The sequence below is a fragment of the Miscanthus floridulus genome, chromosome 7 (assembly GCF_019320115.1).
Source record: "Miscanthus floridulus cultivar M001 chromosome 7, ASM1932011v1, whole genome shotgun sequence".
NCBI classification, from domain to species: Eukaryota; Viridiplantae; Streptophyta; class Magnoliopsida; order Poales; family Poaceae; genus Miscanthus; species Miscanthus floridulus.
In genome coordinates, this window is record NC_089586.1 from 72,093,308 (window position 1) to 72,381,665 (window position 288,358).

A 288,358-nucleotide genomic window follows, 5' to 3' on the forward strand; every position below is an offset into this window, starting at 1 on the left:
GGAGAAGTCGAAAGGCGAAGAAAGGAGGCAAAACTGGGCTTCGGCTACTGCCCTAGGGGAACCACCCCTAGCTATCCGGTGCACCGCCACCCTAGTGACAGTGACCGGCTAGGAGGCCGAGAGCAGTGTGTTGCCCTGAGGGCACCACCACTGGTTGTCTAGTGGCACCGCCACCCCTAAGGCAGTGCCCATCTGGACTTGGCCAAGCGCAATAGGAGCCAAAGTGGTCACCAGAAGTGACGGTGTACACCGCCATGGTGAGGACGATGCACCGCCAAGTGTTGTTTGGTGCCACCGCTACTTTTCAACAGAAAGCGAGGGAGCAGGGCTTGGTCACCGCCATGACTAGGGTGGTGCACCGCCCTATTTTTTTAGGGCAAGGGTTTCGTGGGATTGGCCTAGGTGGTCATCGCCACCCCTGTCCAGTGCCCAGGATTGATCCAACTAGTTGTTGAAGTGACCGTTGGAGCGGGGCACTGCCCTATCCAGTCCCAGGCACCAACCTATTCGGTGACCACGTAGAGAAAGGAATCTTTAGAGCAACAGCTCTATTTCATGTGGGGCTTATAAATACCCCTTTGGCCAGTCTTGGGCTGGGAGCTAAGCACCCTTAAGCCTTGGTGGCTTGTGTATGTGTGCTTGGATGTCCTCTAACTCACTTGTGCTTGCAAGAGTGTCATCCGATTGTGATTGAGTGTGATTCTACTGTGTTGCACCGTGAGGTTGCATTGAGTGGCACTAGGTGACCGTGTTGCAAGCCAATGGTGCTTGTTACTCTTGGAGGTTGCCACCTCCTAGATGGCTTGGTGGCTTATGACTCCGTTGAAACATGCGAGAAGATTGTGCGGTGCTCTGGAGAAGGATTTATAAGGGGGATTGTGCTCACCCCATGAGGATCATGAAGAGCAACTCTAGTTGAGCGTGTCATTGAGCTACCCTAACTTTTTGGGTAGGTTCTTGAGGTGCTCGATGTGTGGGCTTGATGGGTGATGCTAATTAGCCATCAAAACACCAAGTGAGCAGTTGATAGAATAGGGACGTAGCTTGGTGGCAACCAAGTGAATCTCAGGAGAAAATCAACGTGTCAACATTGTCTTCATTATCTTCTCGGTGGTTTGCTTTCCATGAAACACAAGCTTGTATTACTTTTATTTATATTGTGCTTGTGTAGTTGCACTTGTGACTAGTTTAGCTTTAGTAGCTTGCTAGTTGCCTTCTTGCTTGTGTAGCATAGAAGTAGCTCCTTTACGTGGCTAATTTGATTTTAGTAACCTTGTTAGTCACATTGCTTAGTTTGTGTAGCTAAGTATTTTGCGCTCTATAATTTGACTTGTGTGGCCTTGTTATTGAGCTTTGCTAGTGAACTTAGGAATTTTGTGCTTTTGCTTACTAGACTGTGTAGTTGCTCTCCCAGTTGCCAAAGTACTAGTGCATAGGTTTGTGTGACCTTGCTCTAGAATTGATTAGGTGAGCTCTAGCTAGTCCAGCACCTTTATTGCCTAATTATGATCTTTATAAGGTGCTTGTGAACTTAGATAGAGGGGTGTAGTCTTGGCTAGACCAATAGTTTTAATTTCGCATTTATTTCGATTAGCTGGCGCGATTAAATTTTAGAAAGGACTATTCACCCCTCCCCCCCCCCTCTAGTCCATCATCTCAACCCTACAACATGTGAAGCCAAATTATGAATATGAGCATTGGCATATGATGCTAAATTTTGAGAGCAATTGGCTAAATAATTAGCATTGTCATAGCCAATTCTCTCATTCATCGGTATGTCTTGTGGTGGAACCACATATTTTGAACTTATAGCCGATGAATAAAGATTTGCATGTTGTATGTTGCTAGTAGCATCAAAACTTAAAGAAATTACAATTGGCATTGGCTCTTGACCATAATATTTATAATCATGATGTGTATTATGAGGAGCATTAACAAAAGTATTAGCCGATGTAACATATCTAGCATCATTATGACTAGCAACATCAACATGAGAGTTCATAAAACTTGTAAAATAACTATTAGAATCATAAGATGGATTTGCAAGCTATGCCTTAGGGTGATTGTAGTAGTTTCGTGATACAACCCCTTGGTACTCCATGATTTAGAACTTGATCGCCTTGCTGAATTTTCCAATAAGCAGCGTAATTTGTTGCAAAATTGCAAACAAGATCACAAGGGGTCAAAACTAGATACGATCGACCTTTTGGGCCAGATGCAACGGTAATGGTGAGCACAAGAAGATAAATCAGTGAGTAGTAGGGCTAGGGCAAGAAGATTCGGCTACAATGTAGAGCCAAAGCAAATTCTTCCCCAGTGAAGTCACCAAAAAGTGTGTTGATGTTGGATGTCCAAATCACACACCGGCAAGGGCATTGGACGCCCAGGCCACCATGGACCGAAGAATGTAGCAAGGATATCACTCTTTCGTGATGAAAAACAGAGAGGTTTACAAGCAAACCACCAAAGGATAACCAACGTGCTTGTGTGACGAAGAACCAGCTAGTTTTCAGGCAAACTAGCAAAAAACCATCGAAGCTCTCGCCCAGGAGGGACCCCGTCAGGGCAAGGACATCGCCAGGTTACCCTAGGTCAGCCAGCAAACCGAGGACACCATCCTTGGTTATGGATCAAGGGATGAACAGCATGGAGATTGGTGAAGAAGGTAAAAGGATTGGAGTAGATTGGTTTGTTTGATGATTGGATAGTTGGAAACTCAATCGACCATGATCCTCTCGTATATATAGAGGGGGTGGTCCTATCCCAGTAGAAAATAGATCCCAAACATAATCTCCAAGTTTCCCACGTCCAAATCCGACTTGGGGGTCAAATCAGCTCGAAAACAGTAGAGAAGTCGGCTTCCACGGGTCCAGGACGCTGTTTCTGGGCTAAAAACAAGGGGAGTCAGCTTAGCCGACTGGGGACTCGGCTAAGCCGACGGGCTACTAGAAATTCCGGGTGAAAAGCTTTCGAAATTCATAATTAATTTATTCGAACTCCAAACGAGGCGATCCATATATGTTTTTCGATCATCTCAACGAGAGGAACGCAATGTGAAGTCCATTCTTGCATTTGAGGAAGTTGGTCTAGTCAGTTTAGCCGATTTAGAGAGTCGGCTAAGCCGACTCTAGCTCCCGAAAAGTCGTTTTCTTCGCCCCAAGCGCCAAATGCAATGATCCAAGCTGACCGTCTTGATGATAGAAACATGATGATGAAGTCCATTATACACTCTGGACAATTTTGGGTGTCAACAGTGTCACAACAAAATGACTACCTCTCTTTCCATAATGTTTATAACTATTTTCCTCTCCTCTAAAAGCATGTACATTTGTGTGGCAATGTCTGACTTAACAAATGTATGTACATTTGAGTTGATATAAAGCATCACTTCACTCTATTGTTTACATTTAAGTTGAATAGCTTAGCTCTACTGAACACTTTGCCACCGTGCATGGGCACGGCGAAGCACGCCTACTTGCCTCATGCGCGTTCAAGAATCCGGGCGCGGCGAAGCGCGCCTACTGACCTAGTGTCTCATATCGCACAAGCACAAAACTATAGGACGACCAATTACCAAGCCATCGTTTATCCAAAAAAACAAACAAACCAAACCATAGTATGGGGAAAAAAAACCAAACCATCGCAATTCAAAAAACATATCACCTGCGCGCGCCGCCCCCCCCCCCCCCCCCCCCCCCCCAAGGCCCCAACATTTCATAAAATAAACTCTCCCGTCCTTCCAGATCTAACAACGACACCCTCAGTGCTTTTCTCCTCCGCCCCCTTGTGTTCTCTCAGAATTCACGAATCAATCCCCGCCGATCCCCTTCCCATGAGGCTTTTCCCGCCAGGATGGCCTCCGGTCCAGGAAGGGCCCCAGGCGGCATCCGAATCCGGGAACCGGGCGATAGGCACCGCGATGAGTCCAACACCGCCGCCGCAGCTGCAGCTGCAGAGGCGCCTCCACCCGCTTCGCCCTCCAACGTTCCCCAAGAACGGCCCCATGGTCCATCGGGAGCCCAAGGCGGGAGCCCCTCTGCGGCCGCCGCCGCCGCACGGAAGGGGAAGGGGGTCTTGGCTCCATCCCCGTTACCTTCCCCGACGCGCTCCGAGTCCGAGGGCGCCAGCTCCCCGGCATCGTTCGACATCGTCTCCGACAAGGGAGCCGGAGAGTCGAGCTCCTCCAACACGGTAGCGGATGGCGACAGGAGGTTGGGGGTGTCGTGGAAGGACCCGCTGGTGGAGTCGACGATGGAGGTGCCGAAGGTGACGAGGGCTATGGATGTGAAGTCGGCGTTCGACAACTTGTCGCTGGAGCAGCAATGGGCCCTGGCGGAGGAGATGGAAATGCAACAGTGGCAACTTGTAAGGTTTCTTGGATCTTTGGAGCGCATTCTTGAGTCGAAACTGCTTTCTTGTGATTTGGGAGCTGGAATCCTATCGTTCTTGTGGGTTACTGGGGACGATTTAGGGTACCGGAAGCAAGAAATTGTGCGGCGTCCTATTGTAGGTGCAGAATCCGTGGGGAAATTTGTCTTTCTGTTTTTCAACGATCTTGCAGCAGTTTAGATGCTTGCATTTTATCTTGATTGTGATTGCATGTTTTACAATTTACTATTGAATTCGTATAAATATTGGGATCATGTTTTGATGAGCGATTCCTTTCTCATTTTTGTATGTTGGTGGTTGCTGCTCCATTGTTTGAATATCTGGCTTTGATGTTAATTCTGTGTAGGCGCAGCAGAATCTCTCTGGAGCAAATTCAAAGGTGGCATGGCAAACGTGGTATGTCCTGAATATTCCTTTGTTTCTTACTTGTGATTGGTGGCTAGTGTGGGCATTCTTGTGCCAACTTCTGTGTTTGACATGTGGTATTGGGATCTCTGTGCTTTTGTTTGCTCATATGAGATCTTGAGATGACTAAGTGTAAGTATGGCAACAAATCTTGTTAAAAATGGTGTAGCATAGCATCCAAGACTAGAGATGAAAGTATTGGAAAATGTTACGGAAACTCAGTTATTGGCAATTGTTATGGAAACTTGGTTTCTGTTTTTGCCTAGATTAGATGGTTCCGGATCACTTATAAGTCCAATTGTGATAAGATGTATGGTATTCTGTGAAAAGTAATGTTGTCGTCGTCATGCGTTGAATTTTTTTAAAATGTGAGAGGTAGCTGTTTCCATTGATTTTATTATTTGGTTTTCACTGTGATGGTTTATTATTCACTGTACTGTAAAATACTGATATAATGAAGGCTTTAGTGTTGGTAAGAAATCCTGAAGCCAAATGTGCAGGGGTTTAGCATTGATGGATGGCCTAATAGGAGATGTTACTATAATATTGGAAGCAAAGACAATACATAGGTCCTTTGATATTTCCGTACTATTATTTTAACAAGCTCTGTTATCTTTTCCATTATTTCCTTGTATATTTGACCTTGGTGTTAATTCATTGGTGCTAATTCTTGCAAAAAAATGTGAAATTTTAACCCATTTTCTATGGAAATAGTTTTTGGAGAGGATAGGAAGGCAAATGTACAACTACAATCCAGAATCTACAGTAATCATACCCCATGTGAATCATCAGGTTTGACTCCATATACTATTTATGTGCCTTTTTCTAATTGATACAGTCAGATTGTGATGGGACCTTATCAGCCTTAATTTCTTATTTCACTGAATAACAACCACTAAATATCAGCTGAGAAACAAGTAGTATAGTCATTTTCTTACGCCCTGTTCGTTTGGACTTGTTTGGCTGATAAGCCATGGCTGAAAGTACTGTTGGCTGATTTGGTGTGAGAGAAAAGGCTGAAAAAGTACGGCTTATAAGCCAAACAAGCCCAAGCGAACAGGGCATTAAAATGTGGAAACCTGAAAAGCATAACTAACATACCAATCCATTTTTAGTTCTGCTGCTCTCTGGTTCAGATCATTATGGTTTGAATTCCTTTGCGCTTGTGTTTCATGCAGACAATTCCTACGACCGGGATCATTGAGCATTACAACCTCATCGAAATGGGTGCTGGACAAGGAGAAATATTTCATTCAAATGCACTGAACCTTCGTCGTGCCTATTCTGAATTTAGGCCAGTGCATGGAGATGGAGAGTGTTTCTACAGGAGCTTCATATTTTCCTACCTCGTAAGTGTCCTCCTTTTTCCTTAGAACAAGCTTCATGTTTAGGGGGTTAACACCCTAGTTTGTGCAACTGTAAAACAGGAGCAAGTTCTTGATAGGCAGGATACACACGAGGAACACCGTCTTCTTGCTGCTGTTAGAGGAGTGGCTAGGCATCATGCACGCCTTGGTTGGACCTCTGAATTTTCCTGGAGATACAAAGTAAGCTCACACCTTATCCACATTTGGCATTTCTGAGATAAACATGCTTGAGGGATGATTTTCTTCAAGTTACATCAAGTTGCAATCACAAATGTTTTCTTTGGTGCTTCTCTATCAAAAACATTTTCTTTCTTAAGTACTTATCTTGTAATCGGTGTACTCTGTCTGAAGGTTCTCAGACAAGTGTTATCATGATCATACTTGTTCATACCTTTGTTATAAATGGTCGGTATTGTGTAAGCATTATTGCAGTATATAGTAATAATAATCTGATTCTTTCAGGCATTTAAGACACTGATAAAGAAAGTAATGAGATGGAAAAGACACAACAGATGGAAGAATGTACCAACAACCGACAGGTTTCTGATATATTTGATTTTCTGTGATTCCATCGATGTGTTGCTGGCAATGCATTTTCAGTATTTTATTGAACATGTGTCATTTTCCAGCTACCACAAACAGAAACTTCTCAAGTTCTTCAGCAGTTATGGCAGGACAGACAACAGTGAGTGAAACACCCCTCTTGAACCAAGCATTCCTTCCTCCACTTCGTCCTAATACATTGTTCCAATACATTTTGTTGGTCAGTTTTTGCTTTCCTCAGATTGGTAGCAGCTATCTGGATATGTTCACACAGTGAAGAGTTTGAACCACGTATACCTGAGCTTAATGAATATGGCACTCTCAGAGAAGTAAGTATCTTTGTCGCTTTCCCTTGGACCCTTGCATTATTTAGTTCTGAACTGCCAATAATGCATCCGTTCCAGAAAATCTAAGACTCATTCTGCCTGCTCTTCTCTCTTTAAAAACAGTGGTGCCTTCACGAAGTTATCAGGTATAAGGTTTTCACAGATCATGTTCAGATGACAGCATTAGTCACCGCTCTTGGGGTGCCACTGCGAGTGGAGTACCTCTTACAAGGAGATGGTCAAGACCTCTACACTCGCGGCCTGGAGGATTCCCAAGACGATACGCGAAGAAGTACATGTTGGCCTAATCATCGTCGTCAACTACCCCATGCTCATGTAGTCCCCCATGTGACCGTGCTCTACACAAACATTCACTATGACATCATCTACCCCCGCGATGGTCATGTTCCTTCTATTGTTGAGAGCTGTAGTCACCAGACTGCGCAGGTACAGGGGCCAACTGCTGAGAGTTCAGGTCAACAAATTGCCCAGAGAGATAGCTGCAGTGGTGAGAGTTCAAGTCAACAAATTGCCCAGAGAGGCAGAGAGATAGCTGCAGTGGTGAGAGTTCAAGTCAACATATTGCCCTGGAGGAGATCTCCACTGGTGAGAATCCAGATCAACATGTAGGGCTAAAGTTAACTTCTACTGGTGCCCATGAGTATGATGAGCATAAGAGCATTGCTGAGTGAAGCAATGGGTAGAGAATTAGGCATACACTGATGAGATAGATAATATTCTGGACTTTTTTTCTTACGTTGGTACAAGCTGCTGGTGCAAATTGGATGATCAGTCGGTCAGTTAATCTGATATATTGATTCATTTGCGAATTGTTATCATATCTCTGAAATATCCTCATAATATTTTGGTGTATATAGAAGGAAAATCGTTCTTGTGCATTCTCTTACGGTTATTCTTTCTGACGAGCTTGCATTTTCTATCTCATTTGTAAATCTTTTTTCTGTATTCTCTAGCTATCAGCTTATGATGTCGTCTGCCTGAACTTGTATGGCAACCTCAGAATCTCAGTTGTCGTTTGGCCTGATGAGATGATAACAGAACACAAATATTAGATGAACTTGTATGGTTCTGATGAAAGATACTTGCCTTGCATGAACTTATTGGTGCAGTATTCATTCATATATAATCAGTGCGAAACAAAATAGCTAGCATGTCCCGCCCATGTTGCTCTGCATCCAGGCCATCGCAGCCAGAACCAAAAGGCAGAGGAAGAGGGGTCGTTAAGTTGATAAAACTTTCACTGAAATTTTTAAAATTCTACTTAACAAATTAGATGTTTGGGTAGCAGGAACGAGGTCACCACGTGTGCCTCCTTTGCCCCTATCACCATAGAACAAGCAACTCTAACCGTATCCACCATATATATGATGTTAAAAATAACAAGAGAAAACTTTGCAGAAAAACAACTGGACAGGTGCAAGTTCCGGCTTTGGTATATTAAATGACAATACAATTAAGAGACTAACATGTTTTGATGATATATGATCATGTGTTTACTCCCATGATGATTTATGTATATGGACTTGTGAGAAGAAAATGTCATTCAAATGAGATAAATCCAAAAGATTCAATGATTAGGTGACAAGCAAAGTTTAAAAATTAATTAAAAGAAGACATGAATCAAGATAAGTTTGTCTCACATGAATGGCTAGCTTGTCCATCAAATCAGGAGCATTGGTATTTGGGGTTCAAATTTGGTCAAATGATTGGTCCTAACAAGATGTGTTATAAATAATCAAATGACAAGTATAGAGTGACTCAATATGGCTAGGGAGGACCTCTGCCATACCTTTTTCTTCTTCATCTTCTCCTCTTTCTGGGTTTTTTTCCTATGTCTTTACTATAAATTGAGCCATGGAGCTTTATTGGTATAGTTGTGCCACACCTCAATTTATATCCGTCCTCTACCACTGTATAGAGTTGAAAAGAGAGAAGAGACACCATATGTATTTCCCTGGCCTCATTAGTTGGAAGCTCATTTACAAGATGGTTGGATAATTAAGATTATATCACCTAGCAAATGAATGAAAATTGTAGCTTATGCATAATCATCGTTATTGATGATTTGCATAAATTGGATATAGGAAAAATGGATTTCAAGTTGATGTTGTTGATGATACAAAATAGGGGTGAATGGTTAAATCAAGCTATGTCTTTAAGGTACAAAACGAAGGTAAAGGGCAAGCAATGGCTTGAGAACCAACGAACCAATGCAAGGCTAGGTGCAGAAGCAAGTACATGTGCTAACTCCGAGGAACTAATCAATCCATGATGAGCCATGCAGTGTGAAGTAGCAAGTAATTGTTGAATCATATGTTGTGGTGACTTATACGGATGAAAGTGAAGTCTTGATCACATGGTGTGCAAGTCATTAGTTCAAGGGAGATTTACCCACATGCGAAGTTGAAAGCCCTCAGGTTCAGATTGACCATGTGGTGGCATCGATTGAACATATAGAAAGCTCAAGAGACGACTTATTGTATATCTTTGATTGTAGTGGCATCGATTGAATATATAGAAGCTCAAGAGGCGACTTATATATTGTATATCTTTGATTGAGCATATGTATGTATTACTATTAAGAGGGGGTGCAACATTGGTCAAAATACAAGGTCTAAAGTGCTCAAGGAAAACTTGGTGAAAAGCCAATAGAAACACTAACATGATAAAGAACAAAACATACAATACTTTTAGGAGAGTATGCAAGAACACAGAGTATGTACATAACTTAAATCTAGTTTCTCCTCTGATATAACAGCAGGAAAATCATCCAAGAACCAAACTGCCCAAATCCCTCGTGCCCCCCATTACCGTATCTCCTCCAGGGTACCGACCATTACGGCCTTTATAAATTTATAAATATCCCCCCATCATCTCTACCATTAACAACGACGCCCTCCACGTATTTCCCCTCCGCCCCCTCGCTCTCCCAGATTTCGCGAAGCAGACCCTCCGCACCCCCTTCCCTTCAGGCTTTTCTTCCCGCCACGATGGCCTCCGGTTCAGGAAAGAACCCAGACGACAACGAAACCAAAGAACCGGTCGATTCGCTGCGCCAGCGCGAGGAGTCCAACGCCGCCGCCCTCCGCTCCGCGGTTAGAGATCATCGAAGAAGAGGAAGAGGTCCATGGGCCACCGGAAGCCGGAGGCCAGAACCCCTCCGCCGCCACCGCCACAGCTGCGGCGGCCGAGCAGAAGGGCGAGGAGACCGTGTCTCTTTTCTGGGCGGCCTGGGGCTCCGCTGGCGGCAAGCCCCCTGTTCCTCCACGCCCTCCCTCCTTCTCGAGAGTGGGCCCTCCCTCCTTCTCGAGAGCCGGAGGTCCGAGCGCCGCGTTCGATTTGAAGAACGTGTTCGATGAACTGATGCTGGAGTGCCAGAGGGAGAGGAGCGGGGAAACGGACCAGAAAGCCGAGGCTGAGGGAACGCCGAGGCAACAGAATGAGCAGGTGTTGTTTCCTGGATATTTCGACTACGTTCTTGAGCGATTCCTGTTTGCTTGTGATTTGGCCTTTGGGATATCGAATCCTGCCGTTCTTGGGGATCTTGGGGGAGGATTTTGGATACTGGAGTCTGGACCTAAGAAATTGTACGGCATCCTAGAGTAGGGGTGGAATCCTTCGGCAGATGTTGGGGGGCCAATTTCTCTTTCTTGGTTTCTTAGAGTGGCAAGCCAACGATCTTGCAGAGACTTCTGTAGGTGCATGTTCTTGCGCTGTTATGATCGATATTTCTGTTCAGTTTGATGTCATGCTTTCATTTCACCGTCAAATGTCAGGGCCAATCTCTATGTTTATTTGAGATAGCATAAACCAATGTAGTTTCTTTAGATCATTGGCGGATTACATGCATTGCTGGTTTTAGCCCTTGCATGGCTGATTTCTTGCCTAAAGCATAATCATATTTTGAATAGCTGAGAAGAGACTCGATAAGTGTCGATTTTGTTATCACTGCTCCCTTGTTTGAATATTTGACTTTCGACGTTAATTTTGGAACAGGTGGACTCACCAGCACTTTGGCCCAAAAAAGGCAAGAAACCGCTCTGGAGAAAGGAACAATATGACCTGAATATTTCTTACATCTTTGGTTGTGATTGGTAACTGGTGTGAGCACTCTTGTGCCAATTTTTGTGTTTGAGATGGATGTTCAGTCTTTGTTCTCTCCATGCTTATATGAAATATTGAGATCATAAAATTTATTCTGGCAGGAGATCATGTTCAAATGGGTGTAGCATAGAGATGAAAGCAATGGCAAATGTTATAGTTTCTGTTCTGCCAAGATTAGATGATTCTTGATTACTATTGTGATCTGATATGGAATTTCAAGGGGAAAAACAATGCTGTTGTGATGTTTTCATAATTTTAAAAACTGTAAAAAGTGTTATTGCTTACACTGATATTATTAACGGTCAGTATTTATGTCTTACTCTTCATCGTACCACAAATTGTCCTTGTTGACGTGTTTCCAAGGAATTCTGAAGATAAACATACAGGTATCTGATGTTGATGAATGGTCTAATAATTGAAGTTATTATATGATTAGCAAAAGAGACAATTGTCAGATACATAAGATCTTGGATATTTCTGTAGTAATATTTTAAAAAGTTCCATTGCCTTCTTCATTGTTTCCTTCTGTGAACTATTGGATTGATCTTGGCATTAATTATTTACAATTGCTTCTTATTCTGGCAAAAATTGTGGAATTTTTAACCCATTTTATGTGGAATAGTTTTTGGACAGGATAGGAATCTCCAACCGAAATTACACAATACCTCATGTGAGCTACCAGGTTTGACTCCATACACTGTTTACGTGCCTCTTCTAATTGATATTATTGGTTTGTGATGGGACCTTAATCGGCTTTGAGTTTGTATTGAATTCAAGAAATGCAGTATATGTTCTTTCTTTCTTTATTCGTCGAACAAATCAATATCAGCAAAAACATTGCATTTATTAGTGGCTTAAGGTTTTCTTATAATGTGGAAACCTGAAAACTTAACAAATTATAATCCCATATTAGAACTGCTGCTTCCTGGTTCAGATCATTTTGATTTGAATTCCTTTGCTCTTGTTTTTGTGCAGAAACTCCACATAACCGAGCTCATTAGGCATTACAATCTCCTTGAAATGGTTGCTGGACAAGGAGTGTTATTTCATTCACATGCTCTGAACCTTCGCAATGCCTATTCTGAATTTAGGCCAGTGCATGGAGATGGAGAGTGTTTCTACCGGAGCTTCATATTTTCCTACCTCGTAAGTGTCCTCCCTTTTCCTTTGATAAGATTTACGTTTTGTGGTTAACACCCTAGTATGCGCCACTCTAAAACAGGAGCAAGTCCTTCATAGGCAGGATACACATGAGGAACACCGTCTTCTTGCTGCTATTAAAGGAGTGGCTAGGCAACATGCACGCCTTGGGTGGGCCTCCGAATTTTCCAGGAGCCACAAAGTAAGCTCACCTCCAAGTTTACCATTTCTGAGATAAACATGTTTAATTAATAGATCATTTCTTCAACTAACATCAAGGTGCAAGCATCTGGCATCTCACTTTCCTTTTTTTTTCTTTTATCGTTTGCAGGATATGCACCATTGTTTCACTGTAGTGGCATAGGGGCATGCCATCACAACATTACAACCTGTTGACATGGGTTCAAATTTGATTTTATTTGAAACATAACAATCTAATGCTAATAAAAAATACATGTTCACATAAGTTCACTTTCACAGAACAGCAATAATGAGATATCATTGTAGAGAGATAAAAGAGATCATGCTTCTTCCTTACACCAAGATAATGCGCCCATGCTGCTTTGTGTGGTCATCTGATCAAATTACTAATGTTTTGTTTCTCCTACTTGCTTATAAAATATTTTCTTTCTCAACTACTATCTTATAGTTGTTGTTTACTGGTAGAAGCTGCGCAGGCAAATCTTATGTTGCTTATATCTTTTCGTACCTTGTTATAATAGTCAGTGTGTAAGCCTTATTGCAAGAAAATATAGTGATTATCTGATTCATTTAGGCATTTAAGAAGCTGATAAAGAAAGTAATGAGATGGAAGACACACGGACGGTGGAACCATGTACCAACAATTGACAGGTTTCTAATATGTTTCTTCCCAGCAATTCCATCATAGTGTTGCTGCCAATGCATTTCACATGATGTATTGAGTATGTGCCATTTTTCAGCTACCGCATAGGGAAACTTCTTGAGTTCTTCAACGATTATAAGGGGACAGACGACAGTGAGTAATACACCCCCCTGAACCAAGCTACCCTTCCTCCACTTGTATCCTAATTCCTAGTTCATCTTTAACACATTTTGTTGGTCAGTTTTTGCTTTCCTCAGATTGGTAGCAGCTATCTGGATATGCTCGCACAGAGAAGAGTTTGTACCACTTATACCTGAGCTCAATGAAGGTATCACTCTCACCGAAGTAAGTATCACCGCCAGTTTACCTTGGGTTCTTGGATTACTTAGTTCTGAACCACCCAGTGCATCTTTTTCCAGAAAACATGACACTCATTCTATCCTCACACCTTTCTTTATTGAAAACAGTGGTGCTTTCAAGAAGTTATCCAGCGTAGGGTCTTTACAGATCATATTCAGATAACAGCACTAGTCAGGGCGCTTCGGGTGCCTCTGCGAGTGGAGTACCTCTTTCAAGAAGCTGGTCAAGACCTCTACATTGGCCAAGATCCCCAAGATGATATGCCAAGAAGCACGTGTTGGCCTCGTCATCATCATCAAGTACCCCCTGATCATGAAGTTCCCCGTGTGACCGTGCTACACACGCAGGAGCACTATGACATCATACACCCATACCATCCTGATGGTCCTGTGACTTCTGGTGAGAGCTCTGGTCAGCGGTCTGACAAGACAGAGAGCCAGGCCGCTAAGAGTCCAAGTCAACACCAGACGGGTAGCTGCAGTGGTGAGACATCAAATCAACAGATTCACCGGGTAGAGGGCTCCACCTCCACTGGTGAGAAATCAGAATCAGATTAACACACTGCGGAGCTGGAAAGTTAGGTTCGTCTCTGACCATGAGTATGATGAGCATTTGTTGAGAGAAGCTATAGATCGAGAATTATGCATACACTGACGAGAGATAGATAGGCATATACTTCTGGATTCTTTATCCTGTTGGCACAAACTGCTGGCGCCAATAGGATTGTGGATGATCAGTAGTTGCTCCTCCTTTGTCTCTGACAGGGCTGAAATCTTTGTTCTGTAGCTCGATTAAAGTCTCGACTTGGTACATTGATTTTGATTCTTTTTGTGAATTGTGATCACGTTTTCTTAACTAGGTTCCTGTGGTAACTTTGCCTCATAATCATTTGGTATGTGTACAGACTAAATCTTTCTTGTGCATTTTCCTTTTTGTGATTAGTTCTGTTCTGAGTTCTGACGAGCTTGCATTTGTTAGTTCTTTTTTTATTCACTTTGTAATTATTTTTCTATCCTCTCTAGCTATCAGCCTATCATTGTGTTTTCTGGTGAATTTGTATGACAACCTCAGATGTTTGGTTGGTAAACTGTAGTTGCAGTCAGTTCCTATGATGTCACAGCCTCAGCCTTTTTGGCATTTTTTGGTATGCTTGCGAGTGGTGCTGACTGCTGAGGACGCCGGGTAACTTTCGGCAGCTCCTGTATGCTGGGTCTTTTCAGCTTTCCTGACAGGGCCTTATCTTATATCACCAACCCTATTTTCCAGGACAAATATATATGTTTTCAAAAGTTGAAGCAAAATATTCAAAGAGATATTGATTGACAAATTTAAGGGTATTGACTGCACTCAACCTTAAACGACACGCTTTCGGCTTTTCTAACCAAGGAGCGTCCGATATGCGAGTCATGTGTCCACTTTGGCATTCTTCCTCTTTTTCTCTTGAACTTTTCTAACTTTGGTCAAATTGGAAATACAACAATACCACAATATCAAAGTATTTTTTACTAAATTCACCACAAAATATATAATGATTTTGCATTTATTTAAACTAGTAAAATTTAGTCTAAGTTGAATAAGTTTGACTTGGAGCAAGATTAAAATGGTATATAATTTGATTTGACTTAGAACAAAATTAAAGTGATAATTCGTATATTTCAAATTATAAGATGTTTTGGCACTTGTATATACATTGTTTTAATACGTATTTAGACATAGTGTATATCTAAGTGCATAATAAAAACTACGTATCTAATAAGCCAAAATGTCTTATAATTTTAGAATGAATGGAGTATATAATCTAAAAAGACAGGGTACGATCAGATGTATTGTTAAAATAAATAGAGATTCTTGTGTCACTTTCTACTTATCACAATATAAAACGCTCGTGTACATACATGTACACTTACCTTCTATACATATATCTACACACATGCTATTTTATGAGCACTTATGTGAGACTGGATTGTGAGGTTTTGATATTGACGAGTCACTATATACACCTCCCTATGGATAGCACGCACTTCCTGCTACTATAAGAATTTATGAAATATTGAGCTCGGCAAAAGTCCAGATACACCTTAATCAGCTTGTTCAGTTGGCTGGTTCGTATCGTTGCTGGTTCGTGAAAAAGTACTGCTGGCTGATTTGTGTAAGAGAAAAATACTGTTCCGGCTGGAAATTTACGATCGTTTACAACAAGCCACAGTCAAATGAACAGGCTGAATGTACCGAAGTTAGAGCAAATTAGAGGATAACACATTTGCCTTGTAAGGTGTATGGATATATGCCACAAGGATGCATACACAATGAAATTTTAGATATAATCACTATTTCTATAAAAATGTACATTTATACTCTCTAATCTCTATGTAGCTTCGTTGATTGCCTCAACCTTTGATTACAAGCTGTAGTATCTGAACTCACGTACTAACTCACACCACACGCATACACCCTAACATACTCACACACACCCCTAGTGCGCAAACTAGACCTACAACCTATATCTAAGGCTAAGAGAACATGGCTAAAAGATATGACAGTGGTAGCACATCCGTGCGAGGCAACTGAAATTATTAAGGAAAACACTATTCCCGACGAGACACCCGTACTCACACACACTCCTAGTGTGCAAGCTAGACCTACAGCCTATATCTAAGGCTAAAAAAATATAGCAGTGGTGACATATCTGTGCGAGGCAACTGAAATTATTACACTATTTCCGGTGAGACAGCGGTGCCGGTACTAGGCATCGAACCCGAACGACTGGCCTGCACAACCGCAGCGCACAAACATCTTTGATAAAACTGAGTCAGGCTGTGTTTAGTTCCCGAAAAGTTTCCCATAAAGTGATATAGCAGTCACTACATCGAATCTTGTGATACGTACATGGAGCATTAAATATAGACGAAAAAAAACTAATTGCACAGTTTGGTTGGAAATCGCGAGACGAACGTTTTGAGCCTAATTAGTCTATGATTAAATACTAATTATCAAATAAAAACGAAAGTACTACGATAGCCAAATTTCTAAATTTAGCGAACTAAACACGCACTCAGTACATATCCAGAAGAACATTATCCTTGTCCTTCTCGATACTTGACCATTCGTTAAATAAGTAAATAAGGCAGTACACTGTGTGTAGTGGCACTGTCCAAAGAGACCAGTGGCGTACCCGCCTACTCACGTGCGCTCTCTGTGAGATTGTGACTGTCTCTAGCGGCGGCGGCGCCGACGCCAGGTGCCCACGGCCAGGCCTTCATCTTCGGCGCCTTCGCCGGCGACGAGCACCACCAGGTACGCCCACCCCTTCTCTCCCGTTCCTTCTGTACGAACCCGAGCACCCAAACCCTAGCCTAAGCTGTTTGTATTCGGATCTTATCTGATCTGATCCAATCACTAGTGTAATATACACATGTTATGCCTACAATTCGATCTGATCTGATCCAATCACAAGTGTAATATGCACATGTTATGCCTACAATTCGATTCTCTGTTTTTTAACAAAAATTATCGGGTGTACGCCCGTCCTGGAATACAGGACATCATGACTTATAAAACTTGTACTGAAATATAAGACATTCTATGTGGTGCCTATATGCTCAGATTGGTCAAAGTTTGTTAAAAAGGAAACCATAATTTGACGAGAAACTATTTAATTGGATTTAATCCATGAGTAGGGCAAAATTGCACGTTCACGAAAAAAAAAATCCATGAGTAGGCCATTTGATTAGTCCCTTAAGTTGTCTTACATTTTTGGAATGCATTGTATTACAGGATGAAGGAAGTATATGTGTACACGGTACACCCATGTTCTTTACTGGGTCAGCCCTGAATCCCATGTTCCATTGTCTGATTTGCAGGTACACATGTTATGGCCGGCCTGATCAGGTTGTGTGCCAGTCTGAGGAGTTTGCCGTCAGTTCCTCGGTCGTCGTTCGCTCGGACACCTCCGGCTTTACAAGTGGCGGCTTGGTTTCCAAGCCCGCTATTTCATTCTGCTAACATTCGTGAGAGCCGTGCTTTACTGGTAGCAGCACTGGATGTATCCAAGGATGGGTCCTCGGCAGTTCTGGCGAATAGCCAGCCTCCCAAAGGTTCTTTAATTTTCTTATTGGAAGCCTTCTAGAGGCTGTTTAGGTCAGTCTACCAAGCGGCTGATCAATGTCCATGTCAGAGTCCTTGACTGCGCTGTAAGTTGGGAGTAACTTGCACATTGCTTGCCTGCATGTTTACAGGGGTTATTGAGACATTGCGCAATGCTGATGCAGTATGTTTCGACGTCGATAGCACCGTCATCCTGGATGAGGGTATTGACGAGCTTGCTGATTTCTGTGGGGCAGGGAAAGCTGTTGCTGAATGGACATCAAAGTAAATGTTCCGTTGTGTAAATTGGTTCATCTGGACTGTGGATTTTGCGGGAAGAACTAACCATGGCTTAATATTCTTAGAGCCATGACTGGGACTGTTCCATTTGAGGAGGCGCTGTCAGCCAGGCTGTCTTTAATCAAGCCATCTCTCTCCCAGGTGGAGGAGTGCCTGAAGAAGAGGCCACCAAGGTAACCTCGCCTATTCTAAACTTCATGTTAATATATATAGTAGCTGGTATTTTGGTGTCCTTGGTTTCCATCCTTTTTTTTAGGTAACCTCGCCTTATTCTAAACCTCATGTTAATCTATATGGTAGCTGGTATTTTAGTGTCCTTGGTTTCCATCCTTTTTTAACTATTTGGATTCAGCACCACTGCTATTTACCTTTTGGAAATAATGGGTATGGGTGTTTATCCCTTGTCTGTTCCCCCCTTATATGTAACTCTGTATAGAACAGAAAGTGCTTAGTAATGATAATTGATTGACCGGGTTTCTCTTTTCACAGCAAGAAAAAAAATGTGTAGTTATATTTAAAATCTGTACAGACAACTACATCATTATCGTTTTGGCAAGTTTGCCTTATGCCTTTCGTAGCAGTGCTCTAAGATTTCTTTAAATACAGTATAAAACAAAGAGAGAAATCACTCAGCATTGTTTTCCCCGCACTGCAACAGAATTAAGCACTGTGTTTCAACTTACAAACAAGGATTGTTCATTTTCTTGGTCCAATTTAAAGGATTATCAATAGCACTGCTTTTTTTGTTTGCAGGATTTCTCCTGGAATGGCTGATTTGGTTAAGAAGCTAAAAGCTAATAATATTGATGTATTCCTTGTGTCAGGAGGCTTCCGACAAATGATCAAGGTAGGTCCTGTAATATCATACCATGGTTCATTTCGGCTGTCTCATACTCAAATTTGTATGTTCGTTATATTCCAGTTGTTGGAGCAAACTAAAAGGTACAATTTATTTTAACTACACTTTAGTTCAGTTGTAAATTTGCTTAATATATACAGTGCGAAAGTGGTTGCTCACATATATATAATGGGTTATCATTTATTGGCTCAAAATCATCACTTAAATGTTTTCCTTGTTTCCAGCCTGTGGCACTTGAGCTTGGTATTCCTCCTGAAAACATCATTGCAAACCATCTGCTCTTTGGCACTTCGGGGGAGTACGCTGGATTTGATCCCACAGAGCCCACTTCACGCAGTGGGGGTAAAGCAAAAGCAGTGCTGCAAATAAAACAGGTCTAGTTAAACTGTATATCTTTTGGTTGCACTCTTTACTTCTGACCATTGTGCTGACCTTTCTTTGTGTTCAGGACCATGGCTACAAGGCAGTCGTTATGATTGGTGATGGCGCAGCTGATCTTGAGGTATATGACTGCATAACGCCTTTGAAACTTCTATCCTGAATTCCTGACAATAGATATGCACAAGGATGATATGTCTTATTGGGTAAAGGGCAGTTATCGATACTGACTTGATTTTTGTAATGATATGGTCATGCTTCCTGGCTGATTTGATTGTTGAGTCATGCAAACCTTTCTCACTGTTTGTGTTCCACTCAAATCTTGTAACTTTGTTTCTCTTGTTCATGTAGCATGAGATAGAAATAATAGGTGACTGAACTTCAGCAAAAATATAATTTAGCATGATGTAACAAAGAGTGGGTCAAAGAGTTTGTTTTGCTTAAGGCCTGTTGAAAGAAATTGGTTTAAGGCTATTGACATATCGCTGTTATTCTTTAGTTAGTGAATAGTTCAGAGAGATATAACTGAGTGTATGCAGTGCAGCTTAATGGTACCAGACTTTTCTGATATATCAGTATATAGCAATTTAACAATAATGCTGTAGCACAATAAAATGTTATACAGCTAGATTAATTAGCCCATGTCTTTGCAGGCTCGGCAACCTGGCGGGGCAGACTTGCTTGTTCATCTGTTATGCCGGTGTTCAAATGAGGGAGCCAGTCGCAGTAGAAGCCGACTGGGTGGTTTTTTATTTTCAAGAGCTGATCACCAAGTTGTCATAATGATTACTTACGTGATTTCTGAATCTTGCATTGCACATTTGAAGCTGAAGATTTAACTAGCAATTCTTGGACTTCAGTGAATTATCTGGTTGTAAAGTATTTCTTTTTATTTTTTCCACTTTATTTCATGATCCTGATCCACAAATTTTGGAGGTGGTGTTCTAAGCAATTGTTGAGTATGTGTGTAATGAATTCCATCACAGTTAAGTGCTGAATTGCACCTTTGTTTTTGCAAGCATTGTGGACTTGTATGTCGGCCCCGTTCGACTCGCTGAAACTTGGCTGAAAAATACTGTTCTGGCTGAAATGTTGTGAGAGAAAAATACTATTCCGGATGAAAAAAAAAAAGCCAAACAAGCCGGATTTAAGGTAAGCCGAACGGGGAATTTTGACATACTGTGCCTGTTGCTATTTGAAGCCTTCATTGGTTCTCATGTACTCTACGTCTCAGCTACATTTCTGTTAGGAAGCAAATTATAGACTTTTGAAATTAATTCCTTCAGGACAGCAACTACTTACAAACAAGTTGTAAGCTTTTGTGCAACCGTTATTTAGTAAGTTCATGTTGACCAGTAGACTGTATTGGTTAATTTCCATGAAGACTTGTTCATGTGTATCTCTATAATTTCAAATTTGGTCGTGTCTTCAGTATCCTTGTGTGAGCGGGGAGTACTTGACTCTTCTTATAAATTTGACTTGTGCTGCTTGTCCTTGTGTTTTGTTCATCAGAACATGGGTTAAAGGGTTCTTAATACTAATGCATGGTCTAGCTGCTTTAGTTCTGTTGACGCTTGAAATTTGGCTCATATGTCCATGCATCTGTTACCTGCACAAATGGATGGACCATTTCAGGTTAAAAAGGATGAAGCAACTTAAGGACTGCATTTTTTTAGAATACTTGAGGACTGCATTTGCTTACAAACAACGCACAGCACCCATGGACTTAAACAAACATGGGAAGAGTATCAAAGTGCAGTAACTCTTGATGATCCATCAACACGAGTCACAGTTAGCGGCGCCACAGAAGCAAACACGTCAAGAGTCAAGAGTTGGATGCGACGAACACCGCTGCAATGCCAGCATTTCATTCTCTGAAGCCAAATGGTTATTGCAAGAACCACCAGAACCATGGAATGGCATATGATCCTATGAGCATAGGTCGTTAGTTCAGCTTTCTGATCAAAGTATCAATGGACAATCAAGGCACCTGTAAGCCTCGTCAAGGCAGAGGCAGGGGCACATAGGCAAAGGCCAAAGTGCAACCTTCCAGATAAGCCTCCTTTAACCTTTTAAGTATGGCCAAGAGGAACGTACAACCAATTCAATATTTACAGGGTGTATTTACATAGAATTTGCTAAGCTAGACGCCTTGACCACCTGTATTTTCATAATACCATATGGGAAAGTTGTTAATTCAAGATGTAGAGGATTATGTTGTCTCCTTAAACCCCATTTTTTGCACTGAATTACAATGTGTGTGTGTGTGTGTGTGTGTGGGGGGGGGGGGGGGGGGGGGGGGGGGGGGGGGGGTCATTTAAGAGCAACTAAAAAAACATAGCGTGAAAAAAGAATGGTAGTTCACATCCATATTTATCCAACTTGTTAGCCCGTGAGCATGTGAAAAGTCAGGCTGAAAAGTACTGTTGGCTGATTTGTTGTACCATTGCTGATAAGTTCAAGCGAACAGGGATAGGTGCCTAGCTTCGGTGATTTTCCTGGAGCATTACTGTCATGAACTGCATATTACAGCCTAACCGAGAGAGGGGAACGGGAAGAAACCTATTGTCAGATCATCCTTGGCTATGAGGTGAAACCTACTGTTCAGCTGCTAGTCTTTACAGTGCTGCTGACGATGAATGTCACAAAACACCGTACTAACAGTGAAAATATGCAGCTGCATGGCTGTCTGAAAAAGCAGCCCGAACAGGCTGGGTTAAGGTAAATACTGATGGTGCTTTCGAGCAAGAGTCAAGGTGAGTAGGGATTAGCGTGATCATCAGGGATGATATTGGACATGTCGTTGCCACGAACGCAGAAGGGGTTGAGCTTTGGCTTACAGGAGGGATTGGGCTTAGCAAGTTAGCAGAAGACTACGCAAGGCAATTGTGAAGCCGGACTACATATAACTCATACGCGCTCAAAACTCATACAACAGAGATCCCGTCTTATGTATCTGTTGAAGGGGTGTCGCGAGCTTAGTGAGCGTTGTCGGAGGTGAAATTCTAGAGTATATAGGGAGAGGACAAAATAAGGTCGCTGATGAGCTGCAAATGGCAAAACATACATCTAGTGACGGAGCTTGGTGACTAATATAGAAGGGGGCCAAGATAAACTCAAAAGGTACGGAGATTGAGGGGCCATGTCCTCTTTGGCCTAGCTGAAGCTCAGCCCCTGCATACTCAATATTGCAATTCTATTCCTCGGTGATAAATAAAGTTCTCTCTTTGACGATCGCAAAAAAGAGAGGATAAAATAGTATTGTGAAAGTTTTTTTTTTTTTTGTTGAAACTAGTATTGTGAAAGTTTTGCCCCGAGGCGTGGTCAAATATGGTAAAACAGGAGTATATTAGGAACAATAGAGAATTACCCTCGGTTATGGGTCCATTGGCAGCCAGACGAACAGACCCATCACGTGGAGAAAGCAAACAGTCAAACACTTATATTCTACTATACTCTTGAAAGGATTTGAACAAGGATAACGCACTCAAAGAGCTTGTATTCATGCTTACATAGTGAGCAACCAAGCATAACAGACGCGTTGATATAGATAAATAACCTTGTGAGACGAAAGCCACAAAATAGATAGACATCAAAACTCATAGTATATATAGATGGAGATGTACATAAGGTTGGTAAATACGGCGACAGTGCCCTGAAAACAAGACCGGGGTTGATCCAGACGCAAATGCGCCTTGTTCCGGTTAATAAAATCGAGCCCCTCTGCACACAATTTAAGAGAAGCCCTCGACTCAAAATGCAACACAGGTGAAGGCACAAGAGAAGGTTCCAAAAGAAAATGCAGGCAAAACTCTTCTTCTCCACACACACCACCACTAAAAAACTGATGACTCAGCACAAGTTACTGGGACCTGCTGTACAACAAGGGGTTAATTCTTACAGCGACCAAAATCTGGAGGCTCTCCCTGCACCTTTCACCTTTCTCGGCCTTCAGGTTAACAAGCACATAGATTCTGGGGAACTCGGTAGCACCCTCTTGCATATAGCTTCTCGCCAGAGACAAAATTTTTGCAGCAACCTAAGTCTTCGGTGACCCGCATCATGGAAGTTAATAAATACAGATCGGGAGACTTACCAAACAAAACCAAAATGGGAAAGGGGGGGAAACTAGGACTGAAAATGGGTTTGCAAAAAGTTATAGCTTGGGCCTTTGTGGTTAGCGATGCAGCAAGCTGCAGCTCAGCTACTCAGTGTCCTTGGTGGGACCTGAAGCGTCAGCTCCATTGGAAGAAGTGTCACCGTTGGTCAAGACTGTCAGGATATCATGGTGATTTTCTTCACCGGAGGAAGTCCGGGATCTCCCAGACCTGGCCCGGATGTTTGTACCCATAGGGAAAGGTTCCTGAGAAAGATCACAACAAAATGTCAAAATTGCAACCATATGCTTAAAAACACTGCAGGCACAATAATAGAGCAAGTTCTGAAATTATTACGCAGACACTGGGACCATATAAGTATGGTACGATTGCAAACTATGTACCAAACTTGCTTTGAAAACAGTGAGAATGATACAGTGTTCAAAGAATGTTACCCCACTTGTGAAATGTATGTATCTTAGTTCATTGGTGCACAGTATGAAAGTGCAGATGAAAAAGGTATCCACAGACGTTACATTTTCTATAATTGTGGACTCATTACTAGTTAGGCAGTTAATGCAGCAAAAATGGCAGGTGGGCATTTAACTCCCACCTTTTTATTTGCACAAAACCTATGTTTTTAGCTGCCATCAGCCCATCAAGGATTCAAGGAATCTATGGATGACTATAGGAAGACTTGTCACAGGGCAGTTAATGCAGCAAAAATGGCAGGTGTAAATTTACCTCACACCTTTTTTTTGCACAAAGACTAAGATGATATAGAGAAGACTTGTCACAGGGCAGCGATACATAATGTAACTGGACTACTGGAGAACAAGATAGCAGGGAAACTACCCAGGAAAAAAAAGACAAGCATACCTGATCTCCAGCATTAGGACCTTCTGAGTGGAAGAGTATGGGGCGGCAGCGTTTGTCCTCATTCATCAAACTAGAGTTCTGGAAATGAGCAATCAGGGCTGTTTTCCCTTGGATTCTGGCATAAGCAAGTGATGCCACCTTCTCACTGTTAAACTTCTCCCACTTTTTACCATTAAAAGTCTGAAAAGGATGACAAAATGGTTCAGGATAGCACATCAATGTTCAAGCTGGATATTTTATAAAAGTACGAATTTGGCAAGCCATACAAGTTGATCAAAGGCCAAAATAGCCATAATTGCATCATTGCAGTAGCACTTCGTCAACTGAATAATTTTCTCACCTGGTAAAACGGGATGATATGCTGAGGATTGGTCATGTTGATGAAAGCATAGCCAACATTACATTTATTCTGAAAAGGAGATTGATTTCATTTAGTAACATGAACAGACAAGTACAGTCCCAACAAATACGAGGAACTGGTCGCTTACGAGTTAAATTCAAACTACCTTAAAATCAATCGGCAAGTAAATAAAATCATAAGTGCCCTTATGACTTTCATCAATAGCAGCCAAGAGCATCTTGGAGGTATACCTGGAACCCGAAAGAGACAACCAGAACAAAAAATATATATATTATTCAGACAGAACATAAATGTAGCATAAAATTGGGTGATCTCAAAACATACTTATTTGGGATATTCTTTATCATCAGTGTAGTTCGTGAGTCTTCCCCCCGCATTATGCGGTCAACATCAAGCTCGTACTGCCGTTTATTATCAGATTGGTTAGCACCTGAGTCATTTCTCCGGCTTCTCATCCGCTCACCAGGTGAATCAAATGATGAAAGGGGAACCATAGGATTCCTTCCATGGAACATAGGACCTCTTTGTTGAGATGGTGCGCTGATCTGAGCTGAAGACATGGTTGGATCCATGCGATTCCCACCAGTGTGAGAAAATATGCTATTTAGCTCCAAACCATGAAGCTGAGGGCTACCAGGAAATCCCATGCTCCCAACACTGCCAGGATGAAAACTTGATGCTTCTGTCAATTCCCCTGCATAACCATGCCGCCTGTCCCAAAGTGACGGATTGATTGCTGGCGCAGAGCCCACGTGATGATGATGCATTGGAAGAACATTCTCAATCATGTGTGATGGTGCTCTTGGAACTCCATGCATTTGTGCTGGGGGGCGAGACGGTACATTGTTTACAAATGATCCCAGATTTTGCCACAGCACAGGGGAATTGGGAGGACGGTGGAAGTTATTTGAATTATTCCACATTAACTGGTGACCACGGACAGGACCGCTTCCACTTCTTGAAAATCCCATAGCTGCAAAAATTGGTACACGTGCAGTCATGCAGGGAACAATTAAATAACATACATTAATTGATCAACTTTTGACAGTTAGCTGTCACAATCCTGATAAACCAAACAGCTTTATTAGAAAACACATGCTTAAGGAATGGAAATGAGAGAGAATAGGGTCAAAAATAAAAATGGAGATTAGGATGTCCAAATTTACAAACTAACCTCCTTCACCGGCACGATCAAATGAGTGCCCAGTGAGGTTACCAGAACCCACTTTATGAAGATGTCTGCTGTCAACTGCTTCAGCTGTTCTCAAGTTGCTATTGACACCAACTGGTGCCATCGTGTTAAGATTGTAAGGGGTGCCGTTACTTGCTCCATTGTGAACTTCAGGAAGGGAATGAGGATGAAGAGTGCCCATGCCTTGAAAACCATAATTCATATGCCCATTCATCCGACTAAGTGAGTGGCTAAGCTCACCAAGGGAAGCCTGATTACTATGAGTTGCAGCAGATGCAATTCCAATGGGAGAGGACAGGCTCTGTGGTATGGTAGACGATAGACCCGGAAAAGAAGCCTCTCTGAACGGGGTCATTGATGTGAGAAGTCCAGAATGCAAACCATGAATACTCCCATTTTCACGGCCAGAAGATGTCATTGCTGCCATATTAGATGAACCTTAAAGAATAATCCTCCATGTCAGGAAATGCAGCTATTGACATGACATACAATAAAGATGAAAAAATAAACATCATACCCAATGAAGCCAACGGAGGGCTATTTGTGCTTGGACTGCCCAGTTTGCATACACCAAATTCTTCCTGCCCCAACTCTTTGGACATGTGCTGTGTTAAACTGTTATAAAACAACATTAAAATCAATGTTAGAGCAGTGAACAACACCTATGTGTTTACACCACCATGTTCAAAAGTTTGTACCATAGAATCAAAATCAGAATGCTGCATCACATAATAATTACTCTTTTTCTGGATGAATTAAATAACTAACATACTAAGTATATATCAATACACCTAAATACAATACAAAGAATTAGGAATACCATATGAAAGAACAAACAAAAATATGTTTTGTTTAGGACATGAGAGCCCATACACAGAAATAAACAAACAAAGATTAAGTAACTATCTATACATGACAAATAAAAACAGTGCAATGTTTACAGCTCCAGGAAGAGATTTTCCACTTGAGAAAAGAATATAAAAATCCAGAGCATATAACTAATGTGCATACTATCCACAGGTACCGTCATAGAGAATAAGTGATGCCACTATATACCAGTGATGCCTAAGCAAGAATCATTCAGCTTGCTAAAGAATAACCTAAGGTTCACTAAAGCTGTGATCAAATGATCAACGATTAAATACGGAGTGTCCAAAAGTAATAAAGGAAGTATTGCTGATGAAATACAAGAATGGACAGCAAGATTAACATTTGAAATACATACCGTCTAGCAGCACTCAGACGGCCAGTCTCCAATTTTATTTTCTTGCCAGCAAGATCACTCCTGTTTAAAGCACGAACTGCACCTTCGGCTGCTCTGACATCGTAAAATTCTATAATTTTGTGATGGCCCTTTTGCGGTGCATCACGAATCTGCAATTAATTTAAGACATTAAAGTCCTAGTTATAATGGAGTAGTAGGTAGTTAATGTAAGAGCATAGCATACCTCTTTTATTTCACCATAGTCGCTAAATATCTGATGGATATCATTATTTGTTACAGACGGGTCAACATTAAATACAACAAGCATCCCCTGGTTAATATCCTTCTCCGAAGGATTGTCCTAAAGGGAAAAAAGGTGACAATTAGCACAAGCACTACACAAGACTAAAAACTGCAAACTACATACACACTGGCATCCTTGGGCAAAATATGTCTACAAATCAAGCCAGTAAGACATAGAGTTGTGAATACCTTCGGAATGGAGTAATGTATGTCAAGTTTTCTACGTCTGAGTGGCTTGTTTTGAAGTGCCCTCATGGCATTCCATGCTGATCTTATGTCATAGTAAGATATCATCACAAAACCACGATGTTTGCAGGCAGTGTAAAGGTTGCTGATTTCTCCATAATGCTGTGGGTAAAGAGTAAATGATTTTCAGAAACAAATGTTCTGTACAAAAACAATAGGTTTGAGCAAAAAACGGTAAAAAGCAACATGCCTCAAATAGGAGCCTTAATTCAGAATCCTCAACATTGCTATTAATGTTTCGGACGAAAAGAGTTCTTGAAGGGTGTTCCCCATATGGATGTTCACCATTCATTGTGCCATTAAGCGACCCAAGACCATCATTAGCTCCACCATTAGTTTCTGTATTTTTTTTATTTTCATCGGTTTCCAGTTCCATCCCGCCTCCAGTGTAGAATATATCATCATCGACATCATCACCATTGTTAGCATGGGATGTGTACCCAACATCAAGAACACCTGATAGTAGGTCATCATCATCAGGAAGTATGTTTCCTATTATTTGCGCTTCGATTTCCTCCGTTAACTCAAAGGGTTCATCATCTACATGAGTTGGAACAACCTTTTCAACTGGCTGACGTAGAAGCACATCCTTGGATCTCAGTCCCACTACAGATTGAAGCATAAAACTGGTTAGGAAGCAATAAATAGGAACAATATATTGCTTACTACAATAGCAATGATTTAATTGGAGTGTCTGACTGCACAAATCTTGCAAAAGATGTGACTGAAAATAAAAGGATAACGATACCAAACTAAAGTGAAAGGATTCTTAGGCCAAAGAAAATTAAAGCAGGTAGATTCCTTCGAAAATAAGATGCAAAAATGCTAAAAAAAAGATGAAAGTTTTTTTATTTGTTCTTCCTTTCAAACTCACTGATATCCTTTGTTGTACTTTTTATTCCTTTCTATTGATTTCAAGGTGCACCCATACACAATACATGCTATGGAATATGTGATACAGTTCAATGCATTTTCTATGATGAAGAGAATGGTTCACATGGTTCAGGCTCACTGCACAGTACAATCAATCGCTCTAATTAAGATGATGAAAGTGCCAGAGTAAACTGTCTCACATTTTCTGTCAAAAATTTCTGACAGGGAGCTTGAGAAAAGCCCATTCTCATTGTAGGCCTCATTTGGATTAGTCCTTCCATCGGGAAATAAAGATGAATCAGATTGGAGGTTAGGGTCTTGATCAGCTCTCCACAGAGATGATGGCAAGTTAACATGTCTCTCTTGACCAAAAGTCTTGTGCTCAAGGCTAAATGCAGTCTTCTGGTCTCTCAGCTTGTATGGTTGTGGATCTATCCGAGCCACAGTTTTTGTCCCAATGGGTTGGGGCTTTTCAATTGGAGAAGATGCAACTGACTTGCTTCCTGACAACAATAGAAACATCTTGTTTTGAGAAGACATCTTGATAATGATCAACAAAATGCATGAGGCATTGTGATAACAAAGAGAGAATATGACACGAGCACCAAAGAAATAAAAAGGAATAATAAGGTAGAAACTAGCAGCAACCGATTGTTAATCAAAGGATAATCTGGACATCAAATATGTCAAAAATCCTTTGCAAAACAAGGTGAACACAAAACAATGGCTTCACCTAACTACAGAAACAACAAATGAAAAGTGCAATAAATCATGTCCACCATGACGACAACAAATACAAAGCCTTGAAGTTTGGGTAAGCTAAAATCATATTCATCCCATGAAAACAAATTATTTATGTTATTTAGGCCCTGTTCGCTTGTCTTATGAGCCGTACTATTTCAGCGAACGATGTTTTTCTCTCACAACAAATCAACGACCAGTACTTTCAGCCATGGCTTTTCAGCCAAGCGAACAGAGCCTAGTCATGCATAAAATGTTGTGTCTCATTAAATGCACAAAATGGCCCCCAATAACACGTGAATTTTTGCAGCCAAAAGGCATCCTTTGCATGGAAATGAGCAAAAAGCTAAGGGAGATTGAATCAAATTCGGTACTCACCAATGTGATGCAACGACTCCTGCTTCCAAAATCCGACCAGCCTCTGCAAAGATATAAAAAAATAGTGCATGCCATAGTCAAGACTCAAGAAAGATGATCAAGTGAAAAATGATAGGTGTCAAACATGGACTAAAACAATAAAGACATCACTGGCCCTAGCATAAATAAACTAACAAAAACAGAAAAACAATAACTGGGGCAACAGTTCTGCAATTGCAGATTATTACCTCTGTGGGAAGGCGAAGCTGCTCCTCAGAGAAGGAGGACGCAGCCACGGTTAGATTGCTGAACTGGGGGAGGTGGCGCCTCGGATCCATGACTTGAGATGGCATCCTGCAGGCGTCCAGACCAAATAACGTGTTAGGCACAAACCTTGACAACAGCACCGTACCTCAACTGCCCGGGATCAAGGCAAAATTGAGAATTTTGCGGAAAAGATGAAGCGTCGAGGGGGTAAACATGACGAATCAGAGCAATTTTACGCGCAGAAATCTGTGCATCCATGACAACCGAGCCAAGGGGCGGCAGAGAAAAAAGCGGAATTTAGTTCGTGTGAGCTTCCAAAGTCAACATTTCTGAATCAGAACCAGTAGATTTGACAAACCGAGTGCGAATCCCACAAAACTTGTGAGAGAAATGTTTAATTCCCCCAATAAAACAGCACATAAGATGTGGAATTTAATGCGCCTCGGGCTCTACGAGCTCCAAACAAGCAAGTCCCTTGTGATCAAAGGTAACCATCAAAACAAAACGAGGAATTCCGAGGAGCACAGCCGAAATTAATTGTCAGCCCCCGAATTCAAGCTCAGATCACATACAGCATGCAAAGGACACCCACAAAACAAAACAAGCAAGGATACGAGGAGAGTTTCCAAAAATTCCCGAAATTGAAACATCCCCGAGAAAAAAACCAGCAACGGGAAGCGAGTGGGGGCTCACCAGATCGGCGCCTGCTGCCACCTCCTCCTCCTCAGAGCTCAAAAATGGTGCCGAATTCGCGGGCAGCGGCAGCAGGCGGAAGAGATGCCCCCATGCCACGCAACCGGGACCCTCTCGGAGCTCGAGCACGGGTGGATCACGCGGCCTGACGGTCGGCCGGGGACCCCAATGCGACGCCGGGGCTGCGCAGCCCTGGCCGCGGGAGCGAAGGAGAAAGCTACGGACACCTACCTAACCCTAGAGCGACGCGACACCAGCGACGACGACGGCGAGCCCCCGGCCGCTGGCCCCCATTCCGGCGCTCGCCCCCGTCCCCTTGCTCCGCCCCCTTGTGGTGTGCCCGCCGGATTTCTTCGCCGGAAGCTTTGCCGGCTCCGGCGAGGGGTCCCCGGCGAGGAGGAGGTGGTGGGTGGTGAGACGAAGCGGAGACGCGGGCCTCAGGGACAGGGGAGAACAGCAACTGCCTACCCAAATGCGGGCGGCGAGACTCGGGGGGAACGCCCTTTATACCGGACCCCGCGGTGACGCCCGGTGACCGCAACCGCGGAGCACGGGACCGCGGCGCGTGCGGCGGCCCCGGGGCATGGAGCTACCACCTGAAACTGACGAGATGTGGCCCACGTCTATGCGGGCTTCCCTGTCAGTTACTGAAGAGACGGGTGGGACCAGCACCGCAGTGGGATCCAGGGGAGAGAGCGGTGCACTGGTGGGAGGTGGGTTTAAATTTGGGTGGTGGGAGTTGGGGGAGGCGACGGCTTTGGGCTGAGTTGGTTAGGAGAGGACAAGGCATCGATCCATCGGCGGCCTCGGGCGTGCCTTGCTTGTTTGCGCCGGAGGTATAGCTGCAGCTATAGATATCTTCTCTGACTCGCTGCTTGCATTAGGATGCTTTTCTCATTTTAATTGCTGTCTTTGGCTGACAACAGTACTTTCAACCCATGCTTTGCTCGGTCTCTGTGCACCAGTATGGAAGATTCGTATGTTCCTCTAACAGTTCAGGATTCATCGTTCGGTTTTTATTGCAAATTGTAGTATTAAAAGTCGATATTCAGATCACCTTCTTTTGTGGCCATTGGTAGTGGCTGGACTACTTTTTTTTTTAGAACTGGTACCTACTCGGCTCCATCTTATGTGAAAGGAAATGTAGACTACTCATCAACCGCAAGTCTTGCGGAGCACTCGTCGTAGTAGTGGATAAAAATAGAAATGCATACCTGTGTTTATTTACCATCTTGTTTCCGGAGCTCTAGCTTCTTTCATCTAAAAATTGCCTAGAATACGCGATAAGTTTCGTGGTGCATAAGTTTTATGAGTTCTCCTAAATTATTGTGTGTAATAAGCACGTTGCCTAAAATGGACGGTGACCCTATCTTTTTGGTTGTTATTAGCTAATCCCAGAGTTATTATCCCTTATCTTTTGGCAACTTATCTCCCACGCTTTAGTTTTTCATGTGTTAATTGCAGTCTCTTGTCTCACGTTATTTAAAAAAAATACGAATTAACAACCGTCGACGTTCTCCCCTTCGACTCGATGTCAAAGACACAAGTGATCTACCAACATGCTATCTATCACGCCTGGAATGGTTGAACATTAACATATTTTATTCCATTTAGTAGTCATGAGGTGATTATATTTCACGTATAATACCTAACAAATGTGGATTAGTGTCATCAGTTGATGGCGCCAAAAGATGACGCCTTGCGTTTCGAATCATGGCCTTTGGTGGCAACAGCTAAAATCGCTCATGAAATATATAGCTATTTTATCAAACACAGAGAAACGTGTTCCCTCTTCTTAAAAAAGTATATCATAGTAGCATTTAAATTTTGCCCCATAAAACGTAACATTGTAGCTTATGGGTGGGATATTAGCATTAGTTATGTCCCTCATGCATGCATGTAATCCGAAATTATCATGTGTGCTTGCCGTTATCTAGGGAAGGTTGCATCCTTTCTCATGGATTAGTACCAAAGGAATCACTAAAAATGTTAGGTGCATCTAGGTAAATTAACTTGAGAATTGATATATGTCCTAGAATTGATAGATTTGCATGGTGGTGTGGGGGGAGGGAGCAATCGCTTAACTAGAATATTTGTGGACCATGCGTCTTTGCCGGTTGTTGTGACTCAACATGGAAATATCTAGCTATAATTGCCTTGAGTACTAAATGAAATACTAGGTAACTTGGTGTGGAAGTTTTGCATGACAAGCATTTCCGAGAATAAACCATATGGTCCTATAATTGCTATAATTTACGAAATTTAGGCATTGCACCCCCATCTTATCTTCTGGTAGTTTCTTCTACCACACTTTGCTATAATCGGTACTAGTTACCTTCTCTGATATGTGTTGGTGCACCTATGCCACGAGTACAAGAGAAAACTAGCTAAAGTGTTTTCTTTGTATACTTCTCTTGCTCTAATGATTTATAGAAATAATAAGCACTATACCTAGAGATGCTATATAGAATATGATATCTACAAGTAACGTATGGTTTCGACATCATGAATGTTAGAGCTAAATGTTAAGCATGTAGACAGCGAATGCAACTGTTTAACCCATGACAATGCATAAGAGATGAGCCAAAATTAGGAATAGTATATATACTAGTGGTCTACAAGTGCTCTAGTGCACTAGCACGAAGCAACACGACTGGACACAGAGAGCAACTGGGCGCAGAGGATCCCCGGAGGGACCCAACAATTCACCGCGCCTCAGTTCGAACGGCCGGGGGGGTGCGGCGTGGACCCGGACCTGTCCCTTGCCGCGGGGCCCACCTCCGTCCTAGGATAAGACCCGTCCCCGCAGGTCGCAGCTCCTGTCCCTACTGGCCCCACCTCTTCGGGCCCCGCCGCGCAGCGAAGTGGATAGCGATGCCGCGCGTGGAGAAGGCAGACGAGGGCTCGCACGGAAGATTCGGAGGGATCAAAAAGCCTGGGTGCAGTGCAGCGGCGGGAAATCCTCGGGTCACCGGATTTCACACCCGCCTCTCGTCCCGGCTGGGATGCGTGTTTTTCTGCACCAAAGGGCACGATAGTACTCCTACTACCCGCCTAGTAGCCTGCCCCCGCGTATACGTATGCCTCCGAGATGGCTTTGGTAATCAACCGTACGCAACCTTTGCTCTGCGGCGTTTGTTTGAATGACCGTGTTGTAGTACTTCCTCTGTTTTTTAACGTTCATTCTATAGTAAATAGTTCTGCTTTAATCATCATCGTAACATTTATATTTTTACATTTACAAGAAAAATAATTTTATAATATATAGTTAGTATATGTTGTGAAACAATATAGTTTTTTTTTAATTGATGGTTAAGTTAGGAATGTTGGACTTAAAACAAACCTTATAATATAACAACAACATGTAAAAAATGGAGAAGGCTACCAATCACATCTGATCGGACGGATCTTGTGAAGTGGACCACTTGCTAGGTAGAGGTAGCCACGCGGATAATGTCATGGGAGCAAGTATATAGTATAAGGTTGTAAGTGAATTTTTATGGTGTGGTGGAAGAGAGAGGGGACCAGAGTGAAGAGAAACGAGTCATAAGCTTATTAGTTAACTTACGCGCCACAAGAGCAAATAAAATTTGTAAGACAAACAAAGGGGTCATAGACGAACTCATTAATTATATGAGTGGGCTAATAGGTGGGACCGTAAATTTATATACAACCAACAATGGGTTGTATTTTTAATCTTGCTCTGACGCACGCCTTCCGTTCATGTATTATTGTAACTATAACGTTTACGTTTTGTCCATCCGTTACTCTGCATTTATTGGAGTACCTCCAACTGTACCAAAAAAACAGTCTAAAAATCTAGTTTATAATGTTTATTACAATAAATATTAGAAGAAAAAAAACTTAGTCACTAAAAGTTTATAATGGTTTACTCCTAAAACTAAAAAAAGACCACTTCCAAGATTCTTTCACCACCTAATGTCATATCGACGTTGACAAGATAGCCATTACTGCCAACAATCACCCCACCAGCCACAACTAACCAACTTGGCACTTAACACACACCCCAAACCTCGTAAGTGGAAACTAATAAATTTTATAAGACAAACAAAGCGGTGATAGATGAACTCATTAATTATATGAGTGAGCTAATAGGTGGACTATAAATTTACGTACATCCAAAAATGAGTTGTATTATTAGTCTTGCTCTGACGCACTCCTTATGTTCATGTGTTATCGTAACTATAACGTTTCGTTTTGTCCATCCGTTACTCTTCACTTATTGGTGTACCTCCAATGGTACCAAAAAATAATCTAAAAATTTAGTATTATAATGTTTACATTAAATATTAGAAAGAAAAAATAACTTAGTCACTAACAGTTTCTAATAAATTACTCCTAAAACTAAAAAAGACCCACTTCCAAGATTTTTTTCACCACCTAATGTCATACCGATGCTGACACAATCGCCATTGCCGCCAACAATCACCCCACAAGCCACAACTTACTAACTTGGCACTTAACACACACGCGGAACCTCTAAAGTGGAAACTCCATTGATGACTTTACCTCCTAGTATTCCTAGGGCTTGTTTGGATCCCTAGAACTAATAGTTAGCTGCTAAAGATTAGTTGAGGACTTGTTTTGATCCTCAGCTAACAAGCTCAGCTAGTGTCTTACCTACCACTTAGCTATATATTACCTACTAGCTAACACATCTAATAGTTAGCTGGGTAAATCCAAACAGGGCGTTGGTTTCTCCTAGCTGGTTAGCTAACATAGCTAATAGTTAGCTGGGTAAATCCAAACAAGGCCTTAGATATGAAATTAGTCGCTCGAGATCCAATTCTGGTAAATCACCCATGCAGTGGTGAAGCACCCTAACTCACAGGTAGAATTTATAAAAAAATTGCCATTGTCTGTTCTACTTTTTATTATTCTCACATCTAAAAGTAGTGGTCGAAGATTCAATTCATATAAACCTCCGGGCGATGGCGCCTGGAACGATGAAATGTCAAAGAAAAAAAATCACCGCCCCATTAATAGAGAGTAGCAATCCTTTGTGTATCTTTGCGCGTGGATGTCTCCGGTTTTCCAGGAGTAGAAAGATTGGGAGTTAGAATAAAGAGCTATTGGATGAAGATTTTTTAATCATGCCAACTAATGTAGATGATCTAAAGCATGATGACCTGCAATGTAAACAAAGACATCATACTGTAGCAGTCTTCCATATTTTCCTCTATGAAAGCTCTAATTTGATTTTGGTGAATTGATGAAACCATATGTGCTAACCTAATTTATTAAAGTGATTATGAGATAGGTGGCATGTTCCAAGTTGTGAAGCAAATGAAGATCATGACATGATGATAGTGATGCCATGGTGATGATCAAGTGCTTGGACTTGGAAAAGAAGAAAGAGAAAAATAAAAAGCTCAAGGCAAAGGTGAAATTGATAGGAGCTTTTCGATTTAGTGATCGAGACACTCAGCGAGTGTGATCACATTTAGGATCGATAGTCGTACTATTAAGAGGGGTAAAACTCATATCGAAATGTGGTTATCATAGTGCCACTAGATGCTCTAACTCATTGCATATGCATTTAGGATATAGTGGAAAACTAACACCCTTGACAATATTTGTGAAAGTATCCTAACACATGTGCACAAGGTGATACACTTGGTGGTTGGCACATTTAATCAAGTTTGGTTGAAAGGTCCTAATATGGCTAGAGGGGGGGTGAATAGCCTATTTAAAAATCTACAGATCAACTAGAGCAATTTGATTAGTATGACAATTAGCGAAATGTAAACTTGCTCTAGCTCTACAAGGGTTGCAAGCCACCTATCTAATAATTCTAGTTGCAATTATTACTAGGCACACAACTTGCAATGTTACTGCTCACTAAGAGCTCTCAATCTTGCTACTCTAAAGAGCTCCACTAGATGAACTTAAAATAACAAAGCAAGCTCTCAATTCTAATTACACTAAAGAGCTTGCCACAACTAGTTTGCAAGAATATAAATGAGTGAGTAGAGTGATTATACCACCGTGTAGAGGAGTGAACCAATCACAAGATGAATACTAAATCAATCACTGGAAGAATACCAAAGGAAAAGAGACAACCAATTTTTCTCCCGAGTTTCACGTGCTTGCCGGCACGCTAGTCCCCGTTGTGTCGACCAACACTTGGTGGTTCGGCGGCTAAGAGGTGTTGCACGAACCTCGTCCACACAATTGGACACCGCAAGAACCTACCCTCAAGTGAGGTAACGCAATGACATGAGCAATCCACTAGAGTTACCTTTTGGCTCTTCATCGGGAAAGGCATAAGACCCCTCACAATCACCACGATCGGAGCCAGAGGCAATCACCAACCTCCGCTCAATGATCCTCGCTGCTCCAAGCCATCTAGGTGGCAGTAATCACCAAGAGTAACAAGTGAATCCCGCAGCAAAACATGAATGCCAAGTGCCTCTAGATGCAATCACTCAAGCAATACACTTAGATTCTCTCCCAATCTCACAATGATGATGAAATAATGATGAAGATGAGTGGGAGGGCTTTGGCTAAGCTCACAAAGTTGCTATGTCAATGTAAATGGCCAAGAGAGTGAGCTTGAGCCGGCCATGGGGCTTAAATAGAAGCCCTCATAAAATAGAGCCGTTGTACCCCTTCATTGGGCACAACACGGGGTGACCGGATGCTCCGGTCAGTTCGACCGGACGCAGGACCCAGCATCCGGTCGCCCGATGCTTGCCATGTGTCCCTCTCTTCAATTACTGAATGCCCGATCTCAACGGTCATATGACGACCGGACGCTGCAGCTCAAAGTGACCGGACGCTGAACCCCAACGTCCGGTCGTTTCTAGTAAGGTTCCAAACGCAATCGGTCATGCTTGACCAGACTCACCCGACGTCTGGTCACTCAACGTTTCCTCTGTGTGCCTCATGTTAGCATATGTCAGCACTGACCGAACGCACCCTACCAGCGTCCGGTCACTCTTCGCGCTAGCGTCTGGTCACAAGACCGAGATGCGCGCTCACTGCTGCTACTGACCGGACTCTGAACCTAGCATCTGGTCACTACACCACTAGCATCCGGTCACTCTGTGAACCCCTGTCTTTTGTGTCTAGGACATCGGTGGCACCGTTGAACTGTCCGCACTCTATGGGCGGACACTCCGCCGGTGAAGTTTCTAACCCTTGCTCAAATATGCCAACCACCAAGTATATCACCTTGTGCACATGTGTTGGCATATTTTCATAAATATTTTCAAGGGTGTTAGCACTCCACTAGATCTTAAATGCATATACAATAAGTTAGAGCATCTAGTGACACTTTGATAACCGCATTTTAATATGAGTTTCACTTCTCTTAATAGTACGGCTATCTAACCTAAATGTGATCACACTCACTAAGTGTCTTGATCACCGAAATAAAATGGCTCCTACTATTTATACATTTACCTTGAGCCTTTTGTATTTCTCTTTCTTCTTTTCAAGTTCAAGCATTTGATCATCACCATGCCATCACCATCGTCATGATCTTCGCCATTGCTTCATCACATGGAGTAGTGCTACCTATCTCATATTCACTTTGATAAACTAGGTTAGCACTTAGGGTTTCATCAATTAACCAAAAACAAACTAGAGCTTTCAGTGGTGAAGTTCGAGGTCAAAAGGAGAAATTTCATATTGATCAGACTCTGCCTTGGGCAGTGACCGGACTCTGACCCTGTGTCTGGTCAGTGACGCGTAGTGAAGACTACCCTCAGTCCCTTGACCGGATGCTAAAGAGAAAGAGGGACCGAACGCGCAGGGGGTGCATCCGATCACCTAGTGACGTATGCTAACGCAAGCAACAGAGATAGGCTGAGTTGACCGAACACAGGACTAGGTCCCTCATGAGCCACCGGACGTGTCCGGTCGTGAAAAACCACCTCTAGAACCTTACTAGAAACGATCGGACTTCAGTGATGGAGCATCCGATCACTTTGGGCAGCGCGTCCGATCGCAACTTAACACGTGGCACGAAGCAGACTAGCCGTTGAGATCGGGCGATCAGCATTTGAGGCTGATGACACATGGTGAGCATCGGGCGACTGGACGTAGAGGTCCAGTGTCCGGTCAACCTAACTAGTGCGTCCGGTCAACTCGTATTTCACTAGACATAGGAGCCAACAGCTCGATTTCATTAGAGGCTTTATTTAAGGTGTGTGGCCGGCTCTAGCTCACTCTCTTGGCCATTTGCATTGACATAGCAATTTTGTGAGCTTAGCCAAAGCCCTTCCACTCATCTCCATCATTGATTCTTCATCTTTGTGAGATTGGGAGTGAATTCAAGTGCATTGCTTGAGTGTTTGCATCTAGAGGCACTTGGTGTTTCTATTTCGCTGCGGGATTTGCTTGTTACTCTTGGTGGTTGCTGCCATCTAGATGGCTTAGAGCAGCAAGGATCATTGAGCGGAGGTTGGTGATTGTCTCCGGCTCCTATTGTGGTGATTGTGAGGGATTCTTGACCTTTCCCTCATGGAAAACCAAAAGATACTCTTGTGGATTACTCATGGCTTGTGTGATCTTCATCTTGTGTTGGTTATGCGGCACCCTATCGAGGGTTTGGCATGTGATGCCAATTAGCGCGTGAACCTCTAAGTGAGTGAATCACCACAACAAGGACTAGCTTGTTGGCAAGCAAGTGAACTTCGATAAAAAGTCATTGTGTCATCATTTGATTCCGAGATGATTGGTCTTCATTGGTATTCATTCTTGTGATTGATTGGTTCATTCCTCAACTCGACGGTATAACCATCTTGCTCTCTCTCTGTACATTACCGTAAATTAGTTGTCAAACTCTTTAGTGTAGCTAGTCGTGAGAGCTTGTTAGTTTGGTTAGTGTGGCTTTTTAGTTAGCCTTTGAGAGCACACTAACTTAGTGTAGTGACATAGCTATTGTGTGGATGGAGATTATATAAACTAGAATTGTGGTAGGTGGCTTGTATTTTAGTAGGCTAGCACAACACTCGCTTCGCCTCATATTTGTCTAACTGGTTTTCTAAGTATTGTTATAGAAATTTTTAATAGGCTATTCACCCCCTCTAGCCATTATGATCTTTCAAGTGGTATCAGAGCTGTGGTCACTATGATTTGAGGTTTAATAACCTTTGGTGTAAAAAATAGCTCAAATCAACAACACCAAGAAGCCACCTTAATTTGATGGCTCAAACTATCCCTATTGGAAGGCTAAGATGACAACATATATCAAGTCAATCAATAGGAAAGTTTGGAAGGTGGTGGAGACCAAGATTGAGATAGAGGATTTGAAGAACCCCACCACCGTCGAAGAAGTGCTTCTCCAAAACAATGACATTGCTCTTATTACCATTCATGGTGCTATTGATGAGAAAACATTTGAGTAAATCAAGAACATTGAGATGACTCATGAAGCATAGAAGAAGTTGGAGAAATTATTTGAGGGCACTCAAGCCATGAAGGGTGCCAAGGCATATATCCTCAAGGAAAAGTTTGCTAGTTTCAAGACGAAGGAGAATGAGAGTGTGCCGGAGATGTTTTATAGGTTACAAGTGCTTGTCAATTATCTCAAAGCACTTGGTGAGAAGGTGGTGGACAAGGACTTCTCCCATAAGTTCTTGAGATGCTTTCCCTTAAGATTTGGCATATTGGTCACTATTCTAGTAAGGAGTAGTTTAGACACCATGACACCAAACCAAGTATTGGGAGATATAATAACCGATGATACATATAGAGATGATGATGAGAAGGAAGAAAAGAAGGAGAAGAAAGATGAGAAGAAGAAGTGTGTGGCATTCATGGCCACATCATCTAAGGGCAAGGCAAAGCAAGAATCATTAAGTGAAGATGAAGACTTGAGCTTTGATGAGATGGATGATGAGAAGATGGCTCTCTTTGTCAAAAAATTTGGCAAGTTCAAGATGAAGAAGGGCTACCATGCTAGAAGAAAGAAGTCTTCATCCAAGAACAAGGAAGAGTTAATAAGGTGCTTCAATTGTAGAAGCAAGGACCATCTTGTTGCTCAATGCCCATACAATATCGACAATGATGATGACAATAAGAAGAATAAGAAGAAGGATAAGAAGGAAAAGAAAGAGAAGAAGGACAAGATGATCTTCAAGAAGAAGAAGGGTGATTCATATGTGGTCACTTGGGATAGTGATACTTCCTCAAGTGATGATAATGATAGTGATGATGACAAAACCACCAAAAAGAAGGCACTTGCAAGCATTGCTATCAATGAGAAGCCTTCTCTCTTTGACACTCCATCATGCTTCATGGCTAAGGCCACTAAGGTACAAACTTGTGATAATGGAAGTGATGAGGAACATGATAATAAAAATGAAAATGAAAATGAAAGTGATAGTGATAATGATGAACCAACTAAGGATGAACTACTTGACATGCTAGATGATGCTAAAGAACACTTCGATATTAAGAGAAAGGAATGCAAAAGCTTGCGTAAGGAACTAAAAGCCCTTAATCAAGCCTTTGATGAGCTCAATGCATCTCATAAGAGGCTAGAGGAAGGCCATGAGATGCTTGGTAAGGCTCACAAAGAAGTTTGAAAAAGCTCATTCCTCTTTGCTTGATGAGCAAAATAAGAAGAAGGATGTTGAGACATGTAATGTAGGCTTAACTTGTGACTTAATTGATGAATCATTCTATAAGCCTATCATTGTTGCTCCTACTAACCCTTCTTATAGCACTTCTACTTCCATCTCATCTAGTAGTGATGGTTTCACTTGTGATGCCTCACTAATGGTTGAGAATGAGACCCTCAAGAAGGAGGTCAATGAGCTCACTCACACCTTGGCTAAGGCCTATGGTGGTGAGAACCGCTTGCTTATGTGCTTGGGTAGCCAAAGATCTTCTCTCTATAAAGAGGAATTGGGCTATACCCCTAAGAAAGGCAAGATGACCTTTGCTTTTCATAAGACTAGTTTTGTGAAGAATAATGATCGGTTTTGCACTAGTTGCAAGCAAGTTGGTCATAAAAAGCATGAGTGCAAAAATAAGAGCAAGAATGCTAATGCATCCTCAATTAAGATTAATTATTTCTATATGCTTACCAAGGGTACAAATGGTGTGAAAGCTAAGTTCATTGGTACACCATGGGTGGGCTCAAAGAAGAAAGTCATCTGGGTGCCAAAGAGCTTGGTCACTAACCTTTAAGGACCCAAGCAAGTTTGGGTACCTAAAAAGAATTGATCTTCCTTTGTAGGTCAATTACAAAGCCGAAGGAATGCATTGGGTTCTTGATAGTGGGTGCACTCAACACATAACCGATGATGCAAGAATGTTCAACTCAATCAACACCAATGGCAATGATGGTTATGATAGTATTACATTTGGTGGCAATGGCAAAGGCAAGGTCAAGGGGCTTGGTAAGATTGCAATATCCAATGACATGAGCATTTCTAATGTATTGCTTGTTGAGAGCTTGAGCTTCAATTTCCTATCTGTGGCTCAATTGTGTAATCTTGGATTCAAATGTGTATTTAGGGTAGTTGATGTAGAGATCATAAGTGTAGATGGCTCTAACTTGATCTTCAAAGGCTTTAGGTATGAGAATCTATGCTTGGTTGATTTTAATGCTAGTGGAGCTCAATTGGCAACATGTTTGTTCACTAAGTCTAGTATGGATTGATTATGGCATAGAAGGCTTGGTCATGTTGGAATAAAATAATTGAATAGATTGGTTAAGCATGACTTGGTTAGAGGCTTGAAAGATGTTGTGTTTGAGAAGGATAAGCGTTGTAGCTCTTGTCAAGCCGACAAACAAGTTGGAAACACCCATCCTAAGAAAAGCATGATAAGCACTAGTAAAGCATTTGAATTATTACATATGGATTTGTTTGGACCAACACAATACACTAGCATTGGTGGTAACAAATATGGCTTTGTGATAGTGGATGATTATACTAGATACACTTGGGTATTCTTTCTAGTGGACAAAAGTGATGTGTTTTCAACATTCAAATCATTTGTCAAGGGCATTCACAATGAGTTTGAAATAATTATCAAGAGAGTTAGAAGTGACAATGTTAGTGAGTTCAAGAACACTAGAATTGATGAGGTGTGTGATGAATTTGGAATTAGACATCAATTCTCAGCCAAGTACACTCCATAATCAAACAGCCTTATTGAGAGGAAGAATAGAACACTCATTGATATGGCAAGGTCTATGCTTAGTGAGTATAATGTGAGTCAATCTTTTTAGGCCAAAGCTATCAACACGGTTTGCTATTGTAGCAACCACCTCTATTGTCACCCATTAAAAGAGAAGACATCATATGAGCTCTTGAATGGTAGAAAGCCCAACATTGCATATTTTTGAGTCTTTGGTTGCAAATGCTATATCTTAAAGATAAGCACTAGATTGGGCAAGTTTGACAAAAAATGTGATGAAGGATTCCTACTTGGTTATTCCACTACAAGCAAAGCATATAGACTTTGAAATTTGGATAGTGGTACTCTTGAGGAAGTTCATGATGTTGAATTTGATAAAACCAAGGGTTCATAAAGAAGAGAATAAGAACTTGGAAGATGTTAGAGGTATTCAACTTTTAAATGCTATGAAGAACATGGATGTTGATGAATTGAGGCCTAGGCAAGTAAATGATGATGAATATGATCAAGTGCAAGTGCTCTCTAACTTAAATGTGTAAGATGATACAACTCAAGCTAGTACAAATGGCTCTCATGACAATGAACAAGATCAAGTGGCTAGTACATCATCTCAACCTAATGATCAAGCAAGTGCAAGCAATCAAGTTCTAATCCTCCAACTAACTAATGTTGCAAGGGATCATCCATTAGACACTATTATTGTAGATATTTCTAGAGCTATACAAACAAGATCAAGATTGGCTTCATTTTATGAACATTTCTCATTTGTGTTATCCATTGAACCAAAGGAGATAGATGAAGCATTGAAGGATGTTGATTGGGTGAATGCTATGCATGAAGAATTGAATAACTTCATAAGAAATCAAGTATGGGAATTAGTAGAGAGACCAAAGGGACACAATGTGATTGGAACCAAATGGATCTTTAGAAACAAGCAAGATCAAGATGGGATAGTAGTAAGGAATAAAGCAAGATTAGTAGCACAAGGATATACACAAGTTGAAGGTCTTGACTTTAGAGAAATATATGCTCCGGTTGCTAGATTGGAAGCAATTAGAATCTTGCTAGCCTATGCTTATACCCACAACATCAAACTCTATCAAATGGATGTTAAGAGTGCATTTCTCAATGGTTACATCAATGAAGAAGTTTATGTTGAGCAACCTCCTAGTTTTGAAGATGATAAGAAGCCTGACCATGTGTACAAATTGAAAAAGGCATTGTATGGCTTGAAGCAAGCACCTAGAGCATGGTATGAGAGATTGAGGGACTTTCTACTCTCTAAAGGGTTCATAGTGGGCAAGGTTGACACCACTCTTTTCACCAAGAAGATTGGCAAAGACTTATTTGTGTTGCAAATCTATGTTGATGACATCATATTTGGATCAACCAATCAAGACTTTTATAAAGAGTTTGGAAATATGATGTCTAATGAGTTTGAAATATCCATGATTAGAGAGTTAAGTTACTTTCTTGGTCTTTAAATTAAGCAATTGAAGAATGGTATATTTATGAGTCAAGGCAAGTACATCAAAGATATGCTCAAGAAGTTTGGCATGAGTGATAGCAAAGCTATTAGTACACCAATGGGAACAAATGACAACTTAGATAGTGATGCAAGTAGCAATATGGTGGATCAAAAATTATATTGGTCTATAATTAGAAGCCTACTTTATGTGACCGCATCAAGGTCAGATATCATGTTTAGTGTATGCATGTGTGTAAGATTTCAAGCCTCACCAAGAGAAAGTTATTTGAATGCTACAAAGAGAATATTGAGGTACTTGAAGCAAACACAAAATGTTGGTTTGTGGTATCCCAAAGGAGCAAAGTTTGAGCTAGTTGGTTACTCTGACTCGGATTATGCGGGATGCAATGTTGAAAGGAAGAGCACCTCGGCCACATGTCAATTGTTGGGAAGATCACTTATTTCATGGTCATCGAAGAAGCAAAATAGTATTGCATTATCAACCGCCAAAGCCGAATACATATCCGCCGGTAGTTGTCGTGTACAAATACTTTGGATGAAGGCCACCTTGAGTGACTTTGGAATCAAGTTCAAGAAAGTGCCATTGCTATTTGACAATGATAGTGCAATCAAGTTAACCAACAATTCGGTTCAACATGTAAGAACAAAGCATATTGATGTCCGCCATCATTTTATAAGAGATCACTAACGAAAAGGGGACATTTGCATTAAGAGTGTAGGTATCGAAGATCAACTTGTTGATATATTCACCAAACCATTAGATGAGAAAAGGTTTTGCAAGCTAAGGAATGAGTTGAACATATTGGATTTCTCAAATATGTGTTGATGCACCCACCACTTATATGACATGCCTCTCCTTCGAGCAATCTAAGGTAAAAGTTGATTAGCATGGCATATATCCTTGCTAAGGACATATTTAGTGCATCTAGTCATCTTTTACATTTAATAGGCCCATTCATAAAAATCAAATGATTTTAATGTTTGTATGGTACCACTATTGCTTCTATGCTTAATTTGGTCTAGTGGTAGCATATAATATATTTGTGAGCTTGTAAACCTAGTGTTTGATCTAGAAAATAAGCTATAAGTGTTTAACTCAATATGGTATAAGATAACCCTTATTTGAAGGTGTGAAGAAGCTTGTCCTTGGATCAAACCAAGTTAAATATCTTTGGCAAATGTTCTAGATTGAACCAAATTTGGGATCCTCACCTCATTGATTGACATTGATAATCTCAACCTATTTATATTTTGAACCTTTTGTGGTCATTGATGACAAAGGGGAAGAAATAGTGTACAAAGATGGTGAAAAGATAATATAGGGGAAGAGTTATAACAAAGTAAAGATAGTGAAAAGATAACATAGGGGGAGAGATATGACAAAGTAATGAGATCAATTAAAATTTTAAGCACACAAGTAGGGGGAGCAAGATCATAAACTTGGTGGATGCATTTGAATGTGCATTTCATATGTTTGCTTGCATGGCATAAGTTTTAAATTTCAATATCCATGCTTGTGTGGTATATGTTAGTTATAGGATTGAATGATAAAATGAAAAACTAGCATCCATAGGTTAAGAAACTAGACTTATGTTTATTTTATGGAAACTAGACCCTTGCTTCTAATATTGATCTCATGGGGTATCTCTAGTTTTTGTGTATGTCTAGTTACTAATGGCGCTAAGGATGGTATATTGGTGCACTCCGATGGGTATCACGCTTTAAAGGTCTATCTTTTATACCCTAGCATCATTTGATAGACATTGTCTCCTATATTTTCTATCTAAACATATGTGCAAGCTACAATCCAAACTCTTGGCACATATGTAGGGGGAACAATTGCTACCACATGGGATTCATGAAACTTGTCCATATCCTTTTACACATGGTAAATATGCTTGGGGCAAGCAACATGGATTCAATTAAATTTCAATTCATATCTTTGTGTAAGGGTTGTCATCAATTACTAAAAATGGGGAGATTAAAAGCTCTAGTTTGGTTTTGGTGAATTGATGAAACCCTATGTGCTAACCTAATTTATCAAAGTGATTATGAGATAGGTGGCATGTTTCAAGTTGTGAAGCAAATGAAGATCATGACATGATGATGGTGATGCCATGGTGATGATCAAGTGCTTGGACTTGAAAAAGAAGAAAGAGAAAAATAAAAAGCTTAAGGCAAAGGTGAAATTGATAGGATCTTTTCAGTTTAGTGATTGAGACACTCAGCGAGTGTGATCACATTTATGATCGATAGTCGTACTATTAAGAGGGGTGAAACTCGTATCAAAATGTGGTTATCATAGTGCCATTAGATGCTCTAACTCATTGCATATGCATTTAGGATCTAGTGGAAAGCTAACACCCTTGAAAATATTTGTGAAAGTATCCTAACACATGTGCACAAGGTGATACACTTGGTGGTTGACACATTTAATCAAGGGTGGTGAAGTTCGGGGTCAAAAGGAGAAATTTTGTATTGACCGGACTTTGCCTTGGGCAGTGACCGAACTCTAACCCCGCGTCCGATCAGTGGCGCGCAGTGAAGGCCGACATCGGTCCCTTGACCGGGCACTGAAGAGAAAGAGGGACCGGACGCGCAGGGGGTGCGTCCGATCACCTAGTGACGTACGCTAACGCAAGCAACAAAGAGAGGCTGAGTTGGCCGGACGTAGGCCTAGGTTTGGTCATGAGCCACCGGACGCGTCCGGGCGCGAAAAACAGCCTCTGGAACTTTAGTGGAAACGACCGGATTCCAGTGATGGAGCGTCCGATCACTTTGCGCAGCGCGTTCGGTCGTAACTTAACACGTGGCATGAAGCAGACTAGCCATAGAGATCGAGCGATTAGCATTTGAGGCTGATGACATGTGGCGAGCATCGGGCGACTGGACGTAGAGGTCCAGCGTCCGGTCAACCTGACCGGTGCATCCGGTCAGCCCGTGTTTCGCTGGACAGAGGAGCCAATGGCTCTATTTCGTTGGGTGCTTTTATTTAAGGCGTGTGGCCAGCTCTAGCTCACTCTCTTGGCTATTTGCATTGACATAGCAACCTTGTGAGCTTAGCCAAAGCCCTGCCAGTCATCTCCATCATTGATTCTTTATCTTTGTGAGATTGGGAGTGAATCCAAGTGCATTGCTTGAGTGTTTGCATCTAGAGGCACTTGGTGTTTGTGGTTTGCTGCGGGATTCGCTTGTTACTCATGGTGGTTGCCGCCACCTAGATGGCTTGGAGCATCAAGGATTGTTCAACGGAGATTGCTGATTGTCTCCTGCTCCGATTGTGGTGATTGTGAGGGGTTCTTAACCTTTCTCCGACGAAAAGCCAAAAGGTACTCTAGTGGATTGCTCGTGACTTGTGTGATCCTCATCTTGTGTTGATTGTGTGGCACCCTATCGAGGGTTTGGCGTGTGATGCCAATTAGCGTGTGAACCTCCAAGTGAGTGAATCGCCACAATGATGACTAGCTTGCCGGCAAGCAAGTGAACATCGGTAAAAAGTCATTGTGTCATTATTTGATTCCGAGGTGATTGATCTTTATTGGTATTAATTCTTGTGATTGATTAGTTCATTCCTCGACTTGGCGGTATATCCATCTTGCTCTCTCTCTCTCTCTCTGTACATTACCGCAAATTAGTTGTTAAACTTTTTAGTATAGCTAGTCGTGAGAGCTTGTTAGTTTGCTTAGTGTGACTCTTTAGTTAGCCTTTGAGAGCACACTAACTTAGTGTAGTGACATAGCCATTGTGTGGATAGAGATTATATAAACTAGAATTGTGGTAGGTGGCTTGTATTTTAGTAGGCTAGCGCAACACTCGCTTCGCCTCATATTTGTCTAACCGATTTGCTAAGTGTTGTTGTAGAAATTTTTAATAGGCTATTCACCCCCTCTAGCCATTAGGACCTTTCACTCAATCCGTGTAAAATTGTGGTAACTATCTTTTTTCTTTATTCCGGTAGTGCGCCAACATTTCATCTTTTTTGTGGCCATCAATATGTCCCACGACTCTACTTAAATAAAAGAGGAGTTGCATCTCCCGAGTACCACGGGTCCAACCCAATCATCACTTTTAACCATATTTGCCCTACACACCTATAGGACTCACTTTTTATGTTAGTATTAAGGAGGATATATTAGCCTATTGTTGTACGAACTTCCTAGATATCAAAAATAATAATGTTGGGCTACCCTAAAAACTACATATTAGAATATAGATTATTGAGAGACCGTTGGAGATGCTCTTAGATTAACTCCGGCTCCTCCGGTGAAGCGATATAGCAATATTGTTTACTATTGTAGTAAGAAGCCATTTCACAAACTTGAAAAATAAATAACTAGAAAGAGAAAAGGCCAACAAAAAACCACAAATTTGGTTCACTAGCTCTAGCTCGGTCGTGCTAAAGTACCATAGCAGAGCTGGCGTAAGCCGCGCGCCCGCACCAAATGGGTACTAAGAATATTTTAACTTAGGGCTTGTTTGAATACATATAACTAATAGTAAGCTATTAAATATTAGCTGAGGACTTGTTTGAATCCTCGGCTAATAAGGCAGCTTATATTTTTACCTACCACCAACAATTAGCTATTAGCTGAGTGGATTCACCTAAGGCCCTGAGATGAACTTATTAGCTTGTGAAGGGATGGCCGAGGGGTACTAGAATACCAATCTCTTCTAGGGTCACAAGCTAGTGAAGGTACCTGAAAGAAAAAACTGTAACGATTACTCCATCGCCTACGGTGGTACATTGGTACACACTTTTGTTCGTTCTTTTTTACCAACATTGAAATGTTGCTAGTAGTATTTTGGCTCAGTCCACGTAGAGCTGCCGCACAGTTCGTACAGCTAACGGCTGCCTGGACTTGGCTTCTACCAGGCTACCCCACCCTTAGCTATAGCTAGGCGGTTACAATAAAATCCGATTTGCTAATGTCAACACCTCTCTCTGCTTCTTTCTGTACTATAATCTGATTTCCGTTGATTTTTTTTTTCATAAAGTGTCCATAATGTGTACTCCATGAGTAGTACTCCCTCCGTCCAGTAAATAACGTAACTGTAGAACCATACTGGTCAAACTCACTCAAGTTTAACTAAATTTATAGTAAATATTATAAGCATTTATGTTCCAAATAAATTTATTATGAAAATATATTATATAACTAATATAATGGTAGGTGTTAGTACTTTTCATATAATTTTAGTTAAAATTTAAACTTTTTGACTTCTTGAAATATGAGAATTGTATTCTTTTGTGCACGGAGTGAGTAGTGTGCCAATGTCACGAGCAACCTTGTAGCCAAAGTCAGCATGTTCGCTGATTGGTTTCTAAGCTAATAAGCTCGGCTGGTGTTAGTTTGTTATAAGAGAAAAATAATATAACATGACTGATAAGTCCTGACTAAAACCAACAAGCGAAGACCAATCGAAGAGGTCAGTAGTAATTGTAGCTATTGCTCAACATGACAACATGGCTTGTTGATGGCTCTCCTTGCTACCTAGCCTGGACTTTTTGCGTGGCGCAGGTGAGGTCTCAACTCACAACCAAACAGGTTCAATTAAGCCGTCCGTCCGAAACAGAAGCGGCCCACTCCATCTCCCCTGATGGTAAACAAACAAGCTCGTACGGTTTGTTCGCTGGTGTGGGAACTCACCGGACGCGAGTTCGATCCCTAGGATCGACTCCGTTTCTCACCGGGCAGGGTCCCAAAATTCCAGTTGCCTGCCACAACTGTCATATCTTTTTACTGTTCATGTCAGTCCGTGCAACAGTTCAGATACTACACTTGTGTTTAGTCGCGTGAAATTTGACAATTTGCCTACCGTAGCACTCTCATTTTTATTTAGTAATTAGTATTCAATCATGAACTAATTAGGTTTAAAACATTCGTCTCGTGATTTTCGACCAAACTGCGTAATTAGTTTTTTTCGTCTACATTTAATGCTCCATGCACGTGTCGCAAGATTCGATGTGATGGATACTGTAGCACTTTTTGAGAAAACTTTTTGAAACTAAACAAGACCTTAGGGTCTGTTTAGTTCCCAAAAATTTTCATGTCACATCGAATCTTGCGGCACGTACATGGAGTACTAAATGTGGACGAAAAAAAACTAATTGCACAGTTAGGTGAGAAATCGCGAGACGAAACTTTCGAACCTAATTAGTCCATAATTAGATACTAATTACAAAAGGAAAAAGTCTACTTCACCCCACCTTTCATACTTGGTCTACTTCACCCCCTCAACTATGAAATCGTCTGTTTTACCCTCTCAACTTTCCAAAACCGTCTATTTTACCCCCTGGGCGGTTTTTCAGCGGCGGTTTTGCTACAGTAACAGTGAGTTTGCTACCCCACCTTTCATACTTGGTCTACTTCACCCCCTCAACTATGAAACCGTTTGTTTTACCCCCTCAACTTTCCAAAATCGTCTATTTTACCCCCTGGGCGGTTTTTCAGCGGCGGTTTTGCTACAGAAACAGTGGGTTTGCTACAGTAACGGTGGTTTGCTACACTGCCGGCAGTTTTGAATTTTCTTTTTTTAATTTCATTTCGGTGAATTTTTGAAAAATTATAGTAAATCATAGAAAAATTATAAAATAAAAAATCTAATTTTATTGGACTCCACATGAGTAGATCTACACAATGAATATATAATACAGTATGCTTTAGTACAAATTTTTTTTAGCTTTAAATTAATTGGAAAATCTAATTTTATGGTGAAATTAATTAGAATTTATCTATAACTAAGTTATACATAGTCCAATGAGTACGAAATTTTTACTATAGTTCAAGCATACAATAATTAGCGTAGCATAAAAATTTCACCACAATTGGACCATAGAAGCTGCAGCTATGAATTATTCCAATTAATTTCACCACAAAATTGGATTTTCTAATTAATCTAAAGCTACAAAAAAAATTGTACTAAAGCATACTGTATTATATATTCATTGTGTAGATCTACTCATGTGGAGTCCAATAAAATTAGATTTTTTATTTTATGATTTTTCTATGATTTACTATGATTTTTCAAAAATTCACCGAAAATAAATAAAAAGGAAGAAAATTCAAAACGGCCGGCACTGCAGCAAACCATCGTTACTGTAGCAGCACGTTGTTACTGTAGCAAACCGCCGCTGAAAACCGCCCAGGGTAAAATAGACGGTTTTGAAAAGTTGAGGGGGTAAAACAGATGGTTTCATAGTTGAGGGGGTGAAGTAGACCAAGTATGAAAGGTGAGGAGTGAAGTAGACTTTTTCCATTACAAAATATAAACGAACAGCTACCGTAGCCAAAACCAAAAAAATTTCATCATCTAAACGCGGCCTTACTCGAACGTTGCTCTTGCCATGAGCGCTACCGAACCATATCATCAGCAGCTCAGCTGCTCCCCCAACCAGCCAGCCGCATCTATCTATCTATAAAGATCAATACATGTATGTATAGATGTACGGCAGTCGGCTCCTGTTACACTGTTACCTGTAGCTCTTTGTCCTTTCCTTCCTTCCTTCCTCCTCTCCGATTGGCTTCAGGAATCTTCTTCCAACGTCGTCGGCCCGTTTGGCTTCAGGAATCTTCTTCCAACGTCGTCGGCCCGTTTGGCTTCAGGAATCTTCTTCCAACGTCGTCGGCCCGTTGTATTTCCTACGACTAAAAAGAATAAAGTATGAATATTTTTTGGTGCGATATTTATTTTGATTCATTCGTCTGCTCATGTCTGTGATCCCACGACATCTTCTGCATGCTGCTTGATTGAATATTGCTGCCATGTGATAGAGGAATCACGACAAAATAAGAAGTAAAAAATTATTAGGCTATCCATATACACATTGCATGTTTGCATACACCAGCATACATGACAACGAGCAAAAAGAAAGAGAATTAACACAGAAGAAAAGAGAATTAAGATAAAAGGAACATTTTTATATTTCTGAGAACCTTGTCAAATCTGCCTATATTTAATTACTTCCTCTCTTTGCATTTGCAAAAGGGATAGCTTTTTCTTCCTTTAATTTGATTTCACGCTCACGTGTTTCATCGCCCTCGCTTGTTGTTTCTTGCTAAAATTGCCCTTGGGTCTTTTTATTTTGAATCATTTTCCCATATTCCCGTTTCCCCAATCCATGGTCCAACGCGATAGTAGACATCAGACATCATTTCTTGCGTGAATCATAGTTGATGTCATCTGTCTTTCATGACTCAGCCTCCTAATCCCAAGAGAAGGTCCCTACCTCTCCCTGACCGGAGATCCGGCCTGCTAGAGGATCTCCTCAAGTCCATCGGGCAGCATCTCGCGTCAGGCCACGACGTGATGTCCTTCCGATCCGCTTGCTCCCCATGGCGCACCGTCGTCCCGTTCGCGACCTTCGGGCCACTCCCGTTCGACCTCGACTCAGAACGTGTCGGCTTCTACTGCGTCCTGGAGAAAAAGGTCTTGTCCAAGACGCTGCCCGACGTGCGTGGCAAGGTGGTGTGCGGCTCCTCATATGGGTGGCTGGCGCTCATGGACGAGGCGGCGTCCGTGACGCTGCTGAATCCATTCACCGATGCCAGTGCCCCCCACGTTGAGTTCCCGCCAGCAGGCGAGCACGTCGTGGCGATGTCCTTATCAGAACGCGTGTCTAGGGTCCACGGTCGGTGGGCCCTCCATCCCACCAATGGCTACGGAGACGCGGATGCCGCAGGCAGAGCCATCAAACTAGAAGACATAAGAGACGTGTTCTTCTGTGAGATTGTGCTCTCGGCGCCGCCTGACGCCGTCGGCCGCAAGTGCGTGGCCATGGCCATGCTTGGGTGCTCTACGGAGGTCGTGTTCTGCCGGGTTGGAGTCGACAGCGCATGGACGCTGCCCGACACCAAACTAGAGTTCTCCATGGGGTCCATCGTCCACTGCCAAGACAAGTTCTTGGCGATCAACTGTACTGAAGAAATCTCCGTCTGCAGCAGCAACGCCGGTGGCGCTACTCCAACCATGACGCTGCTGCCATCACTGTCGTCACCTACGGGGCTCTACCACCGCAGCTACCTAGAATCAAATGGTGAGTTGTAAATTGTGGGTGCTATGGTGAGCACGTTCCACGAGACACAGAGCTTCACCTACAACAACGCGATCTACAAGTGCAACCTCCACTACCGTACGCCGGAGTGGTCCAGGGTGAGGGACATCGGTGATCAGACATTGTTCATGTCTAAATATTTCAGTGAAAACTTCAGTGGAACAAGTGTATCCAAGTACAAGAAGAACAAAATCTCCATGTCTAAGCCATTGTATGGGGATCCATACGACTTGGTCCATCGATTGGAGATCGTTGATATTGCTACCGGCGCATCCGAAGTGAAGCCCGTCCAGGAAAAGATGTAGGGTTTCGAGGCTCTAGGTTGGATTCGACCCAATCTCTGGAAGGATCATTGCAAGACATCAATCATCTCATAACTTCGGACAATATCACAAAGCTACTAAAAAATGTAATCATGCCCTCACCTCAAATATTGTCCAAATAAATGGATTACAATGAAAGAAATAAATATCGGAGATTTCTTTCTGCCAATATAAAATATTATCTTAGCCGCATCACGGAAAGATCTATAAAGTAGAGTTTATGAGCCTGCGACGCCGCGCACTCCGTGACTGTGTTAAATTCATAAACTTTGCTTTTTGGATTAAATGTCACTTTAACGTTGATATTTAATTTTTACAGTATTGTTATCTTATCGCGCGATCCGTGTGTTTTTAGTATAACTTGTTAGTTATTCTATAGCAACATACGGGCATGCTACCGAGTAGAAAAACAAAAAAAAACCATTCCTTCCCCATTCCCATGGACCCGCACCTCGCTCCCTCCGCCGTGCCGCCGCTCCTCCTCCTCCTCCGCCAACGCCGCTCTTATCCATCGCCTGTGTCGGCGCTGCACCTGCTCCACCTCCGCCCTTGCTGCGCCTGCGGACGACCCCCAACGCTAGGGAGGCCTAGCCGTGTCTTCGTCTTCCTCGCCAACGTCCGCGTCCATCCTGCCAGCGTTACAATTATTTCTGCTAAATGCTAGGCGAGGCGAGCACTGTTACAGTGCTACTGCTACTCACTCGCTACCACTGCAGATCCATGGGCTTCTCCCCCGTCCAGTTTGCGCAGCCTGAAACCTTTTTTTTTTGCGTTTGATTTGCTTACAATTATTTCTGCTAAATGCTAGCTGGGCGAGGCGATCACTGTTACAGTGCTACTGCTACTCACTCGCTACCACTGCAGATCCATGGCCTTCAGCGGCGGATCCACAGGGGGGGCTGGGGGGGGGCTCCAGCCCCCCCTAATTTCTTGATTTCAAGCCTAATCACTGTAGCAAAAGCTTGATTTCACCATTAAATCTTCATGCAAATCAACATCTCCATTATTTTAGCCCCCTCTTATACCGCATCGTGCATCCGCCACTGATGGCCTTCTCCCCCGTCCAGTTTGCGCAGCCTGAAACCCTTTTTTTTTGCATTTGATTTGCTTTAATAAAGCACGCAACCTGTTGTCGTGTCAGGGCATTCAGTTCCTAATTATACTCAGCTCATTCGTTTATTGGTTTCAGCCAAAATTTATAAGTTATGATAAAGTTTTTTTTTTCATAATAAACCAGTACTAGTCGGGCTTATCCACTCAGAAATCAACCAGCGAACAGGCTAACTATCATCTAACCGTTTTACTGACGTGGCAATATAATTATTGAAGAGAGAGCAAAAATCATAGAAACCGAATCTAAGTTAGAAATCATGTATACACGAGAATCAAATCATGAAGCGATATGATCGGTAGATAAAAGAGAAAGAATATATATGATCAGATAAAAAATTGTTACATAAAAATTATACCGTGAATAATATATTTAATATCTATAAAAATTAATAGATGCAAAGGGATGTCATGTCATGCTGGGCCACGGGGGACCAGTTAGCAGGCGTCCTACAGAGAAATCGGCGTTATTCGCTTAAACTTATTTAAAACTACTTTTTAAGTTATGTAACAGTATTTTTTTCAAAATATTTAAGTATGAGCATCAACGTAAACTAAATTTTAACATCAGCGAGAAGGGCGATCGCCATTGGCGGCTCATTTCTTCTGTTCCAAGCCCAGAAGGAGCCTGCCAGCCCTGCCCTGCTCTGCAACAATGCTGAAGGAGTATAGGAGGAGTACTGGAGAAATATAGAGAGTACTCCGTATATAAACTGTAGGCGGAGTATGTTGTACAAGTAGTTTTGTACTGGTATAGTAGTAGTATAAAAAAAGAGGAATCTGCTTGGAGCTGCAGCGTGAAGCTACTGTATGTCAGGTGATAATTTCGCCGCCGCATTGCACATTGCAGTGTGGAGCCCAGAGAAAGCATCTGACACCACATGTTTATTTGGTTTCGCACTTTTACCATCCCGTAAAGTGGTTTCGCTCGTTTGTTATTATAAAACTGGTGTAACCCTCTGAAATATATTTTAGGTTGTTTTAATTCGTAGAAAAAAAGAAAACGCAACCTTCCACTTCTACCCCTGCCTTGTATCCTGTGTTGAGGGCATGACGTATCTGCGCCGGGTTCAGCTTCTTGCTCAGATCATGCCACCGAGCGGCAAGCAGGTCGCCCGCTACGAGTGGGTTCACCTTTGTTGGCCTGAGGGCAGGGACGCGCTCCCACATCCAAAGCTGAAGAATGTGGAGGGGCGAGTAGACGGATAAGGAGGAGAGCATATCGGTGTCGCCCGCGGTGGCGGTGACGTCCGCAGCGCCGAGGAAGGCCTTGATCTCGCGGAGGTCCTGGTAGATGGTGGCGAGGACGGCGGGCGCGAGGGCAACGCGTTCCCCACGCGCGAGGCGGACGGCGACGGGGAAGACGGCCTGGCGCATGGTGGGCTCCAGGTGGCTCGGGAGGACGAAGCGCGTGAGCTAGAGCGCGAGAAAGGCGACGTGCTCAAAGACGGGGTCGGCGTTTTCGTCGGCGAGGAAGTGCTTGACCCAGGCGGAGTGGTGCGCCTTCTTGCAGGTGCTACGGCTGAAGCCGAGGCGCATGCCATTGAGGGCGGCCTCGTCGGGGCGCCACTGTGGCGGGAGCGGGGCCGGGGCCAAGGCGCCGAGGGCGGGGAAGCCGGCGAGGACGGTGACATCCTGGAGGGTGACGGTGGCCTCCCCCTAGGGGAAGGCGAAGCTTGCGGTGGCGGGGCACCAGAAAGAGGCGAGGTGGAGGACGGCGGAGGCGTCGCGCTTGAAGCGGAGGGTGGAGGCGAGGACGATGTCATGGATGCCGAGGTGGTGCCAGAGGCGGGCGTGGAGCGGGCGGAACTTGGCGACCCAATCTTCCCAGTGGCGGGGAATGCCGAGCCAGCCGCGGAAGGAGAGGCGGTGCTCGGCGGATGCGGCGGCCTGCGGCGGGGGCGGCGAGCGAAAGGAGGGAGGCGGGGGCGGGGGAGGCGCGTGGTGGAGCGGGGGGGGGGGGGGGGGTGCGCCAGGCGGGGCGCTGGCCCTCCTCCATGTCGAGGGGAACCTGGTGGACGAGGAGGAGGACGTCCTTGTCCCCGTCGTCGCAGGCCATGGCGGCGGCGCCCTGGACTGGGTTCCGGGAGTGTCGGATCACATAATCAGACGAGACCACCTGCTCTAGTCTCATAATGGCAGGGGTAGAAGTGGAAGGTTGTGTTTTTTTTAATCTACAAATTAAAACTACTCAAAATGTTTTTTAGCGGGTTACATCAGTTTTATAATGGCAAATGAGCGAAACCACCTCGCGGGATGGTAAAAGTGCGAAACCAGTTTTTGATGATGGGTGAAATGCCAAAGTCTCCTTTCTGAATGAGACCTTGTGTAAATTGAGAGTGTAAAGTTTTGGATCGTTATATCGGGTGTCATATGGGTCACATGGGGTGTTTGATAGTAATAAAAAAATAAATTACAGAATTCATCAGTAATCCGCGAGACGAAATTATTAAACCTAATTAATCTATCATTAACACACGTGTTACTGTAGCACCACATTCTCAAATCATAGACTAATTAGGCTTAAAAGATTTGTCTCGCAAATTAGTCGTAAACTATATAATTAGTTATTTTTTAATGTATATTTAATACTCTATACATGTGTGAGACATTCGATAAGACAGAAAGTAAACTTTAGGGAAGAAACTAAACAAGTGGCCCTGTTCGCTTCGCTGAAAAAGCAAGCCGAAATACTATTCTGACTAATTTGTTGTGAGAGAAAAAATACTGTTCCAGTAAAAAAACAAGCTGAAAAAGACGGATTATAAAAAAAACGGACAGGGACACTGCCTGTGCATGAGCAGCATGGGGCAGGGAGGTGGCCCCCGCGCAAACATAAAGATCGAAGATGCTGCTGCTATCCGGTATCCACGGCCTCGTTGTTGGTGTGGCGTCGCACACACTGTCACTCAACCGGATTTTCTAGCATTATCCTTATCCATCACGTTTGATTGTCATCTTCCATCCACCACCCATCCGACTTGGACAGACTCTTTCTTGCGTTGGACCAACAAGTTGATCCCACAGATGTTTCCCTTCTACTAGTAGTGCAAAGAATTTCATTCGGAGCTATTAGCTCAGCGATATTTTAGTACTAATTATATGTACTCTTAGTCGCAAAAAAAAAACGAGTAAATTGACAGCAGAGGTGACCTTAATTTTTGCTAAACACCGTACAGACGGAGACGCCCAGGCCCATGTGCACTTGCAAGCACACACACTATCATAGAGGCTCACGGAATCGTGGCATACAGCTTCGCTCCACGTCTGTTATCGCAGAAACATATCCAGATGGCCAGTATCTCGATCAGATCGAGCCTAACCAACGGAGCACACAAACAAAAACCTTTGTTTCGATTACGAGCAGTATATTATTATTACTAGTACTGCCTTTCGCTATGATTTGCTCCTGGGCCCGGGATGTGAAGAATGACATTTCCGGTTGGAATTAAAATTTATATAGAAAAGAAAAACACAACTTTGTTAATCAGAGCTGTCTCCTAAAATCATTTTGTGGTAGTGATATTCTATCTAGATTCTTTCATTGCCTTCTTCCCTAGTGCCTTTACTTGATGCAGACGATGCTCCAGATAAACATAGCCTTGTTAAACATAGAACTAGAGTGCAATCTTTATGCCGAATTTAATGATCCATCCAAAAACATTGGATATGCTGCAAAACCCAACGTCCCAGAAGAAGTCTAAAACGCATCCAGAGTGATGAATTAAACCATCGGGTAGAAAGTAGGCTACATATTCATTACCTCTAACCCTTGTTTCACCATGTTAGATGGCTAATTTCCTCTCCATGACGCGATGAGATTGGCAATGACATGGGATTACAACCCCTCCTTAGAGCCCAAGAGCACATCTTCCCTTGTAGATAATGATCACAAATCGACCTTCTGCTGATGAAACCGATGCTTACAAAGTTCACCTCATCGTAGCCATCACATACTGAATCATCATTCGTAACAAACCCCCCCACCAAAAGTCATAGATTTTGATGACCGACCAAAAATCATCTGACTTTGATGATAGATCTATTTACATTAAAGAAAAGCAAACTAGATTTAAAAACTATTGCAAACAAGAGCTGAGTTTTCTCTCTGTTTTTTTATTGCCGATGGATTTGTCGGAGGGGGGGGGGGGGGGGGGGGGGGGAGAGAGAGAGAGAGAGAGAGAGAGAGAGAGGGTGGGTTCGAAGGGTCAGAAGGCGGCGACAGCTTATGACAAAGTAAATTGGTCCTTTCTCCAGCAAACACTAAGGATGAAAGGTTTCTTTAAAAAATGGTGCCAATGGATAAACCAGTTTGTAAGTAAGGGAAGCGTTGGTATAAAAGTGAATGACGAAGTGGGTAGGTACTTCCAGACTAACAAAGGTCTACGACATGGATCGAGATCCCCTGTCTCCACTGCTTTTTAATCTTGTAGATGATATGTTGGCTTTACTAATATCAAGAGCGAAAGAAGATGGGCAGATAACTGGTTTAGTACCACACCTAGTTGATGGAGGCTTCTCTATTTTGTAATATGCGGATGACACCATACTTTTTATGGAACATGATTTCGAACAGGCAAAAAACATGAAGCTTTTACTCTGTACTTTTGAAAATTTAGCGAGTTTGAAAATTAATTTCCATAAGAGTGAGTTATTCTGCTATGGGGAAGCAAAAGATTGGGAGGATCAATACACGGAACTTTTTAGCTGTGAAATGGGGGTAGTATCCTTTTCGTTATCTTGGTGTTCCAAGTAAACAACTAAACATTACATTGCGGCCACATAACATCTGGGAGCACATGCATGCACGTCAGTCGTCAGGTTAGGAGAGTAGTTGTGAGGCCTTGTTTAGGCTGTGTTTAGTTTGGTGAAATTTGAGAATTTAGCTACTGTAGCACTTTCGTTTTTATTTGGTAATTAGTATTCAATCATGGACTAATTAGGCTCAAAACGTTCGTCTCGTGATTTCCAACCAAACTGTGCAATTAGTTTTTTTTCATCTACATTTAATACTCCATGCACGTATCGTAAGATTTGATGTGACGGCTACTGTAGCCCTTTTTAGGAAAATTTTTTGGAACTAAACAAGGCCTTAGACTGTCTCCAACAGAGCAGCCATCGCGTGACCCAAATGCATAATAGGTATTCCACGGTGTTTTTACGTACTGAAAACGTTCTCCAACTGAAGACGCAGACAAGGTAGCCATTTTGCGTATGAGACGAGGCGGAAGGCAAACATGCGTCGCCTCTCCCGCAAGACGCAAATCTCTGGCGACGGTAGTGGTGGGCCCGTCGAAGGCGTCTGGTGGAGCGGACGATGACGGCGAGCTGCTTCCGCGGACGACGATGGCGAGGTGCTTCACGACGGCTGCTACTGGACCGCGACGGTGGCCGCGGACGACGACGACAACAAGGCAGGACGATAGCTGCTGCTGAACCGTGACGACGGCCGCGAGCTGCTCCACGGCGGCGACCGCGGACGCCGACGACGGTGGCGGCCGCGAGCTGCTCCACTGCTGAACCGCGGCGGGGTAGCTCGACGAGGACAGAGAGGTGGGATGGGATTTGGGTTTGGCTGTTGGAGAAGCCACAAAATTGGGTACGGAGAGTCTTTACTGTAGGTGATGCAAACATGGAATGGGTGCTCTATTTGCCTCCCGCTGTTGGAGATAGCCTTAGTTCCAAAAAGTTTTTGACATGCATATCCAAGTAAACAACTAAACATTACATTGTGGCGACATAACATCTGGGAGCACATGCATGCACGTCAGTCGTCAGGTTAGGAGAGTAGTTGTGAGGCCTTGTTTAGGCTGTGTTTAGTTGGGTGAAATTTAGGAATTTGGCTACTATAGCACTTTCGTTTTTATTTGGTAATTAGTATTCAATCATGGACTAATTAGGCTTAAAACGTTCGTCTCGTGATTTCCAACAAAACTGTGCAATTAGTTTTTTTTCGTCTACATTTAATGCGCTATGCACGTATGGTAAAATTCGATGTGATAGCTACTGTAGCACTTTTTAGGAAAAAATTTTGGAACTAAACAAGGCCTTAGTTCCAAAAAGTTTTTGACATGCATATCCAAGTAAACAACTAAACATTACATTGTGGCGACATAACATCTGGGAGCACATGCATGCACGTCAGTCGTCGGGTTAGGAGAGTAGCTGTGAGTTGTGACGAACAACATTCCTGAAGGTTTGTTTATTATATTTGCTGACCGCCTGTTTATATAACAAGAAAGGAACGCGCGGATAAATAAATAAAAAGGGCGAGAAAAGGACGCCATGCCCGGCCTCGCCCGAGACTTGGTCATTTGTTTGAAAATTCATGTATCCTTCCGGTATCGAGTCGAATTTAGATAGCACTATTTACGTTATTTTAATTTAACTTCAAATAGAATACTTGTGGTTGACTAAAAAAAAAGAGAGTTGTGATGGATGAAATTTTGCTTTGCTAAAAAGCCAGACTGAAAAATACTGTTCGCCGATCATGACAGAGGGTGATACCGGCACATGCGGCAGAGTTGGCGTGCGAGTGAAACGCTAGCCTTGGCCTCTTCAATCTCCATCTCCTCCCTGGCTGTGGGCCGTGGCTGGTTGCCTTGGCCGGGTTGATTGCAGCGCGCGTAATCCTCATCCGATTCCGATGCTTCACCTTTGCTACATCTAGATTAAGCTAATGTGTGTGTCGATGGCCTGCTGCAAGTTTAGCATTTCGTGTGGGGCACTCCAATTCCAGTTCCAGCCAAAGCCAACCAAAGCGCGCGGCGGGCCGTAATAATAATTTGATAGTGCGTGAGCGGGAGCGTAACGTGGTCGTCGTCGTGCAAGCGTACGCATGCGCTGAGTAGTAGGAGTAGCGTGGAGTTGTGGTCCAGCAGCACCCACCTACAACGCCACCGGACGTGATCTCTGATCTCTGCCTCTACGTGCTGGGCTGCTAGCTGGAGTATATACGTATCAACAACATACACGCACGCCTCGTTCTCGCTGTCTGTGGACTCAAAAAAACCATGACATGCCTTGTCCGTGCTTCAAAACATGCATGTGTTGTGACTTGTGACTCCTGTGTGGGTTCTTTTTTTTTTCTTCTTCGTCGTCTTTTGTAGCTTTTCTTAGCAATTCTTTTGAACTAGCTAGTATACGCTATATCCTACGATGTCATGTACTACTACTACGTACTAGAGCAGTCGTTATCGTCATGGATTTCGATCTTTTTTTGTGTGATGAATTTCCATGCATTTCAGCGCTCTTCTTTTTTGCGACTAGGTGATCGTGCTTGACCGCTGAATTACCATCGATGGTCGCCACAAAAACAATTATCGAGGATATAGTTACTGTGGCTCTGTTTGGATCAATCAACTAATAAAAAAATTAAAATGAGTGAATGACCACCAGAGACATAAACAGAAATAACCTCAATTTTCTCTTCAGGAAGGGAGGCCGGGGAGCGGGGGTGCAATCTTAGTAAACTTTTTAAATTTAGTTTATGTTTTTTTCTCAAACGATGTAAGAGAGTTATATACGTGGCATTTTATACGACAATATTTTCTTTTTTTGAACTTGTATACGACAGTATTGTCGAAACACCTAATTTATACGACAGTATAATGTTGACGACAATCAATCGACATAACGTAACGCCAACCACTCGTGATATGGGTTTACGTCTCTCTCTCTCTCTCTCTCTCTCTCTCTCTCTCTCTCTCTCTCTCTCTCTCTATATATATATATATATATATATATATATATATATATATATATATATATATATATATATATATATATTTGCAACATCAATCATTCGGGCGTGGAAGACTATACCAAAAAATATCCGGAAGGATAAGACTGAGTGTGTCAGAGGACGACGCAAAAGGAATATACAGTCACTCTACTATAGCCAGGACAATTATTGAAGCACGCAACTTCGTCCAGCTGTCCAGGCAACAGTAACGGAGAATCTCTATGCTAGGGACCCTAGAGGAGAAACCACTGCGTGTGTTGTTCTCGTGTTAGCCCTGGTAGCGACGTTTGTAGAGAACCCTGTGTGCGCAGATAACTATTCCCTTCGGGTGGAACTGCCTGGGGAGACGATAGAGCCTGAGTCTTGTGTGTGCATGGCTGGCTGAACTGTTGGTCTCGCCAGCCTGCAAAAGATCCTGAGAAATATTAATCCGCATATTCACTAATCGCACGCATAACTAATCACTCACTGTCGACAGAATATCGTCGGCAGTCCTCCGAGGGGTATCCCACGAAGGTAGATTAATCGGTAGAGATGCATGTAATCGAGAACAAGAAGGCAACAGTGACACAAGAGCTAGACAGGTTCGGGCCGTCAGCACGACGTAATACCTTACTCCTGTGGTCTGTTGGATTGTATTGGCTATCGTATGATATTGCGTGTGTTTGGAGGGGGTCCCTGTCCGCCTTATATAGTCGGGGGCAAGGTTACAAGTCGGTTAGATCTAGGAGATAACCGGAAAGTAATAACAAATTACAGAAATCATGAGATCATACGTATCCCAACAGATCTCGTAGTATCTTTAGGATATCTTCCCGGTGTCTTGCGGGACACGCCGAGCAGCGCCGTGCTCCGCAAGGCTTCGTCTTGTGGGCTGGGCCACCCATGGGGGCGTAGCCGATGTGGTCTACTGTGGGTATCCGGGGTCGTACCCCTCACACTCACGCATCCCGCATCCACCATCCACCCACCATATTTGCCTAGTGCCTTGAATAGTGAAGGGGTTGAGTGCCGGAGCCACTCCCAGATGAGTGCTCGTGCACTGTTCATATTTCGAATTTGGTCTGCCGCATGAATACGCCTGGCGTATCTCTTTATAGTGCGAAGGGAGCCTTCTGGATTGTCCTTCATGCTTATCTTCTAGAGTTACTTCGTGCTTAAGTCTTCTGGTGTCTTCAATTATTCTCCTTTACTGTTGTCTGGACAGCTGGACGGAGCTGCGTGCTTTAATAATTGTCCTGGCTATAGTAGAGTGATTGTATATTCCTTTTACGTTGTCCTCTGACACATTCGGTCTTATCCTTCTGGATATTTTTTGGTATGATCTTCCACGCGCGAATGATTGATGTTGCAAACATCAAATCAAGGATTCTGGCATGTAGTATTATCTTTCTCCGGCCAAATTATTGATAACACCTTATCAACATGGGGAGTATATTTTTTGTCTAGAACATATATATTGATATTGAACTGAGTCTGTATTGACTCTTCTTATTACTCAATATTTTCTTCGTTGTCCGGTTCTTCAGGTTGCCATATTTCATACCAGGACACCAATTCACGATATTCTTTTCGTAATTGACATTCTTTGACTATACCAAAAAATATCTAGAAGGATAAGACCGAGTGTGTCAGAGGATAGCGCAAAAAGAATATACAGTCACTCTAATGTAGCCAGGGCAATTATTAAAGCACGCAGCTCCGTCCAGCTATCCAGGCAACAGTTAAGGAGAATAATTAAAGACATCAGAAGACTTAAGCACGAAATAACTCCAAAAGATAAGCATGGAGGATAATCCAGAAGGCTCCCTTCGCGCTATAAAGAGAGACGCCGGGCGCATTCATGCGGCATCGGACCAAAGACCACCAACACCGTCACCAGGAACTCATCCACCGAAGACTCCACTCCACACCACCACTCCACTTGAGATATTACAGCAAACACTGGAAAACTAACTCAGATTCAGAATTCAAATTTAAAATTCATGAGTTACTATCCACCCACTATAAATTTAAAAGCTAGTGCCTTGAATAGTGCCTTAAATAGTGAAGAGTTTGGGTGCCTGAGCCATACCCGGGTGAGTGCTCGTGCACTGTTTATATTCCGAATTTAAATAGTAGCGAGTATTTTGAATAGTGCCGTGAATTTAAATAATGAAATAGTACTATGAATAGTAACATGTTATATATATATATATATATATATATATATATATATATATATATATATATATATATATATATATATATATATATATGTGTGTGTGTATGTACGTGTGTGTGGTCCCAGCCACAATTATTAAATTAAGAGACGGTATGTACACGAACGAGAGCTAGTAGCACACGGTGTCAATCAAAATATGTGAGATAAAATCAGACGGCCGGTACGGCGCAATGCGACTGTAGCAGAAAGAGAGATCTGATCGGACTACGACCAACTTTTTACGTGCTCCCTGCTGCTCCATCGTACTGTACGTACCTGCACGTTTCAGGCCTGTACTCCTTCCTACTCCTACTCACGATGCAGCATGGTCAGTCAATTGGTCACCTATCCAGAAAAAGGTGTACGTACCGTGGGATTAGCTATGGGCACTTGGCACCGCTACGGTGTCAGCATCATCTTCTTAAGATGAAAAATGGCCTCAGCTGCTAAATGATGTTGAGAACAACACCTACTTAACACGTGCACAATGCTTGTCCATTTCTTCCGCCCAAACCTGCTGCCGTCCACTACAGGCAGAGCCCGTTGCCCATCCAAGTAGCTGCTCCGTGGCTTATTAGTCCAAACAAAACATTTATCCCTCTCGTGTGGCACAATTTCTTTGCCGCCTTTAGAACCCTGGTAGTACCTTTTCTTTTCAGGCACAACTATGGGCTTGTTTGGATCAGTTAGTGCTAGTTATTAGTTAGAGTTTAAAATTAACTTAAATTATTTTTATGCAAGGAAAATTTACTTAAATTAGTAACTTAAAGATTTGGCTAAAAAATTAATCCACCTATTAGCATCCCGTTTGAATACGCTACGGCTAAAAGGTTAGCTAACAATTCAGGGGTGTTTGAATCTAGGGACTAAACTTTAGTCACTGTCACATCGAATGTTTGATATCAATTAAGATGACTAAATATGAGGTAATTATAAGACTAATTACATAATCCATGATTAATTCGCAAGATGAATTTATTAAGCCTAATTAATTCATGATTAGCATATGTTTACGGCAGCATCACATTCGTGAATCATAGACTAACTAGGCTTAATAGATTCATCTCGCGAATTAGTCACGACTTATGCAATTAGTTTTATAATTAGTCTATATTTAATACTCCTAATTAGTATCAAACATCCAATGTGACAAGAGACTAGTTTATAGGTACCTAGACATGCCATGAGAGAGGAGAAATGAAGCAATGCGATCAGAGACATATAGAAAGAGAGAGTAGGAGAAATGATACAATCCTAGGGTCTGTTTGACACAGCTCACAACAGTTTCATGAGGTGTTGTGAGCTGTTTTATTTTGTGAAACACTCATTTTCAAAATAGCTTCATAGGTGAAGCTGTTTTTCTCCACCTCTCACAAAAACATAAGTTGGAATAAAATTAAAAAAGTAGCTTATCACAGCTCTCTCCCTCGTTTCTCTTCCTCATCCATGCATAAAAGCAGTGGGTGACGCTATTTTACCAAACAGTTTTTCCAAAACAACTTAGCTTCACTTAGAAAGTTGCTCATGAAGCTGTTTAAAAAAAATAACTTTACTAGTAAAGCTGAGCTGTGCCAAAAGGAACCTATTTGTCTCTAGTCAAACTATCTAAGCTTTGATCGAGTTCATACAAATGGGTATTAATACTTATGGCATCATAGATGTATTATGAAAACATATTCCATGGCGATGATAAATACTTGTATGATATTATAAATATGATTTTTTTTAAATGTAGTCAAAATCAAGATAGTTTGACTTAGTAAAAATGCTAAAGTTGCATTCTTTTTTGTGACGGAAGGAGTAGTACCTCAAAAATAGTTCTAGTGCATTAATTGGATAAACTTTTAGTTGGGATCCCAAAACTAATTATAGTTGGGATCTAAATACACTATCTAATATTTAGCTCCCTAAATTTGAACCAATTAATTTGTACTCCCTCCATCCCAAAAAAGTGACGTTTTTAACTTCCGGACATCGTATTTGACCGTTCGTCTTATTCAATTTTTTTTTTGTAAATTATAAAATAAATAAATCATTATTAAATTATCTTTAATGATAAAATAAGTCATAACAAAATATATGATATTTATATAAAAATTTGAATAAGATGGATGGTCAAACAAGATGTCTGAAAGTAAAAACCACACTCTTTTTTGGACTGAGTGAGTAGTTTGAACTAACAACTATTTCTATTTCATCCAAACGGTCCCTCCATTTGCATTGCTGAAAGCCTGAATGATTTTCCTAATTATTGCTACTATAATACTAGATATTCCGTGTACGCTAGCTGCCAGGGATACATGACAGTTCACAGTGCCGGCTCTAGAGAGGTGCCAGATGTGCGACGGCCAAGGGGCCAGCGGAGGGAGGGGCTCAGGCTCAGGTATACCATAGGCTTTAGCCCTATAGTCCGACGACACTTGATAGGCAGCCCGAGATGTTCAGGATCAGGAACGCCGAACGGTTGCTTCCCTAGTCCGTGAGTCTACTACGTACGCGAGCGCCTAGGGCGAAGGATCACGGTCTCAGAGAGTCACGGAGAGTCGGAGACGGAACCGCGCCGTGCCACCGCTGGCCGCCGCGGAGAGCCGGAAACACGGAAACAACGCACTCACAGGTCGACTCGACGACGACGCGATCAGGCGGATCAGCGGATCATCAGTTTATCAATCATCACTTCATCAGTTCATCAACTGATCAGGCACTAGCACCTAGGTATTTTTTCCATGATTGTTTTTTAATCCAAATTAATTATTTCAGACTTCTAGTACTCGTACTCATATAGTCATATTTTTCTTTTAATTTAGGTGTTAGAATCTTAGAATGTTACCTAAGAAACATTTGTTGGGATCTCAGAAAAGAAAACGAAAAAAACTAGAAGATAAATTTATTGAATCTTAGAAAGGTGCTATACATAAGTGGACACTATTGATCTCAATACCGTCCTTAATGATTCTGCATCAAGAAGTGCCCGAAGAAATATCTTTTTACGAGAAGCAATGGATATTATGGAGTTCCTTGTGGTAATCATATTACTTTTAGAAGTATAAATATACTATTGTTTTAGTTTACTTTTTTTATGGTCATCGGGGGAGTTTTCGTCATCTGAATTTTATTTGGCCCTCGTGGTCCATGATAATGTTTACAAGATGTTTACATTTTGAGAGAAATGGAGTTTACACGCCACTCCTGAGCCGTTTTAGTTTACATCGTTCCTCGATAACTATCAAACATGTTAAATTAAAAATATATCACTGAATTTGTTTTCACTTTGCAATAAAAATTAATATCTATATATTATAAGATTTTATATGTGGTCTAGACGAGTTCGTCGGAGGACCCTCAGAATTTTAGGACCGGCACTGACAGTTCATTCCAGCATTATTGGTTGATTTGCCATCCCAGCTGATTAACAACGCAGAAGCGCGTCCGTCCGTGCTATGCATAGCCATAAGTGCCGTGATATATCCATACACCGCACCGCACGTGTCCAACAAACGCTAAATTATCTTAGATTTAAGTAGACTCTATAAAAAACAGTACAAACACTTAGAGCAAGTACAATAACAGATTGCAAGCTAGCTAAATGTTGAGATGAAAGAGAGAGAAGAGAAGATGTGGGTTGTAAGCTTACAGTCGGCTTAGGCACAAGAACAAAAAAAAAAAAAATTATGTGAGAAATACAAGTAGACCATGTATCAATAGAGAAGGACTAATAAAAGAGATATGCTAACTGTGGTGTTGGCTAAAATTAGCCATTAGCCTATCCAAACATTTGTGACTAAAAGTAGATTATTTTTTTACCCAGACAGTATTCTAGCCATTAGCCCACTCGCTGATCAAAAAGGGTCTACTAGTTTAGATTAACTTTAGCCAGCAAAAGGAGTCCTAATTACTGCGTGACTAAAAGTAAACATTTTACTGCGTGGGACGGTCCCATACTCCTTATCCACTGTCGTTGTAGGACCCGCGCCCGCCATCTCTCACCGGTGCACATGGAAACAAAACTGGCGTCCGAAAAAGGCCTCGCCTTTTGCTCTCTGCATCCACTTTGAGACGAACAGGGATGATTGCGCTCGGCATCAGGCCAGATTTTAAACCATAATTATGGGTCTGGGAGCACAGCGTGCCTCTGATGATCTGCCGTATGGGAGGATCAGTGGACAATGGTCTACTGGGCCAAATAGCAATAAACAAGCTTGAATCATTGGGAATATAAGTGGCATCTCAACTGACCAGACATCTCATTCTGTCATGAGGACAGGTGTGTGTCTAACTGTCTATGGCATGCGAGTAGTCTCGTTTCTCTTGTGCCAGGAGTCACATGGATACGGTATTCATCTTTGTTTTCTCTCTCTCCCATCATTGACTACTTGTATAATTGGATCGTTTTCAGATTTTCATAGTGGGGGCAACAGCTGGAAAAAGCAAAACCCCAAGCAATTCCAGTGCAGTAGCTTGGCTTTTATGGTTTCGTTGGGAAATCAAATCGGAATTTGTTCAAATAATTGAGTTTTTCACAAGTAAGTTGGATACGTATTCATGTTTTTTTTTTCTTTTGCTCAATCACAGGTCAATCATTTGGAACCTAAATTACAAGTTAATCTTACATGTGTGGATTTTGGATATTGGAAATATAATATATAAGCCTTCAAGTCTACAACTAAGTGTCTACTTGGAACCACTCCTTTAAGCTTTAGCCACTAAAGTTTAGGTCTTTAGCCCGTCCCCTAAAAATCCGTTAGAGCATTGGACCACAAATCTGAGCTGAAGTGGTCTAAAGTTTGGCTCTCTCTTGCCAAAAGACATTTGTACCCCTTATTTTACTTGTATCCTACACTGAGCCATGGTTGACGACCAAGCATGGGTATGGCAACAAAAACTCTAGGGGCATATATGTCTTTTAATTAAATTAGCACTAAACTTTAGCTCAAGATCCAAACAGCTCCATGGTCTAAAGTTTAGTGGCTAGAGTTTAGAGGTCTAAACTTTAGTGCTAAATTTTAGACCTCAAAACTTTAGACATGAGAATCCAAACAGGCCTAGTGTCGGGTTCATAAACCCGGGGTCCTCAATGGGCCTGCTTCCCAGCAAAAAACTCGGACCAGCAGACGGCGTAGCGACAATGCGCGCCTCCCGAGCCGACCTAGTTACCTAACAACCAACTGGAACGATCCGGTCTCCGACCGGAAGGCCTGGCCAAGGACGGGCACAGTCCGACTCCGACCTCCTTTTCCGACCGGGGATACGCCGGACCTCCGCTCGTGATTCCTCCCCGACTAACACGGTCGGAGCCAATTGGGAACGACCGACCAAGGATGCCCGCTCGGTAAGAACTAAAGGATTAGGCGAAGCAGATAAGGTAAGGCGGTCAAATCAACTGCAATACCGAGGACCGTACCCTACACACCTGCAGGATAGTGCCACGAGGCCATGCCAGACGGGTACTATGCAGCCTTCTAGGCGGGTCAGAACTCAAACAGTGTTGTGGGCGCCGACACTTGCCTTACAGTATTATAGGCGCCGACATTTGCCATACCAGGTGAATACGGTAAAGCCTGCCACATGCATCTGACATAAACAGTATTGTGGGCACCAACAACCGTCTCGTATCTGACGACGTGGGCAACAAAACTAGGTAGCACATGTATCATTTCTCTCTTTCTCTGACTTGTAAGGCCATCCCCTCCAACTATAAAAGGGGATGCGCTCTCTCCCAACGGGACAAACATTCTCTCTCTGGCTGGCTAGCTCTAGACAATATGAGTATTCAAACAGCTCCATAGCTCTAGAAATCTAAAGCTACACAGAGTAGACGCTCTAATACTTAGCGCACGTTAGAGCTCCCGCCACTCTCGACCCTTTGGTTCAGAGTCCGACCGGGCCTTTAACACCCCCTTCTCATCCTACTCATTTGTAACCCCACAACAAACTTCGAGCACCTAGGCTCAGGAATAAAGTCACCAATCGACTGAAGCTGAATGTAGGGCATGTTGCCTGAACCAGTATAAATCCTATGTCATTGAGTGCTAGGCCACATCCAATCATAAACGCACGACAAAACTACAAATATTTACTTGTTGGTCACTTTTTGCACCGACAGTTGGCGCCATCCATGGAGAGGACGCCATGCGTTCATGCTTTTGGTCATCGGATGACCCACCTTTCCACCATCTTCGGCATGGCGGGCTCAAGCGACACGATTCGCTTCGGCTCGCTAGAGTTTCCCATGCTCCCACCTATTGGGATGTGGGTTTCTCCCATCTTCGAGCTGCTCTAGACCTTTCTCTTTGGAAGTCTAGACTTCATCGCCGACTAGCTCGTCATACTCCGCATCCGCGAGGAGGCACTTGTCTTGGCGCCCACTGGAGGAGGAGCATCCTTCGCTAGCCCTAGGCCACTCGACGACCTCAACGTCGATACACCCACGCTTCGCCTTGAGCCCATGCTGGGCTCAAACTCCACGGTGAGTAACGTACATGTTGATCTTTACTCACTATTTAATACCTTCCGCTAGCTCTCCGAAGGGACCCCGTTCTCCCCTTGTGACCGTTGTGCGACTGGTTCCCCTATGGCTTCGCGTCCCCCACAGATACATATGCATGGGGGCTCTGAAAGATGCTGACAACATCCCCTCTCATATCTGAATTCATGGGGATGGCGGGCTACGCTCCTAACTCTTTTCATGACCTCATGGATGACGAGGTCGAAAGCGACAGCTCTAGCATCGGCGACGTCATGGCACCTGGCCACCCTATGTCCTAGGAGTGCGCTATGGCAGACGCTACAGGATAGCCACTGGTGGTAGCGGAGTCTCTACAGACTCACACCCCTTTGGACCCTCGTGCAGAGGCCCTCGCACGTGCATAGGAGCACGGTGAGGAGTTATGACAAAGGCAACAGAGCCAGTCGCCACTTATGCTGGCGCACGGCGTAGCACGCTGCGCCATGTGCGTGGAACCTAGTGAGCGGCGAGCAGCGTCGTGCCCGTTAGGTCTAGCGCAATATCCTAAATGAAGGGAACGACCTCCCTCAGTTCGCTCAAGCTAGCCAGAACATTGCTGCTGCGACGATGCTTCTACGTGGCGTCCCTAAGCTAGCCGACCCCTAGGAGCTGGTAATTCATCGAAAGCTCCGGGCGCTGGTGGAGACCGTCGCCGTTCAACAGGCGGAGAGCACTATGTCGCAACATTGGCTCGTGGCCTCTTTCCCCACCGGGGGACAGGGGCCACACCAGTCGAATCGCTCCGTCTACTCGCCACTACAGTATCGGGAGTGGGGCAGGATGCCGTGGTTGCACCGTAGCCCGACCTGGCGCCCGATCCTCACTGACCATGCGTGCGCAAATATCTCGGGCCAAACCATGATGCTCGTAGCATCATCAACAATCGACACCATGCCCGACACTATGATGACGTCTATCGAGTGGCGACGAGAGCAGGCGGCATGGATCTCAGCCTGACCGTCGAGGAGTGTCAGGACACCCACCCCAGGCGTGGAGGCCAACCAAATGACTGAAGCCCTAGCTTGGATGGCATGGGACCATGGGCCTTTGGTCGTCGCATCCAGAGAGCGCCATTTCCACAGCGCTTTCGACCACCCACCAACATCGCCAGATACACCGGGGAGACCAACCTTGGTATATGGCTCGAAGACTTCTAGCTCGCCTACCGAGCCGGAGGAGTGGATGATGACCACTTCATCAAGTACCTCTCCATCTGCATGGGGGAGCATGTTCAAGCATGGCTCAAATTCCTCCCACCCGATAGCATCCATGACTGGGCAGATCTCAAGAGGGTCTTTGTTGGAAATTTTCAGGGGACATATGTCTGTTCTAGGAATTCTAGGACCTCAAGAGCTACCAGTAGGAGCCCAACGAGTCCCTACGAGATTACATCCGTAGGTTCTCAAAATGGTGCAACTCCCTTCCAGATGTCATCGACGTGGACATCATCAGCATGTTCCTCTCTGGGACAACCTGCAAGTCCTTGATCCACAAGCTCAGCTGTGTGAAGCCCTATACCACCCGTGACCTGCTCGACATCGCCACGAACCATGCCTCCGGCAAGGAGGTGGTTGGGGTGGTCTTCAGAGGTGGTTAGGACAGAGGCAAGGCCAAGCACGAGGACCAAGGCGAGGGCCCCATCTACACAAAAGGGGAAGAAGAGCAAGAAGGATCGGTGCCGATCATCCAACCCAGCCTTGGTCGCCATAGCCGATCGTGCGGGCAAGCAGCCCTAGCAGGGCCAGCCCGACCACTTTGATAAGCTCATCGAGAGTCTTTGCACCAACCACGCTTACCCTGTCAAGCACCTCTATAAAGACTGCAAGCTCCTCAAGCGCTTTCTGCGGCATGCCAACAAGCCGAAGGAAGGAAAGGGCAAGGAGGCAACAACCAAGAAAGGAGACATGACGGGTAGGGATGATGACGGCTTCCCCGACCCCAAGGAATGCCTTATGATCTTTGGGGAATCTAATGCCATCCACTCTAAGCGCCAACAAAAGGTATGCTATAGAGATGCATATGCCACTAAGACGGCCGTCCCTCTTTCCTTAGCTAGTCGGACTCCCCGATCACTTTTGATTAGAGAGACCATCCTTCCCATGTCACCCGATCGGGTCGCTACCCACTCATCATCGACCCCATCATTCGCAAGAAGCACCTCACCAAGGTACTGATGGACGGAGTCAGCAACCTCAACATTCTCTACGTTGACACCCTCAATGCCATGCCCATCTCCTGGTCAGAGCTCCGCCTAGTGAGCTCACCCTTCCACGGCGTGATCCCAAGGATGTAGGCATATCCACTCGGGCAGATCGACCTGCCCATCACATTTGGTGACCGAACCAACTTCCGCTCAGAGGTCCTCACCTTTGAGGTGGTGGACTTTCTAGGATCCTACCACGCCATTTTGGGGTGGCCATGCTACGCTAAGTTCATGGCGATCCCCAACTACACCTACCTCAAGTTGAAGATGCCGGGACCGAATGGTGTCATCGCCATGGGTAGCACCTTGTCGCATGCCTACATGTGCGACCGCGAGCATTACAAGCTCGCTGTTACCGTCATTAACTCTATCGAGCTCCTAGAGCTCAGGAATTCATCGACTCAAGTAGTCCCAGACTACAATGAGCCAATCTCATCAAGTACCTTCCACCCAATGGAGGAAACCAAGGTGGCGGGGATCGACCCCACTGACCCAACCAAGATGATGTGGATTAGGACCAAGCTCCTGGCCAAATAGGAAAGCGAGCTCGCCGACTTTCTATGCGCCAACTATGATGCCTTTGTGTGGAAACCTTCTAACATGCTGGGCATACCAAGGGAGGTCGCTGAGCATGCATTACACCTCGTCCTGGGCTCAAAGCCTGCCAAGCAACGCTTGTGTCGCCTTGACTATGAGAGGCGCAGGGCCATAGGCGAGGAGATCGCCAAACTCCTGGCAGCCAGATTCATCAAAGAGGTATACCACTCCGACTGGCTAGCTAATCCTGTTCTTGTGAAAAACAAGACCGGGAAATGGAGAATGTGTGTTGATTATACTGGCCTCAACAAAGCGTGTCTGATGGACCATTTTCCTTTGCCACGCATAGACCAGATGATCAACTCCACCTTAGGATGCAAAATCCTCTTCTTTCTGGATGCCTACTCTAGCTACCACCAGATCGTGATGAAAGAGTCTGACCAAGTCGTGACTTCATTCATCACCCCATATGGTTCATACTATTATGTAACCATACCTTTTGGTCTAAAGAACACTGGCGCCACCTATCAACGGTGCATGCAGCGATGCTTCACTGACCAAATCAACCCGCTCGACCAGCCAAGTTGAGTGGCTGAAACCAAAAATCGTTGTCTATATAGATGACATAGTGGTCAAAGTGGGTCAAGCTAGCGACCTAATCGCAAGCTTAGCTGCAACATTCACGAATCTCTGAAGGTTCAACGTGAAATTGAATCCTCAAAAAATGTGTTTTCGGGGTCCCAAAGGGGAAGCTACTCGGATACATTATGTCCGAGCGGGGCATCAAAGCCAACCCTGATAAAATCATGGCTATCTCCAACATCAGACCTATACACAACATCAAGGGCGTACAGAGGCTCACCAACTATTTGGCTGCCCTGAACTGGTTCATCTCCTGACTAGACGACCGGGGGATGCCTCTCTACAAACTTCTCAAGAAGACAGACACATTTGTCTTGACAGAGGAGGCACAACAGGCTTTGGAAAGCCTCAAAGCATTACTGACGTCGGCCCCAATCCTCGTCGCCCCGAATGGAGAGAATCCCTCCTCTACATCGTGGCAAACAACCACGTGGTGAGCGCTGCCCTAGTCGTCGAAAGGGAGGAGCCAGGACACCCCAGAAGGTCCAACGACTAGTATACTTCTTCGATGAGGTACTCACCGATGCCAAGGTTCAATACCCCCAGGTTTAGAAGCTTCTATCTGCCGTGCTAATGGCGACCTAGAAGCTCCTGCACTACTTCACTAACCACAAAGTCATTGTCATCACTTCGCTCCCACTAGGAGACATCATCCACAACCGCGATGCCACGGGATGAATCTCCAAGTGGGCACTCGAGCTCATGGGTCATGACATCAGGTATATCTCCTGCATTGCTATTAAGTCTTAGGCTCTCACCGACTTTATCGCCGAATGGACGAAGGTCTAGCTCTCGACCCTAGACGTCACCCACAAGTACTGGATGATGTAATTCGACGGTCAGTCATGGCACCCAACTCAGGGGCTAGAGTGGTTCTGATATCCCTAGATGGGAGCAGGCTCCGCTACACAATCTGTTTCCATTTCTCAACCTCAAACAACATCGCGGAGTACGAGGCCCTCATCAATGGACTGCGCATTGCCATTGAGCTTGGCGCTATGCAGTTGTACATCCATGGTGACTTGGAGTTGGTCATCGACCAAGTCATGAAGGAGTCCTCTTGCAAGAGCCCTCTCATGGCAGCATACTACCAGGCGGTGCGCAAGCTCGAGGACAAGTTCTAAGGGATTGAATTACATCATGTCCCCCAAATGGACAATGATGCCTCCAATTTCCGCGCAAAATTGGCTACCAGGTGGGTGCCATCTCTAGATGGGGTCTTCATCAATGATCTCCATGAGCCGTCTGGCCGCATTTTGGAGGATCCAATCCAGACGCACTCTAATACTAATCTGTCACATAGGGGCTCTGACCTCCCGATGTGCCCCAACCTCGATCAAGTGCTCAGTGGCTCCAACCTTAGCACCTCCATGGCAACGTCGCCCACCGACGTCACCTTGGTAGCACTCGATCAGGCTGACTGGAGAGCACCATTGCTCACCTACCTCATCAAGGAGGTTCTCCCACCAGAAAGGACTGAAGCATGATGAATCGCTCGGTGCACCGAGATGTTCGTCGCCATCGGTGACAAACTCTACAAACAAAGCCCGTTAGGAGTACTCATGAAGTGCATCTTGACCAACTAAGGGAAACAACTTCTCCTCGAAGTCCAAGCCGAAATCTACAGACATCACGTGGCCCTGAGGTCGCTGGTCAGGAAAGCCTTCTACCAAGGTTTTTACTAGCCCACTGCACTACAAGATGCAGAGGAGGTCATCTAGAGGTGTGAGGGATGCCGGTTCTATGCTCGGCAAACTCATTTGCTAGCGCAGGAGCTTCAAACCATCCCGATCACCTAGCCATTTGTGGTCTAAGGCCTCAACATTATTGGACCCCTCAAAAAGGCCTCGAGCGGCTTCACTCACCTGCTCATAGCGGTGTACAAGTTTACCAAGTGGATAGAGGCGAAGCCCACCACCAATATCCACTTAGAGGAGGTGGTCAAGTTCTTCCTCAACATCATCTATTGGTTTGGTGTTCCTAACTATATCATCACCGACCATAGAACAAACTTCACCGGTAAAAAGTTCCTAAACTTTTGTGATGGATACGACATCAGGATCAATTGGGCCTCAGTCAGACATCTGTGTACTAACGGTCAGGTCAAGCGGGCCAATGGCATGGTCCTCCAAGGGCTCAAACCCTGCATCTTTGACTGACTCAATAAGTACGCCGGGGGATGGGTTGTAGAGGTCCTAGTGATCCTCTAGAGCCTAAGAATGACCCTAAACCGATCTATGGGGTTCACACCTTTCTTCCTAGCCTACGAGGCAGAAGCAGTGTTGCCCTCTGACCTTGACCATGACACCCCAAGAGTGAAGGTCTTCGATTGAGACCAAGCCACAGAGGCTCAGCAGGATGCAGTTGACCTATTCGAGGAGGCTCATGAGAGGACTATCATCCGCTTCGCTCTCTACCAGCAAACTCTCCACAGGTACCATGAAAGATAAATTAGGGGAGGATCCTCGAGGTCGGTGATCTTGTACTCCAAAAAACCTAGTCGACCAAGGAGAAACATAAACTCTCTCCACCATGGGTAGGACCCTACATGGTGACCGAGGTGATCTGACTGGGCAACTACTGGCTAAAAGACGACAATGGCAACATTCTCACCAACACATGGAACATCGAACAGTTACACCATTTCTTCCCCTAAAGCTCGGTCTTACTGTTTTCTTTCCATTCAACATTTGCTCCTACTGCACCCTAGCACGAGCACTCTTGGCCTAGGTCACTCGGGGGCTCCATGGGGGTGCAACACCACCCTCCTTTTTTACTATCATATAGTAATACTTTTCGCCCAAAAGAAAGGGCATCGCCCAAACGAAAGGGTATTCCGTTCCTTTGATTACCCTACGTAACTTATGTTTTAACCTCCCGTCCGATCACACCCCACCACGACCTATGATTACAAGCAGTTGAGCCTCGCGGGCCACTCCCGGGTTCTTAAGGTTACAGCCTATGGGTCAATGGGTAGGTGCAAAAAAGAAAGGATAAGAAACTAAGCTACGCAAGGGTAAAAACAAGGGCGGATGGGACAAGCTTCCCCTCACGAGTGATTTTATCACAAAATGAACTCAAAATAGTCACGAGTTTAAAATGGTTCATACAGGGGCTTCCCCATGAACTTGTCTTTTACATCTACTGACTATTTCTACTCTAAACCCTATTATGGTGGCCCGACGGCATTAGCTGATGACACGGTCAACGAAGACGAAGGCAGCTCACTCCTGGTCAGGACGATGTTCAGCTCTGTTGGGGGCGGAACGATGCTCGCCTTTGACCCGGTCTCCACCCCCTCCATAGGCTAGATGACATCTTCCCAGCGTACTTCTTCAGCCACGCTCGAACGATGAGCCTCCATCACCCACTATACGGTGACCTGCTTGGCGACCATCTGTGCGTATGGCACCAAACTCTCCCTCAGCGCATGGATTTCATCTGCGTTCCACCCATCGGTGGTGTATCCTCTACAGATGGTCACAAAGTCTAGATCAGGGTGGTGGGTCACCATGGAGGTCACCACCCCCAACGTCCCATAGAACATGCCGTCAGAGATGAGCACCCGAACTTAGTTTAGGACCTCCGCTAGCTGGACGGTGGGCGTACTAGTGCTCGGTCCTGACCCAAACACCTCGGAGACGATCACTTGTGCGACATTACGAATATGGTTGAGCTCTCCCTCGAGAGCACGTCGCTCCTCAAGGGACCAAGCTAGCGCCTCCATGCCCCGACCGACCATCGCTTTGGCCATCTCTAGCTCTTGCTCAAGAGAGCCGATTTTTCCACCTAGTTCTATAAAAAGACAACAAGTTTAGAAGCAAAGGAAAGGAAAAACCAAGGCATCAACTGAAGGTGGAATAGATACATTCCAAGGCGGGCGCTTTTGAGGATGGAAAGTCCTTCCTCTTGCCAGGTCACCCTCTCGAGTAGTCGAGCGTTCAACTCCTTTGCCCTAAGCACCTGCCCCCAGAACACGACCACTTCTTGTTCTGCATTCGACCGGGCCTTTCACTCCACCTTTAGAGCCTCCAAGGACTTCTAAAGTGCCGCCTCAGTCTCCGCTAGGTGGACCTTCGCTGCATCAAGTTCCCACTTGGCCGCAGTCACCCGCTCAACCGCAAGTTGTTCTACCGCTCATGCTCCCGTCGCCTTAGCCACCTGGTCTTGGGACTCATGGTGGGTGGACTCTAGCTAGTGCCTGAGCTTGTTGACCCACCATAATGCCGTTGCTTCTTGCTCCATTCGACCATGCTCCTCTCAAAGAAATCGGGACTTATGGATCGATATCATCTCTAGATCCTATGAGACAAGAAGTAGGCATACTAAGACAACCATTGCAAGGCCAAGGAGTCAAGTACAACACTAAAAACATAGAGAACTTACCTCTACAATGCATGGCGGGTCAACTATCACCGCCTAATGGATGAGCTCAACCCTCTCCAAGGCCTCCTTGAGCCTTGCCTTGGTAAGGGTGAGATCAGACTCCATCGATAGTCCTCTCTCCCCGAGCAGATGCTAGAGCTTCGCCTCCTCGTCATGAAGGACAGATCGGGCCCTTCCTGGCTCACTAGGGCAAGGCCACACCACCTCATGGGTCACCCCTGACCCACTAGAAAATCCAGCCATCGTAGTATCATGCGACAACCAGATCATCACCAGCTCCTAGGACAGCAGGATGACTGGTGGCTCCACCCTAGTGTTTTCCTCATCGGAGAAGGGGATCTCCACCACTTGGACTCATGGCTCGCTGACAAATGTTCTACCTCTGGCCTAGCCGCGTCTCCTCCTAACCCCTCTAGCTTTGACTAGGAGGGTAAACCATGTGCTCCTCCACTGGGTGAGGTAGGGAGCCCATTTTTCCTCCTCTCCTCCTCCATAGCTATTGGGGTAGGGATCATGAGGGTCACCTTTGACCCAACCTCCACTATCACCACAGGGATCGCCTCCATCACCACCACCGCCACTACCACCGTGCTCGCAACTGGTCGGGAAGACGCAACCCCCAGTAAGGAAGGTCATGCCATCGCCAGCTTGCTTCCTCCACCACTTGTCGTGACCCCTATAGGCTAGGTCTCCATTCTTCTCACATGGGAGGTGGGGAGACTCCCAGTCCCACCATCCCCTGGATGCTGTCAAACAAGCGCGGGTTAGTCACACTCAAAAAATTCTACTATAAGAACATGAGGGAGCATGAATGCTTACCTAGACGAAAGTGGTAGAACCCTAAAGCCCTGACCAGCTGATGGTGAGCCGACCGAACAAGGATAGCTCGTGGGTGGTGACTCGGGCCCCCTCGTATCGACTGAGGGAGGAGCTGACCCGGTTGGTCTCCGATCGGTCCACGAATGGTCTCGACCGCTAGCTCATGGCAAACCCACCAGAGCAACTGGCGGGGCATCTCCCCATTAGGGGTCATGCACATGCGCTGACCCTGAAGATGTAGGGGAATGATCACATCCCCTGACCGACCGGCATGCTCCACCACACTCAAAGAAAGGGGGCGTGGAGCCAAAGATGCCTCCGAAGGGCGTGACAACCGTGCATGCTTTGCCTCTCATTTGACGGTGGTGTCTTCACTCGTGGTGCACTTCTTGGACTTAGGAATGTCGCCGCACGTCTCTGTATCCCACCCGCCGCCAATAGATGTGGCCGCTGGCTCATGGTGCTCCACCGAGGTCACGATGGCGCCCCTGTCTCCTTCGTCCTCGGAGGCACTCGCATCGGCACCCATCTTCGTGGGCTCCTCCAACTCAAGCTCTGCCTCCATGTCGCTCTGGCTCTCACCCCCTGGACCCATTGGCCGATCTCCTTTTCCTTTTTGAACCTCCTCTGGGCCTTCTTGGCTCTCTCTCTTCTTCTTGGCAAGCACCACCTCCCTCTGGGCAGCTTGCCATGCTACGTCTTCCACCCCCCTTTGAAGATGTGCCTAGGATTTATAGCCTGAGAGTCCCTTCAAAACGGATAACTCAAAATCAATCAAAACATCAAAACAATGAGGATAAGGTCAGTAGGTCACAGAAAAAGGGGGCATACTAGATTGGACAGCTTCATGGTGTGAAGATGTCCGAGCATTCCATCGAGGGAGTCTCTATCCATCAGTTGCAGCACCCGATCGAGTCGACTCCAGACTTCATCCTTTGGCAACTCCTCTGGAGACACGCGGTCTGGATCCATTGGGCCAATGTATTCCCACATCGACCATGTTCTTTCCACCAACAGGGCGACCAGATGGTGGAAGAAGGTGTGGAAGACCCACAACCCATCGAGGCCATGCTACATAAGCCTCTGAAGCTCCATCTCAATAACCTCCAGCTTGGTCTGCCGACCGGTGGGACCCCACAATAGCTTTCCCTCCTCTCCGACCTTCTTTTGGTGAGCATCAGGAATGGCGCTTCCGCTGGGTTCCTAATGTAGAAACACTCACTGTGCCACCCCTAGTTGGAGTCATAGGGGGAGTATGTAGTGTAAGGGGTCGATGGCTTTGACTTCTTCTACAAAGCAAATCTCCCAACCGACGTGATTCTAGGCGGCTTCCCCTCGGATAGGGCACACCCGCTGAAGATCCACTAGAAGAGGTCCACGTGCGGCTCCATCCCAAGGAAGGCCTCACAGATGGTGACAAAGCCAGTGATTTGTAGCACCCTAGTCGGGTTGAGGTGCTACAGCTCTAGGCCCCACTTGTTGAGGAGCCCGCGCAAGAACCGGTGCGTGGGATACCCAAGCCCGCGCTCATGGAAGGCGAGGAAGGAGATGACCTCATCGGCCTGGGGTTGCAGAACAACTTTTCCTGACGCAGGAGCCCTCCAATGCGCCACCTCGTTTGATGGGAGCAGCCCCTTCTCGGTGAAGGTGGCCCATACTTCCTCATCCACGTTGGATGGCCTCCAATTTGACATCACGCCTCAGACTCACGAATGAATCTGTTAGTTCTCCTCTCCCTCGCTTTACCCTCTCTCCTAGAAACCACCGTGGTGCACGAATAGGCTTAGTGAAAAGGAGGAAGGAGAAGAGGCAACCGTTCGAGAAAGGCAAAAGAATGGGAGGAAAACCCTCTCCCTTCCCCTATTTAAAGTGGAGAGGCGTGCGGTGGGACGCACCCTGGCTGATGGGACGCGCCCTGCTTGATGAGACATCGCCTGGTTAAAAGGACGTGGCCTGGGCAGGGCCCACCACTACTGCAATTCGAGCATGGGAAACAAGGCACAACCGCATGCAAATGACCCTCCACCTTCCCAGGCAGGGTTTGGAAGGGCCTACCAATAGGATCTCCATCGAGGAGAGACCAACGGGTCACCTGAGTCGATTGGACGGCTCGGACAGTCACCGAGCGATAGGTAAGGAGTAGTGGGATGCCCCATGTGGGCTATGCCGACTCCATCATGAACAATGGGCCTGGGTTCCATTCAGACATATCTAATAAAGAGCTCCCCGAACCCGTCACTTGAGCCGTCGAGGTAACTTTACCAAAACTCCTTTTTGTTTTATAGTGCATGATCATTCATTCATCCAATTTCATGCATGCATTCATATATTCATCCCATACATCCAAGCATTGCATATGCAATTGTTGCATCACAACGCTTCGTGTTGTGTCAAGAAGCGGTAGTCGCCTCATTCGGTATGAGCGATGACCGATCAGGGTTCAAAGGCCGACCCATGAAGGGCTTGTGGCTGCCTCACGTCAAACAGAGCTAAGGGAGAAAAGCATAGATGAGCCCCAGTGGCCCTTGCCTGATCCACTTTGAAGCGGATAGGGTCATCTCGACCTTCTCGTTCGATCATAACCTCAAGCCATGCCCATAAAATCTCCATGGAGGGAAGGCCAGCAGGCCACCTGTGTCAATCTCAGGAATGGCTCAGGCATCTCCCGGGATGCAGGTTAAGGAGCACTGGAATGCCACATGAGGGCTATGCCGACCCTGTTATGAACGACTGACCCAGATTCCATTCGAACATACCCGTTATTAAGCTCACCGAGCGCGTCACTTGAGCCATCGAGGCAAGCGACGTTAGCTCAACCCCTCCGGTTGTGGAAACTGCGGACGGGGTAACACACGAAACTAGACCAACCCCTCGATCGTGCTCTACCATGCCCGACACTTGGGTTGGTGACTCCATCTCGCCCGATTCCTCGGCCACGCCCGACACTTGGGTTGGTGACTCCGCCTCGCCCGACCCCTCGGCCACGCCCGACGCTTGGGTCGATGCTCGACGCTTCAGGTTGGTGACTCTACCTCGCCCGACCCCTCGGCCGCATTCCACCACGCCCGACACTTGGGTTGGCGACTCCGTCTCGCCTGACCCCTCGGCCGCACCCGATGCTTGGGTCAGCACCCGACACTTTAGGTTGGTGACTCCGCCTCGCCCGACCCCTCAGCCACGCTTTGCCATGCCCGACACTTGGGTTGGAGACTCCATCTTGCCTGACCCCTTGGTCGTGCCCGACACTTGAAGTTGGCGACTTCGCCTCACCCGACCCCTCGGCCGCGCTCCGTCACACCCGACGCCTGGTTTGGCACTCTGTCTTGTTCAACGGTGACCCATGATCTTACACCCACCGGGTGCTCTCATAAAATAAGTATGAACAACCCCTTCATGACTTCACAGAAAGTTCTAAAAGGGCTTGGGGGCTCCTATCGGGTTCATAAACCTGGGATCCCCAATGGTCCCGCTTCTCAGCAAAAAACTCAGCCCAGCAGACGGCGTAGCGACAACACGCCTCCCGGGCCGGTCCAGTTACCTAACGACCGGCTGGAAGAATGATCCGGTCTCTAACCAGAAGGCCTGCCCAAGGAAGGAGCACAGTTCGACTCTGACCTCATTTTCCGACTAGGGATATGCCGGACCTCCGCTCATGATTCTTCCCCGATCGACATGGTCGGAGCCGACTGGGAATGACTGACCAGGGATGCTCGCTCGGTAAGGACCCAAGGATCTGGCAGAGCAGTAAGGTAAGGCGCTCAAGTCAACTGCAATACCGAGGACCGTACCCTGCACACCTGCAGGATAGTGCCACTAGGCCATGCCAGACGGGTACTATGCAACCTTCTAGGCATGTGAGAACCTAAACAGTGTCGTGGGCGCTGACATTTGCCTTACAGTATTGTAGGCGCCAACATTTGTCATACTAGGTGAACACGGTAAAGCATGTCACATGCGTCTGACATAAACAATATTGTGGGCGCCGACGACCGTCTCGTACCCAACGGTGTGGGCAACAAGACTAGGTAGCACACGTATCCCTTCTCTCTTTCTCTTACTTGTAAGACCATCCCCTTCAACTATAAAAGGGGATGCGCTCTCTCCTAACGGGACGAACACTCTCTCTCTGGCTGGTTAGCTCTAGACAATCTAAGGATTCAAACAGCTCCACAACTCTAGAACTCTAAAGCTACACAGAGTACACGCTCAAATACTTAGCGCAAGTTAGAGCTCCCGCCACTCTCGACCCTTCGGTTCAGAGTTCGGTCGGGCCTTTAACACCCCCCTTCTCATTCCTGCTCATTTGTAACCCCACAACAAACTTTGAGCACCTGGGCTCAGGAATAAAGTCATCGACCGACTGAAATTGGACATAGGGCACGTTGCCTGAACCAGTATAAATCATATGTCATTGAGTGCTAGGCCACATTCGATCAGAACGCACGACAAAACTATAAATATTTACTTATTGGTCACTTTTCGCACCGACACCTAGCTTTCGAAGTTGTGATTATCATCACCAATAATATCGAATGAATCAATTTTTTTAAAGAACACCTCTGCCATTATAAAAAGATACATGAAGTAACCGCTAAATTTGCATCTAATTACCCGCCTCCAACATTATGAAAAATACTTTAAAATAACCTCTAAATTTGCATCTAAATTCTCACATTTATTATTATAAAAGATAATTTAAATAACCTCATAAATACTTTTTGCTTCAATGTCGATGATTTCTCATGACGGGGATTTTACATCAGGGATAACGTGGGTTCCATGGTTGTCTAAGAATATACAAAGGATATGCCAGCCTCGAGATTCCTAGGTTAACGAGCAGCAGGCTTTCCTTCGAGCGAGCCAAGGCTAGGCGAAAAGAAGGGAGACTACGATAAGGAGATTGTTGTAGATAAAGAGAGAACAAAGGGCTGGGCTAGAGATCAAGTCCCAGTTGATTGTGAGATAAGGGAAACCTTTGCCAGGGCAACTCTTGGGGCGTATGCGTATAACTTGATACTCCAAAATGTCTAGCGAGGATCTTGGGAGGGTTTCTAGCAAGTGTAGGCATTATCGGATTGTGAGCAATTTTAAGGTTAACAAGGTAGTTTAAAAGTTTTAGTAGGGCCAAATTTTTGGGTTGTTGCAGTTAAGCTTAGGTTCAAACCAAATACATACCGAAGACCCCACACAGGTGCAACTCAAAGGGTAATACCACATATCTTAATCTTATCCTCAATAGTAATCCTAACGAGATGTGTTAGTTAAAAAAGCAAGGGCATGTTGTTTGATGTCTAGCTTTGCAACAACTAATAAGGTAAAGTGGCAACCAATAAAAGTGTGGCCAACAAATCGAGCGTTACACTTATGCCAAAGTCTGGCATCGAAATAAATCTTTGACATGTGGGACATATGAATAAGAAAGTTTGTTGTGCATTACTTGTGCATGAACCAAACACATGTCTAAAAAATCGTGTTGTGCCTAGCTTGTGGCGTGCTATGTGTGAACACGAACCAAACTGGTCCAAAATACTCAAAATGATCATAAAATAATTAGAAATATCTCATCATTATTTCGTTCAACTCTGATCTTCACAGAGAACAATATCCATTGGATGTATTATGCTTTCTAGTAAAAGTTCACTTGTGACATTATGAAAAAAAAAACAATCCCCTCAATCTACGCAAACTAAAATATCTCTCGAATATGGATATAAGTTATCTATGTTTGCCATATAAATATCTTTCAAATATGCCTATAAAAATAATCCCCTCAATCTAAACTACCATTTTGTGCCATTGTGAAAGATATGCATATAAATTATCCATGTTTACCATTATAAAACATAAACTAAAATATCTATCGGATCTATGTCTAAATTATTACCAACTATCACGAAAAAGAAATAAAAATCCATAAAGTACACCATATATTGCTTTCTCTAGAATATCTATTTCTACACTGCTAGGTTCAAAGTAAACAAAAATTCTATGCGTTATGCGTGTATACTTTAAATTATTTTTATTATTTATTGATTATGAAAAAATGATCCTTAACAAGTTGCATACCTATGACATTTGGCAATTGATTTTAAATTTTATTTAAACTTTATGATAATAAAATTTGTAAGTTATTACTTTAGATACGTTTATATATGTTGATTGAAATATTATGCCATATCAATATTAGTAGTTTAATTCTAAGGAGTCTTTTTTTTTTGTGAAAACCTAAAACTACACATATAATTCCTTGATAGAGTAAATTTAACATCTTAAATGTCATGGTGCAATTGTTTATGCCATTGTACTAACTGAAAGTTGTGTCTAGAATCTAGAGTCCATTTTTTAATTAATATAAAAAGCAAATTTGAGTTGGAATTCCATACGTGTGGATTATAAAAATTCTGCAACTATAAAATCAAACATATAAATTCATGATGTCACAAAAAGGACACAACAGGAGCTAATATAACTTAAGATAATGCTTCAACTAAATACATATTTGAAACCCAAAGAGGTTGAATGCAAATGATGGAAACACATATAGAATAAATAGTAAATTTGACACAACCATATGGAGAGTAAAGTTAACAATTCTTTTAGTATATTAATATCCATAAAACTTTAGTACTTACATAACATAAGATTTTAGGCCACGCTGGACAGCTTGATGGGCTAGTACAGTATAATGAAGATTGACATTCAAATTGTGCTTATGTGATCATATTTTATATATATATATATATATATATATATATATATATATATATATATATATATATATATATATATATATATATATATATATATCGAACACATGGCCTATCTAATCTAATGTCAGACAGTGTAATTCAGACGCAAAGTTGCATAGATTAAACTAAAGAGGTATGTTAAAAAAAACTTAGGAAGGAAGGGGACAAATCTGAGGCTGCCTTCCACCTAGGAGTCACCCAAAATTCTGGCAGGCCAAGTACTAGACACATCACATATCTGACTTGGAGCACAATATCAAATTAACATACTCCTACTAGCTCTTACTGACTGAGCAATTGCTCATCAACCTCTGACAAATGGACCCCTTTTAGATCTGCCCTGTGGCGGCCAGCTCACCTAGGGTGATAAACTAAAGTACGTGATGTGAATAGAGTAAAGTAGAGTAATATAATTGAAAGGTGAGAACAGAGGACCATCCTAAAAGTAGTTTAATCTAATAGCAATCGCTGATCGTACTGTCTTCTTAATGATAGGCTCAAGGGTGTTTTTCAATTGTAAAAGAACACATTGATAGGCTCATCATCCATGATATGATTGACCTAATACTTCTGTATTTTTCTTTGTTCGAGGCCCCTGTAACTAAGGGCCTGTTCGGCAGGACTGAAAAATACTATTCCGGCTGATTATTATGAGAGAAAAATACTGTTCTGGCAGGACGTGAACAGTGATTCTGTGAGAGAAAAAACAAGCCAGCCGGCTGGCTTTAAGCCAGCCGAACACGCTCTAAACAAGCAAGTTGATGATGATCTGAGCAACGGTAGGACGAGACAGATCTGCTCATCTTTTCAAGATAAAACCCTAACAAACCACGCATGGCAATGACCGATGACACATCAAAATATTTGGGTAGTACGAACACGGAATGATGGACCTGCACTATCTGCTGGACTGCCTTCTCTCTCTCTCTCTCTCTCTCTCTCTCTCTCTCTCTCTCTTTCCATCTTAACTATTCCTCGTCCAATCATTGTCCGGTCAGAATCTTACACGTCTGATATAAAAGTAGAATAAAGTTTCCAGAAAATTAATTGATCTGATGTGAAGTGTTTGTTCTTAGTTGGTTGTGATGTTACCGTTTGCACATTAAATAAATGACTGGTAAATATCTGGCGGATGCCTCGTCAATATCTTGGCAGATGGTCGTCGCGGCTGATCCCGCAGCTACCGTACTAGATTTATCATTTCCTGCGTTCGTTTGTGTGTTTTTATTGACCGGCTGCTGGTTATTTTTTCTTTTAAAGATCTTGACTGCTGTTAATTTTGTTCAGGTAAGGTCGTCTTCGGTGCCGCTCCAGCTCTAGTTCCGGCACCACATAAATCGGAACCACAACAAAAGCATCAAAATTGTGACTCTGCATTCATACGCCGTTGTACCATAAAAACTGCTCTAGCTCCTCTAATTAGTATTAGTATTAGTATTAGTAGCAGTAGTAGCAGCAGCTTCCCGGTGTTCGGCAATGCTTTTCTTCAGCAGCATCCCCGCGACATGAAAAGGTCAGCAGGGACCCCTTATGCTTCACCACACTGGGTCCCTAGTCTAAATCCAAATCCCCTTGTTTGTTTACTTTTCGCTGTGCTGCGTTCGCGACGACGTGACATTTCTCCATTCCCCTCTCTCTAATTCATGCCTACATATGTATATGAGTAATCGTTTCTGCTGGTTGTTCTAATCTTAGTTATTTTTTTTTACTTCTTTTCAACTTTACTGACTAATCAAGAGTTCCAGACCTTCTACTCAACCATGAAGATCCAATGTTTTTGTTTCCGTATATACAATTGTAATTTCCTCTCCGTGCTCAGCATGGTCAGGTTAGAACATTATTACCCGTTTGATTCACCTTTCTTTCTTCTTTAGTGTGTACATGTCCTGATGTCCATATCAGTTAACGTAGTTCTTCTCATGCAAGGTCATTCAGACGTGTCCATTACAGTTTCCATTCCAAAATTGATCTCTAAACATCGTCATCAAAGTAAGTGTGTATTGTTGTTTTATCAGACCAAAACTACTCTATTTTTTTGGTTGACCTAATATCTGCACTGTATTATGAGGACCTTGCTGCCCGAAATATTCAGAAAAAGGAGAAATGTGGACTTGGAATAGGCTATAGTATTAATGAGAATGTTTAGATTCAAGAATCAGTACAGTTCAGAATTGATTCAGACTTCGTACATATACACTGAAATATTCAAGCTTCACATATATTGAAAAGAAACAACATTTATCATTCATGGTCTAATTTTGCTTCATATAAGATTAAATGTTATTCCTGCACTTTTTTTTTAAAAAAAGAGAGTCATACCTACAATTAACTTAGTATGAGAGAACATACCTAGCACATTTTACTGTAGTAGCGTAAGCATCCTAGGTTTGCATTTTGCAGACCTCTAAACATAATACAGGGACTTTTCTTTCTTTGAAATCAGACAACAGTTGCAGGTCATGTGTGCGTTTGATTCAATTTGGAACATAGATGATACTTCTGCATATAGATAGACTTTGTTCAGTTCCAGACATCAGACCAGAACCCATAATACAAGTGACATGGAGAATAGCAAATACAGATCTCACTCTTCCTTTATGCTTACAACTGTGGTGATTTGCTTACGGAATGAACATGTACATGCCTTTGATGTCCAACGGTTCATGCACAGGACCACAAGCGCACCAATGGGTTTCCCTTTTTTTTTGCCTGTGATGTGCTCATATTGAAGGTACTGCACTCATCCATTTGTACCTGTAACCTTTGCTGCTATGGTATTTTGTTGTCTGATTTCTTCATGAGTTTCAATGTTCTAGGGAAAACATCATTTCAGGGATCCACATTATGCAAATGGTATGCAAATCTAGCCTCCTTGAAACTGTTGCTGTGCAGAGCAGGTACATATCGATTTCATTGATTCTTTCCCATATCGACAGTCGTCAGTGTGCTTTCGCACTTAGTTATTTGTATCCCATAATAGACAGTCGTCATTGTCTCCATAAATAAAGTACTTAAATACAGAACATGAGAAACAATGTAGAGTGTACATGTGAAGATCAGAGACCTTGTGCCCAGCTAGGTATATTGCTTGAATTCGCTGCAATAAGATAGTCAGGCCGCAAACATGTGTTTATCTAATACGCTTCTTCAAGATCAGCATCTCCTTTCGTTCTCTTTCATTGATTGGAAGACGTGTTTGCATCTTGATCATATATAAAATTAGCATTAGATTTTTCAGATACATTAGTCATGGGTTTGTTGGTTTCTGATTGATCATGCCTAACTCCATGGTTGTCTAAAAATTAAATGTTCATCACCCAGGCCGTTTACCTCAGCATCTAGCACAGACGACCAACGTCGATGTACTCCAAACACCGCACCAGAAGCAAACTCTTCCCCACTCTCTTAGGTACTCCAATTTCTTCTCTTTGTTTTCTAATTTTGCTCTACCTCCCTGATTTCCCCCAAGATTGAACTGGTTTCTTATTCTAGGATTGCTGAATTTAGAGCGGTCTCTCAGCTTGGCCACTCCGTCCACTTGCCATGCTCAAGTCCATGAACATAAATCCCTGCTTCCCCCCTACCACGTCTATAGCCAACCTCTTACAGATACTCCTAAATCCTTTTCTTAGGATCTTATTTCTTTCTTCTTTGCAAGGTCTTAGTTTGGTTGTTTCAGGCGTGCACAACAAAAGTTTGGTTGTTTTTTTGGAGGATGTGCCCAAAAAAACAGTGAACAGAGGTGGAAATGAATGTCTTTCTAATTTTCAGTTTTGCATCTTCAATTAACCTGTTATAACACATTTCCTTCTTTGCCATCTCTATTGTTTCAATCAACAACCACTTATTTTCCCTTTTGCAGTTCCCTCTAGCCAGGGCAAACTATACTACATCGATGCATGGTTGATGTCTCTTTGACAAGATAGTAACTTTGTTACTCTCTTTAGACTAAGCGGACTATATATGACCGGAGGAAATTCCTCAGTTTTTGCAAAAGCTTCAGATGGCATGCAGGGTAAGCTGCCATGCTGTAACTAACTGTGACGGGATCAAGTGATCTCAAACACACTCTTTATAGCCTATATATGCACAAACTGTTTCTTTGTGTTGTAATTTTTTGTGGGAAGATCGTCGTGTACCGAGTACACGGTTGTTATTATAACTAATGTAACGTTTTTACTTACTTTCGTCTCATTTGTTGGGCACATACAAGAATGATAAACCTTTTTCGTCAGACTGGCTGTCGTGTTGCCCTTAGAAAAAATAATTCTTATACTAACTAAAAGATGCTAACGTTTTCTTATGCGACACGTGTTTTGGTTGGCCTTTTCCTTCATTACGGATTTACAGCATCCGCTTCCGTATAACTTGCCGTCTCTTTTGGTCCATCAATATGATGTTGAGTATAAACAAGTCGACGTGGATTCAATATGGGCGCGGCGAAGTGCGCCGATCGTCCTAGTATTACTAGATGCGCTATTTTTCCCGGCCATTTGGTGCACCTCCGGATCCTGCACCAAGCATGCCCTAAGTTTGCGTTGGGAGGCTAATTGGTGGCTACTCCCTCCATCTATAAATGAATGAATAGAATTTCAGCATCGCAGTTATATAGGAAAGAGAAAACATAGAGGAACAGTGTCGGATCTTAGCGATGCTCCTTGCTTAGCTAAAGAGCCTGTTGATTGACAAACAAGGTGCTAAATAGAGTATAGCGGGTTCATAGCGGTGAGCTATGGCAACCCTTGGCTTGTTCGGGTAACGGAACCAAACATGCACACCTCGACAGTTGGACACCATGGAGCACTGAACAAGACCTGAAGCAAGTGCATAGAGTTAAGCCAAAGCCTTGCTACTCAGTTTGACCAATGGATCCAAACAATGGTGTAATTCATAGTTTAGACCTGATTTTTTTTGTATCCTTCTTTGTTTTAAACTATCCTATGTGTAGGGGCTTTGGCCCCTTCAGTTTTCTCAAAAAAAGAAGACGACCTGAAGCAAGTGCTATAATCACGAATCCACATTGAACGTTCAGTTGTCGAAAAGAAGCCGAGTTCAGAAATCAGAACCAGCAAAGTGGGCCCCTGGTTATGGGCCGAATAGGTTGGACCTGTGCTAATCTCTTTGTACATATAACTAGGTTCGTGCCCGTGCGTTGCTACGGGACGGCTAAACTTTTCTCTCACAACTAAAAAGAGTAAAGAGTGGACAAATTTTGGTGCGACAATCAAACGTCGCTACGTCGTCCTGCCTCCGTGCGATCCCACGCGCGCCTCGCTCCGCTCCCTTGCGACTTGCGAGTGGCCTCGGCAAACCGATGCCCGCGCTGCGCCCCTCCCCATGCGAGATCTCGCCTGCGATCAGACTTCCTCTCCCCCGACCCTCGTCCTCGCCATTGCGCGCGCGCTCGCCCATGCCGCCCCGATGCCGCCTCCTCTTCCGCGCCGCCGCGCCCGCGCGCTTGCCTGCGCCGCCGCCTTCTCGTGTCGTGGCTAAGAGAGGAGCTCGTCGACCCACTCCCGTTGCGCGCGCGGATGCGACGGCTAGCCCTACCAACGGGTACGCACGCGGATACAGGACGGAGCGACGACGACTGTGCTTCGAGCACTGGCAAGCCAGAGGCAGAAGCGCCGGGTAGAGGGCGCCCTCATCCTCATCTTCCTCGCCAAGTGTGGGGCTCCCCCAAGTCTACCTCACCGTCGTCCTCGAGTACCTGTAGTTGTCGTCGCCGTTGTGACACAGAAGTTCGTGTCCCCTCCTTATCTCCATCTTCCTTTTTGTCCTTCTGCCTTTTTAATCTCGATCTGATGTCCTACGTTGATCTGGTTGTTGCGCTGTTCTCGATCTGGTTGGACAACAAATTGGTTTGCTTAGGTCTTGGCTAACATCTTTACTCGTTCCTCACCGATGTACAAACCTTGCCGGGATGACGAACGCACGCACCAGAGAGCGATGGTGAACGACGCCAAGCCATCCAGTCATAATGAGCCCAATGCCCCTAATGCCTGGTGCTTCCCCACCTGCGGCATCCGCCAGTCATCCATGATGCTGTTGATCCAGTGTCTTCCGTTGACACTCCTCAGGTCAAAGAAACCCCAGCTTCAACCATGATGTCATACAAATTCCAGGTGTAGTTATTTTCTTTGTAATATTCTATTCCTTCATCATGGAGCGTAGTTCTCTGAACTACAAAAACAGTGTTTTTTGTTTCTTTTAGAAAAAACAGTATTTTGTGAAACATGCGAAATTCAGATCTTATAGTATTCAAGAGGTGGTCTGAATGCTTTTGGTGGCATAAAAAATGTTTGTCTAGGCACAGGCCTTCTGAATTAGTGTAGTTCTATTCCATTCAAGTTTGGACGTCAGTTGTCCATAGCCAGTGATTTTCCCAGTTCCCCTATCATACTTATTGGTTTTGTTCACTATTACATTTCAATTTTATTTTGACCAGATAATCTAATAGGCAAATGCTGCTCTGATGGTAAAACAAAAACATATTCTGTTCTGACTTATATACTGAATTTCCTACTTTATGCTTTTTTAGGATAAAATAAAATGGAAATACCCTCATTCTAACGAACTAATTCTAAATCACTTGTTGAGTGCAGTGAAAGTTTGAACTGTTCGATGGAATGCATGTATTGGATTGCACGGGGATGTATTTAAAAAAGCTGAGGTGTTTCTTGCATTCAGTTTGCTTTTTAGTTGCAAGAATTCAATTATTCATGCCAATACATGCCTCTAAACCACTACTACATGTCAGGTACTGCAATATAAATCTTTATGCCAAAATCATGGAACTCTAGAAGAGCAGGTTAGTGATCTACAACTCTACATATACATATCTGTACTATTCGTGCGATCAAATTCACTAGATAAAGCTTGGTAATTTTCTTCAATATAAATACAAAAATGTTAAAAATTACCTCTGTTAGCTAATTAGGCGTGACTAGAAAAAACAAATGTAACCTCCAAAAATCTCCATTCAACTCTTATTATATGCTTTATGCATATCTAATTTCACTGCACAGAGACCGGATTTTCATTTTTTCCTATTATTAATAGCATGCACACACTCATAAGCCAAAAGAATGTTATCAGTGATCAATCGTCCTGGCACAAAGGCACATTGTTGTTCGCTGATGATGTCTGATAAAATATCTTCAGTCTATTTGCGAGTAATTTTTCTATCACCTTATAGACTTACATAGACTAACAGGGTACATAGATAGTATGGTCCTTGATTATTTAGTTTTGATATTGCTTGCTAACCTATATCAGCAAGACCAAAACTAGATTGATATACTATCAGATTATTTAGTATTTAACCCCTGAGTAATCAGTTGTCTGCGAGAACCAAAAGTCAAATCAAAATTTTTTCCCCGTAAGTTTTTCCTACAGCTTCGTTTTTTCATTCTGTTGATGCCTTCACGACAAATGAAATATAGAATATAAATTGCTTCCATTTATCAAGCTCTTTGACAACACATGTTTAAGCTAATCTTGGTAGTATGTTGATTCTTTGGTCATCGATGCTGTTGTGTGTACCAGATTATTTATTTGTGGGATCTAGCATTAGATGGATTGATCCAAGAGAATGTAATCCTAAATGACAATTTTTTCTATCAATTGAAGATCCAAATAGAAAGGTATCTAAAGGCATGGTTACACTGATTCGTTTTGAGATAGACAATGTGATCGAGGAAAAAAGGTATATTTCCCTCTTCTACTAGACATCTTGTGGTGGTTCAAAATTCTGCTTCTTATCCAATTTTAGTATCCCTTGTGGAAAAGTGTTATACACTACGTATTGAAACAAATTCCTTAGTTGTTTATTCAGCAATGAGTCCTTACGAATTTGTTAATACCGTGGAGCCATTTTAATATGATAATATCTTAATAGAGCAACGTGTCTGTCACCAATTACAATTTTAATGGTGACGTGAAGTTGCAGCCTCCAAGAGCGACCAAGGATAAGGAGAAGTACCATCGGTGACTACCGTACACCAGCCACATAGGTGACGATTGCTTAGGGCATATCTTTTGTATTTTCTTGGACAAAGATTAAGGTCTGGCATTAACAACTTCTCTAATGTGATCGAAGTCTATTAGTGTCCAGATTGCTATCCGGTGGATGCACAAATCATTTGACATTGTATAGCAAACTAAGAACTAGCTGCTTAGAAAAAACCTTAAAGAGTTCATGACAATTCTGATAGTTTTGTAGATCTATTTATCCTTTCCATCTTTATCACATTGATTCTTCTTTCTCTAAAACATACTTGATTACTCATAAATTCTTGGTTAATGCATTAAGTTTTGGATTGTTATAGGTATGGGAAAGGTTGTCGCTTGGCCCTTACCGAGTCGGTGAGCCTACGACGCCGCGCTCTTCGTGACGGTGTTAATTTCACGAATTTTATTTTTTGGATTAAATGCCACTTTAACGTTTTTACAGTATTGTTATTTTACCATGCGATCCTTGTGTTTTTAGTACAAAAGTTTTACTGTCCCGTAGCAACGCACGGGCACGCTATCTAGTATAAAAAAAACGCACGAATCGCACGATAAGATAACAGTACTGTAAAATTAAATACTGACGTTAAAGTGACATTTAATCCAAAAGGCAAAATTTATGAAATTAATAGTCACGGAAAGCGTGACGTCGCAGGCTCACAGACTCTACTTTATAGACATTTCTGTGATGCAGCTAAAATAATGTTTTATATGGATTGGAATATATCTCTGACATTCTTTTTCTTTCGTGCGTCAATAAATCTACCAATAAGTTCTGCCACATCTTCGTACCATCCTATACACAGGTTCGAGTATATATATATATATATATATATATATATATATATATATATATATATATATATATATATATATATATATATATATATTATCACATCGGTAACACTGGCTGTCTTCAAAAATCTCTCACAAAACCTTAAAACAATGTAGGTTATACTCACCGTATAAATGTCACTTTACCGCAACCAATGAGTATTTATGCCTTCAAAAGTATTCTGTTTTCAACTAATGTGATCTACCACAGAATATACGAAGCAAAGAGATCTAGTAGTATTCAAGAAAGCGTGGATTTTTCTTGTATTCAAAAGAAACTACTTTTCCACATATTAGTATCAATGTTTTAAAAGAAAAGGCATGCCAAATCATAACGGGGAGCTTATTTGCTGCAAAGTATTAGTGCCTACTGTCCATTAATTTCATTTTTTTTCAAAGAAGAAAAATAAAAGGAATCCTTCAAATGGTAAATGCTATGACAATATTGCCATGTTTGCCATAAGTAAAATTGATGATTAGCGGAAACATCTATCAAGAAGTTGAAAAAAAGGAAATACCACAGGATTTGGTCGACGTAGCTAGTGCAATCTCAAGAAGAATTCCAGGTCATGCTACTCACTCTTTCTTGCCCTTGTCATCGTCTTCCTCCCCCTTGTCGAGCGCCTTGCTCTTCTCCCCATCCCCTTCCTCCTTCTTGCACCTCCCATGAAGCGAGTCCTCCCCAGCACCAAAGCTTCCTCCTCCTCCGGCAGCACTGCCCGCCGCCTCACTGGACGAGGAGGACATGGACGATGTCGTGTTGGGCGTGACCGGCGCCCTACTGCCCCTGCTGGGTGATAGTTAATAGTGTAAATAAAACAACCACAATATGTATCTTTAACACATTATGGCATGCCATACTCCATTTCATACTAATACTCTAACAATTAAATTCAACATTTTTGGAGTTTAGACGGCCCTAAATCTTCGCAAATGATTGGAAATTAGTTTCTGGTGGACATCAATTTGGTAGAAACAAATTTGTACTTTGAGCTAGTATTTATATAGTAGTCACTGACCAACTCTTGCTAATTCAAATTTCCATTGTCATTTCATATTAATTTCCCATGATATATATGCTTGCCTTATTAACAATAAGTTACTGTGGAAGCTTAGCATTAGCAGGGTGAGACGGACAATATATTTAATCAAGAGAGAGAAAGAATCATATAACTGACCCAATGAACTATTATGAGTTAATTGTCCATCATCTCTACTCCAATTATCTACCTTGAGTCCTTGACTAAGTAAACTTGCATGATCAAAGCTTCACAAAACCCAGATGCAGTTGCCATCACAAGAAAAAAGAAATCACAATCGCCTCACCTGGCCCCAGCTATAGCCCACGGAGAGCATTTGATGATCGATAGCCAGCATTCACCAATCCCCACTTGCTGTTCATTTGGACACCCACCTCTCACAATGCATTCCTATCAATGGTAGTCTCTACTGCATTGCAACTCCGATCCACCTGTCAGGCTCCGGCGGTATCAAAGAGTAAAACAGGAAGGTATCTCATTTCTAAGGTTGAACAAAAAAGTTTTATCTAACTTGATTCTGTAATTGATTATTAATTCAGTTGGACTTTGGATCAAACCTATCCTGCTGGAGATCAACCTTGATGTACCTAGGTGTCCTCTGCTTTTTTGCTGTCAAAAAGCAAGCATGAAAACAGAGAGAAAGGGCTAACCAATATGTACAAGCTTCTCACAACCAAAGAAGCTGACAAGAGAACATGCCATTTTTTAAAGATAAACATGGGGAAACGACCGGTGTTTGCTACCGGGTGTTCGGTTGGTATGGTTGTGGAGGAATTTGGATGGTTTGGAGGAATTCTGGAGGAATTTGTGAGAGGAAAATACTGTTCCGGATGAAAAAAGAAGCGGATCAAGCCAGGTTTAAGGGCACGCGAACGGGCCCCCCCGTTCGCGTGCCCTTAAACCTGGCTTGATCCGCTTCTTTTTTCATCCGGAACAGTATTTTCCTCTCACAAATGAAGGCAAGTCTGCTTCACCACATCAGTTCATAGTTCCAAATTCTCGATCCTTTTATAGTTTTTTACCTGATCAGGTGGTTGTCTTCATGCAACCTTAGTCTTTGGTTTTAACTTTTTGAACTGAGAATACAGGAAAACTCCAGCAAGAGCAACACCGGTTCCTGCAGGCGAGGAAAAAAATTACAACTCAGACAGAGATAAATTAGATGGCCAGTAATTGGAACTTGGATGAAGGATAGCTTCAGTTCTGTACCTCACAGTATGGTTAGAGAACCTATTTTAAGTAATAAAAGATTAAATTAGAGAACCTCACATGAGAATCCAGTGCAGTATCAATGTAGTGCTAACTACGGAATGCAATAGCCAGTAAGCACACCTCCAAAGTAACTGGGCTCCAAACTAATCCAGCTTGGCACTTAAGTTTACGCTACTCCCTAACTATTATGTATAACAACAGGAAAAGTAATAAACAAATGATAGAATGGAAGAATATGAATCCTTAACAAAAATATCATTACTTCATAAAGTGTGCATTAAAAAATCATTTTGCCACAACTGCTTGCTGCACCTACTGATCCTTTCCGCCTAGCAACATGATCCATACGCTTGGTGTCCTTAAACCAGTCAATCACTATGAGCTCCATAAGGCACTTCCCTGATGGTACCTGCAGTGTCAAATGACAAAATACTAAACACTTTGTTGCTTAAAAAAAAGGGGAAACCAAATGGTTACTTGAACACATGGACCTTTCATGTGGAAAGTTTAGGTACTGCCCAACAGTTATGACTTTTCTCATTTGTAAAACGTCTTTCGAGATGCCCATATCCTTCGACCTATGATGTACTCCCTGTTGCTGCAGAAGAACGGGAACTGCACGCGAGAATCACCCATCAATTATAAGCAACCTGCCATGGTTTTAACTCAACAATCACCACGAGAGATATGATGCAAAACACTCACCTTCCTGACCTACCGGACAACCAATGGTTCCAGTCTTGCTGCACTCCTTCAGTGTCTCGTGCTGAAGAAGCATGTCGTCCCAGCTCGTCCTCGGGCGCCGCAGGAGCCACCACAGTTCTGCAGACATCAACGCAGTAAATCCTTTATAATCAATTCAGGGTAGAATCACAAGAAGTCGCGCATCTAATGAATGGATGGACGCCATAATAGCAATCTAAATCCGAGGAATCTGGTTTTACAGGCCTCCGGCTGGTTCCAACCTTGAATAAATCCCATAATCAAACATGTGGAATCATCTCTCAGCTCTCGCCCACCAGCACAACAACAACCACTCACCCTCCTCGAATTAGAATTAATTTGAGCGGTGACAAGTACATGAACCTAGGAAAAATATATGCTGTAAAAAATCATATCAGTTCATAGCTTCTTTTCTCCCATTTTGTAGAGATATGAGGGGATTGAATTTACCTTGCAGCGCATCATCGTAAACTTAATAACCAAAATATATTGCAAGTGTTCTTCTCCAGCAACATGACAAGCACTTGCCCTCTCCTAAACTTTATAGGTCTTTTCTCGCTGCTAGTAGCGGAAAACTATGACGAAACAAATGGATATTAAGCTCGATAAGCATAGGAGTAAGTCACATGATATTACAAACTGATAAGGGAACCAACATGGCAGCCTTTCAGGGCCATTAAATCGAACACCTTAAAAGCAATCAAGCAGGGTTAGCATCTTAAAAGCATCAAGCAGGGTTACCCCAGCAACGTGCAGCCAACACGGAGCGTCCAGTGGCCAATGAGGGGCCAGGATTGCAATGGCAAAGGAACGGATCATTACCTGCTTCTGCTTCCGAACTCCTCGGACGGGGTTGAGCGCGGCGAGCTCCCGCCGCACCTCGTCGGACGCCGCGTTGTCCTCGGCGGACAGCCGCTCGGCGACTGCCACCCCACCGCCGACCACTCAACGGTAGAGCATGGCGTGGGAGTCACCGACGACGTTGGCCACCTACTGACCTACATCGTGTCCACGGAGATGGCCCCGAGCTGGCAGCAGGAGCCCACAGTAGCCAACCGGGGCCGCTTCGTCTCTGACGAGCGCCGGTCGCAGATCCCGCGGGCACCCAGCCCCGCTGCCGCCCCTTGGTCACGCCGCCGCCTCGGGCCATGGCCCCGCACCCTCGCGCCGTTGCCCCGCGACCCCGCCTGCCCCTGCGTGCCGCATCGATGCAGAGGGCAGCCGCCGCCGCGACCAGGACTGGTGAGGGGGGTGCTGGCGGCGCCGATGGTGGGTGGCGCGCGACCTCGGGTGTGAGGTATCTGCGACGGTGGTGCGAAGACCCGAGCTGGTGGCGGCGGCGCAGCCTGACGGCACTGGTCGACGCAGTTGCTGCGGTGCAGGGACTACGCGTACGGCGGCGACGGCACGGGTCCGTCGGAGACGTGTGGCGGTGGCGTAGGGACGTCGCGTACGGTGGCATCGGAGACGTGTGGCGGTGCAGCGACGGCGCGTGGTTTTCCGCGAGGCCAAGGGATCGGGAAGGAAGGAGCGTGATTGACGTTGCGGTTGCCGTAGGGGCAAATCGCACGGGCGATGCAAGGGGAAGCGCGGGGGGTGCGGAATCGGATGGATCAAATGTCCCACACAAACAATATTCACGCTTTGTTCAGTTGTAGGAGATAACACGATGACGTTGGTTGGACTGGACCGGGGTACGCCCAAGTTAAGCTGGAGTTTTACGGAAATAGATTTTGGTCCAATGGAGAATGGACCCGTCTAGCACGCTGTGCGTATGGGTCCTCACGCTCACTGAGCGTGTTTGTCCGGTGTCCATCTCTGATGTGGACGTGATGTTCTCTAACTCGAGTGAATGTACAGGGATCATAGGTAGGCAAACATTGTTCGTGGTATAGAATCTTGGGGCAATTATGTATTTGGCTGGAACAAATCAGTCTTCTTTATTTAGCACTAAAAATTTTGAACTTTCTTATTTGGCATTGAGTTAAAATTTTCTTCTGTAAATGGCTCTACCGTCCATTTCCGTCAGTTGACTGCGTTAACCCTGTCATGTTTTTTTCAGAAGCACCAAAATGCCCCTTCTCTTCTTTGACACTGCTTCGTTTCGTGCAGACCTTGTTTGACACTACTTTGGTACTGAGTATTGTGGCAGACTGGCAGTGAGGTGGAGTGCCGGTGCGTATCGTAACAAACTGCCAGAAATGGGAGGCTCGACGACCACGCCCGCCGGACGCTGTCCCTGTCACGCGCTCGCGCTAGCGCACCGCCGGGACGACAGCGGCTGGCACCTTCTCTTCTCCCTCGGCGACCTCAAGTCTGGCGCCATGTCCCGCCCGGACGCCTCGGGGGGTGCGCTCCGCCGACGTCACCATCGACGCCTCCCACGGCCTGTGGGCGCGCGTCTTCTCCCCCTCACCCGCCGCGGACGCGGACGCGGACGCCGAGCCGGCCCCCGTTCCCATCGTCGTCTACTTCCACGGTGGTTCCCCGCGGCGTTAGACGCCGGCGTCGCGGCATACGACGATGGCCTACGACGACGGCGTCGCAGCGCTTCGTGCGGCTGCGGAGCGTCTTGAGGGGTACGTACGCCCTGGCCGACGAGGACGCGGTCGGCGTCTCCCTGCGCCCGCTCGAATACTTCCCCCTCCTGAACGCGGTGTGGAAGGCACAGCATTGGCCCGTTGAGGGCGGCCGCTCCCCCTTCCTCCTCCTGCAGTCTGCCGCCTACGGGCGGTATCTCGCGGTCTCGAACGTGCGGGCGGAGCTCCCCAGCTACGGCGTGCGGACCGTCCTGCGCGACTACGACTCGCCAAACCTTGAGCGCCCCTTCATGTGGAGGCCCTACAGGGTCAACGACGGCATCGGCCCCAACACCACCGCCTATTTGATGGGCTGGGGCACCTGCCTCTGCGGCGGCGGCTGTCCCGCCCAAACCCCGTCACGGCGGATAACGCATCAGGCGTGTTGACGTACTGGAGGGTCGAGACCATCCAATCAAGCCGGGTGCCACTGCCCCTCCCGCCTCGACCACCACCGCAGGTGAGTTCGCCATCAACTTCTCGGCTCCTCGGGTTCACCCTGTGAACGGATTTATTGGAACACTAAAGCATGGATGGATGTTTCTTGTTGGTGTCGATTGATTCTCACAACAACTGCATTTGGTGTGCTTTAGAAATCAAACATTCATCACATTAATCCTGTTTGCCTTCCCATTTCCAACCACTTATCCAAAAACTGTTGTTCTAGTTGAGGTCAGCGTTGGATCGGAGTTCTTTGTCATGATGTATATATACAAGAATGATTTGAGATATACGTTAAAGATCCCCTGGCGGAGCCAGACATAGTGTTAAATTCATAAAGAATTTGATCTCTGAACATTTTGTTCTTGGTCCATTCTGTATTCAGATTGATCGTTCAGTTAGTTTTGCCACTGAACACAAGTGCTGAATTGCATAGATTCTTGTGAGAAATTCTTAAAGAATCTCATCTCTGAACATTTCATTCAGGTGATCAATGTAAGCGACATGGTCTTGGCGGGGTATCCCGAACCCGCGCGTCTGGAGCGGAGGATCCGGCATGTGCGGGCGACCGATGAAGGTCACATCCACATCGACCTGGTGGACTGGCCTCATTTCTCCTACACCGGACGGTCCGTGCTGAAACTGAGGGATGAGCTCTGGCTCCGCCAGGGGATCTTTAACGTACCAGGAATCAGGCTGTGCGTGCGGGCCGGCTTGCATGCGGTTCCTATCCCACTAGTGACCGACCTGCCACATAACACTGATCCCATGGACATCATCGTGGCAGCAGCGTGGCGGCCTGCTCACGCGCGCTCACCGGCCATGGCGCGGCTGCCTTCTCGGCCATGGCAGTCGAGCGTGCAGGTGCCTCAGCTGCTAGGGAGCCTGCTGTTCCTGGTCGTCGGCAAGTCTGGGATGTATGTACGGACGCTACGGGAGTGGAGGACGCGAAGGAGCACGAGGGACCTGAGGAACTTGAGCTACTCCGACAGCGGGAGCACCAGCGGGCCTAGGGTGGTGATGTTCATCTTGAGCACGTCCCCAGCGATGGCCATGAGCTCACGTGCCTGCGACACGCCGACACGGCCTGTGCCGTCCTCACGCTGGTACACGCAGCCGTAACAGTCATCCGCGGCGCCTTTGTGGGTGCGCACCGTGTGCAGCAGCCGGTATTTAGCGCGCTCAGCTTCGGCGCGGCGGTTGGACAGCAGCGCGGCGCCGCCACCCATGCGCAGCATGGAGCGGTTGTTGTCGAAGTACCAGCGTGATGTTCTCGGTGCTCACCACGATGGCGTAGCACCCTGGGGTTCGCCTGCAGCATGTCCCTGGCGAGGTCCACGGCGATGAGCCCTACGCTGCACCATACGAAAATACTTTGAACTTCCCTATTTGGCACCATACGAAAATACTTGAACTTCTCTATTTGGCACCATGGGTTTCTGCTGCAAACAAGGGTATTTATGTCTTTTTGTCAGTCACTTGACACCGTTACTGCCCTAAATGGACGGCAGTGCCATTTACGAAAGGAAATTTCAACTTGATGCCAGATAAGAAAGTTCAAATTTTCGAGTGCCAAATACGAAACACTGGTTTGTTTCAGTACCAAATAAATAATTCTCTCTAGAATCTTTGCAAGCACATAGTGTGTGATTGATTGCTCGAACAGGACCGTCCTCGCACGCTTTGTCTACTTCACCTTATTCCTCTATCGTGTTTGGTCCTCTTTCTCGCACGTCCTTCGTCATCCCGTACGGCTTTATTGTAACAGAACCGACCAAATCATAAGAACGTAAGTACAAAAACAATCACCGAAGTGATCAGATTCCTGTACTTAAGCTCCCATAATCCCGATAGTCTGGAAATCACGAAGGATTTCAACCAACTCTCGACATACAAACCAAGACCATAGTAATTCAACACAATACATCATTCGTTACAACATTTCACAAGTGGCATTCGGATTACATCCATCAGAGTTCAAATAAAATATTACAGACCAAGTTCAAATTTGCAGAAGCAACATAGTTCAGTACATAACTTCATAGTTTCAAATACATTGCCAGATCTTAGTTATGTCCCATAAAAGCATCTTCAGGTACGAGAACTAGGAGAGACCGCGTCCAACGGTCTAGTCTTCATCCCCAGCTAGGAGAAGTCAATACTTGCAGCAACCAAAGTAGAACTGGTCATCTGCAACAGGTGGGAGATAAACCCTGAGTACGAGAAGATACTCAGCTAGACTTACCCGTCAAACCAGAAATAAAAGACACCAAGGGTCATGCAAGGCTTATAAGGTGGGCTAGCTGGACACAGTTGCATAAAAGAGCTTATGAATATAGTATCCAATTTAAACTTCGCATCAAGTTTATCATCATTTACCTGTCCACTAGATTGGCACCTGTACTAGAGCACTCACTTATTAGGAGCAATCAATATTAACCATAGCAGGTATAATAAGGCTGTTATCATCATATCATCATTTCTGAACCATTATGTTATTTAGTGTATCTACTTTGGAGATAAGCCCATCAAGTTCTCACTAACCGGGAGAGACGGTGACTCGAATCGAATTATAACTCAGCTGAGGGGGTATTCCTAACTCTCACCCTGGCATACTTTGCAAGGGTAGCCGTGGGTCACCTTTGGGACAACTCAGAAACCAAATTCACGGGTTCGATCAGCGCCAGCACTCTCAGGGATTACCCTTCTGCCAGGACGATCAGGACTTTTAAATCACCTGCCCTTGGACTCACGCCTATGGCTCCCTTCCGAGGCGTACTTTATACTTATTGACTCCTGGCCTGAGGTGAGCTACTCGGCTTCGTGGTCGGTCTTCGGACACGGCCAACTAAGAGAGAGGCATGCGTTCAACATGAACAGAAAAGGCTCCAAGATTCAGTCCTTAAGCGACACAGGCGGAGTCACTACAAACTAGCAAGCCTCCGCCCGGTCTTCATTTCAAATTAAGATAGGTTCTTTTCCATGATAGCAAATATAGCCAACCGTGCCACATGTATATCTCTATATCTCACAGGTGACAGAAAATCACCTGACTTCTACCGCATTTAAGCAGGGCTAAGCACTACACGAACCTGAGCTACATAGGATTTAGGGTATCAATATCTGGACAAGGATTGGATAACCAATGTAGCAAATGTTTGCATCCAACACCTAAACTTAATGCAAGAATATATATATGTAACAACAATACTTTAACTGCATTTCGGAAATTAGGAGGCTTAATATGCTCCGGGGCTTGCCTTTCACAAAGTTGCATGGACGGTGATCCGGGCACTCAACGGCGATCTCATCTAGCACTTCTCCCGAGGGCTGCACCTCCTAAACCTCCGGTGTTGGCTGCTGCTGCTCCCCGCTCGGTTCCTCAAATTCCAACAGTGTCACACCTTCCGGTACACCTATTGCATGCCGATGCACAAGATAAATATCATGGATGCACAAAGGAATGACATGATGCTCATGATGAATAGATCACAGTAAGTGTTTAACGAAAACATCACTGGACACTCGTTTACCGATTAAGAATAGCTCTATTCAAATCACTTTAAAACATGTATCTAACTTAACTTGAAGAACAAGATCAACTTACCTAATTTGCATAACCTAAGATAAAGATGCTCATCTTCAGTTAAAGGCCTAACACCTAGGAACATTACCACAAGCTTAGGAAATAGTAAAGGCATACTTAAATCAACAGTTAAGGTTTCATATGCAAACGAGCAGTCCTTTAATTCGATCACAACAAGAGTTCTATAAATTCAAATGACTTGCAAGAGGACATTCTGGAAAGCTTAAGAAATTCTCTACAATTCATTCGTAAATGTCAAGCATGATTCTTACGTTAACCAAATCGAATTAAGGTAAACATAGAATCTGTCCAGAAATGACAGGTTTACTAAATTAATTATTTAGTGATGATGCAAAAGCATAATTGAACCAAACCAAGTTTACCAACTTGTTGTATATACCAGAGGAACATCAGAAAGTATAGTGCCAACCTCTAAATAAATTATTTAATGTCCTTTTCTAATTTATTTAGTTAATTAGGTGATTAAAGCAACATATAGTAAAACTATTCAGAAAAATCTACAAAAATTACAGTAGCTATCTCATGCTTCACATAGACTACCATAAAAATTTCAAAGCAATTGGTCAAGCAGAACTTGCTGTATCAAAAATAACAGATGGCAGGGCTATTTCTAGCATAATTAGGAAACCCTAATGAAAAGTGTCAAGCAATAGATTTCACATTTTTCCTAGCATCATTCTAGCATAAGAATAGCACTCACCAAATTTTACCTTTACTAGATCTATAGAAAAATTATGAAAATTCACACAAGATCCATCCATGCAAACAAGAGAATTTCCTAACTCCTACATACAGTGTCCAAAATGTATGAAAATTTAACTACAAGATATTCATGATATGAGCAGTACACCATAAAAATTTCATGCCATTTGGAGCTATACAGAAAAAGATATAATTACCCCTATTTCCCACATGATTAAACGAGATAATTAGCAACTCCATTTTTCATAATAGAACCTGGCATAAATTATATTTTTAATATAAACTAGACATTACCAGGAACTCAACAAAATTGGAACCACATCATTTGGATCTACCAACTAGGAGATACACATTTTTGAAAATGTACACAAATCTATGAAAAAGAATAAACAAAACAAAAATGGAAAACCTAATCACTACAGCTGGGCCGGCCCGGAAAGACTCGGCGGCCCACGAAGCACGCGCTAGCGTAGCCCAGACACGGCGCGGCCCAGGTTAGGTTCCCGCCTCAGCTCGGCGACTGACGAGCGGATCCTGCGAGTCAATGAGACAGACAGGGGAGGAAGAAGGACGACGACGTAACTCGTCGTCGGTGGCATCTCCGGTGAGGCCATCGGTGCCAATGTGTTTGCCTCACCCGTGCGCACCTAGTGGTACCCTCAATTTCAGCTATTATAGTAGCTAGAGGAAATGGCGACGGCCATGGCGGCGCACGACCACGGGTTGGCCGGCTCCGGCGAGGTCCGACCCCGTAGGACGCGGCTAAACTCGGTACGAGCTTCTGGAGTTCGTTACCAAGCTAACCAAGCAAAGGGAGGGGATGGGAAGGCCTCGGTGGCAGTTGGCCACATGGAGCGCCAACTTTGGTGAGGTCCCGTCATGGTGGCGGTGGAGGAAACGGTGAATACGCCCTTACCAATCCCCAACCGACACGGTTGAGAAGTGGAAGAGGTGGAGAAGAACACGGCGAAGCTTTGGACGAACTGGCCAATGCATTTTTGTAGTGGTGAGCATGCAAGGCGATGGCGAAGCTCGGTTGGCAATGGTGGAGCTACTATGGCTCCGGTGCTACGCTCGGTGGAGGCGAAGGAGTGGAGCAAATGAAATGGCGAGTGCGTCAGGCAGGCGGGTGTGAGTTCAAGGCGTGGCCAGCAGTGCCAGGAGACCCACGACGCATGGCAGCGCGATCAGGAGATCGGCGACGGGTGGCAAACACACGATGGTGATCTTCTAACGGTCGGTTCACTGTAGCAAATCTAAAATTTCGATTCAGTACTTGATGGTGATGACTGACAGCGTGACTTTGACGATCTATATCTCTCAAACGGTGGCGATCTGGTTCATGGTATAGTTGACAAAACTGAAGATCCAAGTGAGGACAACAACTTTGTCAATTAGAGCTTGAGTTGGTTTGGCCTGGTTAGGGAGATACAAGCCTCCAAACAATGATACTCGAAACTGAAAATCGTCTCATGGACTTAGAAAAATTCTAAGTGTAGAATTCAACCCCAAATCTGACTTGTGGGCCATGTTTGAGGCTGTTCCACACATTTTCATGAGTTGATCATAAAACAACTTTTGTTCCTTGATAAATTGGCTACAACTTTGGTAATGGGTGCATAGCCATGCAAGGTCTCTAGGTTGGTCTTTTGAATCAGTCAAACAGTGACACTCTATAGGTCATTCTAAGTCAAACCTCCACTAGAGGGCATTTTTGTCATTTTGATCCACATGAACAATGTCCCATCAATTATCCTAAGTGTAGTTAAGGTGTATTAGACCCTAATTAACCACTCTACACAAGTGCTACACCAACTTCTAATGATCACATGTGATGAAGCAACAAAACAATCAATTTCACTCTAATGTTGCAATTCCTTGTTTCACATGTTTCATGACTTTGTTGTAATTTTAAACTTGTCATATTACTACCATGTTGCCATGTTCTAAGGTATGAGAAACTCATGTTGCATTCACATGTTATACTACTACTATTCACAAACAATCAAGTATGAAACAAACATAATTGAAAATGTTGCATCTGTATGTTTCAGTAACAATGGCATGATGAGATAGATGATGCACATGTTTATGAAATGAAATGCAAATTTTTGTGGGAGCCAAACACCTAGGGTGTTACATTTATCTTCTCTATTTCTCTTTCTCTCAGGATGCAGCACGATGCACGAATGGTGTAGGGGTTTATGTGCCAGACACTCAAAACTCTGATGCATGTATGCAACCAAATAAGATCTCGTCTTGTGCTGGACCAACAATAAAGACAACCAAACACAACTAGATGTACGGTTTGAGCATGCATCTCACTAGCCTGGACCGGCTCTCCATCACCAAAGCAATCAATCACGCCCATATAACTCGATACTGAAGCTCGCTCCACCTGTACCGTGTAAAGATCAGCATCCAGTTGGTACACCTAGCTAGGTTTTGTAAATACTCCCTCGGTCTTAAAAATATAATTCTCTTTTAGTAGTTTAGCCATTTTATAAATTTGATCAGATATATATAAAAAGTACTAATATTTATGATGTTAAATAAGTATTATTAGATTAGTCATGGAATATGGTTTTATAGTATATCTATTTAGAAGTTTTGAATATTTGTAATGTTTTCTATAAACTTAATAAAATTTAAAGAAGTTTGACTCAATCCATATGTTAATAATATTTTCTATAACCTCTGGCCAACATTTGATGCACACAGCACGCCTCATGCAATGCAATAAGAGCAACTCCACCAGCTTGAGAAATGCAATCACCTTTTTTCAGAAAAACTGTCATTCAGAGAAATTGGACGAAAAACAAACTCCAGCAGATATGTTTTCTAACCTCCTTTCTCTATTTTTTCTCAATCTCCTAAAATACCTCCACTCCCCCTCAAAGAAAGAAGAGACTTCTCCGATCCTCTTTTCTCATCAATGACGGTTTCTTCCTCGCCACCACTAGGCTTCCACGATGTGGCCTCCATCCACCACAATCCGGCCGGCCCTTATCCGCTGCTCTCGACCTCTGGCCTGCTATTGGAGATGTATGTGGATAGAAGTTGCTGTGTAGAGTGGGCGAGCTCATGGACCGACCGCGTTGGGAAGTCGCCGTACTGGGTGGGTGAGCTCACGAGCCGACCCGCGGCATGCGGGCGAGATTGTGGGCTGATTGTGCCATTGTGCTGAGGGACAAGCACACAGGTGGCCATGCTTACTTTTCAAAAAAAAAGATGGCCATGCTAAGCAGGAGAGCCTGCAGACTAGCGATAGGTGGCCAGCATGAAGAGAGAGAGAAGAGGAAGGGGATAAGTTTTGTCATTATTGTGCTATAAGCAGTCCTTCCCTATAGTCTAAAGTTATACTTCCTCAATCGTCAATCCTCTTCAAATAGATACATAGCCTGTTCGTTTCGTCGTAAACGATCGTGGATTATTTATTGCTGGCTGATTTGACTGGTTTGGTGTGAGAGAAAAATAGTATTCTAGCTTATAATCCACGATCGTATACGATCATATAAGCCCAGCTAAACAGGCTGATAGGAGATTTAGTTTTCTCAATTTAGTGAAGTTGTTGTAGCCCTACAACACGTACTATCCATTTACCAAGCTTGTCATTCCATGGCTAATGGCTTGAGGGCAACACAGGGGCCGCAGCTAATCTGCCAGGCACCCACACTCAATCTGAATCTGTCAATCACGCACGATGATCTGATCCAGCGGTACGGTGCAACACAGGAAGGATTGGGATTGGCTGAGTGGTGATCGCGCGAGGTCTAGGCTGTCACTTCAGTTCACCTGGGTGTGCGCAACAGCACTGGCGACGCTGTTCGTTCGCAATGGATTGCCACTTTCCTAAAGCAGTCCAAAGTCATTTAATAAAAAGAAAAAATCATTCTAGAAAGAAAGAGTCAAAGAGTCCAAAGGGGAAACAGCTTGCCCTCTAGCTACCCTCTTAGGTCTCGTTGGGATGCACATGTGTTGAAGTGGATTAGAGCGAAATTAAACTAAGTTCAATTTCAATACACTCCAATACACGTGGATTAAAGTAGATACACATGTATCCAAACAAGACCTTAAATAGTTTGCCCAAAGTTGGCTCTGGGCTCAATTCAAACCCAAGCCCAACAAAGCCTATGTCTACGCCGATGCGCACTCCATTTCTCACACCGGGGATCCATTTCCTCACGGCACCGGTGGAGGAGCAGACTATAGGAGCACCCTCCACAATGGCTTGGCTGGCGCTTGATGTTGTCGTTGAACGGTTGAAGGGCTGCATCGACATCTCCATCTCTAGGACGACTTCCTTGCTGGTCTCATCAACTCAAAGGTATAGCATGACCATGACCCCATCCTCAATCCTCATTCGTCGTGAAGCAGGTTCACGATGGTTTGAATGCTACGTACTAGGTCTAGGTGAAAGTGCATTTGCCCCCTATGTGGGTTTTGGTGTATTGATGACATCCAAATTAGGGACTAATGTGATCTTAATGAGATATGTCGCAGCTATTAGTCCCATGAAAGATTCAAAGAGTTGATAAAGATGAAATGATATCCCTCAATTCTTGAAGTTGAAAAAACGGACAAACTCAGAACACTCTCCAAAGGTTTTAATTTTGTTTTTGAGTGTAGGATCCGCCGCACTATAAAGAGGGATGCAAATTTAGTTGGTTTGAGGAAGATAGAGTGCTCAAGCATAATAATAAAATCAAAAGAGAGACACTCTAGCACTCCACGAGCACGTAGATTGTTTTTCTTTGACTGTTGGTGTCGAAAGTCCCGACGTAAGCCGGAACTCCCAACAGTCGGAAGTCACAACTCTTGCCAGAAGTTCTGACTCCTAGTCACTTAGCCTACGCGGTGACTGTGAACATCGAAAGTCCCGACCCAAGCCAGGAGTCCCGGCACCTATGGTTTTGACTAATCGGCTGTCTGTGCTCGTCGAAAGTCCCGACGTACATCAGAACTTCCGACCGTTGGAAGTCCTAGACCTTGTCGGGAGTCTCGACACCTAGAGTTTTACTAGTTTGCTTAACTGTGCACGTCGAAAGTCCCAACATTTGCCGAGAGTTCCGACATTGATTTACTCGCGTGGACTTCTGACCCTATGTGAACAGTGTTTTCTGTTAACATTGGAAGTCTTGAGATCTACGTCGGAACTTTCGATGTAGATCTGAATGGTTAGATTTTCACTTGGAGTATAAATACCACTCTTTTCACTTCTAACCGTTACAAACTCATTCACAGCTGACCCACTTCATGCTAAGCAGCTCCCAAGCAACTAAAGCACCCCTCTCCTTCCCCCTTTGCTCTAATCTTTGATTCCCTTAGGGTGTTGAATGAAAAGAGAGTGGATTAAGTGAGAGCATCACTTTGGCAAGCTTGAGCACTTGATTTCTTTATCAAGCCGATTGATTTTGCATCTATTACTCTTGGGGCTTTGCCCCTAGCTGGCTAGGCATTGCCCAAGAGCTTTCATCTTGTGGGAGAGCCTTGGGAAGTTTGTATCACCCTTCAATTTCTTAGTGGAAAGCTCAAGTGACCTTTGTGGTCGCTTTGAAAGAGGCAAGGAGGTGGAAAAGACTCCGACCTTGGTGGTCACCTCAACAATGAGGACGTAGGAGCTCCTTAGTGGGGTTGCCAAACCTCGGGATAAATCCTTGTGCCCCGTGTGCTTATTGTTGTGATTGCTAGAGATTACTTGTATGTGTTTGTCTCTTTCTCTCTCAAACTTCCATTTTAGGGTTTGGACTCGATCTACGGTTTGGAGGCATTACAACGTTAAGGGAGTGACTCAAAATCTTCACCAAACCACTAAGAAGTGAGGTTGTAAGATTATTTATCCGCAAAGTTAAATTTTGCACTGCTTTTGTAGTTCACGTAGGCGTTGGAACTACTCATGTTTGCGTCGGAACTTCTGACAACATCAGGAGTTCTGACCCAAACGCCGAGACTTCCGACATTGACTGACAGATTTGAACTTAGCATTTGTAGTAAATTTTTAGATACGCCTATTCACCCCCCTTTAGGCATTGTTAGATCCTTTTAATTGGTATCGGAGCGAGGTCTTCTCTTTGCGCTTCACCACGTGAGAAGAAACAATGTCGGAGTCCGACAAAATGCAAGCCGTTGTCGTCGAAATGGCCAAGAAAATAGCTAAAGAGTTGATGAGTGCTCAAGCCAAGCTCTTTCAAGATGAAATGAAAAAGATGCAAGATGAGATGAGCAAGATGAAGGAAGAATTGAGCAAGAAGGTTGATGATGCAATAAGTGGCAAGAATGATACTACTGACAAGAATGAAGCAAATAAAGATGCCGCTAGTGATATTGGAGCCGGTGAGCATGCTCATGGAAAGGGAATATATTCAAACATGAGTTTTGACTATGGACAACTCATAAAAGGTTCAACACTACATACTCCGTCTATCAACATTGGAAAGCCACCTCACTTTGATGGAACAAGATACACCGATTGGTCTTACAAGATAAAGATGCATCTCATTGCCGTAAGACTTTGGGAAGCTATGGATGTTGGTGTGATGATTCCTACCGATGAAGATAGAGAGATAACTCTAGAAGAAGTGCACAACCTCCATCAAAATGCACAAGCCGTAGCATTGCTTGTATCAAGCCTAGCTCCGGATGCATTTTGAAAAGTGAATGGAATTGTAACACCCTAAAATTTGCAACTTTGGAAATAGGGTTAAAAAGATTTAATTTGGAATTTTTGTGCGCATGAAAACATAGGAAAATAATTTTTTTTATTAATTTAAAATTTATCATAAGGTTTAGCAACATGTTTGAGCATACATGCCCTTGCATTTGGTTTATTCTGGTTGAGTGGTTGGAAATTTAAAATGATTTGAATTGCGGTTGGAAAGAAATTAAAAATGCCTTTGAAGTAAAAGAAAAGAAAGAAAAAGAGAATTTGAAAATAAAAGTATTTTTAAAAAGTTGTAAAATTTATTTTTAGGAACTTACCCAAAATTGTTCATTTTTATTTGAACAAAAAATGTATTTTAAACCATGTTCAAATTTGATTGGGTTTGCATTTGGATTTGAATTTGGAAACAAAATGGAAAAAAATTCCTCTTCTCTCTTCTGGCCCATGGCCACAGGCAGCCCAGTTCCTGCGCTGCTCGCTCCAAAGCGGCCCAGCTTGCGTGGCCAGTGAGAAAGCCTGAAGCCGTAGCCCGCTCAGCCGCTTGGCATCGCCCGCACGCGCCCTCTCTCCCTCGCTGACTGCCCTAGCCCACTCGTCAGATGTTTCTCCTAGCTCATAACCGGCACGGACTCGCCATGGCCGTGTCCTTCTTTGACACGAGTCACCTCGGTACCTTGCGCCCTAAGCTAACCCGGCCCTTAAATAGCAGCCTCCCGGTGCCGTGCATCCCCACCGTGCCCTAGATTGAACCATAGCGCCGCTAGGAGCCTGAGTCTTGCAGCCCCGCATCCGCCGAAGGAGCCTGACGTCGCCGAGCCGCCTAGTTGGTTCTCTGTCAAGGTAAGATCATCTACGAGCTTCGCATTGGATTCTAAAGTGCATTGAGTTTGGCGCCTCCCAATCTTGCTCCCTGTGCCAAATTCCGAGTCCAATTTAGCCCCTCGTTGATTTCCCCAAAATTTCCAGCGAGGTGCTTTGTTTCCAGCCATGGTCGCCCGCCCTCTCTGCTCTACAAATACCCGCTGCAAAATGCGTAGACGAGTTCATCGTGGTCTTAATTAGCTTCCTGAGCCAAATCCCAGTGCAATTATGCCGTAGTGCTTGTGTCCAATAGCTCCGGCGAGCTCTGGTCACCGGCCATGGTGCCACTGGCCGAGAGCCGTGCGTGTGATGCGTTTTGCTGTTCCAATTTGATTGCTAGCTTGATGACATCATATGACATCATGGATACGTTTTGTGGCTGTTTTTCTTTAAGAAAACAACTCCAGAAATACAATGGAAATACGTAATCATCCTGAGCCGTCCGTTTTCAGATCTGTGGCCCAGATTAGAAGATACCCTTTCACTGGTATTTTTATTAAAGAGCCCCTCGGTTTCTTCCAATTAGAACCCACGGTCCAAAGCGCCATCACAGATTATGTCTTCTTCTTTGGAAAGCGTAGTATCGTCGGTTTAGATCTAAAATACGTTTTCAGTTATTTACAGATTTGCCACTGATTTTGTTTTAGCCATAACTTCTCCGTTTTAACTCTGATTTGACCCGTTCAACTTGCGTTAGGTTCATAATTTCATAATCTACATGTTAATACTACTGTTAAGTAGGTTTTCAACTTTTAAAATTCATGATTAGATTTAATCTATTATTTTAATAAAGGAAATCTTGTTTATTTCATATCTTCTACGTTTCAACTCCGTTTTGAGTCATTCAAGTTGCGTTAGATTCATAGCGACGAGATCTACGCGTTAGTAACAGTGTTTATCATGTCACTAATACTGGAATTTCATGGTTCAAATCATATCTTGGATAACAAGTATGCAACTGGGTTTTGTAAATAAAACATGATTTGTTTTACTTTAGTTTTATAATTCGAATCTAAACTTGACTTAATTCCATTTATAGTATCTATAAAATATCTTATATATGTTTTTATATAATTAAAACACATGAAGCTAATGGTTTTATGAGTAGATCTCTCGTAAGTTGTATCTTTTCAATCGTAGTTCTGATTAGCATGCTTTTTTTGCGTCTGTGTGTTTGTAGTGAGACGTAGATTCGTTGTACAAACTTTTCATCTTGATTTTATGTTTGGTGTACTGTTCTAATTTAGATCTATTGTTTGCTTCATGTATGATTGTATGGATGCTTGTGTGGTGCTTTATGATTAAGTCCAGTCGGTGAGATATACGTGGTAATCAAGAAGAAAAAGAAGAAGAACATTGAAGATTAAAGCTTACCGAAGGATCGGTGTTTAAGGCAAGTATAGCATGGGATCTTCCTTATTATCCTATATACCTTTAATCATTTAATTCATACTGCATGTGTCTACCTTGACTACCACTAAGGATTTCCTAGTCTTTTGTACTTGTACCTTGATACCTATGGGGTATTGCATTGGGTAGCTTTGCTAGTGCTCAACTACAACTATGATCTTGTGACTTGACTAATGATATATGCAATAAATATTAAAAGATGCTTTTTAGCAACATGGAACAAGGGGGCTAGAGCATTGGGCTATTTTTATGGTGCTCTAGATTCCTCTCCTTAAGGACTTATCTGTAAGTGATCATCTGGGACTTACAGTATAGCTGTGAGGGCTATATGGCTCTAGCTTTAGCTCAGTATGAGGACCTTTTCTAGTTTGTTAGTGGTTACCTTTATTGGCGTAAGAATGGCTTGACAAATCAGGTATAGTGCGGCCTCTGTCCCCTTGAGTATAGGCTGCGCGTCATTGTGCCATTGGGAAGGGGGGCTCTATGTCTGTTTGCCGAGTGAATCTAATGGCCCTAACTTGTTAGACGAACCTTTGAAAGGCTTCATAGTGAACCCTGTCGACCTTCCTTGGTAGTGGGTCAAGAGGCTGATCACCTCGGGCGAAAGAGTAAATCACGACTCACAGTGAAAGTATACAACCTCTGTAGAGTGTAAAACTGGTATATCAGCCGTGCTCACGGTCACGAGCGGCCTTGGAATCCTTATGGAATAGATGATGGACACTAATGATATGGATGATGAAGATGCGCACTAATGGTTAATTGTTTATGCTATTCATTATTCATGTTTACCTGATCATGTGTTTATGGGCTTGTGATAAACTTATTGGTACTCCTATGCTAAAATTATGACAATTAAAAGCTTATCGTAGTTAAACCAGTGTCAGCCTTTTGAGCCTCATGAACCCCATGTTATATTTATTGAGTACGACATGTACTTACGCTTGCTTTATTTTCAATTATTTGGAAAAATCCCAGATGGGTACCAGATTGCTAGAGTTTGGAGGAATTAGGCTTGTGGTCAACCAGTCAGTTGTCCCTGTGGGATTTGGAGTCTTCACCTGAAGATCGAAGTCGTCTTTCTGCCCTCTATACTCTAAGGTTATAATCTTTATACTAATATGCTATGTATTTAAACATTGTCTTTTGATATTACCTTTATTTGTAGCTATATGTGAGATTTGACTTCCTAGGCTCACATATGGTGCGTATCTGGTTTTATTCTTAAAACCGGGTGCGATAGGAATGGAAAGTGTAAAACAAATTTGGGATACTTTAAAAGTGTCATTTGAAGGAGATAAAAGTGTGAGAAAAGGCAACATTGAGTTACTTCATGGTGAATTGGAAAGATTTGTATTCTTGTAAAATGAAACAACACAATCCATGTTTGATAGGCTCATGGCATTGGTCAACCGCATAAGAGCTCTTGGAAGCACCGAATGGGATAACAATAAGGTTGCTAGAAAGATGTTGAGAACCTATAGAGCCAAGAACAACATGCTAGCATCCGTGATCATGGAAAGGCCCGGTTATGATGAAATGACACCTCAAGAAGTTCTTTCAAAACTCAAGCATCATGAGTGTCTAGATGAAGATGCAATTAATGCTCACAATCAAAATCCTAATGCAATGGGATTCAACAAGAGTGCAACTCTTAAAGCAACTCAACAACATGAAGGTCAATGTTTAAGTCAAGAAAAGAAGAAGAAAGAGAAGGATGATTCCTCAAGTGGAGAAGAAGATTCCGATGCAGAGGTTGCATTTGTGATTAGAAATCTTAGAAAGTTTATGAAGAAGAAAAACAACCACAAGACCTATGGTGATGGAAAGAGAAGGTTCAAAAAGAGATTTTGCTATGGATGTGGTCAAATTGGTCACTTCATAGCCTATTGTCCTAATGAGAAAAAGAAGCACAAGCATGATAAGGATGAAGATAAGAAGAGCAAAGGCAAGAAGAGAGGTAAAGCTCATCTTGGGGAAGAATGGGAGTCAAGTGATAGTGACTCAAGTGATGATGAGAAGAAGAAGAAGGGAGCCACAAACATCGCCATCCACCACTCTTCTTCACCGATCATGATCTTCCCCGACTCAACTTCACCACCAAAACTCTTCCCCAACCTATCTTCACCACCGAAGCTCTTCTCCAACCTCATCGACAACGACTACTGAAACAACCCCGATTTCCGCGATGGGAAATCCACAGAGTCGAAGTGTAATAAGACCATGGTAGATCATATTACCCAAATTCCAGTCGATGATCACATCCATACATCGATAATATTAGAGTACAAATAGTGTGGAATTACATAAATTATTACATCGCCGTATTGGCGGAATCAAAAGTAGCATTCATTCAGAACAGCATGAAGATAAGATCGCCAAACTCGAGCGTAGGCACGAACCCCTCATTCATCAAACTCCTCGGAGCTATACTTCTCAGTAGAACCTGTGTGCCAAAATTTATCAGTACGATTTATACTGGCCACTCCCAACCCTATGAGCATTGCTTTGTGGAAATTGGATGCAAGATGGGTATAAGCAAAGTGAACCTCTAAGGCTGGGGTTTCCTATGCATTAGCATATCAGTAAACAATAATATTTTGTCAAGTTTTAACACCATTCCCACACACATTCCACTCCATTCCCTTTTTCCGAGCTAGGTTTCGATCCTAGGACCGACATACCACCAACTCCATCAACACCGTACCATACCATCGCTCAGTCGACAGGCCAACTCCCTCTCAGCACTATCTCAAGGCCCGTAGCCCCTGGCTACGACCGACACTCTCTCACGGGGGAAGAAAGAGAAGGACTCATCTCACTATCTAGTTTAAGCGAAACCCAGGAAAGGTCCATAGCCAACAAGTCGGCACATGTATCGATCGATCAACCATACACTCTGCAGAGGTTTTACATAACCACAAGATCTGCCTTCCTCGCTGACCGTCGTCAACTAGGCTGATTTCGGCTGCTTGCTAGCCTAGGATAATGCCACTCTACCATTCAGCCCGGGTTCGCCCCAAGTCAAGTCTAGGGTGGCTAAAACTATGAGTCATGAGCCAGGTCCATAAGGTCTCCATGAAGTCTCGGAAGGGTGTGGGGGGAATCCTCCGTGCCCCATACCTCCTTACACTATCCGCTATCAACCTAGCAGTAGTGGCAATATCCTACCAAGTAGTCCAGCCGTCCCGCACCATATAGGGCGAGTGGTACGTAAGGCTTCTCGGTGAATCTGAGTACTAGTAAGTCCTTAGGGATGACCAAGCCAGAATGTCTCCATCCGGGTTTCCATTTATCGTGCCACCACAGCACCTCCATCCTGGGCTCCACCCATCACAGGTTCACACCTAGGTCCACCTCATATACCATTTACCCACCACAGGTATCCATTTCTAGGGGTGCCCAGGTAGCATCCCATAGCAAGACTTGCCCCAGGCTCATCATATACTCCAACTTGGTCGACACAACTCTCACCCTCCACACACCCAAGTCACACACGCAGCACTCTCCCCATGGTCCAGATAACACCAGTATCCACCACGCATGTAGTATAAGCGTAGTAGAAGTATGAGTAATGAAATGTATAGCAGTAAGCGTGTGTCTAGCCTAATAGCAGGGTATGCAGGGGTAAGGTTGCGCCAAGGTAAAGGCTTTCAAGCAAGCATACTACCATGCAAGTCCTATCATAGTATGATTATAACAGTAAAGTAAAGCAACAGCAGTTCTATATTAGTCATGCATAATAGGTGCTATGAGATTGGGTGGGATGTGGCACCTTCAGTGTAGTTGTCTCCGTACTCCTCATGGTATCATGGTCCTTGTCTGTCAGGTTCTCCTCCGAGTCTGCAACGTTTGCATTATTGTCGCGTTAGCGACGTCTATAGAGTAGCATAAAGAAGCAATGAAAATTCAAAAGAGTCAAATGCACTCAAACATGAGTTCATGCATAGAGCTTGATTTTAGATGAATTTTGGTCCTGGTCTCGTATTTTTCTGAGGTCGTATGAATTAGTTATGAATTCCTAAAGTTTAAATCCTTTCTAAAATTAAATAAAGGCTAAATTAATCCTGGGCTGACACGTGTCACTGGTCAACGTGACATGCTGACGTCAGCATGACATCAGCATGACGTCATTGTCTCAGTTCCGAGCTGACAGGTGGGTCTAGGGGCTCTTGGGTCACAGACATGTGGGTCCCTCGTGACGTCATCATGACGTCAGCATCTGACGTGTGGGTCTAGCATGTCTGTGCTACTGACATGTGGGGCCAGGTCAACGGTCTACATTGATCGGTCAACGGTCAATACGTGCCGGGTCTCAAACGGGCTTTGGTGGGCTTGGGTCGGGCCGGTGTGGGCCAGGCTGGGCCGAACACGTGGCGTGCTGTGGCGCAGCCACATCACGGCCGTGGGCTCTTATTGGGCTTCGTCCATAGCACGGCTCACACCTTGTGGCTCATGGTGGACCAGCGCTCCTAGTCCATGGTCCTAAGGCAGGGTCCATGGTGGACCAAGCCCATCGTCATTTCTCCTCGGCTCGGCTCATGTGCACCGGGTGCAGGGCTGCGCTGCTCACCTTGCCCCTTCTCCTCTATTTCTTCCATGGCGCGCTCCCGCTAGCGACGTGCTCACCGGCGAGCTCCCGCAATGGCTCAGGCATCCAATAGAGGTGGGGAAAAACCTCCCTGTGCCATGGCGACTGCAATGGTGGAGTCAGGGCGATGGATGGTGCATCCTAAGTCACTGGTCATGGCGAACGGCGGCTCGAGCACAACCGGTGTGTGGGAATGGCGTGGGTGTAGTGGCATTGGCCGGCTTTGTGGTGTGCATGGGCATCACCATGCTCCAGCGGGCATGTTGGGTAGGTCGAGGGGTCCTCCAGGGCCTCTAGTGGCTTTAGCCACGACGGATGGCCTTCCGATCATGTCAGCGGCATTAGTGTGGTGGCTATGGCCTCGGAGGGCATCACAGTGGGGGCGTGTAGGCTCCTACGGATCCGTGTGGACACGGCAAGGGCGTCCAGAGCTCAGGGCAGGACTTTCAGTTTCTAGGTGGCCGGTAGGGTCTTCCCGGTAGCCACGGTGACATGGTGATGACGGCGAGGCACGTGGGTCACTACGGGCTCCTACGGGGTGGTCACAGCATGCGCGTGAGTTACCCGTGGCTTCAGCGAATGGAACGGGTGAGTCAAGGAGGTGCCAGGCGCTCCCGGCAGTACTAGCCACGGCGGTCAGTGCTCGGACCGGTGGTTGGGTGCTTGGACCTATGGTCTGGTGCTCGGACTGGTGGTCGGGTGCTCGGACCAGTGGTCTGGTGCTCGAACCAGTGGTCGGGTGCTTGGACCAGTGGTCTGATGTTCAGACCAGTGGTTGAGTGCTCGGAGGTGGTCTGGTGCTCGGATTGGTGGTCGGGTGCTCAGACCAGTGGTCTGGTGCTCGGACTAGTGGTCGGGTGCTTGGACCAGTGGTCTGATGTTCGGACCGGTGGTCGAGTGCTCGGAGGTGGTCTGGTGCTCTGGTGGTGGCTGCATCATGGCGGCGGCATTGCGAGTGCGGCATACATGCTCGGCTATGGCGTCCAGGGAACCTAGAGAGGCCTATAGCATCCAAGGGCTCGGGGATGGTCACAGTCAATGTGAGTGTGCTGTGCTGGTGTGCCTAGAGGCCGGGGATGGCCTTGGCCTACACGCTCATGGTATGGAGCGCCATGGCCGGAGTAGCAAGGTCCAGTGGCGAGCAAGGAATGAACCGGGGCTCACCATGGGTGCTGTGGAAGAAAGGATGGTGGTGCAGTGTCAAGTTGCGGCCGTGTAGCTCCGAAAGCAGTGCCATGCAGTGCCGACCCGCGATCATGATGACGATGACGGCGTCGCCCTCGGCTCCGGTGACTTCGGCAGCGTGCGGGGGCTCTGATCCTCCTCTCACAATTTCCTTCTCGGCCCTCTACTCTCGATGTGGTGCGGCTGCTGGGCCACCAAGTGGCGGCGAACGCTGAAGGAGAAACTAGGGCACCGGGCATGAGTGGCGTGCGGGCTGGCTTTATAGCCGAGCGCCATGCCTCCCAGGGTAGATGGCATCGTGCGGTGGAGGCGGATGCATCGCATTAGATGGTGGTGCGGGGTTGCGTGGGCACGGTGCAAGGGGGACAGGGTCATGCCCCAGGCGTGACCCCCTGGCCCGCCCCTGCCACCGCTGTCGGGCGCCGGTCGCGTAGGCGGTTGAGGCGTAGGTGAGGAAGATGACACTATAGATGGGGGTGCGGCTGACATGCGGGGTCCAAGGGCCAGTGGCTACGAGCGAGGTAGACGGGTGCGCGGGCATGGGCGATGTGCTAGGCCGGCTCGTGGGCTACGTACGTGCGCGCCGATGCAAGGTGGGCGTGGTTGGGCTGGCTGGGCCATGAAGCCGAGCAGCCTGGGCTACAAGGCCTTCTTCCTCGTTTCCTTTTTCTGTTCTTCATTTCATCTCTTTTGTTTGAATTCGAATTTGGTTCTAAAATTTGAATTCCAAATTGGTGCACCTAATTTATTGGAGTTGTTAAGCATATCATAACTCAAATGGAAATCCAAATCACATTCAATGTATGCAACACTTATTTGTTAGAATTTAAATAAACGCAATTAACTAATGACATGCCATGCTTATGTGTTAACTTGGGTTGGGGTTAGACCTAATGCATTTCTTAGGTTGGGTTACTATACATGACACTCATCATCACATGGAAGTTTTTAAGAAAATTTTTTGTAGTTGGTATTTTCAGTGTGTGTGGATTTTTGGGTTGTTACAGTCCTACCCCCTTAACAGAATCTCGTCCCCAAGATTAAAGCATAACGTACTCTTCGAAGAGGTAAGGATATCATAGCCGGAGGCCAGACTCTTTTTCCCATGTTGCTTCTCTCTCTGTGTGATTGCTCCATAGGATCTTGCACATAGGGATAGTCTTGCTTCGGGTCTCTTTGGTATCTCTGCCCAGAATTCTGATAGGATGTTCTTTATACTCGAGTGTGTCTTGAATGTCAAGTGTATCAGTTGGAACTACTTCATCGGGCAGTCTCAAACACTTGCATAGTTGTGAGACATGGAATATGGAGTGTACACCCCTCAATTCCTCGGGTAGCTCAAGTTTGTAGGCGAGCTTTCCAATCCTCTTGCAAATCTTGTATGGGCCAACAAATCTTGGGGCAAGCTTTCCTTTCACATGGAATCTGATAGTTCCACGTAGCGGGGATACCTTGAGATAGATGAAGTCTCCCATATTGAACTCAAGTTCTCTTCTCCTTTTGTTGGCATAGCTCTTGTATCGACTTTGAGCAATTTTCAAATTCTCCTTCACTTGTGCAACTCCTTCTGCATCTTGAATCTTAGCGGAGTCAAAGAATGATCTTTCTCCCGGTTGGGACCACATCAAAGGTGTCTTACAAGGTCTGCCATAAAGAGCTTCAAATGGCGACATCTTGATACTAGCTTGGTAGCTGTTGTTGTAAGAGAACTCTGCATAAGGTAGGCATTTCTCCCAATCAAAGCCATAATTCAGTACACTAGCGTGAAGCATGTCTTCTAAGATCTGATTTACTCATTCTGTCTGTCCATCTGTCTGTGGGTGATAAGCGGTACTGAAATCAAGTTTGGTTCCAATAGACTTGTGCAGAGCTTCCTAGAATCGGGACACAAACTAAGGACCATGATCAGATACAATGCTAGAGGGAGCTCCATGTAGTCTCAGAATGTGCTCTACGTACAGATCTACTAATTTTTTGGCCTTGGTCTTGGTCTTAACTGGTACAAAGTGAGCAATCTTGGTCAAACAATCAACAATCACCCAGATGGAATCATGGCCTTTCTATGAGCGGGGCAATCCAACTATGAAATCCATGGATATGTTCTCCCATTTCCACTCGGGAACATCCAGAGGCTTTAGCAATCCTGCAGGCCTTTGATGTTCAGCCTTGACTCTATTGTAGGTGTCACAACGTGCCACATGTCCTACAATGTCTGTCTTCATGCCTTTCCACTAGAAGTGTTTCTTTAGGTCTTGATACATCTTTGAACCTCCAGGGTGAATATAGTACTTGGAATCGTGAGCTTCTGACAGAATTTCCTCTCGTAGTGCTGGGTCAGATGGAACACAGATTCTGTTCTTGAACCAGATAGTTCCTTGTTCATCTTCCTGGTGGTTGGTCTTGTAGCCTAGTTTCATCAGACCACGGAGATACTCAATCTCTTCACAACTTTTCTGAGCTTGACGGATGCGATCTGTGAGATCATACTGTATGCAGAGCTCATTCAACAAGTCATGCGGTAGTATCTCAAGTTGGAAATCATCAATCTCTTCTTTGAGCTCAGGTGGTACGGATTCAGTGATCAAGGCATGACAGTAACTCTTGCGACTAAGAGCATCTGCGACTACGTTAGCTTTTCCCGAATGATAGTGAATTTCTAGGTCATAGTCCTTGATCAACTCTAGCCATCGGTGTTGCCTCATATTTAGATCTTCCTGAGTGAAAAAGTACTTCAAACTCTTGTGATCTGTATAGATATCACACTTGTTGCCTATCAAGTAGTGTCTCCAGATCTTCAAGGCATGCACAACTGCTGCTAACTCTAGATCTTGGGTTGGGTAACGGTTCTTGTGTTCTTTCAACTGTCGAGAAGCATAAGCTATTACTCTTCCATCTTGCATCAATACACAACCAAGTCCTTGATGGGATGCATCACAATAAACCATGAAATCTTTGCTGATATCAGGCAATGATAGCACAAGAGTTGTGGTAAGCTTCTGTTTCAATTCCTGGAAGCTTTGTTCACACTCGGGCGTCCATTCAAACTCCTTGGTTTTTTTAGAAGATTAGTCATTGGACGGGCTATCTTGGAAAAGTTCTCGATGAATCGACGATAATATCCAGCCAATCCCAAGAAACTTCTGATTTCTGTCACATTACGGGGTTGATCCCACTCTTTCACGGCTTCAATCTTGGCTGGGTCAACTGCGACACCTTCAGCTGATAGTACATGGCCTAAGAAGGCAACTTCCTGTAGCCAAAACTCACATTTATTGAACTTTGCATAGAGTTGATGTTGGGCCAATTTCTCAAGCACGGTTCTCAGATGATGTTCATGTTCTTCAGCGATGGATGAATAGACAAGGATGTCATCAATGAATACCACCACAAACTTATCCAATTCTTCCCTGAAAACCTTATTCATCATGTTCATGAAGTATGCGGGAGCATTCATGAGTCCAAAGGACACCACGGTGAACTCAAACTGACCATACCTAGTCACAAAAGCTGTCTTTGGGATGTCACTCTCTCGAATCTTCATCTGATGATAGCCAGATCTGAGGTCAATCTTGGAGAAATACTTGGCACCTTGAAGCTAATCAAGCAGATCATCAATCCTTAGCAAGGGGTACTTGTTCTTGATGGTGACTGCATTCAAGTTCTGGTAATCAATGCACATTCTCATCGAGCCATCCTTCTTCTTAACAAACAGAACTAGGGATCCCCAAGGTGAAGCACTGGGTCTGATATACCCCTTCGAGATGAGCTCATCAAGCTGTTTCTTGAGCTTGGCCAGTTCATCAACTAACATGCGATAGGGCCTCTTGGCAATGGGTCCTGTTCCCGGCAAGAGATCAATGATGAACTCTACATCACGGTCTGGTGGCATACCCGGTAATTCTTTAGGGAATACATCGGGATAGTCTCTGACCACAGGCACATCCTAAACTGTCTTCTCCTCTTTCTATGATTCTGAACTCGCTTTAAGGGCACATAGGATAGAGGTGGACTTTTCGGACTAGGGTTCACATCTAATGACTTGGCCTGATGGGTGGGTCACTTGGACATATCTAGGTGAACATGATATGATACCTCGATGAATGGTTAACCAATCCGTACCTAAGATGATATCTAAGTTAGTGGAAGGTAGCAGAGTTAGGTCGGCTTTAAAGGTAAGACCCTCAATGGTAAGACTCACTCCCTTACAGATGTGGGTGCATTTTAGGTCTCCTAATGGTGAACTGGTGATGATAGGCTTTTCACATGGGGTTACAGGCAGGTCATGTTCTCATGCAAACTTGGATGATATGTAAGAACAAGTTGCTCTAGAGTCGAGTAGAACTAATGCAGTATTGCCATTAATTAAAAACATACCGTACACAACGTCAGGGGCAGCTTGTGCTTCCTCGGTGTTCAGATGGTTGAGACATCCACGAGTAGCAGATCCCTTGAACTGAGACTTCTGAGCAGCTGAGTTCTAAGGGCACTCAGCGGCTTTGTGACCTGGTTGGCCACAAGCAAAGCAGGTGAAAGGCGTACCGCCTATAGGGGTTGACACGGGTGCCTTCCAGTTTCTAGTGCTTGGTGCGGAGCGATTCTGTGCTGGGTGTTCATTCGCTGTGCGGGGACGGTTGAAACGGTCCTGACTATTGCGGTCCTGAGCAAAACAGTCCTGGGGGTAACGATCCTGAGCAGGGCAGGAGTATTTGGCGGTGTAGCCTCCACTTCCCTTACTCGATCCAGGGTTGTCCTCCCTGTTGTGGCGAGAGCGTTCCCTGGATGGTGCATCTCTTTGGAACCTCTTATGATCACGACCACGGAGAGACTCCTTAGGCTTACGCTTCCTCTCCCTATACTCTTCTCCCACTTTAGCATGGTCTTTCTCAATCTAGATGCAGCGATCCACCAGAGCACGCAATGTGTTGCTCTCAATACCGCCAAACTTCTGCTTGATGTGCGGGTTAAGTCCCTTACGGTAGTAGTATAGCTTCTCCTTCTCAGAGTTCACAACATAGGATGGTGCATAGCGCAGAAGGTTGGTGAAACGAGTAGTGTACTCAGTCACCTTGTCCTTTCCCATCTTGATGTTGTGGAACTCCTCGGCTTTGGCCTCCATGATACCCTTGGGAATGTGATACTCAGTAAATGCTTCGGTGAACTCATCCCACAAGATATTGGCAAGGTCCTCATGGGAATCACTGAAACTGTCCCACCATGCATGTGCTGCACCTATGAGCTAGTGTGTGGCAGCTCCAACACATTCTTCATCGGTGAAAGTGGTGAGATCAAGTTTCTTCTCCATCTCCTTGAGCCAGTCATCGGCTACAAGCGGGTTAGGGTCGGTGCCATCATAGGTAGGTGGCCTTAGCTTCAGAAACCCTTCTAGCTTCCTTTGGAAGTCATTCTGCTGACCTCCCTGGCGACGGTTGCTCCTTCAACAAGGGCTACAAGAAGCTGGGTCTGCTGCGCCATCACTTCTGCCAGGTTCGGTGGTGGTGGTGGTGGAATGTTCTCCTCAGTAGGTGGCGGGGTATTCTCCAGGTTGAAGGGTATCCCACCACGTCCATGGCCATGGCCATGGCCACGGTTGTTGGCACCACGACCCCCATTTGGTTCAGCTAGTTAGGGGGTGGGTGCACGTCCATGGTTCATTAGGCGATTAGATCGGCGGTTCGGCATCTGCAACACGGATCATAGGAATTTTAGTGCTCATGCCATAAGTGCTTATAATTCAATATGATTACCTAATTTTTGATAATTTAAAGGAAATAACATTTATACTATCCAACACTCATTACAAAGAAGCAATAAGATCCATAAGATGCAATAAGATCCAAAACATTTATTACATGGGTTTTATTACATAGCATCATCTCTAGTAGCTACACTTAAAGACGTGCGAGAATCATACTACGCATAATGTCTCATAATACATCTCATAAGGGGTACATCATGGGGTACTCTTATGGAAGCCACTAACATATCTCATGACCACACAGGGTCATCTACTCTAACTCGTACACCGTAGCTGGAATACGACTGTTCTCGATCTCGATCTTCTCGTCAGACTTGTGAAGTCGGGACACGTACTTCAAGGCCTCGGCGAGCTCCTCTATAGGCTTGGCTCTAGGTAGGGTAGGGTAGGCATCTAGGTTGAGGCGAGTCAGGGTTAGCTCAAACTCCTCTATCCTAGGCTTCGTCTTACTGCATACCTCCTTGGGTAGCTGATCCCACATACCCTTCATCTCTCTAAGGCGCTTTCTATCAGACTTCTACCAAGCCTGCCATGTCCTCTCACACTTGTCCTGTAGGTACTCGGTCCGCCTGAGTACCTCGATCAAGTGACCCTGGTTGCGAATGGCCTTCCTCCTAAACTCCTCTAGCTCCTGAGTTAGGGTCTTGTTCTGAGATTGGATCATCAGCATGTCAATCCCCTTGGATCTCTCTCTGTCTCCTCTGCGGTTGAACTCGGCCTTCTTGTCGTCCAACTCTCTCTACAACTCCAAGACCTTGCTGTCAAGGTAGCAGTTCCTGTTGCCTAGGTCGGCTGCTTTGTCCTATAAGTCAGCAACCTTAGCTCCGTGGACTTCCTCACGATGGTTGAGCTCATCCTGTAGCTTGGCAACTGTCTCTAGTAGGCTAGCTCGCTCCTGTGCTCCCTGTGAGTCTCGCTCCTGGTACTCCCACCGAAGGGCCTAGTCCTGACGTCTCCTCTGCTCCAACTAGGTCACGTACCTATCCTGCTCCAGTAGGTGAATAGCTAAGACACAAAGGCATCTATCCTCCTCAGCAAGGATAACTTTGCCTGCTGTGAAACTCTGCTCATTGGGGGTAAGGCTGAGGTCGAGGGCCTGGGGAAGTAGATGGAACTCTTTCGTCTTTAGGTGCTCGTAGTGGTCCCTCATCACTCTACGAAGTGCCTTGTGTGAGATAGCTTGTAGTCCCTCCTCGACTATGTCCTCTAGGGTCACCTTGGTGGAAGCTGGGATAGAAGGTAAGGAAGTGCTAGCTAGGAACTCGGCTGAGGTGACGATTGGTCCTTTGATTCCTCCTTCCTGAGTTGGCTTTTCGGTGCAGGTGACCTTGACAAGCTCATCGAGGACACCTAACATGACGAGAACTCGGCAGAGGGTCTGTGCAAAACCCCCGAGCTCACGTAGGTTGAAGGTAAGCTTGGTGTGGTCCAGAGGTAGCGGTCCTAGAGGCGGCCAGTCAACGTTCGTTGCCATCTGCATGTTTTAAGGAACAGGTGTTAGCAGGTCAAATATAGATAAGCCTTGCATAAAAGTGAATGCAGGGTCGGTATATAACCAAAAGAAGGGCTGTCCATGTCCTACCCTATCATCCATTTCTAAGGGTTTCATCCTATGGTCAAGTATGGCTCTGATACCAACTAAAACAACCCTGATTTCCACGATGGGAAATCCACAAAGTCGAAGTGTAATAAGACCGTGGTAGATCATATTATCCAAATTCCAGTCGATGATCACATCCATACATCGATAATATCAGAGTACAAATAGTGCGGAATTACATAAATTATTACATTGCTGCATTGGCGGAATCAAAAGTAGCATTCATTCAGAATAGCTTGAAGATAAGATCGCCAAACTCGAGCGTAGGCACGAATCCCTCATCCGTCAAACTCCTTGGAGCTATACTTCTCAGCAGAACCTATGTGCCAAAATTTATTAGTACGATTTGTACTGGCCACTCCCAACCCTATGAGCATTGCTTTATGGAAATTGGATGCAAGATGGGTATAAGCAAAGTGAACCTATAAGGCTGGGGTTTCCTATGCATTAGCATATCAGTAAACAATAATATTTTGTCAAGTTTTAATACCATTCCCACACACATTCCACTCCATTCCCTTTTTCTGAGCCAGGTTTCGATCCTAGGACCGACATACCACCAACTCCATCAACATTGTACAATACCATCGCTCAGTCGACAGGCCAACTCCCTCTTGGCACTGTCTCAAGGCCTGTAGCCCCTAGCTACGACTGACACTCTCTCACGGGGGAAGAAAGAGAAGGACTCATCTCACTATCTAGTTTAAGCGAAACCCAGGAAAGGTCCATAGCCGACGAGTCGACACATGTATCGATCGATCAACCATACACTCTATAGAGGTTTTACATAACCACAAGATCTGCCTTCCTCGCTGATCGTCGTCAACTAGGCTGATTCTGGCTGCTTGCTAGCCTAGGATAATGCCACTCTACCATTCAGCCCTGGTTCACCCCAAGTCAAGTCTGGGGTGGCTGAAACTGTGAGTCATGAGCCGGGTCCACAAGGTCTCCATGAAGTCTTGGAAGGGTGTGGGGGGAATCCTTCACGCCCCGTACCTCCTTACACTGTCCGCTATCAACCTAGCAGTAGTGGCAATATCCTACCAAGTAGTCGAGCCGCCCCACACCATATAGGGCGAGTGGTACGTAAGGCTTCTCGGTGAATCTGAGTACTAGTAAGTCCTTAGGGATGACCAAGCCAGAATGTCTCTATCCGGGTTTCCATTTACCGTGCCACCATAGCACCTCCATCCCAGGCTCCACCCGTCATAGGTTCACACCCAGGTCCACCTCATATACCATTTACCCACCATAGGTATCCATTTCCAGTGGTGCCCAGGTAGCATCCCATAGCAAGACTTGCCCCAGGTACGTCGTATACTCCAACTTGGTCAACACAACTCTTACCCTCCACACACCCAAGTCACACACGCAGCACTCTCCCCATGGTCCAGATAACACCAGTATCCACCACGCACGTAGTATAAGCATAGTAGAAGTATGAGTAATGAAATGTATAGCAGTAAGCGTGTGTCTAGCCTAATAGTAGGGTATGCAGGGGTAAGGTTGCGCCAAGGTAAAGGCTTTCAAGCAAGCATACTACCATACAAGTCCTATCATAGTATGATTATAATAGTAAAGTAAAGCAATAGTAGTTCTATATTAGCCATGCGTAATAGGTGCTACGAGATTGGGTGGGATGTGGCACCTTCAGTGTAGGCATCTCTGTACTCCTCACGGTACTCACGGTCCTCGTCTGTTAGGTTCTCCTCTGAGTCTACAACATTTGCATTATAGTCGCGTTAGCGACGTCTATAGAGTAGCACAAAGAAGCAATGAAAATTCAAAAGAGTCAAATGCACTCAAACATGAGTTCATTGCATAGAGCTTGATTTTAGATGAATTTTGGTCCTGGTCTTGTATTTTTCTGAGGTCGTATGAATTAGTTATGAATTCCTAAAGTTTAAATCCTTTCTGAAATTGAATAAAGGCTGAATTAATCTTGGGCTGACACGTGTCATGGTGTCGCTGGTCAACGTGACATGCTGATGTCAGCATGACGTCATCGTCTCGGTTCTGAGCTGACTGGTGGGTCTAGGGGCTCTTGGGTCGCAGACATGTGGGTCCCTTGTGACATCATCATGACGTCAGCATCTAACGTGTGGGTCCAGCGTGTCTGTGCTGCTGACATGTGGGGCCAGGTCAACGGTCTACATAGATCGGTCAATGATCAATACATGCTGGGTCTCAAATGGGCTTTGGTGGGCTCGGGTCAGGCCGGTGTGGGCTGGGCTGGGCCGAACACGTGGCGTGCTGTGGCGAAGCCACGTCACGGCCGTGGGCTCTTATTGGGCTTCATCCGCAGCATGGCTCACACCATGTGGCTCACGGTGGACCAGCGCTCCTGGTCTATGGTCCTAAGGTAGGGTCCATGGTGGACCGAGCCCATCGTCATTTCTCCTCGGCTCGGCTCATGTGCACCGGGTGTAGGGCTGCGCTGCTCACCTTGCCCCTTCTCCTCTGTTTCTTCCACGGCACGCTCCCACCGGCGACATGCTCACTGGCGAGCTCTCGCAATGGCTCAGGCATCCAATAGAGGTGGGGAAAAACCTCCCTGTGCCATGGCGACTGCAATGGTGGAGTTAGGGCGACGGATGGTGCATCCTAAGTCACTGGTCACGGCGAATGGTGGCTCGAGCACAACTGACGTGCGGGAATGGCGCAGGTGCAGCGGCATTGGCTAGCTCTGTGGTGCGCATGGGTGTCACCATGCTCCAGCGGGCATGTTGGGTAGGTCGAGGGGTCCTCCAGGGCCTCCGGTGGCTTTGGCCACGGCAGACAGCCTTCCGATCATGTCGGCAGCGTCGTTGTGGTGGCTATGGCCTCGAAGGGCGTCATAGTGGGGCGTGTAGGCTCCTACAGATCCATGTGGATGTGGCGAGGGCATCCAGAGCTCAGGGCAGGACTTCTGGTTTCTAGGTGGCCGGTAGGGTCTTCCCGGTGGCCACGGCAACATGGTGACGACGGCGAGGCGCGTGGGTCACTACGGGCTCCTACGGGGTGGTCACGGCGTGCGTCTGAGTTACCCGTGGCTTTAGCGAACAGAATGGGCGAGTCAAGGAGGCGCTAGGTGCTCCCGGCGGTACTGGCCATGGCGGTCGGTGCTCGGACCGGTGGTCGGGTGCTCGGACCTATGGTCTGGTGCTCGGACTAGTGGTCGGGTGCTCGGACTAGTGGTCTGGAGCTCAGACCAGTGGTCGGGTGCTCGGACTAGTGGTCTGATGTTTGGACCGGTGGTCGAGTGCTCGGAGGTGGTCTAGTGCTTGGACTGGTGGTCGGGTGCTCGGACCAGTGGTCTGGTGCTCAGACCAGTGGTCGGGTGCTCAGACCAGTGGTCTGATGTTCGGACCGATGGTCGAGTGCTTGGAGGTGGTCTGGTGCTTTGGTGGTGGCTGCATCATGGTGGCGGCGTTGCGAGCACGGCATGCGTGCTTGGCTACGGCGTCCAGGGAACCTAGAGAGGCCTACAGCGTCCAAGGGCTCGGGGATGGTCACGGTCAACGTGAGTGTGCTGTGCTGGTGTGCCTAGAGGCCGGGGATGGCCTTAGCCTACGCGCTCATGGTATGGAGCGCCATGGTCGGAGTAGCAAGGTCTAGTGGTGAGCAGGGAATGAACCAGGGCTCACCGTGGGTGCTGTGGAAGAAAGGATGGCGGTGCAGTGTTGAGTTGTGGCCATGTAGCTCCGGAAGCAGTGCCGTGCAGTGCCGACCTGCGATCGTGATGACGACGATGGCGTCGCCCTCGGCTCCGGTGACTTCGGCAGCGTGCGGGGGCTCTGATCCTCCTCTCATGATCTCCTTCTCGGCCCTCTACTCTCGATGTGGTGCGGCTGCTGGGCCACCAAGTGGTGGCGGAGGCTGAGGGAGAAACTAGGGCGCCGAGCGTGAGCGGCGTGTGGGCTAGCTTTATAGCCGAGCGCCATGCCTCCCAGGGCGGATGGCATCGTGCGGTGGAGGCGGATGCATCATATCAGACGATGGTGTGGGGTTGCGTGGGCGTGGCGCAAGGGGGATGGGGTCATGCCCCGGGCGTGACCCCCTGGCCTGCCCATGCCACCGCTATCGGGCACTGGTCGCGTAGGCGGTTGAGGCGTAGGTGAGGAAGATGACACTGTAGATGGGGGTGCGGCTGACATGCGGGGTCCAGCGGCCAGTGGCTGCGAGCGAGGCAGACGGGTGCATGGGTGTGGGCGACGTGCTGGGCCAGCTCGTGGGCTGCGTACGTGCGCGCCGGTGCAAGGTGGGCGCGGTTGGGCTGGCTGGGCCGCGAAGCCGAGCAGCCTGGGCTACGAGGCCTTCTTCCTCGTTTCCTTTTTCTGTTTTTCATTTCATCTCTTTTGTTTGAATTTGAATTTGGTTCTAAAATTTGAATTCCAAATTGGTGCACCTAATTTATTGGAGTTGTTAAGCATATCATAACTCAAATGGAAATCCAAATCACATTCAATGTATGCAACACTTATTTGTTAGAATTTAAATAAACGCAATTAACTAATGACATGCCATGCTTATGTGTTAACTTGGGTTGGGGTTAGACCTAATGCATTTCTTAGGTTGGGTTACTATACATGACACTCATCATCACATGGAAGTTTTTAAGAAAAAATTTTATAGTTGGTATTTTCAGTGTGTGGATTTTTGGGATGTTACAACTACTATACCCCAACTTGTCTCATGGCAAAAGGGGAGAAGGTACATACTACACCCATTTCCTCTAGTGATGAGAATGATAGTTGTGATGAGAACATAGAAGAAATTGAAGCAACTATGATAAAGAAATTTGGTAAAAAGGCCTTCACTAAAATAAAAACGCTAACGAAGAAATTAGAGAAGAGGAATAGATGCTTAGAGATGCAAGGAGATATAATCACTCGAAAGAGAGAAAAATCTTGCACTTGAAGCATCTATCGCCGAGGAAAAGATGAAGGTTGAGAAGTTAACCGTAGAATTGTCTTTAGCCAATAACTCAATTGGGAAATTGACTAAGGAACATTTCTCGGTTAATGATCAAGTAGCGAGCCTCAAGAACGAGAAGAGTATAGCTCAAGAAAGCCTCACAAGCTTGGAAGAAAAATATCAAAATCTTGAGCTCAACTATAGTACTCTTTGGGCTAGCACTTCAACTTCTCCTAAGGCAACCAAAGACTCTAATGTCTCCACTAGTGATGGTTGTAAAAGATGCTATAAAATTGATGTGAATGCATATACAGCCAACCTTGTTGAGTTAGAGAAGAAAGACAAGGAGATTCATAGGTTGAAGATAATATTAAAGAATGGGTGCAAGTGTCAAGAGCAATCCAACAAGATTATATACAAGTCATCAAGGCACCCATCAATCAAGGAAGGCATTGGCTACAATAGGTGTGATGGAAAGGCCAATGGAAGGAACATGATCAATGGTGTGCCTTGTGTGAAGTTCAACAAGGGCATTGCTCTTGATGAGTTTATATGCAAGGCCAACAACAAGGTCTACATTCCAAAGATCCAACCTACAAGTACCAAGACAATCAAGACAAAGCAATCCGATGTCCCCAAGCCACAAGCACCACTTCCATGGTGCTATGCTAGTGACTATATGTGTTGTTCGAGCAATGATGGCAAGATTGTGGTTAAGTATGTTGGTGCCCAAAAGAGAAAAGAAATTATAAGGAGTGTTTGGGTGCCCAAGTTTTATATGACTAACCCCATAGGACCCAAATCTTTTTGGGTACCTAAAACAAAAGCTTAATTTGTCCTTGTAGGAATATTCCTCCGGTGGAACAAGTTGGGTGTTGGATAGTGGATGCACAAATCATATGACCGGAGAGAAGGACATGTTCACATCATTCCAACCAAGTCATGATCAAAGTGGAAATATTGTGTTTGGTGACAATGGAAAAGGAGAAGTCCTCGGTTTGGGTTGAATTGCTATATCAAATGATAATTCCATTTCTAATGTTTTACTTGTGAATTCATTGAGATACAATTTGTTGTCCGTTTCACAACTTTGTGAGATGAGTTACAATTGTCTCTTTACGGATAAGGGTGTGGAAGTCTATAGAAGGGAGGATTTCTCTATTGCATTTATGGGTCATTTAAAAGGGAAACTCTATCTAGTGGATTTCACATCAAATAGAGTAAATCCCAAGACTTGTTTGATGGCAAAATCTAGCATGGGTTGGTTATGGCATCGCTGACTTGCCCATGTTGGGATGAGGAACTTGGCCAAACTTTAAAAAGGTGAACACATCCTTGGATTAACAAATGTTTCTTTTGATAAAGATAGGATTTGTAGTGCATGCTAAGCAGGAAAACAAGTTGGAGCTAAACATCCCATCAAGAATGTTGTGACAACCGAAAGGCCATTAGAGTTGCTTCACATGGACATATTTGGACCCGTTGCTTATATAAGCATTGGTGGTAACAAATATGGTTTTGTAATTGTTGATGATTATTCTCGTTTCACTTGGGTATTCTTTTTGCGTGAAAAGAGTGAAGTCCAAGGTATCTTTAAGAAGTTTGCAAGAAGAGGCCAAAATGAGTTTGATGTCAAAATCAAGAGAGTTAGAAGTGACAATGGGACGGAGTTCAAGAACACCAACATTGAAGAGTTTCTTGATGAAGAAGGAATCAAGCATGAGTTTTTGGTTCCATACACTCCACAACAAAATGGTGTTATGGAAAGGAAGAACCGAACGCTCATAGAAGCCACAAGAGCAATGTTGGATGAATACAAGACTCCAACCAACTATTGGGCAGAAGCGGTCAACATGGCATGCCATGCTATCAACCGCTTATATCTTCACAAGAAAAGAGAAAAAACCGCCTACAAACTTCTAACCGGTAAAAAGCCTAAGGTGCACTACTTTAGAGTTTTTGGATCCAAGTGTTTCATACTTAACAAGAAATCCAAAAGCTCTAAGTTTGCACCAAAGGTTGATGAAGGTTTCATGCTTGGTTATGGTACTAACGAACTTGGATATCGTGTTTTCAATAAAACCACTGGTTTGATTGAAATCACGGTAGACGTGACTTTTGATGAAACTGATGGCTCTCAAAAAGAGCAAGTCAATGTTGAGAATGTAGGTAATGAAGAAGCTCCACACAAAGTAATCAAGAAGCTTGCTATTGGTGAAGTAAAGCCCATTGAAGACGAAGATGAAGATCATGTTGTGCATGATGATCTTGATCCAACCATTCATCATGTTTCATCCAATGAACATGGTGAAGCTTCCGCAATAAGAAATAATCAAGATGGTAGATCCAACGAAGCATAGGGTCATTCTCATGAAGATGGCATCAACAATGAGCGAGCTCAACCACAACTCAACAATGAAGAAAGAAGTGAAGTCAACCCTCCACAAGCTCATGATTGTGATCTTCCAATCGATCATGACCACAATGATGATGATGATGATGGCCCTATCCAAAGATCAACTCAAGTGCCACATCCTAGAGTGCATCAATCCATTCAATGGGGTCATCTTGTTGATAACATATTGGGGAGCATTCGATGAGGGGTAACTACACGTTCCTTTTTAGCAAGTTTTTGTAAATATTACTCGTTTGTTTCTCCTTTGGAACCTCGTAGGGTGGAAGAGGCACTTGATGATCTAGATTGGATGATAGCCATGCAAGAGGAGTTGAATAACTTCACTCAAAATGAAGTCTAGTCCTTGGTGGAAAGGCCCAAGCAAAATGTGATTGGAACCAAGTGGGTCTTCTACAACAAGCAAGATGAGCATGGCTTGGTAACAGGAACAAGGCAAGGTTGGTGGCTCAAGGATTCACTCAAATTGAAGGCTTGGATTTTGGGGAGACCTATGCACTGGTGGTTAGGCTAGAATCAATTTGTATTCTACTTGCCTATGCTGCTCATCATGACTTCAAGTTATATCAAATGGACGTGAAGAGTGCATTTCTCAACGGCCCCCTATCCGAGTTGGTGTATGTAGAGCAACCACTGGGCATTGAAGACCCAAGTATCCAAACCATGTCTACAAGCTCAACAAGATGCTCTATGGGCTCAAACAAGCCCCTAGAGCTTGGTATGATTGTTTGAAGGATTTCCTACTCAAACAAGGTTTTGAGATAGGAAAGGCTGATGCTACTTTGTTTACTCGCAAAGTCAATAATGATATCTTTGTTTGCAAAATATATGTTGATGACATAATATTTGGTAGTACTAATGTGGCTTTTTGTGAGGAATTTAGTAGGATTATGACAAATAGGTTTGAGATGTCCATGATGGGAGAGTTGAAGTTTTTCCTTGGATTTCAAATCAAGCAACTCAAGGATGGCACGTTCATAAGTCAAACCAAGTACACCAATGACATGTTGAACAAGTTTAACTTGGACAAGGCCAAGCCCATCAAGACACCCATGCCAACCAATGGACATCTTGATCTTGATCAAGGAGGAAAGGATGTCGATCAAAAGGTATATCGCTCCATGATTGGATCACTTCTTTACCTTTGTGCATCTAGGCCTGATATTATGCTTAGTGTGTGCATGTGTGCAAGATTTCAAGCTAATCCAAAAGAATGTCATTTGATGGCCGTTAAGAGAATTTTTTGGTATTTAGTGCACACTCCTAATCTTGGCTTGTGGTATCCTAAGGGCTCCACTTTTGAGTTACTTGGCTATTTCGATTCGGATTATGCCAGTTGTAAAGTAACCCAAAAGAGTACGACCGGGACTTGCCAATTTATTGGTCGATCCTTGGTGTCGTGGAGCTCTAAGAAGCAAAATTCCATTGCTTTGTCCACTGCCGAGGCCGAGTATGTGGCGGTCGACGCTTGCTGTGCCCAACTACTTTGGATGAAGCAAACACTAAAGGACTTTGGATGTGAGTTAACTAAGATTCCACTTTTGTGTGACAACGAGAGTGCCATTAAGTTGGCAAACAACCTTGTAAACCACTATCGAACAAAGCACATAGACATCCGGCATCATTTTTTGAGAGACCACGAAGCCAAAGGAGATATCGCCATTCATCATGTGAGCACCAAAAAGCAATTAGCCGATATCTTAACAAAGCCCCTAGATGAGTCAAGATTTTGTGCTTTGAGGAGTGAACTATATATCATTGATTCTCGTATTGTGGCTTGATCCCTTGCACACACATTTTGTTTGATCTAGTTAGGAGAAAACATTGTGTGACACTTTCAAAATCTATTTTATAATTTTCATGAGTGACTATTGCTTTGTGTTGGTTGAATGAAATCTAGTCACTTGTGGAAATGTTAGTGTCCATCATTTTTTTGCCCCACATGGTAGAGTGAGTGCAGGTTGAGGTGTTTTTTTGTTTCCCTGCGTCAGAAGTCCCGACGGCCAGAAATCCCGGCTCGCGCCAGAACTCCCGACCGCCGGAAGTCCCGACGTAAGCCAGGAGTTCTGACGCAGATCTACGTTTTTGACCACCGCGTCATCCGTTTTGACCGCGCCGCACCGTTTAGCGTGTAAGCACTTTGTCGTGTGGTGGCCACTTTGTGATGGACAAATATCTATATATGTTTGTGATGAATGATTGTAGGACAAGTCATGATTATCTATCTAGCTTATTAACTTGTGCTTGTCTCTACTTGTGATGGTGCATGTATTTTGATGGCCATGTGTTGCTTCAAATTTCAACTTTGAAATATTGGCCATCCTATTCTTTTTATTTGTTGTGTGAAATAACATGTCATATTGCAATTTCTTTTCACGGATACCTATTTGTTCACACACACTTGTTGCACCCCACGGATTGCAAAATTTAGGGCGAGCTTTTGTCTTGAGGTATGCAAATCATGTATAGATGATTCTAATTGATATTCAAATTCATGCATACATCAAGGGGGAGTTCTTCATAAATTTTGAGGTTTAAAAGCTTTAAATTCTTTCATTCTTATAAAAGCCTAAGTTGGTTGTCATCAATTACCAAAAGGGGGAGATTGAAAGTGCATTTGCCCCCTATGTGGGTTTTGGTGTATTGATGACATCCAAATTAGGGACTAATGTGATCTTAATGAGATATGTCACAGCTATTAGTCCCATGAAAGATTCAAAGAGTTGATAAAGATGAAATGGTATCCCTCAATTCTTGAAGTTGAAAAGGCGGACGAACTCAAAATGCTCCCCAAAGGTTTTAATTTTGTTTTTGAGTTTATGATCCGCAGCACTATAAAGAGGGATGCAAATTTAGTTGGTCTGAGGAAGATAGAGTGCTCAAGCATAATAATAAAATCAAAAGAGAGACACTCTAGTACTCCACGAGCACGTAGATTATTTTTCTATGACTGTTGGTGTCGGAAGTCCCAACGTAAGCCGAAACTCCCGACAGTTGAAAGTCACAACTCTTGCTAGAAGTTCTAACTCCTAGTCACTTAGCCTGCACGGTGACTGTGAATGTCAAAAGTCCAGACCTAAGCCGGGAGTCCCAGCACCTATGGTTCTGACTGACTGGTTGTCTGTGCTCGTCAGAAGTCTCGGACCTTGTCAGGAGTCCTGACACTTGGAGCTTTACTGGTTTGCTTAACTGCGCACGTCGAAAGTCCTGACATTTGCCGGGAGTTCCGACATTGATTTACTCGCACGGACTTTTGACCCTGTATGAACAGTGTTTTCTATTAACATTGGAACTCCTGAGATCTGCATCAGAACTTTTGATGTAGATCTGAATGGTTAGATTTTCACTTGGAGTATAAATACCACTCTTTTCACTTCTAACCGTTACAGACTCATTCATAGCTGACCCACTTCATGCTAAACATCTCCCAAGCAACTAAAGCACCCCTCTCCTTCCCCCTTTGCTCTAATCTTCTGTTCCCTTAGGGTGTTGAATGAAAAGAGAGTGGATTAAGTGAGAGCATCACTTTGGCAAGCTTGAGCACTTGATTTCTTTATCAAGCCGATTGATTTTGCATCTATTACTCTTGGGGCTTTGCCCCTAGTCGGCTAGGCATTGCCCAAGAGCTTCCATCTTGTGGAAGAGCCTTGGGAAGTTTGTATCACCCTTTGATTTCTTAGTGGAAAGCTCAAGTGACCTTTGTGGTCGCTTTGAAAGAGGCAAGGAGGTGGAAAAGACTCCGACCTTGGTGGTCACCTCAACAACAAGGACGTAGGAGCTCCTTAGTGGGGTTGTCAAACCTTGGAATAAATCCTTATGTCCTGTGTGCTTATTGTTGTGATTGCTAGAGATTACTTGTTTGTGTTTGTCTCTTTCTCTCCCAAACTTCCATTTTAGGGTTTGGACTTGATCTACGGTTTGGAGGCATTACGGCGTCAAGGGAGTGACTCAACATCTTCACCAAACCACTAGGAAGTGAGGTTGTAAAATTATTTATCCGCAAAGTTAAATTTGGCACTGCTTTTGTAGTTCACGTAGGCATCGGAACTGCTGATGTTTGTGCTAGAACTTCTGACAACATTGGGAGTTTCGACCCAAATGCCAAGACTTCCGACATTGACTAACAGATTTGAACTTAGCATTTATAGTAAATTTTTAGATACGCCTATTCACCCCCTATAGGCATTGTTAGATCCTTTCACTGGGTGCCATCTATCCACGACTCCTCCCATCTCCTGCTCGCAACATGTTTGTTGAAATGATGTAGCGAGCAACACCTGACTGTACTGCGCCCAATCCATTTACCTGCCAACCATGTTTTCACATTCCCTGCTTGCATTTCATAGAGATAGATACTTGTACCTAGGCTTTGTTTGCATGTTGTTGGATTTACCTCAATCCATGTGTTGGGTTGGATTAGGGTGGAATTTAGAGTTCCACTCCAATCCATCCCCACACATGTGTATTGATGCTAATCCGACTACATCCAAACAAGACCTTAGGTGTATAAATAAAGCTATGCACTTAGAAAATCAAAACTGACTTATAGTTTAAAACGGAAGGACATATACACTCATTATATCGCTTTGTTTGATGTGCACATCTGTTGGGACATGGTTGTGAGTAGTGGAGGTCAGGGACCAGAGCAGTGATGAGAGCTAACGGTTGACAAATTTTGTGGATGATGTGCAGTGAAAGAGGATGACAACCTCCACCTAATTGGCCGATCAGGGTGGACGACTAGAGGCCATGGCAAAGGAGCCCAGAGGAGGTCTAAGTCAGAGGCTCTAGCAACCAGAGAGAAGGCACCTAGAGGCCATCTACGGCAAAGGCCCTGGCGGCACCTACGAAGGCTATAGAGAGCCAACACACAAGTATGCCCAAAGGCCACCCTAGATGAAGGCTCAGAGGGTTGAGGAACTTCTTGAAGGGCGGCGGTGCTAGGCCATGGGCCATAGATGGACTCACAGTTGTGACTCATCAAGAAAAGGTGGTCAAAGAAGAAGGCACCCAAATTGCCCTTAATAGTTTATGTTAGTGTAGGGATATTCCACGGATATACTGTTGCCGTCAAGGGACATAATTGTAAAGAGTAGCCTTAGCAAGCAATTCTCTATAAAAGGGGAACACAAACTCTATACATGGGGGCAGTTGAATGCATTTATGAAACCCTAAGTTGGTCTAGACCCACTTTCCACCCAACAGGCCTTAGCCTGAGGCACCTACCCGGGCGAAGGCTTCGTCAATCTCCTTCTAGTCCCACCTGCTAGAAACCACCATTTTCCAATATTGGCGCCCACCGCGTTTGGCCGAGCAAGACCCACGATGGCAAGAAAGAGAGCAACTTCCCCCAGGGTTCCCACGGAGCCCTCGATGAGAGGGCAACCTAGGCGCAATGCCCACAACACTTATGCCACAACCTTAGAAAACCAAGCTAAAGAGCAGAACGTGGTTGAAGACCAGCCTCCGGTGTCTGAGGAGCAGCAAGCCCCAAGTGCCACTTCAGAGCAAGGGCTTCAATAGTTGCAGGCCCAGCTGCAGAGCATGTAGTAAGAAAGAGATGGGGTCACAATAGCCTTTGCCACAAGTCAATGAGCCGCCCAAGCATCAGCCTAGGCAACCGAATTCAGGCAGTAGCTAGCCGTATTATAGGCTAAAATACAAAGCATGCAGCCTTCGCTACCCAACTTCAACACCTCCAACCAACTTCACTCAGCAAACCAAAGCCAACCCAACCCCCGCCATGTTCCATAGTACAACCAACCTTCGACACACCCTACACTTCGCCATAAACCCACAGAACCATTGATTCTAAATCACCACTATCCGAAGGTATCTAGAGCTCACCCTAGCCCTCCTCTTACAAACCTGTCACCTTGCCCAAGTTTAGTGTGAAAGCATCTAGGCCCCTAGTTGGGTTTCAATGATTAATGACAATACATGATTACTGTGATTAACGTGTGTTTTGTAGAGGCAACTAAGTTAGGTCACGGCAATGGAGATCAATTGGGCTATCATGGTGGTCAGGCCCCTATGATGGAAATCGTTTTGGTTTTCAAAGGATGGATGACAAGGTTAAGGATGGACTAGTTCTAAGTGTCAATTGGAGTTGAAGAGACACTTAGAGTAGTTTAGGACTTTGTTTTTCCTTTGGCCATACTATTAAGGGGGGTATGGATGGGTAGCTTGACCTAGGTGAGTCTAGTGGGTTAGGTGTGGTGCACACTTGCTAAACCTAGCACTAGGTAGCTCCTAAAAAGCCCATAGATCCATTGGAGCAAACTTCATTCACGTATGATCGAGAGTTGGAAGTGAATGGAGGGTCAAATGCTAACCGGATGCTGGCTTCAGTTTTACCAGACGCTGGCACAGAGTCTGGTCAGTTCATTTGATCAAGGTGAAGTCATCTGGAAGTGACCGGATGCTGAGAGGTGAAGTGACCGGATGCTAAGTCCCATAGTCTGGTCGACTACAGTAAGGTTCCAGAGAGGGAAAATCATGACCGGACGCGTCTGGTCATATTTTAAACACTAGAGTTTGGGGAGAACTGACCGGAGCGTCCAATCACCCTATAGAGGCACATAACAGTTTGTTTTTCAGCCATGGTTATAAATACTTCCACCATTCATGTGTGAGGGTACTTTTTCTCATTCCAACAGCTAAGAAACACCTTTGAGAGTGCCAAGAAGAGCAAGGTCCTAGTGAGGTGATTGAGATTTGAGAATCCCAGAGAGAGCCCTCATTAGTGAGATCAAGAGTAGCAAAGTGTGCATCCACCCTTCTCATTAGGCTTGTCGTGGTCAAGTGAGAGTTCATGCTTGTTACTCTTGGTGATCACCATCACCTAGATGACTTGGTGGTGATTGGGAGTTAGGTGTTCATCCGGCGGAGCTTGTGGATGACCCAACTCGAGTTGTGAGCAGTTGTGGGTGATTCACCACGATGGAGTGTCAAAGAATCAACCCGTATAGAGCACTTGATCCTTGCACGGATCAAGGGGGAGCTACACCCTTGCGTGGGTGCTCCAACGAGGACTAGTGGGGAGTGGCGACTCTCTGATACCTCGGCAAAACATCGCCGTGTTCCTCTTTCTCTATTTACTTTGAGCATTTACTTTGAGCAATTCAATTCTTGTCATTTATATTCATAGAATTGCCATGCTAGAGTAGGATTGGAACATAGGTTGCTAAACTTTTGTGTGGTAGATCAATAGATACACTTTCTAGGCACAAGGGGTTAATTGGGCTAACCATAGGACTTAATTATTGCAAAGAAATTTAGAATTAGCCCAATTCATCCCCCTCTTGGGCAACTTGATCCTTTCAATTGGTATCAAAGCCTCATTCTCACGTCTTTAGGCTTAACCGCCTAGAGAAAGATGTCTCACGGGGATGGACCTCCTCTTATCTTTGAGGAGGATGATTTTCCATATTGGAAAATCCACATGGAGGTGTATTTAGAAGCTCTAGATGTTGGAATACTTAGAGCCACCTCACAAGGCTTCCCAAAACCTCGGGATGCTGCACACCTACAAGGCGATGAGGTAACTTATGAAAAATGAAATGCAAAGGCTTGAAACACCATCTTTAGAGGCCTTTGCAAAGATATGTTCAACTGGGTGAGGAACCACAAAGATGCCCATGCACTATGGTCAGACGTTTATGCGCTCCATGAGGGAACAAAGAGTGAGCGTGAGGAATGCTATCATCTTGTCATGAAAAAGCTTAACTCTTTTGAGATGCTTCCCAAAGAATGTGCTAATGAAATGTATTCACGCTTGAATGTTCTTGTAGAGGAAATTAATGGGCCTGGACTCACTCAAATGCAACCATCTGATGTTGTAAGAAAGATCTTGAGTGTCCTCCCCATTGACAAATATGGACATATTGTGACCATGCTTCATCAAGGTGATCTTTTCACTGCTACACCAACACAAATCTTAGGAAAGATCAATGCTCATGAGATGTACATGCACATCACACCACAAGATGGCTCATCCTCTACTAAGAAGAAAGAAAAAGACTTAGCATTCAAAGATAGCCAAGAGAAGGGCAAAGCAAGGCTTGAGTATGAGAGCTCAAGTGATGATGAAGTTGATGATGTAAGTCTTGCTCTCATGGTGAAAAAAACTACCAAGATGCTAAAGAAGTTCAACAAGAGTGGCATCAAGTTTGATGGCAAGAAGAAGTTCTTCACAAGCTCTAGAAGGAAGCCAATCTTCGAGATGGATTGCTACAATTGTGGAGAACTTGGTCATCTAGCACATCAATGCACAAAGCCCAAGAAAGACAAGTACAAGGGCAAGAAAGATGACTCAAGCAATGAAGAAGAAGATGAGAAGAACAAAAACTAGCCATACAAGAAGAGAGATGGCAAGAAGGACTTCCACAAGAAGAAGAAAAGTGGAAGGGCATACATCGTCGGTGATTGGCTCACGAACATTGATTCATCTAGTGGCTCATCTGATGATGATAGTGACAATGAGAATGTGGCTGCCATTGTTATTGACTCTTCATCATCTTCACCGCCACCACTGCCATCATCCCCTACACACCTATGCCTTATGGCCAAGGGTGATCACAAGGTATCAAATGATGATAGTATTGGTGATGAACATGCTAGCAATGATGATAGCGATAGTGATGATGATGAATATGAATCACCTTCTTATGATGATCTTGTTAAATTGCTAAATCAATACACTAAGATCATTAGAAAGAGTAGAGCTAAGAATGAAAAACTAGGGGCTAAGAATGATTCACTTTTAGCAAAATGTGATATAGCCAAAAAGGCTAGTGTTGAGCTTAGAGAAGCAAATGATGCTATATCATCCAAACTCAAGGAGCTCAAATCTTCTAAGAAAGAGCTTAAAGATAAACATGATAAACTTGAGGGGATACACAAAGAGCTTATCACTAGCCACAACAAGCTAAAAGAAGAATATACTACTCTTAAGATTAATCATGATAATCTTGTCATTGCTCAAGAATTTCTATCCAATGAGCCACATGATGCTACTAACAATGTTATTAAGATTGATATAGCTACATCATGTGATGATTTGATCATTGAGAGCATCGAGCAAAGTTCTAGTAGCAAGGGCAAGCAAGTGGTTGATGCCAATGATTATGATGAGTTTATCAAGCTCAAGAATGACAATGAAAAGCTCAAGACAGATCTTGAAGAGCTCAAGACCATGAACACCATAGTACTTGAAACTAGTCATCATGATGGTGACTTGATTCTTGAGAATGAGAAGCTCAAAGAAGAGAACAAGAAGCTCAAGCAAGAGAAAAATAATGATGCTCTCAAGGAAGAGAACAAGAAGCTCAAATTGGAGAAAGAGCATCTCAAGATTGGATTGAGCAAGTTCATAAGAGGCAATCATCTTCAAAGTGAGCTACTAATGAATACCGTCATGACGATGGATAGAAGTGGCATTGGGTACATGGCAAACAAAGAGAAGAAGGCTCAAGCTCAACAAGAACAAAAGCCAAAGCCAAAGAAGTGTTTTGAGTGTGGACAAGAAGGCCACTTTGCCCATGAGTGCCAAACTCCACCACCACAACCCTTGCCCAAGCATGCTAGACCTTTTGCCTTCAATGCTCATTACATGCTTAGAAAGGATTCTAGTGGAAAGATGAAAGTCATGTTCTTAGGACCTCCAAACAAGAATAGGCCTAAGAAAATGTAGGTTGCAAAGTCACTTGTTGAGAAGGTGAAGGGCCCTCAATAAGTTTGGGTTCCTAAAGCTTGATCTCTTATGTGTAGGTGAACTACAAGACCGGTGGAAGTTATTGGATTATTGATAGTGGTTGCACACAATATATGACCGGTGATCCTCGTATGTTCACCTCACTAGATAAAGAAGTAGATGGACAAGAAAGAATCACATTTGGAGATAATTCTAAGGGCAAGGTTAAAGGATTGGGCAAAGTGGCAATATCAAATGATCATTCTATCTCAAATGTGCTCTATGTTGCTTCATTGAGCTTCAACTTGTTATCCATTGGACAATTGTGTGATCTTGGCTTCCAATGCTTGTTCACCGTGAAGGAAGTTGTTGTATCTAAGAAGGATGATGATCAAGTGATATTCAAAGGATTTAGATACAACAACCTATACTTAGTGGATTTCACCTCTGAAGATGCTAACTTGAAAACATGCCTATTCACGAAAACAACACTTTGGTGGCTATGACATAGAAGACTTGCTCATGTTGGGATGAGCTCACTTAAGAAGCTAATGAAGAATAATTTGGTGAGAGGGTTGAAGGATGTGAAGCTTGAGAAGGACAAGCTTTGTAGTGCATGTCAAGCCAGCAAGCAAGTTGCAAATACTCATCCAATAAAAGCTTTCATGTCAACCACAAGAGTGCTAGAACTCATTCACATGGACTTATTTGGACCAACAACATACAAGAGTTTGGGAGAAAATCTTTATTGTCTTGTGATTGTTGATGACTATTCAAGATACGCATGTGTATTCTTCCTTCATGACAAATCCAAAGTTGCATCTTGCTTCAAGAAGCTTGCCAAGAGAGCACAAAATGAATTTGAAGTGAAGCTCAAGAAGATTAGAAGTGACAATGGGAAGGAATTTGACAACACAAACATTGAAGCCTATTGTGATGAAGTTTAGATCAAGTATGAGGTCTCCGCAACATATACTCCTCAATAAAATGGTGTAGTTGAGAGAAAGAACCGAACATTGATCACTCTTGCAAGAACAATGCTAGATGAGTACAACACCCCCGAAGCTCTATGGGCGGAAGCTATCAACACCGCATGCTATGCATCCAACTGACTATTCCTTCAAAAGTTCCTTGACAAGACACCTTATGAGTTGCTCAATGGGAAGAAGCCGGACGTCTTCTTCTTTAGGGTGTTTGGTTGCAAATGCTACATCTACAAGAAGCGACAACACCTAGGGAAGTTTCAAAGACATTGTGATATTGGTTTTCTTGTTGGTTACTCATCAAAGTCCAAAGCATATAGAGTATTTAATCATGCCACCGGCTTGGTTGAAGAAACATATGATGTGGAATTTGATGAATCTAACGGCTCCCAAGGAGCACATGAGAATCTTGATGATGTATGTGATGAACCATTGAGGGAGGCTATGAAGAACATTCTAGTTGGAGACATCAAGCCTAAAGAGATGAAGATGATGTACAAGTAATTGATCCACCTTCTTCATCAAATGTGCCACAAGATGGTGATAAAGATGGGAGAGCAGAAAACGAAGACACTCATGTCTCCCATGATCAAATGGTGGTACAAGCACAAGATGTTGATGCTCCACAACCTCCTCCTCATGTGGTCAATAGAAGAAACACACCTCTACTACAAGATCATCTACAAGATCTCATCATAGGGAGTCCATCAAAGGGTGTAATGACTTGCTCACAAAAACTTGCTTTATTTATTGCACATCACTCTTTTGTCTCTTATTTTGAGCCTACTAAGGTAGAAGAAGCTCTTTGAGATCCGTATTGGATAAATGCCATACATGAAGAGTTGAACAACTTCACCTGCAATGAAGTTTGGACTCTTGAAGAGCGGCCAAAAGGTGCAAGAGTCATTGGAACAAAGTAGGTGTTCCGCAACAAGCAAGATGATCAAGGCATAGTTGTGAGGAACAAGGCAAGACTAGTTGCAAAGGGGTTCTCTCAAGTTAAAAGTTTGGATTTTTGAGAGACCTTTGCACCGGTTGCAAGACTAGAAGCCACTCATATCCTCCTTGCATATGCATCACATCATGACATGAAACTATATCAAATGGATGTGACAAGTGCATTTTTAAATGGCTTTATTAATGAACTAGTCTATATTGATCAACCTCCTGAGTTTGAAGATCCTAGATATCCAAATCATGTTTATAGGTTGTCCAAGGTGCTATATGGGCTAAAGCAAGCCCCAAGAGCTTGGTATGAGCGTCTTTGGGACTTCCTCATTGAGAAGGGCTTCACCATTGGGAAGGACAACACCACACTATTCACCAAGAAGCTTGATGGGCACATCTTCATTTGTCAAGTATATGTTGATGATATCATCTTTGGATCATCAAATGAAGATTCTTGCAAAGAGTTTGGTGAATTGATGTTGAAGGAGTTCAAGATGTCAATGATTGGAGAGCTTACATTCTTTCTTGGTTTTCAAGTCAAGCAAATGAGAGAAGGGATTTTTGTCTCTCAAGAGAAATATACAAATGATCTTCTCAAGAGATTTAAGATGGATGAATGTGAGCCAATCAAGACACAAATGCCAACTTGTCAACACAAAATTTTCATCTCTATGCTGAGGACACACGCAGCAAGCCGGAAGGGTCCGCTCGATGGAGCAGATCTGCCTAGCTTTAGCGCAAGGGTGGTTGATCCTACGCAATCCTCCCGAGACATGCCAGTCAATTTGACCCTACAATTGATAAGGAGAGAAAGCTCATCAGTAATTAAGGGCAGAATGTGCCGGTGTTGCCAGATAGTCCCGAATGTGTGGCTTTGAGAGCCGATATGAGAGGAAATCAACTAAATAGTTGATCCCAACATATTTACAAGAATAAATCAGTTAAAGCTCATGGGGTTGTATAAGAAGAATTGGTTATCATTCTAGATAAATGTTATTTAAGCAAATATTAATCAATGGCAATAAGGTATCAGCGATGATCGATTTATACTGAGCCAATGATTATAAGTAACCGGACTCCTTTTGTATAAAGAAACAATTCAACATCACTTAACCATTTAATAAAGATAAATCTAATGAACATGTTAGATCTCATCTATCGTCATGACCAGTGGGGCATGAGGCAGAATCATGTAGGCCATAGAAACAATAATAGACTCGACGACCCTAACTCATTACTAATATCAATGGGGCATGAGGCAGAATCATGTAGGCCATAATACAATAACAAGATCATGGGGCTAACATATCTTTTAACTTATCTCTACTTCAATGATCTCATAATGCGAACTGTTCATGAAACATTCGATATCGGCTAAACAACTGATTTAGGCATAGCGCACAGTTAAGGTCATGCCTTCTCAGGAATGGGTCTACCAACTAATGATCCCCGCTTCACAGTGCCAATGGTGGGGTGAGAGGCAGAATCCCACATGCCATGATGATGGGCCATGGAATGTTTTTTCTTAGCTAATAGATCTACTCAAGATCGGACATGCCTTAACCGCACGCTATGCATGATTAAGATTGACGCAAAACAGTCAATAAAAACATAACTCATCGCTTAAGATGTAGATTGGATCAGTTTTAAATTAGCAAATGATGAGTTAAACAAGATGTAAGGCCAATCCAGATCAATCTCAATCGGGCAGAATGATATTGCTGTAATTAGATAAACAATGAAAGCAATAAGCAATATCGATAACTTAATGAATCTACTAAAGACTGCCATGCTAAGGTAGAGCCAATAACTTGACCTTGATCTAATTCAAGTAGTGGGGTGTGAGGCAGAATCACACAGGCCAAACTTGAATTAGACAAGAGTCGATAACTAGCCTATACTAGAGTCACAGTGGGGGTCGACCGGATCGATGCAACCATACGAACAGAGGTATAAACCATGATGGTACTTACAGACAAGCAGTTGAGGTCAACCAGATCGATGCAGCCATACTCACTGAAGAACTCACCGAGATCTACTCTACTCCTACTCCTAAGGGGTGGCCAGAGCCAAAAAAAGTAATTGACTTTGTATTTGATTGGTTGATGATTTTACAATAGTCGGGGTTTGGTATTTATACCCAGAGCCTAAAAACGAACCTTACTCAAATTCAGTCCAATACAATTCTTTGGTATGAAGGAAATATTCCTATCTTAAGATAACTTGGACTCTAATCTTTCCCCTTTTGTAGAGTCCGATATGTATTTTCTTGGCGCCAATCATATCCTGTCATCGTTATCTGCTGACATCATTCGAAGAGAATGGACCCAGTGTCGCATTTGATCCAGCAGATATAAATCTTTACTCTATCGATTCCTTGATTGGCATAAGTCTGGAAGCCCGCGAGTTCCCGCGCTCTCCTCTCAAATTTTGGTGTAAACACATGCCCCCCAATTTCGGGATTAAATGATTTTATCCCAAAATTCTGGTTCACTGGTTTACCATGCTACAACTACACCATCCGAGACATACGCGCGACTCCTGACTTGTTGGCCCGAGTTCCATATAACATCCCAACAGTATATCTTGCAACTTACTCAGCCTGTTCGCTTTCTCCTTTCTTCTTAAGCCAACTTAAAATAGCCGACGCCGTCATCGCCGAGGCCTCAAACCCTAACAGATCATCCGTTCCAACGAACTGTCGTCCAAGCAATCTTTGCTAGATCCAAACCAATTTTTGACCACGATGGCGACCGTCGACCGTGTCCCTAAGGTATATCTCCAAGTATTAATTTTTTGAGTATCGACCACCATCCCATATCTTCTTTCTTCTTGAATTTATTTTATCCGATTTCTAGGAAATGAGGAACGAGATCTTGATTCCATCAGCTGCTGTCCCTAATGCTTACTTTCTCGGGCCTATGGGTGATTCTGATCCATCCGATTTTATTCGCCAAGAAACCAGCAGATCCCCTTTAAACAATCTATGGTGGATTCATCCTCCTAGAACAAAACTTCCTTCAGAAACTGGCCTAACACACCTAAGGGATAGAGAGATTAGTTCTATAGGGTATCTGTGAAAAAGGGTGGAGACTGAGAGCTTTATGATCTGAACCAATGCTTAATACTTTCGTTGTCCAAAATGGAGAGGAATGATTCACTTTTGATCTCTGCTTCTTACTTCTGGTCTAATACCCTGAACGCTTTCATTTTTGGTCACGGACCAATGACCATCACTCTGGTCGACATATACATGTTGACCGGCCTTATGATTACTGGATTAGTGCAACCTTATGAGTATTTGAGTGCCGGTTCTAAGAGATTGGCCAAGATTGCAGACTATACCGGATGGGCAAGTTACATTCTAAATCATATTGAAGATGGATCAGCTGTCAGTGAAAGGGAATACATGGCCTTCCTGAACATGTGGCTAGAGAGATTTATTTTCTGTGGGTCATCCTGTGGTCCAACCTATAATCACAAACTCATGGCGGAGCACCTAACATTAGGCAAGAATATCCCTCTTGGAAAATACCTGCTAGGAGCTGCTTATCATCTGATGTACCAGGTGGCTGCCCAATTGCTGAAGAATGAGCCGATATAGACTATCAATGGTCCTTGGTGGCTGATACAATTGTGGCTCAATTTGTACATGCACAAGACTATAAAGCCTGACCTTAGAGATTTGAGCTTTCCCTTCTCTAATTTTGGTGAGGAATATAGAGGCAAAGAAGGAAGAACCCGACAGTGTATGAACTATGCGAGGCTGCATCGGCCATAATAATTAACTTCGATGTTGGCCACCTCTTCAAAAATTTTTACAGAGGGTTTGATGTGGCCATCCTGACTTGGCTACCTTATAATGAGGAGGATGAACTGACTTTTCCTTTTAGATTCCGATTCGAATTCGGCTGTTCGGATGAAACAACGACCACGGTTTTTAATTCTTTTATTAAGCCCTATGTTCTTCTAGCCGAATTTTGTCATGGTCATGCAAAATGATTAAAGGCTCCTCCATCTCAGGCAATCCTCCAACTTATGAGTTTTACAATCCTTCGTTTGTGGCCCATCAGTTCAGCTTTGGTCAATCCCCCCTTGTCTGTTCTTCAAGAACACCCTGAAGCCGAGGGAAGACATCAATGACATGCTAGAAACTTCCAGAGTCTTCCAATTAGGATCAGACCTTCCCTCATTTTCCTTGCATGACTGGGTCAGGGCTAGCTTTTCTTCCAATCTCTTTAACTCCTGGTGGCAAGAATGACATTCCCATCTCTTCTGTGGGCCGGTATATCCTCTGTGCATAGCTGTGGATGGGGAATTTGCTTCTGATAGTGAGGTAATCCCTTCATTCTCTTTTTAGAAAAAATTACTTGGCGAATCTTTTTGCCAACTATCCTAATCGACCCTTTCAGGATATTGAATTTGATCCTCCAAGCCAAGATATCAGAGGGCGTCCAATAGATTACTAGCTGCCATGCCTAGTTTTAAGGATGGGATTAACCGCACCTTCTTTGAAGAAGCTGATGAGAACCCATGCTGTTCCCATGATCATGACACGTCAATCTCCTAAGCGCAAAGTGGTTCCAAGGTCAATTCAGAAAGCCACTACTGGAAAAAGACTCCATAGGACAAGACCATCAGCTACTCAGGTGAACGATTCACACTTTCCTCAAACTGACATTCAATTTTTTATCCCATTTTCTTCACAGTTATCAAGCATCGCGTCTCAGTCTACTTTGGGTGCGGGACAGCTATTTCAGGCACTTGATTCATCACCAACCAAACCTTCATCTCAGGAGAAGCCGATTTCACTAGAGGAAACCGATGCTTTCACGATGGCAGAACATGTGAGTTTTATCCTTGATATTCGTTGGAGTACTTTCCTTTTAACTTCTTGATTTGCTCGGCTTTCCAACCTTTGTTTAATCATTTGTCATGCTAGACATCTTCTAAGGAAATACCCATGCAAGAGTAGGGGCATGGCAGTTCACCTATTGACAACAATCCCGTTGATGTTAGGTACAGTCCCATTATTGATACTCATACCGCTGATTCCCCAATTCGGCACACACCTGATGGTAAGGAAATCATGTGCTTGGCCTATTCCTCTGCAACAAACATGAATAAAAATCTCCTCTTGCCATTGTAGATATCAGCGCCAGAAATCTAGAGCTGGTTCAACCAGATGCTGTTGGTGCATCACTAGCTATTCCCCCTCTTCTGATAGAGGCTACTACAGAGAAGGTACTACATCTTTTTCACCATCCATTTTGCAACAAACTAATTCAAACCTCTTAATCAAGATTTCCCCTATATACAGGCACTCGATCCTCCAGCACAGAGTTATTCTTTCAATCTTGAGGAGTATTTTGATGAAGATGAAATTAGATCGTCAGCCACCTCCTCTACTGAATCCTTGCCAGAGGAGACTAGAAATCGGCTAAAAGATATACTGCCTGTATTTGAGAAGAACATAGTCGATCTGGTCTAGGATACTAAATCAATGCAGCGAGTCTTTTTGACTATTTAGGGTGATCCATCCCCAGCCCTCTCCATGGTCTTATCATATTTGCCTATCTTCGAAGATTAGGCCTTGAAGGTGAAAATAATCTAGAGGAACTTGTCCAACCGTGAAGCCTTGCTGGCTAAAAGGGACTCCAACAGGCAAGAGGTCAAAGAACTGACACAGTTGATTGATGCTCTAAAGAACTCTTCCCTTAGGACTAACCCAAAGTTGTCCTAATTGGAAGCCAAACATGTAGAGCTTGAGAGGGAGCTGGAAAATGTGAAGGCCACCATTGATCATCATAAGTCTACTCTGGCTTAAATACCTGATGCCATCAAACAGAAGAAACAGGAACTATTGGCCAAAGTGAAAGAAAGTAGAATCATCCGAAGCAGCCTTGAGAACACTCCTAGAATAGCTAAAGAATGCGAGTGCAAGGTTGGAGAGGCTAATGCTACCTGGCTTGCAATACCAAAAATCATTCAGGATGTTCTGAACGTGTAATCCGTAGGTCAACATATATATTTTGTGTACGATAACTATATTTGTCTTGTTGTATTTCCTTCTTTGGCTGAAGAGCCTATTGGAAACAGCTGATTCTAGATTTATGATCTTGATCTTAATTGAATCTGGAAATGTGGCTTTTATTGAGAGAACCTCTCAAGCTTCTGCCTTCAGTCGCCTAACGCTGCATCTTTCTCGATTTTAGTGAGGCATCACTTGGCATTCTATTAATTGCGGTTGCCTTTTATACTCCCCCAAGGTGTCTGTCTCTTCGCTCTGTGGCTTCAAATACCAGCTAAGGGCTCTAGCCTCTAACACATCTATGCTTGCAACCGCTCTTGTTCCTTTGTACTTCTCAGCCTTCACAACCTTATAGCAGTTTTATTCCTTTCTAATAGATCCAAGCAACTTCATGGCCAGGGAGGACAACCGCGACAAGTGCGTGGCGGAGGAGACTCTAGAGGAGAACATGCCGGTGAGCCAGCGCCTCTGATGCATGCGGTGAGATTGGTGCCTTTTGCTTATAGCGACGATTTGTAACTTTCTGTTCATAGGGGTGAATTCTTGTTTCTAGGTTTGTTGTGAATGACAAGCTTCGTCCTTCTCCTAGGGCCGGTGAACCCTCTTATGCCATGTCCTCCATGCTGATGTCATCGTCGGATTCCTCCGATTTGTACAATGGCGATGATGCTCGGCGTTTCCTCTAAGAGTGTAGGGCGGCTCAGAACCGCTACTCTGAGGCGACTCGAGAAAATGGCCAGCTCGAGATTCATCTTTGGGCTTCTTAGGCCGCTCTTCATGCGGTGAGGAGAAGGCTAGGGCCGTCTGAGCGTGGCTTGCCGAGTCTGATGCTATGGTAACAGGTAAGATGATCTTCATTCTAATTTCTCATAGCCTTTATCTTTATAATTCCCCCTTTTCTGTGATCATCAGCTCTGACAATGTAGTTGGAGTCTCTCCAACTGGTGGCGAACATGGCTATTGACGCCGTTAATGCCTGTGGCTCCCTTACCAATGCTCATCTCCATGATGTTCCAGCCTACGTTTAGGAGATCGCCCTCCACGGTGTCCATCACAGTGCGGCGGTGGCGTTGACCGCAGCACAAGTTTAGACTGGGTACGAACTCCATGCCATGGAGATTGGTTTCCCATAGGGCGACGGTCCTAAAGAACATGAGGATCTACTGGAAGAGTTTGTCATGGCAGCGGAGGCCATAGTGGATATCACATCCGCTCAAGATGTAGTGAGCAAGGTCTTTGATTAGTTTGTACTTAGGGTAATCTGATGCACAAAAGACTCCTGTTCTTTCCATGAATATGTTCCAATGTGGTGCCTTCACGCGTGACTGTGAATGTCTCCTATTCTTTTTGTTTTTGCTCTGTAGGCGACACATATCGTATCAACTTTTACTATCTTTGAAGATTTTTACTTTTTGAACTAGAGGCGATACCCCCTAATATTGACTATTGGAGCCAATGACTAAATGAATCGGCTATCAAGTCCAGATGTTAAGATAACATTTCTTCATGCATTTTTCATTCCAAAGATCAAACGATCAATCAATCCAAGTCAAGCATCCTATTAAGCGAAACAAAACTTCTCTTAAGAAATCCATGAACTCTAAATCACACTTACACTTTAACTCAGCATTCACGTGCATCGGTCTAAACCCATCTCCAAGACTCAATGCTTATTTTCCTTAACTTAATGACCGACGCAATGCCATGACTATTGATCAAAACAAACTCTTAGAGCCGATTGCTTGAACCGGCTGTTGGCCTTCAGTATTAATCCTAATGGAGCCTCCTTCCCATGTTTTGCCAGAAAGGCATTCGAAGTCTCCTAGCTCCCAAAACACTGGATCGCCTGTCGCAATACTCACAGACTCATCAGCGCAAACCACCTCGACATCATCTCCATGCCATTGAATCACACACTGATGCATGGTCGATGGCACACAATAGTTTGTGTGAATCCAGTCACGACCGAGGAGCAAACTATACAACCCTTTTCCATCAATGACAAAGAACGTGGTGAGCAGAGTCTTACTCCCGATCATCAGTTCGATGTTTATTGCCCCCTGGGTCTTAGATGTATTACCTCTGAAGTCTCTAAGCATCATGTTAGTTTCAAGTAAATCTCTTGGTCCCTTACCAAGCTTACGGAAAGTGGTGTAAGGCATAAGATTGATAGAAGCACCTCCGTCCACCAACATCTTGTTCATAGGCTTCCTATCAACAAAACCTTTCATATATAAAGTTTTTAAGTGCTGATGCTTGACTGGCTTATCAAATATTGCATGCTGCACAACCGTTAACTTGGCAACTATCTATTCATACTCTGATTCATCGAAGTCTGAATAAACTTCCTGATCTACCAGGGCTCTGAATTCTGATGGCAACAGAAAATCCATTTGGACATTAGCCGATGGTTGCTTTCTATCGGCTATTTGCTTGGTACGCCATACTTGAGTTTTACTAGATGCCTGAGCCTATTCCATCTCTTTATTCCTTAGGCATTGTACCCTTCTCTTTTGGCTTCTTGTCAATCCTCTAGGGCACCATTGGCCCTCTTGCCAAACATGTTCCCTCTGGTTGCTTCCTTCTTCATGATCAGCCCAGTCTTGGTTAACAACTCTTTTTCCCAGCCGATCATGAATACTTTTATTTTTTAAACGCCGATCCATGCTATTATGATGATATGCATCCCAGGCATGGATAGACCGGCGGTTGATTTGAGATTGCCTAAACTCCCAATATTGATTGCTACATTCTAGACAATCATGTCTGATAGGCAATTTCAAACCTTCGTTCTAGCAGTATCTGAAGAAAGGACAATTCTAGTGTGATTCCGCTTGCTTCCTTTCATACCTTTTGTCTTCTAATTGACACTGGTATTCTTGATCCTCTAGCCATCACTGATAATCTTTTTCTTTCTAGCACCGCCACTTATTCAACAGGATCTGAGATATGACTCGTGGCTTCGTTGCTCCATCCTTTGACATTTCCCCCTACTCATATCGACTCTTCTACTGATCATGACATTTTCTAATCTCTCTGTATTCATCAGCCAATATTTGCATCTTGGGATCAAGTGCTGTAGCTTTTCTTGATTTGGCCGATGTTAGGACCTTAGTTTTTCCTTTGAATATCCCAACATCAACCATATTTTGATCTCCTAGGAAAGGATTACCATTAACCTTCATATTCCGAGGCGTATTGAACTTGAGCCTCCCTTGCTGAATAGCCCTTTGTATATGCTGCCAGAAAATTCTACACTCATTAGTGGAATGAGAAGTAGCATTATGGAACTTGCAGAACTTCTTATTCTAACTGTTTAGGGGGTAACATAACATGATTGTCCAACAATTTGATCCGGCCTTTCTCAAGTAAGAAGTCAAAGAGCTTGTCCGATTTTGTGACATCAAAGTCATAGCTCTCCTCAACTCCTCTTCTCCAAGGATTTGGCACCATTACTATCTTCTTGCCCCAATTCCATTTAGCTGTAGCAACCTCCTCTTCTTCATCTTTATAGTCATCTTCAATTGAGTATGGATCATAAGCTTTGGCTACTGTGGTGCTCTTTTGGAATCAGGTATCTCTACGCATACTCTGGAATTGGCCATTGAGCGCTGCCACCTGTTGAGCCAATTGTCCCAAGTTGTCAAACTCTTGTCCTAGCAGCTTTTCTTTCCACATTGGCAGCATTCCTTGGATGGCTAGAGCAGCTAGCTGATCATCGGCCAAGCTCAATGAGAAACACAAATTCTTAGTCTCTCAGAATCTCTAAAGAAACTCAGTGTCTGATTCATTAGTCCTCTGTCTCATGGTTGTCAAATCGGTTATTTTCTTCTCTCTAGTCCCAGTGTAAAAATATGTATGAAATTTCTTCTCTAGGTCAGCCCAATTGGCAATGGAGTTGACTGGTAGTGATGAGAACCAAGTAAAGGCCGGCCCTGATAGGGACAAGGAGAAGAAACAAACTCGATGGGCATCCTCAACTGATGCTTCGCCCAATTATATAAGATACCGACTGACATGTTCTATTGTGCTTGTACCATCTTGACTAGTGAACTTGGTGAATTCTAGGAGCCTGTAATTTGTAGGAAGAGCGACCAAATCATACCATTCTGGAAATGGGCGTTTGTACAAAAAAGTCATTCCTTTTGGCTTCAGACCGAACTGATTCTTCATCATCTCAGTCACCTTGAGCAGCAACTCGTCAGCCTGTAGATTTGGATTTCTCGGTACTTGCTGACCCATCTGTGGATTGAAATTTTGTATGCCTTGATATCTTGGATTTGGTATCATGTGGAGGGTGTTATAATCCATGCCATAGTGATAGCCTTATGGAATCTCAATATATTGGGTCCTTTGCTAACTGATCTATATCTCTATGGATCTTTTGAACTGATGGTGCTATCTTCTAAGCCGACGACGGTATGTGGCCTGATGTGCCAAAATTGATCATCTAGTTTTGACTTCGCCCCACCAGCTATTGCACATGCTATATTGACGGTCTAGGATTGTACTGTATCTGATTTGTAGTAGTACCTAAAGTTTGTTCAGATGAACCTTGAAGTGTCTAGACGTCACCATTACCAGCTGGTGCTGCCTCTTGATGGCTGGTACTGACTTGATTAGTCCCTTGAGTCGATGGATCTAGAAAATTATACCAAGTTGATCCAACCTGACAAACTAAAATTCCATGAATCGCCTCTTTCATGGCGTTGTGAAATGCGTCAATGAAAGCTTCATTGCAGTTTGATATGGCATCACGAACAAACTTGTCTATGGCTTCCGTAAAGAAACACCTATCTTCAGCTTCGACCGTATCGGTTTGCCCGTGTAGTAGAACTCTTGGTAGTGGAAATTTTTGAATAATTGTGCTGTCACATGTTTTGGTGTAGGACAGCAAACACTTCTTCTGAAATTCTTCTGTAGCTTTGTTGATGGTATCCTTATCTTCGTCAGGTAGGTTTTCATAATGTACCATAAGGATGTTGTCATTGTTGTGAACCACCATGACGATTGTGGTGTCCCACCGGGTGTGCCAGAAATGTGTGTCGACACAAAATTTTCGTCTCTGTGCCGAGGACACATGCAGCAAGCCAAAAGGGTCCGCTTGATGGAGCAGATCTACCTAGCTTCAGCGCAAGGGTGGTCGATCCTACACAATCCTCCTGAGATGTGCCAGTCAATTTGACCCTGCAATTGACAAGGAGAGAAAGCTCATCAGTAATTAAGGGCGAAACATGCCAGTGTTGCCAGATAGTCCCGAATGTGCGGCTCTGAGAGCCGATAGAGAGGAAATCGACTAAATAGTCGATCCTAGCATATTTACAAGAATGAATCGGTTAAAGCTCATGGGGTTGTATAAGAAGAATTGGTTATCATTCAAGATAAATGTTATTTAAGCAAATATTAATCAATGGCAATAAGGTATCAGCGGTGATCGGTTTGTACCGAGCCAATGATTATAAGTAACCGGACTCCTTTTTATATAAAGAAACAATTCAACATCACTTAACCATTTAATAAAGATAAATCTAATGAACATGTTAGATCTCATCTATCATCATGACCAGTGGGGCATGAGGTAGAATCATGTAGGTCGTATAAACAACAATAGACTCGACGACCCTAACTCATTACTAATATTAGTGGGGCATGAGACAGAATCATGCAGGCCATAATACAATAGCAAGATCATGGGGCTAACATATCTTTTAACTTATCTCTACTTCAACAATCTCGTAATGCGAACTGTTTGTGAAAGCATTCGATATCGGCTAAACAGCCAATTTAGGCATAGCACACAGTTAAGGTCATGCCTTCTCAGGAATGGGTCTACCTACTAATGATCCCCGCTTCATGGTGCCAACGGTGGGGTGAGAGGCAGAATCCCATAGGCCATGATGACGGGCCATGGAATGGTTTTCCTTAGCTAATAGATCTACTCAAGATCGAACATGCCTTAACCGCACACTATGCATGATTAAGATTGACGCAAAATAGCTAATAAAAACATAACTCATCGCTTAAGATGTAGATTGGATCAGTTTTAAATTAGCAAACGATGAGTTAAACAAGATGTAAGGCCGATCCAGATCAATCTCAATTGTCGCAGAACCGTCCAATTTATAAGAGTACAAGTACAATGGCAGCCCACAAGCGGTCGCACTATCATTCTTGAACCCATATAAAGCCGGTAGTCCGTCGAGTACCACGACGGGTCTCGATAAATGATTTAAAACAACCAAGATCGTACATGATTCAACATACATGTCACATATTACATAAAGTTCACAGATACATTTCCATCATCAGAGTATGAAACAAAGTTATTACAAACCGAGTTTGATAGATAAAAGCGGAAGCAAATTAAGTTTGAAAGTAAAGTTTCCAATGTAGTTTAGTATAGTGCCAACATAGGATCACTGTCCACAAAAGCATGTAGAGGGATTAAATAAGAAGCCTGCCCAAGGCTTACTCCTCATCCACAGCGGGAAAGAAGCAACTCTTGCAATAACCATGATACACAGTGCCATCTGCACAATGGGAAATGAAACCCTTAGTATGAGAAGGTACTCAGCTAGACTTACCCATCATAAACCAGAAATAAACTGACTCCAAGGATCATGCAAGGTTGTATAAGTGGAGATAGCTTGACAACATTTTGCATAAAAGCGATTAACTTAGTTATACCATTATGATTCCGTTATCAAGTTAATTATAACTATCCATCTCTAAATTAGCAACTAACCTATGCCAAACATGTGGGATTTCATTTTAAAAGCATACAATAGTAACCATAGCCGGTATTGTAATTTCATATTCATTCAAACCATCATGTTCCATAACACAGTTACTACGATGTTGGGACTAGCCAAGTTTCTCACTATCTAGGAGAGACAACGATTTGAATCGATTTCAACCAGCTAGGAATTTATTCCTAACACAAATCTAGGTAGACCAGATCATTAGTCACCTTAGGTCACCTTTAGTACAACTCAGGTCCACATTTCATGGGTTCGTACCACGCTGCACAGTCGGGGACACCAAATGCCAGGACGTTTAGGCCTAGCCTGCCCTTGGGCTTAGTCTGGCTCCCTGCAAGGAGCACACAACAGAATAGGACCCGGTCTGAGTTGAGCTACTCGGCTTCGCGGTTAGAACGAGTTATTCGGCTAGCTAAGTGATAGGCATGTGTTCAATCTTGTCAGAAGCGCCAACAACGGTACGGTCCTTAATCGGCATAGACGGAATCACATGAGTCAACCTACACATAGACTCTGCCCAGCCTTGATTTTCTTTTACCCTATGGTTCTATTCCATGATAGCAAATATAGCCAACCGTGCTCCGGTATCCACCTATATCTCGCAGGTGACAGGAAATCACCCGACTTCTACCGGTCTAAGCATAGCTAAGCATATATTCGATCCTAGACCTACACAGGGTTAATGGTGTATATATCTGGACAAGGAATTTATATGCATCAAGTGGTTTCACTCAACTCTTATAACCTAATGCATCAATCATAAGAGCTTGAGTAATATTTTGTAAAATACTAGGAGACTTAGAATGCTTCGGGGCTTGCCTTTTAGAAAGGAAGTGGGGCGGTGATCAGGGCACTCCAAAAGCTCTTCTGGGTTCTGCTCCTCGCCTTTAGGAGCTACGGCTTGAGTATTCTCCTGCTAGTCCCCTTCCTCTACTTCGTCAAACTCCAGCAACGTTATTTCTTCCTCTGATCCTAGATGCATCAATATGGCATAAGGTATTGCGAATGTATGCATGTCGACAAGTATAATATGATGATACATGATGAATGCATTCTTGTATCTATTCTTAACATCATGGTACTGAAGTAATAACAAGTGTATTGTGTTTTACTGAGTATGTGCATATCTCTTCTTAATTACTCAATCAAACACTTCAGCAGTTCATGTACCACACTACAAAACAACAGCTACTTGTTTTACTAAACTGAAGTTCTACTTATCCAAATGTGGTGATCTTGGACTTTTTGGAAATCTTATAAAATTGTCTACAACTCTTATTTAATCCCCAAAAGCTAATTCACAATTTATATTAACCAAAACAGACAATCAATTCAGTGCTGTCCAGAAATTTCTAGAGAGCAAGCAATTCAGAAATACTAACTTTAAACCACTATAACTCCTAAACTCTTTGGCCTATTGCTCTGAAATTTTAACATGGGATAAATGAAGAAGTTATCTACAACTTTGTTATTAACCATTTTTACAGCAAACATCATTTTCACTAGGCAACACCCCAAACTACAGAATCTGTCCGAAAACCCTCCCAACTTAAATTATAAAGCAACAATACTTTTACTTCATGCAAGCATTCAAATTTTTACAACACAAAGTCTACCAATAGTTCAAGCATACCAAATACACTCAAGAAAACATAATGGTAAATCCCAAACTATTTATTTAAATGCCTTTATTATTTTATTTAGATACTTAGGTTAAATAATAAACATATACGAAATGTGCATCATAAATTCTCAAAAATTTACAGTGCCTTACTAATGCTACCAAAAGACTACTGTAAAAGTTTCATGCCATTTTACCAAGTAGAACATTCTATATAAAAATGACGAGACAGAAAGGCTTACAATAGCAAAAATAGAAAACCCTAGTGAAAAGTGTCAAGCAATAGATTTTATATTTGTCTAAGCATCCATATGGTACTATGATAACCTCCAACCAATTTCATGAATATTGGATTCATAAATAATTTATAAAAATTCATACAAGGATTACCTAATTATAAAAGAAAAATCTATAACTACAAATCTATACATGCACTGACCCTAAAATTTTTGCCAAAGCTCATACATGTCAAGAACAGCCTTCCACAAAAATTTCATAATTTTTGAAGCATAGGAACTCTAGATATAAAATAAACAAGTTTACATGCATTCAAAAACACATTTCAAGTTTCAATTTAAATCCTCCAAAAATTCTACTACAAGTGTCAAGATTATATTTTTCCTAAATACTACACTTCCTAAGGAACACTACCAAATCTATTTCAAAATTTTTGAATCTATATAGCCCAACTTATCAAATTTTCAAAGATTGCACCAAATCTGTAAACAATTGACCTATCCCTTGAAACTGTGCCGCTGACAGCCGGGCCCCACGCGTCAGTGACACAGAACAGGGCAGCGGCGCTGCTTGGTACTACGCGGCCACGGCTCGTCGGCGGCGAGCTTCACCAGCGATGGCATCTACACATTATGACCCCTACAACCTCCCAGACCTATTGACCTACTTGACTGAGCCTATCGTCGGAGCGAAGCATGGTGGCGGCATTCATGGCGGCATGGCGGAGCCAAACAACGGTGCTACGCCGGCAGTGGCCATGGCGACTCAACCTAAAGCTCAGAACGAGCATCCACTAACCTTGGCAAACCTAGCGCACAAGATTATGCAGATAAAGGTGGACTGAGGCTCTCCAGCCATGGTGATGGACGCGGCGGTGATGCTCCGGCGAGGTCCGCATGGCACAACGGCTTACGAGCGTGGCTAGGGGAAACGATTGCGGGTGCGGCATGACGGCGGGATCACAGAGGAGCTATTATAGTGGCAATTGGGCGATGAGGCATGAGCTTGTGCTAGCTATGGTGACGGTGGAGGTGGGGAAGTGCTCGGCTGCTGCTGCGGTGCTTCGGCCGATGAAGGAGGGGGCAGAAAAGCGAAATGGTTGTGCGGGGCTGAGCGGGCGAGTGCAGGGAGTGATAAGGCGCGCTCTAGCCTGGCTTGGCTGCATGGGGCAGGGCACCGGCAATGCGTGGCGTGCCTCAGCTCCATGTGGCAGCCATCATCTGAAGGTAGTCGGCCACAGACGCCGATCGTTTTAGTTCGTCAGAGCACCCGATTTCGTCCTGACAGCGAGTTTTGCAGCGACGACAACTCTAAATCCGTGGATTGTTAACTGAAATTTCCTAAACCAAAATTGAAGACTAATGTACCAGCTTCAATTTCTATTTAGCACTCAAGACCTAATTCCCAGTGGTTAAGGAGTAATGTCATCCCAAAGTTGAAGTTTTCAAACTGTCAGAGCACTTGACTTAGCAAAATTTGCTAAGTGAATGTTGGTTTGCTGATTTTTGTGAGCCTAATTCAAGCATGTTAGGAGCTAAACCAGTCAATGACCCAAAAATAAAAGCTGTTCTTCTTGCCAAATACTACAACTTTGCTTTAGTGACCACCTTCATGCAAGGTCTCTAGCACATAGTTCAAACTTGGTCAAACATGCTATATTCAATTGATGGTATACTTTCAAACTATGGCTTGGTGACCAATTGGCCCCTAACCATGAATACCATAGTTGTTCATAATGATACTCTAAACATGTTTAAGCTAATTGCAAGGTCACATAATCATTTCATGCATTGGTCACACCTAGGGCTATCCAGGTCAACACATGTAACATCACTTAAGTGCTTGATCATGAAAGGTGACCTTCATGAACAATGTTCCATTTGCTAACCTAAGTGTTGCTAATATATTTTTGTGCCTCATATCAACCAATTACATGTATACACTCATGATCATATGCATATATACAAGGAAACATGAAATAACAAGCAATGTTGCATATGTTTCGATCAAATGTTTCAAGTGTAAATGCTTATATTTGAATGCTTGATGCTCATGCCCATGCTATGCAAGTCAATTTTTGGAAGGCTAACACCTAGGCCGTTACATCAATCGGGCAGAATGATATTGCTATAATTAGATAAATAATGAAAGCAATAAGTAATATTGGTAACTTAATGAATCTACCAAAAGACTGCCATGCTAAGGTAGAGCCGATAACTTGACCTTGATCTAATTCAAGCAGTGGGGTGTGAGGCAGAATCACATAGGCCATACTTGAATTAGATAAGAGTCGATAACTAGCCTATACCAGAGTCGCAGTGGGGGTCGACTGGATCGATACAGCGATATGAATAGAGGTATAAACCATGACGGTACTTACAGATAAGTAGTGGAGGTCGACCGGATCAATGCAGCCATACTCACTGAAGAACCATCGACAGAATATGCTCGATAGTCCACCGAGGGGTATCCCGCGATGGTAGATTTGTCAGTGGGGGTGCACATAATCAGGAACCGGATGGTGATATAAGGCGCAGAGATAGCGATTTAGACAGGTTCGGGCCGTCTGATCGATGTAATACCCTATGTCCTATGTCTTTGGTGTATTGTATTGATTTGGATGACCAAGTAGCTTGATGTAGCCTATCCGCTAGGGGACCCCTGCCTCTCCTTATATAGTCTGGAGGGACAGGGTTACAAGGTAAGTATCCTATTTGGTACTATATAATGTCTTGCGGTGCACGCCAAGCAGCGCCGTGCACGCCTTGATCTTGTGGGCTAGGCCACCTCTGATGGTGCGGCCCATGTCTTGGGGGCCATACTCCCACAGCTAGTCCCCGGGCCTAACAGTAGGTGATGTAGTCACATGGTGCTAGGGTCATAAAGTAGAAGACCTGCCGAGTAGGCAGCCAGTCCCCGAGCGTAGCCTCAAGATGAGAACAAGCACATTCACCGCAAGGTGAAGTGTGCCCACTTAGTCCCTGAGCCTGCTAGAAGATAAAGAATGAATCTTATAGCAGGGTCAAAGAAAAAGAAGTCTAAAAGCTTGCCGACGTCGTCAGACATGCACGTATCAAGACCCTAGACGTGCTGCCCAAGATCAGCACCCTGATCCAAACAACATGGAGCAGCTTGATAGCACCCCGATGAGACATAGCAAGATCCGACCACCAAGGGAGTCCCTGGCGTAGCTGGCAATGTCTGAGCACTGAGGAGCGAGGAGTCCCCGGTGTCGTTGGCGATGACCGAGCACCGAGGAGCGAGGAGTCCCCAATGTCACTGGCGATGGCCGAGCACCGAGGAGCGAGGAGTCCCCAGCATCGCTGGCGATGACCGAGCACCGAGGAGCGAGGAGCGAGGAGTCCCTAGCGTCGGCGGTGATGTCCAAGCACCGAGGAGCGAGGAGTCCCTGGCATCGCTGGCGATGACCGAGCATCGAGGAGCGAGGAGTCCCCGGCATCGCTGGCAATGACTAAGCACCGAGGAACGAGGAGTCCCCGGTGTCGCTGGCGATGACCGAGCATCGAGGAGCGAGGAGTCCCTGGCGTCGACGGCGATGACCGAGCACCGATGAGTCCCCGACGTCGCTAGCGATGACTGAGCACGGAGGAGTGAGGAGTCCCCAACGTCGACGGTGATGTTCGAGCACTGAGGAGCGAGGAGTCCCCGACATCGTTGGTGGTGACCGAGCACCAAGGAGCGAGGAGTCCTCGACGTCGCTGGCGATGACTAGGCACCGAGGAGTCCCTGGTGTAGGCGACGATGTCCAAGCACCGAGGAGTCCCTAGCATAGGCAGCAATGTCCGATCACCAAGGAGCGAGGAGCGAGGAGCAAGGAGTCCCCGACGTCGACGGCGATGTCCGAGCACCGAGGAACGAGGAGTCCCCGGCGTCGTAGGCGATGACCGAGCACTGAGGAGCGAGGAGTCCTCAGCATCGCTGGTGATGACCGAGCATCGAGGAGTCCTCAGCGTAGGCGACGATGTTCGAGCACTAAGGAGTCCCCGACATAGGCAGTGATGTCCGAGCACTGAGGAGCGAGGAGTCTCCAATGTCGCTGGCGATGACTGAGCACTAAGAAGCGAGGAGTCCCCAGCGTCGCTGGCGATGACCGAGCACCGAGGAGTCCCTGACGTAGGCGGCGACATCCAAGCACCAAGGAGTCCCTAGCATAGGTGGCGATGTCCAAGCACCGAGGAGTCCTCGGCGTAGGCGGCGATGTCTAAGCACCGAGGAGCGAGGAGTCCCCGGTGTCACTAGCGATGACAGAGCACCAAGGAGCGAGGAGTCCCCGGCGTCGCTAGCGATGACCGAGCACCTAGGAGTCCCCGGCGTAGGCGGCGATGCCCGAGCACCAAGGAGTCCCCGGCGTAGGCAGCGATGTCCGATCACCAAGGAGTCCCCAGCATAGGCGGCAATGTCCGAGCACCAAGGAGTCCTTGGCATAGGCGGTGAGGTCCGAGCACCGACATAGCTGACGATGTCCGTACGGTGAAGTGTGCCCACTTAGTCCTTGAGCATGAAGAATCCATGCGCCGAGGAGTAACCGGAGTAGCTGGCGATGAAACATGAGCGTCGAACAGTCTGGTCAACTGGTCGGTGGTGAAGTGAGCATTGAGTAGAAGCGACCAATGAATAGTCCGATCAACTGGTTGGCGATAGAGTCCATGAACCAAGCGGTCCAACCAGTTGTTGGGCCATCTGATCGATGTAATACCCTATGTCCTGTGTCTTTGGTGTATTATATTGATCTGTATGTAGATCTGATCTGATAGATCCTATGCACTAGAGGACCCCTACCTCTCCTTATATACTCTGGAGGAGGTAGGGTTATAAGTAAAGTTGCCTATTTGGTATTATATAATGTCTTGCGGTGCACGTCGAGCAACGCCGTGCATGCCTTGATCTTGTGGGCTAGGCCACCTCCGATGGTGCGGCCCATGTCTTAGGGGCCATACCCCACAGCTAGTCCCCAAGACTGATAATAGGTGATGTAGTCATGTGGTGCTAGGGTCAGAAAGTAGAAGACTAGCCAAGCAGGCAGCCAGTCCTAGGGCATAGCCTCGAGATGAGAACAAGCACATTCACCGCATGGTGAAGTGTGCCCACTTAGTCCCTGAGCCTACTGGAAGATGAAGAATGAATCTTGTAGCAGGGTCAAAGAAAAAGAAAGCTTGCCGACATCGTCTGACATGCATGTATCAAGACCCTAGACATGCCGCCCAAGATCAGCACCCCGATCTGAACAACATGGAACGGCTTAACAACGCACCGATGAGACATAGCAAGATCCAAGCACCGAGGAGTCCCAACATAGTTGGAGATGACCGAGCACCAAGGAATCCCCAGCGTAGGCGATGATGTCCAAGCATTGAGGAATCCTCGATGAAGCTGGCGAGGTGTGAGCACCGAGGAGTGAGGAGTCCCAGTGTCACTAGCGATGACCGAGCACCAAGGAGCGAGGTGTCCTCGGCTTAGGTGGCAATGTCTGAGAGCCGAGGAGCGAGGAGTCCTAGATGTCGCCAGGGATGACCGAGCACTGAGGAGCGAGGAGTCCCTGGCGTCGCTGGCGATGTCCGAGCACCGAGGAGCGAGGAGTGCTCGGTGTTGTTGGCGATGACCGAGCACCAAGGAGTCCCCGGCGTAGGCGGTGATGTCCAAGCACCGAGGAGTCCTCGATGAAGCTGGCGATGTCCGAGCACCGAGGAGCAAGGAGTCCCCAGCGTCGCTGGTGATGACCGAGCACCGAGGAGCAAGGAGTCCCAGCATCACTGGCAATGACCGAGCACTGAGGAGCGAGGAGTCCCCGGCGTAGGCGGCGATGTCCTAGCGCCGAGGAGCAAGGAGTCCTTGGCATTGCTGGCGATGACCAAGCACCGAGGAGCGAGGAGTCCCTAGCATCGCTGGCAATGTTTGAGCACTGAGGAGCGAGGAGTCTCCGGCGTTGTCGGTGATGACCGAGCACCGAGGAGTCCCTGGCGTCACTAGCGATGTCCGAGCACCGAGGAGCGGGGAGTCCCCGATGTCGCTGGCAATGACCGGGCACTGAGGATTCCTAGCGTAGGCAGCAATGTTTGAGCACCGAGGAGTCCTTGGCATCGCTGGCGATGACCGAGTACCAAGAAGCGAGGAGTCCTTGGCGTCGCTGGCGATGACCGAGCACCGAGGTGCGAGTAGTCCTCGGTGTTGCTGGCGATGACCGAGCATCGAGGAGCGAGGAGTCCTTGGCATCGCTGGCGATGTCCGAGCACTGAGGAGCGAGGAGTCCCCGGTGTTGCCGACGATGACCGAGCACCGAGGAGTCCTTGGCGTCGCTGGCGATGTCCAAGCACTAAGGAGTGAGGAGTCCCCAGTGTCGTTGGCGATGACCGAGCATCGAGGAGTCCCCGATGAAGGCGGCAATGTTCGAGCACCAAGGAGTCCTCAGCGTAGCTGGCAATGTTCGTGCGGTGAAGTGTGCCCACTTAGTCCTCGAGCATGAAGAATCTAAGCACTGAGGAGTAACCGACGTAGCTGGCGATGAAGCACGAGCGGCAAACAGTCCGATCAACTGGTCAGTGATGGAGTCCATGAACTGAGCAGTCCGACCAGTTGATTGGTGGGGAAGCCCAAGCACCAGGTGATTCGATCACCTGGACGATGATCCTGGAATGCAAACATGTAGAACGGGTAGTACATGACGCACAAATAAATAAACTTTGGAGAAAAATCAACAATGGTGATGAAACGGCGTATGCAGTTCGGCGATCAGTTGGTGTGAAAATATTTTTATGTTTAATATAAACCACCCGAACAGTTAGTGTGTAGTTGAGTCTCCAGCCCTAGCTAGCCCATAGTCCATAACGTCGAGCGCGAAGCCCGCGCACGTGTAGGAGGAACAGGCATGACCAAGGAACCACTGCCGACAACCCATAACACAGAGCGCGGAGCCCGTAGCACGTGTAGGGAGGAGCTAGAGATAGGGCCATCTTTGGAGGCGTCCGAGCATCAACAGGATTGTTTGGGGGTTCGAAAAATTATTTGGAGAGCAAATATGGAGAAAACAGCTCGGAGAAACATTATGGCGATATACAGAGATTGAAGAATATTTAGAAGAATATTAAAGCGTGACTTAGCTTTAGATGGAGCGTCTGGTCAGCGACATATAGCGTTATCTGGTCGGCGTTGACGGCGAGCACCTGGCGGGCGGTGAGTTGTTGGTGAAGGCGACCTTGGAGGTGGTTCTGAGATTGGATCCGGTTTGCTAGAGACATGAAGTCCTGTCGCAGGCTACTGGAAAGTCGTCGTTGCTGTGATGTCGAACGATGTCAGGTTGCTGAAGGACGCCACCATAGGAAGCTAGGTTGCCACGAGCGGCGTCGATCTTGAGATCCCATCTGGCCCGCCATGGATCAGCGTGCACACCCCTGCCCAGCGCGCCAACTGTCGATAGAATATGCTCGGTAGTCCACCGAGGGGTATCCCGCGATGGTAGATTTGTCGGTGGGGGTGCGTGTAATTAGGAACCAGATGGTGACACAAGGCGCAGAGACAGCGATTTAGATAGGTTCGGGCCGTCTGATCGACGTAATACCCTATGTCCTGTGTCTTTGGTGTATTGTATTGATTTGGACGACCAAGTAGCTTAATGTAGCCTATCCGCTAGGGGACCCCTGCCTCTCCTTATATAGTCTAGAGGGATAGGGTTACAAGGTAAGTATCCTATTTGGTACTATACAATGTCTTGTGGTATACGCCGAGCAGCGCCGTGCATGCCTTAATCTTGTGGGCCGGGCCACCTCCAATGGTGCGGCCCATGTCTTGGGGGCCATGCCCCCACAAGAACTCACCGAGATCTACTCTACTCCTACTCCTAAGGGGTTGCCAGAGCCAAAAAAAGTAATTGACTTTGTATATGATTGGTTGATGATTTTACAATAGCCGGGGTTTGGTATTTATACCTGGAGCCTAAAAACAAACCTTACTCAAATTCGACCCAATATAATTCTTTAGTATGAAGGAAATCTTCCTATCTTAAGATAACTTGGACTCTAATCTTTCCCCTTTTGTAGAGTCTGATATGTATTTTCTTGGCACCAATCATATCCTATCATCGTTATCTGCTGACATCATTCGAAGAGAATGGATCTAGTGTCGCATTTGATCCAGCAGATATCGATCTTTACTCTATCGATTCCTTGATTGGCATAAGTCTGGAAGCCTATGAGTTCCTGTGCTCTCCTCCCAAATTTTGGTGTGAGCACAACTAATGGACATCTCAACCTAGATGAGGGAGGTAACATGGTTGATCAAACTCTCTATCACTCTATACTTGGTAGCTTGTTATATTTAACCACATCTAGGCCCGACATCATGTTTAGTGTGTGTATGTGTGCTAGATTTCAAGCTAATCCTTAGGAAACTCATTTGATTGCTGTTAAAAGAATCCTTAGGTATCTTAAGCACACACCAAGCATTGGCCTTTGGTATCCCAAAGGAGCTATATTTGAATTAGTTGGCTATTCTGATTCAGATTATGCCGATTGCAAAGTGGATAGAAAAAGCACATCCGGAGGGTGCCATTTGCTTGGTAGATCACTTGTGTCTTGGTCCTCCAAGAAAAAAAATAGTGTGGCTTTGTCCACCGCCAAAGCGGAATACATTGCCGTGGGTGCTTGTTGTGCACAAATTCTTTACATGAAACAAACTTTGCTAGACTATGGTGTAGTTCTAGAAAAAGTACCTCTTTTGTGCGACAATGAAAGTGCGGTAAAACTTGTAAATAATCCAGTTCAACACTCATGCACCAAGCACATTGATATCCGCCATCACTTTCTTAGAGATCATGTTGCAAAGAATGATATTTCATTAGAAGGTGTAAGGACCGAGGATCAATTGGCGGATATCTTCACTAAACCGCTAGATGTGGTGACTTTTTGTCGATTGTGGAATGAGCTCAATGTTCTTGAGTTTAGTAACTTCACAAAAAAATGAGCTTGTGTTGTCTCTTGCATTGCATTGTAATATACAACATGTTTACTTTTTATGGTAATGCATATAGGGCTTGTCTAACATGGTTAAGATAACCGCCGAAAAGCGTGTGAAGAAGCTTAACCTTGGATCAAACTTGACAAGCAACTAGATTTACTTTCAAGTATTGCATTGCATATGCATGAATGTTGCTTTGTTATTTATCTTTATTTGCCCTCTTATTGCCTATTTTCTTAAAAAGAATTATAGCCTAAGGCAAAATATTTTGAAAATTTTAAGGGTTTGAGAGAGGTCACTCACATCAGTCCCAATTGGTGTTTATTTGGATCTTATTGAAGTTGGAACTTGATTGGGAACAGGCAGCATGAAGGACTTTGAAGATTTGCTAGAAAAAGAGTGATCGGACGCTGCACCGGACTCTGAAGTCCAGCGTCTGGTCAGTTCATAGAAGGTGAATTGCTGCTGAGAAGGAGTGACTAGATGCTGAAACAGTGCTTTCCCAGCGTTCGGTCGATCAAAGATGAAGGAGACTGCTTGCACCGGACTCTGGCTGCGTCCGGTCGAGGTTCACTAGATGTGTCTGGTCGCAATTCTAGGTGTTTTGGATCTCTCTAGAATTGACCGAACGCTGGGTGGCAGCGTCCGGTCGCTGCCACCAGAGCGTTTGGTCAGTAGGAAACGTGCAGTTTTAGGACTTGTTCTTTGTTTCCTTTTTTGTCTCATCGAGGGCCACCCATATAATCCAACTGCTGTGACTTAAGGCCACATCCGCGCCATCTTCGCTGTCCCGAGTCACTGTGCTGTGCCCTAGCCGCTGTATAGCTGCTCCTACCCATAGCCACGCCACCTCTACCGGGGCTATTGCCCATGCATCTGCTCCACGCTACCTGCCCGCAGCCACGCCACCGCTGCCCATGTAGCTCCCACACCGCCACTGCCCGTGCAGCTCTAGCGCCATCGCCGTGCCTATGCCCTAGCACTGCCTTCGCGCTCACACGTGCCACTGATCCTAGCACTGCCTCTAGTCCATGCCACCATGCACGTGCTCTGACCTAGTGCCACCGAGCCCCTATTCCAGCGTCGTTGTGCTATTGCCCTAGCCCACGCCCATGCCTCTACTTCACGTGCCTAAGCCACATTGTAGTGCCCTGTATCCTCTATCGCTGATCCTCGCCGCATTGCAACCCTAGCCGACCTGGTGGTTCCTTAATCCATTCCTATTCTCATCGTTTCGCAAGTTCGTCAGGTAGCAAGCCCTTGTTTCCAATTTCGTTCTGAATTGCTTGCTTCCTAGGATTTTGTATCTTTAGATATATTGTATTTATTTGTGTATCCTATCTATTTTATTGTGCAGCGAGTCGGTTCTGTTGTGGTCCCTTTGGTAGTTGTCAGTTAACTCGGGGCCAAGCTCGTGAGTATGGATCGAGGACAAGCCTCGGAAGTGACAGTTGATTATTGATCTTTGTCAGCAAGAGTTATTCTTTTCAGATCCATCAAATGGCTCATGTCAAGAATGTCAGAGGTGGTCTCGGTGATGAGGATCCAAGGCCCCTGCCTCGCTAGCCTACAGAAGCAAAGGCAAGGCGACAAAGAAGCTAGCATCGAGGAAGCACAAGTACCCTGATGCAGATACAGCGAGAGAAGCCGTAGTTGTAGAGGCCATAAAGCGTGCAGAGAGAGGAGGTGCTCGAAGTGGTGTTGTCATTGCAGATCAGCTCTCTCAATCTACGAGGGCTGCACTTGAGTAGGTTGAGCACCGTCATGGTGGTCCTGCTGGGACTCTCATGGTTGGAGGATGGCGTGTCGCTATTGATGAGAGTTAGTCTTAGGGGGAGCCTCACCAGTAGCCATAGCCAGCAGAGCAGACTCAAGAGGGAGAGTAGGCTGAGGAGATAGAGCAGACACCTCAGCCACAACTTCGCCGCTCTAGTCGTACCCGTGCTCTAGTCACACTGAGGTTAGAGACACAACGGAGGGGTTCTCGCCCACCGCATAGACCACAGGGTCCACCTCTAGTGACTCACTTGGATTTGAGGGCCGCCACGGCTAAGCAGGTTTAGCAGCTTAGATTTATGGACTTTGAGCAGTGGTTTCCACCGAGGCAGGATGAGCGTGCTTTAGAGGGTTTCTACACACCTCTACAGGAAGACTTTTATAATGCATATCTTAATAGTGGGGCAGTATTCAGATCTCAGAGGGTGTGCAACATTAAGACCATTATAGCAGCAGCTGAAGAGCATATTCGCCCTTACCTAGCTTACCTACCAGGGCTGATAGATTTACTTGGACGGATAGGCTTATATGTTCCATCTTGGGTCCGTCAGTTCTATGCTACACTCTAGATTGACACACAACACAGATTTATACACTTTGCATTCAGAAGCAGAGATTACAGGCTAATGAGCACTAGGGTCAGAGAGATACTCAAACTTCAGGAGCAGTGGGTCCGGCTACATGAGGTTTTCTAACACCCTAAAATTTGCCTCTTTTGAAATAGAGTTAAAATGATTTAAATTGGAATTTTTGTGCTAACGAAATATAGGAAAATAAAAATTTTCATTAATTTTAAATTCATCATAAGGTAGCAACAGGTTTGATGCATACATGCCATTCCATTTTATTGTATTGGTTGAGTGGTTTTAATTGAAAAGTCAAAATGGTTAAAATTCTTTTGAAATGAAATTAAAAATGGCTTTGAAATAAAAGAAAAGAAAGAAAAGAAAATTAGAAAAAAATAAAAGAATTTAAAAAGTTATTCTCGGAAAACTTACCCAAAATTGGTTCATTTATGTTTGAACTAAAAAGTGTACTTTGAATCGTATTTATACTCGATTTGGTTCGTATTTGAAATTGTTTTGAATTAAGAAAAGAAAAAGGATTTGAAAAAGAAGAAAAACTCCTCTCTCATTTTGGCTCAGAGGCCCACGTTTTACCCCTTTGGCCCGCTCTTCCCCCTCCCACGCTCGGCCCAGCTGCCCCTCCCTTTTCCTCCTCCCCTTGGCCTGCTCCGCTCCTCTTCCCCGCACGCGGCCCGCTGTTGGCGGCCCAGTACTGCACAGCTCTGCTCTTTTCCTCCTCCTGCGCACTGGCCTAGCTTGGCGGCCGGCTCAGCTCGGCGCTGCAGCCGTTTTGGCCTTCAGCGCCCATGCTCGCAAGCCGCCCCCTTCTCCCTCACTGCCCCATGGGTCCTGCCCATCAGCGCCGCACCTACCTTCTTCCTTTTCTTTCTTCCCCGCTCTTTCCTTCCTTCGCCCAGCGATGGTGCTGCTTCCATGGCAAGCTGTCGGCCCGCCGCACCTGCATGGAAAGCCCCATAATCACTGCACCCTGCTCCCTTCCATCTACCACAGCCCCGCCCACCTATAAAGACCGAGCCGAGCCCTCCCCTCTGCCCCTTCCTCCGTTCGTCCGAGCTCCAGTCACCATCACCGCGGTAATATGCCAACCAGTGCCTCGAACCTCATCGCTGACGCGCCTCGAAGCTCCACCGTGTTCCCCCAAAGCCTTAGGTACCGTCAATTCTTTGGTTTGGCCTTGATTTGCTTCGATTCATCTCACCCGCGCCCTCTCTCTCTCTCCAGCCGTGGCCACCATCGACGACTCACCTCGGAGACTTCCCGGACACCGCGACCACCGTCGTTGGACTCGCGGTGAGATTCTTCACCTTCCCATGCCTTCTATTCGATGTTTCGTGCGCTAGAACACCACATCGGCGAGATCTTTAGCCGTCGACCATGGCGGGCTCGCCGGTGATGCGGTGCAGCCGCTAGAGTTCGTCCCGTGCACCTCTCACCATTGGATCTTGCATGGACGGCAAAGATTCGATCCACCGGATGGTTATGTAACTGGTCCACCGTGGCCTCGTGGACGTGGTCTACGGCGCCAACGCACCGCGTCCACCGCACGCGTGGCACACCGCGCCAACCACAGACTGCCACGTGGCTGCCCGGTCAGCAATGCGGTCAAACTACAGTCAAGCCGCACCATTTTGTAGAATAGCCCGCCTGTTATCGGAGAATCAACCCGCAATTCAAATCAGTTCAAAATGATTTCTTTTATGTCCTGTTTTCTTCTGTTTAAGCCCCTGTAGTTTCCAGAATTAGTGAGCGCAGTCCAAAATCCATTTAAATTTAGATTTTTAATTGTTTTAATTAAAAAATGAGTTCGAGTTATTTACAGAAATGAGTTCGAGTTTTTCAAAAATGAGCTCGGTGCTGTAGCTGTTTTGGTCTTCAGCGCCCACGCCTGCAAGCTGCCCCCTTCTCCCTCACTGCCCCACGGGTCCCGCCTGTTAGCGCCGCGCCTGCCTTCTTCCTTTCCTTTCTTCCACGCTCTTTCCTTCCTTTGCCCGACGATGGTGCTGCTTCCATGGCAAGCTGTCGGCCCGCCGCACCTACATGGAAAGCCCTGTAATCACTGCGCCCTGCTCCCTTCCATCTACCGCAGCCTCACCCGCCTATAAAGACCGAGCCGAGCCCTCCCCTCTGCCCCTTCCTCCGTTCGTCCGAGCTCCAGTCACCATCACCACGGTAATACGCCAACCAAAATTAGTGAGCGCAGTCCAAAATCCATTTAAATTCAGATTTGTAATTGTTTTAATTCAAAAATGAGTTCAAGTTATTTACAGAAATGCCATTGCACCTTATTTCATGCGTAACTTTTGCGTTTTAAGTCCGATTTGACCCGTTCAAATTGCGTTAGGACTGTATTTACATTTTCTACATGTTTATACAATTGTTAGGAATGTTTTCAACACTTGAAATTCATGGGTAGATTTAATTTATTGTTTAACTATATGAAAACTTGTTTAAATTGTAACTTATTCATTTTAACTCCGAAATAGTCCGTTCAAGTTGCGTTGGATTCATAACGACAGGATCTACTCATTAGTAATAGCGTTTACTATATTGTTATTTCTGAAATAACATGGTTTAAATCATATCTTGATTAATGGTTATGCAACTAGGTTTTATAGATAAAATATGATTTGTTTTACTTTTGTTTTATAATTTAAATCTAAAAATGACTTAATTCGATCCATATTGTTTATAAAATATCTTTTGTATATGAATTCATATGGTTAACATAAATAAAGCCTATAGTTTTCTTTTCCACGTATTAAGCAAATCTCTCGGTAGTTGTAACTTTTCAACCATAGCTCCAATTAGAGTGCTTCTCGCGACTGTGTGTTCGTAGAGATGCGTAGAATCGTATTTCAATCTCTTTTACTTATTGTTCTATGATTGGTGTACTGTTCTAATATAGATGCAAATGTATGCTATGAATGTATGTATATGGATGTTTGTGTGGTGTTCTACGAATTACGTCCAGTCAGTGAGATATACATGGTGATCCAGAAGAAGAAGAAGGACGTGAAGATTAAAGCTTACCGAAGGATCGGTGTGTAAGGCAAGTATAGCATGGGACCATCCTTGTTACCTATTCACATTTGATCACTTAATTCATATTGTATGTGTCTACCTTGTTGCCAATAAGGATATCCTAGATATTTGATATCTTGTACCTTAAAACCTTTGGTATATTGCATTGGGTAATTTTCGCTAGTGCTTAATCAAAACCATGATCTTGTAACTTGACTAATGGTATATGCAATAAACATTAAAATATGACTTTTTAGCAACATGGAAATAAGGGGCTGGAGTGTTTAGCTACTTTCTAAATGCTTTAGATTCCTGTCCCTAAGGACTTATCTGTAAGCGATCATCCGGGACTTATAGTACAGCTGTGAGGGCTATATGGCTCTGGCTTTAGCTCAGTATGAGGACCTTTTCTAGCTTGTTAGTGGTTACCTTTATGGTGCACGAGGGTATATTTCCTTTCCTACTAGGATGTGTGTACCGTGCTATGATGCCCACACGTGCCACTCCTAGAGATGGGCCACATACGCCTAGCGACCCTAACTTGTTAGACAAACCTTTGAAAGGCTTCATAGTGAACCCTACCGACCTTCCTTGGTAGTGAGTCAAGAGGATGATCACCTCAGGCGAAAGGGTAAATCACGACTCACAGTGAAAGTGTACAAACTCTACAGAGTGTAAAACTGTTATAGCAGTCGTACTCACAGTCACGAGCGACCTTAGACCCTCATGGAATAGAGATGTTCACTAATGAATAATGGTACTAATAATTAATTGTTTATGCTATACATTATTCATGTTTACCTGATCATGTGTTTGTGGGAATGATAAATTCTTTGCCACTCAATTGCTTAAAAAGATGATCTATGAAAGCTAATTGTAGTAAACAAGTGTTAGCCTTTTGAGCCTCATGAACCCCATGATATAATTGTTAAGTACGACATGTACTTACGCTTGTTTTACTTTTTTATACATTGGATAAAAATCCTAGATGGGTACCAGATTGCCAGTCTGAAGGAGTTAGGCTTGTGGTCAACCAGTCAGTCGTCCCTATGGATTTGGAGTCTTTGCTAGAAGACCGGAGTCAACTATCCGCTGTCTTTACTCTGAGGTTATTTTCCTTTTACTAATACGTTATGTAATAAGTATTGTCTCTTGATATTACCCTTATTTGTGGCTTTATGTGAGATTTGACTTCCTGGGCTCACATATAGTGTGTATCTGGTTTTGTCTTTAAAACCGGGTCCTACAAAGTGATAACAGAGCAATGCTAACTGTAGGACGCAAGCCTAGATAGAACTGGACGTTTTAGCATGCTTTTATCTTGCTTATTTCTTGTTTTCTCTCCAACCTTGTTATTTGCTAAAATTTATGCTCACTTCAGTCTCTGTCTGTTATGAAAACTTTGTCTCTATTCTCAAATCCTCTATCTTCATTTATATAGATGGGTTGTAATGAGGAGAGCACCAGCATCAAAGATCAGGAGGACCAAGCTACATTGTCCTTGACTGCATTTGATAAGGAGAAGCTTGTAGCTATGCAACAACAAGCACCAGAAGGAATGAATCAGCCTAGAAGTTTTCATCGGTGCATGCCACAAGGTCAAACCAACATACCAAAGGGACCAATGAAGAGACAAGTAATAGAAGCTTGGAAGGATATGAAGTCCAACGAAGATGTTGGAAGGACAGCACATGAATGCCAGGATCAACCATAGCCAAAGCAAGAACAGAAGGTCTTGAAGAAATAGGAGTAAAGAAGTAAAGCAAAGAGAAACTACATCCAAGGAAGATTGAAAAATGTGGATATGACGACCACTCATGGAGCTAAGGAGGTTGTGTATGGTATCATTCCAGTAAACTCAGCTTCCACCACAGTGCTGTTTGATCCCAGTGCATCACATTCATTTATCTCTAGTGCATACGTAAAGGAACATAAGATAACTATGCTTCCAATAAGGAAACCAGTGATAGTTAAGTCCCTAGGAGGAGAAATGAAGGCAAACCGCAAATGCCCAAGAGTTAGTCTTAACATCAAAGGAGTAAAATTTGAAGCAAACCTTATTGTATTAGAGTTAGTGGACATTGATGTTATTCTTGGAATGGGATGGATGTCTGCATGTAAAGGAGTGATCAAGTATGCCCAGCATTTTGTGCTTCTAACAACACCGTCAAGGGAAAGAATTGAGTATGAAGGTATTCAGCCTATACCTGAGGACAATGTGGATAAGGAGAGAAAGGAGGTCTCACCAGAGTTAGAATCAGGAAGCAATCAACATTTGAGTTCTATTGCATCGTCACATCTAGCTCCAATCCCTAGTCAGTTAAACTCAGACTCTAAAGAATTGGAAGTTTCTCAAGCTAAGGTTACTCCACTCTTTCCACATGAGGTATGCATAGATGGGTGGACAATCACCTACATGGAGTTTCAACCCTAAAAGATCAAGCGAGCTAAAAAGTGATCTAGTCAAACAAAGATGAACTTACAGAATCAGCAAGCCGACAATACTCTAAGCAACAACTATGCGGAGTATGACATCACAAATGATCCAGCTAAGAGAAAGTGTTGTCATTGCCAGCAGGAAGGACATTATGTTAAATCCTGCCCATAGAAGAATCAACAATTACACCAAGGAAGTAGCTAGAGTCAGATCACTACTGGACTATTACCAGAAAGTGTCTGTGATAACCAACCTAAAAGAAGCATTTGGTGAAATTGATGAATGAAGAAGTTATGCTAGACTATCCAAGATCCTTAGTTAAGGATAGGAGTTGTGCCCCTTATGTAATAAAAACGATAGTATCGCAAGTTGAGTTAATGATTGAGTTGTGCATTTTTAAGTGCTTTGTTGATTTGTCATTATGTTTATGCTTGTTTTGCATCTTTGTAATGATTGCAATGATCTTGTTGGGTGTTCCCACAATTTCATTTAGTTTATAGGCCTAAGGTATAAGGATTAATGAAATAAATAGTTGGGTTATGGTTTTCTTCTGTTTTTTCTATCCCGTCTTTGGAGTTGCCTGTCTTTATCGGTTCATATCTTTGATTTTGGATGATCAAAAGTCATGAGGAATTTCTGGACAACAGTAGACTTCAATCACAAGATGATGCAAGCTATACTTTGGTATGCCCTACTTTACCTTATTTTAGGGGTAGCCAAGTTGAAGAATTTGCAAAATGAAGTGTCCTATGTTCTGGTTTGCGCAGCAGAAGCATGGTGGTACCCAAAGATTCAAGAGGAACTTAGAGTTTCAATGAGGTTTGGTTAGAAGTCCAAGAAAGGTTTATCCAAGACCAACAAGATGTTGATAAAGTTACCGGAGAAGCTTTTAAGTTAGTTCGGATCAAGAGACCTTAGCCAAGTGTTTGAAGAAATCCAAGAAGAGGTTAACATAAAAATCTAGGTATTAGCTTTGTCAAATCAGGACAAGAGCTTTATATCCACTATAATGCATCTTGTGAAGGTGTGGGATGTGTCATTATATGAGAAGAAAAGTAGTGGCTTATTCATTAAGCCAACTAAGGAAGCTTTAGTTGGACTACTTAACATGTTATCTGGAGCTATCCATTGTAGAGCATAGAAGTACCATCTTCTTGAAAGTAAAAGTGACATCTAGGAGGATCACAAGAGTATATAGGACATCTTCACCAAGTTAGTCCTTGAGCTTGTGATATCCTCGTTGGAATGAGATTGATTATGACTTGGAAAAGTGCTATCACTTCAAGAAGCGAAGTCATGGCTGATGCCCTTAGCAATGAAGGATTGTGCTAAGGAGGTTCGGGTGACACTAAGGATTAAGACTTGTGTTCCCAGTTCGAGCAACTTCACTGGGATCATTAATGTTTTGAAGATTGGTGGTAGATTTCATTTTGGACCAAGAAGTTAAGGAAGCCTTATTGAAAGCTGAACATATGAGAAAAGAGAATTATGGCCTAGTGGTTAGGGATTACTTGAGAGTTGTTCAAGGCACCTGTCAAAGTTTTGGAATTAGTTAGGCAAGTTACTCGGAGTAAGGGCGATAGGTATGCAAAGTAAAGTGGATCTTTATCAAGATGATGGAACTGCACGAGTAAGTAAAGAAGAATTCAAGGTTGGAGTATTCCCATCTCTTAGTCGACGTCTTCCGAATCTCGAGGACGAGATTCATCTTAAGGGGGGGGGTAGAATTGTAGCACCCTAAAATTTGCCTCTTTTAAAATAGAGTTAAAATGATTTAAATTGGAATTTTTATGCTAATGAAATATAGGAAAATAAAAATTTTCATTAATTTTAAATTCATCATAAGGTAGCAACAGGTTTGATGCATACATGCCATTGCATTTTATTGTATTGGTTGAGTGGTTTTAATTGAAAAGTCAAAATGGTTAAAATGCTTTTGAAAGAAATTAAAAATGGCTTTGAAATAAAAGAAAAGAAAGAAAAGAAAATTAGAAAAAAATAAAAGAATTTAAAAAGTTATTCTCGGAAAACTTACCCAAAATTGGTTCATTTATGTTTGAACTAAAAAGTGTACTTTGAATCGTATTTATACTCGATTTGGTTCGTATTTGAAATTGTTTTGAATTAAGAAAAGAAGGATTTGGAAAAAGAAGAAAAACTCCTCTCTCATTTTGGCTCGGAGGCCCACGTTTTCCCCCTTCGGCCTGCTCTTCCCCCTCCCATGCTCGGCCCAGCTGCCCCTCCCTTTTCATCCTCCCCTTGGCCTAGTACGCTCCTCTTCCCCGCACGCGGCCCGCTGCTGATGGCCCAGTACTGCACAGCTCCGCTCTTTTCCTCCTCCCGCGCACTGGCCCAGCTTGGCGGCCCGCTCAGCTCGGCGCTGCAGCCGTTTTGGCCTTCAGCACCCATGCCTGCAAGCCGCCCCCCTTCTCGCTCACTGCCCCACGGGTCCCGCCCGTTAGCGCCATGCCTGCCTTCTTCCTTTCCTTTCTTCCCCGCTCTTTCCTTTCTTCGCCCGGCGATGGTGCTGCTTCCACGGCAAGCTGTCGGCCCGCCGCACCTGCATGGAAAGCCCCGTAATCACTGCGCCCTGCTCCCTTCCATCTACTACAGCCCCGCCCGCCTATAAAGACCAAGCCGAGCCCTCCCCTCTGCCCCTTCCTCCGTTCGTCCGAGATCCAGTCACCATCACCGTGGTAATACGCCAACCAAAATTAGTGAGCGCAGTCCAAAATCCATTTAAATTCAGATTTTTAATTGTTTTAATTCAAAAATGAGTTCAAGTTATTTACAAAAATGCCATTGCACCTTATTTCATGCGTAACTTTTGCGTTTTAAGTCCGATTTGACCCGTTCATATTGCGTTAGGACTGTATTTATGTTTTCTACGCGTTTATATATCTTGATTAATGGTTATACAACTAGGTTTTATACATAAAATATGATTTGTTTTACTTTTGTTTTATAATTTAAATCTAAAAATGACTTAATTCGATCCATATTGTTTATAAAATATCTTTTGTATATGAATTCATATGGTTAACATAAATAAAGCCTATAGTTTTCTTTTCCACGTATTAAGCAAATCTCTTGGTAGTTGTAACTTTTAAACCATAGCTCCGATTAGAGTGCTTCTCACGACTGTGTGTTCGTAGAGATGCGTAGAATCGTATTTCAATCTCTTTTACTTATTTTTCTATGATTGGTGTACTGTTCTGATATAGATGCAAATGTATGCTATGCATGTATGTATATGGATGTTTGTGTGGTGTTCTACGAATTACGTCCAGTCGGTGAGATATACGTGGTGATCCAGAAGAAGAAGAAGGACGTGAAGATTAAAGCTTACCGAAGGATCGGTGTGTAAGGCAAGTATAGCATGGGACCATCCTTGTTACCTATTCACATTTGATCACTTAATTCATGTTGCATGTGTCTACCTTGTTGCCAATAAGGATATCCTAGATATTTGATATCTTGTACCTAGAAACCTTTGGGATATTGCATTGGGTAATTTTCGCTAGTGCTTAATCAAAACCATGATCTTGTAACTTGACTAATGGTATAGGCAATAAACATTAAAATATGACTTTTTAGCAACATGGAAACAGAGGGCTGGAGTGTTTAGCTACTTTCTAAATGCTTCAGATTCCTCTCCCTAAGGACTTATCTATAAGCGATCATTCGAGACTTACAGTACAGCTATGAGGGCTATATGGCTCTGGCTTTAGCTCAGTAAGAGGACCTTTTCTAGCTTGTTAGTGGTTACCTTTATGACGCACGAGGGTATGTTTCCTTTCCTGCTAGGATGTGTGTACCGTGCTATGATGCCCACGCGTGCCACTCCTAGAGATGGGCCACATACGCCTAGCGACCCTAACTTGTTAGACGAACCTTTGAAAGGCTTCATAGTGAACCCTACTGACCTTCCTTAGTAGCGAGTCAAGAGGATGATCACCTCAGGTGAAAGGGTAAATCACGACTCACAGTGAAAGTGTACGAACTTTGCAGAGTGTAAAACTGTTATAATAGTCGTGCTCACGGTCACGAGCGACCTTGGACTCTCATGGAATAGAGATGATCAATAATGAATAATGGTACTAATAATTAATTGTTTATGCTATACATTATTCATGTTTACCTGATCATGTGTTTATGGGAATGATAAAATCTTTGCCACTCAATTGCTTAAAAAGATGATCTATTAAAGCTAATCACAGTAAACAAGTGTTAGCCTTTTGAGCCTCATGAACCCCATGATATAATTGTTAAGTACGACATGTACTTACGCTTGTTTTACTTTTTTATACATTGGATAAAAATCCTGGATGGGTACCAGATTGCCAGTCTGAAGGAGTTAGGCTTGTGGTCAACGAGTCAATCGTCCCTATGGATTTAGAGTCTTCGCCAGAAGATCGGGGTCAACTATCCGCTGTCTTTACTCTAAGGTTATTTTCCTTTTACTAATACATTATGTAATACGTATTGCCTCTTGATATTACCCTTATTTGTGGCTATATGTGAGATTTGACTTCCTGGGCTCACATATAGTGTGTATCTGGTTTTGTCTTTAAAATCGGGTGCTACAAAGTGGTATGAGAGCAATGCTATCTGTAGGACGCAAGCCTAGATAGAACTGGATGTTTTAGCATACTTTTATCTTACTTAGTTTTTGTTTTCTCTCCAACCTTGTTATTTGCTAAAATTTATGCTCACTTCAGCCTCTGTCTGTTATGAAAACTGTCTCTATTCTCAATCCTCTATCTTTGTTTATATAGATGGGTTGTAATGATGAGACCACCAGCATCAGAGATCAGGAGGACTAAGCTACGTTGTCCTTGACTGCATTCGACGAGGAGAAGCTTGTAGCTGTGCAACAACAAGCACCAGAAGGAATGAATCAGCCTAGAAGTTTTCAACAGTGCTTGCCACAAGGTCAAACCAACATACCAAAGGGACCAATGAAGAGACAAGTAACAGAAGCTTGGAAAGATATGAAGTCCAACGAAGATGTTGGAAGGACGACACATGAATGCTAGGATCAACCACAGTCGAAGCAAGAACAGAAGGTCTAGAAGAAATAGGAGCAAGGAAGTAAAGCAAAGAGAAACTACATAATGTAGACGGGGATCCCGATCTTCTGTCAGTTGATGGTAACTATCGTTGTGGCGGAGAATGACACACCGATTCGGCTTCAGATCAAAAGATCGAACCCTGCAATCTTAGCACCACAGCTCCTCTGGTTATCAACCAAGTCATGGACTAGGTTGACCTTGCTAAGAAGGCTAATCTCTGCCTGCACAACGAAGAACACAAGCAAGAACAAGAAAGAACGCAACCAAATTGCAGATGAAAGGTTAATCTCACGAGTTGGGGTCTCACAAACCGAAGAACGGTGAAACACTTTCTTGACAGAATAATCTAAGCAAAACCTAAAACCTAAAGTAGGTGGTGGCTCCTGATTATATAGCCTAAGGGACGTCCAAGGATCCCTCTTCACGTCCTAAAGGTGTCCCAACACGTTACAAGGCCCAATGGCCCAAAAGACGACGACGTAGCGCCATGACAGATTCTGGACGTCAATTTGTTTCGACAATTCCCATTGATTCTAATGGAATTTTGATGTGGGACCACTTCCATTGGTTTCCTTATGAAATTATCTTTCCATCCATATGTGGATCATAAAAAACAGAGTTTGGATGCGTCCTGGGCGTCCGTTTTATTGCAGACTGGTCCTGACGGCCGAGGCAGACTCGAACTCGGATTGGACTGGGCCTCTGGCTTGGCTTGGACGTCCTTGCTGGCCTCCTAAGGTGGTGGCCAAGGAGGAGGACGTCCAAGGCCATCTCTTAGGTGTTCTCCATCTTCTTGGGGCATGCTCCAACTTGGGCCTGGGTCTTAAGGATGTCTAACAAGCCCATGACGACAGTGTAGCTCCCGACAAAAATAGCGACAGAATATATTGGTGATTTGGAGGCCTTGCCGATGTGATATTGAGATGGAACTAGATCTATTTGAAAGCTTATCAAACAAGCTTTCCATCAAGTGCTCATTGACCTCGATCGCACTGCGGATGGATGAGTTATGGCCTTCCCAATGAGGCACTGTCGTGCTGCCGATGAACCGAAAGTTCAACTTTGATGAACTTCCATCATGAAACACATTTGAACCTACAATCAAATAGTGACATGTACATGTGGAACCAAGTGAATTATAACCAAAGCCACTATGCAAATATACGAACGAGCGCACCTTATAATCATTGTTCGTATCCGAAGGTGCCATGTCCTCATCATCCCCCCCTTCTTGACAACAAACCGTCCTCGGTTTGAGCTTAGCTGGTGGACAAGTTGTCGGTAGTAGCCAACATTGCTCCCCTTCTTGAAATTTAACCTGTTGCCTCATTACAAAACTTGGGGATTTCGACATGACAACATTATCGCTATTGGTGCCCTCTAGTTGATCATATTTTTGCACAATGAAAGGAGATTTCAGAGTTGAACAAATATAGACACGATGCACCATATACTCTCCTTTACAATTATATTTGCCAATAAAGTGATATGTACAAGTAGACAACCATGACAATTCAACACATTTAAGTTTCTCTTCTAAACTACTAAGAGCATATAAAGTATCAAACTCAATATAACCCAAAGTATTTGAAGAATACAATAATTTCTTTTCTTTTTTTCGGTAGCAATGGGAAGCAAACGTTTATGTTCAGCATAAGTAATTGGTTCCAAAACATGGAAAACTGAAGCATCATCAACTAATTCATCTTTATCACAAGGAACATCAAGCAAATTATCATGGGACAAAGATAAATCAAGAGAGGGTTCCACTAACAATTGCTCTATGATAGCATGGTTTGGGGAAAAATTTAGTACATTAAGACAATTTTCACCTTTCGTGAGTGTAGCACCATGGGCATCACCTATGTTCTCAGCAGGAGTAATAGGTGCACTGTGAAGTGATGGTTCTGAATTTGCATATGAGGTTGTGAGCTCCTCATTTTCTTCCATGTCATCCTCTTGCTTATATACATTATCCTGCAGAAGGTTAGTCATAGCAAGAGGAATAACAACAGACTCTTCCTCTAAATGGTGCACCTCATCATATGAAGTCAAAACAGGAGGTGGATTAACAAAGTTTTCTCACATAAGGAGTTTCATATCATTCCAAGTTTGAGGTTTATTAGAAGGATCTAAAGACTCCCACCAAGATAAAGCAGAATGTCGCAAAACACTAGCTGTATTTTTTACCTTCCTCCTTGGACACATAAAGCAAGTAGCAAATATGTTATCGATGGCAATTTCCCACTCCATGTACTCATCAGCAAATATACCATCATAAGTCGGTGGATACGAACAACCTATCATTGTAAACACAAAAACAAAGAACAAACGGTGAAAGTTATCCCTACCAAATGACTATGTGGTTGCAGTGGTGTCACTTTTCACAGCAAGTGAAAGCATCTTACCAAGCTCTTACAAAGTTCTTACCAACGCAAGCAGTGGCAGTACAACCGTTGGCTAGTTCGTGATACCTATGAGGCAGTGGTACCGAGATTGCAAGGGTCTTTTTCTATACTGATCTGAAGTATATGTGGAGCTTGGGAGGCACGCAAAAGAACAAATATGTATATGTGGCACACAAGTCAGTGACAGACAGCAATATTGAATAAATGTCCAGAGCACTTGTCCTAGTTGCTGGCCTATACGTGTTTCTATCACTAGTTGTGATAAACAAGAGAGGAAACAAGGATGAAAGGAACCAAGTATTAAAGGTAGCAACAGATATGAACAAGGCAAAAGATACCACAAACAATAGAGCTATTGAGTGTTCCTTATGTGCTCCTTTTCGATATCTTCTATTCTCTTTTACAATTTTTTTTCTTTTATTTTTTTTTGTCCAATCTTTTTTTTCTTGCTTTTGCTCTTTTGATATTTTTTTCTCAGCAAGGAGCACACAAGAATAAACCACAAAAAATTTGAGCTCAATTGAATAAAAGATGTGGCCTATAGAAAATTAGGACTGTGCTCTAAAAAAGCATACCAAAACTTGTGGGCCCAGAAACTCAATTTTCCTAATCGAATTTCGCAAATCTAATTTTTGTGAACATAGCTATGCTAAGATAAAATAGATCTAAAATTTTCTGGCGTTCTCCGTAGATATAAAATTTTCCCCGTTTCGAGTTCGGATGCAAAAGTTATGACTGTTTTAAGGAAGCTGCTCGAATAAGGGTTTTAGTGGACACAAGATGCAAACCGATGGTGATACGGAATAGCAGCGGGTGGAGGGATCAACACAAACTAGAAAAGAACACAATCTAAACCAGCAACAAGACTTTGACCTAGGACACAAACTCAACAATGGAACCTGAAACTGAAATATGCAAAGGCTATGGCGCGGAAGGTTCTAGGATAGGAAATAAAAGTATGGCACTGGACTATAGGGCGAATGCGAAACTCTCAAACTAGGGAATAAAAGTGAACCTGACGGTATACCTTAGCTTTGATACCACTTAATATAGACGGAGATCTCGATCTTCCGTCAGGTGATGGTAACTATCGTTGTGGTGGAGAGTGACACACCGCTTCAGATCGAAAGATCGAACCCTGCAATCTTAGCACCATAGCTCCTCTGGTTATCAACCAAGTCATGGACCAGGTTGACCTCGTTAAGAAGGCTAATCTCTGCCTGCACAACAAAGAACACAAGATAGAACAAGAAAGAACGCAACCAAATTGCAGATGAAAGGTTAATCTCACGAGTTGGGGTCTCACAAACCGAAGAACGGCGAAACTGTTTCTTGACAGAATAATCTAAGCAAAACCCAAAACCTAAAGTAGGTGGTGGCTCCTGATTATATAGCCTAAGGGATGTCCAAGGATCCCTCTTCACGTCCTAAAGGTGTCCCAACACGTTACAAGGCCCAACGGCCCAAAAGACGACGACGTAGCACCGTGACAGATTCTGGACGTCAATTTGTTTCGACGATTCCCATTGATTCTAATGGAATTTTGATGTGGGACCACTTCCATTGGTTTCCTTATGAAATTATCTTTCCATCCATATGTGGATCATAAAAAACGGAGTTCGGATGCGTCCTGGGCGTCCATTTTATTGCAGACTGGTCCTGACGGCCGAGGCAGACTCGAACTCGGATTGGACTGGGCCTCTGGCTTGGCTTGGACGTCCTTGCTGGCCTCCTAAGGTGGTGGCTAAGGAGGAGGACGTCCAAGGCCATCTCTTAGGTGTTCTCCATCTTCTTGGGGCGTGCTCCAACTTGGACCTGGGTCCTAAGGATGTCTAACAAGCCCATGACAACAGTGTAGCTCCCGATAGAAATAGCGACAGAATATATTGGTGATTTGGAAGCCTTGCCGATGTGATATTGAGATGGAACTAGATCTATTTGAAAGCTTATCAAACAAGCTTTCCATCAAGTGCTCATTGACCTCGATCGCACTGCGGATGGATGAGTTATGGCCTTCCCAATGAGGCACTGTCGTGCTGCCGATGAACCGAAAGTTCAACTTTGATGAACTTCCATCATGAAACACATTTGAACCTACAATCAAATAGTGACATGTACATGTGGAACCAAGTGAATTATAACCAAAGCCACTATGCAAATATAGGAACGAGCGCACCTTATAATCATTGTTCGTATCCGAAGGTGCCATGTCCTCATCATCCTCCCCTTCTTGACAACAAACCGTTCTCGGTTTGAGCTTAGCTGGTGGACAAGTTGTCGGTAGTAGCCAACATTGCTCCCCTTCTTGAAATTTAACCTGTTGCCTCATTACAAAACTTGGGGATTTTGACATGACAACATTATCGCTATTGGTGCCCTCTAGTTGATCATATTTTTGCACAATGAAAGGAGATTTCAGAGTTGAACAAATATAGACACAATGCACCATATACTCTCCTTTACAATTATATTTGCCAATAAAGTGATATGTACAAGTAGACAACCATGACAATTCAACACATTTAAGTTTCTCTTCTAAACTACTAAGAGCATATAAAGTATCAAACTCAATATAACCCAAAGTATTTGAAGAATACAGCAATTTCTTTTCTATTTTTGGTAGCAATGGGAAGCAAACGTTTATGTTCAGCATAAGTAATTGGTTCCAAAACATGGAAAACTAAAGCATCATCAACTAATTCATCTTTATCACAAGGAACATCAAGCAAATTATCATGGGACAAAGATAAATCAAGAGAGGGTTCCACTAACAATTGCTCTATGATAGCATGGTTTGGGGAAAATTTTAGTACATTAAGACAATTTTCACCTTTCGTGAGTGTAGCACCATGGGCATTACCTGTGTTCTCAGTAGGAGTAATAGGTGCACTGTGAAGTGATGGTTCTGAATTTGCATATGAGGTTGTGAGCTCCTCATTTTCTTCCATGTCATCCTCTCGCTTATATACATTATCCTGCAGAAGGTTAGTAATAGCAAGAGGAATAACAACAGACTCTTCCTCTAAATGGTGCACCTCATCATATGAAGTCAAAACAGGAGGTGGATTAACAAAGGTTTCTCGCATAAGGAGTTTCATATCATTCCAAGTTTGAGGTTTATTAGAAAGATCTAAAGACTCCCACCAAGATAAAGCAGAATGTCGCAAAACACTAGCTGTATTTTTTACCTTCCTCCTTGGACACATAAAGCGAGTAGCAAATATGTTATCGATGGCAATTTCCCACTCCATGTACTCATCAGCAAATATACCATCATAAGTCGGTGGATACGAACAACCTATCATTATAAACACAAAAACAAAGAACAAACGGTGAAAGTTATCCCTACCAAATGACTATGTGGTTGCAGTGGTGTCACTTTTCATAGCAAGTGAAAGCATCTTACCAAGCTCTTACAAAGTTCTTACCAACGCAAGTAGTGACGGTACAATCGGCGGCTAGTTCATGATACCTGTGAGGCAGTGGTACCAAGATTGCAAGGGTCTTTTTCTATACTGATCTGAAGTATATGTGGAGCTTGGGAGGCACGCAAAAGAACAAATATGTATATGTGGCACACAAGTCAGTGACAGACAGCAATATTGAATAAATGTCCAGAGCACTTGTCCTAGTTGCTGGCCTATACGTGTTTCTATCACTAGTTGTGATAAACAAGAGAGGAAACAAGGATGAAAGGAACCAAGTATTAAAGGTAGCAACGGATATGAACAAGGCAAAAGATACCACAAACAATAGAGCTATTGAGTGTTCCTTATGTGCTCCTTTTCGATATCTTCTATTCTCTTTTACTATTTTTTTTCTTTTATTTTTTTTGTCCAATCTTTTTTTTCTTGCTTTTGCTCTTTTGATATTTTTTTCTCAGCAAGGAGCACACAAGAATAAACCACAAAAAATTTGAGCTCAATTGAATAAAAGATGTGGCCTATAGAAAATTAGGACTGTGCTCTAAAAAGCATACCAAAACTTGTGGGCCCAGAAACTCAATTTTCCTAATCGAATTTCGCAAATCTAATTTTTGCGAACACAGCTATGCTAAGATGAAATAGATCTAAAATTTTCTGGCGTTCTCCGTAGATATAAAATTTTCCCCGTTTCGAGTTCGGATGCAAAAGTTATGACTGTTTTAAGGAAGCTGCTCGAATAAGGGTTTTAGTGGACACAAGATGCAAACCGATGGTGATACGGAATAGCAGCGGGTGGAGGGATCAACACAAACTAGAAAAGAACACAATCTAAACCAGCAACAAGACTTTGACCTAGGACACAAACTCAACAATGGAATCTGAAACTGAAATATGCAAAGGCTATGGCGCGGAAGGTTCTAGGATAGGAAATAAAAGTATGGCACTGGACTATAGGGCGAATGCGAAACTCTCAAACTAGGGAATAAAAGTGAACCTGATAGTATACCTTAGCTTTGATACCACTTAATGTAGACGGGGATCTCGATCTTCCGTCAGGTGATGGTAACTATCGTTGTGGCGGAGAATGACACACCGCTTTAGATCGAAAGATCGAACCCTGCAATCTTAGCACCACAGCTCCTCTAGTTATCAACCAAGTCATGGACCAGGTTGACCTCGCTAAGAAGGCTAATCTCTGCCTGCACAACGAAGAACACAAACAAGAACAAGAAAGAACACAACCAAATTGCAGATGAAAGGTTAATCTCACGAGTTGGGGTCTCAGAAACTGAAGAACGGCGAAACTGTTTCTTGACAGAATAATCTAAGCAAAACCCAAAACCTAAAGTAGGTGGTGGCTTCTGATTATATAGCCTAAGGGATATCCAAGGATCCCTCTTCACGTCCTAAAGGTGTCCCAACACGTTACAAGGCCCAACGGCCCAAAAGACGACGACGTAGCGCCGTGACAGATTCTGGATGTCAATTTGTTTCGACGATTCCCATTGATTCTAATGGAATTTTGATGTGGGATCACTTCCATTGGTTTCCTTATGAAATTATCTTTCCATCCATATGTGGATCATAAAAAACGGAGTTCGGATGCGTCCTGGGCGTCCATTTTATTGCAGACTGGTCCTGACGGCCGAGGCAGACTCGAACTCGGATTGGACTGGGCCTCTGGCTTGGCTTGGACGTCCTTGCTGGCCTCCTAAGGTGGTGGCCAAGGAGGAGGACGTCCAAGGCCATCTCTTAGGTGTTCTCCATCTTCTTGGGGCGTGCTCCAACTTGGACCTGGGTCCTAAGGATGTCTAACAAGCCCATGACAACAGTGTAGCTCCCGATAGAAATAGCGACAGAATATATTGGTGATTTGGAGGCCTTGCCGATGTGATATTGAGATGGAACTAGATCTATTTGAAAGCTTATCAAACAAGCTTTCCATCAAGTGCTCATTGACCTCGATCGCACTGCGGATGGATGAGTTATGGCCTTCCCAATGAGGCACTGTCGTGCTGCCGATGAACCGAAAGTTCAACTTTGATGAACTTCCATCATGAAACACATTTGAACCTACAATCAAATAGTGACATGTACATGTGGAACCAAGTGAATTATAACCAAAGCCACTATGCAAATATAGGAACGAGCGCACCTTATAATCATTGTTCGTATCCGAAGGTGCCATGTCCTCATCATCCTCCCCTTCTTGACAACAAACCGTTCTCGGTTTGAGCTTAGCTGGTGGACAAGTTGTCGGTAGTAGCCAACATTGCTCCCCTTCTTGAAATTTAACCTGTTGCCTCATTACAAAACTTGGGGATTTTGACATGACAACATTATCGCTATTGGTGCCCTCTAGTTGATCATATTTTTGCACAATGAAAGGAGATTTCAGAGTTGAACAAATATAGACACAATGCACCATATACTCTCCTTTACAATTATATTTGCCAATAAAGTGATATGTACAAGTAGACAACCATGACAATTCAACACATTTAAGTTTCTCTTCTAAACTACTAAGAGCATATAAAGTATCAAACTCAATATAACCCAAAGTATTTGAAGAATACAGCAATTTCTTTTCTATTTTTGGTAGCAATGGGAAGCAAACGTTTATGTTCAGCATAAGTAATTGGTTCCAAAACATGGAAAACTAAAGCATCATCAACTAATTCATCTTTATCACAAGGAACATCAAGCAAATTATCATGGGACAAAGATAAATCAAGAGAGGGTTCCACTAACAATTGCTCTATGATAGCATGGTTTGGGGAAAATTTTAGTACATTAAGACAATTTTCACCTTTCGTGAGTGTAGCACCATGGGCATTACCTGTGTTCTCAGTAGGAGTAATAGGTGCACTGTGAAGTGATGGTTCTGAATTTGCATATGAGGTTGTGAGCTCCTCATTTTCTTCCATGTCATCCTCTCGCTTATATACATTATCCTGCAGAAGGTTAGTAATAGCAAGAGGAATAACAACAGACTCTTCCTCTAAATGGTGCACCTCATCATATGAAGTCAAAACAGGAGGTGGATTAACAAAGGTTTCTCGCATAAGGAGTTTCATATCATTCCAAGTTTGAGGTTTATTAGAAAGATCTAAAGACTCCCACCAAGATAAAGCAGAATGTCGCAAAACACTAGCTGTATTTTTTACCTTCCTCCTTGGACACATAAAGCGAGTAGCAAATATGTTATCGATGGCAATTTCCCACTCCATGTACTCATCAGCAAATATACCATCATAAGTCGGTGGATACGAACAACCTATCATTATAAACACAAAAACAAAGAACAAACGGTGAAAGTTATCCCTACCAAATGACTATGTGGTTGCAGTGGTGTCACTTTTCATAGCAAGTGAAAGCATCTTACCAAGCTCTTACAAAGTTCTTACCAACGCAAGTAGTGACGGTACAATCGGCGGCTAGTTCATGATACCTGTGAGGCAGTGGTACCAAGATTGCAAGGGTCTTTTTCTATACTGATCTGAAGTATATGTGGAGCTTGGGAGGCACGCAAAAGAACAAATATGTATATGTGGCACACAAGTCAGTGACAGACAGCAATATTGAATAAATGTCCAGAGCACTTGTCCTAGTTGCTGGCCTATACGTGTTTCTATCACTAGTTGTGATAAACAAGAGAGGAAACAAGGATGAAAGGAACCAAGTATTAAAGGTAGCAACGGATATGAACAAGGCAAAAGATACCACAAACAATAGAGCTATTGAGTGTTCCTTATGTGCTCCTTTTCGATATCTTCTATTCTCTTTTACTATTTTTTTTCTTTTATTTTTTTTGTCCAATCTTTTTTTTCTTGCTTTTGCTCTTTTGATATTTTTTTCTCAGCAAGGAGCACACAAGAATAAACCACAAAAAATTTGAGCTCAATTGAATAAAAGATGTGGCCTATAGAAAATTAGGACTGTGCTCTAAAAAGCATACCAAAACTTGTGGGCCCAGAAACTCAATTTTCCTAATCGAATTTCGCAAATCTAATTTTTGCGAACACAGCTATGCTAAGATGAAATAGATCTAAAATTTTCTGGCGTTCTCCGTAGATATAAAATTTTCCCCGTTTCGAGTTCGGATGCAAAAGTTATGACTGTTTTAAGGAAGCTGCTCGAATAAGGGTTTTAGTGGACACAAGATGCAAACCGATGGTGATACGGAATAGCAGCGGGTGGAGGGATCAACACAAACTAGAAAAGAACACAATCTAAACCAGCAACAAGACTTTGACCTAGGACACAAACTCAACAATGGAATCTGAAACTGAAATATGCAAAGGCTATGGCGCGGAAGGTTCTAGGATAGGAAATAAAAGTATGGCACTGGACTATAGGGCGAATGCGAAACTCTCAAACTAGGGAATAAAAGTGAACCTGATAGTATACCTTAGCTTTGATACCACTTAATGTAGACGGGGATCTCGATCTTCCGTCAGGTGATGGTAACTATCGTTGTGGCGGAGAATGACACACCGCTTTAGATCGAAAGATCGAACCCTGCAATCTTAGCACCACAGCTCCTCTAGTTATCAACCAAGTCATGGACCAGGTTGACCTCGCTAAGAAGGCTAATCTCTGCCTGCACAACGAAGAACACAAACAAGAACAAGAAAGAACACAACCAAATTGCAGATGAAAGGTTAATCTCACGAGTTGGGGTCTCAGAAACTGAAGAACGGCGAAACTGTTTCTTGACAGAATAATCTAAGCAAAACCCAAAACCTAAAGTAGGTGGTGGCTTCTGATTATATAGCCTAAGGGATATCCAAGGATCCCTCTTCACGTCCTAAAGGTGTCCCAACACGTTACAAGGCCCAACGGCCCAAAAGACGACGACGTAGCGCCGTGACAGATTCTGGATGTCAATTTGTTTCGACGATTCCCATTGATTCTAATGGAATTTTGATGTGGGACCACTTCCATTGGTTTCCTTATGAAATTATCTTTCCATCCATATGTGGATCATAAAAAACGGAGTTCAGATGCGTCCTGGGCGTCCATTTTATTGTAGACTGGTCCTGACGGCCGAGGCAGACTCGAACTTGGATTGGACTGGGCCTCTGGCTTGGCTTGGACGTCCTTGCTGGCCTCCTAAGGTGGTGGCCAAGGGGGAGGACGTCCAAGGCCATCTCTTAGGTGTTCTCCATCTTCTTGGGGCATGCTCCAACTTGGGCCTGGGTCCTAAGGATGTCTAACAAGCCTATGACGATAGTGTAGCTCCCGACAGAAATAGTGATAGAATATATTGGTGATTTGGAGGCCTTGCCGATGTGATATTGAGATGGAACTAGATCCATTTGAAAGCTTATCAAACAAGCTTTCCATCAAGTGCTTATTGACCTCGATCGCACTGCGGATGGATGAGTTATGGCCTTCCCAATGAGGCACTGTCGTGCTGCCGACGAACTGAAAGTTCAACTTTGGTGAACTTCCATTATGAAACACATTTTAACCTACAATCAAATAATGACCTGTACATGTGGAATCAAGTGAATTATAACCAAAGCCACTATGCAAATATAGGAACGAGCGCACCTTATAATCATTGTTTGTATCCGAAGGTGCCATGTCCTCATCACTACATCCATGGAAGATTGAATAATGTGGATATGACGACCACTCATGGAGCTAAGGAGGTTGTGTATGGTATCATTCCAGTAAACTTAGCTTCCACCATAGTGTTGTTTGATCCCAGTGCATCACATTCATTTATCTCTAGTGCATACGTAAAGGAACATAAGATAACTATGCATTCGATAAGGAGAAGCATGTAGCTATGCAACAACAAGCACCAGAAGGAATGAATCAGCCAAGAAGTTTTCAACAGTGCTTGCCACAAGGTCAAACCAACATACCAAAGGGACCAATGAAGAGACAAGTAATAGAAGCTTGGAAGGATATGAAGTCCAACGAAGATGTTGGAAGGACGGCACATGAATGCCAGGATCAACCACAGCCGAAGCAAGAACAGAAGGTCTTGAAGAAATAGGAGCAAAGAAGTAAAGCAAAGAGAAACTACATCCAAGGAAGATTGAAAAATGTGGATATGACAACCACTCATGGAGCTAAGGAGGTTGTGTATGGTATCATTCTAGTAAACTTAGCTTTCACCACAGTGCTGTTTGATCCCAGTGCATCACATTTATTTATCTCTAGTGCATACGTAAAGGAACATAAGATAACTATGCTTCCAATGAGGAAACCAGTGATAGTTAAGTCCCTAGGAGGAGAAATGAAGGCAAACCACAAATGCCCAAGAGTTAGTCTTAACATCAAAGGAGTAAAATTTGAAGCAAACCTTATTGTATTAGAGTTAGTGGACATTGATGTTATTCTTGGAATGGGATGGATGTTTGCATGTAAAGGAGTGATCAAGTATGCCCAGCGTTCTATGCTTCTAACAACACCATCAAGGGAAAGAATTGAGTATGAAGGTATTCAGCCTATACCTGAGGACAATGTGGATAAGGAGAGAAAGGAGGTCTCACCAGAGTCAGAATCAAGAAGCAATCAACATTCGAGTTCTATTGCATCGTCACTTCCAGCTCCAATCCCTAGTCAGTTAAACTCAGACTCTAAAGAATTGGAAGTTTCTCAAGCTAAGGTTACTCCACTCTTTCCACATGAGGTATGCATAGATGGGTGGACAATCACCTACATGGAGTTTCAACCTCGAAAGATCAAGCGAGCTAAAAAGTGATCTAGTCAAACAAAGATGAACTTACAGAATCAGCAAGCCGACAATACTCTAAGCAACAACTATGTGGAGTATGACATCACAAATGATCCAGCTAAGAGAAAGTGTTGTCATTGCCAGCAGGAAGGACATTATGTTAAATCTTGCCCATAGAAGAATCAACAATTACACCAAGGAAGTAGCCAGAGTCAGATCACTACTGGACTATTACCAGAAAGTGTCAGTGATAACCAACCTAAAAGAAGCATTTGGTGAAATTGATGAATGAAGAAGTTATGCTAGACTATCCAAGATCCTTAGTTAAGGATAGGAGTTGTGCCCCTTATGTAATAAAAACGATAGTATCGCAAGTTGAGTTAATGATTGAGTTGTGCATTTTTAAGTGCTTTGTTGATTTGTCATTATGTTTATGCTGGTTTTGCATCTTTGTAATGATTGCAATGATCTTGTTGGGTGTTCCCACAATTTCATTTAGTTTATAGGCCTAAGGTATAAGGATTAATGAAATAAATAGTTGGGTTATGGTTTTCTTCTATTTTTCCTATCCCGTCTTTGGAGCAGCCTGTCTTTATCGGTTCATATCTTTGGTTTTGGACAATCAAAAGTCATGAGGAATTTCTAGACAACAGTAGACTTCAATCACAAGATGATGCAAGCTATACTTTGGTATCCCCTACTTTACCTTATTTTAAGGGGGTAGCCAAGTTGAAGAATTTGCAAAATGAAGTGTCCTACGTTCTGGTTTGCGCAGTGGAAGCATGGTGGTATCCAAAGATTTAAGAGGAACTTAGAGTTTCAATGAGGTTTGGTTATAAGTCCAAGAAAGGTTTATCCAAGACCAGCAAGATGTTGATAAAGTTACCGGAGAAGCTTTTAAGTTAGTTCGGATCAAGAGACCTCAGCCAAGTGTTTGAAGAAATCCAAGAAGAGGTTAACGTAAAAATCTAGGTATTAGCTTTGTCAGATTAGGACAAGAGCTTTATATCCACTATAATGCATCTTGTGAAGGTGTGGGATGTGTCATTATACGAGAAGAAAAGTAGTGGCTTGTTCATTAAGCCAACTAAGGAAGCTTGAGTTGAACTACTTAACATGTTATCTGGAGCTATCCATTGTAGAGCATAGAAGTACCATCTTCTTGAAAGTAAAAGTGACATCTAGGAGGATCACAAGAGTATATAGGACATCTTCACCGAGTTAGTCCTTGAGCTTGTGATATCCTCGTTGGAATGAGATTGATTATGACTTGGAAAAGTGCTATCACTTCAAGAAGCGAAGTCATGGCCGATGCCCTTAGCAACGAAGAATTGTGCTAAGGAGGTTCGGGTGACACTAAGGATTAAGACTTGTGTTCCTAGTTCGAGCAACTTCACTGGGATCATTAATGTTTTGAAGATTGGTGGTAGATTTCATTTCTGACCAAGAAGTTAAGGAAGCCTTATTGAAAGGTGAACATATGAGAAAAGAGAATTATGGCCTAGTGGTTAGGGATTACCTGAGAGTTGTCCAAGGTACCTGTCAAAGTTTTGGAATTAGTTAGGCAAGTTACTTAGAGCAAGGGCGACAGGTATGCAAAGTAAAGTGGATCTTTATCAAGACGATAGAACTGCACGAGGAAGTAAAGAAGAATCCAAGGATGGAGTATTCCCATCTCTTAGTCGACGTCTTCTGAATCTCAAGGACAAGATTCATCTTAAGGGGGGTAGAATTATAACACCCTAAAATTTGCCTCTTTTGAAATAGAGTTAAAATGATTTAAATTGGAATTTTTGTGCTCATGAAATATAGGAAAATAAAAATTTTCATTAATTTAAAATTCATCATAAGGTAGCAACAGGTTTGATGCATACATGCCATTGCATTTTATTGTATTGGTTGAGTGGTTTTAATTGAAAAGTCAAAATGGTTAAAATGCTTTTGAAATGTACGTGGTGATCCAGAAGAAGAAGAAGGACGTGAAGATTAAAGCTTACCGAAGGATCGGTGTGTAAGGCAAGTATAGCATGGGACCATCCTTGTTACCTATTCACATTTGATCACTTAATTCATATTGCATGTGTCTACCTTGTTGCTAATAAGGATATCCTAGATATTTGATATCTTGTACCTTTAAACCTTTGAGATATTGCATTGGGTAATTTTCGCTAGTGCTTAATCAAAACCATGATCTTGTAACTTGACTAATGGTATATGCAATAAACATTAAAATATGACTTTTTAGCAACATGGAAATAGGGGGCTAGAGTGTTTAGCTACTTTCTAAATGCTTTAGATTCCTCTCCCTAAGGACTTATCTGTAAGCGATCATCCGGGACTTATAGTACAGCTGTGAGGGCTATATGGCTCTGGCTTTAGCTCAGTATGAGGACCTTTTCTAGCTTGTTAGTGGTTACCTTTATGGCGCACGAGGGTATGTTTCCTTTCCTGTTGAGATGTGTGTACCGTGCTGCGATGCCCACGCGTGCCACTCCTAGAGATGGGCCACATATGCCTAACGGCCCTAACTTGTTAGACGAACCTTTAAAAGGCTTCATAGTGAACCCTGCCAACCTTCCTTGGTAGTGGGTCAAGAGGCTGATCACCTCAAGCAAAAGGGTAAATCATGACTCACAGTGAAAGTGTACAAACTCTACAGAGTGTAAAACTGTTATAACAATCATGCTCACGGTCACGAGTGACCTTGGACCCCTATGGAATAGAGATGATCACTAATGGATAATGGTACTAATAATTAATTGTTTATGCTATACATTATTTATGTTTACCTGATCATGTGTTTAAGGAAATGATAAATTCTTTGCCAATCAATTGCTTAAAAAGATGATTTATTAAAGCTAATCGCAATAAACAAGTGTCAGCCTTTTGAGCCTCATGAACCCCATGATATAATTGTTAAGTATGACATGTACTTACGCTTGTTTTACTTTTCTATACATTGGATAAAAATCCTGGATGGGTACCAGATTGCCAGTCTAAAGGAGTTAGGCTTGTGGTCAACCAGTCAGTCGCCCCTGTGGATTTGGAGTCTTCGCCAAAAGACCGGAGTCAACTATCCGATGTCTTTACTTTGAGGTTATTTTCCTTTTACTAATACGTTATGTAATAAGTATTGTCTCTTGATATTACCCTTATTTGTGGCTATATGTGAGATTTGACTTCCTAGGCTCGCATATAGTGTGTATCTGGTTTTGTCTTTAAAACCAGGTGCTACAAAGTGGATAGACAGTGCCTCCCAAACACCCTCACAGTGGTCTTGTGCCCCCTACAGATCTAGTCCACCATTGTTTTATAGAGCCATTTGGCGAGGGGTCGAGCAGGACACCCAGTGATCTCACTCCTATAGCTAGAGTGCTGGATGCCATTATGAGGAGGACACTGCTTCCAAGGATGGGGTATCATGAGGGCTTGACTCGCATATAGTTATGGTTACTGAATTCTCTGATGCAACAAACAGTGCTTGACTTTTGGGATCTCCTTCTATCAGAGATGGATGATACTATTGTGGAGGGGTTCAGGGGTCATAGGCAGCTACCATATGCTCCCTGGGTTACATTCCTAATCCACAGGGCAGTTACTGTGAGGCCACCAGAGATGTTGGCAGAGTAAAGTGGTGCTACTACAGAGTTCCCTGCATACAACATGACTCAGATGATCCATCATAGTGCAGTGAGGACACTTAGCCAGCCGGGTCAACGTCCAGAGGTGCTAGAGACTATAGCTCAGCAAGATGAGACCATTAGGAGCATAGTAGCTATAGAGGAGGAGCAGCTTGATGCTCAGCAAGAGGGGATTGTCGTGAGCGACCCTAGTGATAGCTCAAATGATGACTACCAGCCTATTCCTCAGATGCCTCCATGTGACATGACCATGAGGCCAGTAGTTCTAGTTTAGCTCCACCTGCACTACAGACAGACCCTGCTCTACTTGCCATACTTGAGCGGATGAGGCAGGATCAGGCTCGCCTAGCTCAGGAGACAACTACCACATTTGCATAGTTTTAGACTAGGCAGGATGAGTTCCAGCGATAGCAGTAGGCTATCCAGCAGCAGCAGCAGGCCATGCATCAGCAGCAGCTTCCATGCAGTAGCAGCTACTTGGTTTATGTAGCATGTAGTGACAGCTATTGGGGCCCCACTGCCATAGCCTTTGCCCCAGCTTAGTCAGCCTGCCACCACTTCTATGACTCTAGCTTTATAGCCTAGTGAGCTTCAAAGTCGGGGACCACCACCAACATAGTTTGCTTCACCTATAGAGCAGGTGTCCTAGTGGTTTGCCTCGCCAGTGCTAGCCCCACAGTTCACACCTCTTCAGACGGGCTTCACACCGGCTCAGACTTCTTCGCTGCTAGTGCTAGATACTTCAGTCTCTAGGAGCCTTGGAGCGACTTTCAGTGAGTTGATAGGGCATCCTACTCCACCATATTTACATGTCCCATGTCCTTCTATAGTTGCACTTATTACCGGGACTATAGAGATGCTCCCTTCTTCTATTGCATCATCAGAGCTACCTGCTTTAGTGATACCTGCACAGTCTATGACCGCTCTAGTCCCTAATCTAACCTAGACTGCTTTAGCATCGCTTCCAGCTATACAGGGTCAGATAGCTCAGAGCTCAGGGTCAGATGATGATGGCACATAGTTCTAGCTTGCAACTCATACCTCAATGCCTGACTCGTCTGTTATAGCCCCACCGACCAACCCTTAGGTTTTGGTGTTTGACGCCAAAGGGGGAGAGGGATCGAGTATGTTAGACTTAGGGGGAGCAACTACTTATCTAGGGGGAGCTTAGTATTCTATTATATTTGGTTTTTATGTGTGATACACTATTATGCATTCGTGTGTTTACTTTTATGCATCAAACTATATTTATATGATAGTGATATCTACATGATCATGATATTTGATATGTGTGCTCTCTACTTTGAATATTTTATATGTCATATCACTAGTGTTATGCTCATTTGCTTTGCTTCCGCATTTTACTCTGATGCAAATGAGCTTTAGTACTTGTACTCATGCTTATTTCATATCTTTTGAGTACATCATGTTGGCTTGGGTCATATAAGCTTACCTAACTCTTTTGTTCTTATTGTCAAAAGCTTATATGAACCAAGCATGTTAAAAACCTCAACTCTTTCACATACTCAAGGTGGTATTGTCATCAATCACCAAAAAGGGGGAGATTGAAAGCATCTAGGCCCCTAGTTGGGTTTCAGGGATTAATGACAATACGTGATTACTATGACTAACGTGTGTTTTGCAGAGGCAACTAAGTTAGGTCACGGTAATGGAGATCGATTGGGCTATCATGGTGGTCATGCCCCTATGATGGAAATCGTTTCGGTTTTCAAATGATGGACAACAAGGTTAAGGATGGACTAGTTCTAAGTATCGATTGGAGTTGAAGAGATACTTAGAGTAGTTTAGGACTTTATTTTTCCTTTGGCCGTACTATTAAAGGGGTATGGATGGGTAGCTTGACCTAGGTGAGTCTAGTGGGTTAGGTGTGGTGCACACTTGCTAAACCTAGCACTAGGTAGCTCCTAAAAAGCCCTTAGATCCATTGGAGCAAACTTCATTCACGTATGATCGAGAGTTGGATGTGAATGGAGGGACAAATACTGACTGGATGCTAGCTTTGGTTTGACTGGACGCTAGCGCAGAGTCCGGTCAGTTCATTTGATCAAGGTGAAGTCATCTGGAAGTGACCAGACGCTGAGAGGTGAAGTGATCGGACACTGAGTCCCAGCATCCGGTCAACTATAGTAAGGTTCCAGAGAGGGGAAATCACGACCAAATGCGTCTGGTCACATTTTAAACACTAGAGTTCTAGGAGAACTGATCGGAGCGTCCGGTCACCCCGTAGAGGCACATAACGGTTCATTTTTCAGCCATGGTTATAAATACTTCCTCCATTCGTGTGTGGGGGTAGTTTTGCTCATTCCAACAGCTGAGAAACACCTTTGAGAGTGCCAAGAAGAGCAAGGTCCTAGTGAGGTGATTGAGATTTGAGAATCCCAAAGGGAGCCCTCATTAGTGAGATCAAGAGTAGCAAAGTGTGCATCCACCCTTCTCATTAGGCTTGTCATGGTCAAGTGAGAGTTCGTGCTTGTTACTCTTGGTGATTGCCATGACCTAGATGGCTTGGTGGTGATTGGGAGTTTGGTGATCATCCAGCGGAGCTTATGGATGACCCAACTCAAATTGTGAGCGGTTGTGGGTGATTCACCACGATGGAGTGTCGAAGAATCAACCCATAGATAGTACTTAATCCTTGCACGGATCAAGGGGGAGCTACACCCTTGCACGGGGTGCTCTAATGAGGACTAGTGGGGAGTGGCGACTCTCTGATACCTTGGCAAAACATCGCCGCATTCCTCCTTCTCTATTTACTTTGAGCATTTACTTTGAGCAATTCAATTCTTGTCATTTACATTCATAGAATTGTCATGCTAGAGTAGGATTGGAACATAGGTTGCTAAACTTTTGTGCGGTAGATCAATAGATACACTTTCTAGGCACAAGGGTTTAATTAGGCTAATCAAAAGACTTAATTATTGCAAAGAAATTTAGAATTAGCCCAATTCACCCCCTCTCTTGGGTATCTTGATCCTGTCACAGTGGAAGATCAGACCAACAACAATTCATCATGAGCTTTGAGGCAGTAGTAGCTTCTTCTGGTGGAAATGAAGCGGTGCTAGCCAAGTCCTTTGTCATTGCAGCAGACGGCGTTGTGCTAGCCTGATATTCAATGCTAAGGCCAAGTTCTATCTATTCATGGGAAGACCTCCATGACAAGATCCTAGCAAATTTCAAGGGGTTCACAAGTGAATCCTTGACTTCCATGGACCTGTTTCAATGCAAGCATAATCAAGGAGAAGCCCTAGAGCACTACTTCTAGAAATTTGTGCAAATAGAGGCAAAGGCACCAAATGTCCTAGAGGACATTGCTATAGAGGCATGAAAGGTCCTAATGGCTAGAGGAGGGGTGAATAGCCTAATAAAAATTTCTACAACAACACTTAACAAAAGGTTAGACAATTATGAGGCGAAGCAAGTGTTGCGCTAGCCTACTCAAAATGAAAGCCACCTACCACAATTCTAGTTTAGATAGTGTTGATTCACACAAGAGGTATGACACTACTCTATGTTAGTGTGCTCTCAAAGACTAACTAAAGAGCCACACCAACCAAGCAAGCAAGCTCTCACAACTAGTTACACTAAAGAGCTTGCCAACTAGTTTGCGATAATGTAAAGAGAGTGATCAAGATAGTTATACCGCCATGTAGAGGAGTGAACCAATCAACCACAAGGATGAATAACAATGGAGACCAATCACCTCAGAATCAAAGGATGAACACAATGATTTTTACCGAGGCTCACTTGCTTGCCGGCAAGCTACTCCTCATTGTGGCAATTCACTCACTTGAGGTTCACGCGCTAATTGGCTTCACACACCAAACCCTCAATAGGGTGCCGCACAACCAACACAAGATGAGGATCACACAAGCCACGAGCAATTCACTAGAGTACCTTTTGGTGCTCCGCTGGGGAAAGGTCAAGAACCCCTCACAATCACCATGATCGGAGCCAGAGACAATCACCTCCTCTGCTCGATGATCCTCGCTGCTCCAAGCCATCTAGGTGGCGGCAACCACCAAGAGTAACAAGCGAAATCTATAGCGAAACACAAACACCAAGTGCCTCTAGATGCAATCACTGAAGCAATGCACTTGGATTCACTCTCAATCTCACTATGATGATGAATCAATGATGGAGATGAGTGGGAGGACTTTGGCTAGGCTCACAAGGTTGCTATGTCAATAAAAATGGCCAAAGATCTGAGCCACAGCTGGCCATGGGGCTTAAATAGAAGCCCCCATGAAATAGAGCCGTTGTACCCCTTCACTGGGCACACTGTGCTCTGACCGGACGCTCCGGTCCAACTGACCGAACCCTAGACTCAGCGTCCGGTCCACTGATGGATGCCATGTGTCACCAGCTTCAAACATTTTTCATCAGTTTTCAACGGCTATAAAGTTGACCAGACACACCGGTGAAACTGACCGGACGCTGGAGCCTTAGCGTCCGGTCGAGTACAGTAAGGGTCGAAACCTAGTTTTCCTCGACCGGACACATCTGGTCCACCTTGACTGGACATAGCCTAGCGTCCGGTGGTTAACCCTAGCCTCTGTACCACCAATCAACATGATCGGACGTAGGCAGTCAGCGTCCGGTGCTTTTGGATCCAGCATCTAGTCACTTGACCGACGCTAGCATCAGCTCTGTTTTCACTTCTAACTTCTCCACCCTTGCTCCAATGTGCCAACCACCAAGTGTATCACCTTGTGCACATGTGTTAGCATATTTTCACAAATATTTTCAAGGATGTTAGCACTCCACTAGATCGTAAATGCATATGCAATGAGTTAGAGCATCTAATGGCACTTTGATAACCGTATTCCGATACGAGTTTCACCCCTCTTAATAGTACGGCTATCAAACCTAAATGTGATCACACTCTCTAAGTGTCTTGATCACCAAAACAAAATAGCTCCTACAAATTATACCTTTGCCTTGAGCTTTTTGTTTTTCTTTCTTCTTTTCAAGTTTAAGCCCTTGATCATCGCCATGTCATCACCATTGTGATGTTATGATCTTCATTGGCTTATCCACTTGAAGTGTGCTACCTATCTCATGATCACTTGATAAACTAGGTTAGCACTTAGGGTTTCATCAATTCACCAAAACCAAACTAGAGCTTTCAATCTCCCCCTTTTTGGTAATTGATGACAACCCTTATACAAAGATATGAATTGAAATTCAATTGAATCCATGTTGCTTGCCCAAGCATATTTACCAAGTGTAAAAGGATATGGACAAGTTTCATGAACCCTAAATGGTAGCAATTGCTCCCCCTACATATGTGCTAAGAGTTTGGATTATAGCTTGCACATATGCTTAGATAGGAAATGTAGGAGTCAATGTCTACCAAATGATGCTAAGGTATAATAGATGGACCTTTGAAGCGTGATACCAATCGGAGTGCACCAATTTACCATCCTTAGCACCATGGTTAGTTCTATATCACTTGGAAACATACTTTGAAAAGATATCACTTATAAAGAATTACTTAGAAATGAAAGTTATCTAGTGATTTCATTTCATCATTCAATCTTACAACTAACATTTATCACACAAGCATGGATGTGTAAATTTAATACTTGTGCAAGCAAACATATGAAATGCACATTCAAATGCACTATACAAGTTCATGAGCTTGCTCCCCCTACTTGTGTGCTCAAAATTTTAGTTGATCCCTTTCCTTTGTTATATCTCTCCCCCTATGTCACATATCTAGATATCTTTATGTTTGTTTCTCTCCTTCTTATCTTTCCCTCTTATCTTTGTTTATCTCTCCCCCTTATCTTTGTTTCTCTCCCCCTTTGTCATTAATGACCACAAAGGTTCTAAATAGAATTACTTGTAGGGTCGAGATTATCAATGTCAATCAATGGGGTGAGGGTCATTTTCCCAAATTTGGTTCAATTCTAGATTATTCCCCAAAGATATTTAACTCGGTTTGATCCAAGGACAAGCTTCTTCACACCTCCAAATAAGGGTTATCTTGTACCATGTTGAGTTAAACACTTATAGTTCATTTTCTAGATTAAACACTAGGTTTACAAGCCCATAAACATGTCATATGCTATCACTAGATCAAAACAAACATAGAAGCAATAGTGATACCATATAAACATCAAAATCATTTGTTTTCCATGAATGAGCCTAATAAAATAGAACCACTTGAAAGGTTCTAAAAGAATTGAAAATATGACTAGATGCACTAAACATGTCCTTTACAAGGATGTATGTCATGCCAATCAATTTTTACCTTGGATTGATCGAAGGAGAGGCATGTCATATGAGTGGGGTGCATCAACACATATTTGAGAAGTCCAATATGTTCAACTCATTCCTTAGCTTGCAAAACCTTTTCTCATCCAATGGCTTGGTGAATATATCAGCAAGTTGATCTTCGGTTCCTACACTCTCAATGCAAATGTTCCCTTTTTGTTGGTGATCTCTTATGAAATGGTGGCGGACATCAATGTGCTTTGTTCTTGCATGTTGCACCGGATTGTTGGTTAGCTTGATTGCACTCTCATTGTCACATAGCAATGGCACTTTCTTGAACTTGATTCCAAAGTCACTCAAAGTGGCCTTCATCCAAAGTATTTGTGCACAACAACTACCGGCGGATTTGTATTTGGCTTCAGCGGTTGATAATGCAACACTATTTTGCTTCTTTGATGACCATGAAACAAGTGATCTTCCCAACAATTGACATGTGCCTGAGGTGCTCTTCCTTTCTACCTTGCATCCCGCATAATCCGAGTTGGAGTAACCAACTAGCTCAAACTTTGCTCCTTTGGGATACCACAAACCAATATTTGGTGTATGCTTCAAGTACCTCAATATCCTCTTTGTAGCCTTCAAATGACTTTCTCTTGGTGAGGCTTGAAATCTTGCACACATGCATACACTAAACATGACATCTGGCCTTGATGTGGTCACATAGAGTAGGCTTCCAATCATAGACCGATACAACTTTTGATCCACCATATTTCCACTTGCATCACTATCCAAGTTGCCATTAGTTTCCATTGGTGTGCTAATGACTTTGCTATCAATCATGCCAAACTTCTTGATCATGTCCTTGATGTACTTGCCTTGACTCACAAATGTACCATTCTTCAATTGCTTGATTTGAAGACTAAGGAAGTAACTCAATTCTCCAATCATGGACATTTCAAACTCATTAGCCATCATCTTTCCAAATTCATCACAAAATTCTTGATTGGTTGATCCAAATATGATGTCATCAACATAGATTTGCAATACAAATAGATCTTTTCCAATCTTCTTGATGAAAAGAGTGGTGTCAACCTTGCCCATGGTGAACCCTTTAGAGAGTAGGAAATCTCTCAATCTCTCATACCATGCTCTAGGTGCTTGCTTCAAACCATACAAAGCTTTCTTCAACTTGTATACATGGTTGGGCTTCTTATCATCTTCAAAACCGGGAGGTTGCTCAACATATACTTCTTCATTGATGTAGCCATTAAGAAATGCACTCTTAACATCCATTTGATAGAGCTTGATGTTGTGAGCACAAACATAGGCTAGCAAGATTCTTATTGCTTCCAATCTAGCAACCGGGGCATATGTTTCTCCAAAGTCAAGACCTTCAACTTGAGTATAGCTTTGTGCTACCAATCTTGCTTTGTTCCTTACTTGTCGGGGACCTAATACCAGGGTACCCTAGGAGGTGGAACCAATAACCACCAAATGTAAAAAACTTCTGGATGCATAAGGGCGCCATGTCATCCCTTGTTCGAGTGACAGGAGTTCGGTTCCGCCTCGCCCAACACCTTCGAGACGGGCTCGGTCTTGCCCGAGGGCCGAGGGATAAACTCCGTCTCGCCCGACGCCTTGAGGACGGGCTCGGTCTCGCCCGAGGGCTGAGGGATGAGTTCCGTCTTGCCCGATCCCGGAGGGGTGGGGTCAGCCTCACCCGACGCCTTTGTGGGATAACCCTGCCTCGCCCCAAAGGCTCAAGGCTAATCTCCGTCTCGCCCGACGCCTATAGGGCGGGCTCGGTCTCGCCCGAAGGCTAAGGGATAGATTCCGCCTCGCCCGACCCTGGAGGGATAGGGTTAGTCTCGCCCAAGAGATAGGGATTGGCCTCCGTCTCACCCGACGGCCCAGAACGAGCCTCGCCCTGATCGATATCTATCCCTCATAATGATGGGTACAGGACGAGACAAGAGGTTCGGGTCAACCATGGCTCCAACGACCATACCCTGCGCCCTGACAGGAAAAGAACTGCCAGGGAACAACAGGACTGATGCTTTAGACCCTTCCAGGCGCCGCAGAGCCCAAAAGGTATTACAGGTGCATGCACCTCACTCTGTAGAGTTGTAGGCGCCGCCTTCAGCTCTGGGACACGGAACCCAACGAAGATATACGACAACCGCTACGCTCCAAGAACGGATTTGCTATCTCCACGAATGACGGATACTCCATCACCACGCTGTGGACCCGAGGGAGCAGAGGGCCCTCTTCCCGACCCCTTAGGTCCCCCCAGTCAGAGAGCCTTGGCCACGGCGCTACACCGGACCCCGACCCCGAATTCTCCCAACAAGAATCATGGGAACCAGAAGGCGTGTGGAGCAAGGCTGGGGGGAGGCTCTTAAGTCAAAACCACTGTACTACAACCCATACCCTGGGGGCAGCATGCTGTGACTAATCAGACATCCTACAGAGACATCGACAATATCGTAAGCACTTATCTTCCTTCGCACTCATCAGGATGAAGGACCTGATCGGATAGACGTAAGCCACAAGCCTAAGTAGAATACGCATCCTAGAGTCCTCACCTTTGTAAAGCCAGCCCCTTCATCTATAAAAGGGGAGGCGCATCCTCCATCAAAGGGACGGAAAAACAATAGTACGCACTCATACACACATTCAAGCAGCTACGAAGCTCTTGACTACCTTCCAATCCTTCGATCAGAGACTTGGGACCAGTCCCTCTCTCAGCAGTTTGTATCCCTTACTACAGACCATTCACGGTGCTAATAACACAAGCAGCAACAAACTGGACGTAGGGACGTTCCGCCCGAACCAGTATAAATTCTGTGTCCTTTAGCGCACCATCCGAGCCTAACGCGCATTACTATAAATTCATTTGCCGGTGCTTGTATGAAACACCGACAGTTGGCGCGCCAGGTAGGGGGCTTTGCGCGTTCCAAATCAGGTCTCGGATGACCACCCACGCAATCACCTGGGCCTCGGGCGCACACGTGCGTTTCGGCGACCTGGATTTCATCATCACACTAGAAGGAGAGCTGGCACTGACTCACTCAGCCATCGGATCTCCCCCTTCCATCAACCTCAGCCGTCTCAGGCTTGAGGGTCCACCGGGCAACTCCCGGAGAGTCCCGTCACCCAAAAAGGCCTCTCACAACGCCACCATGTGTTCGGAGGGGTCCGTATGGAGCGCCCCGATAGCATTTCTGTTCGGTCTCCGCAACATTGCGGCAACCGCTGGCCGTCTTCTGGCGCTATGTGTGGTTCAACCACCCACAGACATCGAGTTCGTGGGGGCGATTGAGCGGGATACGAAGACCCTCTACGAGCTCCTCAATGAGGAGCCTGTATCGCTCTCCAGCTCGGATTCCAGCAGGGGGAGCCACCACCCTTCCCAAGAATGCTACATGACGCAGACCCTCGAGGGTCACGTCGAAAGCGCCTCTAGGGAAGAGGCCACCCCTACAAACAATCCTGAGAGCAGATCTAGGGAAGAGGGGACAGCCCCATCTCACCTGAGGATGGAGCAGCTAAGGGCTCGTCAGCAAGAGATCGATGAGGCCGGGCAAGGGCTCGCACAGGAATACACGGACATCAATCGCGAGATTGAACGCCGCAAAGACGGGGGGCGCACGCGCGCCACAGCCCGCACCGTACATCAAAGGATCCTCACCGACGATGGGGCCTTTCCTCACTTTGCTCGAGCCAGCCAGAACATCGCCGCAGCGACCGCCTTGCTGCATGGTCTCCCGGAGGCCGCGACGTCCGAGGATCGACGTGCTTATCGGGAGATTCGCACGTTGCTCGAGCGCGCAGCCGCGCAGCAGGCGGAAAGTTCATTGTCTCGACGACACGAACCCGACACCAGCCAGCGCGCGCCTTCAGTGCGTCCCACCAAGGACGCATCCGTACACCAAACACCGCCAGCCGGTGGGCAGCCCTCCGTTGTCCCTGTACATCAACGCCTCGGCCGTGGCCGCGACGTACGTAGCATCATCGACGCTCGGAGACATGCCCACAGCGACGAGGGAGAAGCAGCGCGCCGCGGCTATCATCCCTGACGTGGCGGGCGCTACGACAGCAACGAGGACCGAAGCCCAAGCCCCGTCCTGCCAGGCCCTCAGGCCTTTGGCCGGCACATCCTCAACGCTGCGTTCCCTCTAAGGTATCGACCGCCTATGAACATTCCTAAATATTCTGGCGAAACAAATCCCGGGCTTTGGCTTGAAGACTATCGGCTTGCATGTCAAGCCGGTGGTGCGAGTGATGATAATTTCATTATTCGCAATCTCCCGCTGTTCCTGGCCGACTCAGCACGAGCGTGGCTAGAGCACCTACCGTCCAATGCTATTCAGAGTTGGGCGGATCTGACTGAGATCTTCGTGGGTAATTTCTAGGGCACGTACAAACGCCCTGGAAACCCATGGGACCTCAAGAACTACCGTCAGAAAGCCGATGAAACCCTCCGCGGGTACATCCGGCGCTTTTCCCGACAGTGCAATGAGCTCCCGAACGTCGCCGACGCCGACGTAATAGGAGCCTTTCTATTCGGAACGACCTGCGAATCCCTAGTCCACAAGCTAGGACGCAGGGGCCCGCGAACTACCAAGGAACTCCTGGACATCGCCACTAGTCACGCCTCTGGAGAAGAGGCAGTCGGGGCCATCTTTGATCGCACCGACGGAAAAACTAGGCGGGACGAGGACGCCAGCGAAGGCGCCTCCAACCGTCCCGCCAAAGGGAAAAATAAGAAGCAACGGCGCGACAACTCGCTCGCGGCCGCTGCCGACCGCAAAGGTGGCCGGAAGCCCGCGGAGGGCACTCCGAACCACTTCGAGAAAATGCTCGAGGGGCCATGCCCAAACCACGCCTTCCCAGCTAAGCACCTATACAAGGAATGCGACCTTATGCGCAAATACTTGGCCGGGGGTCTGAACAAGGAGGAGCAGGGGAAGGAGCCTGTTCCCACCACTAACGACATGGAGGAGAAGGACGACACCTTCCCAACTCCGACCGGTGCCCTCATGATCTTTGGAGGATCAACGGCCTATGACTCCAGGCGCCGCCAGAAAGTCGCACGTCGAGAGGTCTATACCGCTGGACCGGCTATGCCAGCTTATCTCCGGTGGTCGGAATCCGCCATAACCTTCGACCGGACCGACCATCCGGATACCATCCCACACCCGGGAAGGTATCCGCTTGTCGTCGACCCGATCGTCGGTCCAAAGCGGCTCACCAAGGTACTGATGGATGGGGGCAGCGGCCTCAACATCATGTATGCCAAGACGCTCGACAAGATGGGCGTCGACCGAACGTGCCTCCGCCCCATCCGAGCACCTTTCCATGGCGTCGTGCCAGGAAGGCAAGCCGTGCCGCTAGGACAGATTGACCTACCCATCACTTTTGGGGATCAATCCAATTACCGGACTGAGACCCTCACCTTCGATGTAGTGGGGTTCCCGGGGACCTTCCACGCCATTCTGGGGCGACCATGTTACGCGAAGTTCATGGCCGTACCCAATTACACGTACCTAAAACTGAAGATGACGGGCCCCCGTGGGGTCATCACCATCGGCACCTCCTTCCAGCGCGCTTACGAGTGCGAGGTCGAATGCTACGGACACGCATCCGCAGTCATCGCATCCGAAGAGCTCGCCACCCATAGGGAGGAGGTCATTGAAGGGACACCCGACGCAAAGAAGTCGTCCGGATCGTTCGAATCGGCAGAGGGCTCTAGGGACGTGCTCTTGGATCCTAGTAGCTCCAAGGGCAAAAAAGTCCGAATCGGGACCGCGCTCTCCTCCGCATAGGAAAGCGCGCTCATCGACTTCCTCCGCGCCAACAAGGACATCTTTACGTGGAAACCCTCGGATATGCCGGGCATCCCGAGGGAGGTCGCCGAGCATACTCTCCAAATCCTCCCGGGCTCCAAGCCGGTGAAACAACGCCTGCGCCACTTCAACGAGGAGAAACGCAGGGCCATCGGCGAGGAGATAGCCAAACTACTAGCCGCAGGATTCATCAAGGAAGTATACCACCCAGAGTGGTTAGCAAACCCTGTACTTGTTCGGAAAAAGAGCGGGAAATGGAGAATGTGTGTTGATTATACTGGCCTCAACAAAGCGTGTCCAAAGGATCCATTTCCTTTGCCACGAATAGACCAAATAGTCGATTCCACCTCGGGGTGCGAAACCCTCTGTTTCCTGGACGCATACTCAGGCTACCATCAGATCGTGATGAGAGAGTCCGACCAGCTCGCGACATCTTTTATCACGCCCTTCGGATCATTTTGCTACGTTTCAATGCCGTTTGGTTTGAAGAACGCTGGGGCAACGTACCAGCGCTGTATGCTTAGTTGCTTCGGAGATCTCATCGGGCGAACCGTTGAGGCCTATGTCGACGACATCGTAGTCAAATCCAAGCGAGCTGACCACCTTGTCGCCGACCTTGAACGTACCTTTGCGAAACTCCGGGCGAACGGCATCAAGCTTAATCCCAAAAAATGTGTTTTCGGGGTCCCGAGGGGCATGCTGCTCGGCTTTATTGTCTCCGAGCGTGGCATCGAAGCCAACCCAGAGAAGATATCAGCCATCACGAGGATGGGCCCGATCCAAAACATAAAGGGGGTTCAGCGGATCACCGGGTGCCTTGCCGCTCTCAGTCGATTCATTTCACGCCTCGGCGAACGAGGACTCCCCCTTTATCGACTCCTGAAGAAAACTGACCGCTTCGAGTGGACAGCCGAGGCTCAGGAAGCACTTGACATGGTTAAACGATTTTTAACTAAGCCGCCGGTCCTAGTTCCTCCATGCGATGGAGAATCTCTCCTATTATATATCTCGGCCACCACCCAAGTGGTTAGCTCCGCCTTAATAGTAGAGCGAGAAGAAGAGGGGCACGCCTTCAAGGTACAGCGCCCTGTATATTTCATCAGTGAGGTGTTATCCGACTCCAAAACCCGCTACTCCCAGATCCAGAAACTCCTCTACACTGTCCTCATCACCAAAAGGAAGCTACGCCACTACTTCGAGTCACACCCTGTGACAGTAGTGACGTCGTTCCCCCTCGGCGAGGTCGTTCGTAGCCATGATGCTACGGGAAGAACCGCAAAGTGGGTGCTCGAGCTGATGGATCAGGGCATCTCTTATGTCCCCCGAACGGCGATCAAATCTCAGGCACTGACTGACATCATCGCGGAGTGGACCGAGGTCCAGATGCCACCAGCAGCCGTCGATCAAGAGTACTGGATAATGTACTTCGACGGATCGCTGATGAAGAAGGGCGCCGGAGTAGGACTAGTCTTTGTATCCCCCCTCGGGGTCCACATGAGGTACATGGTTCGACTTCATTTTCCCTCATCAAACAATACTACAGAATACGAAGCGCTCATCAACGGCCTACGAATCGCCATCGAGCTGGGCATCCGACGCCTTGACGTCAGGGGCAACTCTTAGCTGGTCGTCAACCAGGTCATGAAAGAGTCAGGCTGCTATGATACCAAGATGGAGGCATACTGTCAAGAGGTCCGACGTCTGGAGGACAAATTCGACGGCCTCGAACTCAATCATATCCCCAGGCGCCTCAACGAAGCGGCCGACACACTCGCAAAAGCGGCATCCAGCCGAGAGCCAGTTCCAATAGGCGTCTTTGCCAGTGATCAACACAAGCCCTCGGTACGCTACGCGGGGTCGGAACAGGCCGACGATGGCCCTTCTAGTCCGACCCCCAAGGCCGATCCACCAACTGTTCCTCCCGACCCCGAGGTCATGGAGCTTGAAGAAGACCCAGCAATGGAGTCCGATCCTCCCACTGACTGGAGAACGCTTTACATCGACTATCTCCTCCACGACGTTCTACCAACCGACAAAACAGAAGCCCGACGGCTCGCACGACGCGCCAAATCCTTCGTTCTTGTAGAGGGCGAACCCTACAAATGAAGTCACATTGGAATTCTGCAACTTTGCATCCCTAACGAACAGGGAAAACTCCTACTGAGCGACATCCACGGAGGGGCATGCGGACACCATGCCGCACCAAGAACCTTGGTTGGGAAGGCATTCCGATAGGGTTTCTATTGGCCCACCGCAGTAGCCGATGCCGAGCAAATTGTACGCACCTGCGAAGGGTGCCAATACTATGCTCGGCAAACACACCTCCCCGCCCAGGCTCTCCAGATGATCCCCATCACGTGGCCCTTCGCGGTCTGGGGGCTTGACCTGGTTGGGCCACTTAAAAAAGCACCCGGAGGCTTTACCCACCTGCTTGTCACCATAGACAAGTTCACAAAATGGATTGAAGCTCGGCCAATATCCACAATCAAATCCGAGCAAGCTGTGCTGTTCTTTCTCGACATCATCCATCGCTTTGGAGTACCAAACTCCATCATCACAGACAACGGCACGCAGTTCACCTGTAGGAAATTTGTTCATTTCTGTGACGAACAACACATCCGAATCGATTGGGCAGCCGTCGCGCACCCCCGGACGAACGGACAGGTCGAGCGTGCAAACGGCATGCTCCTTCAAGGCCTCAAAACCAGAATTTTCAACCGGTTGAACAAATTCGGCGCGCGTTGGCTCGCTGAGCTCCCGGCTGTGCTCTGGAGCCTAAGGATGACTCCTAGCCGGGCCACCGGCTACACACCCTTTTTCATGATCTACGGCTCCGAGGTCGTTCTCCCGACGGACCTTGACTATGGAGCGCCAAGAATCAGAGCATATGACGAACAGGGAGCCGAGGCATCTCACCAAGACGCCATGGACCAGCTGGATGAGGCCCGCGACATCGCCCTCCTCCGTTCAGCCAAGTACCAACAAGCGTTACGGCGGTACCACAGCCGACGGGTGCGGGGTCGAGCCTTCAACGTCGGAGACCTCGTCCTCCGCCTTGTGCAGAGCAACAAGGATCGCCACAAACTCTCCCCGCCCTGGGAAGGGCCCTACATCGTCGCGGAAATACTTCGCCCAGGCGCCTACCGGTTGAAAACCATCAAAGGAGAGGTCTTCACCAACGCCTGGAACATTGAGCAGCTACGTCGTTTCTATCCTTAAAATAATCTTACACTTTTCTTTATCAGTTTTTGTCTTAACAGAACCCCGATCCTTAGTGATTTCTGACCCCTACAAATCGCGAGGGGTCAGACCTCACTCGGGGGCTGGCATGTGATCGTAACATATGTTATGTGTAATACAAGTATCGCGATTGCAAAAAATCCCTATGTTATACTTACAAACATTCTATAAGTTTTCCATTCGCCTCGTAAATGAGTCTCGAGGGCTAAGACCATGGGAACCAATTCTGAATACAACTGGTAGGACTGCGAGACACCCACGCCCCAGCGGCTGCAACCTCTTTGCTCACCAGTTCAATCAGAATTAGTTTGCCCACGTTCCTAGCTTCCTATGACTTAGACCATGAGAAGAGTTGGAAAGCGCTAAAATGACTTGCCACAAGCAAAGGATGTAATTTTGTTCATTTTTTGCACGAATTCACCACTTACAAAGCGATGTCATTACAAAAAAGGAACAATATACTCCGAAGACTGTTTACTCGGGGGCTTCCCCACAATGTTATTTCATTACAGTCTCGGCTCAGCTCTACCACAAGTGCTACTACGATCGCCGCACCACGCTCTCCATCGGCGACGTCGAGGGCATGTACATGGGCCAGTTCGTCCACTGCGGCCGCCGTGCCACGCTCTCCATCGGCGACGTCGAGGGCATGTACACGGGCCAGTTCGTCCACTGCGGCCGCCGTGCCACGCTCTCCATCGGCGACGTCAAGGGCATGTACACGGGCCAGCTCGTCTACTGTGGGCGCCGTACCACGCTCTCCATCGGCGACATCTTCGCTGGATCCTCGAAGGCGCCACCATCTATGACGCCTCCGCCGGAGCGTCCGGGGACTACGCCATCGTCGTCAGCCGCAACCCCGGCAGCAACGCCACCGTCATGGCGTCTGGGGACTACGCCATCATCCCCAGCCATAACCCTGACAATGGCGTAGGGGCAGGAAACGCCTCCTGCCAAGGGAGGAGCGCAGCGAACGACGGCGTAGTCAACAATGTACGACGCCCACCGACGCCTTTTCTCCTTCAGCAGCAGCGACTCCTCACCAAGGGCCGCGCGTACCATCTCATCTACGTTGGATAACCTCCGGCTCGACATCACGCACCAGACTCACGAGCAAGGTTGTAAGTTCTCTATCTCTCTCTGGCATTACTCTTCCTCACTCAGGAACCACCGCGACGCACGAATGCGTTTGGCGGAAAGGAAGAAGAAGGAGAGATAGCGGCTCGGAGGCAGAAGGGGAGGTGGGATGAGAACTCCTCTCCCCCTCCCTATTTAAAGAGGAGGCGCAGTAACTAAGGAAAGGCGAAAGGACCACGGATGACTTGATGACGGGACCCTTCAGATCTCCTGGGTCGACCGTTCGGCCCAGAAGACACGACGAACGAACGACCAAAGAAAGATAAGCCTCTCAGCTTTCACATTTTGTGCGTTAAAATTTGTTCGCAAGATTCCGACCCCGTCAAATAGCAGGGGCGCGAACATCACTCGGGGGCTATCGAGGATGACTACCAATCCAGACATCCTCTTCACCCGACCCCTCCGTACGCTTGAAACTAAGGGCGCGATATATAGGCACAAAGCTTTGAGTAAAACTGGACGAACTAGCAAACTCTACGCCCCGAGAGCTACGATGTTTCTGTTCACCAGAAAAATCACGCTCAAACGCCTCTCGCGTCTCTAGTTTCGACGTCCGCCTTTCCCAAAGAAGGGATCGGAGGGATCCGCCTACAGCTGTCAGGTTGCCCAAGTTAATCGAACAGCTCGGATCGTCACCGAGACACAAAAACAAAGAATAGCAATTCTTACGCAGGTTTTTCCAACCTCGTCACAAACGTCAGGGCCCGAACCCATCTGGTAGGAGCTTTTCCGCCACTCATACCACCAAGGTAACATTACCGCTTTTATTTTCAATTAAATCTTGCATTCAAAACATTTCATATGCAAAAAATTGCATCCCAATGATTCGTGTCGCATCACGAAATGGCTGTCGCCTTATCCGATATAGGCAACCACAGGCTGAGGTTCGAAGGTCGGCCCGCGAAGGGCTCGAGGCCGCCTCACGCCGAACAGGGCCAGGGAGAGATAACCAAGACAAGCCCCAGCGGCCTTGCCCGATCTCGCTCAGAAGCGAACCGGGACGTCTCGACCTTCTCTCGTTCGATTCTAACCTCGAGCCAAACCCATAGAATCTCCATCGAGGAGAGGCCATCGGGCCCCCTGAGCTTATCGAACGACTCAGGCATCTGCCGAGAGGCGGGTTAAGAAGTTGTGGAGTGCCACCAGAGGGCTCTGCCGATCCCATCAGCAAATGATGGACCCGGATTCCACACGAACGTACCCGTTAGCGAGCTCGTTGAGCGCGGTACTCAAGCCGTCGAGGCAAGTGTCGTTCACTCAGCCCCTCCGATTGCGAAAACCGAGGACGAGGTAACACGCAAATAACGGCCGACCCCCATCAGACCCTAACAAGGCTCGAGGGCTCGGGCCAAACAATGCAGGGGCAAAGGCCCCACCTTGCCGAGCCCATAGAGTCCCCAGTTGGGATTTCTGTTGGAAGGCAGGGTAGGGATTATTGCGAGGACATCCATTGTCACCAAAACCACGATTCCGGTCTCCAGTAACACCCGACCCCAGGCAGGTGCGGGGGTCGGACCTTACTCGGGGGCTGTTAAGGTACGGCTACCTCCTCAATCTCCTCACATTATAATCAGCGGCATAATTCAGGGGAACATATTGGTAAGACCGTAAAAAATCAAATCGCAAAAAATCAAACAAAACGAAATTAAGACGCAAAAGCACGAAAGGCGTCCAGACTCGAAAAATACCGACACTTGTCCACATATTACATATAAGCTATTCTCAAAATTGTTCGACTAATTACTCCCGCGAAGGGAGAACCATTTCTTTCAGACTGTCTGCCAGGTTCTTCGCAAGGGGAGCGACCATCTTCTCCATTTCCTCCAGCTCTTCATCCTCGTAGGTGGACGGAAAGCCTTCGCTCATCACCCTCAGGTTTATTTCCTTCTCATAATGGGCGTGGGCGACGGTGAAGGCCTAGGTAATCCCGGCGTGAAAGGCACTCTCCTCAAGTTGGCCCACCCGAGCCGTGATACCTCCGACACGAGCCGCGAGCGGGCTGGTCTCCACAGGCTCCGTCACATTTAGGGCATTAAGGACCACCCCGACCGCAGCTTGTAGAAGATCATGCTCATCGCTCTCTGCCTGAAGGGCCCTGCACGTATAGGCAGCCTCTTTCTCCAGCTTGGTGGCGACGTTCTTGGCACTCAACTTTCCTTTCACCGCGTCATCAAGCTCCGCCCAGAGAGAGCGGACCACCTCGACGTCCTCGTCCACCTTCTGCTGGAGGGCTGTGGCCCTACTCTCGGCCTTCTGCCGGAGGTCCCGCTCCATCTCCAGCTCATTCAGGATTTCGCCAGCCTTCTCAATGGCCGCGGCATTCCTCTGCAGCAGCTCGTCTCGCTCTTTTTGGAGTTTGGCAATCTCCTCTCCATCCAGCTTAGACCTCGCCGACAGGTCCTCGAACATCCCGTGTGCCTCCTCCACATCCTGACGCGCCTGGGCCTCCCGCTCCTGGATGATGGCAAGCTGGGTGGCCATGTTTGCTCGCAGCCGGGCCTCCTCAGAGAGGCGATCCCGCTCCGCCTTCTGCTCGCGGAGGAATTGGGATTTTTTCCAGCTATGAGCAACAAGAATCTAAAGAAGACTGATATCAGAAATGCGAGAACCCACAAACACACGAAGAAAGAAAAAAGAAAGTCCAGAAAATACCTGAGAGGTAGGGATAACGATCTCACGGAGGGCTCCTCTGGCCTGGTCTAGGGCGTTCAGCATGGTCGAAATCCCGATGTCAAGACCCTCTCGCTCCATACTCTTGGAATGATCATCGAGCGAGAAAAGAGCCGATGTCAGGTCCTGAGCAGCCATCCACTGGAGCGGCGACTCCCCCCGCGCAGGGGAGCGGCTTCCTCCCGACAAAGGGGCCGGTGGCAGCTCCCTCCTGACCCTGTGTGGCACCACTGCTGCACCCAAGGACCCTCCGGCTGCACCCTCCTCCGTCTGGACCGCTTCGGGCGCCACGGGCGGATCCACATGGGCACCTGGCGGCGCGGATTGCACCATGCCCTCGGGTGCCACCACGACCGCGCCTGGCTGATCTTGGCTCGGCGCAGTCACGATCACCGGTGGCATACGGTCCTCGGCCAGCTCTTCCATGCCCGCCACGGAAGAAGCCGCTCGCTCAGTAGCCTCCGCGGGCGTGGGAGCCACCATGGACGCCGTCGGTTCGGCCAACGCGGCCCCAACGTCGGCACCACCCCTGCCCGAAATAGGGGTAACTCCAGGCGACGCTGTCTGTCCCGCTTGAAGGGTGAGACTCTTCTTGGGCGCCAGCCCCAGGGGGTGACCCGTCCGCAAGAACCTACACAAAGGTAATAACCGTTAAGTCAAAATAAAAATGAAAAAGAGAAGAAAACAGAGGAGTCAAGAGCTTACGTTGACGTCCTCGGCCGGCGGAAGCGTTTTGGGGACGGATCCCCAGACCCCTGCCCTGACTCGTCCGGGCGGGACCGTTTCATGCCTGCCCCCTGCTCCGGGGCAGGGGGGTTCATCTCGTCGGGCGCGGCGCCGGAGTCGCTCCCCCCCATCGTCTTGTCGGGCGCGGCACCGGAGCCGTCCCCCTCCCTCGTCTCACGAGGCGCAGCACCGGAGCTGCTCCCCTCCATCACATCACGAGGCGCGGCACCAAAGCCGGGCGCCGCTCCAGTACCACCCCCCTCCACGATCGCCTCAGGGTCGGCGACAGCAAGCCCGGCGTCCCCATCCACCGATCCTCGGCCGGCACGCCGTGCGAAGCGGCGGACTCGCCGGCCTCCACTGACCTCATTGATTCACTTCCCTCTGCGTGAAAAGCGAAGGGCCCCTGCACGGGTGGGTGGCCACTTGTCAGTGTTTCCTCATCCTCCAGGACGCCCCAATCCACGTCGACAGCTACCTCATCATCGTCGTCGTCATCATCATCATCGTCATCATCCTCACTGCTCACGTCCTCTCCCCGGTCCCGTGCCTCCTGCTTCAGCCATTTCGCCTTCTTCATCTCCTCCTTTGCTTTCTTGTCCTGCTCGGCCGCGAGTCAATTTGCCGCCGCCATAGCCCTGTCCTTCGGCAGTGGAGCCGGACTATCCTTGAAGACTAGCCCCCTCGGCTAGCCCCAACATCACAAAAGCAAGTATTAAAAAAGGGAGATTCAGGAGAAAGAAAGGAGTGCAGGAGAAGAGGGCTTACGAATTCGAAGAACCCAGGCTCCGGCCGCATTGGGGGATGCCCGGGCACCGAATACACGATGTCAAGGACCATGCCGGCAGAGTCCTTCGTCGGCTCCGTCGCCTCCTTGACACGCTGCGCCACTTCCAAATAAGGGAGCGCCTCGTCAACGAGCACTATTCCCTCGAACGATATCCCTGGCATCATCCGATGCAGGGGAAGCACACGCGCCATCAGTGGCGCCACCCTCCTCGCGTGGTAGGCACCGGTAATCCCCGACCCCTTTACACCCCGACCCTTCAGGGCATGGAGGGCAGAGAGAAGGTCGGAGATGTGCTTCTTGTCTTTAGCCTAGATGCCCTAGCCCCATGACGCCGGAGCATCCACAATAAGACGTCCGGTGTACTTCGGTAGGGGGGCACTCGCATCATCCCTAACATAAAACCACTGCGAATGCCATCCCTTGTTGGATGTGGCCAGACGCATGTATGGGTAACCCTTCGACCGGGTATGGCGCAGGTGAATGCTGGCACACCCCATTGGCGCGTCTACTTCTTTCCCCCCAATCTTCCTCTTCGACAGACTAACGCTAAAGAAATACTGCCACAGATCAAAATGGGGATCGATCCCTAGGAAACCCTCGCACAGGGCAACAAACGCTGCCATATGCTGTATCCCATTGGGAGTTAGATGCTGCAGCTCTACCTCATAGTAATCTAATAGCCCCCGAAGGAATCTATGCGCGGGTACCCCGAATCCCCGCTCATGGAAGAGGGCAAAAGAGACGACATACCCTTCAGGCGGCACCGGCTCACCCTCGTCGCCAGGAAGCAACCACTCCTGGACGGTGGATTGTGGGCGGAGAAGGCCACGACGGACGAGGCCCTCCAGACGCCGGGAAGAGATGCTTGATCTGCCCCACAACTCCATTGAGGCAGTAGGGGGGAAGGGCAGGCGCGAGCTTAATGGCGGCTGGAACACGAACGTAGGCCGGTCGATGGTGGCGATGCGGGCGTGAGGGGCTGGGAAGATTGGCGGTGGATGTCTCAGAACGCAAAGGAAGGGGAGCGAAATACGGGACCCTGGGGGCGAACCCCGCGGTTTTATAGGGGGCGACGGACACGAGAAGGGCAACCGTCCGCCTCGATCTCCGGGCCTGCCACGCGCGCCCCCGCATCACATCGCGGGACACGCGTCCGCAGTCCCTATCCTCTCACCCCAAAAATCTCGGCGGACGGTTCGCCTTCCCCAAACAAATCCGGACTCCCTACCCACCAGGGAAGCGCAAGCCACAAAGGCCTGTTCTTTTCTCTTTGGCCCACCTAGGGCCCAGAGACTCACCGGCCGGCCCAACTAAGAAGGAATCCGCAAACGATCCGCCATCAAGGGCAGAAACACCCAGTTGATGTAAAACTAAGTCCTTCAGCCTTACCCGCGAAGGGGCCGATACAAACCCCCGGGCGACTCTACTTGAGTCACCTGGGGGCTCGGGGGCTACACCCATCGGGTGCGCTCGCGCGCACCCTCCGGCAAATTAGCTTCAACGAAATCAAAAAAAAAACACCCTCCAGGCGGTTCTACCCGAATCACCTGGAGTCTCGGGGGCTACTGTCGGGGACCTAATACCAGGGTACCCCAGGAGGTGGAACCAATAACCACCAAATGTAAAAAACTTCTGGACGCATAAGGGCGCCATGTCATCCCTTGTTCGAGTGACAGGAGTTCGGTTCTGCCTCGCCCAACACCTTTGGGACGGGCTCGGTCTCGCCCGAGGGCCGAGGGATAAACTCCGTCTCACCCGACGCCTTGAGGGCGGGCTCGGTCTCGCCCGAGGGCTGAGGGATGAGTTCCGTCTCGCCCGATCCCGGAGGGGTGGGGTCAGCCTCACCCGACGCCTTTGTGGGATAACCCTGCCTCGCCCCAAAGGCTCAAGGCTAATCTCCATCTCGCCCGACGCCTATAGGGCGGGCTCGGTCTCGCCCAAAGGCTAAGGGATAGATTCCGCCTCGCCCGACCCCGGAGGGATAGGGTTAGTCTCGCCCAAGAGATAGGGATTGGCCTCCGTCTCACCCGATGGCCCAGAACGAGCCTCGCCCTGATCGATATCTATCCCTCATAATGATGGGTACAAGACGAGACAAGAGGTTCGGGTCAACCATGGCTCCAACGACCATACCCTGCGCCCTGACAGGAAAAGAACTGCCAGGGAACGACAAGACTGATGCTTTAGACCCTTCCGGGCGCCGCAGAGCCCAAAAGGTATTACAGGTGCGTGCACCTCACTCTGTAGAGTTGTAGGCGCCGCCTTCAGCTCTGGGACACGGAACCCAACGAAGATATACGACAACCGCTACGCTCCAAGAATGGATTTGCTATCTCCACGAACGATGGATACTCCGTCACCGCGCTGTGGACCCGAGGGAGCAGGGGGCCCTCTTCCCGACCCCTTAGGCCCCCCCAGTCAGAGAGCCTTGGCCACGGCGCTACACTGGACCCCGACCCCGAATTCTCCCAACAAGAATCATGGGAACCAGAAGGCGTGTGGAGCAAGGCTGGGGGGAGGCTCCTAAGTCAAAACCACTGTACTACAACCCATACCCTGGGGGCAGCATGCTATGACTAATCAGACATCCTACAGAGACATCGACAATATCGTAAGCACTTATCTTCCTTCGCACTCATCAGGATGAAGGACCTGATCGGATAGACGTAAGCCACAAGCCTAAGTAGAATACGCATCCTGGAGTCCTCACCTTTGTAAAGCCAGCCCCTTCATCTATAAAAGGGGAGGCGCATCCTCCATCAAAGGGACGGAAAAACAATAGTACGCACTCATACACACATTCAAGCAGCTACGAAGCTCTTGACTACCTTCCAATCCTTCGATCAGAGACTTGGGACCAGTCCCTCTCTCAGCAGTTTGTATCCCTTACTACAGACCATTCACGGTGCTAATAACACAAGCAGCAACAAACTGGACGTAGGGACGTTCCGCCCGAACTAGTATAAATTCTATGTCCTTTAGCGCACCATCCGAGCCTAACGCGCATTACTATAAATTCACTTGCCGGTGCTTGTACGAAACACCGACATTACTACTATCCCATCTTGATCTTGCTTGTTTCTAAAGACCCATTTGGTTCTAATCACATTGTGTCCCTTTGGTCTTTCTACCAACTCTCATACTTGATTTCTTGTGAAGTTATTCAATTCTTCATGCATAGCATTCACCCAATCAACATCCTTCAAAGCTTCATCTATCTTCTTTGGTTCAATGGATGACACAAATGAGAAGTGTTCACAAAATGATGCCAATCTTGATTTTGTTTGTACACCTCTTGAAATATCTCTAATTATAGTGTCCAAAGGATGATCTCTTGCAATACTTGTTGGTTGGAGGATTGGAATTTGATTGCTTGCCCTTGCTAGATCATTAGGTTGAGATGATGCACTAGCCACTTGATCTTGATTGATATCATGAGAGTCACTTGTACTAGCTTGATTTGTATCATCTTGCACATTTGAGTTAGAGAGCACTTGCACTAGATCATCTTCATCATCAATCACTTGCCTAGGCCTCAATTCACCAATATCCATGTTCTTCATGGCATTTGAAAGTTGAATGCCTCTAACATCTTCCAAGTTCTCATTCTCTTCTTGTGAACCTTGGTTTCATCAAATTCAACATCATGAACTTCATCAAGAGTACCACTATCCAAATTCCAAACTCTATATGCTTTGCTTGAGGTGGAATAGCCAAGTAGGAATCCTTCATCACATTTCTTGTCAAACTTGCCCAATCTAGTGCCTTTCTTCAAGATATAGCATTTGCAACCAAAGACCTGAAAATATGCAATGTTGGGCTTTCTACCATTCAAGAGCTCATAAGGTGTCTTCTCTTTCAATCGGTGACAATAGAGGCGGTTGCTACAATAGCAAGCCGTGTTGATAGCTTTGGCCCAAAAAGATTGACTCACATTGTACTCACTAAGCATAGACCTTGCCATATCAACAAGTGTTCTATTTTTCCTCTCAACAAGGCCATTTGATTGTGGAGTGTACTTGGCTGAGAATTGATGTCTAATTCCAAATTCATCACACAACTCATCAATTCTAGTGTTCTTGAATTCACTACCATTGTCACTCCTAACTCTCTTGATGGTTGTTTCAAACTCATTGTGAATGCCCTTGACAAATGATTTGAATGTTGCAAACACATCACTTTTGTCCACTAGAAAGAATACCTAAGTATATCTAGTGTAGTCATCCACTATCACAAATCCATATTTGTTTCCACCAATGCTAGTGTATTGTGTTGGCCCAAACAAGTTCATGTGCAATAACTCAAATACTTTACTAGTGCTCATCATGCTTTTCTTAGGATGGGTGTTTCCAACTTGTTTGCTGGCTTGACAAGAGCTACAAAGCTTATCCTTTTCAAACACAACATCTTTCAAGCCTTTAACTAAGTCATGCTTAATCAATCTATTCAATTGTTTCATTCCAACATGACCAAGCCTTCTATGCCATAACCAACCCATGCTAGACTTAGTGAACAAGCATGTAGATAATCTAGCTTCACTAGCATTGAAATCAACCAAGTATAGATTCTCATATCTAAAGCCTTTGAAGATCAAATTAGAGCCATCTACACTTATAATTTCTACATCATCTACTCTAAATATGCATTTGAATTCAAGATCACACAATTGAGCCATGGATAGCAAATTGAAGTTCAAGCTCTCTACTAGCAACACATTGGATATGCTCAAGTCATTGGATATTGCAATCTTACCAAGCCCTTTGACCTTGCCTTTGCCATTATCACCAAATGTGATACTATCATAACCATCATTGCCATTGGTGTTGATTGAGTTGAATATTCTTGCATCACCAATCATGTGTTGAGTGCACCCACTATCAAGAACCCAATGCCTTCCTCCGGCTTTATAATTGACCTACAAAAGAAGATCAATTCTTTTTAGGTACCCAAACTTGCTTGGGTTCTTGAAGGTTAGTAACCAAACTCTTTGGCACCCAAATAGCTTTCTTCTTTAAGCCCATCCATGGTTTTCCAATGAACTTAGCCTTCACACCATTTGGACCCTCAACAAGCATATAGGAAGAATTAAGCTTAATAGAGGATACATTAGCATTTTTGCTTTTGTTGGTGCATTCATGCTCTTTATGACCAACTTGCTTGCAACTAGTGCAAAACCGACCATTGTTCTTCACAAAACATGTCTTGTGAGGAGCAAAGGCCGCCTTGCCTTTCTTGGGGGTATAGCCCAATCCCTTTTTGTAGAGAGAAGCTCTTTGGCTACCCAAGCACATAAGCAAGTGGTCCTCACCACCATAAGCCTTAGCTAGGTTGTGAGTGAGCTTAGTGACCTCCTTCTTGAGGTTCTCATTCTCAACCACTAGTGAGGCATCACAAGTGAGACCATCACTACTAGATGAGATAGAAGTGGAAGTGCTATAAGAAGGGTTAGTAGTAGCAACAATGATAGGCATAGATAGTGATGTAACAATTAAATCACAAGTTACACCTACATCACAAGTTTCAGCATGCTTCTTTTTATCTTGTTCATTAAGCAAAGTGGAATGAGCTTTTTCAAGCTTTTTGTGAGCCTTGCCAAGCTTTTCATGGGCTACCTCTAGCTTCTCATGAGCTACTTTGAGCCCATCAAGGGCTTGCTTAAGGGCTTTTACCTCCTTATTCAAGCTCTTGCATTCCCTTCTCTTAATGTCAAAGTGTTCTTTAGCATCTTCTAGCATGTCAAAGAGTTCGTCCTTAGTAGGTTCATCATCATCACTATCACTATCATTTTCATTTTCATGTTCATTATCATCAACATGTTCTTCATCACTTTCATCATCACAAGATTGTACCCTAGTGGCCTTAGCCATGAAGCATGATGAAGATTCGAAGAGAGAAGGCTTCTCATTGATGGCAATGCTAGCAAGAACCTTCTTCTTGGTGGTCTTGTGATCATCACTATCATCATCATCATCATCACTTGAGGAAGCATCACTATCCCAAGTGACTACATATGAACCACCCTTCTTCTTCTTGAAGGCCATCTTGTCCTTCTTCTCTTTCTTTTCCTTCTTGTCCTTCTTGTTCTTCTTGTTGTCATCATCATTGTCACTATTGTATGGGCATTGAGCAACAAGATGATCTTTGCTTCCACACTTGAAGCACCTTCTTGACTCTTCTTTGTTCTTGAATGAAGACTTCTTTCTTCTAGCACGATAGCCCTTCTTCACCATGAACTTGCCAAATCTCTTGACAAATAGAGCCATCCTCTCATCATCATCATCATCCCAAGATTCATCTTCTTCACTTGATGTTTCTTGCTTTGCTTTGCCCTTGGATGATGTGGCTTTGAATGCCACGCTTTTCTTCTTGTCATCCTTCTTCTCATCTTTCTTCTCCTTCTTTTCTTCCTTCTCATCATCATCTCTATAGGTGTTATCGGTCATTATATCTCCCAATACTTGGTTTGGTGTCATGGTGTCCAAACCGCTTCTTACTAGAATGGTGACCAATGTACCAAATCTTGAAGGCAAGCATCTCAAGAACTTGTGAGAGAAGTCCTTGTCCTTCACCTCTTCTCCAAGTGCTTTGAGATCATTGATAAGCACTTGAAGCCTATGGAACATCTCTAGCACACTCTCATCGTCCTTCATCTTGAAGCTTGCAAATTTCACTTTGAGAATGTATGCCTTTGCACCCTGCACGGCTTGAGTGGCCTCAAATGATTCTTCTAACTTCTTCCAAGCTTCATGTGCCATCTCAATATTCTTGATTTGCTCAAATGTTCTTTCATCAATTGCATCATGAATGGCACTTAGAGCAATGTTATTGTTTTGGAGAAGCACTTCTTTGGCGGTGGTGGGATTCTCTAGATCACCAATCTCAATTTTGGTTTCTACCACCTTCCACACCTTTCTATTGATTGACTTGATGTGTGTTGTCATCTTTGACTTCCAATAAGGATAATTTGTGCCATCAAATTGGGGTGGCTTCTTGGTGTTGTTGATTTGAGCCATTTTAACACCGAAGGTTGTTAAGCCTCAAATAGCGGTGACCTCGGCTCTAATACCACTTGAAAGGTCCTAATGGCTAGAGGGGGGTGAATAGCCTAATAAAAATTTCTACAACAACACTTAACAAAAGGTTAGACAATTATGAGGCGAAGCAAGTGTTGCGCTAGCCTACTCAAAATGTAAGCCACCTACCACAATTCTAGTTTAGATAGTGTCAATTCACACAAGAGGTATGACACTACTCTATGTTAGTGTGCTCTCAAAGACTAACTAAAGAGCCACACCAACCAAGCAAGCAAGCTCTCACAACTAGTTACACTAAAGAGCTTGTCAACTAGTTTGCAATAATGTAAAGAGAGTGATCAAGATAGTTATACTGCCGTGTAGAGGAGTGAACCAATCAACCACAAGAATGAATAGAAATGGAGACCAATCACCTCGGAATCAAAGGATGAACACAATGATTTTTACCGAGGTTCACTTGCTTGCCGGCAAGCTACTCCTCGTTGTGGCGATTCACTCACTTGAGGTTCACGCGCTAATTGGCTTCACATGCCAAACCCTCAATAGGGTGCCGCACAACCAACATAAGATGAGGATCACACAAGCCACGAGCAATTCACTAGGGTACCTTTTGGCGCTCCACTGGGGAAAGGTCAAGAACCCCTCACAATCACCACGATTGGAGCCGGAGACAATCACCACCTCCGCTCGACAATCCTCGTTGCTCTAAGCTGTCTAGGTGGCGGCAACCACCAAGAGTAACAAGCGAAATCCACAGCGAAACACAAACACCAAGTGCCTCTAGATGCAATCACTCAAGCAATGCACTTAGATTCACTCCCAATCTCACTATGATGATGAATCAATGATGGAGATGAGTGGGAGGAATTTGTCTAGGCTCACAAGGTTGCTATGTCAATGAAAATGGTCAAAGATCTGAGCCACAGCCGGCCATGGGGCTTAAATAGAAGCCCCCACGAAATAGAGCCGTTGTACCCCTTCACTAGGCACACTGCGCTCTGACCGGACGCTCTGGTCCAACTGACCGGACCCTGGACTCAGCGTTCGGTCCACTGATGGATGCCACGTGTCACCAGCTTCAAACGCTGTTCGTCAGTTTTCAACGGCTATAAAGTTGACCGAACACACCGGTGAAACTGACCGGACGCTGGAGGCTCAGCGTCCGGTCGAGTACAGTAAGGGTCAAAACCTAGTTTTCCTCGACCGGACACGTCCGATCCACCTCGACCGGACACAGCCCAGCGTCTGGTGGTTAACCCTAGCCTCTGTACCGCCAGTCAACATGATCGGATGCAGGCAGTCAGCGTCTGGTGCTTTTGGATCCAGCGTCCGGTCACTTGATCGACGATGGCATCAGCTCTATTTTCACTTCTAACTTCTCCACTCTTGCTCCAATGTGCCAACCACCAAGTGTATCACCTTGTGCACATGTGTTAGCATATTTTCACAAATATTTTCAAGGGTGTTAGCACTCCACTAGATCCTAAATGCATATGCAATGAGTTAGAGCATCTAGTGGCACTTTGATAACCATATTCTGATATGAGTTTCACCCCTCTTAATAGTACAGCTATCAAACCTAAATGTGATCACACTCTCTAAGTGTCTTGATCACCAAAACAAAATAGCTCCTACAAATTATACCTTTGCCTTGAGCTTTTTGTTTTTCTCTTTCTTCTTTTCAAGTTTAAGCCCTTGATCATCGCCATGTCATCACCATTGTCATGTTATGATCTTCATTGGCTTATCCACTTGAAGTGTGCTACCTATCTCATGATCACTTGATAAACTAGGTTAGCACTTAGGGTTTCATCAATTCACCAAAACCAAACTAGAGCTTTCAAGGCAGCAATCAAAGGCCTTCGCATAGGTCCATTCATAGCTCATCTAGCCAGGGAAAAGCCTTAGAGCATCAAAGACCTCTACAACAAATTTGAGAAGTATTGCAGATCTGACAATGACCTCCGCAGAAGACTAGAAGAACAAAACCAAAGAAAGCAGTTCTAGAACAACAATAGAAACACCCAGAAGGGCAATAGAAACCAAGGCCAACCGCAAGCATAACAAGGACAAAACTAGCAAGTTTTCAATATAGAACAGCAAGGAAGTAGCCAACAGGGGCAACAGCCAGTGAAGGCAGGCCAAAACAACATGCCCCTGAGACAATCCGAAGGCAAGGGAAATATCCAAGGTAGGAATTGGAATAGAAGCCCAAATCAAAGGTAGCGAAGGCAATATTGTTTTTTTCATGGAGAAAATAAAGGGCACATAACTAGGGACTGCCCAAACGCTAAGGAGACCCAAGAAAGGATCAAAAGCAGAGCAAATTTGTAGCCTCCATCACAACAAACTCCTAGGGAGGTGAACCATATCTTCGCAGCATCTTAGCAACAATACTACCTAATTTACCCAAGCCTGAACTCCACTCAAATTCACCCATCCACTCTAGCCGCCGCTTACTATCCAAACTTCCTACCTACATGGAGACCAGGCACCCAACAATAGGGGCTGACTAACAACCAACGGGCGGAGGCCAACCTCACTTACATAAACCCAAGGCCTCTGCACATAACACTCATTGAGACCAACCAGCCATCCCAAATACATAATAGATAGCTAGAGGTATTGCCTTTGCCTCTAACAACACAGCTCGCAACACCCAAAAATGAACCTAACCTAGAGAACCAAATAAACCCTCACACGCCCCTTCCAACCATCGGCATGATACTGCCTATAGCTAGAGGCTCCTCGATGGAATTCCAGACTAAGAAACAAAAGAAGGATCACCTTAAGTAGGTCATCAACATAGCAGTTCAAGGCCTAGTGCGTTACACAAATTGGTCCAAGACACCAATCACCTTTTTAGAACAAGATTTGCAAATGGAGAGCTACCCCCATATTGATGCCATGGTAATCAAGGCCAACATTGTAGGATGGCAAATCAACAGAGTTCTTATAGATTCCAGAAGCTCCATAGATATCATCTTTGTAAATGCCTTTAACCAGATGAAGCTGAGTAGGAATCAGTTGCAGCCTTCGGATTCACCACTAATTGGCTTTAGAGGGAAGAGGATGATGAGTTAGGAAAAATATCCCTCCTAGTCTCCTTTGGAGGTCAAGAAAACACAAGAACAGAATATCTAACCTTCGACGTAGTAGATCTCTACTACCCCATCTTCGGAAGAGGGGTTGCAATCAAATTCAACATAGCCATTCATATGGGTTATCTATGTATGAAAATGTCGGCCTTACACGAAATCATCATAGTTCATGATAGCCAGAAGGAAGTAAGAAATGTAGAAAGAGCCATCTACAAATCTCAGAATAATATCAACTCTGTCAAAGCAGCTAGAGCTAATTCAATGGAGCCTCTGGACTTGCTGAGGGGAAAACAGATCTCAAGGACCAAGAAGAAACAAAGATAGTCCCACTAGAAGATGTAGTCCTAGATAGGAAAGTCACAATTGGAGGCAACCTGTCAGGAGAATAGGAAGCAAAGCTCTTAGAAACCTTAGCCAAAAACAAAGACGTCTTCGCCTGGTCAGCCTCTGACCTAAAAGGGGTCAGCAGGGACATTGTACAACACTCCCTTGATATCAACCCCAGAGTAAAACCAAAGAAGCAGTGCAAAGGAAAATGTCAGAGGAGAGGATCCTAGCAGCAAAAACTAAAGTTCAGAGGTTGTTAAATGCAAATGTCATCAGAGAGGTCAAGTACTCAGAATGGCTAGCGAATGTAGTATTGGTGCCAAAGAAAAATGGAAAGATGAGAATGTGCATAGATTTCATAAATCTAAACAAATCATGCAAGAAAGATCCATTCCCACCGTTGACAAAGCAGCATGATGCAAGCGTTTGTCTCTCCAGGATTGCTTCTCAGGATACTACCAGATCTGGCTCAAAAAAGAAGATGAGAAAACAAGCTTCACTACCCCCCTTCAAAACTTATTGTTACACAAGAATGCCTGAAGGACTGAAAAACACTGGATCAACCTTCACTAGGATGACAAAGGCAGTCCTCGGCCCTCAGTTGTAGAAAAACATCATAGCTTATGTTGATGATATTGTAGTGATGAGCAAGAACAAAGGAGACCATATAAAAGATTTAAAGGAAACCTTCACCAATCTAAGAGGGGCTAGGCTGAAACTCACCCCAAAAAAGTGTGTCTTCAGCATAAGCAGAGGTAAAATGCTCAGGTACATCATAGGACCCAAAGGCATAAAAGCCAAATTAGATAAAATAAAGGCCATAATTTCAATGGTGGAACCCTAAACCAAGAAGGAAGTCCAAAAACTCACTGGAAGAATAGCAGCACTTAATAGATTCATCTCAAAGTTAGCAGAACGTAGCCTCCCATTCTTCAAAGCTTTAAGAGGCAGAGACAAAGTAGAATGGGTCCTAGAACAATCAAAGGCTTTTTAGCAACTCAAAAATTATTTAGCTACTAAACTCATGGTAACAGTGCCAGGTCCAGAAGCACCACTACTGTTATATGTTGTAGCCTCTGACCATATGGTCAGTGGAGTGCTTGTCTAAGAAAAAGAAGAAGAGTTGAAGGTCATTCAACAACCAGTCTATCAGGAGCAAAGCTAAACTACACAAAAATTGAAAAAATATCGTATGCGGTGTTGATCTCCTCTAGGAAATTAAAGCACTACTTCCAAGCACATGAAATTGCAGTACCATCTTTGCAACCGCTAGGGGACATACTCTACAACAAAGAAGCCTATAGAAGAATTGGGAAATGGGCAATAGAGTTATCCTAGTTTGAAATCAATTATGTATTAAGAACAACAATCAAGTCGCGGGCATTGGTAGATTTTATAGTAGACTAGACACCTTTGACACAACAAGCCCTGTAGCCCTAGCCCCAAATCTAGACACTTTACATAGATGGGGCTTGGGGGCATCTAGGCGCTGGGGCCTCCGCCATTCTGATAGCACCATCTGGCCTTCGCACAAAGTACATAGTAAGGTTGGAATTCAAGGCAACAAATAATATAGCAGAATACGAATGCCTTGTATTTGGCCTCAACAAGGCAAAGGCACTAGGAGCAAGAACACTACTAGCAAAAATAGACTCCCAAGTCATAGCAGGGCAAGTTGAAAAAGAATACATGGCACAGGAACCAGAACTTGCCAAGTACTTAGCCGTAGTAAGGGATCTCGAATGGAGGTTCTAGGGATTCACCTTGCAGTACATACCAAGAGCAGAAAATGTAGAAGCAGACAAGCTGGTGAAGGCGGTAGCAAACAACTTGCCCATGCCAAATGGAGCCTTTTATCAAGTACTGCAAGTACCAGCAATGTAGGCCACGACGAAGGCATTCAAAACAATCTTAGTCACTGAATCCAAAGACTGGAGGCAATTGATCATAGACTGCATCAATAATGTGCATCACATAGTGGATGAAGCGAGCATAGCCAGAACGGCAGTAAGAGCAAGAAACTATACATTGGTAGAGGGAATACTATACAAAAAGGTGTTGTCCAACCACTGCTCAAGTGCATATCTCAAAGTGAAGGCAAAAACCTCCTACAAGTAATTCACTCAGGTTCTTGCGGCTCACTCATCAGTCTAAGGGCACTATCTACGAAAGCCATCAGGCAAGGGTTCTATTGGCCTACCCACATTAGGGACACATAAGAGATTGTTAAGACATGCCAAACATGCCAGAGCACCTCCCCACACCAGTTAAAACCTTCGGTTGCTGTACAACTCATCCCACCCATTTGGCCCCTCTGAAGATGGGGGATGGACCTAGTTGGGCCGCTGCCACTATCACAAGGGGGAACAAGTTTGCAGTAGTAGCCATAGAATATTTCACAAGGTGGATTGAGGCCAAACCACTCGCCAAAATCACATTAGAATCAGTAAAGAAGTTCTTCTGGCAGAACATAATCTACAGATTTGGAGTACCAAGAACCCTAACAGTTGTCAATGGAAAATAGTTTGACTTAGACAACTTTAAAGAATTCTACAAGAGTATAGGCACCAAGGTTTCCTTCACCTTAGTCTACCACCCAGAATCAAACAACGTAGTGGAAAGAGCTAACAGGGTAATATTCTCAGCAATAGCAAAGACTCTATTCAATCTTCGCAAAGGCAAATGGGTAGAGGAACTGTCGAAGGTAGTGTGGTCCCATAACACTACAACCTCTAGAACAACAAGCTTCACACCATTCAAACTCTTGTATGGTGAAGAAGCAATGCTCCCCTAAGAAGCTAGGCATCAGAGCCTCCGTGTCATAAAGCAGGCACTCGTAGAAGATGAAGAATACTCTAAAGAAATGATTGAGGGTACAAGATTGGAAGCAGTTGAAAACATTGTAAAGTATCAAAACCAAACTAGAAATTGGAGAGACAGCAAAGTGATTAGGAAAATCATACAAGATGGTGACCTAGTCCTCAAAAGAAGACCTAATGCTAAAAATGTTGGAAAGCTCCAACCAAAATGGTAAGGCCCTTACTTGGCGAAGGCCGCCGGAAGACCTGGGTCATTCCACCTAACCGACGGTGAAGGCAGAACAACAATGCACACATGGAATATCAATAGTTTGCATAGGTTTTACATCTAAATGTAAAAAGGTGGCCTCTGCGGAACTATAAGCGAAGGTCACCAAGTTTTTTTATTTTTTGCATTTTTACTTTTCATGCAAAAGGGCTTGCACTCATTTCCTCACAAAGGGAGCTCCTAGCGGAGGTGAGGTTTTTAATGAGGCAAGTTCCATGTAAAAACCTCTAAAATATAAAGAGGAATCCCCAAAAAATAAAATAAAACAACACAAAAGGCGAAGGTCGAAAGTGCCTAGCAATGCAGCCACAATATTCGATGGCAGAATTAAAACAGAGGACCCTCCATGGCTTTAGACAAGGGCTCTAAAGTATGGAACAACCTCCTTGGCAAAATTAGCCTACAACCTTGACAAAGTCATGTCCATACTCAGGCTTCAAGGATTTATCAGACCAGCCAAAAAGGCCAAAATTAACCCGACAAAGACCTACCTTCGGCGTAGGCATCAGGGAGATGCTTATCGCAAACAAGCTTTAGTTAATCACCAAAATTAATAGCTAAAGTACAATAATAGTAAAACCCTGAAGATACGCTAGGTATAGGGGAATCTCAACTTTAAAACATATCCAAGCAATAAACACCGGCCAACCACCAAGAGTTATTAAAAACATACAATGGGCAGGCTATAAAACCCGCCTCCTCGCCATCACAATAGACCTAGTCAGTGCATCTCCATACCACTCCCTCATAAGAGCGCTAGAGGGGAAACCAACTAGCCAAAAGGCAGCACACTATAGAGCCCGCATAGAGAAAAGATGGAGGATGGAGTTTCCTTAGAAATGAGGGACCAGGAGGTATCATGTGAAGACTCATAAATCTAGCAGCTCGCATTGCCCGACAAAGGTCATGATCAGGTTGAACACATCGTCCAACCGATGTCGTAAAGCCTCTGTATGGCCTAGTGTAACATGAGTTTGGTAGCAGCTAGTCAGTGTTAGAGGTTGTGGGAGGGTATCACACAAAGGCTCATAACATCCCCCACAACCGAAGACACCATCTAGCACAACCCAACATCAACCATGTTCGATGGGAGCGTAGCTGCTCCAGCATAGCCGAAGGCAAAAGCAAGAAAATCCAAGTGCAAGAGGGGCCAGCATCCAAGAAAAGCTTCTTCGACCTCCGTTGCTTGCCCAAATTGCTCTGTGGCCTCTTGAGAAGCAGCAAGAATTAAAGCCAGCATCTCCGATGAATGCTCAAATTACGCCAAAGCCTTCGCAGCATCGGCAAGATCAAACACGAGCACCTAAGTTCCTCCGCTACGCCATGCTAGAGATTCCCTGTCAACTCCAAGCAGCAGCAACAACGGAGGCCAGAGCGATAGAACAAGCACCAAAGCCTCCACAAGGCGCCCAACGTCAAAAACCAACCCACCAGATCCTTCGTGCCAAAGCACGAAATCGTATTCAACGTCGGTCAGAAAAGAAAGAGGCGGAGGCAAGAAGAGAAATCAAGGTGCAAGAAAATGTAACCCTTCAGCCTACTAAAAAATCTTAATAGGAGGTATAATAAGAAAAACACAGTTAAACAATCAAGGGAAAGTTTATTACAAAACAGATACAATTACAACAGCAACGCATTAGAAGCGCAATAGTACAAAAGTCCAAAGGCAGCGAAACAAAAAGAGAAGGTGCTAAGGCCTCTCGAATAACAATTACAAAGGTGCAAAGGCCAGCCATACAAGTCAATTAAAAAACTAAGGATGACACCCTTGCCAAGCCAGTGGTCTAGTAAACTCTGCATGCTCATTGTCAATATCATACTTTACAAAAGCAAACATATCGTCAATAGAACGATGGGGAAAAGTTTGCCATCAATATCACCATAATTCACCATTAACATAAATGATGTCTTGATACATAGTAATAGGAGGCACATCCTACATAGTCCCAGAGAAGGAGACCTATGCAGGACAAGTTCACAATTTAGACCTAAATATACACAACTATGGCGTATCGCCTTCGACTAAGCCTAAAAGAAAACTAAAACCTACACTACACCTCCGGATCAGCAGGAGCAGTCACGGGCCCCGAGGGATTCGGGGCCTCAATAGTCAGAGATGGAGCCTTTAGAGTCGGCACCTCTATAGCCAGAGAAGATCGTGCACCAGCAGCTCCACATGCAGCCTCTTTCTTCTGCAACTCCTGCACAAAATAACACAAAATTATAAAACAACAAGTAAGCAGTAAAGTACCTAAGACAAAGACAAACAAGTTATAAATGGAAAAACTAACCTCGGCCCAGCGTGCCTCCGCCATGGCGTGAGCCTTCGCCCATCCAAAGCTCACCCAGAATGATTTCATGAAATGGCGGACCAATCTACGGATATCGCACGAAGTCGCCCCTAGGTCGGTGGGGCCCTCAAGGTCTTGCTCCTTCATGCCCCTCATGTGTGGGCAGCCATCTTGCGCCAACATCTTTGAAAGATTTGTTGCGGAGGCCAAAGCTCCAAAATCCATAGCACCCCCAACGTAGTCAAGCAGCTTCATGAAGTTGGCTTTCAACCATGAGAAGATGCTGAAGGCCGAAGGCTCAGAAGGCAATGGTGGCGTGGAGCCTCCGAACTACTCGAGTGCCCCCACATAAAGCTTAGCCACTGCCAGGCCAATGGACTTGGCATCCTCAAGGCACTTAAATAGCACATCTACTTGCGCCTTTAAAGCAACACCACTCTCCCTCTCAGCATCCACCTCCCTTTGAAGGTTGTCGCCTGCCTCAATGGCCTTCAAGGCGCATTCAGTAGCCAGTCGCTCTATAGCCTTCGCCCCTTCAACCTCCTTACTATGCAAGTCAACCTTCTTCTGGAGTTCTTCTAGTTCAGCACGGGCTGTGTGAAAGGCTACCAACCTCCCCCACAATCCGAGTCTTCTTGGCCTCCAAAGTCCCCACTTCATTCTTCAAGGCCTCGATGGCCAAATTGTGGTCGACCACCTCCTACGTGCCACACTCTTCAATGGCCTTCGAAAGATAATGGCTCTACCCAAATGAGCGTCAGCCACAAAAAGAGTAGAGTAACTAGCCAAAAAATTGAAAAAAGAAACATACCACAAATTGTTGTTCCAAGTTCATACACAGCAACTTGAAGTAATCCACATTCCTTAGATGGTGGCGAAGGCGTCCTGGTAGCAAATTTAAGTGTAAGAAACGTAAGACAAAAAGTAATGCAATAAGGGATATAGGAAGAACAACCTCCTATATCCTTATAAACAACTTCAAGGACATCCACCCACCCACTTATTGTGTTGTCAGATGCACCTAGAATAGTGAACACAATCAGTAAAGACCAAATATAAAAATAATATAGAAACAAAAAACAAGAAACAAAAAGTAACCTTCGCCACCATCCAAGCCAGCGCTGGATGGATGAGGAGTCAGACCACCAAGCGGAGGCTTTGGAGGGGCTCCCAAGCCAATCCAGGTGAGGTCCACACCCAAAGGGTTATCAGGGTTCTCATTAGTCCTTCCAAGGGCCTCTGTCAAGCCCCCTGGAAAATATAGGAAACAAGTCTCCATAAAATAAGAAAGCTTAACTACTAAAGGAAAAGAAAAGCTGGAAAGTGACCTACCAAGATGTAAAGGACTCGAGACACTGCCTGAGCATCTAGCACCCTCAACATGGTGTCTAGTGGCCTCAAACTCTATGCCCTGAGGCAAAGCAACTGGAGAGCTCGCCTCTGCCTCATCCTCAGACACCTCATCGAGACCAGCCGCAGGTCGGTGAAGGCCAGTACCAGTGGTCTCCCCCTCTCTAGGTAGAGAAGCATCGCCATCACCAGCACCATCGCCCTCAGAACCAAAGGTTTCATCACCTAAAACACCGGGCATAGGCCCCATGGCAGAGGGCTCAATAGCAAGGGCACCACACGTACCCTAGAGCACGGTATCTGCCAAATCATTGCCACCAAGATCCAAGGAGGTGGCAGAGCGCTCGCCTCTTGACCCAACAATAGCAGAGCCAGAGCCCATTCCAACGTTCTCAGCAACCTCCTCACCATCATTAGCGGATGCAGCCACTGACACATCGGTAGAGGCGGCAGCAGAAGCGGCCTTGGTCTTTCGCCTCTTGGTAGTTTCCTTGGACACAGTAGCCCCTTTCCTCTTCCTCGCCTCCGCTACAACAGTTGTATTCTTTTTCGAGAGCCTTCCTCACCTTGTACTCTATGGACTTGTACACCTTTGTAGGAACTTCATGTTCCTCATGATGGATCCCAAATTCTTCAAAGACTCTATTAAGTCGAGGCATCGTACCAGTGATGGCTCGGCGCACTAGATACTCTCTATCAGACATCTCGCCAAGTATCTCATGCACCCCCACCTCCGCGGACTTCACCAGCTTCTCCACAGCATGGCCCTTCGTCTTCTCAAAGCCGAAGTGCTAGAAAGGGACCCTTATACCTTCGCCAAACCTAGGTAGGCTAGCCATCTCTATGGTCATAGTAGGCCTATTCCATTCAAGGGGCTAGCAGTTAGCCGCCACCATCTCCTCGACCAAGTCATGACCTCTGGAGTACCGATAGGCTAGAGCAAAGGCCCTGTCGCACACTTCATGACCTTCTTTAGTCCCTGAACCTAGGATTCCCTAGGTCAAAGGACTCATTGGGGTCATTACAGAGGCCAGTGGGTAGCGGATGTTCTTCTTCTCGTCTGAGCCAGTAGATGTCATGCCTTCGGTCCTCACATAGAACCAATATTGCATCCAATCCTTCGACCACTTGTTTTTCCAGGCGAAGGAGATCTCCAACTTTTCACCCCTCTAGGCCCTTCCCGACATAAAAGAGCAGCTCCCATACTGTGCCACTAGCTGATCTTCGCCGACTCGCTTGGGCTGGCGCTAGAGCTCATAATACTCACAGAAAGTACCAATGTTAGGCTCCGCGCCATAGGACTAGCACGCCCAACAAAACTTGCTTAGGGTAACTATCCTATTAGGCGTTAGATGATGAAGCTATACCTCAAATGCCTCCAACACTTGGTGAAGGAAGCACGCCACCGGAAAGCGAAGGTTGTAGAGGAAGAAATCCCTAAAAACAACAGTATCAGCAGCCATCGGCTTAGGAATCATCTCCCCTTCTAGAGGCTTCACCTTACCATCCTAAAATAGGCCAGCTTTCGTAAATCCTCGATCATGTCTTTGGTCATGAGCGAAGGTCCGAAATCCCATGTCTTGGAGGTGTTGACCATGTCTACTGCCTCTTCAGCGGTGATCAGGTTTGCGACAGAGGCCTCAACTACAAAAAAGTCCTCTTCAAGCCCTAACGCCTCCACGCTAGCAATCATGCACTCCTCAAACCACACGGACCACCCACTAGACCTAACACTAAGAAGGCATCGGTATGACCCAAAGAAGGAAGTCTGGCATGGAGTAGGGCTGACAGGCGTAGGCACTTCTAAAAAACTCAGAAGTAACCTAGCAGAGGAGCGAAGGCAAAAACCAACTAGGCGAAAGCTACAGCGTAGGGGGCGTAGCAGCAAAATCGATGGCTAGGAAAGGGATAGGGGGCCTTCACCTACCACCCCTTATATAGCCCCCACCGCGACGCTTTGAATTCCGGGACCAATGGTCACGTCCGTTCAAAGCGCACCGGTTCCGCAGCCCTCGCAGCAAAGCAAATAGCGACACGTCAGTGGCATAACGGTCTGATTTAGGCGTCCCAGGGGGGAGAAGCTTCCGCGCGCTGCATACGCAAGAGCCTTCGCGCCTCAGAACTTGGGGACTGAAAAAGAGGGGAAGGCCTCCGCATGCCGCATGCGCAGGAATCTGCGCGCCTTAGAACCTGAGAACTATGTTTGAGGGCAAGGCCCGCTAGCATCAGACCAAGCCCTCAAGGGGGAACTGTTGGGACACGGTTGTGAGTCGCGGAGGTCAGGGACCAAAGCTGTGATGGGAGCTAACGGTTGAGAAAATTTGTGGATGATGTGCAGGGAAAGAGGTTGACAGCCCCCGCCTGATCGGCCAATCAAGGTGGAGGATCGGAGGCCAAGGCAAAGGAGCCCGGAAGAGGTCCGAGGCGGAGGCTCTGGCGGCTGGAGCGAAGGCTCCCGGAGGCCAGCGGCGGCACCTATGAAGGCTACGGAGAGCCAGCGCGCAAGTACGCTCGAAGGCCGCACCAGACAAAGGCTCAGATGGCCGAGGAACTTCCTGAAGGGCAGTGGTGCCGGGCCGTTGGCCGCAGACGGACTCACAGTTGCGGCCCATCAAGAAAAGGCAGTCGAAGAAGAAGGCACCCAAATTATCCTTAACAGTTTATGTTAGTGTAGGGATATTCCGAGTATGTACTGTTGCCGTCAATGGACATAATTGTAAAGAGTAGCCTTAGCAAGCAATGCCCTATAAAAGGGGAACACAAACTCTGTACAGGGGGGCAGTTGAATGCATTTATGAAACCCTAAGTGTGTCTAGACCAACTTTCCACCCGACACGCCTTAGCTCGAGGCACCTGTCCGGGCGAAGGCTTCGGCATTCTCCTTCTAATCCCACCTGCTGGAAACCACCGTTTTCCAACAACATCTGCTATCATTATTCATTACTACTAAATCATGGAATTATATACTTATTGTAGTCATAGGTGACCAACTTTTAAAGATAGAACAATTGCTATGATTGTCAAGATGAATAGAGTCTACCAAGCGAGTCATATTTTGCGAGAATTTAGATTTATCTTTTTTTTTCTAGCGTGTCTTGTGATAATTATTATTCCAATCAGTAATATGGGATTTCTTGGAATAAGAACCGTTATCTCATACCCAAATGGTCTTAAAATAGATTAACCAAAGCGATCATGATACTCCAAGTAGGAAACCGGGCTCTGTGATCATACCGGTGGGAGGGAACTTTTTTGAATAAAAAATTCCTTGGTACCCTTTGTGCAATGGTATCCCCAAATACATCAGGAACTCTTTTCCATGCGTTTTCATTGTTTTCTTTTATATAAAAAATTTGCTACTTTTCATTGAAATGGCACACATGGATACTTAATTTCTCCCTCCAACGTGTTGTGTTGTGGGTGGCTCTAATCCACCTAGTGATAGAACAGAGGACATGCATAATCATTGTTGCCCCTGTGTATGCTTTAATGCTTATTAGGATATCATTGATCCCTAGATCAAGAGCATATAAATATGGTCTCATCCCTTGAGGCATTTGCTTATACTCCTGATTGTGGTGGTGATGACCAGGGCATCATTCAACTCGATCGATCCATACAAAAATTTGTGAACGAATTCGTGATGTGTGCATATGCGGCACAGCACTACCACTGGTCATACGCCTTCAGGGGCAACAATGATTTTTTCAAAAATATATAATATATATAATACTTTGTTGGTCTGTTGGGCCGATTAGTGAGGCCCCGCCTACGAGAGCTGAGGGCACAGCCCAGCCGTTAGCAGTAGCGTGACACGAGATCAGTAAAGTAGGAAACGTCATCCATACGTATGCTTACGTGTGCATGTACCACTCTCTTCCTCCTACTCTGTCCAAAAAAATAAAAAAAAAGGAATCTTTGTTCTAAGTCAAACTTTATTAATTTTGATCAAGCTTATAGAAAAGAACATTAATATCTACCACATCAAAGAGATATATTGTAAAAATATATTCCATAGTGTATTCAATATTTAATACATATTTTTTCTTTTTTTCTATAAACCTGATCAAATTTACTAGAGTTTGATTTAGGATAAAATTGGATTCCTTGTATTTCAGGACAGACGGAGTATATATATTCAATAAACTTGCCGGAAGAGCGGCAAAGAAAAATTTAGACCTCACTTTTTACCTACAAAATTTGTAGAAATTCTGCAATAATTTTCGTAAAGAATCATTGCAAAAATATGTATACCAAACGAGCATATCCTTTATAATCTTATCTGTATACCATAATCAATTTGTTTCTGCTCACGTTTTAACAGCTTTATCTATCACAGAGAAATATAGACTAACATGTGAATTGTGATGCATGCATATGCCGCACTGCACTAACACCGGCGCCAGTTCCTCCGATGCCATTTCTTCCCCCACAATGTCGTTCTCCATGGGACACCAATACAAAACACTACAGTATTGGAGTGACCAGGCACTACAACTACAAGCGAGAGCACGGTCTCCTTATACAGAGAGAAAAAAGACTATATTACTTAAATCGCTATCTATTGACGGTTTGTCTATTTCACCTTATATTCTTAAAAGTATTAAAAAACTGTCTAAATAAACTCTTGAGCTGTTTTTGAAGGCAGTTTTCTGACATGACATATTATGTGGATAATGAAATGGCTATGAGTTACCAAACAATAAAAATCCGCATAACCCTCCCAACTTAAGGCCATATATTGTACTCCTTCCATTTCAACTTATAAGTCGTTTTGCAGGGTTGGTGCTCCTTCTTCAAGATTAGGTGCTTTATATTCCATCTCGCAGATCTCAAGGTCAAAAAGCAATCTGGATTCCGATTAAAAAATCATTTAAATAAAAATATGTTGCGCTAAATAGGAAAGCGTAGAGGTGGTTTGGATCCAAAGGCGTAGGGGGACCTTACCTTACGCTAAATAGGCAAGCGGGTCATCACTTCGTCTCCCCCAAACCGCGTGGTTAGCGCTAGAGGGGCCAAGCCGCGTGGTCGAGTCAATTTTCTCCGTCCAACTTCCAACACTGTTCCATCACCATTACTTCCGCTAGGAGAAGCGTTCTTCACTAAGATTGTGCGAGACGTGGCCTCGCCATAACTCCTACTCTCGCTCAGTGCAATCAAAGGAAACTCCAATGGGCGCCTATCTCGCGCATCCTTTCATAAAAGCAGAGTCTAAGGCAGAGAAGCAAGTACACGATTCCTTTCTAAACTCGTTACACACTTACAGTTATGTATCTTCTCGTTCTATCTCCTTCGTTCGGCGCTCTGCCTCGACACCCCATCTTCCAGATCTCATCCAATGGCGGATCGGGGAACGAAGCGACCAATGGAAGAGTCACCGAAAGTTGTCCCAGCTCATCCCCACATTCTTGTGAGGCTGCAATGGGATGGGGAGGGCAGCTCGACGGCGCCGCCACCGGAGAGCCGATCCCTCCTTCCGGCTATCTCCTCCTCTGATGACGGGGGGCGGATGATGTCCTCACGTTGGTGGAGCAGCTAGATGTGGCCACCTTCGCCCTCCGCAAGGAGAGCCGGGAGGCGGACCGGCTGTGCCTCTCTGTTGCCATCGTGAAGCAGGAAACGTCCGTGATGGAGCTTGCCGCCACCGAGGCCTAGGCATGCCTCACTGGTAAGGCATTCGGCAGGATATGATCTTGCTCTTTCATTTCGTGCGACGTCGTGTCTTCAGTTGTAGTGCTTTCTTGTCTCCTTTTCAGCCGTCTAGGAGCAGATGATCGCCACACAGGGCGAGGCAGTGAAGGTGATCTGCCTTCGCTAGGTAGCCAAGGACAATGCCCATGTCTCCTCTCGGATGACAGCGGAGAGCAACAGGCGCTACCAGGACCTCCACATGGCAGTAGGCAAGGCCGTCCACTGCTTTCACCTCCTACGCCTGCGGGGACGACCCTAGTGGACCGCCTCTGTGGGTCGTGGAGGTGGCCACATATTGCATTTGCCTAGGGGGCGCTTCGGCCATGGCTGCTGTCCAGCTTCAGCTGGATGAGGACCTAACCGTGGTGGAGTCGGGGTTACCAGGAGAGACGAGCTATTGGGATCATGAGAACCTGATCAACGACTTCTCCACCGTGGGCGATGGCGTCTTGCCCACGGTGAATGAAGAGGACATCATTCGTATCGCTCCCTACGAGTAGTTTGATTGTAACATAATATTTAGTAGTTATTGAACATCTCTGTTTGCTGCTGACTGGAACGTTCCATTTGTGCGTCTTAGAGTTCGAGACCGTATGACACGTCTATCGTTAGTACGTATGGAGTAGGTGCTAACATCACCCAATCACCACCACCGGTAGCCTTCACCGCCGCTTTCATTAATTTCCAAGCCCGCGCGGGAGTCGTACGCGCCACTCCCACTCATATTTATAAAGTTTTGTAGAGATTTGTATTTCCACATCTAATACAGTTGCTTACAAAGGATGCTCCCCACCGTGTCTTTCTCCTTCTCAGTGCTGTTGTTCCTCATCACCGCTCCTACTCCCCAGTGCCAAACTACGCGACCACCCCATTGGCATTTCTTAGCGCAATCAACAAGTGTGGAGGTTTTAAGTCCATCCTCGGTAACGACGCCAGAAATGCCTGTTGGTATTTCTTAACACCACCGCTAAGATTGAGTTAACCTTAGCGACGCCGCCAAGAAATACCAACTATGATAGTTCTTAACGATGACAGAAAATATCCACAAGCGCACGGATCTATCGTTGTAGCATTTCACCTGGAAGTATTCAGGGTATCGTTATTTATATTTTTCCAAAGGAGGGCAAGGTGTAAAGAGTCTAGCATGAGCATGAACAAGATTACATACTTGCATAGTGGACCATAATTCATGACAGGGGTAAAAACGGTATTTCAATGATAGTGGACACACATCTGGGCCAACCTCAAGGATAAAAGGAAAACAAAGAATAAAAGAATATTCCTACATGGAGCCGGCATGTTCAAATATAGCCGTGCAAAGGAAAATTAATGATCTTATAAGTTATATGACTAGAGTTAGAACTAAGTGTGAGATGAATAGGAAGATCTCCGAGAACGGGTCTACCAGTGCATGGGAGACTTTAAGACCCCTACACAATACCCGAACGTGGGGGATTACAAGTGATGGACAGGGCTGTCACCACCTGCTGCCTACCCCTTAATCGTGGGCACCGTCATATCCGAAAGTTTTTGTGCACCCGAGCACCATGCCCGTGTACAAGGAAACTACCATATCCACCCGGGACTCCGACCCTACGAATCAACAAGCAAGAATATGGGCAAACCAAAAGGAATGATGAATCGTCACCTCGACCCTAGCTCTACTTCTACCCATACAAGTCATATGAATGATTAAGCATAAAGTGGAACATATTAAGATCATAACACACAAATTATATGCTAGTTCATATATCATGATTATAACAAGACAACTATACTCTAGTTCATATGCACTACTATATAAATGATATGAGAGCAAGACTTTGGAAGAACTCTTCATTGTATTTATACCAAGATGTCCCTATTCTTCCATGGAGCCAAGCCCTCCTTGATAGCTTTGCTAGCTCATAATACTACTACTAAAACTAAAGGAGAGTACAAGTAGAGAGGTGAGGTGTGTAGCTCCAAATGGTTGTGTGTGTTGAAGGAGAGCTCCACCCCTTCTTTTATAGTGGAGTGTGGTCGGTTTGGCGCCAACAAAATTGGAAACTGGCCCAAACCGCCTATGCATGGAGGCATGTAACCGCCAGAGGAGCGTGGGCCCAAGAGGCAGCGGTAGGGGTGCGACTGCACCCTGGGTGCGCCCACACCCTAGTGGGCCCGCATCATGACCGCCTTTGCATGGTTGGTTCCTGGGTGGGCCTGGAATCTTCCCCCGATGGTGCTTGGCCCAGGTTGTTGCGTGAAGGTGGGCTTCTCCATTTCTCTTGTTGCGTATTTTTGCTTTATGCTTTCTGTTTTTCGCCTTTTGCTTGGTTTTCCACTTGTATTCGAATGTGTGTCCTGCAAAACATGTTTTCTCCAATACAAGTGGAACTATGTCGATAGTAAAGGTATATGTGTCAAACGATTGTTTATTTTTCCTGTTTTGGACTTTATTTGGTGGTCGGATTCGATCGTTAGTGACCACCAACAAATCCCCCAAGCTTAACCTTTGCACGTCCAGAGCAAATAGCTAAGTACTTGGTTGTTGATCAGAAGTTGCTACTATGCCAAATATAATTCACAAGTGCCATGCTTATAACAAAGTATTCTTCCGCAATTTAAATAAGTAGGCATGTTTATCCACCCTTTACCTTGATCCCTGTGGGGGCGTATAGCTTTCCAAGTTCTTGGGCGGTTGCAAGATAGAACAATTATAACAGAATCACCAATCATTCATTCTTTGATCAACCATCTATCTGAAGGTTTTATGAGTTTTGCAAAATAAATGTAAGTTCCTCAAATGATTCTCTCGATCGCTCAATGTGCAAAGAGTAGCCTTAGCAAGCAGTGCCCTATAAAAGGGGAACACAAACTCTGTATAGGGGGGTAGTTGAATGTATTTATGAAGCCCTAAGTTTGTCTAGACCAACTTTCCACCCGACACGCCTTAGCCCGAGGCACCTGTCCGAGCGAAGGCTTTGTCATTCTCCTTCTAATCCCACCTGCTGGAAACCACCATTTTCCAACAACATCTGCAATCATTATTCATTACTGCTAAATCATGGAATTATATACTTATTGTAGTCATAGGTGACCAACTTTTAAAGATAGAACAATTGCTATGATTGTCAAGATGAATAGAGTCTACCAAGCGAGTTATATTTTGCGAGAATTTAGATTTATCTTTTTTTCCTAGCGTGTCTTGTGATAATTATTATTCCAATCAGTAATATGGGATTTCTTGGAATAAGAATGGTTATCTCATACCCAAATGGTCTTAAAATAGATTAACCAAAGCGATCATGATACTCCAAGTAGGAAACCGGGCTCTGTGATCATACCGGTGGGAGGGAACTTTTTTGAATAAAAATTTCCTTGGTACCCTTTGTGCAATGGTTTCCCCAAATACATCAGGAACTCTTTTCCATGCGTTTTCATTGTTTTCTTTTATATAAAAAATTTGCTACTTTTCATTGAAATGGCACACATGGATACTTAATTTCTCCCTCCAACGTGTTGTGTTGTGGGTGGCTCTAATCCACCTAGTGATAGAACAGAGGACATGCATAATCATTGTTGCCCCTGTGTATGCTTTAATGCTTATTAGGATATCATTGATCCCTAGATCAAGAGCATATAAATATGGTCTCATCCCTTGAGGCATTTGCTTATACTCCTGATTGTGGTGGTGACGACCAGGGCATCATTCAACTCGATCGATCCATACAAAAATTTGTGAACGAATTCGTGATGTGTGCATATGCGGCACAGCACTACCACTGGTCATACGCCTTCAGGGGCAACAATGATTTTTTCAAAAATATATAATATATATAATACTTTGTTGGTCTGTTGGGCCGATTAGTGAGGCCCCGCCTACGAGAGCTGAGGGCACAGCCCAGCCGTTAGCAGTAGCGTGACACGAGATCAGTAAAGTAGGAAACGTCATCCATACGTATGCTTACGTGTGCATGTACCACTCTCTTCCTCCTACTCTGTCCAAAAAAATAAAAAAAAGGAATCTTTGTTCTAAGTCAAACTTTATTAATTTTGATCAAGCTTATAGAAAAGAATATTAATATCTACCGCATCAAAGAGGTATATTGTAAAAATATATTCCATAATGTATTCAATATTTAATACATATTTTTTCTTCTTTTCTATATACCTGATCAAATTTACTAGAGTTTGATTTAGGATAAAATTGGATTCCTTGTATTTCAGGACAGACAGAGTATATATATTCAATAAACTTGCCGGGAGAGCGGCAAAGAAAAATTTAGACCTCACTTTTTACCTACAAAATTTGTAGAAATTCTGCAATAATTTTCGTAAAGAATCATTGCAAAAATATGTATACCAAACGAGCATATCCTTTATAATCTTATCTGTATACCATAATCAATTTGTTTCTGCTCACGTTTTAACAGCTTTATCTATCACAGAGAAATATAGACTAACATGTGAATTGTGATGCATGCATATGCCGCACTGCACTAACACCGGCGCCAGTTCCTCCGATGCCATTTCTTCCCCCACAATGTCGTTCTCCATGGGACACCAATACAAAACACTACAGTATTGGAGTGACCAGGCACTACAACTACAAGCGAGAGCACGGTCTCCTTATACAGAGAGAAAAAAGACTATATTACTTAAATCGCTATCTATTGACGGTTTGTCTATTTCACCTTATATTCTTAAAAGTATTAAAAACTGTCTAAATAAACTCTTGAGCTGTTTTTGAAGGCAGTTTTCTGACATGGCATATTATGTGGATAATGAAATGGCTATGAGTTACCAAACAATAAAAATCCGCATAACCCTCCCAACTTAAGGCCATATATTGTACTCCTTCCATTTCAACTTATAAGTCGTTTCGCAGGGTTGGTGCTCATTCTTCAAGATTAGGTGCTTTATATTTCATCTTGCAGCTCTCACGGTCAAAAAGCAATCCGGATTTTGATTAAAAAAATTATTTAAATAAAAATATGTTGCGCTAAATAGACCAGCGTAGAGGTGGTTTGGATCCAAAGGTGTAGGGGGACCTTACCTTACGCTAAATAGGCAAGCGGTTCATCACTTCGTCCCCCCCCCCCCCCCAAAACCGCGTGGTTAGCGCTAGAGGGGCCGAGCCGCGTGGTCGAGTCAATTTTCTCCATCCAACTTCCAACACTGTTCCATCACCATTACTTCTGCCAGGAGAAGCATGCTTCACTAAGATCGTGCGAGACGTGGCCTCGCCATAACTCCTGCTCTCGCTCAGTGCAATCAAAGGAAACTCCAACGGACGCCTATCTCGCGCATCCTTTCATAAAAGCAGAGCCTAAGGCAGAGAAGCAAGTACACGATTCCTTTCTAAACTCGTTACACACTTATAGTTACGTATCTTCTCGTTCTATCTCCTTCGTTCGGCGCTCTGCCTCGACACCCCATCTTCCTTATCTCATCCAATGGCGGATCAGGGAACGAAGCGCCCAATGGAAGAGTCACCGAAAGTTGTCCCAGCTCGTCCCCACATTCTTGTGAGGCTACAATGGGATGGGGAGGGCAGCTCGACGGCGCCGCCACCGGAGAGTCGATCCCTCCTTCCGGCTATCTCCTCCGACGACGACGGGGGGCGGATGATGTCCTCACGTTGGTGGAGCAGCTAGATGTGGCCACCTTCGCCCTCCGCAAGGAGAGCCGGGAGGCGGACCGGCTGTGCCTCTCGGTTGCCGCCATGAAGTGGGAAACGTCCGTGATGGAGCTTGCCACCACCGAGGCCTAGGCATGCCTCACTGGTAAGGCATTCGGCAGGATATGATCTTGCTCTTTCATTTCGTGCGACGTCGTGTCTTCAGTTGTAGTGCTTTCTTGTCTCCTTTTTAGCCGCCCAGGAGCAGATGATCGCCATGCAGGGCGAGGCGGTGAAGGTGATCTGCCTTCGCTAGGTAGCCAAGGACAATGCCCGTGTCTCCTCTCGGATGATAGCGGAGAGCAACAGGCGCTACCAGGACCTCCACGTGGTAGCAGGCAAGGCCGTCCATGTGCTTTCTCCTCCTACGCCTGCGGGGATGACCCTAGTGGACCACCTCTATGGGTCGTGGAGGTGGTCACGTATTGCTTTTGCCTAGGGGCCGCTTCGGCCATGGCTGCTACCCAGCTTCAACTGGATGAGGACCTAACCGTGGTGGAGTTGGGGTTCCTAGGAGAGACGAGCTATCAAGATCATGAGAACCTGATCAACGACTTCTCCACCATGGGCGATGGCGTCTTGCCCACGGTGAATGAAGAGGACATCATTCGTATCGCTCCCTGCGAGTAGTTTGATTGTAACATAATATTTAGTAGTTATTGAACATCTCTGTTTGCAATTGACTGGAACGTTCCATGTGTGCATCTTAGAGTTCGAGACCGTATGACACGTCTGTCGTTAGTACGTATGGAGTAGGTGCTAACATCACCCAATCACCACTGCCGGTAGCCTTCACCGCCGCTTTCATCAATTTCCAAGCCCGCGTGTGAGTCGTACGCGCCACTCCCACGCGTATTTATAAAGTTTTGTAGAGATTTGCATTTCCGCATCTAATACTGTTGCTTACAAAGGACGCTCCCCACCGTGTCTTTCTTCTTCTCAGTGTTGTTGTTCCTCATCATCGCTCCTACTCCCCAGTGCCAAACTACGCGACCGCCCCGTTGGCATTTCTTAGCGCAATCACCAAGTGTGGAGGTTTTAAGTCCATCCTCAGTAACGGCGCCAGAAATGCCTGTTGGTATTTCTTAACACCACCGCTAAGATTGAGTTAACCTTAGCGACGCCGTCAAGAAACACCAATTATGATAGTTCTTAATGATTATAGAAAATATCCGCAAGCGCACGGATCTATCGTTGTAGCATTTCCCCTGGAAGTATTCAAGGTATCGTTATTTATATTTTCCCAAAGGAGGGCAAGGTGTAAAGAGTCTAGCATGAGCATGAACAAGATTACATACTTGCATAGTGGACCATAATTCATGATAGGGGTAAAAATAGTATTTCAAGGATAGTGGACACATATCTGGGCCAACCTCAAGGATAAAAGGAAAACAAAGAATAAAAGAATATTCCTACGTGGAGCCGGCATGCTCAAATATAGCCGTGCAAAGGACAGTTAATGATCATATAAGTTATATGACTAGAGTTAGAACTAAGTGTGAGATGAACAGGGAGATCTCCGAGAACTGGTCTACCAGCGCATGGGAGACTTTAAGACCCCTACACAGTACCCGAACACGGGGGATTACAAGGGACAGACAGGGCTATCACCACCTGCCGCCTACCCCTTAATTGGGGGCACCGTCATATCAAAAGTTTTTGTGCACCCGAGCACCATGCCCGTGTACAAGGAAACTACCATATCCACCTGGAACTCCGACCCTACGGATCAATAATCATGAATATGGGCAAACCCAAAGGAACGACGAACCGTCACCTCGACCCTGCCTCTACTTCTACCCATACAAGTCATATGAATGATTAAGCATAAAGTGGAACATGTTAAGATCATAACACACAAATTATATGCTAGTTCATATATCATGATTATAACAAGACAACTATACTCTAGTTCATATGCACTACTATATAAATGATATGAGAGCAAGACTTTGGAAGAACTCTTCATTGTATTCATACCAAGATGTCCCTATTCTTCCATGGAGCCAAGCCCTCCTTGATAGCTTTGCTAGCTCATAATACTACTACTAAAACTAAAGGAGAGTACAAGTAGAGAGGTGAGGTGTGTAGCTCCAAATGGTTGTGTGTGTTGACGGAGAGCTCCACCCCTTCTTTTATAGTGGAGTGTGGTTGGTTTGGTGCCAACAAAATAGGAAACTGGACAAAACCGCCTATGCATGGAGGCATGCAACCACCAAAGGAGCGTGGGCCCAAGAGGCGACAGTAGGGGTGCGACTGCACCTTGGGTGCACCCGCACCCTTGTGGGCCCGCATCATGACCGCCTTTGCGTGGTTGGTTCCTGGGTGGGCCTGGACCCTTCCCCCGATGGTGCTTGGCCTAGGTTGTTGCGTGAAGGTGGGCTTCTCCATTTCTCTCGTTGCATATTTTTGCTTTATGCTTTCTGTTTTTCGCCTTTTTCTTGGTTTTCCACTTGTATTCGAATGTGTGTCCTGCAAAACATGTTTTCTCCAATACAAGTGGAACTGTGTCAATAGTAAAGGTATGTGTGTCAAACGATTGTTTATTTTTCCTGTTTTGGACTTTATTTGGTGGTCAGATTCGATCATTAGTGATCGCCAACAAATCCCCCAAGCTTAACCTTTGCACGTCCTGAGCAAATAGCTAAGTACTTGGTTGTTGATCAAAAGTTGCTACTATGCCGAATATAATTCACAAGTGCCATGCTTATAACAAAGTATTCTTCCACAATTTAAATAAGTAGGCATTTTTATCCACCTTTTACCTTGATCCCTATGGGGCGTATAGCTTTCCAAGTTCTTGGGCGGTTGTAAGATAGAACAATTATAACAGAATCACCAAACATTCATTCTTTGATCAACCATCTATCCGAAGGTTTTATGAGTTTTGCAAAATAAATGTAAGTTCCTCAAATGATTCTCTCGATCGCTCAATGTGTATGAAACCTCACCTAAGGATTTGGTATTTTTGCCTTCTTTTTCATATCCTACCACTAATGGCTTTTTGAGTGGAGTTTTGGGTAGGTATGAAATTGAGGCATACTTGTATCACATATTTTACTAAGTCAAAAACCGGACCTCAAGGAGATGCAAGTCATACACTTTGATCAAGACGTGCAAGTGCGTGGAATTTGTATAACTTTCTAATTATAAATATTTTTGCTACTCCTTGAATCATGATCCTCTCTCTTTTGATGAATGCCTTTTATTTGAAAGTATGAGCTATCTTTATTTCTTTCTTCTCTTTTTCTTTTCTTTTCTTCATGCTCTTTGGCATGCATTTTTTTCTCTCTTGCCTTCTAGCATGGATATTTTTCTTTTCTTTCTTTTTTAGCCTAGCCCATACTTTTCATTTTTGGCATATGAAACTTTTAGAGTTAGAGAGACTCATGATAAATGAATGGAGTAATTTATTTGGTGGACAGAAAAAGCATGTTTTTACGTAACTCTCAGTGTAAGAGTCAGTAGTTTATTTGTGGGTGTACGTGAGTTTTGATCATGGGTGCATGATGAGAATCTCAACAAGGGTCACAACAATTTAACAAAGCTCAATGCTCAAACAAGTAGCATATAACCAAGGTTTGAATTTGAATATCATGTCATTTGGCCTTAATAGGTATTCATAATCATTGAGGAACTTTAGATTTTAGCATTTTTGAAAGTGAAAACTGCGGATGTCAAGTTTTTCTTAGAACAAAGTCATAGCAAATTCTATTTATACCATATTATAACTCGCAACAACTTAGAAATGGAGCATGCATTTGCAACCCACATGTTTTCAAGTTTTTAGAATGAGACATTTTTAGCCAATAAACTTAAATCTCGGGAAATACTAAGTTACAGCCTAGGCACAGATGAATTTTAGATAGAGCAACTATTTATCATTTCAACATAGGAGAAACTAAACATTCCTTAAACACATATGAGTGTGGAATTCATATTTTTGGTATTTTTATTATTTTTCAACTTTTTTGTATTTTTGAACTTTTAGATTTTTTATATGCTAATAATAAATAAATGCGAAATTTAAAAAGGTACAAGGGTACCTCTGCGGGGGTCCTCCCCCAAGCTAGCTCAAGGCCTATGGTCTGGGATTGTATACCATGGACCGTCAGTAGACCGCTTGTGCTTCCTGTTGTTGTCTCAGTAGCACATTGATGTCCGCGAACTGTTGCTGCTACTGTAGGGGTCATTGTCTTGTATCTTGCACATGAGTGTTAAGTGTAGTTTGAATTTCACCTATGTGGATTTCCAATCCTCTGAGGCGAGTGTTGATGTCGTCCAACTTCCGTCGGTCCGAAGTAGACTGTCATGGATAGACGGGTGGTGGTAACCCCTCAGAGTCAGACAAGTGATGCACCCATGCCGCGTCATTAGCCTCATGTCGTCCTGATACACCAGCCTCGTGTGGTTGCGAGGTGTGTCCCCAGCCCGGCTGATACCCGGGGGTGAACCCAGGCGTCTGCATGGCCGGGAACCACTCCGCATGGTACGCCTAAGGCACGAGCGGTGTCGGTGTTGGTGGTGGTTGTTGAGAGTTGCTAGCTTCATCCCTAGCCCTGCTCCTTGTTCCTGTGCGATAAACAGAACTCCTACGTGCTTCCTATTATTCGACAAGAGTGAAGGTGAGTGATGGGGATTTATACAAAGAGAATCCCGGGTTAGGGAGCAGAATCTCATTTGTATATCCCGAAAAGAAAAATACAAGGTTCCCTGCATCATCATATTTCAAATGGTGCCCTTCATCAAGTAGTGCTCATCAATATCAATGCGTGGAGTAGAGATGTATGTCACATCTTGTCCATCCAATGCACCAATATTAGCAGCAGCACAAGTCACAAGGGACGTGCAAGAGATAGATGTAGAAGCCTTGAATGTTTTTAACCAATGTTTAAACATTTCTTTCACAGGAGGAATTTTAATCTTTTTAAGCATGGCATATAGAATTTGCAATTTGGCATGATAAACAAATCTTATGTCTTGCCTAGCAAACAAAGTCATGGCAATTCAATGATGCATGAACCTCAAATTAGGATGATGAATATTCATATTTTGAGGTTGAAACTTGCCAACTACGTTTTGACTAGAAATCATTCTCCAAAATTCATGGTGATTAAAACCTTTGAGAGCATGATCTAAGTCAATTGAGCATTTTGTACTAAAGCCTAAGTGAGAGCTGAGATTTCTCCATGTAAGATAGTATTCTTTCTCAAAAAGACGGAAAGTAATCCCACCCTCAACTTCTTGCAAAGAGCATAAGAATTGAATTGTTAAGAGGTGAGAACCAAGCTTGTCAACGGGAGCAACGTTCTCCCATCCGATGGCTTTCCAAATGATGGCGAACTCAGAGTCCATTCCAATAGTTGTGAGGAGGTCGGGGTGGTATGCCAGCATGTGGATGAACTTGAAGTTCTTGATGAGGTTGTACGCTTGCATCTCCCGGTCTCCCTACAAATGAAGGTGAGGATCATCGTCACCTTCCTCCATCGGTTGTTCTTGCTCTTCCGTTGGCTTGGTTTCTTCTTCATGCATCGGGCTCTCTTCGGTCTCGGTGTAGCACGCGCTTGACCTTCCGTGGGAGCGACTCGAGCTCACACCCATGGCTTTCTTGAAAGCGCTAGCGAGCTTCCTCCCGAACTTGCCCATGGCAAAAAAGACAACAATAAAACTCACAAATGGGGTTACGTTAGTGAAAACAAATCGAACAACCCATGAGCTTGGCTTGGTGGTGATGAGCTTATGAATTTTCTGCAGACTTTCCTTGCTCTTGAGCTTTGTGAAAAAATATTTTTGGAAGTCGTGGAGCAAGTGAGAGCGAGAGGGAGTGAAAATGGAGAGTGGTGTGTGAGTGAGGGGTCACACCTGAGCTCTCCCATTTATAAAGCAGAGCATCAGCCAAGAGGGGGGTCAGGGCAATGGCTAGGAGCCGTTGGCGAAGCAGCAATGCCAGAGGCACCGATTTACCTTCAGCAAGGGCTCGACATTTATAGTTCGTCAGCAAGACTTCTCCTCCTTCATTGCTCTGTAGTTGCATGAACAAATTCGGAGGTATTCTCGGGTTGCTAGGGGATTTTCCCCGAATGGTTGACAGGAATGGCAGCTGCTATTTGAGCAATTTGGGTTATATCATTTTATTAAAACTTACTTGGTTCTTAATAGAGGAGGATAAATTTTAAGTTTTGAATTTATATTCTCAATCATTTTATCATTAAACATTAACTTTTTAGTAATATTTTCATTTATTTTAGCTTGACCTAAGACTAGGCCTTTTAAGGAAGGTTGATTCGAATTATAATTTGAGTTAAAGTTCGAATTACCTCCTTGTGGGCGGGACAGATTGTTCCACCCATTATTGTTACCTTGTTGGAACCCGTTATTAATGTAGGCGGTGTCTTCATGGGTCTTAGGGCAGTCATTGCCCGAGTATCTGAATTCTCCATAGACCTCACATGTCATGTGAGAATCCATGGCCTAGACGGTGCTTTTCATGGCTTCTTTGTCGGTAGCACGCTCGTCCAGTCTTTTCAATAATAAATCCATTTTTGCATCAAGTGTATCCACCTCCTTCACGGTATGCATGCCTTTTTGTTATTTTTGTTCCTCCCCCAGCTCTGATTGGCCACCATTTTCTCGATGAGAGCCATGGCATTGTCGATGGTGAGGGAGAGAAATGCTCCTTCAGTAGCGGCATCTACGTGCCCCTTTGACATGGGTGTAAGCCCCTTGTAGAAGTTCTGGAGCATGAGCCAGTTCTCCATCCCATGGTGCAAACAGGCTTGGATATAATCCTGCAGCCTCTCCCACGTCTTGGGGATGGATTCCATTGAAGTCTGCTAGAAGTTTGAAATCCTCCTCCTCAAGGCATTGGTTTTGCCCATAGGGAAAAAATTTCGTGAGAAGCACCATGGAACATTTGTCCCACATCATGACAGCTTCCTTCTCCTTATAGAACCATTGTTTTGCCTTCCCTGTGAGGAAGAAGGGAAATAGACGGAGCCTTATGCTTGCTGGTGCGACGCCTTTGATGACAATAGTGTCACATAGCTCTAGGAAGTGTTGTAAGTGTGCACTTACGTCCTCGCTTAGCAAACCACAGAATTGGTTTGCCTGCACCATCATGATTAGGCCAGTGCACAGCTCAAAGTTTCTAGCTCCCATGTTGACAGCGGGCCCAACGGGCACATTGGCAACAGCAGGGATGGAGTAGTCGTGGAGTGTTATGGCCATAGCGGTAGTAGCAGATGGTATGGGGGTGACTAGTTCAAATGTCAGCGGAGTAGCAGAAGAAGAAGCTAGATGGGACCAACTCTTCCTTCGGAGTGCCTCTGGATAATCGGTGTAGTTGTTCGGCAGGTCAAAACCACTCATACACTATCATGTTTTCATCCACAATAGGGAGAAAACAAGAAGAATTAGCCTGCATAAACTATGGTTACCATTACATGCATGTGCTCATGATCATGTCCTACTAGATTCTTTTCGCCTATGCCCTCCCTGGCAACGGCGCTAGAAATGCTTGTTGGCATTTCTTAGCACAATCACCAAGCGTGAAGGTTTTAAGTCCATCCTTGGCAACGGCGCTAGAAACGCCTGTTGGTATTTCTTAACACCATCACTAAGATTGAGTTAACCTTAGCGATGCCGCCAAGAAACACCAACTATGATAGTTCTTAACGATTACAGAAAATATCCGCAAGCGCACGGATCTATCGTTGTAGTATTTCACCTAGAAGTATTTAGGGTATCATTATTTATATTTTCCCAAAGGAGGGCAAGGTGTAAAGAGTCTAGCATGAGCATGAACAAGATTACATACTTGCATAGTGGACCATAATTCATGACAGGGGTAAAAATGGTATTTCAAGGATAGTGGACACAAAACAAAGAATAAAAGAATATTCCTACGTGAAGCCAGCTATTCAAATATAGCGGTGCAAAGGGCAGTTAGTGATCATACAAGTTATATGACTAGAGTTAGAACTAAGTGTGAGATGAATAGGGATATCTCTGAGAATTGGTCTGCTTGTGCATGGGAGACTTTAAGACCCCTACACAGTACTGAAATGTGGGGGATTACAAGGGACGGACAGAGCTATCACCACCTACTACCTACCCCTCAACCAGGGCACCATCATATCCAAAGGTTTTGATGCACCCGAGCACCACTCTCGTATACAAGGAAACTACCCACATCCCCCTAGGACTCCGACCCTACGGATCGACAAGCAAGAATATAGGCAAATCCAAAGGAACGACGAACCGTCACCTCAACCCTAGCTCTACTTCTACCCATACAAGGCATATGAATGATTAAGCATAAAGTTGAGCAAGTTAAGATCATAACACACAAACTATATGCTAGTTCATATATCATGATTATAACAAGTCAACTATACTCTAGTTCATATGCACTACTCTATAAATAATATGAGAGCAAGACTTTGGAAGAACTCTTCATAGTATTCATACCAAGATGTCCATGTTCTTCCAAGGAGCCAAGCCCTCCTTGATAGCTTTGCTAGCTCACAATACTACTACTAAAACAAAAGGAGAGTACAAGTAGAGTGGTGAGGTGTGTAGCTCCAAATGGTTGTGTGTGTTGAAGGAGAGCTCCACTACTCCTTTTTATAGTGGAGTGTGGTCGGTTAGGCGCATACAAAATAGGAAACTAGCCAAAACCGCCTATGCATGGAGGCATGCAACCATCGGAGGATCGTGGGCGCGAGAGGCGACGACGGGTTGCAACTGCTCCTAGGGTGCGCCCACACCCTGGTGGGCCCGCCTCACATTTGCCTTTGCGTGGTCAGTTCCTAGGTGGGCCTGGACCCTTCCCCCTGTGGTGCTTAGCCCAGGTTGTTGTGTGAAGGTGGGCTTCTCCATTTCTCTCATTGCGCATTTCTACTTTACGATTTCTGTTTTGCACCTTTTGGTTGGTTTTCCACTTGTATTCGAATGTGTGTCCTCCAAAACATGTTTTCTCTAATACAAGTGGAACCATGTCAATAGTAAAGGTATATATGTCAAAATATTGTTTATTTCTCCTATTTTAGACTTTATTTGGCGGTCGGATTTTATCGTTAGTGACCGCCAACATGCCCCTACTCAATAGCGTGCAAGCCGCCAGTCACCACCGACAAACTAGTGCTCCACGCCGGTATGCCTCACCGGTGTTGATACTTCTTAACAACTATTGAAGGAATTTCGCAAGCGCACAGAACTATTGCGTAGCACTTCGCTCGGTGAGTACCGATTATCAAATTTATATTTTTCCCACGGGAAGGCGGAAGGCTAGAATTTATATTTACTGGTAGATTGCTAAGGGAAGCCTAAGTGTATCCTAGGTAGGTGAACGATAGTGGAAGTTGATTGTGAACTACCTAAACTAAACTACTAACAAGCTACACTAGAGATAGCTAGGTGGGAGAGCGAGTGATTTATCTTTCAGTAACCAAGGGTAAACAAATGACTAAAAGAAATGCGCTAGTACTTTGGGGCATAGCCCACCTTCCAACTAGGAGAGTTAAATAGACAAGGTCTACCACGAGCTCTACAATTTAATAACTAGACCTATCATGGTGGAATACAGAGGATGGACAAGACTGTCACCACTTGCCATCTACCACAATCTATCCGGACGCCTAGCCATATCCACGAGTAATCTATAGCATAAGCACCATGCTTAATCTATAAACTTACAACTTCGATCCGAGCTCTAATGAAATGAGATCAAAACACCCTAACCAGACGATGGAACCAATACTAATGAATAGCTACTAATTAATAGATAACATATGCTATTAATGAAAAACAATAAGCACCTAAGCTCACTAATGATGAACAATAATGAACAAGTACTTAAGTACAGCAAAGCAATAATACTAAAATAAAGTACTAGAATAAAGTATTGAATAAAGTAAATGCTAAATGAAAGAATTACAAAAGCGCTATACCAGACCCAGAAGACTCTTCTGGATTCCAAGAGAAGCTCCGCTCTTGCTCTACTCCACTACTAGACTACTACTCTATAGCTAATGCTAAGCTAGAAAGCTAAGAGAAGCTTGGAGAGCTTGGAATTGAATGGGGCACTTCTTCACCGAGCTCCACACCCCCCATTTATAGTGTAGAGTGACGGGTATTTGTAGGCAGCAGGTAAGTCGGTGGAGCACCTAGGGTGTTGGGCGGTGCTAGGAGGCGCTGAGCGGCCCTTAGATCCACCGCCTCTTGATTCTCCAGCTCTGGTTGGCTCCCAACGGTGGCTACTAAGACAGCATGTGCGGAGGTTTGGATATGAGGTCGGTTCTAAGGTCGGTTGGAGCCTCCCAAGTGTATGACAATGGGCCCATGGATCCACCATCATCAAATCTTGGCCATTGATCAAACCGACTTGAATGGACACTTGGCATTGGCTCTAGAGCAGCTCCCATGGATTGGTGACGTGGCATGGCCACTTAGGGGGCCGGGCGGTGCTACCAAGTGGGTCTAAGGCTCCCTACCACGTCCACTTGACTCCATGTGTCTATATTTGTCACCTTTTTGCTTATTTTTGCTTAAATTTCCTGCATACAAATAATTCTACAAGCACTAGTAGAACTAGGTGAATTATAAACAAAATTCTTCATATGTGACGATGATTTACCTCACTTTGTCATGCTTTTGGGTGGAATGTTGATGGTCAAAACGAGTGTTAGTGACCGTCGATAACTGATAGGTAGACCGCATAGATCCACCGGTGACCAAGCTCGTACTCATCACCGTCATCGCCGCTCAAGCTCAATGCTACAAGATCCAAAGGCAATAGTAATGCTTTCACACTTCCCTTATGCATTGTTCTTGTATTTTTATTCCCTTCTTCACTCATTGGAGTACGAATGAAGCTTCTATCTGATTCCCGTAGTTGCTCCTTCTCTGATTTAGGCAACAGCTAGCGCCGCCGCTTCCATCACTGGCCCCACTCCACCAGATCCTCATCAAGATAGAGGAGGAGGCTCACAACAAGAGAAACAAAGTGGCCATCCTCATAGACCATGTCTGGGTATTCATCCTCAGCCACCTCACCATCCGCTCCTTATGCAGCTGCAAGTGTGTCTGTCGCTCCTGGAAGAGCCTCATCTCAGGATCCAAGTACCATAAGGAGGCACCCTAGATTCTTGCCGGATTCTTCTATAGCAGCTAGAAAGGCAAATGCAACTTCACTAGCATCAATGATGAATACCCCTCCTTGTCCTTCTTGCCCTTCCCCATTCAGGATGTCGTGATCTCAAATTGCTGTTGGGGCCTCATTCTCTGCTGGTACGCTTGGTTTTGCTATGTTGTCTACAATCCGGTGACTAAGAAATGATTGCTACTACCAGATAGCAACCATTCTTGTGGTTCAACTCACTTGGGGTTCGATCCAACAGTCTCCTCATACTTTCATGTGTTTGAATATAGGATCAACGATGATGACTCCTTAGGTGTCAACATCTACTCATCTAAAGCTAGAGCATGGATCTTTAAAGAATATGAATGTGGCGAGGGTATTGTAGTATCCACATATGGGAAAGGTGTGTTTGTTAATGGTGTTATGCACATGCTGGAGTTCACCTAGATAGTTGCTGTTGATATGGAGGAAAAGACATGGAGGAAAATTCATAGGCCAACTGGTGATGTAATCTCCATCCATGAAGCTTAGGGTCAGTTGTGTTTATGTACTGCTAATACTTTGAATAGGTATGAGCTTTCAATCTGGATCCTTGAAGACTATGGTACTAATAAATAGATATGGTAGAACTGCCTAATTGAACCTAATCCCAAGTGTACTTATTAGCCATTTGACACTTAGTACATAAGAGATTAAATTAAACCCAGTAGTCTGTCGAGCACAACCAATGAGAGAACTCAAAAATCCACGTTTTCATCAGGATCATAAACAAGTGAATAAAGCTTACAACATTTGTTAACCATTTCATACATCACAAGATTACAAAAATTAGGGTTAAAACCAATTTCATACAAGCAGCGGAAGAAGGGTTATTTTATACAAGAGCAGCGGAAGTAAACAGTTTTGAATATTAAAGTAGGAGTATAGATTATGAGAGTAAAATTACTACGGTCGTGACAATAAAAGAAGCCTCGCTGAGCCCACCAGGAGGTATCCACGCACAGCAATAGTTAGCTTTAGCCTCCACCTGCTACCTACAATAGGGGGAATAAAACCCTGAGTACACAATGTACTCCGCAAGACTTACCCGACTAGTTGGGAGTAGCCTCCCAACTTTGAAGGATATGCAGGAGCTATTTGGATAGCTATTTAGTTGTTTTGCAGAGAAGCGTTACTAACAGTGCATCCTTATATTCAAAGTTTTAGTGGTCACATCAAGTTCATTACTTAACCATTCTAGGTAAGCACCTAAACCACTCTCAAGTATGTGGTAAGCAATCAGAATATTTTTTATCATCTGGCAGAAGCCTCATCATCTCTATATTCTAGTTGTATTAACTATGATGATAGTGAAATGACAAGTGGTATCCATATCCAAGGAGGGCGGCGATTGCAATCGATGTACATCTAGCTGGGCAATCCCAAACAAACGCCCGTACTTCTCTCGACAGAGCATGTATAAGGCAACCATTCCAACCATATGACCAAGGCCCGAAATGACCTAACCACCCTAAGGAACCAACCCTATGAGGCCCGTCCCACGAATTAGTGATGGGTTTCCTCCTCATAGTTTGGTCCATGGACATTCCCCTCCCAAAAATAGCTGCTAGAATGGTCAAAGAAACACTCCAGTGAACGTTTTGTGAACCTTGGTCATAAGGAAGTACTAAGCTTCATGGGTAACTGTAACTCAGGGCCCTATTATGTGTTTGGTACTTTCAAACTTGTCAAATGGCCACCAATGAATGGTCCTTAATTGACATAGGTGAGAAAATGGGTACCTAGAGCTCGGCCCTGTAGCACCCACCACCATTCAAAAAATCCATTTTTCCTCTTCTCGCCTGGTCTTCAATTATTATACAGCATCTCATGTCCATGTGATAGTAGTAACAATATGACCATCACCTATTTCTCACGAGTGACAACCCATCACTCAACTTCTACCGTAAGTCCTATAGCATGGCATACTACATGATCCTATCATACTAGGACTCATAGGATAATATATTTATGCGGGTGGGTTTCAAACAACTCCTAAAACTTAATGCACACATAGTAATAAATGCTTGAAAAATAGGGGTTATGCACCAGGGCTTGTCTGGGTAACTTATTAACACTAAGTTAGTTGGCTCCATCTTTGGGACGTGATCTAACCTCCGTCATCTGGACGTGGTCATATTACACCGGCTTTTGGTTCAACTTCATAGGCCATCAATCGATCCATCAACCACCAACGCACCTAAATGATATGCATAGATGCAATGCATGCTTCAGTCAAACAAGCATAACAAGACATTTACAAACACTACAAGACAAGCAACATGTCATCACGATGAAGGGTAACTAAACGTTAGAGGTTCGACTCTCATCCTCTCCTAGCGAGTTACTTGCGAGTACTATTATCACATGAATGAGCAAAACAACCATTTGCATTTTAAACATACAAGTGAAAGCTTATCATAACATGCCAAGCACACTTCTACTTACTAAACCCACTTTGGCTATACATCATGTAAAACAAGTAGTATAGACAAACGAATATTAACCCTAATCTAAACACCTAATATATATATATATATAAGTGATACATCTTAACTAAACATCTCTTTTGGACATAAAAAATTTATAAATGATACATCTTAACTAAACATAACTACTACATAAATTTCATAATTTCTAGATAAGCAGATTATTTACTAGCAGTTAATTAAGATTTAAAGGCAATAAAAGCATGTGACACATGATAAATCAATAACTTAGTAAATAATCATCCATTGTCCAGGAAATTTTTACCATAGCACATGCATGCAACAAGTAACCTACCATAAAAATTTTGCAGCAGTTGGAATCATATAATAGCAGATATGAATTTAGCATTAAAAAAGCATAGGCAAATATCTATAGCAAAACTTTTGTACTAAAACATGTCATATTATGTATCTACTGCATAGATCTAGTTGTGTGGAGTGTAACAATACTAGCTTGGCATTATTATGATTTTTCTATGTTTTACTATGAATTTTTAAAGTTTTAGCCGAATAAAACATAAAAGAAAAGAAAAAACTATAAAAGACAAACACTTTGCATTGAGGTCCCTACAGTTTTATCAAACCAACCCATAGTACATCACACGCTATACAAAACTATTCATATGAGTCTAGTACATCGCATCTGGACCAAGAAAGAGTTCCTAAGTCATTTTCTTCCCTTTCTTCTCCTTCCTCATGGATAGAGCATATGACGGTAGGGGAGGGGGCCGGCCTGTTCCGACCAAGGGGCGGGGTCTCCGGCAACGAATGGTGGTGGAAGAGCATGCCTGCGACCACGCGCACTAGGGGATGGGTGCTGCTCGGCCTGAGGCGGTCTGAGGTGCTCTGGCCACGTGCGCCCGTAGCACTGACGGCGACGTCGGCATGGCAGTGGTGCTGCGGCATGCTTGGGAGCCTGTGGCTTGGTCAGGAGCAGCCAGTAGGGGTCCATCGACATGCAAACACGGTAGAGCGGCCCGTAGCAGCGCGGCTACGGTGGGGGTGGCAGCGAGCTCAGCTTGGCCAGCAATGGAGGTGGCACCCACACCTAGTGCGTACGGGCTGGGAGAAGGGAGCAGGGGGCGTGAGCGTGAGTGCTGGGAGGAGTGGAAGACGGGGCTGCTCTCTTAGGGCTGGAGGCTTGGGTGATGGGTGAGGCGGTGAGAACCAGTGGGGGTCACAAAGCTATTGAGCAACTAAAACAAGGTAAGGTTTTCGGCATTTTTAATCATTTTCTCCACATTTTTCCAACAAGAACCCTAAATAACTTTTGTTCACAAACTCATTTAGAGATGTTTAATTACAATGCACGACAAGGTTGGTTGAGGTCACACATTGATTTTTTACTAAAGTGATTCAAACAAATATGTGCTTATCATTTCATGCAAGAGTTCATCACCAAACCAAGATAAACTTATTTACCAGGTTTTATTAAGCCTTAAACCATTGCTAAATAGGTGTGTAACACCAGGGGTGTTACAACGAACATTGAAACATAAAGTGACCACGCTGCAGCTATTTGGACAAAAGAATATTGAAATTGGTACTGAGGTTTGCGATGCAACCTTCAGAGTGATTGCAGTTTATCTAGAATGGAATTTGATTTTCTTTGTTGGGGAGGACGAAATACTACTTGCATATGACATAAACTGCAGTAAAGTTCATGTCCTCCCTGCTCGGGCCATCGGCTATCCTAGAAGTACCTAGAAATTATTATGTACGAGCGGCGGACCTCACTATCTTCCTTATGTTCTCTTATTCATGGAGTCATTAGCAGAGCAGTAAAGGTGCATATGCTGTATTTTGTTGTTACATCATGCCTTTGTTCAGGTTGGTATTTGTTTTGATTCTATATATAGACCAATTTGAGCTTGGTAACTAAAGGAATGGTGTGTTGAATATCATTTATTCTACTGCTTTGTGCAGCAGAAGTGGTTTTGAACAATTTTCTTGCATTGGCTAAGGAAGGAAGAAGAGGGGTTCCATGGTGCATTGCCTACCAATCCAAAAGAAGCTTTGTCTTGCAAGCAGAAGTGCCAATATGAAGGAGCAAAGCACATCTACCTTGTTTTCGTTACGTAAGTCGGTAGGGAGCAAAACCTTTATTCTGCTATGTATGTACCGCTTGTGTTAATTCATTCATTGACATAGTTGTTATTTTAGTGTCGATTGTTATTGTAAAAAGTGTAATGATTATATCTATATGGTGTGTGTTTAATAAGTTATTAAGGTCTAGCTTAGTTCATAAATAAATTGTGAAAACTGGATTCCATCGCCGCCGCTATTCGTTTGATGCGCTAGGGGTCAAAAGTGTATCACCGCTGAATCATTTAGTAACCCAACATCGACTAAAGGATCATCATGAGCGGATCATACTACAACGCGATGGTGACCATGTCCTATGACCAAATGGTTCATACGATGAAGCAACGGTGATGATTGCCTCGACACAGGCAGGTCAACGCTCTTCCCACCTCGTGACCGTTAGTGTTCCCTTCCACATCGCCTCCACTTTCGGTGCGCTACACCCCCACCTCCATTCGCCGCTATAAGAATGCCTTTGGCCTTTGCTCTCCTTCTTCATCCTCATCCCCCTCATATCCAAAGCAGAGCTATGAGATCCAATCGTCGTTCAAGGAACTAGGGTCGCCAGTTAGAGGTGATTGGGTATTCTAAGAGGAAGAAGGGATCTGGTTTATGTTGAAGAAGATCAAGTCTACCTTTGGTTAGTTGGTCTTAGGGTTCACGATGTTTGAGTTCTCAATCTCCTATTTCTAGATCTGTTGGACATACGCCATGTTTTGGATAATCATTTTCTTGTTGTTTCTCCATTGTCCTCGTCTATCTCGACTGTTAGATTAAGCCTTGGTTGTACTAGGTTGCTCTTAACCATGTATCCCTAAATCCCCGTGTGGTTTAGTATTCGAAGTCGTGTAATCTTTCGTGTAATTTCATATCTATGAAGTGTAATCGCATTTCCCTTTCTAATTCTCGCTTCAAATCTCGGGACAAGATTCTTTTAAGGGGGAAGGTTGTAACACCCCTGGTGTTATGAGCTTGTTTAGCACAAAGATTTAGGCCTAAGAAAATCACCAAAACGAGTTTCTCAGATTTTTTTATTTAAAAACACACTTGAAATGATACACAAATCTTATGTGGCTCACTTCTCTATGAGAGAGATTGAGTCAAATAAATATAGTGAGTTAGTTAACTTAAATGCATATATGTGTTAATGAAAAATCCTAACGCGAAGAGTAGAATAAGTAGTTCTAAACATTGGCACGGAAACAATTTTTATAAACAAAAATTAAATATAATTTATATGTAGTACTTGAATAAAGTTTAGAGTGTAAGTGTAGCAGATGGAAATGCAACATTAATTTTTGGAGAATAAATACTATTAGTCAGTAATTTGGGAAGTTCAAAAATCAAACTTGGGATTTAAGAAGGGTCATTTCGTTGCCGGCAAACACTTGAACTTGTGTTTAAAAGTATCATTCTTTGGCGAACTATATTGGACAAACTAATTAGGAAGTGCTTAGATATTTTGGTTTTAAGAGTTAGTATGTAGTATGGGCTAGGTCATGGTACAATTATTAGTTGAATCTTGCAAGGTTTAGACCTTTTAAAAATTCAATCAAAAGTGTTAGGGGAGGTTAGTACTAATCGAGCATTGAATTCTTGTAAGTCTAAAATGATAATAGACAATGCTATTATGTCATTCAAATTTTAACAAAAATGCCTAAACATTAGTTTCATGTTTTCGTATCATTGGTTGCATCAAAGTGAGTGTTCGAGCATGGTATAAGTGGTTGTGGTGTTGGGTAGTACGTTGCTCTCGCAAAAATTACCCGAACTATGTTGGAACGCGCTGTGAACCATGTTGGCTCTCTGTTCATGAACCAGCATTTCAGTGATGAGCTTACCTTAGCACTCGTTTATCTTTCCCCCTAGCTACTCTATGATTATAACAATTGTTTTGTTAGGAACCGAGTAGTGTTGGCTTTAAACTAGCATAAGTGGTTGAACCTTAGATGAGATAATTAGCTGTTTTTGTTTAGCTTTAAAATGTGTGCACAACGCAGTTTGCCGCCACTTGGCCTGAGCCGAGGTCACCGTGTGCGTGGGCGCTACTGGCGTCAGGCTTGTGTCTTGACCGGGTTGCGACCGTTGGCCAGCTTGCATTGGTTGGCACCGCACAACCTTGCCCTAGGTGATGGCTGGCCCTAGTTGGCTATGGCCTGGTCCCGCTGTTGAGGGCATGCCAAGCTCACATGACCGGCCACTGGGCCTTGCTGAGTTTACAGCTACATCGCTTGGTCGACGTGGCGCTCACCCCACCCCTCGTTCTACTTACCACGCTAGTCTATACCTTGGAGCCCTACCATCGTGTCGCAATGGTGGCTCGACCGTAGAAGCGATGGGACGCTTCCCTGCCTAGCCTTGCCCTGCTAGACGCCATGGAGAGCTTGGCTCGGGTTCGATCACTCTGAGTTAAGAGCGTCGCGCCAAGTCTCCTATTCGTACGTCACATGGACTTGCTCGTGTCACAGCTAGTGACCAGGGTTGGCCATCTTAAGCCTTCCGCCCACATGGGTGTGCTTCTCCATGATAGGGCATGACTAGAGCTCACCTTTTCCGCCCTCCAATTCGCTTAGCTCTGGTCCTCCATAGACCGATTCTTTACACCAGTAAGTGGCACTAGAGGCCAACTAGGCACTCCATCTTTCCCACCCTTGACCAAGAGCTATCAACCGCCAATTGGGCATTTTGCTCAACGCGGTTCTTGGTCGCCGCCGTGACCTAGAACTAGGGAGAGAGGTAGGGTTGGAGCAATAGTAGTTCGATTGTTGGAGATCATAAACTCATCTTGATCCCCTCCACTTGGTGCTCGTGTTGCTTTGTCCAGGAGGCCCACCATCGGTGCAGTGACGCATCGGTGCCTCGCTCGGCACGCCGCCGTGAGGTACGGGCGCACATGGCTAGGTCGCCTTGTCGCTCCTCCGTCTCAACCACCACCGTAGAGCGAACCCTGGTGAGCTCCTGATGCTTTTCCACCACTTTCACTCTCCCATGAGCACGTAGGTTCAGGGGAACGGCCACGCCACTGCTGCAAATGGCTGCTCGCTACTGTAGCTCATAGTACTGAGTCCCCGAGCCCCTAACCGCCACCTAGCCATGCACATTTAGTCGTGGATTGAGGTCAGCCCTTACTCCTGTCTTAGCGAGCATTGGTAGCCCGGCGTAGTGGCCCTCTGCCATCGGCCGCTGTGGTGGCGAGCGCGGGGAGTCCAGGGACCTCCCTGTGGTGAAGTCGGCAACATTCGGGGGCTCATTTGCAAAAATGATGACTAGGAGAATAGTATGTAGGGAGGTTGTGCTATTACGTAGAAGAACAGGGTCTCTTTTGCAAGAATGCCACCGCGTGTGGGCGTCCCGGCCTTGGGCCGCGTTGGGCCATCATGGTGCGCACACGCCCGTACCCCGCGCTCAGCCGTCGGGCCAGATTGGGTTAAGGTCGCCCCTTTTCTTTTTTCCAAGTATTTGCTAATTTAGCTTCTAAGCTAAAATTATAAATTCAATAGAGATTTGTGTAGGAACCCAAAAATTGTGAAACCAATTTTGATGAGTTCATAAAATCATGATCTATCTTCTAGTATATTTTATTCACATAGTTTCATAGAATTTTCAAGAGTAATCTAATTAATTCAAGATGCTTAATATTGTTAAAATATAAACTTGTAGGAATTGTTGTGATGGATTGGTAGTAGTGTTGGCTCTAAATTTTTTACAGTAGATTCCTAACATTATTAGGATCTCACTATAATTTTTGTAACTCCATAATAATTAGTTTGCTAACATAGCTAAATGAGCCCTAGTTCGAAAATATATGTTTAAATCAATAAAATGCTGAAATACCTAGGGATTTTATAACTAAAACATTGTGGGAAATTAGCGCCTAGTTCGACAACTTGGATATGTGGTCTAGTACGTTAGTCGTCAGAGCTAGCTCGTTAGCTTGAGAGGCATAATCGTATTTTAAGAGTTGTGATCGCCATTGATTATTTACGTCTCTGCGTTGCATCCACGAATATCATAATAGGGACAATGATGGATCGTGGAGTTGACCAAAGTAGCAGAGAAGATGGTGCCTTGACGATCATGTCATCATGATGGAACATTAACTTTGGTTATATCTTACCCAGGCAAGCCCCGGTGCATAACCCCTATTATTCTGCACTTTATTTTATGCTTGTATATTAAGTTTAAGGAGTTAAATGAAACCCACTTGTATATATAAATATATATATCCTTATCCTATGAGTCTTACTAGTATGACAAGATCGTGTAGATTGCTATGCTATAGGACTCCGGTAGAAGTCAAGTGATTGCCTGTCACTCGCGAGAGATAGGAAATATATTATTGTTACTATTATCATGTTACTATCACATGGAATATATATGGATAATAATTGGAGACTGGGCGGGACCATACTTTGGATTTGGATTTGGATTTGGTTAGGTAACCGAGTGAGGCTCTGGTTGCATTCGTCCCACCTAAGTTAATTGAGGACCGTCCGTTGTAGTGGATTCTAGTTAGGTCACAGACTTATTATCCTGAGTACATACTTGCTTATGGGAGCGAGAAGGCTCGTTGCTCTCTTATCGTGGGTTCTGGATCTTTTTGGACCGACTGATTAGAGGCGGGGATGGTGGAGGTCTAAGCACCACACTGAGTCCGGGACTTAGGAGTGGGGGCTTGGAGTCCAAGTTTGGACGGGGACATGGATCCCTTGATAGGAGAGTGGTGGGTTGGTCTTGCTTGTGTCTGGGGTACAAGTGGGATGTGTGTTTCGGGGTACCCAACTAGGGTACATCGGTTCATGAATCGCCGTGTGATACGGTATGACTTGGCTACGATCTAGCATCGTAGTAAGAACTGGAATATGAAAGATGGTGAAATGGTTCTGATTGCTTACCACATGCTTGAAAGTAGCATAGGTGCTTACATAGAATGGTTAGTTAATGAACTAATGATGACTGCTAATAAAATTGAATATAAGGACGCACATTTAGTAATGCTCCTACAGATGCAATAAATCCACAAGCCAAATAGCCTTGCATATACTTGGAGTCTTTTCTTTCCTCCTAACGGGTAAGCCTTGCGGAGTACAATTGAGTACTCAGGGTTTGTTCTACCCTGTTGTAGGTGACAGGAACATGTGGAGCTGACACTTGTGTGTGGAAACCTCCTAGTGGGCTCAATGAGGATTTCCTTAACGTTACGGACATAGAGTTTATTTGAAACTTTCACCCAAAATATTTTACATTGGAAAAACTTATAACCTGTTATGATGTATATAACGAATCATCACATTAATATTTAACTTGTCATTAAATGATTTTATTTCTGCTGAAACTCTGATAACATGGTTATATTCCGCTGTTATAAACAATAAATATTATACTCTGATGTTGCATGGAAAGTGATGTAAGAAATGGCTAAAATGTTGTAAGCTTTATTCTCCCATTTATGATCCTATTGAAAAATGTGGATTTTCGGATTCTCCCATGGGGTGTGCTCGATAGAACTGTTTAAATTAGCTCACTCTTAGTGTGTTTAGTGTCTAATAGAAGACAAGCATCTACAGAAGTGAGTTATTTTAGACGGTTCTGCCACACGAAGCCATAAAACCGAGCTTCTCCTAGCTCCTCCTCCATAATGGCGTGAAAGGACACAGTGGTCCTCTGCTAGTTCGAGCAACCGTCAGCAAGGCCGGCTCATTTTCACTGCGTGTGCGGTACATGTACGTAAAGAAAATGGAGGACCTGCTAGCAAGAATAGGAGAAAAGATAGGGTTCCCAATGCAAAAATACAAGAGAGAAAGAAAAATAAAGAATAGCTCTAATAATTTAAAAATAGACCAGGGTTCTCAATAAAAAAAAGCAACTATTAGCTTCCTGCTGAAATGGACGAAATCACCTGGTGCTTGTAAAATACGTAATAAATCACACAAATATCAAAAAAATAGCAAAACCAAATTTTCTAGGTTGGGTTTTACTAGATCTGCACCATAGTAAAATAATAAGTAGGGATATTACAGACATTTATCATCTTTCACCCATTCTAGAGAAACAGGAAGAGCTATTTTGCCAAAGGTTTTTCAGAACGGCTTTAGGTCCTTCAGAGGAGCCACTTCTTCGGAGGAGCTAGAGCCAGAGCTGTTTTTAGAGGAGCCAAAGCCCTGCCAAACAGGGCCTAAACCAATACGGCGGTGTTAGTGTATACCCACACAGGGGGGCGGGCTACAATGCGAAGGAAGTAAGGACCTTATCACGGACGGATCATAAGCCAATATGACGGTGTTAGTGTACACCACAGTCGGTCTCAGCGATAGTGAGGGCTATGACCATCACTGCCGACAGCTTACTGACGAGGCCGAAATTGGACTGCGATGGGGGTTGCGAAGTAGTTGTGAAAGATCTGAATGTAGTAGTGGCCGTTCAAACCGATAACAATCACACATGACGAAATACATATACAGTCAAAGTATACATAACAACCAAATAAATGTTTTGTGTTATAATACAAAAAGAAAACTAAAAACTTGAAAAAGAACACAAAATATTTTAGAGAAAAAAAAGGAACAAAATTAATTAGCCCTAGGTCTCTAACACTCATGTATCAATCTAGTTCTTGGGCTAGAAAAAAGAATCACGGTAGTAACAAGAAGACTAATCCCAAATAATATGTGTTAATGGATATCGGAGAGTTAACTAGAAAGACTACTTTTTTAATTAGAGGGCTATTGTGGGAACAAAAGAGATGGAGAAAATAATAGAAAGACTACTTTTTAATTATATAAGATGTTATAAGAGATTAATATGTAAGATGACAAGAAATTAAAGTACAAATAACACATTAACTAGTTAATTAAAGCATCACATATTCAATAAATATATATGGTAAGAATTTTTACTATGTATTAATTTCTTCATATAAATAATGAATAAAAGTATATTTTTCGTGTTGTTAGGGGGTCATGGCCCCCGTCATCACCCTTGGCTTCGCCAATGATTGGGGGCAGATAAAGCAGCTGCTCTCAATGAGCGTCCACGCCTTTCTTTTATCTCTCTAATCTAATTATAAGGGGTGGGCATACCTATTGGGTGCCCGATGACAATCTGATGAAGGGACCGACGAAGACCCAAGCGCCACGACGGTGGAGGCGGAGACCTCAGTGCTGGCGTGACAGAGTAGGGGGCGGTCCGGCAGAGCCTGCTATGTGGAGTCGTCGCCGAGCGCGTGGCGTACGGTGGTGGTGGCGGCAGCGGCGGAGACCTCGCATGGTGTGACAGAGCAAGGGCGGTCTGGGAGCGTGGCGTTCGGTGTCGTCCAGGTGGCGTCCCACGCCACATTGTCCAGAGCTTGTAGGGTTCGATGGCAGGCATCATCCATCAACAGACGGAGGGCCGGGAGCGGGGGTGTCGAGGAGCTCTCAGTGCCGGAGCCGAAGGACGAACGTTGTGGGAGGCCGGGAGCAAGGATGTCGAGGCGCTCTCCGCAGCGGCGGCGCGGCGGTGGCGCGACGGCGGCTAGGTGTGCCCGATCGAGGGGATTGGAGGGAGCAGGGAGTAGGGGTCGGATGGAGCTCGAAGCTGGGGAACAGGGGTCAGAGGGAGGTCGGGGTTCGGGGCTTAGCAACCGATCAAAGGCAAGTGGCGTGGGTGGGAGTCGTGCGTAGCGGTAGTTCCACGGTAGAGAGAGCGTGGCGTGGCGAAGCATGCCGGGTGGGGTTGTTTAGCGGGGTGAAATCGCGCGGGTTATACCTCGACGCGCGGGGCGGGGTTCGTTAGCGAGACGAAAATGATAACACGTGGGTCGTTTTAGTTGTAGATAGATAGAGATTCTTTTCTATGTTTAGCCTAGCTGGTGGTTTTTAGAGTTCACCCCCACCTAAAAAATTCTGGGTCCACCACTGGCCGCCGCCGTTTGCATAGGGCCAGCAGTCGTCCAGCCTAGGCCAGGCAGCCTTAGGGCAGTCCAAAGGCATGAGCAAAGGGGTGCCACTTGTCGCCTCATCCTTGCACGACTGCGCTGCCATATGGCCATGTCAGGTCCCCGCTCGTTGCCTCCAGGCTCGCCGCTCACCCCTCCTGCAGTCCCACTGCCGATTCACCGCCACCGTGCCGGCCACTGGAGGATCCCCCGCCTAGCTCCTCGGCTTCCCGCAACCCCGCCTCCTGAAGTCCGCCCTAGGTCATTTCTTGGGCTAGATTCACCACTGATTATGTGCATTGTGGATAGCATGGACGATGCGTCTCCAAGGACAACCAGATTAATTATGCTAAATTAAGTGCGTATGGATGACAACTCAATTTAGTGTAGTTATTAATTCGAGGGCCCTCGTAGTTGCTTTGCCATTGTGGCCTACCGTGCTCGTTTGATTACCCATGCCGACACATGTTGTAAAATGGGCGTGGGCTAGGAGGCAGGAGGGAAGAGGAATTCATTGGTGTAGCCATGGGAGAAAAAGCGAGAGTGAGGGATAACGTGGGAGATAACATTCGGAAGGGCAGGCGTCCGTGGATGTGGGAGGGGTCATTTGGTAACACATATATACTTGACTCTTGTGAATGAACACTCAATATGTTATGTGGCCATGTAAACTTTTACTTCCTCCATCCTAAATTATAAGTTATTATAACTTTTTTTAGAGTAAAAACATTTCAAGTTTAACCAAGTTTATATAATAAAATAATAATATTTATAATATCAAATAAGTATAATTAGATTATGCATTAATTATATTTTCATAGTATACCTATTTAATGTCATAAGTATTTATAATTTTCTCTATAATTTTGGTTAAACATGAGATGTGTTGACTCTCTAAAAAAGTTGGAATGACTTGCAATTTGAAATAAAGGAAGTACCTATTGTTTGTGACTCACACCAACGTAATATACATGCTAGCAAAACCGCATTCAAAACCATCACAGGAGGTTACATAAACGATTTTCATTATTTTTCTAGGTAAAATACCTCGCTTTCTAGATGATGAGTGAATTAGACGAATGCCAATAGTTACCGGGGTTAAGCATACTTCTTGAGTGCTATGATATTAATTAGCGTCACACATGTTTCAAAAAAAAAGTGTCACACATAAGTACGCTTACACAATGTTGTATTTCTTCAGCAGTAAATTGGAGATTTCCTGACGGGAATGAGAGCAGACATGCATATGCTAGAACCGTGTCATTCCTTGGTTCCTATCCTACGCCGTTGATAAATACTCCCTCCGTTAAAAAAAAATGCAATTCTAGAATAGTATCATATTTTATATATCACCTTTAACTAATTATAGATTAAAAAGTTTAAATGTTTATAATATAAAATAAATATTATTAGATTAATTATGAAATATATTTTTATAATAAATTAATTTAGAACCATAAATATGAATACTATTTACTAGAAACTTGATCAAACATGAAACACTCAAAGTGATACGTAACTCATAGTTGCATTCTTTTAAGGACAGAGCTAGTACAACGCTATGCTATATAGAACAGAGATACTTTATGTTGAGACAGTCAGCTTTGTTAGCGTAGAGTTACTGGTCAGACGTGGCGGCCATGACGTCGCCCGCGACCTGCGTCACGCGCCCGCGCTATGTAACTGCATATACTTGTATTTATACCACCAGTGATGCAATACAAACACTGTTGGCCCAATTGCGTTTCTCTACATGGTATTAGATTAGCGTAGTGTGATCCTGCCCTCTCTTCTGCAACCGCTGCTCGCGCCGCTCGCTGCTCCCCGCCGCGCGGCACTCACCGTCGAGCCCTCCGTCTTTCGCTGTCCGTTCTGTCCCTCCATGCCATGGACATGGAGGCTGCCCCCTGTTCGGTGTTGATCTCTCTGACGCCAGCTCTTCCTCCTCCTCTACCTCCTCCATCGATCACACCCCACCCACCGCCGTCCCCTCTCCGCCGCCGGTAGTTCTGTAGACGGTGAACATCAAGGCGCACGTTCCCGTCGAGCTCGATCTCGCTGAGTCCAACTACACCCAATGGCGCTGCTTCTTTGATGCTTTCTTCGACAAGTTTGGGCTCGGATCTCACCTCTTCTCTCCGCCCACCGTCACCAACCGCCGTGACCTGGAGTGGTCCATGGCGAACCAGTGCATCTTCGGCTGGTTGTACAACTCCGTGTCCAAGGACGTTCGCGCCATCGTATGCTCTCCCAAGGCCACGGCGCACACCATCTGGACTGCCATCCACGATCAGTTCAGGGACAAGGAACTCCACCGCGTCGTCTACCTCAAGGCGGAGTTTTGGAGTCTCGTTCAAGGCGACATGGATATCACCACCTACACCGACCGGTTGAAACAGCTTGCCGACGCTCTGTGCGATGTTGGGCAACCTGTTCGCGAGACGAACCAAGTCCTCAACATGCTTCGTTTGCCTCAACTCAAAGTTTTGGCACGCCGTCCCCGTCATCACCGCCAAGAACCCGCCCCACTCCTTCCTCTCGGCGTGCTCATACTTGCTGCTGGAGGAGCAATATGACTGCGAGCACGACAAGGCGGCGCAGCACCAGGCTCTCATCGCCACTAGCGGCGGCCGCTTCATAGCTCCTACACTGGGCGATGGCGGTTCTAGCTCCAATGGCACCCTCGAGCGCTATAAAGCACGGTGGGTGGCCAAGGGGTTCACCCAGCGCGCCGACGTTGATTTCGGAGAGACCTTCACTCCGGTTGTAAAACCTATGACCATCCGAACTGTGCTCACGATCGCTGCCTCTCATCGGTGGCCTACCCGGCAACTCTACGTCTCCAACGCGTTCCACGTTCTCTGTCAGCAACCTCCAGGCTTCCTCGGCAAGTCACTCTACGGTCTTCGCCAAGCACCACGGGCTTGGTTCACCCGCTTTGCCATGTTCATCATCAACATTGGCTTCACACTAACGCAGTCCAATTCATCCCTGTTCGTTCTCCGCCGTGGCAACGACGTCACCTATCTTCTCCTCTACGTCGATGACATCGTGCTCACCGGATCGAGCACGACGCTGCTGCAACAGATCATTGAACGCCTTCGCCGGGAGTTCGTAGTCAAAGACCTCATCGAGCTCAGCTTCTTCCTCAGGATCGATGTCAAGAACGACGCCACTGGCTTCTTGTAAGGAAAATGGACCCTAGGCCCATTTAATTTGAATTTTGGTATTTGATGACCAACACAACCAAGTTGGACTAATAAACTTGCAAGTGATTGTTTTGTAGTTCAATAGGGTGCAAGACGTGGCTTGGACAAAGGCGACGTGATGATCCGATGATCAACACCTTAAGCAAGACCTTAGAAGCATAAGGAAAGACCCAAGATATCAAGCAAAGTCCAAGCACGAAGATAGGAACCAAGCCGGATGCAAGATCGCGAAGAAACGAGCTCACAGAAGTGACCGGACGCTGGTACCACAGTGACCGGACGCTCCGATCAAGAGGCTCGGCAGAAGCAGCAATCGGACGCTGAACGTGCAAATCGACCAGACGCAGGACAACAGAGTCCGGTCAAGTACAGAGAGGTTCTAGAGCGGCGAAACTATGACCGGACGCTGGCAGTGTTCGATCAGTTGTTCACGGCTTCAACGGTCGGGACGACCGGACGTGTCCGGTCAGGACGTGATCAACGTCTGGTCAGTAGCAGAAAAGCGGAATTTCATCCCCAACGGCTACTTTCTCAGTGGGGCTTATAAATAGACCCCCCAACCGGCCGTTTGAAGAGTGTGGAGCGGAGGAAACATATCAAGGGTGTTGATACATCATTTTAGTGATCTTCACTTGCATAGTGCTTAGTGTTTTATTAGGTAATTAACGTAGGTGCTTTGCGAAGTGCTTAGGTTGATTAGACCACCGCTTATGCGTTTGCTCTAGTTTAGGCCTGGTGTTTAGTGAGATTTGCATATCTCTTACCATCCGGTGCTTGCGCACACCATTGTTGTACATCGGAGGGGCTTGTAGTCTTATCAGATCACACCAACCGCGTTTATGGTGTGGCCGCCACCGTGTACCGGGGGGGAATAAGGCCCGCGGCATTTTGGGCGGAAGCTTGGTAGTGAAGACGGCGGGGAGAATTCGGGAGAGACTTGCTGGAAGGCACGTCGGAGATCCACTTGCACATGGGGAAGGCCCGAGGCTATCCATGGAGTTACCCAACCGGGAGCTTGGCCCTTGTGAGGGGCTCCAACAAGGACTAGGGAGAAGCTTGCGCGCTTCTCGATACCTCGGTAAAAATACCGGAGTCGTCGACTGGAGTTTGCATATCTCTGCCTTGCTCTTTAAACTTCTGCATTTACATTGATTACATTTCTCCTTTCACGGTAGAGATAGCAATACACTAGCAAAACCGTAGTTGCACATTTAAATAATTTATCTTTTGCATAGGTTTTGCTAGGGTTAGAAAAAGAGACCATAGTTTAGTGTTATAATTTTAAGTTGCCTAATTTACCCCGTCTTAGATGTCATGGTCCCCTACACTTCTACCTGTCCCAGCAACGCTACACCGAGGACATCCTGGAGCGCGCTGGCATGGCCAACTGCAAGCCTGAGACGACCCCAATCGATACTAAAGGGAAATTGTCCGCTGATGACGGCACCAAGGTTGACGATGTCAAGTCCTATTGAGGCTTGGCCGGAGCTCTGCAGTACCTGATGGTCACGCGCGCATTTGCGGTGCAGCAGGCGTATCTCCACATGCACGATCTGTGCGGACTACATCAGGCATTGCTCAAGTGCATCCTCCGGTACGTCCTTGGTCCTACACATTTGGGACTTCACCTCCGTGCCTCAGCCGAGCTCTCGGTCCCCGCATACTCCGACACCGACTGGGCGGGCTGCCTAGATACAAGGCGATCCACGTCCGGGTTCTACATCTTCTTGGGGGACTCTCTGGTGTCGTGGTCCTCCATGCGGCAGCCGACTGTCTCCCGTTCCGGTGCGGAGGCGGAGTAACGCGTCGTCGCCAATGCTGCCGCCAAATGCATCTGGCTGTGCCAGCTTCTCGACGAACTCCGCTGCGGTATCTCCAAGGTGACCGTGACAATGTCTCCGCCGTCTACATGTCCGCAAACTCGGTGCACCACAAGCGAACCAAGCATATCGAGCTTGACATCCACTTCATCCGTGAACGTGTCCAACTCGGCGATCTCCGTGTTCTTCATGTGCCCACCGGTGAATAGTACGCTGAAGTGATGACCTTGGGGCTTCCGACCTCGACGTTCGAAGCCTCTCCAGCCTATGTGTTGTTCCTACACTGCAGACCCCATAGACTGCGGGGGTGTTGAGACAGTTTTGTTAGCGTAGAGTTAGTGGTCAAACGCGGCGGTCACGACGTCGCCCGACCTATGTCGCGCGCTCACCGTGCTATGTAACTGCACGTACTTGTGTTTATACCACCAGCGATGCAATACAAACACTGTTGACCCAATTGTGTTTATCTACGCTTGACCACTTCAAATTATCAGTTGCTATGATGTATCGCCGACTTGTGTCTCAGTACCTGAAGAAGTCATCAAAATATAATCGCCCTTTCATTTGAAATTCATAGAATATGTCGCTAAACATTTTTTTTTCCTCTTTTCTAAACGATATCATAATCCGAAGAAGGAATTAGGTAATTGTATTGAGAAATATTTTGTCGCATGACCTTTTAGCCATCTTTGGTTAACCATATCTTCCCCAAAAGACAACATCCTCTTTTCAACGCAGAACACATCTCAGAAAATCAAATAAATTATAAACAAGGGTTTAGTCCCCACATCTTCAATAAGAAAGGATTGCAAAGGCACCAACAAGTGAGGCACCAATCATGCGTCGACCTCTCCTCTCCCACAAGAATTCCCATATTGTTTTTAGGGAAAAAGGGGGGTCCCGGTCCTCACCCACTCATTTTCGCAATTGTGCACTGCACCCTCCCCACACAGGGCACTTGCAGTTTTTGCAAACGGGAATATCTGCGTCCAGGCTATGATCTCAATCTCTATGCGTCCATACCAGGGGTGGCCCTGTGCCGCAGCCTCTTCTCGTGGCTGAAAGGACAAAGGCCCCTTTGGTCACAGAAAAAGCAGAAGTTGACACTGAAAGTTACACTGCAAGGATTGTGTCAACAGGCAGAGGCAGCCAATGTGAGGAGGCCGATCACTCGGGTCACACCTCTCATTGCCATTGGGACCTGTCTTTGTGGGCTGTCCTTTTTGGATCATGCCCCCATCTCTTCATATCTTATTGGTCCTTGCATTTAGTTCTCCCCTTTTCTGACTTTGGCCATAGTACTACAGAAACTGCCAGTAACCGTCAAGTAGCTGTAGGTGTATCCTTACAAGTTACAAGGACGCAGAAATTGCAGGACTCCAGCTCCAGCGACAACTGATTAAATTATATCTGACTGAAAATTCAGGACTGAAGAAGCTTCAGCAAAGTACTCAAAATCACACTTTGAAGACCGGGAAATCAAGATGGAACAGCTTCGGCACCAATCATCCCTGTGCTGCTGCTAAATATGGTGTACATGCTGCTGCAAGCATATGATGCTGGTGCCAACCAAACTACATATATATCCTTTCTGGATGTAGAGGCATGCACCAGCTGAAGACAGACATATGGTGTAGTTGCTTACAGCCATGTTGAAAGGAACCTGGCAGTAGGTGAGGTCAATTCAGCCCCATATAAGATTGAAATGGACCTCCCAAAATTTTTTAAAGAGGCAGGCCAGGGACAGCTAAACCAATACTGGAGTTGGAGCTCTAACTATATAAATTTGCATAGGTGAGGCCCAACCTTCCTCTAGCAAGCAGGCATCTTGCTTGGCATGAGATGGATGGAGTACACCAAGTCGCCCAATACAATAATTCCCTCGATTGTGTGTCACCACACGCACCACCACAACAGGCCTGCGATTTTGCTTTAAATTTTCGTTGCCAAAAAAAAACAATTAGTTGTATGCATGAATCCTTTTGCTATTATATTAACAACTGATGAGGCTAGCTGAAAAGAACATCAGTTGATGCACCAATTTCGCTAGGCTTTTCCAGCTACACGTTTCTGATTGTCCCTGTCTGGCAGCACGAATTAATCTAGCCATATGTTTGCATCACAAAGCCAATCTTGTTTGCTATTTTTTGCTCTGAATATATAGTTCAAATGTGCAAAGGTAGACAAGATGTGTATACATCTTTTTTCCCTTTCAAAACTAATAACTGCACTGAAACTTTTGTCATTGGACTGAGGATAGACAAGATGTTTCCAGAACGAAACTACTTAGCTTGGGTTTTTTATTTAATAATATATATTTTCAAAAAGTAGAATCGATTTTTATTAAAGAAAAAGATCTAGCATCATATCCCCATGACAGCATCATTACGTGGCCATCCATTTGAGCGAGCACTACTAGGAGAGCAAGCTTGACTGAAGACTGTTCCAGTGGGCCGGGTGCGTGAATGAGGCTAACAGCCACCAAATAAGCTCTGTAACGGCACATCTAATATGCACATAACGAAGCATCTCCGTCTCTCCGATAGACACGCGTCGCCGATAATCAATCATCCCAAAGCAGAGACACAAATAGTCCCGTCAATTCTTTTCAGGTGCCTACTATGCTACTGTAAAAAGACCCAAAATCCTTTTGGGGAAAAAAAAGAAAAAAGAGAGAAAGAGAGAAATGATCGCATCACAGTCCAGAGAGATGGAGACCGTTGGGATCGGAGGCTGGCTAGCCGCCGATTGTTGTGCTCTAATCACTCACAGGTCCTAATCGCACAATGAATTAACCCACCCGCTTAAGGCACCACCACTCCTTGCAATCGCAAGGCCACCCCACCTTTTCTTCTCTTCTCCCAGCCGAGAAAACCTCTTGGATTGAGGCACCTTTTGGCTGTTACATCGTGGTGGACATAGGAGGACGCATCATGCATGGGCTCTTGCCTCTTGGTGTTGGGCACCGATTCCCTATCCTTTGCTCCAACTAATCCCCTCTCTTCTAGCCTCCCTCTAGCTCTTCTTTTTCTGTTTTTTCCTCTCCTTTCATTCACATTGATGAGGCAGATCATCATATAGAATTAGTTGATTATGTTTACATAAAAAATAAGCTGAGTATGAGAAATTAAAAGGGGCTAAACTAGAATAAAACTTAGAAGTCATTTATTTGTGTTCTTGAATTCGTGAGATTGTGAGTGTATGAGAAATCAAAAGGGGCTAAACTAGAATAAAATTTAGAAGTCATTAGTTGGTGTTTTTAAATTTGTGAGATTGTGAGAGACTATGGGCGGGTTTGGCTGCCGCCAGGCTCGCTGCCGCCATAGCTGTGGCCGCGACATCAGCGCAACAGACAAAATGGCCGCTCGACTATTGGCATGCTGCGGCGCGTGATTTGCACTACCGACTACGGCACGTGCCAAAACTGTGACAAACTACGGTGACAGCGTGTCGCATGTCCAAACATGCCCTATGTAACATGAGAACACGGTGATCTGTACGAGAGAAATACGGACCACTTGGAATTGGGTACTCCTATCACAAGTCAAACGCCATTGCTCCTAATCCCCTTGCTTAAGCAAGACAACGCAACCCTCCCTCACCCTCCTACCCCTTTCTCCCTCCACCTCCCTCTCCTTGCTTTCTCTCACCTCCTCCCCCACGCGTCCCGCCCCTTCCCTCCCTCTTCTCTCTCTTCCCTTTCTCTCTCCTACCGTCGTTAGCCTTCCGTTACACCACCCGCCTCACGCCGTCACGTCAACTTCCGCCACGAAAGCACACGCGCCCCTGCCCAGCCCCAACCATGTCCACCGCAGGCGACCCCGCCGGCGCAGCAGCAGCTGCTGCTGCTGCCGCGGCGGCGGCGGCCACCCCGTCAGGTCGCGCGCCGAGGCTGCCGCGGTGGACCCGGCAGGAGATACTGGTGCTCATCGAGGGCAAGCGCATGGTGGAGGGCCGCGGCGGGAGGGGCCGCATGGCAGCGGCGTCGGCGTCGGCGGCCGCGTCGGCCGCGTCGGCGTCGGCGGCCGCGCTGGAGCCCAAGTGGGCCGCGGTCGCGGAGTACTGCCGGCGCCACGGCGTCGAGCGGGGCCCCGTGCAGTGCCGGAAGCGCTGGAGCAACCTCGCCGGCGACTACAAGAAGATCAAGGAGTGGGAGCGGGCCGCGGCGGCCTCGCGCGAGCCGTCCTTCTGGGCTATGCGCAACGATGCGCGAAGGGAACGACGCCTCCCGGGCTTCTTCGACCGCGAGGTGTACGACATACTCGAGGGCCGGGGCCGGGCCATCCTCGACGACCGGTCCGCCAGGAATGCCGCAGCGGAGGAGCCGGCGGCGGTGCGCGTCGAGGAGGGCAAGGAGGCGGAGGTGCCGGAGGCCGTCTTTGACAGTGGCCGCCCGGCCACGGAAGAGGCCTTGTTCTCGGAGGATGAGGAGGAGGAAGAAGAGGACGCACCGGCGGTGGCCCCTCCTCCCCCACCACCACCGGTCATCGCCGTGCCTGTATCTGGTGAGCTGCTCGTTGACTTCGGCTTCGCCTTTTTGCTGCCGCTGCCTCCCGGTGCTTGCTTGCACTGTTTGATGTGCTTTCGAGTTCTCTTCAAAAATTTTTGGTGCTATATATAAAAAAATCAGAACTTTTTAATTGCGAATTCGTTTTGCTGCTGTTTATGCTGGAGGCAAAAGGTGGGGGGCTTTCTGGTTCTTCTTGTCATGCTAAAGTTGAGGTATTCAGTTTACAGAATTACAGCTCCTAACTTGTAAGCACAACAGCTTCCTTCAAATCGGATGCTCTTGATTGGACATCCTACTTAGTATCTTGTTATGAGATGTATCTTGTGTTATTTATTTTGGTGCTTTGACGGGGTGGAAAATTCGAGTTCTTGGTGCTCCTTTTCTTTTCTGCAAGAAACTTTTTTTGATGAAATAATTTAGCGGTTGCTCTGCTCTTGGATGTTTCGGTCTGATTATCATTTTGGTGTGCTGGAATTTAAATTTGACATTGGAGCTTGAGCGACTTTCTCTGATTCATCTCTTAATTCTGATTGTGTTCATTTGGTGTACTTTCTTCTTGTATTATCGATTTCATTGGTAGGTCCACTGATTTTGTCTTGATTAATGTCTTGAATTCTCCATTTCAGAGAAGCCCGAGGCATCAAGACAACAACAGAGCGCTGAGCAAGGTACATGGACTTTTAATTCGTTTACTGTTCTCTAGTTTCCTTTATGCTCTTTTTTTTTTACTTGCAATTCCAGATCTTTAGCATCGTTGAAGAAATTTACTGTTCCATTGGGTTCATTAGCCTATTGTATGCATGTCGCTAGTTTGAGTGTTGCATTAGTGATGAATGTGGTATTTCAGCAATTATAATTACACCATGCGTCAGATGCACAACTTTTCATTATTGAAATTCACTTTGCACTTGAAGTTTCAAATTTCAGCAAGGCTTCAGTAAAGAGAGAACTGTAGAATGTCTTTGTCAGTTTGTCTGCATAACTAGTGTGAACTGTATCATCAGCTATGAGCTATCCATTGTTATAACTTATAATATGCATTATTAAGTCCCATTGTTATGCGGTCGTGGGGTCGCTGAAACCAAACTGATACTGTGCTAGATTGCCAGCTTATACGAAAGTGTAAGCAACCACAAATGGCTGTCTTTGGTGGTTACCATGTCCATCAAACTTTTTCCATATTGGCAGTTTTGGATGGATCGCGGTTATCAGTTCCTTTCTGTGTGATACTGTTTCAAAGTTTGAATCTTCCAAGTGATCAGTTTTAGTTTTTTGTTAATAATTGATTAGTACACATAATGAAATGCCTCAATTTTGGTATAACTTATGTGAGATTGGCTTTAAGCTTTGTCATAGACTGTTGAGGAGTCTCGTGGTGTCATATTTCGGTCAATATATTTTCATTAGGCAGAACTAGTTACTGTATTTGCATCAACACTTTAATGCTCACCTTTATGTTGCACAATGCACATACTTTGACACTTCAACTAGATTCTTTCATTCATTTCGGCTCACGGGAGAAATTTTGCTTTTAGTAGCTATCTACTGACAAAACCTATGTAGCATTGCCTTGAAATGGGTAAAGAGTTTCCATAATGGAAGTTAGAAAAAAAGAGTGAGCACCGAGTAGTAAAAGTAGGGACGAACTGAAAGTCATAGGCCTATGCACTTGAACATTTCAAAGTATTCTTTAAAAGTTTATAAATGCACAATGATGTTAAAACATGAACTTATTTCGTAGTTCTGGTGGTATCTATATTTTAACATGGTATATCCAGGATTTCTTTTGAGAAAATATTTAAATTGTGGAAGTGCATGGATCAGAACCGCCTGTGACCGGAAGGTCCCGGGTTTGAGTCGCGGTCTCCTCGCATTGCACAGGCGAGGGTAAGGCTTGCCACTGACACCCTTCCTAGACCCCGCACAGAGCGGGAGCTCTCTGCACTGGGTACGCCCTTTAAGTGCATGGATCAGAAATGGGTTTGGCTGATACCATTGTGCTGATTCCGTTTTCTGGTTCTTTTTTGTTTTTGACAAACTGGGATGATGGCTCGCCCTGGTACTGCAAATTTGAAATCATGTGAATGGGACTGACCAGTGTTACATCCCTTGGTGTCATATTAGCTAGTGATGAATTATGAAACTGCTGGAGCTTATGCTTTTTTTTCTTCTTCTTTTGGCTGAGCAACTCTGAAATGTCCAATGGCAACAGAATATGTTTGACTGAAACTATCATTTCACTTGCAGATACTGTGCTTTCTTTGAACGTAGTGACTATGCCCTGTTTGCTTGGCTAATAAGCCATGGCTGAAAGTACTGTTGGCTGATTTGTTGTGAGAGAAAAATACTGTTCGTTGGCTGAAAAAGTATGGCTTATAAGCCAAGCGAACAGGGCGCGGGTTGGAATTTGGAAACTTCTCATTGCGCTTAAAAAAGAACTTGACCAATCTATGAGGAACTAGGTCTCATTTTAAATAAAAAGAAATAGGCATTCAAATTCGAGTGGAAGAGGACTCAAACCTAGAAGATAGGGGTGTATACCTAGTTACGCCAACCACCTATCACCAGCTGAGCTAAGGCTAAGTTCCTTTTTTTTATCCGTGGCATCGGCCCACTCATAGGGTAATGGGCCCCTGTGTTCGAGCGAGGTATGAGCTTCGGGGGTTTTCTTGGACTGGGTGAGGAGTCCTCTACGTTAATGCGAAATTCTTGCTGTGTTTTTGGAATTATATGAAGCCAGTAAACCCTGCAGTCCGAGCTTTTTTTTATTATCTGCAAAGTGCTGCACCAGCTGTGAATACTTATACACACAAGAGATAATGATGTGATCTCTTAAGCAGGCACATCGAAAGACACAGAGCCTGAGCAAAGCTCTGAGAGGGATGCACCGGCTCAGCAGGGCGGACAGAAGAGACCGCGGACCGAAGAAGGGGCTGGAGAAGGCACAGCAGACCTGCAGAGCAAGCTGATCGAGATCCTAGACCGGAACAGCCGGTTGGTGGCTGCACAGTTGGAGGCGCAGAACCAAAACTGCGAGCTCGATAGGGAGCAGAGGAAAGACCAAGCTAACAGCCTAGTTCTCGTGCTCGGCAGGCTAGCCGACGCCCTTGGCAGGATCGCCGATAAGCTATAGTCAGTCAGTCACCTAGGTGTATATGTGGGCAGAAATAATTACAGCAGGAAGAAGATGACATTTGTAACAGATTGGTATAGGGCTATTGGCATTCGATTCTTTTTTGGGCCGGTTCTGGAAATTCTGTATTGGGGGGCGGTGTTATATAGGGAAGTCAGGTTCATAGCACTCAAATGATGTGGACTAGCAGAATTCAGTTGTGTGGATGCGGTGGATTCTGGGGCTGTGTTATATTGGGAGGCGAGTAATTATTCTCAGCAGTGCAATTGTGTATAGCTGAGCTTTTGTGATGGCCGTGCGTGTGTGCGTGTGATACTGTGATGTGTACTCGAAATCGAAAACAAAAGTTAGTTGGCAGTGGGCTAATGAGTTCTGGCTATAGCCTGAAGCGAGGAACGCAGGAAACCAAAACATGAGGTTTGAGTGGATGTTTTTTCTTTAGGAATTTGGTGTTTCTATCTTTACTTTGAACCTCAATGGTGATTTTACCCTTGTTTTTTTAAATTTTATAATTTTATCCATGCTTTTTTCAAACGAAGCCACCGTCTACCCCTACTATCTAACACCGTTGGTACTGATTGGATTAAATGGCCAAAAAAAAAAGAGAAAAAGAAAAGACAGGTGGACAAAAAGATGAAAACGCCCCTGATAGCCTTTCCTACTCGCGACTCGCTTGAACAGAGGTGCGGTTTGCAAAAATACGTCAGGTGGCTCCCTCTCCCCGTCGCTGCTCCCATGGCGGTGCGGCAACCGGAGGCGGCACGGCTCCTCTCCCCTTCGCCCTCCCCCTCTCCCCGTCGCCCTCACCCCCGGCTCGCGCGTGCGGCATCAGGGGCGCGGGTTAGGGTTCTAGCTATCGGTGGCGGCGCTCCCGGCGACGGCGCTCCCACTCCCTGTCGTCCTTCCCCTCTCCCCGTCGTCCTCAGCCCCCGGCTCGCGCACTGGGCATCAGGGTCGCCGCGAGGGTTGTCCACCCCGAGTGCTCCTTCGCAGGGGCGAAGCCAGGAGAAATGGCTGCCGGGGTCGATACTCACAGTACCAGGGGCGAAGCTACATTGAGCTTGTCTGGTGCCGATGCACCACGGTAAGGGAAAAAAATTTCCACTAAACAAACTTTTGCCATGCATTTCTATCAAATTATGTATGTCCTCTTAGTAGTGTACCACCATAAATTTATAGTGGGCTTTGCCCAACAGTATTAATTGCTGATTTATAGGTCCCGATAATATAATATCATGCATAACTTGACATTGATAAAAATAACAACCACATATTATGACAAAATAAGGTTTCGCAATAGTAGTTACCTTTTACATTTTCTCTCTACGACTATGATCCTCCATCTTATGAAAGCGAATTATCACATGTTTCATTGGAATTGTGGTTAAAAAAACTAAAGTAGATAGCAGCTATGTGTATGTGTATAATGTAGAAGTCACTGCTAGATCGATACCTGGCATCTTGCAGGATGGAATGAAAGAGAACGTTCTTCACTTCATTGCTTGAACGCAAGTTACAGACTGCTTTTTGATAATCTGATTTCGGATTGTATAGCTGGAAAAAAATAAAAACCCTGAGACTTCAATGTTCAGACGATCGTTAATTTAATTACAAATTGCATAATTGGGTATTTGCTGTGTGGGGTACCTGTACGGCTGTACCTCATCTAGATTGAGAATAGACAGCAGGAGAACGCAAGATCGTCAGATTGAGAACGAATTGAGCCATGAGGAGCGGCTGCTGATCGCCGGCCGCTGGGCAGGGGCGACGCCCGCCAGGAAGATTTGGGATGCGTCGGGTACGAAGCTAAGCGACGTTCGGCCTTCTGGGCTATCAAGTACTCTCCGTATCTGCAGCACGACCGACTCACGTATGTGGAGTTGTGGGCGTATGGGATTGATGGATTAGATGGGTTGAGCAGAAGCAGATCGATGGACTTTGGACTGTTGCTGTTGGGCTGCCAACTGCCGGGACACTGGGTCCCACATAAATTTTGTTGGGGTCCAAGCCGGTCAAAATTACTCTGTATAAGGTGAAATGGCAAAGTCGTCGGTGTCACCAGACCCCGACACGTGAATGTAGCTTCACCATGTTGTGGGCGTATGGGATTGATGGATTAGATGGGTTGAGCAGAAGCAGATCGATGGACTTTGGACTGTTGCTGTTGGGCTGCCACCTTCCGAGACACTGGGTCCCACGTAAATTTTGTTGGGGTCCAAGCCGGTCAAAATTACTCTGTATAAGGTGAAACGGCAAAGTCGTCGGTGTCTCTAGACCCCGACACGTGAATGTAGCTGGGGGCTCTGGCGCAGCTGGGGGCTCTGTCGGTGCTTCCCCCCGGCTACCTGGCGTGGTAGGTACGCCCCTGCCTCCGGATTGCTGGACAACCAAAGAGGCAAGGTATTTCACCAATTCCTGATATTTGTGTTTCAATGCAATGGAAAATAGTAGAGATTAGTAGATTTGTTGACTCCTACGATTTGTAGGCTAAATCATAGAGAATTGAAACTTGTTGTCATAGTGCGATCATTTTTTACTTGCCAAACAGTGGGCCAAAATCATGGTAGCAAGGTAGAATTTTGCTAACCAAGGTTATTGACATAAATAGCTTTGGGCTACTGCAGCTAGTTGATTTCTGCCCTGTTCGTTTAGCTGATAAGCCATGGCTGAAAGTACTGTTGGCTGATTTGGTGTGAGAGAAAAATATTATTCGTTGGCTGAAAAAATATGGCTTATAAGCCAAGCAAACAGGGTGGTCATTTGTTGAGCATTGTTTGTGGGGTTCTAAACAATACATAACTTTATGGCGTGATTTAGAGAATGACTCGGTGGAGATAAAATCTGATGAAAATTTGTTAGACTGGTTTCTAATCAATGCAGGGAAAGGATTAGCATGCATCAATGCTCAGATAAATGATTTTGAGGGCCCCCTGCAATTTTCTACAACAAAACGAAGGTTTCACCCTACTGTGAGGGTTGGTGTGCTCCTAATTGAGGATGGCAAGTGCAAGTGCAACTGGAAGAGGAAGAGGAAGGAGAAGGGAAAGAGGAAGGAGTTCAACAGAGGAAAATAATGAGACAATGTATGTGATTCATGGCTGCTGTTTGTTACTATTTTTCTAGCAAATTTCAGCATTGTCACCTATATTATCTTGTTTTTACTTTGTTCTTGTGAAGTGCAAGTGGTAGAGGAAGGAGAAGGGGAAGAGGGTCAGAAGAGGCCAACAATGAGACAAAGTAAGACAAGCCACCATTGCTTCTCTTTACTACATATTGTACTAACTTTACTAACATAGTTATGCTCTTTTTTCATATAAAGTACGAGTGCTTCAGGAAGGATAATAGAAAGGAGGGGAACAAGAGCAACTTCTGGGGGGCTTGCTACTTTGTTGGATTTCAATATTTGATATGTAGCTCACTATTAGTTGCCTAGAAAACTCACTACTAGTTCCTACTTTTGTTTGACATGTCATTTAGACCTATATGTTGGTGTTTGACATGCATGTTATTTGGACCTCTATGTTGACATCTAATATGGTACTATGATGTCATGTTATATGGATCTGGTTTGTTGTTGTTAATGCAATATGTGTGAAATTAATTTGTTGTGTGATATTAAATTCTGTTTATATGGATTGTCAGTTCAAATGTTGTCGAAATTTTCTAAAAATTATGTATACAAAATGTCAACTTGATGATCTAAAACAGGGGTAAAAACACAAATATCATAATAAAACAGGGGTAAAAACACATGGATAAAGTTATCATTTTGTC

General features: G+C 44.8%; 6 protein-coding genes and 2 pseudogenes across 22 annotated transcripts; 5 read left to right on the forward strand and 3 right to left on the reverse strand.

The window, feature by feature from the left end:
• Nucleotides 1-3,852: 3,852 nt before the first annotated feature.
• On the forward strand, nt 3,853-7,868 carry LOC136465646 (uncharacterized). Its single transcript, XM_066464299.1, has 9 exons — nt 3,853-4,510; nt 4,736-4,785; nt 5,509-5,586; nt 5,973-6,143; nt 6,222-6,341; nt 6,624-6,700; nt 6,791-6,846; nt 6,930-7,033; nt 7,154-7,868. Exons 1-9 carry the CDS (start codon nt 3,853-3,855, stop codon nt 7,658-7,660), a joined length of 1,821 nt encoding a protein of 606 aa, XP_066320396.1. The 3' UTR covers nt 7,661-7,868.
• A 2,173-nt stretch (nt 7,869-10,041) lies between these two features.
• Nucleotides 10,042-13,482, forward strand: LOC136463417 (uncharacterized; annotated as a pseudogene).
• A 3,138-nt stretch (nt 13,483-16,620) lies between these two features.
• LOC136463418 (phosphoserine phosphatase, chloroplastic-like) lies at nt 16,621-19,983 on the forward strand (annotated as a pseudogene).
• Nucleotides 19,984-22,999: 3,016 nt separating this feature from the next.
• Nucleotides 23,000-30,812, reverse strand: LOC136467079 (protein MEI2-like 4). Of its 2 annotated transcripts, none has more exons than XM_066465627.1 (15): nt 30,333-30,812; nt 29,621-29,726; nt 29,394-29,436; nt 28,475-28,777; nt 27,592-28,007; nt 27,345-27,503; nt 27,097-27,213; nt 26,874-27,022; nt 26,166-26,263; nt 25,631-26,068; nt 24,781-25,429; nt 24,602-24,686; nt 24,436-24,504; nt 24,096-24,275; nt 23,000-23,482 (listed from the first exon to the last, which is right to left on the reverse strand). In XM_066465627.1, exons 2-15 carry the CDS (start codon nt 29,723-29,725, stop codon nt 23,324-23,326), a joined length of 2,970 nt encoding a protein of 989 aa, XP_066321724.1. In that variant the 5' UTR covers nt 29,726; nt 30,333-30,812; the 3' UTR covers nt 23,000-23,323. The 2 variants fall into 2 exon arrangements, with proteins under 2 accessions (XP_066321724.1, XP_066321723.1); XM_066465626.1 differs by having other exon boundaries at nt 25,631-26,086.
• Nucleotides 30,813-52,251: 21,439 nt separating this feature from the next.
• On the forward strand, nt 52,252-52,989 carry LOC136465647 (uncharacterized). Its single transcript, XM_066464300.1, has one exon. It carries the CDS (start codon nt 52,252-52,254, stop codon nt 52,987-52,989), a length of 738 nt encoding a protein of 245 aa, XP_066320397.1.
• Nucleotides 52,990-95,271: 42,282 nt separating this feature from the next.
• LOC136463420 (uncharacterized) lies at nt 95,272-99,665 on the reverse strand. Of its 16 annotated transcripts, none has more exons than XM_066462422.1 (10): nt 98,862-99,665; nt 98,490-98,614; nt 98,282-98,402; nt 98,022-98,138; nt 97,808-97,931; nt 97,629-97,725; nt 97,314-97,334; nt 97,127-97,221; nt 96,391-96,713; nt 95,372-95,851 (listed from the first exon to the last, which is right to left on the reverse strand). In XM_066462422.1, the coding sequence occupies exons 2-6, from the start codon at nt 98,502-98,504 to the stop codon at nt 97,692-97,694; spliced, it is 411 nt and encodes a 136-aa protein (XP_066318519.1). In that variant the 5' UTR covers nt 98,505-98,614; nt 98,862-99,665; the 3' UTR covers nt 95,372-95,851; nt 96,391-96,713; nt 97,127-97,221; nt 97,314-97,334; nt 97,629-97,691. The 16 variants fall into 16 exon arrangements, 8 of the variants coding, with proteins under 8 accessions (XP_066318519.1, XP_066318515.1, XP_066318518.1 ...); XM_066462421.1 differs by having other exon boundaries at nt 95,373-95,851; nt 97,633-97,725; XR_010761012.1 differs by having other exon boundaries at nt 95,374-95,851; nt 97,437-97,725; nt 98,282-98,418.
• A 9,489-nt stretch (nt 99,666-109,154) lies between these two features.
• On the reverse strand, nt 109,155-219,120 carry LOC136465648 (uncharacterized). Its single transcript, XM_066464301.1, has 4 exons — nt 218,951-219,120; nt 218,402-218,816; nt 217,733-218,044; nt 109,155-109,220 (listed from the first exon to the last, which is right to left on the reverse strand). Exons 1-4 carry the CDS (start codon nt 219,118-219,120, stop codon nt 109,155-109,157), a joined length of 963 nt encoding a protein of 320 aa, XP_066320398.1.
• Nucleotides 219,121-280,636: 61,516 nt separating this feature from the next.
• Nucleotides 280,637-285,025, forward strand: LOC136463421 (trihelix transcription factor ASR3-like). Its single transcript, XM_066462425.1, has 3 exons — nt 280,637-281,446; nt 282,078-282,119; nt 284,292-285,025. The coding sequence occupies exons 1-3, from the start codon at nt 280,744-280,746 to the stop codon at nt 284,582-284,584; spliced, it is 1,038 nt and encodes a 345-aa protein (XP_066318522.1). The 5' UTR covers nt 280,637-280,743; the 3' UTR covers nt 284,585-285,025.
• The last annotated feature ends 3,333 nt before the right edge of the window (nt 285,026-288,358 follow it).

Excerpts from the sequence above, each read along its gene's own strand:
- LOC136465646 (XM_066464299.1), top strand. The coding sequence starts at position 3,853 with ATGGCCTCCGGTCCAGGAAGGGCCCCAGGCGGCATCCGAATCCGGGAA. Across the intron at positions 4,511-4,735 it reads TGTGCGGCGTCCTATTGTAG|GCGCAGCAGAATCTCTCTGG; the intron begins GTGCAGAATCCG and ends AATTCTGTGTAG. Across the intron at positions 4,786-5,508 it reads AAGGTGGCATGGCAAACGTG|TTTTTGGAGAGGATAGGAAG; the intron begins GTATGTCCTGAA and ends CTATGGAAATAG.
- LOC136467079 (XM_066465626.1), bottom strand. The coding sequence starts at position 29,725 with ATGCCATCTCAAGTCATGGATCCGAGGCGCCACCTCCCCCAGTTCAGC. Across the intron at positions 28,008-28,474 it reads AGAAATTTTTGACAGAAAAT|TGGGACTGAGATCCAAGGAT; the intron begins GTGAGACAGTTT and ends TTCAATCTGTAG. Across the intron at positions 23,483-24,095 it reads GTCCTAATGCTGGAGATCAG|GAACCTTTCCCTATGGGTAC; the intron begins GTATGCTTGTCT and ends GATCTTTCTCAG.
- LOC136465647 (XM_066464300.1), top strand. The coding sequence starts at position 52,252 with ATGTCCTTCCGATCCGCTTGCTCCCCATGGCGCACCGTCGTCCCGTTC.
- LOC136463420 (XM_066462422.1), bottom strand. Across the intron at positions 97,932-98,021 it reads TTGTCCGGTAGGTCAGGAAG|TTCCCGTTCTTCTGCAGCAA; the intron begins GTGAGTGTTTTG and ends TCTCGCGTGCAG. Across the intron at positions 97,726-97,807 it reads CTAAACTTTCCACATGAAAG|GTACCATCAGGGAAGTGCCT; the intron begins GTCCATGTGTTC and ends TTGACACTGCAG.
- LOC136465648 (XM_066464301.1), bottom strand. The coding sequence starts at position 219,120 with ATGGAGGGGAGCAGCTCCGGTGCTGCGCCTCGTGAGACGAGGGAGGGG. Across the intron at positions 218,817-218,950 it reads AAACGGTCCCGCCCGGACGA|GTTCTTGCGGACGGGTCACC; the intron begins GTCAGGGCAGGG and ends ACCTTTGTGTAG. Across the intron at positions 109,221-217,732 it reads CCACAGCCCTCCAGCAGAAG|GAAAGTGGCAATCCATTGCG; the intron begins GTGGACGAGGAC and ends GGACTGCTTTAG.
- LOC136463421 (XM_066462425.1), top strand. The coding sequence starts at position 280,744 with ATGTCCACCGCAGGCGACCCCGCCGGCGCAGCAGCAGCTGCTGCTGCT. Across the intron at positions 281,447-282,077 it reads CATCGCCGTGCCTGTATCTG|AGAAGCCCGAGGCATCAAGA; the intron begins GTGAGCTGCTCG and ends TCTCCATTTCAG. Across the intron at positions 282,120-284,291 it reads ACAACAGAGCGCTGAGCAAG|GCACATCGAAAGACACAGAG; the intron begins GTACATGGACTT and ends TCTCTTAAGCAG.